The sequence below is a fragment of the Pelobates fuscus genome, chromosome 4 (assembly GCF_036172605.1).
Source record: "Pelobates fuscus isolate aPelFus1 chromosome 4, aPelFus1.pri, whole genome shotgun sequence".
Lineage (NCBI taxonomy): Eukaryota > Metazoa > Chordata > Amphibia > Anura > Pelobatidae > Pelobates > Pelobates fuscus.
Genome location: NC_086320.1, coordinates 362,563,177 through 362,806,969, shown reverse-complemented (window position 1 = coordinate 362,806,969; position 243,793 = coordinate 362,563,177). Strand labels below are relative to the sequence as shown.

The 243,793-nt window shown below is 41.5% G+C and overlaps 2 protein-coding genes across 5 annotated transcripts; one reads left to right on the top strand and one right to left on the bottom strand.

The window, feature by feature from the left end:
• Positions 1-11,960: 11,960 nt before the first annotated feature.
• On the bottom strand, positions 11,961-148,124 carry ESYT2 (extended synaptotagmin 2). Of its 3 annotated transcripts, none has more exons than XM_063452662.1 (23): positions 147,461-148,124; positions 60,372-60,413; positions 57,725-57,859; positions 54,467-54,543; positions 52,862-52,934; positions 52,190-52,279; positions 46,946-47,001; positions 44,089-44,209; positions 42,681-42,857; positions 40,074-40,156; positions 39,697-39,745; positions 38,804-38,893; positions 37,851-37,946; positions 35,203-35,304; positions 30,356-30,430; positions 28,855-28,941; positions 22,743-22,892; positions 21,554-21,933; positions 21,066-21,164; positions 20,189-20,320; positions 18,846-18,951; positions 16,644-16,693; positions 11,961-12,900 (listed from the first exon to the last, which is right to left on the bottom strand). In XM_063452662.1, exons 1-23 carry the CDS (start codon positions 147,824-147,826, stop codon positions 12,855-12,857), a joined length of 2,682 nt encoding a protein of 893 aa, XP_063308732.1. In that variant the 5' UTR covers positions 147,827-148,124; the 3' UTR covers positions 11,961-12,854. The 3 variants fall into 3 exon arrangements, with proteins under 3 accessions (XP_063308732.1, XP_063308733.1, XP_063308734.1); XM_063452663.1 differs by lacking the exon at positions 35,203-35,304 and adding an exon at positions 32,339-32,401; XM_063452664.1 differs by lacking the exon at positions 35,203-35,304.
• Positions 148,125-171,544: 23,420 nt separating this feature from the next.
• DYNC2I1 (dynein 2 intermediate chain 1) lies at positions 171,545-224,884 on the top strand. 2 transcript variants are annotated; one of them, XM_063452661.1, is made up of 23 exons: positions 171,545-171,684; positions 175,193-175,246; positions 175,605-175,974; positions 176,870-176,946; positions 178,792-179,106; positions 179,291-179,356; positions 181,979-182,062; positions 191,432-191,621; positions 192,545-192,647; positions 194,763-194,892; positions 195,499-195,610; positions 196,166-196,254; positions 196,985-197,114; positions 197,920-198,092; positions 204,925-205,087; positions 213,967-214,074; positions 214,429-214,490; positions 214,605-214,656; positions 216,043-216,103; positions 218,353-218,452; positions 221,491-221,622; positions 222,767-222,990; positions 224,093-224,884. In XM_063452661.1, exons 1-23 carry the CDS (start codon positions 171,670-171,672, stop codon positions 224,253-224,255), a joined length of 2,973 nt encoding a protein of 990 aa, XP_063308731.1. In that variant the 5' UTR covers positions 171,545-171,669; the 3' UTR covers positions 224,256-224,884. The 2 variants fall into 2 exon arrangements, with proteins under 2 accessions (XP_063308731.1, XP_063308729.1); XM_063452659.1 differs by having other exon boundaries at positions 171,555-171,572.
• Positions 224,885-243,793: the final 18,909 nt, after the last annotated feature.

Here is a 243,793-nt window from a genome sequence, read left to right as displayed (position 1 = left end):
ACCGATACGTCAGCATATGCACGTACACATGCCACGTGGTAATCTCGGCCTACTAAATTTATTTTTACCGAGATTCCACCACAAAGTAACCCATTAACATGAATCCTGGGGATGGATTAAATGCATGAATGGATAAGTGACCCCCAGGGCCGCCATCAGGGGGTGACGGGCCCGGCCCCCATGTGTAGCAGCGGAATTGCCGCCGGTGCAGTTGCACCGAGGCCCACACACTGATGGGGCCTATCGGGTGGCCCACGCACTTAGGGCCACCCGATGGACCCTATGTCTTCAGGGGCCCGGTCAGCGCTGTGGCTGTGTTATAGCGCGACCGGGCCCCCTTAAAAAAAAAAGCCGCAGCAAATGCTGCTGGGAGGAGAGCCAGCCAACTCCCATCAGCTCCAGCCACCCTCCTGCAAGGAAAAGGTAAGAAACAGGAGGGTGGCTGGAAAATGAGATGTATGTATGTATGCTAGTATCTATGTATGTAACAAAAAAAGATTCCACCTGTGAGGATGGGTCCAAAAGATAGGAACCTTCCCACTGGTGGAAAAACACCTTTGTGGACACTCCAGTAGTGTCCTGGGGCTTAACCCCGCTACGAGAACAAACAAAAATTACTCAAACAGCTGGAAAGATCCAGACTGGCCGAGTATAACTGGATATGATAAGGAAAATAAATAGATAGAATCGATACAATCTAGTGAAAAATACTTGTAATTAAAGATAGTGTGAAACTTGCCTTAATGGCTCACCTCTCTAATGCCAAGTGATACTCTAATACCCACAAAGCTCCAAAAATTGCTAACTGGCTACTGACTTTATTGGGCAAAAGAATGGTCAAGTCCAGAGCTGGGAGCGGAAAGGGTAGGTGTATGTCACTTAGCTGACATAGGTATCTATGGTATGGTTACTAAAATTTAGAAAATTCTTATGCCGTATGGCTAGTAACTGACTCCAGACTATAGGTCGTCTAGATATATACAGTAACAGTAATAAACCGAGTCATGGACCAAGCCGGCATATGGGGCAGCATATAGCTATTCCCTGTATGTCTAAAGAAATAAAATCTAGCTATTAGGGAGAAATACGGAGATCCCTTTAAAATATTGAGCTAGAAAACTGTAACATCCAGCAAATAACTGTTGCAGTTGATACCAGGGGTCCCCTTATTCTGTGAGAGTAAATTCTCTGCAGGCTGTTATAAAGTAACCATAACCAAAATTAAAGAGAGGGGAAATGAAACAAAGTTAAAGTGGCTCCATGTGCAGAACCATACTTAGAATGTTGGTTGCCTGCACATGGTGATAGATAGCCTTAAGTGTATTAGTGGTGAAAGAAAAGAGCCCATAGAGCCCGACGCGCGTTTCGGTGCTTTCTTAGATGCACCTTCGTCAGGGGCTCCTGAAGAAGGTGCATCTAAGAAAGCACCGAAACGCGCGTCGGGCTCTATGGGCTCTTTTCTTTCACCACTAATACACTTAAGGCTATCTATCACCATGTGCAGGCAACCAACATTCTAAGTATGGTTCTGCACATGGAGCCACTTTAACTTTGTTTCATTTCACCTCTCTTTAATTTTGGTTATGGTTACTTTATAACAGCCTGCAGAGAATTTACTCTCACAGAATAAGGGGACCCCTGGTATCAACTGCAACAGTTATTTGCTGGATGTTACAGTTTTCTAGCTCAATATTTTAAAGGGATCTCTGTATTTCTCCCTAATAGCTAGATTTTATTTCTTTAGACATACAGGGAATAGCTATATGCTGCCCCATATGCCGGCTTGGTCCATGACTCGGTTTATTACTGTTACTGTATATATCTAGACGACCTATAGTCTGGAGTCAGTTACTAGCCATACGGCATAAGAATTTTCTAAATTTTAGTAACCATACCATAGATACCTATGTCAGCTAAGTGACATACACCTACCCTTTCCGCTCCCAGCTCTGGACTTGACCATTCTTTTGCCCAATAAAGTCAGTAGCCAGTTAGCAATTTTTGGAGCTTTGTGGGTATTAGAGTATCACTTGGCATTAGAGAGGTGAGCCATTAAGGCAAGTTTCACACTATCTTTAATTACAAGTATTTTTCACTAGATTGTATCGATTCTATCTATTTATTTTCCTTATCATATCCAGTTATACTCGGCCAGTCTGGATCTTTCCAGCTGTTTGAGTAATTTTTGTTAGTATCTATGTATGTATGTATGTATGCATGTCAGTGTCTGTCTGTATGAATGTGTGTATGTATGTGTGTATAGATGTCAGTGTCTGTATGCCAGTATGAATGTTTGTATGTCTGTCTGTATGTCATTATGAATGTATGTATGTGTGTGTGTGTGCGTGTGTATAGATGTCAGTGTCTGTATGCCAGTATGAATGTATGTATGGCTGTATGTCATTATGAATGTATGTATATATGTGTGTATAGATGTCAGTGTCTGTATGTCATTATGAATGTATGTCTGTGTGTCCTTATGCGCGCGCGTGTCCTTTTGTATCAGTGAATGTGTTTGTGTGTGTATTTCTGTGGGCGGGCCCAGACCCTGAGCTCGGTTAGGGCCCCCAAAATTTCTGGTGGTGGCCCTGGTGACCCCTACTCATTTGGCGATGTTATAGCTCTTTAGAACCCCAGATGATAAATAGGCATCAGATAATCTCAACACTGCTATGGAATTTCACTAATTAACTAATGAAACAAGAGGGCACAGCAGAAGCTGCTAAGCACTGGAATTTGCAGTAAATGCCAATTCAATATGAGTATATTTTTTGCATATTTTGTTAAGTGTACTATTTATATAATGAATTAAAACAAAAACAACTGGTTGCCTTCCAGCACAGAGTATCCCTTGTCTCACAACAAGCCTGCTATAAAATTTTGAGCACAGTATTCTCCCATCTATTCTGTAAAGCATTGGTGCTACTTGAGGATCCTTCTGCAAATAATAGAAGTGATCATTATTTTATGTTATGTACAGGGTTAATATTTAGCATCCCCCCCCTCTCTCTCGAGTGCAGATGACAGCACAGATGGAGCAGAATTAATTGGCATAAAATGGAACTGGAGGGGAAAAAACAAATACAGAGACAGAATACCTAGTGACAAGACTGGGAAAATCTCGCTACAGAGGATAAATATCTGATTAAAGTGAAATGCTTTCCGTGTGACATACAAGTTACATACAGTCTTCCCGATCGCCCCAAAGTCCTTACGTGTGGGACGAAATTATTGCATAGTCCACATTCTGGTGGAATAAACGCCTTTTTTTGTTTAAACCGAATGAGATGCTCTGTCAACAGTGTTATCAGAACTGGAGAAAAGTGTAAACTAAACACATTTATATCAATTCATGCTGAACTTGGTCATAATTTAATGGCATTAAAGCCCACCTTCTCAGCACTCACTTTAATGTATGGCTTATGGAGCTAGGAAGATATGGGAGCAGTCTTTACAGTTTTTAACCAAACAATTTTCAAGTGGTTTGACAAAACCCTGAGGACTATCTGGCCTCGCGAAGCTCACTTCTTTAGTAGGGGGACAACAATATTTCACATTCGTCAATATGCATCCAAAAATATTTACACTGGTAAATCGAATACTTCAGAGCCAAATCTCAGTATACTCTTTCGGCTTTCCGTTTGACAAAAAAAAAACCACAGAGGGGCTGCTTCTGTAGCCTTCGTGCAAGATAATAAGCTGTAGTGATTATGGTATTTAGAGTGTTCGTGTTAACATAAATGCAATCTTATGAAATAGAATAATTGAAGTAGCAGGACTGCCACCTAGCGGTTAAATTTATATTACCTTTTAGTGTAAAGTGCTTACACTTCAGTCATTACACCACTACTTATTCACTAGATTTTACGCAGTTACATCTAAATGGCAAAAACTGACACCAGAGCAGATGATTTGGGAAAAATTTCCAACTCGGGTATATAGCCTCATTTTTGCGATTTGGAATTGATTTGCTTTATTTAATCAGATTCATTGTTTAGTGAATAAACCTATATTTTTTTTTAAATAGAAATAGTGTACACATTATTTAGAAATCAGTATTACTTCTGTCCTTGGTATCTAGAAATATATATAAAACAATGTAGTATAGAATAATATTTTAGAATAACAATACTCATTTTTTTCCCATTTTAAATATGGCAAGATTATATTAGAATTATTATTATTTTATTTTTTTTATTAAAAAAAAAACTTTGTTTTATCCAGGAAATCGGCTAAAACCAAATAAAATCTGCTTAGATAAGACGTCATTGATTTACTTTGCAAGCTAGCCAAAATGACTTTAGGAAAATCCCACATCAGGGTCCCAACTCAGTGCAGCCATCTATTAAGCAGCACACTAATTTGGTATCCTAAGTAGGGCAATCCCACATCAGGGTAACAAATTAGGGGAACCATGTACTAAACAGCACAATATAGGGAATAACAAACATTTGAATTTCTGAAGAAAATGTTGGTTCGTTCCAAATTTATAATTACCAGATTTCTGTGAAACTAATTTTGGAATTAACGAAAGCGAACAGAAATTTTTGCCTGTGCACATGTCTATTGCATTGTTGTGTAAGAAAGCAAAACTAAAATAATTTAAATAAAAGGAAGCGGATGTCTCTGAGTATGACTTCTATTATTTTCCAGTATACAGAGTATTTAATGAAAAGTCAGCATGCATTGTAGGAAATACTTTGAACTGGCAATACAGTGAACTGTTTACCTCAGATCATTGAATTTATTGTAGCAACAATAACAGTTATTGCTCTGTAGCAGATGTATTGGGATATCAAAGCGTCATGTAAGATATTTAAAGGGACCCTATAGTCACCAAAACAACAGTAGCTTAATGAAACCGTTTTGGTGTACAGACTATGCCACTGCAGTCTCACTGCTCAATCCTCTGCCATTTGGGATTTTAATCACTTTTTTTTTTTTTTTTAATATAAAGTCCTAGGCACACCTCCCTGCATGTGACTTACACAGCTTTCCTAAAAAAAACTTCCTGCAAAGTCATTTAATCTTTACACTTCCTTTATTGCAAATTCAGTTTAATTTTGAATTTCTTCTCTCCTGCTCTGTTAATATGATGCTAGACCCAGCAGGAGCCTCCTGTATTTAATCAAAATACAATTTACAGAGCAGGTGACCAAAAAAAAAAAAAAACTTTTAATGCGAGTTACATCTGCTTGAAAATAAAACCATTTTGGTTTCATGCAGGCTGTGTCGGTCACAGTTAAGGGAGGTGTGGATAGGGCTGCGTGGACAGGGGGGAAAAAATGGTTTAACTTCATGGCAGAGAATTGAGCAGTGAGACTTCAGATGCATGATCTATACAGCAAAACTGCTTCATTAAGCTAAAGTTGTTTTGGTTAATAAAGGTAGCCCTGTGAAATAATGGCTGACGTGTACTCGGAGCATAGTTGAACAGCTGTCACTACCTACGTTCTTGTTTAGACAACAAAACTACAAAAATGCATCCAACCCAGCATCAGGTATCCCCTAGCTGTTTCTGCATTATGTCAAATGCATAGTGTGAAAAAAGAAATAATTGTATGCTTTTAAATATCCCCTTTCTATAATTGTTAAACGCTGCAGAATAGTTTTGCTAATAAATAGAGATGCTATTGTTTGCTATAAGAATTATATTTAATATTAGTCATTATTTGCTTCCACTCCCAAAGAAGCACTACTCATGGTTGCAGGATATCTCAGCCACTTTGTAATGGAAGCAGACGACCCTAAAAAAAGAATCACATCGCTAATGATGAGATGACCATATTCCAGACAGCCGAGACCTCTTCTTGGCAGGTGATGCTTCTCATACTTGATGCTGAGAATGGCTTTAACATTCACTTTGTCTCCAACCAAGGAGGCCTTCAGATTCCAAGGTTCCTTCTCGTGAGAGATACAGAAACTATACTAAATCCAAAGCTGTACTAAATGTAAGGCAAGGTGTTTGCAGGTTCTAATATCACATTTTTCCAGACAGGGCAAAAACATGAGTTGAGAATGGAAAACCTATTAGCTAAGGCCATACAGCAGTCCCCTGATATTACAAGTGTGAAGAGGAGGAATGCACGATCATCTTTTCTTACTCATGAAGTTTTGCCAAGTCTGATGACTCCAGCTACATCCTTTCCCTACTACTACACTTAGGTTATGTCTATCTACTTTAAGGCTGTAAGATTAAATGAACACCCCCTAACTTCATTGAAGTTGTTAGGACAGGCAGGAGTGTTTAAGGCATCATCTTATCTTCCAACTATTTTCCAGTGGTTCAGTCCTGAAAGTGGTCCCTCAAGCTTCCATCCATTCCTGTCTGGCACTACAGTAGTAAGAAATATCCTCATACTGCAGTAGCAGAGAGGGAAGAAATCAAAACAAAAAGTTAACGGAACGTAAATCAGGTTTTTGGAATACCAACGTAAATGCGAAATTCCATATGCTTTGAATTTCTCAACCATGAACCTTGTCACACTCACCACCAACACTTACAATCACCCCCAATTACTAGCACACTCACCACCCCTTTCAACGTGCCACACTAACCCTTTCACTTTGTCACTCTCACCTAACCCAAACTCTGTCACATTCACCCCCTGACGATAGTCATCCTCATACAGTCACCCCACACACATTTAACACAGCTTAACCATAAACACAAAACACACAAGCAGCCCCATTACACACAATGGAAAAAACAACCCCACACACTTACACTCACAGACACACACAAAGACACATACACACTGAAGGATGTTCAGACACAAACACAGTTGCACAATGCAGAGACACAGATACACTCAGAATAGCACATAATGCTATATACACAGATGCCATCAATCCCCCCATTCAGCTCTCAGCCACTACACACACTCCACTCACTGGAGCAAAGACCAGAGCTCTAGTAGGGGGCCCAACCTAGGTCCCTGGGCAACCTTAGTCCAGCTCTGACTTTAATAAAATCAGGCAAAAGACCACACAAGCCTAGTCAAATCTTTCAGGCCCTTTTCTATTTAAAACCTCAGTTATACTTTAGAAATGATTATCTGGTATCTTTTTCTGTAATTGACTATAGGAAGCGGTGGTCTTGTCTCGCAACAAATGGCTCTGAAAGAGACAGACAAGCATACTGAATATTTTACTGTTGGTTTAGTACGAAAGATAAGTCAAGAGCAAATGAATGAATGCTCTAAGAGCAGAAGAGAAAAGTGCCATTTTGAGAGCTCACAGAAAAAGATATTCAGCATTTTGAACCCAACCAAAAAAATATATCAGCAGTTTTATTGCCAATGGATGGCCCGTGGGCTACTTTAAAAAAGTGTCTGAACACAAAGCATTTTCTTTGCTTTACAGCTACACACCCTTTACGGATAAACATTGCCATTATAAATACTAACAAAATTGCACCATCGACAGCAAAATTCCATTATGTATGAAAAGATTCTTCAGGATGTTCCAATAAATAACAATATAAAAGTATTTCAAAATGTTCCATTCTAAAAAACATTTTTAAAACTCTTCTTTTAATAATATGATGATTTCTTGGGTTCACATGTTTTTCCATTTCAAAATACATCATATATGGGGAGATGTCACAAAGAATCACTATAACAACCCCACATCGATTGCTCCATTGGGTAATGTTTTTTTTTTTCTATATACCTTTAAGGAGTGGTTGTTATGACGTTTATTTAAGCACTCTTTCAGTGCAGAACCAATCTCTTCCTGGAAATCAATCTATATATTTGTGGGTAAATTGTGGTCCAAAAAAAAAAGTTAAAGGATTTAATTGTTGATCCAATAAATCCCAAAATATACACTTCACAAACATTTCCGGATTTTTTTTTTCTTGTGCTCCGTAATTATTGTTTAGTCTGAAAACACAGCACTTATATACATCTTTATTTCACAAACAAAATATAAATGTTCAATACAGTAAACATTTTTTTTCCCATAGTGTAGATACATTTAAATGTTTTAAGGCACAAGATAAATATGTCATAAATTCTCCTAGCAAAGCATTGGCGTAATGTTCATTTTGACAGTGATATAAAGAGACTGGGGAAAAAAAAACATTATTAAAAAACAAACGTTTAACGCTTAATATTACATTACAATACAATTTTTTAAAGAGGGTATAAAGATGGCAGAAATTGTTTGGAAAAATACTCACAAAAGTAACACGTGTTTTAGTTACTCTAATAATGCAGAATTTATTTTATTGAATGGTATTTTAATAGTATGAATCATTTCTCTGCTAATTATGGTTATTCAGATTTATAGAACTGTTATCTATAGCATGATTTATAGCCAACTGAAGGTTGGAATCCATTGTATTTTTCTGGTCATAGAATATAAATTATTTTTAACATTTTTAGAAGTCTGCACTTTTATTTCAGATCTTATTTTATAAAAGAGCGAATTGTTACACATTCAAGCAGTTCACAGATAGCCAACGGTGAATCTCCAGACTTAGTGCAAAAGAACCTCTACTCATGTAATTTAATTATTATACTTAAAAGAACATGCATCACTTGAAAATGTATTTTTAAACCAGCAATAAAAACACTTTTAAACAAAAAACATTTAAAAAAATAAATTTAGAAAATCTTTGAAAAGTAGGTAATAAAGGTTTATAAACTTAATCAAATTGGATTGTTCGGCACGCCTCCCAGTTAGGTGAGTTTTATCGGTCTCTCTCCCATCTCTGTTTCAGGCTAGTCCACTAGTGACAAAAACAGGGCATCATTTGTGTGCAGCAACAAGCTCCTCATTCTCCATGCAGAGATTAACACAGTAGGGAGAGAGAAATCCAACACTAGAGCCTGCTCTGTAAAACACTGATCAGATTCCCTCTCTTTTCCCTGTCAGGATGTTACAAGATGAAGCGATCTTCCAACTGCACATATGTAAATCTCTCAGGCATTCCTAATGCACTTTTCCAGCATTCCTAGGAATAGGACACTGATTGGTTAGATCAGTAGCTCCCTGGAGATACTGTGGAAAGCATAAGATAGAAAAAGTAGGCAAATACGGGGAAAAAGCCTGCAGAGTGAGCCAACTGACTCGTTTAACACTAAAGCTATAGAATGAGGCAGTTGTCTCAAAGTGATGCATGTCCCTTTAATAGGAAAATATGTTTGTAAGTAATTAGTGTGATAGTTTTGTCTGTACAATCCTTATTTGACCAGCACATATGGCTACGAACGCGCAGGGACGGACGTGGTAAGTAAATCGTATTTGCGCAGTGATTTTCTGCAGCATAGATATGATATGATTGCAGCTTTGCAATTAGCCGTATTATTAGAAAACATGCATATATTACACCATTGAACTTAAAAAAAACTTAACATTTCTATAACAGCAAGTCATAATATAAATTAACCTCAGATTTTGTAAAAAACAAAACAACCAGATAAGAAATAGAATTTTTCTATTTCTTTGGCATCCTCGGTCATCCAAGTTATAGGCAGCCATTGTACATGACATTCTAGTACAGCAAACATTAACAGATTTATTTACTAAACTTGGAATGATCTGGAAATCACATGACAATGACATCTCAAATTTATGGCCAAAGTGGCCAAACTGGATATATTATCCAAAACACAGTTGGGTCCCCTGCTCACCTGGTTTGGACTTGAAATTGCAATGGATGAATATAGAATTGTTTGCCAGATCCCACTCAGGGAAATTAACACCTCAATCAGTCCTTACACAAAGCAGGGTTTTACTATTAATTTAATAAAACAAATAAAAAACAAAGTAGGACAAAAAGGTTGTGTGGCATTTCCTAAATTTCCAAACAATTGATCTTTTTGAGTACAACTAAGTGAGAGCTAAATAGTTGCTGCTTCTTAGAACATAGAACTTAAGGGGCATTTTCACTGATAATTTTTTTTAATTATAAAAGTAATATAAGAACACAATATCAGCCTTCCATGTGCATTAACAATGAGTTTTCAAAAACGATCTTTAGATAAAGCAAATGTAGTAATGATCCGCTGCGTGATATTGTGGATTCTTCTGTTTCGATGTACCATATCATTTTTGGCAATGTAGGCTAATGACTTCATAATGATTGGTATCAGCAATGGTTGGACAGGATAAGGACACAATCTTTGTCAACAAGGAAAACTGGAATTGGTATTTCTAAGATGGAACAACTAGTTCTCCAGTTACACACTGGTACATCGAAGAGTTCATTGTTGGCTTTTATCAAGGGAAACTTTGTTTTATCAAGGGAAACTGGAATTGCATTGAGTTACAAAATGTGGTAACTGCAAAGTGAATAAAAAAATATCTGGTTAGCTGTTTTTTCATCTGGGCTAAATTTTGTAATTTAGTTTTGAATTCTTCACAATCCGCTGTTAAGTGCATGAACCCAAAACTTAGCAATAACAGAGTTTTGAGGTGTCGTACCTATTTATTAAACGATCAGCCTATATTATGGCAAAATTCTCTTTTAACCCCTTAAGGACACATGACGTGTGTGACATGTCATGATTCCCTTTTATTCCAGAAGCTTGGTCCTTAAGGGGTTAAACAAAGCCATAATTAATGTAGTGTAAGTTTTTGATTTATAATGGTGCAAATTTTTTCATATACTCTGTCAATCTACCATCAATTTATTTATAAAGCGCTATTTGCATACCTTGAGCGATGAACAACGGATATACAAAATATACACGAAATAGATGACGAATGATTGATGACGAACTCAAAATTGCGGTTCTTCACAATAAACATTTCCTGCTGCACGAATAAAACATTGCAGAGTGAAAATTCCCAAGTGAGGGGAAAAATAGATATATAAAAATAAAATAAATATTTAGTTTTTAAAACTGCACTACACAAGGCTACAAAAGTCATAAATGAAAATAAATCTTAATACATTTTTTTCTTTGTAATCCATTCATCAAATTCGAAAGGATTATTTGCACAAACTTTGCTCATTACCTCAACCCAACATTTTATGTTACAAAGACTTTAACCGTACAAAACTATTAACATGTAAATTGGGTTTTTCCATCTTGAGACCTGCCTTTATTGGTCAAAAATAGTTTGAGGGGCATTTGCCATGTGTCCCTCTGATAAACTATTCTTATCTAATTAGCCCCAATTTTCAATACTATAAGATGACAACATGCACAAATATTAACATTGTGGATAAGCTTTGCAAGGAGTGTATTAAAGAAGTCCCTGTGATTTAAATTTTAGATAAATAAATTCACTGGCATTCAAGCTATACCTGTTTGTGTAGAAGCAGAAGTGCACCAGGTACTCTGTAGCAATAGGTTTTGTGACGATTTCAGGTTTCTAGTCCTGAAATCTTTTCACCACAAACTGTCCTAGACTTAAACAATATCTCGATGGAACAGATATGGACAGTTTGATGTTCTTAATAAACTCTGATTTACGTTGCGTCCATGTTATTTCCTTATTCACGTTACAATTGAAATCTAAGGCTTCAGAATAGATCAATATGATCCAGAACATGGCCCAAGAATCTATTTTTCCTTTGTGACAGACACACTTGTAGGTGTATTAGTGACACGCCTTTCCTTCATTTGGCTATATGTGAAGCCACCAATTTATCACGTTGGCTGCCCATCCCATTCTAAATGCATCAATATTAGACAAACTATAACATCATTTTAAAGATTTTGAATATATAACTTTACTTCTACCCTGTCTTCATATTTACAGAACGTTACTTTTATTCTCTAAGATCTGAACTGTACATAACAAACAGACTGCCTTGTAACCTTGACATGTCTCAATGATTAGCTTTCTGAACAAACTTTGGCTGCTTCTTTTTCCTTTGAAAAAAACAAATCCTTGGAAACGCCATGATAAATGATGCCAATAAAGAAATAAAAGGGACAGCAACACAAGGATATCTCCGTACTTTGGGTTAAAGGGATCGGTAATGAAAATCAGAAGAGTTTAAGCTAATTATTTTTTAATTTAGATGTCACTTGTAGAATTGGGCCTTCTAAAATGAAAACTTCATTAAAATTCGAATCAATACTGAACCATCAAATGCAGAATTACAAAATAGAATAGTACATATTTACAAGGTGTACAGTGGCAACGTATACAACCAAAACCACATTTACAGTCAAAGAATACTTCAAGTGACTGGGAGCTACTGGCCTACTAAAGTGTCAACTGGGAACTATGAGCCAAGAACGCTGGTCGGGTTCTACACAGCTAGAACTGTAGCGACTGTAAATTAAAGATCTATAATCCTAATGACTGGAAGCTGTGGGCCAAGAATGCCTTCAATTGCAAACCACAGGAGCAGAGGTCGAAGTGCACAGAACTGCACAGTCTTGTAACTACATGCCTTGACCTCCAGTGGTTGGGTAATATATTTCTAGAACCCACAGTACAAGTGGGTAATCCTGGCCTAGTACCAAGCAGATGGGTACCCTAGAAACATAATGGCCCAAGACCCTTCGAAACATAGCAGCTCCTAACAGCCCTACAAGACAGAGAGGCCGAGTAGTAACTAGCAGCTGGTTTGTACAATGTTGCCTATCCCTCACTGTGATTCATAAAACCTATTTCCCTGGTTATAAATGAAATAGAGATGCCAAATAAAAAACACCCTACACCCTATTGCACATAACTGGGCAAAATAAACATCTCTAATTAAGCTGATAAAAAGCAGGATTTGCCATGAAACTGCTCAACAATGTAAAAAAAAAATAGTTAAAAACGAGTGCAGTATTGGGTAATGAAATTAATGGATCTATAAAAATAAAATTGATACATCCAATGAGCACAATGCTATGAATGTGTGCATTTGCTGATAAACAATCCCTTCAGTGTGCCTAAATGGCGTTAGCAGGCCTTGAACCATCTTCAGTGAGATCGTACCTGCGAGAAAAAGAAAGGATACATTGTAATTCTTAATACACGGAAACTAAACAGGATGTGCGGAACATAACAGTTATATTGATCTCTTTAAATCTACATTAAAGTGTCTGTCGCCTTACATTTCTCCTTTAATTTCCTCTTCTCTTTCAGAATCTGTTCTTTTTTACTTTCGGATCTATATCTTTTTAAAACATAAAGCAAAATAGGGACTTCTTTGTCTTATGTATTTTCCTACACTTGGCAATCTTGTCATAGGAAGTGGAGCTTTTCTTAAGCTCCAAAGTTTGTCAAGATTTTCAAGTGTAGGAAAATACATAAGGCAAACAAGTCCCTATTTTGCTTTATGTTTTGAAGAAAAATAAACCAGAAATGAAAAAAAGAAGAACAGATTCTGAAAAGAGAAGAGTAAAGTTAACAATAGGAGGAAGGCAAGTTTGAGGTGACCGAGCCATTATAAGAAGAGAAAATGACAAAGATAAATAATAATAAATAAAGGTATATGTATACTTCTTTAAAGCATGATGCATTTTATATATATATATATATATATATATATATATTTATTTTTTTTCTCTATACTGTATTCTCTTAATTACTAGCAAATCCCCTGCGCAGAATGGCATAGTTTTTAGTAATTACAGAAGAAACAGGAAGCCAAAAGGGTAACGCTCAATAAAAATAAGCTTTCAGTATATTGTCGCAGTATATGTACAAATTGTTTTTAAAAAAAGCTTAAATGGCAACAGTAATTTAATTTCCATGATAATATAATGGGTTTTCACTCTTGGTTAAAAAAGCACTATAGTGCCAGGAAAACAAACTAGTTTTCCTGGCACTATAAGGTTAATAGGTCCCTCCCTCAGGGCCCCCCTCCAACTGGGCTGAAGAGGCTAAAATACCTTCAGCCACTTAACTTAAGTCAGCGTCCTGCCGACGTCAGCTCCGAGTGCGGATGCGGGCCAGAGTCACTGCACATTCAAACCACCCATAAGAAAGCATTACTCAATGCTTTCCTATGGACGTCCAGCGTGTCCTCGGATTGCAGAAGCGCCTCTAGTGCCTGTCAGAGGCTGGATTAACCCTCAATGTAAACATAGCAGTTTCCCTGAAACTAGGGGGACCTTGCACCCAGACCACTTCAATGAGCTGAAGTGGTCTGGGTGCCTATAGTGGTCCTTTAACCCTTTCAGGACCGCTGACGGTTCAGGACCGTCAGCGGTAAAACATGCGTTTGGACCGCTGACGGTCCTGAACCGTCATAACGGTCTGGGGCTACTTACCTGATCGCCGTCGGTCCCACGGCGGCGATCAGTGCTCCACCCGGTCCAGGGGGGTTGCCTGTCTGCCCGGGCAGTCCCCCCTCGGCAGATCAGGACCCTGCGGCCATGTGATCACTCGATCACATGACCGCAATAGGTGTCTGTGTATCTGCCTGCAGGGGGACTGTCTGTGCTGACAGGCAGTCTCCCTGCAAGTGAAAAATCCAAAAAATAAAGTAAAAAAAAAACAGTGTAAAATCAGTGTAAAAAAATAATAATAATATGTGTATATATATATATATGATATATATACATGTATTATATCTATATATAATATATGTATATGTATCATATATATAATGTCATATTAAGTGTATTTTTATATTTATATATACGTATATTAATATAAAAATACACTTATATTTAAATTACACACGAATATATACAATATATATAATTGCTATATATATGGTATATATATATTATTATAAAATACAAATATGTTAATAAAAATAAATAACAAAAAATAAAAATAATTTTTAATAATTATAAAAAAATATTTATATATGCAATTTTATTCTAACAGTATTTTGAGATATATATATATATATATTTATATCAAAATATACTTAGAATGTAATGATATATATATCTATGTATAAATAAATAAATAAAAACAATACGAAATATACATATGTCCATATACATAATTACATAAATAATTTCATAAATATACACGTAGACGTCAAATATATAAATATGTATATATATTAAAATTCTACATGTGTATTTATGTAATATTTTTACCTAATTAAGTAATTTTAATGATTGCAATTTGAGGGACCTGCCTGCCAACCCAGGCCGAAAGTCCAGATAATTTAATTTGCTAGCACTGTGTTTAACCCTGTAACTTTCTATGACACCCTAAAACCTGTACATGGGGGTACTGTTTTACTCGGGAGACTTCGCTGAACACAAATATTAGTGTTTCAAAACAGTAAAACATATCACAGCGATGATATTGTCAGTGAAAGTGAAGTTTTTTGCATTTTTCACACACAAACAGCACTTTCACTGAGGATATTATTGCTGTGATACATTTTACTGTTCTGATACACTAATATTTGTGTTCAGCGAAGTCTCCTGAGTATAACAGTACCCCACATGTAGAGGTTTTATAGTGTTTGTGAAAGTTACAGGGTCAAATATAAGGCTTGATTTTACTTTTTTTTTAATTGAAATTTGTCGGATTGGTTAGGTTGCCTTTGAGAGCGTATGGTAGCCAAGGAATGAGAATTAGCCCCATGATGGCATACCATTTGCAAAAGAAGACAACCCAAGGTATTGCAAATGGGGTATGTTCAGCCTTTTTTAGTAGCCACTTAGTCACAAACACCGGCCAAAGTTAGCGTTTCTTGCATTTTTAACACACAAACAAATATAAATGCTAACTTTGGCCAGTGTTTGTGACTAAGTGGCTACTAAAAAAAACTGGACATACCCAATTTTGAATACCCTGGGTTGTCTACTTTAAAAAAATATGTACATGTTAGGTGTGTTTCAGGGATTTATGACAGATAACGGTGTTACAAGGTCACTATTGATACATTTAAAATATATATATATTGAAACAGCAATTTCCTACTTGTATTTATAGGCCTATAACTTGCAAAAAAAAGCAATAAAGCATGTAAACACTGGGTGTTTTTAAACTCGGGACAAAATTTTGAATCTATTTAGCAGTTTTTTTCATTAGCTTTTGTAGATAAGTAAAAGATTTTTCAAGTAAAAGTCCAAAAACATGTTTTTTTTTTAATTTTTCACCATATTTTATTATTTTTTTAAATACAATATTGGACATAATACAAATAATGGTATGTAAAGAAAGCCCCTTTTGTCCTGAAAAAAACAATATATAACTTGTATGGGAACCGTAAATGAGAGAGCGGAAAATTACAGCTAAACACAAACACCACAAAAGTGTTAAAACTGCTCTGGTCCTTAACGTACAAACATCGCAAAAACAGGCCGGTCCTGAAGGGGTTAACAGTCCTCACTCCAGTGTGAGCTGCTGCGTTCTCTCAGTATTCTACAGACAGCAGTCTAGTATGCAATGCTCAGAGGAGCACTTACCTGTGCTCACCAACAGTGCCATCATCCAGATATGCTGAAGGAAGGTATTAAAACCCAATATCTTTTATACTAAATGTCAGTGACCAATAACGTTGCAGAGTAATATATATTGTCATAAGGTATATAGAACATATATAAATTATCATGAGGTCAAACTGTTGAGTTTAGTTACATGATTTTGGTGGTCGTTCTTTAAAGGGCCAACTGATTTTTACACCCTCCTCCCAACCATGCACTCAGATCTCAGATGCTACGTAGTGACAGGCCATCGATTTTTGTTTTGTCCTCTGTACAGTGTTACAATACACAATTCTATATATTAAAGGAAGACTTTGATTATTTTATTCTCACCACTGCGTCCATCCTTTGGTGACTTCTTCTTGGTTTATTTCCACCAACAACTGTCAGAAATAAGACACAGTATAAGTCACAGATTTTTACTTGTAATTTCATTGCCTGGCTTTAAAAAGCTAGCCAGATGTAGGAGAAAATGTAAATTGAACTTGAAGAAACGATGTATGCAGAATACATTTAATCTATGCAGAATACAATTTAATCTATACATGCTATCTAAAAAGATAATCAATATATGACACACTATTTAACTTGTCCAGCCTTTTCCTCTGTGTTATAAGCATACAGATGGTATTTCTATAAAGAAGAGAAGGCTATAAAATAAAGGAACTTTATAGTGTTAGGAATAAAAATGGGGTACTCTACCTATACAGGTGTCCACCACCTACATAAAATGTAAGTTTTACTGACCTTACATCCCACGGACACTGGCCTCCCTGGCTGAGATCATCATTCTCAATTATCTCAAATCAATCTAGTGCTTTTCCGTTGGGAAGCATATGGAAGCTAGTGTGCGTGCTTGCATGGTAGAACGACTCAATGCATCAAAATGAAATGCTCTAAATGAGAATCATTTGAGCTATTACAGAGTTTAACTCTATTAAAGCTGCAGAAGAGCACTAGGGGCGCGTTGTCCCTGCTGCTCCTTCAAAATGCCAATGTTTTCAGGTACAGGGTTAAGGAGACAGCAGCATGGTACTCATACCACTTCAATGAGTTGGAATGGAATGCGTGAATATAAGTACCTTTAAGTTATCAGTTTTATTAAATAAAAAACATAGATCTTTATTATAAAATATTAATTTGTTAAATTTCCCCCTTTACAATTTTGTAAAGTACTGCAGAATAAATTGGTGCTATATAAATGCCAATAATAATAATAATAATAATGATAATATATAACCGATTTCTTTTCTTTTTAAATAGTTTTCTTAACAGTAGATCAATATGTGCATTTATATAAATTACTATGGTAACACTTCCTGATGTGTGGTTCACTTTAAATTGCTGATCTCACTTTATATCATAGGTTAATGTATTTGTAAATAAGCCCCTATTATTGTTTGTTAAGTAGGCTTGAGAAAGGCTGTGTGACAGATTAAATGTTGCCATTGTGTTGCGCAAATAAATTCTCCTAAGATGCGTCTCGTAAAGTAGAAAACAGATATAACATCATATATTTGCAGTAGGAAAATCAAACCATTTATAAAAGTCTTATTTGCATCTTACGCAACGAGAGATCAAACATATAGTACGTTACTATGTGTTGTGTGTATAAAGAGAATGTTGTGGGCAATATTTAATATCTCATTTATTTGTAAACATCTCTATCCTTCTATATAGTTATTGTGCAATTCTATCCACGTAACGGAATTAATCAGTGCCTGTAGCTAGAAGGGTAATACAATCGTAAAACTTTTACGGACCATTAACAAGTCAATAAGAATTACAAATCCTTTACGGTCCCACAAAATCCCAATTCTGTCACCAATACATTTTATTGCACCTGTGACAATACAGAGCCTTATAGAACATTATTGCATATTTCATGAAGCCATTAGATTGGTACTAGTTAAGTAGCATTGTACAAAAATCTAATAAAAATACATATGTTGGATATGTAATTAAATATGCTTTGCAATCTCTGATGCATGCATCCTTTAGCCTCAATTTTTTGGGGGAGGTGAAATTAATGCTGACATCCGCTTATTAGGAAAAATAGAAACAAAATTATTCTTAGAACTAAACAGACCATAGTTTTGTAATAATGTTCGTAAAGTTTGACAATTCAAGATGGTTTGTTACTTATAGTAAAAGTTAATCATTAAAGGAGACCTGTCATGCCCCAAACCACTCATGCGGTTTTGAAAGAACATGACATTCCATCTATCCGTTGGGTTAGCAGTTCAGCCAGCAAATGTGTATATTGGGAGAAAAACTATTTAAAAAAAAAAAAAAAGGTCTTTCTTCCATTTCTCAGTCACATCTTTGGCATAGACTCCATGCTGACAATTTTACTGACAAGGGAGACCAGAAAAGACCACCACAGCTGGTCCTTCTACTCTCCTAGAAGACCGCGAGAAAAGGTTTTACTTTTACTTTTTGTTGCACAAGATAAAAGTCTGAATGCACAAAAAGCCCCATGCTTGTGAAGATGTCCTTCCCATCTCTAGAACATACAGCACATTTTTGACCCACCTTTCCTAAGAGTCCTTTGTCTCTGGAGAGGAATCCCCCGCTGTTCTTCACCGCTACGTCCAATGTTCTCCTTTGAATCTCTGGTAGTGAAACACTGAATTCAAATCTGAAAGTACAATTCACAGAGGGAGAACAAATCAAAACTATGTATAACTGTGTCATTGTAAATAAGGCAAAGATTTGGCTTTTAGAAATCCTACACATTCTATGATTATGCAAGCAGCAATGGGAATTGGGTAAGAGAGGTAAGAGCACCCCCTCCTGACGTCACTGGGCCATGCACAGTCCAATCACAGGCTTCTCATATGAAAGCCTGTGACTGAACCAATTTGCCAGCTTAGCGTGCATGTGTGCGTTTAGGGCCGGCGAGGGGAGGGAGTTGAGAGGAAGGAGAAAAATAAATAAATTAGCAACAGAGGGAGGGGCTTGTCACGTTTGTTGTCAGCATGCAGTGCGTGCTGACAACAGACATAATTTAGGCAAAGAATTTGCATTAGGAAGCCCAGAACGGAGTCATGTGTGCAGAGGGTGCAACTAGCCTTCAGCACACAATATTGAACATAGTGACAGCATGGAAACAAATAGAATGTTCTGCTATCTCTTTCACATCTAAAACTACCACAAACACTGTAACCCTACTCTGACTCCTTGATGGATACATATTGTTTAAAGAGTGAATTAAAAGGGACAGGCATCACTTTACTTTTTGTAAACCAGCATGCAATCACTTTTAAACAATAAAGCAATAAGCCCTTTGAAATTTATGTAATCAATAGCCATAAACTTGGTCAGATTGTATTGTTGGGCACACCTCCAAGTTAGGAGAGTTTCTTCAGCCTCCCCACCCCTCCAATCTTACCCACCCACGAATCCAGTCCAGACTAGTCACTAATGACAGAAAGACAGCATCACTGTGCAGCAGCAGCAGCAAGCTTCTCATTCGCCCTGCACTGACTAACACAGCAGAGAGAGAAAAACTCTAATCCGGAGGCTGCTCTGCATGAATCATGAGATCTACCAACTGCACATGTGTTACCGTCAGGCATGCCCAATGCATTTTTCAGCATTCCTAGGGATTGCACACTGATTGGTTAGATCAGTGTCCCGCTGGTGTGTGTGTGTGGAAAGCATAAGAAAGAAGCAGTAGTTAAATTTGAAAGAAAAAAAAAAATCACATTTAGATGCTTTTTTCAGTCTGCAGAGTTAGACAACTGACTCATTCAGTTGTCTCAAAGTGATGCATGTCCCTTTAAGCATTTACAATCACCCCTTCCTACAAAATATAGCAAAGAACAACCCCCATGCCAAGTTCCAACTATAAATACATTTAAAAAAAGGCATACGTTTGATCAAATATTGGATTCAACGTCTTCTTCATCACATGAGTTTTTCTTCTACCCGACCGTCTCTTGTCTGGCAATAAATACAGTCTAACATATGGATCAGATCCTTCTTCTGAAAATGCTATAAGATTTCTGAGAGAAAAAGAACATGCATTGGCTTTTCTAGACACTTTAAGAGAGTTGGAAAAAGTAAATCAAAAAGTTAAAAAATAAAAATAAATAAAAAAATGTCAGTGACATTTACATATGCATTTTAAGAATTCACACCAGAAGCAAACATTTGCAATATTATAACGTAATGTCAAAGGCCGTGACAGGTTAATGTTTTCACACCTCCCTAGATTCTCATTCGAAGTACTATCACAACTGTCCATATTAGTAAAAATGAGGATGCATAGATAAAGTGTCCACTAGGTCTACTCTGAGGATGGCTTAGGACTGTAGCAATTTGTACAAACATTTACTGCATGCCTAAGCCGGCCCCTCAGAGCTGTCAATCAGGCAGCATAGAACTAGACTAAACTGAAAGCAGTGGCAGCCTGGTTGCTATAAGAATACAGTCAGTTCTCCTGCTATTCTCTTGTCAGTCAACTATTGGCATGATGCTAGCATAGCCAAGTATGCAGAGAACCGATGGACAAGTGAGGAAACAGTTTAACTGGTTTAATTGATTTTAGGATTGTCCTTGATATTTCATAGATTTTTTTCTTATTTTTCACTATAATCTGGTTTACGTAATATACCTCAATGTCAGTGAAACTACAACTCCCATTAGCACTTGAATTTCTTCGCGTTTGAGCTTTGTGTGAACAGCTCTGATATTTTGGCTGCATGTTTGTGTTTTTTGGTACTGAGCATCCTATTCCATTTATCTTACCTGCAGGAATGTACCACAACCATGAGTTTATTTCTGTGAGAGCTGTGGCGGACTGTCAACTGAATCTGTCCAAGAGGGGATTGTCCCACTGTTGTTCCACTAAAAATAAAGAGGAGGGAAAAATTGAAGGTTGAAACGGAAATTAAGGAAGTCACAAATATTATCAAGATTAGGCAGAAAACTCATGTTTTCAAAGATATGAACATTTGCTGCAAATCTCAAGCTCTCCAGCCTCTCAAACAAGCAAACTCAAGCCAATTGTCTCATGTTTACTCTCTGTACTACAGCTGAGCTTATTCAATAATGAGAGCTTTGTCGGAACAGCTTTCTACCCTCAACTAAGCCACTCCAGTTTCTCTCAGGCTATCATTGCTGTTTAAGACTGGATGGATTCACACAGTGAACTGGGAGTGGCTAAAGGTCCATAGAAACACAAGGATACAATGTATGATTAAGACAAAGAAATAAAGGAATTACAAAGTACTGACTTTTGAAGTTGTCTTAGTCGCTGCCGGAGCTCATTGGTCGCCATTTGTGTAGATATGTCTGAAGCGATACTGGGTGTGGGCTCCTTCATGGAAGCAATATGTGAGGGAGAATAGGTGAAGCTGGACCCAGATAGGCTGGAGGAGCTTTTATTCAGTTCTGTCAGCCTCTGGGGGCTGGCGGTTGAGGGACTCTCTCTCTCTCCGTTCTCTGTTTTCCTATTAAGATCCAGTTTGGGTGTTGGAGGTTTCTGAGCATTAGGAGCTGGAGATAATGGCGTGTTAGGGGTCGATGGTACTTTTCCCTTTAATAAGGTAGGCCTCTTCACCTGGGATGTGCGCCGGTCCTCAGAAGAGCTCCCAACTTTCTCAACATGAAGAATCTACAAAAAATATACAAGATATATTAAATACTTTTTAAAGCGGCACTGTCATGCCGAACTAACCTTTCCCCAGGATCTGTTTTTGTTTTTTTTCCTATGTGATCTAGTGTTCCTTAAAACATGCTTGACCAGCTTTGACCCACTTCCTGTGGGTCGGAGAGATTTTCCCACATTACTTTTCTTTTCTCCATGATCTTGCGATGCTTCCTTTCAGTATTCCCAAACGTCCTGTCATATAGACAAGATGCCAGCGAAACTACAGAATTTCATCCCAACCGAATGAAAACAGTTTGCCCATTAGTGTTAGGACGGGCTTCGATACTTTTTGTTCGGATCAGAATTTCATGTGAATGAATGAAATTCTGATCCAGTCAGTGCAGCAGCTGGGGGGGAGGGGGCGGGGGGAAGGATGGGTTTGGAAAGTGCCGCTTCTATTTTTTTCATATTACACAGAGGGAGCTGTGAGCCGGTAGCTCCCTCCTTGTAATAAACTAAACGAACGAAGAGGTCTTCATTCAATTGTTTGACATTTCTATTCATTCACTTGTCTTTCTGTCCCACAGGGCCTTCATCTGCCCACACAAAGACGGCGGCACCCAGGACCTAGGTCTGGGCACAAAATAAAGTTTTAAAAAAAGGTGATATGGGGGACCTAAAGGCATTTGGAGGTGACTAGGGGGCAAGTCGATGTAGTGGAGTCGGGAGGACGCTAAATAAAAAACGGTTGCGCCATGACAGTGCTGCTTTAAGCAATTAACATATAGTGGTCCAATTGTGAACCTGATATCAATGAATAATTGTAAACATACCCTGAGTGCAATTTTCATCTTAAGAGTACTACTGGGGCCTGAGTTGTTGAGTTGGAACCTCTGATTCATAGTGAGGTCGTCACTAGACAGTAACTTGCTGAGGGGAATCCTCAAGTTTCCCATGGAACTTTGGTGGTATTCGTCCTTCACCTGCCGTAAACATCAGAAAATGAAAGTTACACTTGAGTATAAACTGAAAAAAATGTATTCAAAAATAATGTTTCAGTGGAGATGCACTTCAGTTAAAGGAGAGCCATCACTTCTCTTATTGTAAATGTTTTATTCAATGGAGTAATCTCCACTCACAACTTGTTTTAACCCTTTTCTCATGTGATGTTTCATCTTCTTTTAAATGTATATTAAAGACTTGGCAAATTACATCACAATCTAGTTCAGTCCTGGCACAGCACTGGCACACATTGCAAATGAGGAGAAGAGACAAATATTATTTCGGATTCTGCACCTCTGTATGATATGTTCAAAGAAAGAAAGAAAGGAAAAGAGCTTATAACAATGATTGAGTAGAATTTATGATTGAGGCACTCAATGTTAGGGAGATAAATAAAGAAGAGTGAATTTCCATATTTAATTTTATTTTTCATACCTTGGAAAAAAACACATTTGATATATTTAGATAGAAAAGAAAAATAATATAAATCCCGGGAAGTAACAGTTCATCTCTATTACAGCACTGATTTACCTGAAATTATAATAAATTCACCTTCGTAAACAGCAACATGAAAATTAAAGGAAATGATGACAAGGAATACAATTACAGAATAGCTATAAAATATTTGTATTATTCGCTAAAAACATATTGAATTCATCACCCTGACTGCTTTCTGTTCTACACGCAGTTCAAAATATGAATTTAGTTGTATTATACCCAATTCCAAAGATTGATGTGCCAGCTTAAAGGAACACTCCCGGCACCAAAATAACTTCATTGGAATTAAGTTGTTGTGGTTTGAGGAGGTCCTGGGCGCCAGCTTTCCTCAAGAGGTTAAACAGTTTATGAACAGTTTAATCCCAAAGTATCATTCCAGAGCCAATAGCTCTGCCCCTCAACTTCAGTTCCAGTCTGTTTTAATCAGGAAGCACCGGACTGGGCGCCAATGATAGACGAAGAGCATCAGCTGAGAATCGCAGCCTATGAATAGCTCCCCATTCACAAAATGGAGTGAAACAGACATGTACCTTTTTCACGCTGTTTTGTGAAAGTGGAACTAGTGATAGGCTGAGAGTGTCAACTGGAACAGAAGTCCAGGAGCGGTGCAGATAGGCTCCGGATAAATACTTTGGGGTTAAACTGTTCATTAATGGTTCAATCCCTTGAGGTAGACCGGCACCAGGACTTCGTCAAACCAGAACAACTTCATCCTGGTGAAGCTGTTATGCGGCCTGGAGTATCCCTTTAATTATCAGTCTATATAATGTGCTGTAAGCAGGGCACAAACATGTGGTTTACAGAATTTCCATCTCTCTTAGGAAATTTACAGCCAACATAGGTCCCCCTCATGCACATATGGTTTGTGTACTATGAAAACTAATTCGGAATCTGGCTGCCTTTCATACATTGCTTGCCAAGGTGTTATGGAATGCATTATATTCTGGTTTATACTTTATGTTGCCATAGCAACCTAAAAACATTGGCACATTTTAACAAGTAACCCGAAGTCAGATGTTTATACAATTACTATTTTTTTTTTATTTTTTTTTTTTACTTAACATTTAATGGAGTATTGAAAAAAAATAACCCACGCATATTCTTCTGTAGTATAACTGTAATTTACTTTGAGGGGTTATGTTCTTAGTTTTGGGTTCAGGGACTATAGTTTATATAGCGCTACGGAATAATAAATAATAAAAATAATAATGATACAGGATTACTCACTAAACACATACAGTGCCGTGCAAAAGTATTCACCCCTCTTGGCATTTTTCGTGTTTTGTTGCCTCACAACCTGGAATTAACATGGATTGTTTGAGGATTTGCATCATTTAATTTACAGAACATGCCCACAACTTTGAAGAGGTTTTCTTTTTTGTTTTGTTTGTTTTTTATTGTGAAGCAAACAACAAATAGGACAAAATAACAGGAACGGTCAATGTGCATAACTATTCACCCCCCTAAAGTCAATACTTTGTAGAGCCATCTTTTGCAGCAATCACAGCTCCAAGTCGTTTTGGATAAGTTTCTATGAGCTTGCCACATCTTACCACTGGGATTTTTGCCCATTCCTCCTTGCAAAACTGCTCCAACTCCTTCAAGTTGGATGGTTTGCGCTTGTGAACAGCAATCTAAGTATGACCACAGATTTTCTATTGGATGAGATCTGGGCTTTGACTAGGCCATTCCAACACATTTACATGTTTCACCTTAAACCACTCAAGTGTTGCTTTAGCAGTGTGTTTGGGGTCATTGTCCTGCTGGAAGGTGAACCTCTGTCCTAGCCTCAAATCACACACAGAGTGGTACAATTTTTTGCTCAAGAATATCCCTGTATTTAGCACCATCTTTCCCTCAACTCTGACCAGTTTTACAGTCCCGGCTGCTAAAAAAAACATCCCCCACAGCATGATGCTGCCACCACTATGTTTTACTGTGGGGATGGTGTTCTTTGGGTGATGTGATGTGTTGGGTTTACGCCAGACAGTGTTTTCTTTGATGGCCTAAAAGTTAAATTTTAGTCTCATCAAACCAGAGCACCTTCCTCCATACATTTTGGGAGTCTCCCACATGCCTTTTCGCAAACTCAAAACGTGCCATTTTGGTTTTTGCTGAAATGAATGGCTTTTCTCTGGCCCCTCTGCCATAAAGCCCAACTCTATGGAGCGTACGGCTTATTGTCGTCCTTTGTACAGATACTCCAGTCTCTGCTGTGGAACTCTGCAGTTCCTCCAGGGTTATCTTAGTTCTCTGTGCTGCCTCTCTGATTAATGCCCTCCTTGCCTGGTCCGTGAGCTTTGGTGGGCGGCCGTCTCTTGGCAGGTTTGCTGCTGTGCCATGTTCTTTCCATTTGGTTATGATAGATTTGATGGTGCTCCTGGGGATCATCAAAGATTTGGATATTTTTTTTTTTATAACCTAACCCTGACTTGTACTTCTCAACAACATTGTCCCTTACTGGTTTGGAGAGTTCCTTGGTCTTCATGGCAGTGTTTGGTTAGTGGTGCCTCTTGCTTAGGTGTTGCAGCCTCTGGGGCCTTTCAAAAAAAGGTGTGTATATGTAATGACAGATCATGAAACACTTAGATTGCACACAGGTGGACATCGTTTCACTAATTATGTGACTTCTGAAGATAATTGGTTGCACCAGAGCTTTTTATGGGCTTCATAACCAAGGGTACAGAAATAACGTATACAAATTATACCAAACAAGTGGAGCGCTCTAAACTTTAGACCAAAGTCCTTTCTAGCCATCAGGAACTCCATTGGGGAGAGTGCTATTCCCCCTCTAAAGTAGCACATTGTTTATCAACCTCAGAGCCGGGATTTCAGGGCTCTGCAGAAGGTGAGCACAACTATTTATATCTCATAATACCATTATAGTATGTGCAATTCTACACAGTTGTTTTTCTGCTTTTCTTCTTGTTGTATACTCCTGGAGGGATACTACCTGGGATAAAGGGGTGTGTTGCTGCCCTAAGAGCATAAAGGATCCTTTTACGGAGCCAATACCATATAGGCTCCTGTCCATGTGAGTGGTTTCAGTCATTACTTACTACCAATTATCAATTTTTGGAACATCTGCACTATATGTTTTTGTTTCTTGTTTTTTTGTTTCCTTTTATATATACATTCAAGTTTTTCAAGACTGTCACTGTACCAAAGGGGTGAGTAAGTAAACCCCTCTACTGTTTAGAGCGCTCCACTTGTTTGGTATAATTTGTATACCTTATTTCTGTATATTTGTTTTTTTATTGTGGGTAAGGGGTATTCCACTTTTAGTGTTGAGCAGCTTTTACATTTTGGCCACTGTAAAGAAACACTTTCTCTTTTATTGAGGTAGTTTTCTCTACTGATTTTCGTAACCAAGGGGGTGAATACATACACACATGCCGATTTTCTATTTCTAAAAAATAGTTTTATGTATATATTTTTCTCATTTCACTTCACCAACTTAGACTATTGTGTTCCGATCCATCACATAAAATTCAGATAATAAAACATTGAACTTAAGGCTGTAATGTAACAAAATAGGTAAAAGGTCAAGGGGGGGGGGGGTGAATACTTTTGCAACAATTAATTAACAATAACTACTTATCTAAAATATATTATTGTGAAATAAATCTAGGCTGGAAGTAATAATCCAAGTTAAACTAAACTCCGTTATGAGTCAGATTAACATGGCGTACACACAGACAGAGATTGTGTTTGCAGAGAAAGTTGTTCCAAAACAACTGCAACGGTAAAATACATCGCAACGCTGCCAGGATCATTCCAGAAATGAGCAATGCCACAGCAATGTGGGCAGAAAAACAAGCAAACAGATGGCATCAACAAACGGCCACAAGGAATGAGGTGTGCATGACTTTCCTCCTGGCACAAAAACCAAATCAGGCTTTCTGTACGGCAAGGAAAAAATAAACACATATGGTAACTACCACCATCACATCATCCAAAGCATTTTATGCATCATACAAACAGGTAGAGCTAATGGCACTGTGCGAATATCAAAGGCTAGACTGGCGAGACGGGAAACGCAGAGTATACATTATTCCTCAGCATTGCTTTAACTTTTTCAGAGATTATGTGAACTAAAACCATGGCCAATTTTACTGTTGGATAAATAGTATCTGCCTTTATCTGTCCTGCTATTGGTCAGGGTATCCTGTCAGTCACTGAACACAGCTCTTTCATTGGCATCTCAACTCATTTTAAGGTGTACACCTCCTGCTGCTCTGTGATTGGTTGATGGAAGCGTACTGGAATGACTGTAGCAAGCACTGAGGGAGGGGCTTCTTAAGAACTTTTAGCACCTATGGAATGCTGAAAATATTTTGTGTTAAAATTGAAGGATACATTTATTTACATTACTGCTGACTGATATTTTGCAGTTTAAGACGTTTACAAGCTCATTTCTCTCTCCATTGAGCTACTCTGAATTTTGGTAAATTTTTCTTCATGTCTCTGCTCTGCATTAAAAGGTATTGGAGTTTTGTCACTCAAACGCTATTCTCAAAATGTTCTTACAGGAAGAGATACTAAGGGCTGCAGCGTGATTAGCTGGGAATGAGTAAAGCCATTCATATTGAATAGTTGAACACCTCTAATGGCAAAGAAAAATGCCTCTGTTTTTTTTCCAGGGACCCCCCATGTGCTAAATGGTCATAGTATGGCTGGAGAGAAACTACTATTAACACATCACGTCACACACACAAACACATGCAGGGTTATTTACGGAAGTGAGTAGTTAAAGTGAATTCAAAGTGAGGATATCTGAACTGAAAACATAGCTGGCTTAGAGAATTTCTCCAAATTGGCTATTTTTAAATTTGAAATTCACTTTAAAATTCTCACTTTAGCAAATACACTCTGTAATGTCTAAAAGCATACAGGGACAGGAACTTACAATGAAAGTGGAAAGTTGACTCCAGATCCATCTTCCAATGTAGAGGTAGAAGGGATTTTTTTTCGGAATGAAATATTCCAAAGTTTCAAAAAGTCAATTTACAGAGTAAAGCCAGGGGTGACTGTCGGCGTTTTACCAAGACACCATATTTAACTTGCATTGTTGTGTGACTTGCTGAGACAGCTTTATATTGACATAGCCATGCAACTTTACATCTCCAACACCATTGAGAGGTATAATACCCCGGAGACAGAAAGCCCTGCTCAATCTCCCATAGCTCAGTCACTGGCTCCCCAAGATGAAGGTAGTATAAATGGACAAGTTTTACATGATGAACTGTAGCAGCGGAAAGTACTGGAAAAAACTAATTACTCCTCTAAAATCAGGGTCATTTATTCAGAAAGAAGGAAAAACAAAACAAAAAAAAAAAAAAAAAACACTTGCCGTCTTCAAATATTGTGATGCATATTTCCTTGAATGTTTGTATGCAAAAATATTTTTTTCCTGGAAAATACAAATGAAATAAAATGCAGTACCTCTATTTCAAGTTCTTGTCGCTTAGGGTTGTGGACAAAAAAAGTGAATGTCTGCTCCCATATTGGTTCGACGGTCTTGTTTTTAACCTGTTAAAGAAGTACATGCAACATAATCAGAAAATATACAGATATACTGAGCATTCAAATATGAGGTTAGAAAGTAACTAATGAAAGCAAACTTGAAGTGAAGTATAATACAAAATGAGAATCTGCAAAATGCAATGGACTAAAATATACAAAACAACAACAAAAAACAAACAAACAATCACATGTATACACAAGACCTAAGCCAGACCATACATTGAGAGAAATCTCAATGTATCTTTCCTGGTAAAATATTTTAGAAATAAATAAATAACTAAGTTATGCCTCCAGCTGAGATGGACAACTTGCTTAGGTCTTGTGTTTACATGTGTTTTTTTTGTTTTTGTTGTTGTGTATTTTCAGTCCATTGCATTCTACAGTCTCGTTTTGTATTATATTATACTTCAAGTTTGCTTTCATAATTTACTTTCCAACCTTTGCGTTAGTCTTAATCACATTACAATAATTCTATGACTAAGTGGGAGGGAATCCTTGGGATACGGACAATTATCCTGCTCACTGTGGGAGTGTTATTAGCATATCTAAAATGGTCTGGTCTGGCTGCAAAAGTGCAATTTTAAAAACAAGTTAAAAAAAATAAAAAAAGGTATTTGGATGATTAATGCAAAGTTTTGTTAATGTTCATTATGATTTAAAAAAAGGAATAGCGAATTAAAGCCTGGAGTTCCCCTTTAATAAAACATTCAGTGTTAAAATCTAGATACAGTACATGGCCTAATTTCTATTGCACCCCGTACAAACACTGTAAAAGGTACAGTCTGGTTACAGTCAGACATTTTGTTTATTGACGGGCTGCTCCAATGTAGATTTTTTATTCATCCACAGTGCTGAAATCTCAGTTCCGAATTCACATCTTCAGTTAACCGTTTGGCTAGTGGATCACAGAACGAAGGATAATAAAGACCAATTCTGGTTATGGTATCTGCTATGAAGCAGGCAGCCACTGGCAACTAACGCTTTGAAGGTATGTCTTTGGAGCAACACTGGACTTGTGATAAACCGATATTCTAGTTAATGCAGGCCCATATATAAAATATATATTCATTGATAATAGAAGGTGGCTACTCATACATAAATCTACACCACCTCTCTCACTGTGTGTGTCCTGATTTGCTGCTGACATTTCGTAAAAAATCTTTTATAAATTGTTTGAACAGACCAGGTTGTCAAAACCTCCAAAGCTCTGTCGTTCTTCTGCATCACTTAAAAACAAATAATCAACATTGTTATCCTGTGATAAATGTGAAGTTTTTTTTTACATCACATTACCTAATTAATAATCATACATTTTAGCCTGAAGGAAAAAATAAATATGAAAAGGAGGACTTTACTAAAAATGTCAATAAACAGCAGGCATGAATTATAAAGGAACTGTACACAACATATTGGATCTTACCTTACTCTCTTGCACCGTGTGACCCAAAGAAAATAGTACATATGGGTTGGGGGTGCTGCCCATCTTCTTACTTGACTGGAACAGAACCAAGAGAAAGTAAGAATCATTTGAAAATACAGGGGGTTCAAGTTTAAAAAACAATTCTAGAACAAAGTTGTAGAACTCTGCCATTGATTGCTCTTTAAACATTATCCCCACTCAATTACTGTTCTAGTTCCACACAAACAAAATTATAATGCATTCTGTTATATAATGTTAACACAATATGCAGGGATATGCATATACAAACACACACACACACCCTAACAAAGTCCACCTTATAAAGGAAATTAAACCTCTAATCATTTGATTGCAAAGTACTAAATGTAGATCATTTCACGGAAAAATAAACTTCTATGGTAATTCCCCAAATTAAAATTAATTGCTCCAAGTTTTCGTTGAGAATTTAATGAACATATACCTTATTCATATTGATATTTTACTAACAATGTATCACACATACTATACATGTTATTAGCATTTAACGCCAGACCGCCATCTTGCACCTATTAATGCTAAAAAACATAAATGTAGCTTGCTTTGCATTACATTATTATTATTTTAATGTACCAGTACATCAGGTTAGGAAAAATGAAAATAATGGGAAATTAAAATGCGAAATAAGTTAAATAAAACAGCACACCCATGCATGATAACAAGGAAGGAAGGGAGAGACAACAACTTAAAATGTATAATTTGCTGCCAATGTATAGACGTCGAAATGCACGTTATACATTGTACTAAGAGAAAGGACAGTAGACGAAGAATATAAATGGTGTTGATGGGTTTATGGGTTGGGTTGTTTGGGTTTAGTTCTGCAGGATTTGATAATATATTTTCTCAGCATGGATAGTAAAAGAGGCACACACCATTGGTGCAACCTAAAACACTACCAAATTAACACTACGTCATATGAACAAGGAGTATTCTTGTTCCTTGCGTTTTCTGTATTAGCATCTTGAGACCTAGGTACCATTTTTAAGAAAGGTATATGGCTCGAGTCAGCCATGAAAATGTACAGCTTGCCGATCATTAACACAGAGATTCTTGACGACGACTTGAGGTTTTTACGTAAACCACATTCTACTCACCTGTTCCTTTCACAATTTAAGGCTATTTTTCGTGTGTTTTATTATTTAACTCTCCGATGGCTTGGCAGCGGAAAATATAGTCCAAACCATTTGGCATTGATTTTACAATATACTTTCTTAGCAACTGTTGAGACAACGAGACAACTGTTGCACTCGTAAAATAATATAATTATGAACAGGTCTTATACATCAAAAATATCTGCACAGTTTGTCTTGCAGTGCAATCTTCAAACTGGTTCTGTTAAAAGATATGTTCTTTGCACTCTTAACAGAACAAATAAAAAAAATGTACAGTGAACTTATTGGAACACTATATAGTGTCAGGAATACAAACACATATTCCTAACAATATAGGGCTGGAATGAAGCATTAGGTCCCTGGCCCCCCTCTCCAGAGGTTAAAGTGGATTTCCGGTCCATGGCGCCAATCAGCATCTTTATGGGGAACGTTCAGCTCCTCCATGCAAAGCGTAGAGAAGCAGAACGCCAGTGCTGCACATTGTGCAGCACTAACACAGAAAGCACCTCTAGTGGCCGTCTTAGTCACTGCCACTAGAGATGTAACTAACCAGCAATGTAAACACTGCCTTTAATCTGAAAGGCAGTGTTTACTTTAAAAAAACTGCAGGCTGTAGACAAGCATAACCACTACATTAACCTTCTGGGGTTCTGGTGACCCCAATTAGAGGTAGCTGTTAGGGGTGTCCTATTTTTGCTAGGTCTGACAAGTAATGTGCAGTATATTTTGTAATGGAAAAATGGGCACTCCCAAAAAGGAAGCACTGTTTTTACTGGATTTGAGCAAATAGTTCTGATCCTGGATTGATTCTTTTAACAGAAGACGTTAATTTTACCTTCATAGCTTTCCCAGCAACAGACTTCTTCATGCCATCTTGGTTAAATTCTAATGGATTATTCTTATAACGGAAAAAATGAACACACACAGGGTTAATATATCATGCTATGAGGATGTACTGGCAGGTTAACCACAGACAGGAGGACACAACACATGAACACAATGGAATAAAAAAATAATAAAATAAATTAACTAATGACACAGGATAAAATAAGACACTGTGTTAAATACATAAAAGCAACAATGGAAACCCTAACAATTCTAATTAATTTCCAAGTTTGTTTTTTATTTCCTACTGGTTCATGTCATGTTTTAAAATGAACGAATCACTCAAAATAAAAATTACAAAAATTAAAAAGATCTATACATTGTGCTAGCAAATGTACCAGCAAATGGATGCATGAGAAAGTATAAACTGACATTTCTCATTGCCAATACATACGAAAGACCATACGTGCGGTGAGATTATTGTATTTTCTGTGCAGAGGAGCCTTGTCTGCCGCCTCATGTGTATAACATGACAAACAGCCATTTTAACTTGCAAAAAATGTCATCTATACATCCTGCTAGATGAATGGCTAGAAAATGCATAGCTCCCTCTCTACTTTCTGGCCTACTAAAAAACAATTAGTCCCCAAATCCAAAACTCTACACACATGTGTTAACCAATGTATACAGGGATTAAAATGGATACTATAGGAGTCTTCTGCAGGGTCTAGCAGGCTATTAACAATGCAGGAGATAATACATTCTAAATCAAACAGACTATTCAAAAAAGAGAGTGTAAACATTACATTTCTCTTTACATGAAGTGTTTAGGAAGGCTCTGCAAGTCACATGCAGATGGTGTGAGTAGGGCTGTATAAACAAGTGATTTAACTCCTAAATAGCAGAGAATCGAGTTGTGTTACACCATAACCACTACATTAAGCAAAAAAAAATTGTCATCAATAACCTTAAATGTCATTTCAAAATGTCAGACTGCAATGTGACCCATGCCATGCAATTTGGCAAGTACCAGAAACAGCTCAATCTTTTAAAATTTAAACTCTGCTGAAAAAAAGTCCATGTCATTTGTTGGCAAAATCAAGAAACATGGTAGATTTTGTATAATCAGCTGAGTCGTGTAATTAAAAGGAAAAATTACATAATTCATCTATGAAAAGGTTTTTCAAGATTACATTTTATTTATTTATTTATTTTGAAATCTTCACAGCTAGAGCAGGGGCCAAACGTACTCCCTGTGAGGAGGTACCTGGGTATAATCATGTCTTGATAAACCATTGAAGTCAAACAAGGAGGATTGGCTTATAAAGAAATGTTTAAAAGACATGGCTCCGGTGTGGACTTGTTTTCTTGATTAAACTACAGTACGTTATGTCCTTTAACCCCTTAAGGACACATGACATGTGTGACATGTCATGATTCCCTTTTATTCCAGAAGTTTGGTCCTTAAGGGGTTAATCAATGTACCAAATGACGCCGAATCTGTAGGAGTATAAAACAATGGAGCGGTCTAGATGCACGCAATTCACAAGGGGATTTGTGCCACAGCTTTCAAAATTATAAATCTGGAATAAAATATGGGTTTAAAGTTACTTGATAGATCCATATCGTAATTACCCAATCACAACTGTATCCATTTACCTATATTGGAGGAATCACAAACCCCCTTCTGGTCTTGATTGTGTATTTGAACCTATTTAAAGCAACCAATCAAAATCTCAGATTGTTCATTTGTATTAATAATTAAATTGTGTTTTGTTTTTTTTTAAATCATTTGAGTACTTTGTTACATTGGTGGGCTAGTTATGATACAGTTGAAAGCAGTTTTAAGATCCCCATATTCAAAATAAGTAACATTTAAAAAAATCTTGTGAATTGCATTGAACACATGGGTCATTTCAGCGACATTCCATTAGACAATAATGTTCTGGGTTATTTCTTTTCTGATGTGGCAGATGAAAAACTCGGGTTGGCCCTTTTAAAGGTTTTTGTAATTTCGACAAATATTTTGATCAATATCATTAATATTAAGACTTTAGAAATTGTCGAATGTGGTCCAACATATAGCCTATTCTGCTGGTTCGCAGTAAATGTATAAATCAGATGCCACTGTTAATTAAATAAAAACACAGCAGGACAAGTGTTACACTTTGAAAGGAGCATTGCTTATCTTTTCACTTCCCATTTAACTCATCCAATAATGGAAACAGATTGGTAAAGACATAAAGAAAAAAAAAATCAGCAATGTTGTCTGCATTTCAATTACACGTGGCTATAAATATATTTTAAACACACACACACACACACACACAAAAAACAAAAACTAAATTTAGATACCTTCTAGGAAATGAAAACCGCTTTCAATGACAATGGCCGCATCCTGGTTAATAAGAACTATTTCGGCTAGCATACTCATTCCGCAAAAGTTCTAGCAACAAGACTAGATTAGTTTTCTACTCTTACACAAGTAACGGTTATAATGTATGGTTAATACTAGGTCCTTGCATATGCTCAAATTGTATTTTACCAGCCTTCTCCGAGACTGGATCTCCGAGACTGGATTTATAACATGCATATCACAGCTTTAGATGAGTCAGTCAGTCATGACTACAGTCCAGACGCTTACATTGAAGCACTGATAGCCACAACATTGGAACTAGTTATAGAATCCTCATCATCAACTAATAGTTTATAAACAGAGCAAATCACAGCTGTGAATCTCTCCTGATTTTAGCAATTATTATGGTGACATTGTAGATCAAACAAGGATTTGTGGTAGACACGTTGAAAACCATGCAGTGGAACCAGTAACGCATGCATGTCTTCTGCAGCCACCTCCACCAAAAAGAAACTCACAAATAGCGTTCTATAGAGTGAAGCGTTATTTTCACAAAAGATGAGTCCCGAAGCTTTCCTTGCTTTTAAGTTGCCAAAACCCATGTGCCCCTCGTAGATACTCTTTGCAGATGAAAATGAAATAGAAAAAGCAAGAATGACCAAAGCAATGGAGGAAAATAAATAATAATAATGGAATTAACTACATATACATTGCTCAAAAATGCAACAACAAACATAATAATGCGACACAATAATGACGGTGATTTTTGCATGATTGGAACACACAGACAATAAGCCGACGAGTGAGCTGATTCGGCCAGCAGTAAAATCAAGCTGTGGACAAGCAAAGGCATGAAGATTGTGAAAACCCTGTATTGTGGATGTCACAAGGGTGAGAGATGGGAGTTCAATTAACCCAAAACATACAACAGTAAGTGCCAAGGGTAAAGAACTGTGTTGCGCCTGTGAATAGCCCTTCTCTGCCGTTCGGTTCTGCTTCACCTACACCTCTTAATCTCACACTAAAAATTTTCTTATTTAAAGGAAAATTGTATAGGCTATATACCAACAAGTGGAGCGCTATTACAATCTGGATAGTAAAGGGGTACACTCACCCCTTCAATACAGTGACAATCTGGAAGTATACGCTTGAGTATGCATACAAAAGGGAAATAAAAAGGGAAAACAATATATAGTGCAGATGGTTTTCAAATGGAAATGAGTGATCGTAGAAAATGATTAAACCACTCACATGGACTGGAGCCTATTTGGTATTGGCTCTTTAAATAAATCCTTTTTGCTTTTTGGGCAGCAACACACCCCTTGTCCCGAATGATATTCCTCCAGGGATATAGAACAAGAAAGAGACAAACCAGCTGAGTAGTACTGTATGAAAATGTAAATATAGTATTGGTGGTAATGGTTATGCTCACCTTTAACAGAGCCCTGGATTCCCGTCTCTCAGTTTGATTGACAGTGTGCTGCTTTTATTGGGATAGCACTCCCCAAATGTGGTTCCTGATGGCTAGAAAGGACTTGTAGGACTAATAAGTGTAAAATATTAAAAATAATTTATTGGTGATAAATTAAAACAGAATTAGTACTTCTTCTATAAAATAAAAAAAAGTCTAAATAAAGTCCAAATGTAAAGTCCAGCTAAACGCGTCCAAATGTAAAATTCAGCTAAACGCGTTTTCACTCTATGAGCTTCCTCAGTATCTGTCAGCTACTGAGGAAGCTGTCAGCTACTGAGGAAGCTCATAGAGTGAAACACGTTTAGCTGAATTTTGGACTCTTTTATTTAGACTTTTTTTTATTTTATAGAAGAAGTACTAATTCTGTTTTAATTTATCACCAATAAATTAATTTTAATATTTTACACTTATTAGTCCTACAAGTCCTTTCTAGCCATCAGGAACCACATTTGGGGAGTGCAATCCCAATAAAAGCAGCACACTGTCAATCAAACTGAGAGACGGGAATCCAGGGCTCTGTTAAAGGTGAGCATAACCATTACCACCAATACTATATTTACGTCTTCATACAGAGCTGGTTTGTCTCTTTCTTGTTCTATATCCCTGGAGGAATATCATTCGGGACAAGGGGTGTGTTGCTGCCCAAAAAGCAAAAAGGATGTATTTACGGAGCCAATACCATATAGGCTCCAGTCCATGTGAGTGGTTTAATAATTTTCTACAATCACTCATTTCCATTTGAAAACCATCTGCACTATATATTGTTTTCCCTTTTTATTTCCCTTTGTATGCATACTCAAGCGTATACTTCCAGATTGTCACTGTATTGAAGGGGTGAGTGTACCCATTTACTATCCATATTGTAATAGCGCTCCACTTGTTGGTATATAGCCTATACCATTTTCTTTTATATCTGTATTGATAAAGGGTATTCCACTTTTTGTGTTGAGCTGCTTCCACCGCTTAGGCACTTTAGAGTATCACTCACTATCCCTGGTAAGAGATAGCTGTTTCTTGCATTCAAATTTACATAAAAATGTTCTTAGCTCAATTCTACGGACTCTTATGATGAACAAGAACATGTATTGAACCGACTAATGTTTTAGTTTAAATACTACTGCAGTAACAACTCCGAAAAAGCAAGTCATAGGGGTGTCAGAAAATTAAAATGACAGCATGACACCTTTTACTTCAAAGCAGTATTTTTATTGACTGCTTGGGGTTTTCTGCAATAGCAGAACAAGAATTAAGTTAAATTATTCATCATAGTCATTGTCCCCATCTACTCTAAAATGCAGCCTTAGTGGAGGAATAAAAAAAGATCAAGGGATTCAGGCCAAAGGTAAAGTTTATGGCCCCTCCCACATATTGATTTAGGCATCTCCCAAAAACCCACCATATGGCCAACACTAAACCCAAACACGTTCTATGAATCCGGCTAGGACAACAAAGCTTGGAATTCATTCAAAGTCAGTCTGCCTGGCAATGCCCTGCCTATGGCACTGAAATAAAAAAAAAGAACCATAAAAGTAATACAAATTAAAAAGTATCATTCAGTTCGCTTAACTAAAATAATTTAGCTACTGAACACCCCAGGAGGAGATGACTGAAAAGAGGGCGGAAAAAAAAGCATTTTAGTTTTGAACAAAATGTTGAAACAAACTCTGCTGGTGATTTGTACAGATTACTTACAGGCAAGTTCCTGGCTGAATCCAGGTACAGGATAAGCAGAGCGGAGGACAAGCCATCATCTGCCTGGTCTTTGTCAGCTCTGATGCTCGTCAACACCTGAAAAACAAACAAAACAATCACTCCTATTAATAACAAAAGTACGAAACCAACCAATGTGTATATTCTAGTTATTTACATAGAGCACACTCATCCAGAACACTTTACCAATTAAGCAACACAATATAGCTTAGTTTACAGACAGAGTGATATTAGACACACTGGATTAAAACTCAGACGGGGTTTCCCTATCTTGTTATATGAATGTTGGCGGTATCCATGATTTTACCAATATTAAGGTTAGTGCTTTACAATGAGCATACAATAAATCAAGTAAAAAATAGAAAGAAAAAAAAAAGAGGTTTTATAAAGAGCAGGACTGCAGAGGAAGATTGCTGGCACCATGCAACAACAATTTTTAAAGAAAACAAAAAAGTGCAATTTCTTAAAAATTCCAAGTATTTTCATAGATAATGCTTCAGATGTACACATTATATTTCAAGCAGACTACATCATTTTTAATAAACACCATATGGAATTTAAAGATGCATTTTGTTTCTCTCCTGTTGGAATTAGCCTTTTCTCACTGTTCGAGTTGGAGAGGGGAACTCGGTTCAAACATAAATCAATGTAGTGGTATTGTCAGATTGAATTATTGAATTAAGAGATCCTCTGCCAATGCGGAGTGAAACTCAGAGCATCACAGGACCAGTAAGAGGCGGCCGCCAGCGGTCTGACATAAACCGGGTCTCTCCTGGAATTTAAAGCATGGCCCTTCAGATTTCCCACAATGTATGATAATCCGGGACTATTTTAGCCCATTAGTATGTAATAACAACTACAAAAAGCGGTGTGCTCAAGTGCCCCTTTAAAAGACTAACATTTTAGAAATGTAACTGTAATCGTTAACTGTATACCTCATCGAGATGCTCAGTTGTTGACAATGGAGAGAGCCATTCTAGTTTCAAATGAAGCTTTCCAGAGGTCGCATCATCTAGAGTGAACCACTGAAAGGTAAAACAGAGCCAAACATTAAATAAGTAAATCCCATTCAATAACATTATCAGTTAAAACACAACATACTAAATTGTAAACTGCTATAGCCATTTCAGCTAAATGTATAGGTATTGCTGCATGAACGATTACAACCATAACGTAGCAAGAGATTAGCAGCATTTCACACCGTTTGCTACGACAACATTTAATTGGATCGGAGGAAGTAGTTTGTACAGTAGAGTAAAATCGGTGAAAAAAAAAAAAAAAAAAGAGACTTCAGTCTAACAAGTTCACCATTCCATACATCCATTTTTGCAGTTAATAAAAAAGGCAGAAAACCTAGTTTGAAGTCATGTGGCAATTGTGTCATAAACGGGGAAACTAATTCCCTCTGGATTCCAAAATGGCAATCAGATCTTTCCTTTGAGCGACACACTGCTAACAAAGAAAGAAGCAGGTCTGGGATTACGTTGTTTCTATCAAGTACCCTGAAAATAACAGACATAAAATTACATATTGGTTCTATAAAAGATCATCCATACAAACCACTTTGAGATATCCCTTTATGACTTTTCAACTCTTACTCGGACCCTATTTCAAGACCTTGATCAGCTCCTTCTTAACCCTTATTTTGTTTGGGGTTGTCATGATCATAGACTGGAAGTCACTGAACATTACACATAGCACACAGTGGACATAGAATTCCAATTCACTGAACAGACTCCGTCACTCAGACACTATCAATAATGGTGTTTAGAATAGATCCAGGAAGTGGAATCATTTCAATGATCGATTTCTTGGCGATGGGACTTACTTCATCCACCACCCTCTCTTTCTCCACCTCTGTCAGGTCAATCAGAAGACTGAAAGAAAAATGAACAAACAAATGTAAAGAAACCAACAGGGGACTATTTAAAGAAACCGACATCACGAATATGGACACTACATAATAATTACATACTAAATATAATATAATTGTACTATTTCTTTCTACATGAAATGCTAAATCAGACAAATACTGGAATGGTGACATTCAAAAGGACCAGGCTTGACTTCCTGTGGATAAAACTAGAGCTCTGGTCTAGCCTTCTGTTCTATTATAAAACATCCATATGACATTATGCACAATGAGTTTGAATATATATAATAAAACAGGTGTTTTACATATGGCTTAATTGGTTCTTGATTTACCTGCCCAAAAAGTCATCTTTGTCGTTGTCTTCATCAAAAAGCTCGATCTCTAACTCCTGGCCTGGGTGTTCGTAAATTAACGCCTAGAACACAACATTTTTCATGTTAGGATGCTGCATATCTCATAAGACCCTGATCACGGAGTCAATAAAAAGTCAAAAATGTCAACTGACACTATACCAAGATTAACCCCTCAAGAGCCAGTGACAGTTTAGATTGTCATAGCAATCACTCTTTTTTTTTTTTTTAAAGTTCTTACTCTAAATTGGAATGAGCCATACAATTGTTTACTGTATAGAACGGCCAAAGCTAAAAAGATATCTGGGGGGGCGGGGCCTGACCGCCATGCTGACCGGTCGCATGCTACAGAGGCTCCTGCTGACTTCAACCTAAAATGGCATAAATTATGGACTCACCACAGATAACAGGGAGGAGAAGTCCACTACTATGCACTGGAACTGGTGGGCGCCACTGCGCACTCAGATCGGGAGTTTTTGGGGCCCTGTGGCATTAAACTGCTGAGCCTGCGGCCTACACAGGTGAGCCGCGGGGCGGACGGCCGCTGCCCTGCTTGCGAACCGGTCTATTGCACCGGGGCCCTGTGACGTGTCTTGCAGGGTCCCGGTGGGGGTTATCCCTGTCCCCACTTGTGGGAGCCAACTCTCCGCAGGTGCACCTACAAAGCACGCGTGGTGCCGGAGTAAATGTGCCCTGTCTGTAATATGGCAGTCTTAAAGCCCACAACGAGCGCAACTACACTCACGGGCAGCACTGCGGATGGAAGCGGATCACCGTTAACCGGGGACTAAAGTGGAGGGCTTCCTTATCACTCCCCTGCAGCAATCCTGGACTATCAAGCCTCCGTACTGTAGGCTTGGGCCTGGTCTCCACGACAGCCTTCCTGGGCCTTGAGCCTTTGAGGACACCCCTCAAACCGCAGCCCAACACCTGGACTGACCACACTTCCCAGGCATACCGTTGCCGGCCATTCATGAAGCCGGAACCGAGGGCACAGATGGTTGGCTTATGCAGAGCCCGGGGCTGGCAGCATGGCAAACGCCAGACCCACCCTCATAACGGGACTCCGCTAACTCTCTAACCAGGTTGGAGGCAGGGAAAATACAAGCCTGGGAGATTAAGAATGCCTGACAGCTTACTACCTCCAGCAGCCCGATGGAGCAGGACCCGGGGAACGGAGTGACTCACTTAAGAAAAAACAGTGGAGTTTATTAGCTTGTTTTTTTCAGCTCACATGCTTATTTTTACATAAGCCTGCTCTAAGCTTTATCTCTTTAACATTCACAGTGCAGATATGTACCATATTGTCATGTAGTGATTCCCAGCTCATCAACTAACATGCCCTGTATACTCATGTCTAACTGATCCTGACACAGTGTGTGACTCACTTAGATTGTATTAGATAAGTGCAAAGGTGCCTGCCAATGTCTAGTCTGAACAAACCGATGTACGCTATCGCAGCGCACTAAGCCCCTCGCAGTTATATCTTATGCCAGAACACGCAACAGGCTGCCTTATAAATGGTTGCTCACCTACTCATGGTCGCATGTCGTTTTGCTTATATATAGTGCAACACCACTTTAAGCCATAATTTAATTTAACCTGAGTTAAACCACTGCTACATGCGTCAGCCTATTGTTCATATGCAAAATCTGCAATTGTTCATGCTAATATTTAGTCTGCACGGTATTGCACTGTCTGAAATCTTCTGTTTAGAAACGTGGTTTTGCCTTAACATACTTTTCATATTTAGCATGATAATAGAACATACAATTGTGCTGTTTAATTGCATGCCATATCAGGTTACTGGTCAAGATACACCTGCAGTCGCTGTTGTGGCGCTGCAAGATACACGTTTGTTTTTACATGCACAAGAAAAAATTAAAGGATAATAATAATAATAATAAAAAATAAACTATTTGGAACATTTCATTTAGGCTAAATAAGGACAAAAACAAACAAACTGCAGTAACAGTATAGTATAACATTGGAGTCAACTAGCCAAATATTATAAACACAATAATAAGAGGAGCTCGGTTACAGGCAAGTCCTGCTTTCACTATATACACGATGCTTTGAAAAGAAGAGATCTTCCAAATATAGTTTGAACTGAAATGGTTAACTATCTAAACAGGCAAAAAAAAAAAAAAAAAAACAGTGAACAATAATTATTGTATATTGTAAGTAACATTCTTCTACAAAAAAAAAATTTAAATGTTCAAAATTAATAATCTTACACAAACAAGGTTTAATTGACACAAAATGTGGTTCGTAACAAAAACCAGGATATAAATGACATAGCAACGGCAGATTTATGGCAAATACAAAAAAGCCAAAAAATTTGAGTCGGCTATTTTTATAATTTGACTTTATGGGACCAATATGTGTAAAATAAATAAAATGACAATATTAATACGGTTTATTATTAATTGAGTGAGATGACCAGTTGATGCATGGATCCACCAAATCACATATATTGACTTACTGACAACAGGTAAACCTCACAGATTGCCAAAAATGTAATATTTACATCACAAAACTCCATGCAGTTGAGGAATAGTGTATTTTATTAGCAGGGAAATAACAAACCTCGTATACTTGATTCCACTTTGGGTTAAGATTTTCTTTGATAACCTTGGTCTGGAAAATCTGACTGCCAAGCTTGATAACTCCGTAGGGGTCGGACTTCCCTTTGATAAGTCCTTTCATGTATGTATCTTTCCCCATCAAGTCCTGAGCTTCGAAGAAATGTATCCTCAGAACACCCTGTAGAATAAAAATGATCTGAGCTGTGATCTCTTCAGGACCAAATCTGACTGTTTCTCAATGAAAAGTATCCAAATCACCAAAATGTTGAAATAAAACCAGCATCTTAAAAAAAAAAAAAAAGTCATCTTTTCATCAGGTCAACTCTATTAATTTCTCCAATTAAAAGTTTAAACATTGGCGGGATTAACGAGATACCTTTATTTATTTTAATTATTAAAATATTACTTTTTAAATAGTCATTAATTTTATAGACATTGCTTAATAAAGGGACACTCCAGGCACCCAGACCACTTCTGCCCATTGAAGGGACATCGGTGCTGGATTCAGGTAAGTCACTGAAGGGGTTTTAACCCCTTCATCAACATGGGATGGGAGGGAGGGGGCACTGCAGGGTACTGCAGCGCCAGGTAATCCAGAAAACGGTGACATGATTCAGTATTGAGGTATCATTTCAAACCAACATGGTATTTAAAATAGTATATAAAATAGCTGGAATGGTATCGATAATCAAAACATGAGGAATAAAAGTGTGGTGACAGCTTAAGAAGACCTCAATACTCATTTTTTCCCCCCACATTCAGATTAAAAAGAGTATTTTCGAAAGGAGATCGATAAGCAACCCTCCCACCCCTCCTCCCCCCCCCCAAAAAAAAAATGGTAAAAAAAACAAAAAAATATATTGAAAGGCTAAAACATGAATTATGTAGTTGACAATAGTTCTTTATTCTACAGCAGGTGGAGCAAATCAGCAGACGCATGTCCAAGTCATGTATCAGGGCTAAGGAAAGGGTGGACAAAAGGGTAGCACCCAACTGTTTGGGAGAGATATTTACTCAAAACATTAAAAGGCAAAAGATAAAACAATGGCGGCAAAACCTACATGGTAAGATTCATTTATTATAAATATATTATTTATTCGAATATAATTATATATCAAATCAGATATGTTAAAAGAACCCATTTTCTACACAAGCATGTGTTTAGTTAATAGGCATATTACGTTCTAACTGTGAAAAAACAACCCGCATGTGACATTTAAGTCAAATTCATCATTCTAAGCAAGAAGAAAAAGTTTAGCTATCACTCATCCAGTACATTCAATCCCGCATATATTTTAAAGTGCTACTAAATAGAATGCTTTGATTTTTCTCCGAAAAGCAAACACTCAGCGGAAGGAAAGATAGGCACATACACACACACAATCGATCAGCATTTGCCCCAGCCTCACCTTTGGTATCGGGAATCGTAACTGCGCAATCTGCAAATCGCTTACAAGTGGGACAGTGATACGGTTTGGAAGTACCAGGTAATTTGAGATTATATCCAGGATTATTGTATCCGACACGCCGCTGTTGAAGGGGGAAAAAAAAAATAGTGTAAGACATGCATATCTTATGGTGACATCTAAACTATATGGGTACAATAACATTATTATTGTGTTTTTATTTTAATTAAGCAACAGCAAGCTCCACAGCACTATACAAAATAATATACCGTGCATGTATAAAATATATAAAACAATATAATACAGCAATGTCCGGCTAAATAGTTTATCACATACACAAGGATATGGAGGAATATACGAATTTGCTCTATAAGCCAACAATCTAAGTATGGGTTATAGAAAGAGAAAGGACAGGGAAAATCTAAAAAAAAATGAACGAATAATTAACCACAAAACACAAGATTTTGGGGATCTGTTGATAAACTGTAGGAGCCTTCCTTCACCATGTGACAATAAAAAGCAGAATACGCCAATAGTTACTGCTATGCTCCTACATGCAGGTTACAAGGTTCACTGACTGATAGAAGAATTTGATTTATCTCCTATTCATATACTATATAGACATATTAAATACACATTGATGGGTTCTGTACAGATCACCTTATGTCAGTGGTGAGATCCATGGGACATTTCCCCCTGTCTACAGACACATCATAAGGTTTGTTGTTTAATAGCTGGGTGTCTATCTTTTGGCCACAGCTGCTCTAAATCAAGACGTATTTACTAAACTAAGTAGCTGAATTTGGGGTAATTAAGGATGAACCTGACCTTTAATAAATTAACCTTCTACAAGAAGTTATATAATAAATGTACACCACACGTAAAAAGAATAATAATAATAATAATAATAATAATAAACAGCAGGGCTCTGGGGTATAAGCCCAAACATGTCTTGTCATCAGGTAAGTTGTAAACAACATTTAAATTCCCTAATGCAGTGTCTCCTTCTGTACACTAGGTGGAAGCAAAGTTTCAAATGAGAGCTTAGCCAACTATTTGTCATCAATCTGTCATAAAAAGGTTATAGACTTCAACAAAAGTATTCTGCTGGAAGTCTCAGGAATAAATTATATTTGTCAAGTAAGGGCAACGTGAACTTTTATGAGTTAACCTTTTCTGTCCCAAACAATGCTTTGGTTGAACGAATGATCAGAGACCCCATTAATATACCCCGGTCAAGGGTTAATGAACAAGTTGGCTCATTAACATGCCAATTAACATAATATGCTGGCTTTTATGGAGAAAATCCGACACCTGCACAGCTATAGGAATCATTACAGTATTTAATAAAACCGCTAACCTATAGAGTGGGATTTTTTGTGTTCTATATGTTTTGATTACAATTATTTATTTAGCCAACATATTCTGGAGCGCTGTATAATAAATAAACAAAACAAACACTATATTCTAACAAAACACGACTGACATGCTGGAACAGTAGGTGTACAGGGCCCTGCCCAAATTAGCTTGCAATCTATGTTCTGTAACATAGTAGAGAACTATTTTACCCAGGGACGGCTCATCTTGGAAGCTGCCGGCTGTGAAATAAGGATTTAGTCATGTCTTTTAGCATTGCAGAACCTAATTTTTCCATTACAGAGAGCTCCACGGCAAGAAAATTCACAGAAACGTGCATTATGTATGATTGTAAAAATGAAGGAAAAAGCCGCCACCCCAACTTCAGTTTAGAAGTGACATTTTATTCCATCGTCAGACAAGGAGACCTGCCAACATTTTGCCTTTTAGCTAAAAACAGCAAAGTGAAATGGTAGCGATGTCACTACCGGTTTGCCTTGATGTTGACGGTCATTGAGAGAAAATAATAAAATATACTTTTTGAACAATACCGGTTTCTGATATTCTCAGGAATGCTCGGATACCTTGTGTTAAAGGGACACTATAGTCACCTGAACAACTTTAGCTTAATGAAGCAGTTTTGGTGTATAGAACATGCCCCTGCAGCCTCACTGCTCAATCCTCTGCCATTTAGGAGTTAAATCCCTTTGTTTATGAACCCTAGTCACACACCCCTGCATGTGACTTGCACAGCCTTCCATAAACACTTCCTGTAAAGAGAGCCCTATTTAGGCTTTATTTATTGCAAGTTCTGTTTAATTAAGATTTTCTTATCCCATGCTTTGTTAATAGCTTGCTAGACCCTTGCTAGACCCCTCCTGTATGTGATTAAAGTTCAATTTAGAGATTGAGATACAATTATTTAAGGTAAATTACATCTGTTTGAAAGTGAAACCAGTTTTTTTTTTTCATGCAGGCTCTGTCAATCATAGCCAGGGGAGGTGTGGCTAGGGCTCCATAAACAGAAACAAAGTGATTTAACTCCTAAATGACAGTGAATTGAGCAGTGAGACTGCAGGGGAATGATCTATACACTAAAACTGCTTTATTTAGCTAAAGTAATTTAGGGGACTATAGTGTTCCTTTAAGCTGTAACGCCATATAATTATTCATATATAAGCCAATCATTATGACCCAGACCACCAAGTAATTGTCCCATCACACATATACACTTGTATACAGTGTACATTCCTATGATGCAATTTTATCATACAACTTGTAATGTTTTAAATGTAACACTTCCACAATTAACACTATTAACCCAGAGCACAAATAAGAGGAAACGAGCAAAGATTTACTTTTACAGATTCACTAGCACACAAATACGTATTGAAAAATGGAGTCTGATTTGCATTTTAATAAGGGGGAAAAAAACAGCTAACAATATAAAATTTATATATTAAAAAAAAAGAGGGGAAAAAAGAACACAGTAAATTGTACTTACTTCAAACCGGGAATATCCAAGATGTTTGTAAGTCCAGTCCAGTTGATTTCTAACGTCTTAATAAGAAAAAGAAGAACGAAGAATTAACAATGACAAAAAAATAAGGCAGAATAAACTCCATTTTAAATACAGACTAAAATGTAACAGGCACTTTGATTGATATTAATACACAAGTGAGATTGCATAAAACCTTTTACAAAATGCTGGTACAAACACCACCATTCAATTAACAAATGACTTGTAACATCTTGAAATATATCCAAAAACCTAAATAGCAGTATCACTATAGAATAACCGAAGTTGATCTAAAAGGCTCTGCGGCGAGGCCATACAATGTCAAGCTGTGGTTTTTAGTTTAGAGGAAGCAAGCACGATGAAGAAAGGAGTACAACTAAAACAAAACACTGTAGTTTTTTTTTTTACAACTTTAAACAATTTTATGCTACACAAGCAGTGCGGTTTAAATGCTAATAGTTCTTAGAAGAGAAATCCAAGGTAAATCCGGAGCCTGACTAGCTCAGTCGTAAACCAAATGCATTTCTTATACATTTCCTTTGTCCTTGTAAGGTTATGCTGTCGATACAATAAGAAAGATGTAATCATACACCAACATTATTAGTGTACGGAGTGCTATTAATGATGCATATGAAGTTTTACTTATTTTTTAACATTAGCAGGGGAGTAATGCTGCCTAATAAAATATTCTGGTTAACATATAAACCCTCTGAATGTTTTCACATGGAATACCCCACAGGAATATAGAAGGGGTAGCTAATATAACTTTTATGCATTGGATAGCTTTTGGCCTCAATAATTAGCTGCATTTTTTGCATGTTCAATTATGCAAAGTTTTGTAAAACTAAATAAAATATTTAGTGCATTATCGCACCTTTCTGCCTTTCCACCTGCTTCCCCTAGACCATCTACCCACTCACAAACACTTCCAATCTATGTGTTACACATGGAGTGCATTTCCCTTTTTGTTTCCCTAGCCTGCGTTGTCCAATGGCACAGAATAGGTCATAAACAAAAGAAAGACTGCATTCGCCAAACAAGCAATGTGTCCCGGGCGCAGACACACTTCCAAAATTAAAGATGATAACTGAAACTACAAGTCCCAGAAACCCCTGCAATGAACACAAGGGAAGCTCTCCAGGAACAGCTTAGAGTTCTGAGTACACCACGGTCTGTGCAGCTATAGCTTAGTGTTATGAGCAGAACGGAAGCTTTGCAAACATAGCTTTGATCTCTGCTAATCATCCCACTTTCTCAGTACACTTTTACCCTTAGAATGTGGATTAAACCATGCCCAACAGTTCACGCTCCACAGAGCAGAATGAGAGGCCCCAGACTGGCTCCTGATGAAGGCCAGCTTCAGTCTGAAGATGAAATGCATGGGAAATGGTCCATAATGAAGGAATTTTAAAAGTGAACCTTTTAGGTTTCATTATTTTGGATTGGTTGGTTTGTTTTGTTTTAATATTTTGCAGTGTGTTACTATCCATACAATGCATTAAAACAAGAGTGAGTCAATGTCAGCCCTGAAGTGCCCCCTGTAATAGCGGATGTCAACTGCTTTGAGGTTTAGAAGTGTCAACTACTTATTGCGTGAGATGACAATGGAGAGCACCCACGGACATTTTATTACACATCAGCAGATAATGTCAGCACTTGCCACACATGCTGCCCTATTTACCGGTTATCTTTTGAGTGACGTTACAAGAAATCTTTCAGTCAGTAGCTCAGAGAATAATTTAATGGAAGGATGCACTGCAATAAGACACAAACTTTTTTTTTTTTTTTAAAGTTTCTTTAAAATTAGACCGCAGGCACCTAAGGAACCAACTCACATCTGAGAGAGTTTCTTTGTAGGTTTGAAAAGAAATAAATAGTTATCCGTAAGGATCATTCAACTCCGGCCTCTCCATCTTCCAAAAGGAACTGAGATGTCTTCCATTGACTTGAAATTACGAATGAAAAAAACTACACTGTATACTGTCCAACCAATGACAATGCCAGCTGGTGTCCGTTATCACTCCATCAAGCAAATGAGTCAAAACCACATGTCTGTTGATAGTCGTTATCTGAAGAACACATTCTACTAAAAGGAAGTGAGTGACTAATAAATAAATACATTCTGTGTTTACCAGAAAAAAATTATTAAAAATAAAAATTTGGTATCAGAGCAAACTGGGTCCACAACAGCCAGAATGCCATGGGTTAATCAACAGCCAGGGCTTAATCTGAATTTCTCAAACACAATCTAATCTACAATCTATACATAATCTAAAGTTTCTTATTATGTTTGGTATCAGCTGGCTCTGAAGTGAGAAATCGCAAATTTTAACAGTATTTCAGAGATCTCTGGGAGAGATAATCGTCCTCCAATGATGCCCATACCAAAGATAACGGATTGTATTGGTTAAAAACAAACTAATCTGAAAATGGAGATACAGTAAAGATTGTTTTATACACTCTTCTAATTGTGTAAAAACTGAGACCTTCACTGTGTGTGTTTCTCAATATTGTGGGGTTTGTTTGTTTATTTTTTTTGTATCTAAAATGTAAATACAGCACAAAATAAATGCTTCCTGTTACACTCCCGGTACTAAGAGAGACAAGATAGGCAATTGTACAAATAATGATATACTTTCCAGAATCCACTGTGGAAATCTAAATCAGTCTATGGAAAAGCAAGTTTGAAACTGGACAAAATTGCCAATAATCTGATGGTATTACATGCACTTAATTCCAAAAAAAAACACTTTTTAAAAATTGTATATTTATTTAAAGCATTTAATAAAAGATTGTTCTGTATATGAATAAGTGATGAGCAGTGGTGGGAGTTAAAAGCAAAATATTGGAGCAGATTTTCTCCGCACAGAGTGCTGCAGCACATTACCATACAAAGCCATGCTTTATTGAGAAATAAAAAGTGGGATCTTCTACAAATGACTAACCCCTTCAAAGCAGCAGTGCACACAGAGTAACCTCTTACACTGCCAGATCTGTTACAAAGTACAGTACAGCATTTCTAAACTAGAATGACAGTTTGGTGCAAGTCATTTGATAAGAATTTACATATTTATTCAATTAGTCAACATTTCCTTATTTGGCCATCGAAGAGCTGCAAATACTCCAGGGATAAACAAGTATAAAGCGCAATTGGCAATTATCTGCAACTGGAAAATTTGAGTGGAGCAAAAAAATTATTCTGTCGTATGAAAGCCAGATAATTCCACTGCCGCTTCCCCCCATAACCAGGAACGTTTGATTAAAGTCCAATTGTCCTCCAATTTAAAATGTGTGTCCTAATCGGGGTTAAAGTTAGAAGAGCCACCCGCAATGCTTTGGGCAATAATGGCTTTTACATAATATCGGTGATATTTAAGTGGAAAGATATCATCTAAGGGGCACTTGCTACAATGTACTTATTTTGTGGGCATTTAAATTTTAGGGAAAGGATAATGACCAGATGGATATGAAGTTATAGATTTGTGGTTGTTAAGTGGTTATGGTTGGCCCCGTGACAGACTTTAGAATATAAGTGCTTGAGTTACTTAGTGTTACGGAAATTAACTTTACTGGAAACTACTTACACACACAAAACATACTACAATAAACTGGAACAAAATATTGGACATGTTTTATTTATACTTAGCAATTCTAAAGGGTTAAATGTAAAATGTGTGTTCTAAGTCAAAAACTGTGAGAACAAGTTATACACTCAACAAGGATAGATAAAGCCGAAATTGACCTCCCATTCTAAAGCTATACAACCAACATTTGTAACAAATTCTCAGGCTCTGCAATTCAAGCAGTCAGCATAACCCAGTAAGGAAAGTGATCAGCCAAATCGGTATGCTCTAATAACTTTTGTTCGACTTTTCAAAGTGCCAACATTATCCTCCAAATTTCCGTACAGTAAAGATTTATGGACAGAGCAAATGTTTCTGGAAGTTGTAGTTCATGTATTAGCTTTTTTTTTTTTCCCACATGAAAGCTGTTAGCGTAACTATAACTCCCAGAAACCTTTGCTGTGCTTCCAGATGACGTGAACAAACCTGATATTGAACAAACACTGATAGTTAGGACTGAGGGTCTAAATGCAGCTGTGACATCACACACTCCGGTACAGTGTACAGCGGAAAAAAAAGGGAATATTTTTCAGTTAAAGGGTCATGATAGTCACCAGAACAACTGTAGCTTAGTTCTAGTGGGTATAGTCCGTCCCTGCAGCCATTTTAATATAAACACTGCCTTTTCAGAGGAGTGGCCTAGGGACACCTCAGTGGCCATTCCTCAGATGGTCACTTAATGGGCTTCCACTCTGCGTGGAGACGCTTAACTTTCCACATACAGATGCATTGATTCAAAGAGTCTCTATGAGGAGGTGTTTATTGGCCAAACCAGCATTTGGCGCCGCCCCCACCTCGCCTCCTTGACAATCTCAGACTATCCAATACTTTTTCTATGGGAAAACACCAGGATTGGGTGGGCTCATCAATTCTGATGACATCAGCCAAGGAGGCAGATCAGGGATGGGGCCAGCACTGGTGGACCCTAGCAGTGCTGGAAATATGGCAAGTTTGCACCCTATTTAAGGGCGACAAAGGAAGGGAGCAGGAGACTAAATCGTGATTTAAACACTATAGGGTCAGATATACACGTTTGTGTTCCTGACCCTATAGTGTTCCTTTAAGGTGAAAAGCTATCATGCAAATTTGAAATAAAAAAAATAAAATAAAAAGCTAAACTATATGGGCCCAAAGGAGCATCATGACTGATTGAGTCACTTTCCGGTCTGGAAAAATCTCGATACAGAACCTAGAAAGCCTTAGGGACTTTCTGCAAGTTAAAGAAATTAAAATTTGAATAATTTACTGCATCAGCACACTAATGCAGTTTCTATATAATGCTTTAAATAAAACAATTAAAAAAAAATAAACTCCTGCCGGCCATATTTTAATATTTCAGCTCAGTCAGCATACATTAAAGTATTAAAATACAGTCATACCAGCAAAGCATTGCTTCCTTACGGCATAAATACCTGGCATCAGTCTCACACATGGGTATTCTGGTCATATATACTCTAAATAAGAATATGAATGCCGTATAGGCCTGTATGTAATGTGTTTATACAGTATATACAGATTGTGATAATGATAATACCCAATCCTAACAATAACAGATATTTCAATCTATAAAAGATGGTTGTTGGAATAAAATTGATTTTCTTCTCACCGGTTTTTTGAGAAAAAATAAAGACAGGGCTCCAATGATTGGGACGTCTCCAATTAGAGGCTCCAGAATAACTCTCATTGTTCCGTGGAGCTGAAAAAGAACAGTAAGATTAATACATTTCATAGCACACGTCTGCAGTCGTTCTGAAATAAACAATGACAGCCCTGTCCAGAGATCCCTTAACGTGTAGCCTGACACACACTGTTTATTTTACCTGGCAGGAGCTTCAGGCTGGATTCACTGTGTAACGAGGACAAACGTAAATACATAGCAAGTGACCCAGATATACAAAACAATACTGTGTGTGTGTGTGTATATATATATATATATGGACAAAAAGGGTGACACTAGTACGAATACATATACCAGTCTGTGAAAGGCTTCACCAACAGCACAAAAAGATAAATATAAGTATTAAAATCCTAAAATTAAAGTACCTACTGATCCTTTGTTCAATATATTTTAAAGATTTATAACTTTGCACACATGACATTAAAATAAAAAATATATTAAAGAGACATTTTAAACAATTGCAGCCCAGTGTAGTGGTTATGGTTCCACGAATGTCCCTGGCGCTGGTTCCCAGTACTGTAGAACCCCTCCCCCAGGTAACAGAGGAATTGCCGTATGGAATGAGAAATCTTTACGGAGTGTACATAAAGCCCAGCTCACCTGGATACTTTTTACACCAGCTCTGCAGAAGTACCTTTTGATTTCTAAATCGATCTCAGTGTTTCCAACAAAACTGGAATACAAAATTAAAAGTGGTTTGTTTTTTTTGAAAGGTAATGAGGAAAAAAACGGCATCAAGAGGAAAATATGTTGTATATTGTCTGAGGATTAGGACAGTTAAAAGGACATTAAGCAGTATAATCATTGCAGCTAATTGTAGTGGTTATGGTGCACTACATTATGGGTGGCATCCCCTCTGGTTTTTATGTCCAACGGTTTTTAAGAAATTTGACAGAAATTAAGCCTCACCCATATCCTAAGCCCAGCCACTCTGTGACAACCAAGGTAATTTGAAGTGTTAAACTGTGAGCACTAGGAATGGCTTGGCCCAGCACTCACAGCCAATCACTGCCATCCTAGGTTTGATAGATTTGTACAATGCAGAAATGGAACGCTCACAGTTTGACAACAGCAGTAATGCCAAGTTTGTTACAAAGTGCAGTACAGCATTTCTAAACTAAAAGTGACACTTTGGTCCAACTCACTTGATAAGAATTTACAATTTGTCAACACTGCCCACAAAGATAACTTGAAGTATACCCATTAAATACAACCAATGTGCAAGCCGGGGTGAAGGGCGATACGTTAACAGACAGGATCCCAGGAAATGGCCCCTACACCTTCCGTCACCCAACGTGCAGGACAAGATTAGGATCCGCATCAATGCTTCGTGCTGAAACGTTTGATAGGCGTATGTCTCCTTACACCTCACTTTTTCACTTCTACCGCATCATTTTCTCGCTCACATACAGACTTATTCACTAAAGTGAGATTTCAAAGTGAATTTCAAATTAAGGCCAGAGAAACAAAATTAGCATTTTTTCCAGATCATCTATTTTGACCTTACATTTAAAATTCACTTTGAATTCTCGCATTCACGAGTAACATCTTATCTACCTGAATCTTTTGGAGCGATCACTGCTGTTCACACTTCGTCAGCCTTTTTCCCGTGGATTTTCCTCCTCTCTGACGGTTACTTTCTATCTTTATTCTCTCTTTCTCCTTACATCTGGTCAAAATGTACTCTTTATCCAATAGTTTATCCACTTTGTCTCCTGGTCTCTCACCAAGAGATCATCTAGTTTTTGGCTGGTTATTCCTCGTTTACATGACTCTCTGGTCTGGTTTCCCTGATCTTACACCATTTCTTACTCTAGTCTGTCCATCCTCCCTCCATGTAGGTCTCCTGCTCTGTTCATGCTCCATCTTTTTCTCCTGGTCTCCATGAACTTTATCCCTGACTCCTAGTTTTGATCTATCTTCACAAACTCTTTTCTACAGTCTTTCCCTCCTTTCTCAAATCATTTTTCTTTCCAATTAGTCCCCCCCCCCCCATGGTCTTCAGGTGTCTCTCAAACTTGTTGCCCCATCTTCTGCTACAATAGTGAATACTAAATTATTTAAATAAAGTATTCTTCCCAAAAATATATGAATAAAGAAAATAATATGTAAACACTTCAAAATGTGAGGGAAAAGGCCTATCAAGCTTGCATAAAATGTGGGGAAAGGAATGTTGATGGTCTATATATTATCCAAAAGTATTACCTTATCTGAAGATCAAGGATGATCTGTCTTTTGTCCACATTTTCTGAATAAACTTTGACTCCATTTATTCTTAAGGGCTGTGAAGAAAAAAAAACCACACACACATTCAGGATCTGTGATCTTACAAAGATTGCAATGCCAGTTATTGTTTTGCAACATGGAGTAGTCATGATATTTGAGTTGCAGTACTAGTCCAGTAATGTTGATGCAAAATAATGAAGTATTGCAATCCATTTTAATACCTTTTTTATTCCACTAACAGAAATTTTAAGTGACAAGCTTTCGGGAGTTCCTCCCTTTAGGGAAAAGCATTAGACTTAATAAAAGGAAGTTCTACCAAAACTACAAATTTCTGTTGGTCTGAAACAAAAAAAACGATTAAGAGAAACTTCATTATTTTGGAAGACTACTCCTGTTCTAGCACATAATGATAAACAGCAAAAACATGTAATACTGTATACTAAATCCAGTTTATATTACCAAGGAACATATTTAATCTATTATCAACTATGCCCTGAAAACACAAATATTAAATTAATTAAGACATGATTAGTCAGAGATTTGGTATTTTACAAAATGCCAGCAATCCAATCCTGCTTGACCCTAGGAGCAAGCTAACAGCAATCCAAGCCACTTCCCAAAATTATTCCATGACCAGTTGATGGTCAATTTCATTGCATTAAATAAACCTTTCATACACACTTTCTGCACCCTTGTGTACATATATAGTTATATATATATATATATCCATTTTCATATTAACGAATGTTGGGGTCAATGTGAATGAATGTTAGCTGTTGGTAGAAATGTATACTCTTAGCTATATAGTGCAAGTGTGAGTGAATGTGAGTAGTTAAGTGTGGTAAGTAAGATAAGTGCAAGTTCTCACCGTGTTATTGGAGGCTCCTGGGGGACCCTGCCACATTATTTATATATATATTATTTTTTTTATTTTAAGGAACAATGCAAGAAGCAAAACAAATTTTCTCTCGTTTCTCTATCACTTAGGAGTTAAATCACATACTTGTTTATGCAGTCCTAGCCACACCTCGCACAACCAACATGAAGAAAAATTATTTAATTTACAAATCTGATCTTACAGCACAGTGTGTTTACTTTAGAAGTTTTTATCTCCAGATTTGTTAATTTAACTTTAACCATACAGGAGGCTCCTGAATGCTCTAGCAGGCTATTAGATAACACTATAATCACCCAGACCACTTCATCTTAAGTGAAAAGTCCCCACAAAATGGAAGTCACCGTGAAAGCACCTGTTTGTGTGTGCACCACATTTTAGCTGTCACATTTCTTGCTTAGACCTCCATGCAGGAAGCATTTAAAGATATAGTAAAACTGTAAGCTAAAAATAAAAAGGTGCATTGATTTAGTTAGCACACCATGTGGAAGAAAGTACCTCAAGAAAGTACCACAGTGGTTTATAAAGTTCCACAATATCAAGTTTGCAGGACTCTACAAAAAAAAAAAAAATATATAAATATACGGATTTTTGGAGTCTGAGAGGGTATGCTTAATATCTGCTGGAAAATGAGCAGAATCCGTAGAGAATATTTTTGAAGTCATTTTGCAAGATGGGTTTATCTAACCTCATCCGTATTCCTGGTTCTTGTGCCTAATACAAGGCCCTATCCAAACATTCTCCTGTGCTCTTGGTGACTGTTTGCTCAAATCACTTCATTACATCAAGGAGACACTTTATAAAATAAGTAAAGTTCAGTCCTTGGGCTCCATCCCCCAGGTTTGTGTCAAACTGTTTTTGCCAAAAATGGAATTCTTCCTGCACCTCTGCAAAGACTTACAAACCGCAAACACTGATGTCACGTTGTGGGAGATTATCAGCCCTGCACTTGGAGCCTATCATTTTCATTCAGGGATCATTGGATGGAACTCAGTTCTAAAATAGCCCTGGTGCTGCAGATAGACTTGGTTGTAGGTACCAAGGTGGATTTTTTTATGCAGAAGTGCTCTGAAAATGCTTTGGAAAAAAACTGGATGTACTATAACCACCTGAATGACCTGCACTGGTTCTGTTTCCTAGAGTCCAACATCTGAAGGTTTCTTTCCTTACAGTACTATAAAGTTGAGTTTGCGGAAACAACTCCTTGCCTGTACCCTCATTCACATAATGGGACTGTTCATGTTTAAAGAGACACTATAGGCACCCAGACCACTTCAGCTCATTGTTTACATTGCAGCACTAAATCTGCCCTCAGTGGCGGTCTACCAGACAGCCACTGGGGGCGCTTCCAGAATTGTAACGGACTTTTGGTCCGTTATCGGACGCTGGACGTCCTCACGCTCTGCATGAGGACCTCCAGCATCAGATTTTCCCCATAGGAAAGCATTGATTCAATGCTTTCCTATGGGGAGATCTAATGCATGTGCGACAAACCACTTCGACCCGGCTCGTTGTGGGATGGAGGAGGGGACAGAGTTTCGACCCAGCACCGACATGGACGTCGACATAGATACTGGGATCAGGTAAGTAAATAAAAGGGTCTTTACCGGGGATGTGGGGTGCGAGGGAGGGGGGAGGCAGAGGGATCGGTAGTGCCAGGAATACAGCTTTGTGTTCCTGGCACTACAGTATCTTTTTAACAAACATTGTGTCAATATTACTTGACAAAATATATATATATGTGTTTAAATAGTAAACCTGAACACAGGGAGGGAAATGATGCAGGGTGCAGGGTTTAGCTACGTCTCCAAACATTAAAGTTAACCCACAAATCTACACAATTCAAACAGGGTTACTCACTAAACTGTGTATTCTGTATAATAAACCTGGGGATACTCAGATTTTATGCCAAAATAGCAGGTGTGAGAAATATAAATTCTACTCCACTAGGTATCCACCTTAACGATTTCAGCAGAAGTAAAACATTTCTGGAAACTGACCATTGAATGATCCTGTAAATCTTTTATCATCTTTCCCAAAGTCTGTTATATTTAGACATGTTCCATTATTGGATTATGTTAGGTTCTGTTTGAGGACATCCAAGAACGGAGTCCCTCTGAGAGGAAGGTGTGGTGGAACCCCAAAAGACAACAACCGCTACTACATCCAGAGCCAGAAAGTGTGAGTTCACACCCACATATTTTTTATTGTTGTTTACTTAATATTGTAAGCGTTTACACTATGTTTTCCCATTATTTTTGTTGCTGACCGTATGGTAATTCACGAGGATTTGTATACAGACCACACTTTGTTAATATATTATTTCTCTCCTTGCAGCTTACCTGGTTGCCCATGTCAATTTTTGTGAAACTGAAGGTGCTTAGATGGGTGTTGGCGCCCCTCACAGCTGGCTCTATGGTCTCTCGAAACAATTTATCTATGAACTGACAGATGTATGGCCACATGTGCTTGACGGTCTATAAAAAGAAATAAAAAAACAGCACACTTTATAATCGTTTCATTTTATCATATAATTTAAGGTCCTTAAATTGGTCATAAACAAATAAATATAATAAGATCACACACCACGCGGACATTATTCATATTAACAGTTCATGGCTAGTTGAGTAATTTAATTTTCTTTTTCATCAAAATTTCCAGTTATTTACAGCTTAAAAGGTCTATTTACGTAAAAGTGCTTTGTCTACACAGTACCCTGCAGTGGACAATGTAACTCTACAAGCAGACACACTGCAGTGCAGACAGAGAGATTTGGGTCTCAGAGGGATTTCCCCTCATAAAGAGGGCCACTTGGGAAGCATGCGTGAAGTCCACAAACCAACTTACTACACTGGTTTTGGTTGCAGTAACCTCTGTGGAAGTCCAGCATGCTGTGCGTTCTGCATTCAGACGCCAATTTTGCACAGAATTTACATTAGCCAGCATGAAACTTTGTTCTTCGCTGGCTAATGATGCTACTGGAAGTGGAGTTACACCTCTGGCAACTAACGGGTAATCTCTGTATGTGCAGCGTTTTTAAGCAAAACCCTGCACTAACAGACTACAGACAACATGACCACCTTAAATCTTCAAATCAATAATGGCTTAGTATTGCTGACTCCCTCCTGCTACAAATCTACTGCTTCGCGGAATTGGAGCCCTTGTGCTAGGCGCTTCTGTGATGAAGAACACAGGTCACCGTTTATGATGCTATGCAGGACAGTGACTGCAAGTCTTCTAAATACATAACAGCCGTCACTAGCTCTGACTAGATCTGCAGGAGAATGGCCGGCTACTTGCACGCGATCACCATTGCCAATGCTGGCACTCTGAGCATTCAAATTACGGAATAGCTTTCGCCCTGCTAAAGGACAAGCACGTCTTAAACAAATCACTATTTGCAAAAAAACGAAACTAATTGGAACACTATAGAGTCAGCAACACAAACATGTCTTTCTGACCCTATACTGTTAAAACCACCATTTTGGTTGCTTGCCCCCCCGCCCCCCCCCCCCCCCCTTTAGGCCCCTTAAAAAGGTATAAAAAAATAAAAAATAAAAATGTATTTCCCGTGCCGTGCGACACCCTCGGTCCCACCCTGCCTACTTGCTCACATCATCCTATAAGGAAAACATTGGTTTGGGTAAAATTTGTAAAAAGGCTGGACGAGACAGGTTTGGCCAATCAACACCTCCTCATAGAGATGCATTAAATCAATGCATCTCTCTGAGGAAAGTTCAGCGTCTCCTTGCAGAGCATTGAGATGCTAATCGCCTTTTCTCAGAAAAGGCAGTGTTTGCATGAAAATGCCTGCAGGGAATGATTATACTCACGAGAACAGTTACAATGAGCTGTAGTTGTTCTGATGACTTTAGTGTCCCTTTAATAGAAATAGATACAGTAGTTATTTTACGGTTACAGCTTCTCTAATCTGTTTCCAGGTTCGGGGTAACCTGTATTTGTATCAGTGCAAAGATACAGCTGGAAACATGACCCTACAAAAATGTAATCATAATTAGCACATAACATTTCCACTTGCCCACAAGTCACTGGCAAATTAAAATCCTGCCCTGGCAAGTGTGCAATGGGCTAATATTTAGGACTATCAGGAGTTACATCAAAGAGCAGAATAAGCGTCATCGAACGCAGACACCCTGCGGGGAGCACTCAAACATAGAGCATCAATAGTTCCCAGGCAGCTGACAGACTTATAGGAGCGAGATTTCATTGCAACCGCAGTAAAAGTTGCAAATACAGAGTCTACAAACAGTTGTATACAGCATCTTGCAAGCACCCATATGCACAAGCTTAAGGGGGCAGAGTCGGTGCTCATGCTGCTGCCATCACATAACAGGAGGTGATTTGCTGTGACTAGTAACTTTAAGGCTTGGCTAGCAGAGCAGGAGTTGGAATTTTAAACCCTCAGGAAGAATACTGATTAAAAGAGGAAAAGACAACAAATAGCCTCTTCTAGTCAAATAGTTTTTTGTTGGAAAAAAACTACTAACTAAAAGGGTAGAAAAAGAGAAAAAAAATCAACAAACAAAACATTTAAAGCATACATGAAATCAGTGGTGTATTCTGGTCTTGTGCTGCCCTAGGCATGACAAAACTCGGGTTACAAACACAGTCATTACATAGTGGACAGATGAAACACATGTTCACTGTAATCCTCCATTTTTTGTCAAACCACTTGAAAACAGTTTGACAAAAACCAGAGAGACTGTACCCGTAGCGTCATATATGTAAGCTGCAGTGGTTGTGGTGCTTGGATTGTCCATTTAAACTCTGCACCTACCAAATTAAAAGGGTCACTGTAGGCACACAGACCACTTCAGCTCATTGAGGTGGTCTGTGTGCTGTGTCCCTTTTGCACTGAGTGCTGCAAATTAAAACATTGCAGTTCCAGAAAACTACAATGTTTACATTGCAGCACTAAGTCTGCCCTCAGTGGCTGTCTACCAGGTATTGAAAATAAAACACACTTACTTTGTTCAGCCATTCTGCTCTTTCAATATCTGGAAAATGAACCTAAAGAGAGAGAAATAAAAAAAAAAAACTATGTAAGAAAATTTAAAATAGGCAATTTATATTAATAAAAGGCAAAAATAGAAGAGTCAAACGTTTATTCATAACACATGATGGAATGCTACCAATATGTTACCTTGCTATAAATAATATGAAGGAAAACCATGAGAGAAAAGTACATTCAAATAGCTAAATGATTTTCTGCATGTGTGCTTTAGCTTTAAGATTTCTTCAAATGCATGGCTCTCTGGCACAACTTGGCACACAATGCAAATTACACATGCACCACGACTTCCTGTAAGCAGGCCATACTTGCATTAGAGGGATGTACCACAAAAACAAATAAATAAAAGAAAAAGAAAGAACAAAACGTAACATTAATCAATAGAGCTCATACAACTGTTCGGATTTTTTAAAATTGCTTAGCATATTAGGAATATAGGAATTTATAAAGAAAAACACTGAACAGATTAGAAAAAAAAAAAAAAAAAAGAAGGAATTTATTTAATTTATAAAATATTTTACCAGGAAAGATACATTGAGATTTCTCTTGTCCTGGGATGTTTCCTTCCCATTATAATTCCATTTAATAAACTGATTTATAAGAAAATTATCTTGTCCACTATGTGCAAATAATGCAGGTTGCATGCTGGGAAATATGAGTTCAAACAAAAGAGAAAAGTACAATAAAGTGTTCGTAAAAATAAAAAGAGAAGAGAATACTGAGCCGGCACTTTATTAAAGGAAAAGTTTAATTCCAAGAAACATGTTTACTTTCAGCAAGGTTCATGGTGCAGGGAATGTATAACCGGGAAAGACTCCACCAACCATGGTGTATGGAACTGCTCTTATTCCTTAAACCTCCATACAGCGGAGGGTTATGGCATAAATGGTTTATCCCCCCAGCCACAGTTCTATTTATTGGGAAGTGAAACCGATCTGTATATAGTTAGCAGCTATATCATGTCTGCTATTAGTTTACTCACAGCCTGATTCTCAGGTTTGTGAGCAAATGGATCGTTTCACTCTCCAGCAAGAAGAGGTCACTCAGTCCAAGTTGTGCGCATGGTGTGAAAGACATGGAGACAATTGATGGAATCAACCAAGAAACTAGAATTCTGAATGACTGACTGACCACTCTGCTGGCTAAATTATAGTTTCAGCAAAGCTTACAAAGAGCTGGGAATGGGTTCACGGTACTCTCCAGCAAAACCTTGTAATAACGCAAGGTTGTTATGGTGCGGAGAGCAACATTTTGAAACAAATAATAGAATCTGAAATAGGAGTACTACAACAGATATATTCATTGAAGTTAGTAGTGTACCAATTAGTACCAGATGACATTCAATAAATACACTATTTAATTTAAAACTAAATGCTTTATAACCTTAGCTGCTCCGGCTGACACAATGAATGAACTACACCTTTCAGGAGTAATTTAGTCCATTGCTTTTTTTTTTTATTTGCTTGCTGAAGATCTTAATCCCTGTACAAGGGAGTGACCATATTAATTAAATCAATTGGATTGGGATCTCCATAAAGCAGGATTCAACTACTTCAAGCTGTTGTCTCATAAAACAACTAAAATGATGAGAATTACACCATTTACATTTACAGTGATACAAACAATTTTACAACGTGTTCGTTACAGAAAACCGGACATGTTTAACCCCTTAAGGACTGAGGCAGTTGTCATCAAAACAAAACCTTGAATTTGTGCTATATTTCTGTTCAACCATAATTCACCTCTTTCACATTATGTGCACCCACACTTATCATATAGCATTTTGTTCAGGAGAAACAGGGCTTTCATGTCACATAAAATATTTGTATATTAAAAATAATTTAATATGAATAAAATGTAAAAAAAAAAAAAAAGAGAGAAATTAAGAAATGTTATTTTTTAGTTTGCTATGGCCTTTTAACTGTGAATGTCACAATACTGTTAGCTGTTACTGCAATAAAGTACACATATTTGTATTCAGCGATGTCTCACAAGTAAAACAGTACCCCCAATATACAGGTTTTTTTGGTGTTTTGGAAAGTTACAGGGTCAAATGTAGCACATTACAATTTCCAGTTTATACACATTGAAATTTGCCAGACTGGTTATGTTACAATTGAGACCAAATGGTAGCCCAGGACTGAAAATTACCCCCATGATGGCATACCATTTGCAAATGTAGACAACCCAAGGTATTACAAATGGGGTATGTACAGTCTTAGTAGCCAATTAGTCACAAACACTGGCCAAAGTTAGCATTCATATTTGTTGTGTGTGAAAAAAGCAAAAAAAATACATTGAACGCTAATTTTGGCCAGTGTTTGTGACTAAGTGGCTTGAAAAAGAAGGAACATACCCTATTTGCAATACCTTGGGTTGTCTACTTTTGCAAACGGTATGCCATCATGGGGGTAATTCTGATTTCTTGGCTACCATCCGGTTTCAAAGGCAAGATAACCAATCTAGCAAATTTCAATATGCAAAAAAAGAAAATCAAGCTTTATATTTGTCGCAGTACCTTTTGAAAACACCATAAAACCTGTACATGGGGGGTACTGTTATACTCATGAGAGTTTGCTGAACACATATTTCAAAATAGTAAAACGTATCACAACAATTATATCGTCAGTGAAAGTACAGTTTGTGTGTGAAAAATGCAAAAAAAATGCATTTTTACTGATGATATCATAGTTGGGATATGTTTTACTGTTTTTAAACACTAATCTTTGTTTTCAGCGAAGTCTCCCTAGTAAAACAGTACCCCCAATGTACAGTGTTTATGGTGTCCTGGAAAGTTACAGGGTTTAATATAGCTTTTGGGAGCCAAATTCTCCCCAGGATCGCGAGCACCTGTAGGACCGCCCCAAAAAGGATGACCTAGAACGCCCGCAGTCCTTAAGAGGTTAAAGGAACAGCTAGCAACAACAACAAAAAACACACATACTAAATATTTCTTCCCTGTTAAAATGTTTTGCTTTACTCAAAGGGAAAAAGTTACATCTCTAGAAATTACACCACTGACTGAACAAAGCATGGAAAATATTCTAAAGGTTTATTAGCTTTTTTCTTGTATATTCAAATGTAGAAAATAGCATCATAATCCAGTTCAGTCCTGGCACAGTCAAGGAAAACACTACAAATGGGAAGGAGAAAGATACATTGTTTCATCTATTCTTTTCACTGTATAGTTTTTCTCTATGCTGACTGCCAGGTGCAAATGTCAGAGATAACAGTGATTGACAGACGGCTAGAACGGAGGCTCCCATTTCAGCATAAAGAGGTTTGGATGTCTGCATTTAATTTTATAGCTCACATCTCACACATACATATGTTAAATATAGGGAAAAGTAAACATAATATTTAAAAACCTGGTAAGTGACAGTTCGCCTTTAAGCACATAAAAGAACACTATAGGTTCAGAAACACAAGCATGTATATGCCCAAACCTTATACTGTTAAAACACCATTTAGATGGCTTGCCCCTCCCATTAAAAGGTAATAAAACTCACTTATTTGCAGCGCGGCAAGAGTACGCGGGGTCTGACCCCGCCCCGATCCACCTCCTTGGCCGACATCAGAATTGATTATCTTATCCAATCCTTTCCCATAGCTGAGATCGTCAAAGAGGCATGGCGGGGCCAAATTCCGGCCTGGCCAATCAGCATTTCCTCATAGAGATGCATTGAATCAATGCATACTTTGAGGAAAGTTCAGCGTCTCCATGCAGAGTGTGGAGATGCTGAAGCACCTCTCGTGGCCGTCTGAGAAGTGGTCACTAGAGGTGTCCCTATGCTTTAATGTAAACACTGCATTTTCTCTAAGAAGGCAGTGTCTACAGCAAAATACCTGCAGGGACTAACTATACTAACCAGAACAACTATATTAAGCTGTAGTTCTGGTTACTATAGTGTCCCTTTAATTCATTGATAATGCAATGTACAATTACAGCTAAATTACTGCTGGTATCCTAAAGACTGATTAAGCATCATAGCAGTTGTAGTTCTACAACATATTGGTGTATTTTTTGGGCCAGCCCTGCTGTAAATGATTAATATGTTTAATAAATGTCTACGACAGAGTTGTCCATTTCTCTTTGGTCTGAGTTCTGTTTCTCTTGAGAAGTGATGAATCCTTACTAGCAATACAGTAAAAGCTCTGGCAGACAGATTCGATATAAGTTATCCTAAGAAGACCCGTCAAAGCTGGCAATTAATATAATCTCTCTCCTTGCAGCGACTGGCAGAGACGCAAAGGAACAAATGACATAATACAATTTGCCAATACGAGAGCTCAAAAATAACTTGCACACTATTCTAACACAGGAATACTCGACCCTCAGCCAACAGTTGTTGTTGGACTATACTGCGCATAATGCCATTAGCAACACGATAAAGTGGAACAAACAAATTAATCACAATGGGATCAGCTGATTTCTACATGATTTCTTATGATATTGACATAATAGAGTCAAAGATTATTAAAATGTAAATTCCCTTATTCCTTCCCAGCTTAAAGATGCACAAATCTTATATAGTCATACTGTAAACGCAGTTTAGGAGACAGAGCCCTAGTACAGTGCACCAGTCATTCGACTAAAATGGAGATATTTTTATTAAACAGGATTTTCGATCTTCCCCCCTCCACCCCCCTTTTTTTTTTTTTTTTTTTTAAATAATGTAAGATTAACCCCATAAATCGCCAATAATAAATTAACTGACTCATTTATAACCTAGTTTACACGTGTGCTCATATAAAGCTTTGCCAAGCTCAAAGGCGGCAATGCTTCCTAGGAGTTGAAGTTCTGCAAACATTCTACGATAGTTGGGGGGAAGGTTATGCCTTTTGATCACCCTGATCAAAAAGGTAATGTCACACCTATACTCACAGCTGGGCTCATACAGCCACTGATATTAAATAAGCGAGCCATCTCATGCGGTCACAGGGTGTTAAAACATCAGATTGTGATAAAAGAATGAATGACCTTCCGTTGGTCATTAACCTCCCTGGCAGCCTGGTTATGTCAGTATTTTTTAATGTTAAAGCGATACATTGTTTTTACAATGTATTTTGTGGTTGTTTTTTTTTTACACCAGGGGCTCGTAGGGACAAGGTAAGTGATACTACAGTGTAATCCCGAGCGTTACCGCCTTTGGTACTGAAAATTAACCCCCGAGCCACGCTCAGAATTACCGCCAGGGAGGTTAAGGGGTTAAACTCAACTCATAATGTCATCATTGCACTAGTCTGACTTCTAAAGGGTTATTGAAGCACAGTACATTCCATATCCCCAAACCCAGCACGTGTACAGTCAGAGCGAAACCCTCAGCCTAAAGGCGGAATCACTGTATGGCTCAGCATTAACGTCCCTCTGCTGAAACAGTACTGTGAATCATGAATGGTAATGTAAAAAATCAAAGGCCGCACCCCAGACGTCTTGCCAAGCTGGTTTGTTTCCTTTCCATGAGTCATACTATATCGCTCCACAGCTGCCAGGCAGGTTAATTAAATCAAGTCTCCATGCACACCATTACTGCAAAACAAAAACAAATGGCAACAATGTGGAATTTTGTGTACACTGCTGGCTACCATCCCTGCAGAATGACCCAGCCAAAGGCAAGGCCAGGACAGTTCTGACCGCTTGAAGAACACACTGTGGTTCACACTCATTCACTGATCACATACATAAGTGTTTATTCAATAAACATCAAACTGTAGAGAAATGAAAAAAAATGAGAATAATATTTACTAAATCGTGGGGTGTTTTTAGGAAGCTAGGAATTGTACGGAATGGAGCAGGGGGAATTCTATAAGTCTGATACGTTCCAGCTCAGCTATTTTGGCTTAGAAATCAGTTTCCTTGCCCTGTCTCTACATCTCCTGTCTTCGTAAATAAACCCCTTGCAGCTTTAAAAGGACAATTTAGTGCAATGGCCCTGCAATTGAAAGTAAAGTATTGCCGGTTAGTACGTGACAGCCACTAGAGACACTGCTGAACTCGTTGCCTAGCTGGACATGCGCACGGCTCTCATCACACATGCACTTCTCTCCCCAATGCTACTCTATGAAGAGCAATGGATTGGAAAAGAAGCTTGTAATTTAATGGATTGCAATCTAGATTTTTGCTTAAATGCAGTAAGAGAAAACCTAAGAACAAGTTTAAACAAGTTATTCTAAAAAAAATAAAAAATAAAAAGTAAAACAATTTCAATATAATAAATCATCCCTACATTATACTCTAATATTATTTGGTCATTTTATGTGCATTCTTTGCCATGTCTCCTAAAAGGGACACTATAGTCACTAAAACAACTCTATCTTAATGAAGCAGTTTTGGTGTATAGATCATGTCCTGCAGTATTACTGTTCAATTCTCTGCCATTTAGGAGTTAAATCACTAGGTTTACACAGCCCTAGTCACACCTCCTTGCATGTGACTTACACAGCTTTCCTCAACACTTCCTGTAAAGAGTCATCTACTGTTTAGAAGTCCTTTATTGTAAAATCGGTTTTATTTGTAATTTTGTATATCCTGCTCTCTGTTAATAGCTGGTTAAACCCTGCAGGAGTCTCCTGTATGTAATTAAAGTTCAATGTACAAAGGTGGAGATAAAAACTTTTAAAGTAAGTTACATGTGATTGAAAATGAAAACATGTTTTCATGCAGGCTGTGTCAGTCACAGCCAGGGGAGGTGTAGCTAGGGCTGCATAAACTGAAACAAAAGTGATTTAACTCCTAAACCGCAGAGAATTGAACAGTGAAACTTCAGACAATCTATACACCAAAACTGCTTTATTAAGTTAAGTTGTTTTGGTGGCTATAGTGTCATTTTAATGTAATGCAAACAGTTATTTGTTATCCTATCTACTTATTCCAGCACGGTAACTTTACATCTTTCCTTGGGACATCCATACACTGCAATACAGTTCGTTTTTAAATTCCCCTTACACATGTAGTCAAATCTGCTGGGTTAAAAATCTAATCTACCAGACTTTATGTCATCCACTGTTAAGAGGGCTCTTGTATCTACTACTCATTCTGTACAGTGAGATTAGTATAGCCAGTAAACAAACATGCTGTCAGGCTGCAAAGAGGTTTTGGGTGGAGATCAAATAAGCTAGTGGTGAATATAGTTTTCTGCTGTTGGCTAAACTTAAAATACTGTCTGTAGCTTCTTTAACAGGTTAATTATTTTCCTGCTTTTGAATAAGATTTCAATCCTTCACTTTAAACGCTACAACTTATACACATCCAACACATCACAAAAAATTGAGTCCACATTTATTAGGAAGCTGCAAAAAAAGATCTTTAAAAGATGAACACTCCAACCTGAAGTGCCCCCAAAACAACCTACCGGTACTCAAACCTTCTTTTGGACAAAAACACAAACAAACCTCTCCCCCCCCCCCCCCCCCCCAAACTATATGTTTACTTATTTTTTCCCTTTAACCCCTTAAGGACACATGACTTGTCATGATTCCCTTTTATTCCAGAAGTTTGGTCCTTAAGGGTTTAACATGCTGCACAAAACAATCCTTATAACCCAAGTATTATTCCAAAAGGACAACACTTGGTATTCAATTGGTGCAGATGGTATCGTGAAATAAAAGTGTTCTAATACTAATTAGTTTGCAGTGCTATATAGAACATAAAGGAAACATTTAAATTATTAAATCATATGTATTTGGGGGGGGCGGGGCCTGGACATCATGGCGGCCGGACGCACCTCGTGTGAGCTCCGAGCTCAAATCATCCCTTAAGCCTGAATTCCGCCAACCGGCCAGCCAAAACGCCATGAAACGAATCTTACCGGCCTCTGGAACCAGCCGAGAAACCCCGGGTCTGCTGCCCGAGGGTGCAGTGCACGTCCAACGGAGATTGGAGGAGTGAGGCCTAGTACGGCCGCCGGACGAGGGGAGCGGCCGATCCCCCGCTCGGTGTGACGCGGTGCTATCCCAAGCTTCTCTCTCAGCCCTGTCCCCCCCCCCTCTGGACCGGCGGGGGTTATCGGCCTAAATCACGGCCCAGCAAAGCAAGCAAAATGGAGACCCAACTTACCCAGCGGGAATCAGCCACTCAGCAGTCTATGACAACACCTCTCACTCCTGCACAGCTATCACAGAGGAAGCTGGACGAAATTTTCAACCGCTTTTGGGCTAAGCTAGAAGCACGCCAAGCTGCAGCAACACTTCGGGACGAGGATGACGGGGCGGCTGACGGCCAGGTGGTGAGTGGACCCCCTCCGATCAACCATGCCTCAACCGCACACAAGCCTCCTAGTAAGGGATCACCTAGGCCGAGGGCCACCAGGGGCAAAGCCCCACGGCATCACCCATGCAGACGGAGGATGACCCGCAACCGATGGCGGTTTACCACCAAGACCTCCTGTCTACCCCATGCAGGGGAGGACCGGGACCCCAGGAGCCCCCAGGTCCGTGGCAAGAAGATGCTGGCCTTTCAACCGGCCTGGGGCGGGAGAGATGCTCCACGGTGTCACTTGAGTGCTGCCACCTCCCTAGCCCTCGATGTACAGAACTTTCGCTTCCAGACTAAGTGCAGGGAAAGCTGGGTCTCTCTGCCTTTGGGCATTGGCTAGGCACTACGTTGCAGCCCACCTGCGGACTACTGGTTACTGAAATAGGCTTGTTACTAACCACACGTATATAACTGCTACCTAGCAGCTATCCTAAGCAAATAACCCCACGTCTTGAGTTATGCTTATAACCCACCTTTTGCTACCCTGCTATTACTCAATCAGTATGTATATAATAGGCCTTTTCTACCCTGGTCAACTTAAGCTTGTTTGATATAAAATCTTGTTGTATTGTATGCTCAACCCTCATGTGACCAGCACTACCTCTCACCCAGCCATGTCTACTATAACTACTAAGCTGGTATACGCCCTGTCTTAGAGTGAGAAGCAATTACTTCCTTACCTATATGACATGTCAGAAAGATTAAGCCTGTTTCATATACTTAGACTATAATCTTAAGTAGGACTACATCTGTTTAAAATTTAAAATTGTGCATGTTAAACTTGGGACCCGCCTGTTTTGCGTGGAAAAACTGGAGGAATGCCTTTGGGGTACCTCTTGCCTGTTTGTGTTATATCTATGCACTACAAAAATTAAAAAAAAATAAAATAAATAAATCATATGTATTTGTGTTCCTCACTTCCTCTTCTCCCATGCTAGATGGAGCCAGCTCTCACAGTCTCCATTGGGTGCATTTTTTCAGCATGCCAGGTAGGTCTTGTTGAATAGAAGTTAAACGCTGTGCCACTAGAAGAGTAAATAAATAGTCCAGATAAAAGGGAAAGTCCAAATAAAATAAATAAAATCTTAGCTGGATAAATCTTTAGGTTAGATAGTCTATATAATACTGGATGGGGAACGATGTCCTTGTCGTCCTTCCACAGGTAAAACAAATATTCAAAATAGTGTAGTAAATTCACTAAAGTGAGACAAATGAAGTAATAAACGTATAGCACTCACATTTAATAGAGCTATAGCTAGCTCTAGTGTGGAACGCGTACAGTGGTTTAGATCCCCGCTTGTAGGATATACTGCAGCTTATTCTTATCTTCAGAGGAAGAATGCCACTCAAAGAGAATAGAAAGACACAACCAATAGTGTTCTCTGTTTAAAATAATAAATATATAAAATAAGTGAATAAAATGGTACTCACAAGAGTGGAGCAGGCTGACTGCTCCTTGATGATAGCGTAGGTGGAATAATCCCCACCAAGGATTGCTTGGAGTCCCAAGGTAGAAAATGCCAGGTAAAGGATAAAGCGTATATAAAGATTATTAGCACAAACGAAAAAGTGACCAAAAAAAATCTTTAATATATAAAATACACAATTAAAATGTCCATAAACGCGTTTCGCCTGTAAGGTCTTGTTGAATGTTCCTATTCCATAATGTGATAAGGACTCACATATTGTATTGTTTATAATGATGCAGCAAGATAAAGTCTTAACAGGTTTATTCAGATTGCTGGAAGGGAGAGTATATAACTAGTATTGATCCAAGATAAGCCAGTTACATGTATGACAAAACGTACATCGCAAGCCAATGCACGTTTATCAGCGAATGCCGTTATGTATTGAACTAATTACTAATAAAACAAAATTCAAAAATTTAGACCAAAGCCGAAAAAATTCTTAAGTATAGCCACACTGAGTAATTTTTTTTTCTCCCTCTTGTTTTTTTTTTTTTCCCAACTAGAGTGAGACTACAGATTGTAAAATGGGTTAATAAAAGTCACGATTACCCATTGAAATATTAATTGGAAACATGATCCCGATTAGTCATTTATCTGGAAGGCACAGAAAGTCAGACCCTTTTGTATTCTGCCTTGCATTCAGGAATCATACGCAGCTAATCCAGTGTTTATTCCAAGATTAAATGGACACTGTAGGCCACTGTAGGCACCCAGACCACTTCAGCTCATTGAAGTGATCTGGGTGACAACTCCCATCACACTTAACCCTGCAAATGTAATTATTGCAGTACCTTGCAGGGTTAAGTCCTACTCTAGTGGCTGTCTACCAGACAGCCACTAGACTAGAGGGATTTCCGGATTCTTAGACGACTTTTGGTCGTCTAAACGATGCTGGACGTCCTCATGCCATGCATGAAGACCACCAGCGTCACCGGAATCCCCATGGGGCCATTGCCACGCATGCACATTAGTTCTCCCCGTCAGTGGGGGGGCCTGACCCAGCGTAGAGGGACATTGGCGCTGGATTCAGGTAAGTCTCTGAAGGGGTTTTAACCCCTACAGCGACATAGGATGGGGGGGCCTCCAGGATTCTCTAGTGCCAGGAAAACGGGTTTGCTTTCCTGGCACTAGAGAATCCCTTTAAATACCCTGGTCTCCTCCTCCCCCCACCTCTACAGGCCTCCAAGAATAAACAGGCAATGCAGAATTTTAGCAGGTATCTAATTTTAATCCCAATTCAAAATTAAAAAACACATTGCCGAAAATGTTGGTGCTATAAAAATGCTGATAATAAGTGAAGCTCATTGACATATTGTAGATAACCGGACCACTTTGAGGTTGATAGGTTGATGGTTATAGTAGTCTTGCAAGAGCTGGCATCCTGTCTGTGACTGCCTATGATATACCTCTGTCACCGCAGTGTGTTATTCTGGATTTGGAATGGCTCTGGAATGCTCTAATTTTGGAGAATGCTGGTAACACAGAGGTCTTTGAAGTTGCTGAAAAGATAGGCTCGGGAGCATTCCACAGAAAGGTGAGGCTGGAAACAAAACCACACATGATCAGTGCGGCATTCTACGGAAAACTGAAACTACCATTTGAACCCTATAATTCAAAATTTCCTGTGAGCTGTTTTTATTTAAAAAATAAATAAAAATAAAACTAATTTCATTTAAATTGCATAGATAACAGGCAAGATACTGTTAAACAATGTGTATATATATATATATATATATATATATATTTATATTTCTGTAAGAAATCACAGAAATTACAAGCATTGTCGCTATAAATCAAATGAAAATGCTTTTCCCGGAGTTAGATGTGACATGACGGCAATTGGTTTTGCTTATTTTCTTGATGTGAGATTCACGGTAAGAGCTATATAATGGTAATTACTTTTGCCGTGCTTGCAATCTTTTTTCATTTGTCAAAATAAACAAAACAAGTGCAATTTAAAGGGACACTCAAACACCTGATCCACTGCTGCTGAATGTAGTGGTTCTGGTGCAAAGAGACTATCCCTGCAGACGCTGCAATCCAATTGCTGCCTTTTCTGAGATGATCACTAATGAGGATTTCGGCCTGGGAAAGAGTGGCAGCCGCGGCTCGACTGGTTCAGCAGGGGATAAAATGTAAAGGGAGGGAGGAGCAATAAATCTAAATAGGTAGTATAACACTAACATTTGGAATACACGTTTCTATCCACTACTGTTCGTATTCCTTTAAAGGCACATTTACTGATAGAGCCACCCCTCCTCCCCATCAACTTTTTCTCTCTCCTCACAAGAGCACACCTCGCTCTTAAGAAATCCTCACTAGTGAGGACCTACCACGCCAATCCAATATTATTCATGGCAATGCACTGGAGTCCTACAGTGCATGCGCAACACTGCCTCCACCAACAGAATGCTTCAATGAGAAGCCCTTCTCTACTTACATTTACCCCTAAACAACCTGACAGCAGTTGCCAGTTTATAAAGTAGTTCAAATCATCGTACGTGATGAGAAACTCTGGATAGGGAGGATTTAGACTCACTAAGCAATCCAGCAAGGGACAATTTAATGGTATATAAAAAGCTTTTTTCTTTTACTGCATGCACCCAGAGATTGGGGTTATTATAGAAAAAGCAGAACAAGGAAAAGGAGATAGCAGTGTTGTCCAAAGACGACACTGGCCCCCCTTAGAAAGTTACCGAGATATCCAGGGGCATGAACCCCAAATAATGTAAATACAAATGGAAAGGAAGAAAGTTAAGTGGTCACTCACTCAGCAGGATGCGTGTGGTTGTCCACTTCATCCTACGATATCTCTTTAAGAGTATAAAAATTTGTATATATGGTACAATCTTTATTAGGCCAAATGCCACAATACATAAACAAACTACATGTGAGAGTCCCTAATATAAGGAGACAAAAAAATACATATGTGAACACCAAGTGATAATATACCTTTAAAAACTGGGTAGACTAATTGTAAAGACAATACTCTAAAGCCAGCAATGGCTTGGATAAATATATTACTTCAAAATTGACAAAAAAGTATATAATTTGGCCAGAAAATATAATAAATAGAATGACTAAGAATGAAAATCACTCTCTTAACCCCTTAAGGACCAAACTTCTGGAATAAAAGGGAATCATGACATGTCACACATGGCATGTGTCCTTAAGGGGTTAAAGGAACACTATAGTCACCTAAATTACTTTAGCTAAATAAAGCAGTTTTAGTGTATAGATCATTCCCCTGCAGTCTCACTGCTCAATTCACTGCCATTTAGGAGTTAAATCACTTTGTTTCTGTTTATGCAGCCCTAGCCACACCTCCCCTGGCTATGATTGACAGAGCCTGAATGGAAAAAAAAAAAAAAAAAAACAGGGTTTAGCAAGCTATTAACATAGCAGGGGATAAGAAAATCTTAATTAAACAGAAGTTGTAATAAAGAAAGCCTAAATAGGGCTCTCTTTACAGGAAGTGTTTATGGAAGGCTGTGCAAGTCACATGCAAGGAGGTGTGACTAGGGTTTATAAACAAAGGGATTTAACTCCTAAATGGCAGATGATTGAGCAGTGAGGCTGCAGGGGCATGTTCTATACACCAAAACTGCTTCATTAAGCTAAAGTTGTTTAGGTGACTATAGTGTCCCTTTAACAGGAGGAGGCTAAGCAGGGTCTGTATAAAACTTAAGCAGCCAAATTGAATGTTAAATCCTCTATAAGGTATTAGAATCACAAAGTGGATATTGTCTAAACCTGCTACACTTTAGATAACACTATTACAAGTTCATCTCGTTTCTCTCAGAGTGCATCGGAGAGGGGGCCACACAGTGGGAGTTATATCTATTAGTTATACAGGATAGGAGAAATACAGGCAGAATATATATAAAAGTTGTTATAGAGGGTTAGCAGGGTGAATAAGAGACACTAAACTGTATAGCCAAATAGAAAAATATATAAAGCAGGTGCTTAGCGATATTGTTAAAGTGAGACTTTAGATCTATACTAAAATAAAAAATCGTCCACCCGCCAGAGTAGGAACAGTGCTCACACACCTGAACTTAAACACCTCCTAAAAACTCACACTAATGAACGCCGAATACTCTCTATCATCTAATGCTGCTGCATGGCAGCCCTGCAAATAAACTTATCCCCATCCCCCCACTCTCCGTAAAACATTCTACATGAGTCAGGCAAGTCCCCCAGTATTAAAAAAAAAATAAAAAAAAAATTGGCACAGAGAAATGCTCGATGCGCGTTTCGGCATGCTATCACGCCTTTGTCAAGAGCAGTTTTTAAAGGTATATTATCACTTGGTGTTCACATATGTATTTTTTTTGTCTCCTTATATCGAGGAGACACTCACATGTAGTTTGTTTATGTATTGTGGCATTTGGCCTAATAAGGATGGTACCATATATACAAATGTGTATACTCTTAACCCCTTAAGGACCAAACTTCTGGAATAAAAGGGAATCATGACATGTCACACATGTCATGTGTCCTTAAGGGGTTAAAGAGATATCGTAGGGTGAAATGGATTCTAGAAAAAGCTATGACGGCATCCCTTACACAGATCACCAAATGCATGTAATTTCATGCATATATTGCATTCTTTGGATTCATGTGACAATAATACTTTTTGTTCTCTAGGTGTGGTTCATTTTGTTTCCCACATGTCAATTCTACATACAGGTGTTATGGGTAGTCTATATGTTTGTAATCTTGCAACATGCCAATTTAAATTCCACATAAAAGGGATCGGCTAAACAGAACATTTTTCTTTTAACCTCACAGCTACAGATTGCGGAGGGTTGATTGGGAGTTAAAAGAAAGAGTGATAAAGCTTAGTAAATACTCCGTATAGAGAGATAGGGGATTAAGTGCACCTCATACACTAATCCCATGTTATCCCATCGTACAGCGCTACGGAATTTGCTGGCGCTATATAAATAATAAAAATAATAATAATGAGTAATTGATCACTTCATATAATCTGCCCGTGTGACAAATTTAGTATAATCGCTGCTGTCAGGGTTTAATAAGAATTCTGCAACATACAAGCAAAATACTTTGAATTCTACATTACAATTACATATGTCTTTCAGATATGAATTTTTCAAAAATTGTTCCATGTACAAAACACAATAACAAAATTGCAAAATGCTAAAATATTTTAAAGGCAGGATGTTTTTTTTCCTGCTCAAGTAACCACAAACTGGCAGACATGTCCCTTTATGCTAAACATAACGAATAACATGTATATTGTAAGAGCTAATGTGGGTTCTTTTACTTCCAGTGGATACTAAAGGAAGCCATTATGAAAAGTAACAATTCTCATGTCGTAACATACGTAGATCAATGCTACTCAGCAAAAACCTGTAATAGCCATTGCCCTTTACATTAAAAAGATATTGGCGTTTTATTTTTGGTTCATTTTCCTCCCTGCAGTGTGAGCCGCTGTGTTCCATTAGTATACTACAGGCAGCGGTCAGTCTGTCTAACTGTTTGGCTCACGGTCAGCGGACTGAGAGACTGCTTTGACTAAGAGCTTATCAAGAGGGTATAAAATCATAATATTTGAAAATAAAAGTTTTTTGTTGAAATCTTTTCAAGGAGGAGTTAATTATCGGACCAGATCGTTTCCCATGTTTTCCACACTAGAATACACATTTAACAATGCAGATTTTGTTTGTTAAAATAGTTCAGTACGGGGGGCGTGGCTGACCGCCGAGCAAGATGGCTGCACACTGATCTGCTCCGGCTCACGGGCTCTTCCAATTACAAAATTATCCCAGCGGAGATCTTTAATCACCCCCCCAAAAAACATGTCTCAACACAAGACCAAGAAAACCTCCACCAAAGGAGAAATTTTTTTGGCCAAAAAACAACCGCGGCAACGGAGCCCGACAAAACGGGCCTACTTGAAGGAGAGGGATCGAGTGAAGGCGAGGACCGCGTGGCTACCAAGCGGGACGCACAAAACTCGGAAATGCTAACGAAATCCTACTTCGAAACAGCTATGGACGCGATGTCCACAAAACTAATTGCAACTTGGCAACTCACAGCAACACAGCTCAAATCTGAGCTCACTAATCTCACCAACAGAACGACCCGCATAGAATCGGACTGCAAATCACTGGCGTCGTCGCACAATGCAATGGCCGACCAAGTACAGGCACTAGAGCACCGACTAGACACTATGGAAACCCGCATGGCTGACACCGAAGATAGGGCAAGGCGGAATAACCTACGCCTCAGAGGGGTCCCAGAATCCGTGTCACCAGGCGACCTTCAAGTATATGTTAGGGGCCTCATGCATGCATACGCCCCAGAAATACCGTCAGATATGCTACTAGTGGACAGGTTCCAGAGGGTCCCGAAACCCACTTACTTCCCGGACACAACGCCCTGCGATGTCCTCCTCCGGGCCCACTATTTTCATATAAAAGAACTAATCCTCCGCTCCAGTAGGAGCAAACCCGACCTGCACCCAGAATACCCCAGCGTGCGCATTATGGCGGACCTGTCAACGGCGACATTACGCAGAAGGAGAGCCTTCAACACGATCACAGCGGAACTGCAGAACCTAAATATCAAACATCGGTGGGGATACACCGAAATTACTTGTTACCAAAGACGGAGAAACCTTCGTGATCAACAGCCCAGATGAAGGGAAAAGCCTGCTGATGAAATGGGGCCGGAACGCCGGGCAGCCCGCGAGAACCGCCGAGTCTCCACGCCGCAATGCTGCCACATCTGCGGCACGAGCACCTGGACAGAGAGGCACAACAGATGCCACTTAAGTTGCAAGTATTGCCACCATATTAAGGGACATTAGTCCACTAAGAACTTTATACAGCACACAAGTTGAGAAATTTAATGTTTAACGCTACATAGTATAGTCTTAATTGTATATAGATGTTATTGCAATGTTGATCTGACGCTGCCAAACTAATGCCAAGATTAATGGGGTAGGAAATAGGCTGACTACATTTATGTGGCTCCTCCATGTGGAGGCAGTAACAACATCCTACAACCGGGGACACGGTGGGTTGGGGAAGGGGCGGGACCCCGCCTTCGCTCCTGCTCCCCCCTCGGCCGCTCCCATACGGGGTCGGCCCAGGGGGAAGTGGCGGCGACTAGGGGGGGGGGCAACCCATGGCCAGACTGCAGCATGTGGGTGACGGGGTGATGCAAGGCGCCCCGACTACAGCAGACGCCGGCACACATGTAGACAGCTTTAACACTCAGAGAACCTCTTACAACTACAAATCACGTATAATGGGGACACAGGTCACAGTCAGTAGGACGCTTACTCAGAAACCTATGGACCAAGGGGGATGGCGGTGACGCCCACCCCCACTGAGAATTTGACTGCACGTTACCGCATGAGTCCAGTGGGATTGACAAGGGAGACAAAATTGATGTTTACCATGTTGTGTGAGTTAACTGGTGACCGATGGACGTACCCTCCACTACTGACCTGGGATCGTTCTACATGACAATCAAAAGGTACCCAAACCAGGCCCCAAAATACTCCGTGCTAGACCGTGCAGCCATTCCCCCTCTCCCCTCCTTCCCCCCCCACGCGGCCTGCAGCGAGAGTCTAGAGAGGCACTGACGACACCAGAAGCTGCCCGCGGTGCCCCAGTGAAACCATGGGACAGGAGGGAAAAAAAAATAACCACAACTAGTCATAAGCCGCCCCTACTATAACAAAATGGAATGAGACTGACTATGGCAAAAGACTACAGCGCAGTGTGCGAATCAAAAAAAAAAGTTTATTATCAGTTACCTTGTTAGACTAAAAAACCTAACCATAAAAGATCTCCACTCCAAATACATTACACATCAAGGAGCCCACAGCCACCCTTAGGAAAGCTACTACTCCTAACCCCCCGTGGTGCCCCACGCACCTCGATAATCAGGGACCACCCAGACGCGTCCGACCGACCACAGGGCACCCGCGTGGGCCACGCCCAACACCTTCCCCCCTCCTCACTTACACTTACCCCTAACCTCTCCGATAACCACTCACAACACTTCCAAATCAACACACGACACCACAGCCCTAAGACCATACAAACAGGCAATGCAATACAATGAAGATATACTCCCACAACACAAGAGGCCTCAACACGCCACACAAGAGGCGAATGCTAATGGAGGACATCAACCAGTGCAAAGCAGACACAGTATGTGTCCAAGAAACACACTTTGTCACTACCAAAATCCCAATATTCGGCCTCAGGGACTACCCAACACAATACCATGCGTCCCACTCCTCCAAATCCAAAGGAGTCTCCTTCCTTTTCCATACCTCATTAACGGTCAAAACACTAAACATCAAAAAAGACAACCAAGGAAGATACCCAATACTCCACTGTATCATTAACACTCTCCCATATGTTTTAGTGGAGATCTATAGTCCCAACGAACACCAACGAAACTTCCTATACAAAGTCCTAAACAAAATCCCACAAAACACAGACGCCCCCCTGATCCTATGTGGTGACTTAAACCACACCTTTAACTCCGCATAGACACAACAATCCCAAGCGACTCACATAGACATAAAACCCTGGCGACCCAAAGCAAAGCACTTACGAAACTGCTCATGGAATATGGCTTATACGACGCCTGGAGAACACTACACCCCTCCGATAAAGCCTACTCGTTCTACTCTACAGTACACAAGACATACTCAAGAATTGATGTCATTCTCACATCAGGCACACTCCTTCCCAAAATCTCCCACTGCGAAATAGGAACTATCTCCTGGTCTGACCACGGCCCGATCACCATGCAACTAAAAGACCAATACCACCATAGAGGCAAACCCCCCTGGCGCCTTAATGACACACTACTACACGACACCAAGTTCAACACACAGCTTAAAGAAGATATTCCCACATACTTTGAACTCAACAACACTACAGATGTTAGCGCCACCACAATATGGCAAGCACATAAACCGGTAATCAGAGGCGTACTAATAAGCAGGGCCGCACATAAAACAAAACAAGCGAGACAAAACTATCTCACTCTACTACGCAAACTAAGAGACACCACCAATGCACACTTCATGCACCCCTCATAAACATATCTCCCAGATAAACATATCTCCCTAGCCAAAACATCTCATATTCTAACAAAATTGAAGCAAACAACGTACTCACAAGGCAATAGAGCCGGGAAAAACCTATCCCGAACACTACGCCAAAAACAGGCTAACGCCAAAATTCCCTACCTAATAGACAGCAAAGGCACAAAGTTATATAACCCACAAGACATCAATGACGAGATGGCAGCATATTACCACACTCTCTACAATCTCAAAGAGGACACAACAGTGCAACAACCAACTACTAAATTAATTACTGACTTACTACAAAAAAACACGTTACCAACACTGACGCCCACACAAAGTGCAGCCATCCAAAGACCTATCTCCACTCAGGAGATCATCGACACAATCCAAGCACTGCCCTCGGGCAAATCACCATGCCCAGACGGTTTATCAAACCTCTATTATAAAACCTTCGCCACCTCACTAGCACCATACTTAGAAACTGCCTTCAACAAAATCCTGCAAGAAGGTTTGATGCCACCAGAAATGCTAATGGCCCACGTGGCAACTCTACCAAAACCAGGTAAACCCCCCACCAAAAGCCAAAATCTGCAACCTATATCCCTTGCTGAATACAGATGTGAAGCTACTGGCCAAAATGTTCTCCAACCGCATGGCACCGATCAACCCTACGATTGTTGGCAAGGACCAAGTTGGCTTCGTGGGAGGCAGACAAGGAGCGGATGGAACACGAAAACTACTGGATATACTATATGGGACAGGCCGAGCGTCTGGCTGTCGCTGGACGCCGAAAAAGCCTTCGACAGACTGCACTGGCCCTTCCTTCACGCAGTCAAGTACATCTGGGGACCCATAAAACCCAGAGTAGCAAAAGCAACCATGTACAAAACATTTAACCAAGGAGGCATGGGCATGCCTGACGTGATAGGATACTATAGAGCTGCTCAAATAGCCCCACTGCTATCCGCATTCCACCACACACAACCACTAACATGGATGAAGATTGAGCAGAGCTTCGCTGAAGGACACCTACTCACACATTTAGCATGGCTACCCAAAGATAAACGACCCATATGCAAGAACATGCTACCCACAACGAAACTCACCTTAACATTATGGGACAACTACAGAACGAAACAAGGACTAATGAGACCAACTCTCCCAGCGCTGCCAATAGCAGCTATGCCGATGCTAATCCCTGACTTCAACCACAAAATCTGGAATAGACATGGTGTAAACTCACTATCCCAAATACTCCAAGACTCACACCTCAAACCGTTCGCAGACCTACAGGCGGAGTTCCGACTACCCTCCGTAGCTCATTTCTCATACCACCAACTCCCCTCCTGGACCAAATTGCAACATAAGGAACAACACCCCACGGGGTTAATCACACCCCCAGCGGAGGTGGAGATTTGTCTGAGTATCAAACCACCGAAAAAACTTATCACAATATATGCCTCGGAACACAACACACGCAACGTAGAATCCCTCCTATTCAAGGCCACCTGGGAGAGAGAGAATTTAAATACCAACTAACAGAAACACAATGGAGAAAAATAATTCAAGCCCAAAAACGAATGACCCTGTGTGCAACACACATCGAACTATCACGCAAAGTACTATATAGATGGTACCTAGTCCCCACCCGAATACATCACACACATGCTGGAGATGCCAAACTCAAAAAGGCACGATGCTACATACCTGGTGGCAATGTGACAAACTCCAGACCTATTGGCAAGAGGTTCAAAATCTAGCACAACAATGCACAGGCACACAAATTCCACTCAAGCCGGAAACATTCCTACTCCTTCTACCCCCAAAAGGCTTGCAAAAAATGCAACAATATATATTATACCAAATACTTATCGCAGCCCTTACAGAAATCAGTAGACACTGGAAAGACACAAAACCACCCACAACTGCACAATGCATACACACAGTAGACACTAACTGCAACTATGAACTGATGGCAAGACAAACACGACCTAATGCAGAACCCTGGCATAAAGCTTGGGACACCTGGAAACAACACACAACCAACATCACGCCCTCGTGAAGATAATGGGCAAAAGAAATCCTGCTACTCCCTTTCTTTCCCCCCCCCCCCCCACTCCCCCGCAGCCTGCCCAACCCCCATCCCACACACATACCCGCCTATTTTTCACCACCGCCCGCAAGTAGCCCACAACAGACATAGCAATTGCACAGGCCTTAGCAACCCTTGGGCCAACAGTCGGAGACCTCACACATATGGGTCCCTCACCTAGACGTGAAACAAGAGGTTCAATCGGGGAATGTATAATGTATGAAGGAAAAAAATGTACGATGTGCAAGGCTTCATGTTCAATATGTAAATGTATGTGGGACCAACTGCCCGTTGTCCCCCCCCCCCACCTCCTGCCGGTCTTCTCCCCCCTCCCCCCCCCCCCTGCAACATCCCCTTCTATTCTGTACCCCTATATATCTGCAGAAAAAAATTGTCAAATTCAAAAAAATAGTTCAGTACACATAAAAAGCTAATGGATATATAACTGTCTATTCTTGCAGTCTAAGATGTTTGCAGATGGGGAGGTCAATGCTTTACATTTATTTGTACATTTTATGTTTGACCAGAATATGAATTCCATTTATCTAGTGAATTTTAATTTGGGCGTTATATATTTTAAAGTTAACTCATTCAAAATGTTCATGAACACAAAGCACTCCGATTTGCTCTGGGAGTATACGCACCTTCTTATGTGGTTGATACAACAAACATCGACTCCCATAAATGTACATCCTGGGTTTTTGCAAGCCATATTTACTTTACATATAAGAACGCAGTTATCAGTACCGGCAATAAATCAACTTCGCTAATTATAGAAACAAGTGTCAAACATATTATATTTAAAGAATAGCAGAGAGCTATTGACCAGCTCGCTCCTGCCGAGAAATAGGTAGCTGTATGTCAGGAGATAACTTCGGCCTTGCAGTTAATATATATTTTTTTTTTTTTTAAACTACAATACCCTAGCAGCTGTAGGATCATGGGAATTCTAGTTCATTAGCAGTTGGGGAGTCAGGCAGTGGACATTTAGTAGAGATGTAGAAATGCCTTGCTCCGATCTCTAGTTTGTTGTATTGTCTGTATAGCGTTACGGAATTTGCTGGCACTGTATAAATAATAAAATAATAGAATAATGATAATATAATATATTTAAATATTAACTATAAAATGTAGATAATGGGCAGGTGCAGATTTTGGTCTGTGGTTTTATGTATGGCTCCAAATTACAGCACAATTATAACTAGTGGTTCGTACTATAGTTTCAGGACTCCAAACATGTATTCCTGACATTTTAGCTCAAAGATCGACCATTTAACCCTCTGGCCCCCCCTTTTCCCCGGATTAAAAAGATTTAAAACTCAACCTTTTTTCCCCAGCATGGCATGGGTCTAGCCACGGCTGGCGCCACCTCGCTCCGCCTCCCATGCTCAGATCAATCTTGATCTCAGCCAATCCAATGCTCTCCCGTAGGAAAGCATTACAAAGATATCACATATGAGTGGCAAAACATTGCACTCCGCCAATCAGAATCCCCTAATAGAGATGCATTAAATCAATTAGTTGAACCAATAAGGAACGTTCAGCGCCTCCATGCAGAGCGTGGAGACGCTGAACGTAGGTACTGCACTGACACAGGAAGCATCTCTAGTGGCCGTCTGTGTAACTGCTACTGAAGGTGTTAATATGGTAGTCAATAATGCAATGACTATAGACAGAAGGAAAAATACATTAAGCTGTAGTTGTTCTGGAACCTATAGTGTCTCTTTAACCCCTTAAAAGAACATGGCGGAAATATTCCGTCATGATTCCATTTTATTCCAGAAGTGTCATTAAGGGCTTAAAAGAGCTCTCCAAGCACCATAACCACTACTGCAACCAATATACAGCAACTCTCAGCCATTGAAATGTCCAAAGTTACAATAAAATATTGCTAAGCCTCACGTATGAACTTCCCTGCTTTAGCATATCAGTGTAGACTACAGGGACCGAGGGCGCCCAGAGCCTGTAAGTGTCAAACCATTTGTAAATGGCACTTTAGAAATTATGGTGCTTAGAGTGACCCTTTAACCCCCTTTAATTTTGTGTTCAGCTACATTTGCCGAGTACAACGATACCCCTATTGTATTTCTTTGGCACTATTTCGTGAAGCTGTATATAGGAGACCTGTCCATTTCGGTATTTACAGTAGAATTTTGAGAGACGGATTTGATGGGCCTATGTTTCAATTTGGGCCACTATAGCAGGTTGACTGTTGGAAAACCCCCACAAAGGCCTACCATTTGTAAAAGTAGACACTCCAGGGTATCTCACATGGTGCATATTGTGCCTTAACATGCCCCCATTTTTTCACCAATGTATGTCAAAGGTTGTGGTAAAAAATAATTTGGGGCATTTTTTACATCCGCATTACATTTTTGCTAGGCATTGTGTATATTTGACATGTGCCACCATGATCAAAGCCCCAATATTATGCTCAGCTAAGTCTTCTGAGTAAAATGACAACCCCATTGTATGTCTTTGGCACTATTTCGTGAAGTTATAGCGCCATATAGGAGACCTGTCCATTTTGGTATTTACAGTAGAATTTTCAGAGACGGATTTGATGGGCCTATGTTTCAATTTGGGCCACTATAGCAGTTTGACGGTTCGAAAACCCCCCACAAAGGCCTACCATTTGTAAAAGTAGACACTCCAGGGTATTTCAAAGGGCATATTTTAAACCCTAGCGTAGGATAATTTTTTTGCTAGTTTGTACCAAGTCTAGTAGCAATTAGCATTTTTTTCTGCCTTTTTGACACACACTTGGAGATGTTACTGTATATTTTGCAATCCTTATGTGTGCTATGGCAGTATAACACCTATTATGTTGCTCAGCTATGTCGTCTTAGTACAACAATACCCCCATGTGTACCTTTTTCAGGGATATGGGGATGTTGAAGGGGCACATTGGAGACTAGGCCATATCAGGTTTTTTTTTCAAACTTTGACGCTGGGTCCATGTGCAATTTTAGAGCATCTTAGCAGACTGATAATTCAAACCACCCCACAAAGGCCTACCATTTTTTAAAGAAGATATTAATCACCGTATTAACCTGCATCAAACTCTGGGGCACTGCCTGTCTGCTGATAGAATTCATAACTTCCTAAACATTTTTTACTTTTTACACAAGAACTTTAACTAAATAATGTTATAAAAAAATAATTTCTATTTTTTTTTTAAATCTTTTCACCCCTAGCGTAACAATAAACTCCCCAACTTCCTATGAATTACCACGCACCCTAATTAACTAACTAAAATTAGAAAAATAAAAATAATCAGTCAGAGGTAAGAATTTTAGTAGCCTCCTTGGCCCTAAACGTTGTCAGCAACTTTAAAATGGAAGAACTAAATAATAACAAAAAAATATATATATATTTATACAATGTGCAACTTATTCTCCCTGGGTGTGAAACACTTTAAAACAGTTGCCAATGCAAAGGCCGGGCTGAGAGGGGCAATCAGGGCAATAAAAGCTGGTTTCCGTCCTTACGCCCCTCTGATAGCACAACCTGCACCTTTTCTGGGGCGTCTTCTTTTTGGGGGGTTGGTGGTATCCGGAAACAGAAGTGACCTGTCTTAACCCTTCTGCTGCTAGGCCCAGCTGATGGTTCCCCACTGTGGCACTCAGTGAGGAGCCCAGAAATAAGCTGAAACTGGAAATCCAGAAATGTGGATTTAAGGTCAGCATTTGCCTTTTTGTACAGAATAAAGGCATTGTGAGTCGCCATTTGCATAAGGTAAATGCCAAGCTTTTTGTACCATGCCCTGGTCTTCCTCAGTATTAAATAGGGTTGCAGCAGTTGGTCGGACAGGTCAACTCCCCCCATGTGCTTGTTATACTGCCTAATGCAGACTGCCACCCGTCTAATTTCTTGTCTGCCACGAACTGCGACTCTTCGAGTGTGCTCCGTATGCATAGATGTTAGCATGAACACCTTCTTATCTTTGAATTTGAGAGCCAGCAGTTCGTCCTGGCAGAGAGCAGCTGCTTTCCCCCTCTTCAGCTTTTTTTGTGCCAGGGCTTTTGGGAAACCGACACGTGTCTTTCGGTTAGTGCCGCAGGCCACAGTTTCAAAGCAATAAAGCATCCTAAGAAGAGGGATGCTATTATAGTAATTGTCTATAAATAAATGATACCCCTTATTTAGCAATGGGTTAATTAAATCCCATACGATTTTCCCACTTGTCCCAATGATATCTGGGCAACCTGGGGGATCCAAGTGGCTGTCTTTACCTTCGTACACACAGAAGGTGTAAACATACCCACTGGCACTTTCACAAAGTTTATACAACTTTATCCCATACCGGGATCTTTTGGCCGGGATATATTGTTTAAACCCCAGTCTGCCCTTGTATTTCATAAGAGACTCGTCTACACAAATATTTTTTTGTGGGGTGTACAATGAGCCAAACTGTCTGTTGAAGTGGGAAATAAGGGGGCGAAGCTTATAGAGATTATCGTTTTGAGGATTATCTCTTGGGGGGCACTTTGAATTGTCGCTGAAGTGTAAAAAGCAAGCATTGCTTCATATCTGGACCTGTTCATGGTCTGGGAGTAAATAGGGGTGCTGCATACAGGATTTTTGGACCAATACATCCTGATGCTGTTTTTTTTTAATAATGCCCATTAGCATTGTTAGTGCCCAAAATGTTTTTAATTCTGGCACACTGGTGGGGTACCAACTCCCTTGCCTGGTGATGAGACTCTGATCTAGGTGTCAGGTACTGCACAGCATAAAGGTTGGTCTGGGTGACTATTTCCCCTAAAATATCATCCCCCAAGAATAGCTGCATGAAATCCAGTGCACTGTAGTTGGTGACGTCCAACTGAATTCCAGGACTGCCAGTAAACAGTGGGATTTCAGGCGTGAAATCATTTAGGGGTTCCCAGTCACCAGCGTCATGAGCCAGGTCAGGGGACTCGGCGCTTACAACAGAGGGCCCTGCAGTATCTGGCACAGTCTCATCACCACTCTCAGAGGCAGAGTCAGCTGCTAGTATATCATAAGCCTCCTCAGCAGTGTACCTTCTAGACATTATGAAGGTATAACTTTTACAAACTTTTTTTTAAACTTTTTTTTTTATCCTTTATTTTTATGAAAACTATTTTTCTTTTTTTATCATCTTTTTTTCTTATAGTTTTTTTTTTAAAACTTTTAAAAACTTTTCAGAACTTTTCGTCTCTAACTAGCCTAACACTCAATTTCCCAAATTCCCACTAAAGTCCACCCACTCCAGCTAACTAAGGAATTAACGTTAAATTAATTAAATAACAAATTAAATAAAATTAACAGGCAGTGATCAAAAGGGCAGGGAAAGGGTTAAAACTGTTTTAAAAGTTATAAAATTACTTTTAAAACACAGATACACTTTTGACTAAAATAGCACACAATGTTTCACAACCGATCCGTCTCTCTCCACTTCTCAAACCACACAGAGGTGGAGGGAGGAGGATCAGGAATCCCAGCAGCACTGTGATCGCTGTGACTGGCTGTCACAGCGATCACATGTGCTGGGACAGCTCTATTGGCGGTTGCTGGTCTGCCTCTGACATCGAGGCACCCAGCAACAGCGTTAACCCCACGATCGCAGCGATCTGGCGTTAATGTTAGCAAATGACGGAGATTTTCCGTCATCGTCCTTAACGCACGGACAAGCTTGACGGAAAATCTCCGTCATCGGTCGGGAAGGGGTTAAGCTGCTTTTCTATAGCAAAATATGGGGTTTAAATCCACAGTCAGTAGCATACTCCCCATGCCCAAGATGAGGAATAGTTAAATTTATGGAGAACCTCTCATCCTATGTCACATGTGATCCTTTTAAAGGAACAATTCATGACCGGTGACAATGACATCTTATAACAATGACAGACAAGGAACGTAGTTTTAGAATGGAGGTGAATACAGGGGTTTACTAACTTTTCAGACCTCACAAATTCTTTGATAAAACAGTAGATGAGTAAACATTAAAGGAACACTATATAGTCACCTAAATTACTTTAGCTAAATAAAGCTGTTTCAGTGTATAGATCATTCCCCTGCAATTTCACTGCTCAATTCACTGTCATTTAGGAGTTAAATCACTTTGTTTCTGTTTATGCAGCCCTAGCCATACCTCCCCTGGCTATGATTGACAGAGCCTGCATGGAAAAAAAAATACTGGTTTCACTTTCAAACAGATGTAATTTACCTTAAATAATTGGATCTCAATCTCTAAATTGAACTTTAATCACATACAGGAGGCTCTTGCAGGGTCTAGCAAGCTATTAACATAGCAGGGGATAAGAACATCTTAATTAATTAATAGGGCTCTTTTTACAGGAAGTGTTTATGGAAGGCTGTGCAAGTCACATGCAGGGAGGTATGAGTAGGGTTCATAAACAAAGGGATTTAACTCCTAAATGGCAGAGGATTGAGCAGTGAGGCTGCAGGGGCATGTTCTATACACCAAAACTGCTTCTTTAAGCTAAAGTTGTTCAGGTGACTGTAGTGTCCCTTTAAAGCTACTTATTCATATTCAATATTCACTCAGAGATAGACTTTCTAACTTATTAGACTTTCTAACTTATTTGAAAGTACATAGCAATCAAAAGATACTGTAAACTCCAAAGTACAGACTAGGTTGCATTGTGTAAATGGCAATATTCAGTAGACGGCAGAGTTCCAGTTGTCATTTCCCATCATCCGTCAGGGAAATACAACGATCCCACAAGAGACCATGGCAATTTCTAAATCCTGGGAAGCAGCCGTTCCCCTTGGGATAGGCGTGTACAACTTGTGATGTAAATCACAGCTAATTAATGCATCAAATATCAAAACATGCTGGCGCTTATTTACGAAAACATAAAGCCACAATGATCTGAAAAAAACACAACTGCAAACATGAGGCTAAAACAGCACCCGAAAAGTGCCAAAATTATTAACGGACCACTAATGTCACCCAAATCACTTCATATCAATCAAGTGGTCTGGGTACAGTGGTCGTGTCAGTTTAACCCTGCATTGTAAAATATTGCCGTGTTTGGAAGGTTAAATACACTTCTAGAGGCTTCCTTACTGACAGTCTCTAGAAGAGCTTCCTCCATCAGAACCAAGTCAATCTCTGTCCCGGAATCCAATGTTGCTGATAGATCATTTGATTATAGGAGTGTGGCATTTTGTTGCACATGCTCTTTTCCAATCCATTTCTTCTCTATGAGAAGCGATGTTTTGAAGCAGATCGATGCAGGCAGTTACAGCCTATGCTGGAAAAGAAGTGAGTAATCAATAGTTAACTTGATTGTATTTATTTTTTTCACAGAAGACAGCCTATAGTCCAAAAAATAAACTAATGTTATTTTCAGGACTATAAGTTTCCTTTACGATAATGCTCTTAGGGGGACTATGGCGTTTTTAGATTGCACGGTGCGATTACACAGCTCCAAAATGCCTTGCAAAATTCTGTTTAACCAATTAAAGCAATATACCCTAATAATTTTCAGAACTTTCTTGAAATCCTAGACATGAGGGCTATTCAGTTAATCAAATTTTAAGCATTTCTCTTTAGCTGCAATGTCTGAACTACAAAAAAAACTCTAAAACAGGTTTTGTTTTTCGCCACATATTTGAAAATTGTATTCATATTATTAGGTTATAGTATACACTTCTGTAGAGCATCAGAGAGAAGCCCTAACAGCCCTTTAAAATAAATAAATAAATAAATTACTTAAAAAAAAAAAAAGACAACATATAATATGTATGGCTACACTTATGAGAAAGGGGAGAATTACGGCAAAAAATAAGCTCATAGCAAAAGTGTCCAACCAGTCTCAGTCACAAACACATGGAATCTTGGAAATCACTGGTCAATAACGTGTTAAGCAGATTTAACCCTTTCTTCATGGACACTGGAAACAGGTTTCTAGTGGAAGTTCACTGCGAATCCACAGATTTGCATAACTGGAGTGAGTAATCAGTGGCCACATAGTTACACAGTAACATGAAAACACACCGCAAGTGTACAAACCATGTATTGTTACTAGAGGTTTCTAGTTCATCAGATTTTACTGCCGTTTCCCCCTCCTCCCCCAAGAACCACAGACATTTGCATGCTATTCCTATTTAACACAGTGGATTCAATATGGTAATTTGGACAACTCTGGACTTAATTTGCACTCATCACTATCTACATTTTTATTTGTTTTCTTTTTGATGCAATACTCAACTCACACCACTCAAGCTCTACAGAGGATCGCAGACCTTTCCTGGATACTGGGTGTAATTATTTTAAATTAAAATTATTAACACCACTTTGTCATGGCTACCTTTGTGTCCTAGTATTACATTCATTTTAGCCCCAGTTGGCTTTCTACCCTCCCCACCCCTTTTTTTTAAAGGGACAATGTAGTCACCAGAACAACTACAGCTTATTGCATTTGTTCTGGTGAGTAGAATCATTCCCTTCAGGCTTTTTGCCGTACATTTTTCATAGAAAATGCAGTGTTTACATTACAGCCTAGTGATACCTCCACTGACTACTCCTTAGATGGCTACTAGAGGTGCTTCCTGGGGCAGTGCTGCACAGTTTTACTGACATTCAGTGTCTCCACCCTCTGCATGGAGACACTGAACTTTCCTCATAGAGACGTATTTAACAGTCTACTGTTAAAAAAACATGTGAGGTCGCAGAGTTGCTTTTTCAGGTAGACTTCTTCACTTTGGCAAATTAGTAGCTTAACAACATTAAGGACACATGACAGAAATTTTCCGTCATGCAGGCCTTTTACTTCTGAAGCTGTGTCCTCAAGGCTTTAGAGAAGGATGCAAGGAATGCTCGTGGAATTCAGAAGATAGGCAGGTCTATTAAGGGACCACGATTATTCTCATAAATCCTGGAAACAAGGTAAACATTGAGAGTTCCAAGTAAAACACTCCAAACTATAGTTGTGGCTTCGTGTGGTTCTCCAAGACCTGCAGTATAAGACTTCATCATAAAAAGCGTAAAAAGCGTTAAAACTGGAATCGCTGACATGCAGGGCTTGTCACCTCTTCCAATTTACAACTGTTTAACTTCGGTCGCTCAATCATGCGATTTAAAACTATTCTGCAATAAAAGCAAAGGACGGCATTGAGACAGATTGGAAAACAATGCGTTTCCATCCAACTCCTTGCCAGAAATTAGTTTTAAGAAAATCCCAAAAGACCATCTTCCTGGGAATGCATTGATATTTTCAAGGCTCGATTTACTGAAGACAGAGACAAGGTCATTTTCTTGTTTTACATACATGGTTTAACAGATGAATAGAAAAATAAAAATCAATTTTTACAACTCAATCTCATGGACGATTACTTCAAAGCAATATTTTAGATTTACACAGATATGAAGTTACGGTTTCAGCATTAAAGCGGCACTGTCATGCCGAATTCCGTTTTTTTTTTAACCCCCCTCCCGCCTCAACTACATCCAATCGACCCCCTAGTCACCCCCAAATGCCCCTATGCCCCCCACATTACCTATTTTTTATACTTTATTTTCTGCCCCGATCTATATTCAGGGCGCCGCCATCTTTGTGTAGGTAGGTGAAGTCCCTGTGGGACACGTCATCTACCCACACTAGATAGCCCTGAGATTCCCGCACATGCCCAGTGAAACATCTGGACATGCGAACGGGAATTTCACCTATTCATTCATTCATCAGACAGACGAATGAATGAATAGAAAAAATCAGACTAACAAACTAACACTGTGTATCAGTGTTCGTTTGTTTGTTCGGTTTATTACAAGGAGGGAGCTACCGGCGTGCAGCTCCCTCCTTGCAATATGTAAAGACAGAAGCGGCAGGGAGTAGTGCTCCCCACCACTTCATAAGCCCCCCAGGTCCCCTCCTCACTCTATGGGGGTCAATATGACCCCCATAATAGCACAAGGGAGATTAAAATCTCCCCAATGCCCCTACTCGCTATACCGCGAGTAGGGGCATGTCAACTAAACAGTGAGCAGCCTGTGGCTGCTCACTGTAAAAAAAAAAAAAAAAAAAAAAAGGGTAATAAGGGGGGGACGGGGGACCTACTGTCCTCCCCCGCCGGCCCCCACCCCTGGACGGCGGGTGGGGGCCATAATGGGAATGAGGGGGGACCTACTGTCCTCCCCTCAGGCCCCCACCCTTGGGCGGCGGGTGGGGGCCATAATAGTAATAAGGGGGGGGGACCGACTGTCCTCCCCCCCCCCGGCCCCCACCCCTGGGCGGCGGGTGGGGCCATAATAGTAGTAGGGGGGGGGGGACCTACTGTCCTCCCCCCCGGCCCCCACCCCTGGGCGGCGGGTGGGGGCCATAATAGTAATAAGGGGGGGGGACCTACTGTCCTCCAGCCCCCGGCCCCCACCCCTGGGCGGCGGGTGGGGGCCCTAATGGTAAAAGGGGGGGGGACCTACTGTCCTCCCCCCCGGCCCCCACCCCTGGGCAGCGGGTGGGGGCCATAACGATAATGGGGGGGGACCTACTGTCCTCCCCCCGCCCCCACCCCTGGGCGGCGGGTGGGGGCACTAAGTAAATTCCCCCCCCCCCCCCCCCATCAAGGTGACTAGGGGTGCCCAAGCCCCTAGTCACCCACCCCCCACCCAAATAAAAAATGCCCCTACCTACCCCCCTCACCCTAAAAAATAGTGAGGGGGGTTCGACGTCTTCTTTTTTCTAAAATCTTCATTTTCAGCCCCAAAAAAGGCCAAATAAAAAACCATCATAGCCGTCGAACTAAAAATAAAATAAAAAAACCCGAGCGCAAAAAAAAAACCCGACGAAAAAGAAAAAACCCGAGCGCACAAAAAAATAATCCATCTTCACCCATGGAGGGCTCCGCGCAGACTGAGCTCCGCAGGGCGGGGCAAGGCTTATAAAGCCTTGCCCCGCCCTGCAATTAGCCTAAGAACACTCTGATTGGTGGGTTTAAGCCAATCAGAGTGCTCTGTGTCATTTTACAAGCGTGGGAAAGTTCTTTGGAATTTTCCCACGCTTGTAAAATGACACAGAGCACTGTGATTGGATGGATTTCAAGCCATCCAATCACAGTGCTCTGTGTCATTTTACAAGCGTGGGAAAATTCCAAAGAACTTTCCCACGCTTGTAAAATGACACAGAGCACTGTGATTGGATGGCTTGAAATCCATCCAATCACAGTGCTCTGTGTCATTTTACAAGCGTGGGAAAATTCCAAAGAACTTTCCCACGCTTGTAAAATGACACAGAGCACTGTGATTGGATGGATTTCAAGCCATCCAATCACAGTGCTCTGTGTCATTTTACAAGCGTGGGAAAATTCCAAAGAACTTTCCCACGCTTGTAAAATGACACAGAGCACTGTGATTGGATGGCTTGAAATCCATCCAATCACAGTGCTCTGTGTCATTTTACAAGCGTGGGAAAATTCCAAAGAACTTTCCCACGCTTGTAAAATGACACAGAGCACTGTGATTGGATGGATTTCAAGCCATCCAATCACAGTGCTCTGTGTCATTTTACAAGCGTGGGAAAATTCCAAAGAACTTTCCCACGCTTGTAAAATGACACAGAGCACTGTGATTGGATGGCTTGAAATCCATCCAATCACAGTGCTCTGTGTCATTTTACAAGCGTGGGAAAATTCCAAAGAACTTTCCCACGCTTGTAAAATGACACAGAGCACTGTGATTGGATGGATTTCAAGCCATCCAATCACAGTGCTCTGTGTCATTTTACAAGCGTGGGAAAATTCCAAAGAACTTTCCCACGCTTGTAAAATTACAAAGAGCACTCTGATTGGCTTAAACCCACCAATCAGAGTGTTCTTAGGCTAATTGCAGGGCGGGGCAAGGCTTTATAAGCCTTGCCCCGCCCTGCGGAGCTCAGTCTGCGCGGAGCCCTCCATGGGTGAAGATGGATTATTTTTATGTGCGCTCGGGTTTTTTCTTTTTCGTCGGGTTTTTTTTTTTTTGCGCTCGGGTTTTTTATTTTATTTTTAGTTCGATGGCTATGATGGTTTTTTATTTGGCCTTTTTGGGGCTGAAAAATGAAGATTTTAGAAAAAAGAAGACGTCGAATGGTAAGTTTAATTTTACTTTACAGGTTAGCAATTTTATTCCCCCCTCACTATTTTTTAGGGTGAGGGGGGTAGGTAGGGGCATTTTTTATTTGGGTGGGGGGTGGGTGACTAGGGGCTTGGGCACCCCTAGTCACCTTGATGGGGGGGGGGAATTTACTTAGTGCCCCCACCCGCCGCCCAGGGGTGGGGGCGGGGGGAGGACAGTAGGTCCCCCCCCATTATCGTTATGGCCCCCACCCGCCGCCCAGGGGTGGGGGCCGGGGGGGAGGACAGTAGGTCCCCCCCCCTTTTACCATTAGGGCCCCCACCCGCCGCCCAGGGGTGGGGGCCGGGGGCTGGAGGACAGTAGGTCCCCCCCCCTTTTACCATTAGGGCCCCCACCCGCCGCCCAGGGGTGGGGGCCGGGGGCTGGAGGACAGTAGGTCCCCCCCCCCTTATTACTAGTCACCTTGATGGGGGGGGGGGGGGTTTACTTAGTGCCCCCACCCGCCGCCCAGGGGTGGGGGCCGGGGGGGGGGGCAGTAGGCCCCCCCCCCCTCCTTATTACTATGATGGCCCCCACCCGCCGCCCAGGGGTGGGGGAGGACAGTAGGTCCCCCCCCCCTCTTATTACCATTATGGTCCCCACCCGCCGGCCAGGGGTGGGGGCCGGGGGGGTAGGACAGTAGGTCCCCCCCTCTACTACTGTTATGGCCTCCACCCGACCCCCAGGGGTGGGGGCCGGGGGGGGGAGGACAGTAGGTCCCCCCCCCTCTTATTACCATTATGGCCCCCACCCGCCGGCCAGGGGTGGGGGCCGGGGGGGAGGACAGTAGGTCCCCCCCCCCTACTACTATTATGGCCCCCACCCGCCGCCCAGGGGTGGAGGACAGTAGGCCCCCCCCCTCATTATCTTTATGGCCCCCACCCACCGCTCAGGGGTGGGGGCCGGGGGGGGGGGGACAATAGGTCTCCCTCCCTTATTTTACTTTACAGCCCCCACCCGTCGTTTAGGGGTGGGGGGCAATATTTTTTTTTTTTTTTTTTTTTTTTACAGTGAGCAGCCAAAGGCTGCTCACTGCTTATTAGACATGCCCCTACTCGCGGTATAGCGAGTAGGGGCATATTATTTACTATTCATTTTTACTTAGTATTAGTAAAGTTGGCTGAAAGACCAGTTTAGGTCTTTCAGCCTTTTAGTAGATAGCTCCCTGATACCGTGGGAATTAGGGAGTTATCTACTAAGCGGCTGCAAGATGCAGCCACAGCAATGAATAGGATCGGGGTTTCATTCATCAGAATGAAATTCCGATCCGAACAAAGTACCGAATTGCATCCTAACACCAATGGAGAAACAGTGCTCATTCTGTTAGGATGCAATTCGGCAGTTTTGCCGGCGTTCTGTCTAAGTGACAGGACGTTCGGCAATACTGACAGGAAGCATTGTGGGAACTGGGAGGAAAGCTAGGGATCATGGGAAAATTGCTCTGACCAGCGGAAATGAAGCACACTTTGCTCCTCCGCTGGTCAGAGCTGGTCAAGCGGAGGAATCCTCCATAAGACAGAGTCCCTACTTTGTCTTATGATTTGAAAGAAAACTAAAGAAGACAGGAAGAAAAGAATAACAGATCCTGAGAGAGGGGGAGAAGAGGAAGAGATTGAGGAAAGGTAAGTTCGGCATGACAGTGCCGCTTTAAATCACTACCAGTAAGCAGTGAATGTTTAATCAAGTCAATCGCTTCAGAAGAACACCGCGATAGAAAGGTGTACATTATGGGGTAGGTTAATGTAAATCAAAGACAGTACCATTGGAATCAATGCAGAACCAGTAGCATTTTCTTAAAGGGGCACTATCGGCACCTGGACCATTTTATCTTAATGGAATTTCATAGGCAGAAAGGGTAACATTTATAATCCAAAATGACAAAAACAGTCGGTCTATTTCCCTCTCCTTGTGTATAATCGCTGATTGGGGCTCCCTCCATGCTCTCCCTTGGCAACATTGATGGGGGCGGGAACACTTGCAAAGAGGCAGAATGACAGGGGCAGGGCTAAGCAGGATGACAACATCCTTCATGCACGACCCCTTGACACCCAATTGGCCGCGGCGGTCAAGTGACCAACGGTCTTGGCCCTATATGAAGGGACACAGTGAGCGGTTCCCATTAATGCCCCGGACAAATGCGCTTTAATTAGTTCCGAAATGCGCGTCGGATCACTTTTTAAATTTTTTTATTTTAGCACAGCACGCTTCTATTCACTATGATTATTTAGGTAGCTAGTTTCATAAGGGGAGATTTTGTAGACTTTCAGCAATTGGAAATATGGACAAAATTGGAGAGATCCTGGTTGTTTAATGGGAGATTCAAAGAGATATTTTTAAAGCCTACTCAGTCTGGGTTTTTGGCAGCATCAAGCCATCCACTTCTCTTATTGTTTCTAGTTAGTGACCGGTTAGTCGAATCTCTGTTTAGCCAGTTCATGCAAGGCTCCTGTATGATGTTCTCAAGGTGCCATTTATAACCCATTCTTTGTAATTTATGTACAGAAGTGTGCACTGGCATACTGTTACATTGATGAACGTTAGATTTAAACCGTTCACTTATAATAGTGTTTTTTGACGCAGAAGGCTTTTGTTTTGTTTTTTGTCTTTTTTCTATAAACCACAAGTGATTTACTGTAAATTATAGATCATTTGATGCCATATTTCTATGTAGCAGTTAATAGTGTTACACTGTTTCTTTGGATACATTGTATTCAACACAGTCTACCTATGATGGTGACATTATTTTATAGGGCTTAACATTGTCTCTAATTCTAGTCACATGGGGTTAACCCCACCTGATACAAAAAAATCCTATTTATATGTAGCAGTTGATGATGTTATACTACTTCATTAGATACATTGTATTCAACACCATTCACTCATAACAGTGGCATGGGTCTTTAGGGCTATATATTGCTTCTAATCATAGCCACAAGAGGTTAACTGCTCTTAATACAAAGAAAAATCCCCTTTCTATGTAGCGGTTAAGGATATTATACTGCTTCATTAGATATATTGTATTTAACACAGTTTACCCATAGTAGTGGAATGATTTTATAGGCCTGTATATTGCCTTTATTATAGCCACAAGAAGTTAACTGTAACTGATACATAAGATCCCTTTAGGCTCATTTACTTCCACCCCTATAATCACTTACCAACATCCCACCCAGTCCACCATAGAGTCTCCCTTTCCCCCTTCTTGGTCATAACATAGAGCCTTTATTTGTCTAAAGCTCATTTTTAATGGGTTTATGTTATATGTCTTCTTTCTAAAGATTTAATAAAATTCATCTTATTGTATGTAATCTAATATTATATTATATTATATAACTCTATATTCTCCAAGGAACCCATTTGTGTCCATTTGACGACTTCTTATAGACATCTGTGTATTTATTCAAAATGACAAGAAGCCAAGATGACGCCCAGTTTCGGTAAAGCCGTGTGGATTTCAACATTTTATTGAATTTTTTTAAGCTTCAATGAAACATATTGGCTAAATGTAGGGTTTTAATAAAAAACAGTAATTTTACTTACTGTAAATTCCTTTTTTCTTATTATAGTGGCAGTACTCACAAGTGGGATGTTCCTTCCGGTCTTAGACAAGAAGCTCCCCCTTCTTTGAGATTTATAGCTGTGCTCCGCCTGCTGCCTCCATAAAACCTGCAAGCCATAATCACACACCAGTAATAAAAAAGAACCAAAACGGAGACCGAATAATGCAAATTCATTTAATCCATATTAAAGCGGAGGGAAAGCCAGTACTGCCACTATACTAAGAAAAAAGGAATTTACGGCAAGTAAAATTACTGTTTTTCCCTTCGTATAGTGGCAGTACTCACAAGTGGGATATAGCAAGATCCCTGCAACAAAATAAAGGGTGGGGACTCAGCAGGCCACAGCTTGCAGCACCTTACGCCCAAAAGCAAACTCAGATGATGAGAATAAGTCCAGCCTATAATGCTTGATAAAGGTATGTAAGGAAGACCAAGTAGCCGCTTTGCAGATGTCTTCAGGTGATGCTGCTGCTCTTTCAGCCCAGGAGGTCGCCATAGACCTAGTGGAATGAACCTTTAACGGGACTCTAAGAGGAATCCCTTTGGAGTGATAGGCCAAGCTGATGGTATTTGTCAGCCATCTAGCCAACGAGGGTCCAGAGGCAGTACAACCCTTGTATTTGCCTTGAAAGTAGACAAAGCGATGATCTGAGGATCTAAACCCCTGAGTCTTCCGAAGGTAGATCTTCAGGGATCTTCTAACATCCAGGAGATGCCACTTTGCAGATCTGATGTAGGTGATTGACAAAAGGCCGGCAGAATAATAGGTTGGTTAATCGCAGCACTTGAGATAACCTTTGGCAAAAAAGAAGGCCTGGGATGCAGGACCACCTTTTCTTGATGAAATATGGTGAACTCCGGAGAAGAAGATAGAGCTCGGATCTCACCTATTCTCCTAGCGGAGGTGATAGCCACCAGGAAGGCCGTCTTGAAGGTAAGCAGCTTGATGGTCACCTGAAGTAACGGTTCAAACGGTGGTTCACAAAGGGCTTGAAGCACCAGAGACAAATCCCAGGTAGGAAAGGGAACTAACTTGGAAGGCCTCTTCAACCGTATGGACTTAATAAACCTTCGTACAAGCATGTTTGAGGCAATGTCACGAACCAGGAAGTGACTAAGAGATGAAATCTGGCCTTTGAGCGTAGATACCCCTAGACGCTGAATCAGCTGTCCATGTTCGTAGCCAAAGCGCTCTTCTGGCCACTGACGACAACCCCATAATTCTTGCTGATAAACGAAGAAACTCAGAGGCATCAGAAAGGAATTCATTGGATAATTTCAGTAGGAACATGAGATGGGAAGGATCTGTATCGGATTTTCCCATAAGGGAATCTTCCAGGGCTTGTAGCCAAACGCTCTTAGCTCTGAGAACCGCTGAACCTGCAATTTCGGCTCTGCACTGATATCCTGCGGCTTGGAATATTCTTCTACATGAAGTTTCGGCTCGTTTGTCCATTGGGTCTTTAAGTCCTGAGACTTCGCCAATGGGTATAGTGGTTTTCTTTGACATCTGGGCAATCTGAATATCCACTTTAGGAAGATCCCATTTTTCTTCAGACTGTAGCTTGAACAGCAGTTTAAAATGCTTTGAAATAAACGCACGTCTTTCAGGATTCTTCCATTGTCTATGAAGGAGATCCAAGATTTTAGGAGACATTGGGAAACCTTTAACCTTACCCTTGGTAGGTTCAGTTTCTTGTACAGCTGTCGTCACTTCTTTAATAAATGTTTTCAGCTCTTCTGGTGGAAAGCCCTCCTCCACACTTGAAGCCAGGCTGGAAATATCCGAAGGTGAAGAAAAAGAGCATTCTCCTGAAGAGACGTCAGACACAGAAGGAGATCTATTCCTCCTACGTTTTTTAGGCAGTTTCTCCTGAATAGACGTTTTTTTCTTCACAGCATCTTTAAAAGACTCAAATGTCTGGGACAAAATTTTCCTGAAACCAGCCCAGGAAGGATGCCATATCCGTCTGCTTTGCTTTCTCTAGCAATTCTGTAGAGCACTGATTACATGCCTTTTTGCGACATCCGTCAGGTAGAGGTACAGCGCATTCCAGACAACATAAGTGCTTAGACTTGCTTGTGGCTTTTTTGGGGAACGATGTTGACATCTTGTCTTTATCTGCTTTATCCGGAGATATAGGACTGGACATATGTTAAATCACCTAAGGTCCGTGTAGGAGGGCTGGTGACACGGAGAACCAGAACTGTACACCCACCCTTGGAGTCAGAAAGGTTCTGCACAGCTTTATATTTGAATTTTTCAAATGTGGCGCCAAAACACAGTTTTGCGATTCTGTGTTTGGTGGAACGCAATGCCAACCGGGCGTGCGTTCTACCGCTGTGCGCATGCGTAATGCCAACGAGGAGGACCGCCCGGGAACTCATCTTGGAAGCCACAGAAAAGGCAGTATCCGGTCGCGTTCCGTAACGCGAGATCGGAAGTACTGTGCCACTCAGTTCCCGCCCGGGGAGCTATCGGGCACTCACCTCCCCGATCAGCAGCCTGTGCTGATCGCACCTTTCTCCACCAGACCTGGGGAACCTGTCCGTCCCGTTACCAGGTGTAACAGACCGTTTCAGCAGACAAGGGGTTAAAATCGTTTAGGCGATAATCCCCTTTTCAAAGACAGGCACAGCTACTGTAGAATCACCAAAACTCACGAATTGGATACAAAATAGCCCTCCAAACTGGAACCTCACGAATAGCTGCTAGCAGACGAACAGGAAAAGCATACATCAGCTTACACTCCTGGCAATCAGTCTCCAACAGCATACAGTGAATCCCCCCCAAGAACGAGACAAGGCTCCGTGTTGAGGGTCAAGCAGTGGTCTTTTTATTGAGGGCTACCTGCCCCTGTATTTATGCAGGTCTCCCCTAGGGGACCAGATGGAAGACTGTAACAATGGACAGACAAGTAGCATTTCAGGACATACAGAAGTAAAACATCCCCACAATGCATCCCCACAATGAATCCTGGCTTCCTCCTCTCTGCCCTGGAGATAATTGAGAAGTAATTCAATTATCTCCCAGGACAAAGGCAAAACTCCATTACACACGTGCGGACACAAAGACAGACTATCACTTTAAAATACAAAATGGGACAAATGGTACAGTAAATATATACATTTAACATATCCCCAGATAGCTCAGGTCTGAGTGCACATTATTAGGTAAATGGCACTCCGACCACACAAATACAGTTTAATTGCCATGGAGCCAAAGTCTTTAATTACACTAATATGCTCAATGGCATAGCTATCTGGGTTAAAACATTCCTCCAACATAAAATACCGAATTTACATGCATTCGTTAAATCAGTACGAATTAGAACCAGGGGCTGGAGGTTCAGCGGTGCCTGCACGTAAAAGTGTCCGATTTTGGTGCATGAAAGCCGGGCAGAAAAGCGCTGGCTGCCCGGGGAGCTCCAGAACACCGCCACCTAGTGGCCGCTAAGTGTAACAGCGGCCACCCAGTAACAAGCAATTAAGCTGCGGTTAACCGCAGCTTCAGGGAGGTAAATTGGCAGCACACGCCAGCTTCTGGGTGGCCCATTAACAGCGCGGGCCGGCTTCCCACGGCTTTGGGGAGGTTGAAAAACGGCTGTTTGTTCGGTAGATAGCATCTACCGAACGGCTGTGCAGAAAGGAAGAAATAAATCTTTCTGCACAGTAAAATTAACCCTTTAACTGCCGGTCCATAATCCAAAGGCAGCAGGCTGGCAACCAGGCTCCTCCAATGCAATGTGGCGAGATTGGTCTCGTCACACCGGGACAAGAAGAACTGGTGTGTGATTATGGCTTGCAGGTTTTATGGAGGCAGCAGGCGGAGCACAGCTATAAATCTCAAAGAAGGGGGAGCTTCTTGTCTAAGACCGGAAGGAACATCCCACTTGTGAGTACTGCCACTATACGAAGGGAAAATAAAATGAAGAGTCAATTCAGCTTTAATTAAAAGGGTTTATTTTATTTTATTTTTATTTTTTCCAATCTGACATTGTGAGAATCACAAGACCCAGACCTACATTTTGATGCATAGTATGTCTCCGAAGTATTACAAATGAAGGCACAGTCGCAGTTTAGAAATTGCCCTTCAAGTTTGAGCTGGCTTGAGTGAAGTTTCAATGAATGTCAATGGAAGGCGTGAGTTGCAAACAAATGGTCATATTGTGAAAACTATCAGGACTATGGCTTAGCCGTGGACATTTCTAGTGGCAGCAGGGATAGCTGAAGATTTTGATATAAGATTTGTGTAGGTGGGCCTGAAAATGAGGGAGTGGTGGCAGTTTAGAAATCATGTCCTGATTTTTCGGCTTTTGCCAGCTCCCACTCTAGCTTTAAACATTTTGCCAATCATTCCTATGGGACCAATTTTGCCTCGAGAACGACGATATTCCGTGAACCATTCGGCGAAACGTTCCACAAAGTAATAGCACACCAATCGGGAACAATCCGCACGTTTTGGTATATTTTTGTCTATGTAGTGTAAAAACTTTGGGAGGAGTTAGGGTGGTAAATTTGGCTATAATAAGAATAATATATATGTGAGATAACATTAAGTGGTCTTGCTATGCAAGAACCCTTAATAATACTCACTAGAACACATTCAATAAGCTGTAGTTGTTCTGGTGACTATAGTGTCCCTTTAATTACATGTCTAATGAAGCTATGCCAACCTGCAACAGAGTACCATGCATTGAAGAAGTGATGCTTACTACTACTACTACTACTACCATCTTTAGTACTTTTAGTAGATTTTCCCACAAGTAATGTAGCATTGGGAACTTCAAATGTCATTTTATAAAGCAAATCCAAATTAGTACTATTTAAATTAAAAAAAAAAAAAAAAAGTGTAACCCAACTTACACATAACTTGGAATGCGAAGCTAAGAACAATGAAAAGTGTGATCCAGAACTGTCAGACTGCTGCAGCTCACCTCCAGTTTATTTGGGGTAATGGGTTTACACGTTAAGCGGCAACAGCTGCCCAGACAGGAAGCGTGATTGCCATAAATACCCACGTCCTCCTAGTCACAATGCAAGAACAAGATCCTTTTCAGAGAATCCCTTCCACGAAAAAGCACGTGCCTCAAATTATCCAAATTGCTGTAACCTCGTTTGGAAGCAAAACGCTCCCTTTATTGTGCACACAGTCACTGAAATGACAAGGCTTGCTAACTTTCCTTTCGCTTAGATGAGATGAACAGATAAAAGTTTACGTAACTTCCACTTGGAAGAAAGCCAGAATATGAAATGAGGTTGAACAGAAACCCTCTCTTAATAGGAAATGTGTTCCTTTCAAATAGGGTTTCCTTTATTTAATTATTTTTAAATTCAATTGAGAAAGCACAAGGTTCTTTATTATTTAACCCCTTAAGGACCAAACTTCTGGAATAAAAGGGAATCATGACATGTCACACATGTCATGTGTCCTTAAGGGGTTAAACTCACAGTAAAGTTTGTCAGCTGATCCCTATAAGACATCACGTAAGGGTTACATTGAAAGAAATAATGAATTTAATGATGTAGGTTTAATTTCATTTTAACGGTCAGCGTTTGGGTTCTTTAAATAACTAGCAAAGACCCTCGATGGTGACATTGCCACCGGGGGAAGGGGTGTCAAGGTGAGTTTAACAGAGTTGTATTTGAATCTGTCCCTCTCCTGCGCCTGGCATTTCAGTGCCAGGAGTCAACGTCACTGCTGTACTCTTGTGCATGCGTGAGGTTATAGCATTGAGAGTCATGGAGGGTCCCGTAAGACCACAAGACATAGACAGAGGCATTTCCCTGCAGTCATTACTGGTGATGGCTGGGGGATTGACACTTCTTAACACTGGGCAGAGCTATAGCCATCTAGAAGTGTCAATATCATACTTTCTCTCAGTATATGTTTTGACTGGATTGCAATTTCAGTGACAGTGTTGCTTTAACAACAAACACAGATCTAAACATGTATAGATCTATAATATTACTACACGTGGACAAAGGATAATTAAACTTCCATTACAAGGAGATGGAGATAAATGTGGAGGTTTTTTGAGATGCATTCCATTGAGTATCAGTGTATGCAAATTATTTAACCCCTGCAGTTTGGTATAAACACTGCACGCATGCATACAGGCCTGCTGCAGAAAATGCAGTGTGCACATGCGCTCACACATAATTGGTCCATCAATACCTGAGCACACATGACCACAACCAAGGCATCATGGGGCTTTTCCTACTCCTGGTTTACTCATCCCGGTAAATGATGGAGAAGAATTTACTGGGCTGAACGAGTGAGCAGCTATCACTTCTTTGGAAGGGTGAGTTTCTATTTAAAGGAAGTTTAGAAGATCCAGACCTCTCATATAATCTCTAAAACAGTCTGCATCTCTGAACAGGTACACAGAGCAGCGTGCATACAGTTTTTAAATAACAGGTGCGCCTTAACTACACTTCCTAAGTTTAGATCATGTTGTATTCACAGGGCAAGTACGATTGTTACTGCACATGTGGTATTATTATTATTATTATTATTGCACTTTATATAGCGGCAACAGATTCCGTAGCGCTTTACAATATTATGAGAAGGGATTTAACTATAGATAGGACAATTACAAATAAACTTACAGGAACAATAGGTATGTGTTCTCAAATGAAAATATTCTAAAACATGGGGGGGGGGGGGGGGGGGAGACACACATTGGAAGTGCTTACACATGGACTGAAATGCTGATTTTGAAAAAACTAAAAATATTTACAAAAATTTAAAACAAAATAAAACAACCAGGACATTGATCCCTCACCTAGACTGCCAGAAAAATTCAGAGACAGTTTGAATGTATGACAACATTCATAACTTGTAAATTCCGAGAAAAGGTCAAATATTCTTTCCCCCGGTGGGCTCACTACAAGGAAATCCTAAACTCCCTTTCTTATTGTCAAGAGCTGTTAATAGACTCAGTTGGAGCCAAGTATATTAGAGAAAACATATGATGTCCCAGACACTCTGCGGACTTCCAAGTGACCTTTAGGACACCATCCAGGCAAGCAATGTTTAAAAGGAGCATGGGCAATTCTCTGGAAGTGAAAGTTCCTAACCCTCTTACCCAGTAAAACGTTCTAAGCCCTTGGATATTCACTAGTATCTGCACAGAAAGGCTGTACGAGCAAATGCGCATTTGGGCATTCCTTAATTTGAGCCATACCCACCTCAAATCAAAAAAGAGGGTTAAAATTAAAGCCTGCTGAGGGTTATAGAAAATTAAAGTCACAAGCCATTGCTGCTAACTATGCCCTTGATTTAATACTGTTTGATAAGCTTCCCAAATGATTTCATATTTTTGGATAAAAACTACTAAAAGTAAATTACTAGCAAAATATTAAAATATCAAAAATATACATCCTACATGTGAGGTGGTTTTGTCGGAGTCTATACAGATGTTTAAACTGCAATTGGATAAATACTTGCAAAAACATAACATACAGGGATATAATTTCTAATTAGTGGGGTAATAGCTGCTTGATCCAAGGAGACATCTGACTGCTATTTTGGGGTCAAGAAGGAATTTTTTCCTAGTTTGTTGCAAAATTGGAAACGCTTCAGACTAGGTTTTTTGCCTTCTTTTGGATCAACAGTTAAAACATATGTGAGGAAGGCTGAACTTGATGGGACGCAAGTCTCTTTTCAGCTATGTAACTATATAAAATAATGTTTATCTAAAAAATATCAAAATATTTAAATATCAAAATTAAAATATTTTTCATAACAGTAAATCATTTTAAAAGTGTATCCAAAAATAAATAATTTTAAAAGATTATGTAACAATATTAAATCGAGGCCCATGCTGTAATCTATATTGTGGTTATTTACACCAACAATTAAATTTTTACCAACCTCGTTGACATAGTCATATAAGAGATTTCTATTTGGTAATGCTCTGCACAATTCTCCATAAAGAGCCAGGTAGTACGTTTAAATCATAAAATGTTGTGTTCACAACAAAATCAAACACTTTGGGATATGTACACAAAAATAAGTTTTGCGGAGAACTGATAAAAGGAATTACAAATTTTAGGTTGTCAAAAAGCCAAACTGGTAAAGCAGGTTAGTCTGAAAGTTTTTCCAAACTGATTATTTGATCATTGCAAATTCTCCTCCGTACTTGTTTTTGTAAATAAAAAAATGCTGCTACCCAAGACAGTTCTCTTTGAGGAGGATATAATGATCAGAATCTGTCAACGCCAACAGAACACATTCCACACAGTGAGATTTCCTTGCCAACACAGCGCATTTCGTAGTCACTTAGCGCCGCTGATTAGCAATGCCTCAGGCAATAAATTTATTTAATTTATTTTTTAAATAGCACACATTTTTAAAAATCTGCTTATGGGAAAAAAAGTAGATTATGAGCTTTTAATTCTGGTAGAACATGAAGGTTATAATCAAACGCATTCTGCAATAGTCATCATGCACAAATGCCAACGCAAGTATAATGCATACGTTATCTCTCTACTTAACAGGCATTCAGGAATAATTACAACAAGGTTTCTTCAAAGATCCCATGAGTTCTCCAGTTTCGTGTGTACATGGCCATACTCTGCATTATATACAATATAATCCGCCTGATGATAGAGGATCTGCCTGTCATTGCAAAGGGCAGATCAAGTTTTCCAATATCACATGATGGGCAACTGCACACATTGAAATAAATCAGTGCTGTATGGTGTGACTGACACAATGCAGCGTAGGTTCCAAAAGGCCCAGAGTCGGGAGGATAATGCTGACCCGACTCCTCAGTTTGTTTCCCGATGTCCCATTTATGGAGATATCTGCAGAAGCATATACGTTTTTTTTCTCCAGATGAACACAAGAAGGAATTTTTATTCATAGTTTGTTACAGAATTGGAAGCGCTTCAAATTGCTTTGTTTTTTTGGCCTTCTTTTGGATCAATAGCACAAACAGATGTGAGGAAGGCTGAACTTGATGGACACGTCTCTTTTCAGCTATGTAACTATGTAACAACACATTTCTAGACAGTCCAGGTTCCTCTTTTTAGGTGGATCTACCCAGGATGACCCATGACCCACTTGGGGTATCAGACCTGCCACTGTTAGGAGGCTTGCCCTAATTTCAATTCAGTAGCTGATATACTCAAACGAAAACTATAGCTTTATGAATACTAACACGTAGTACTAATGCTATGGTGTTCTCCTACCTATTTATGCCCCGCCCACCCGCAGGGTTAATTACCTTGTGTGTGTCTTTTTGGTGCTGGTGCTGCCTCTTGGCTGAGATAATCAATATTGACTGGAAGGTAATGTACATTCACCACAAATCACTGCATTGGACCAATCCACACCTCCTCCCCGTAGAGACTCAATGCATCTCTACGCAGATTTTTCAGTGTCTCCATAAAGGGCATGGAGACACTGCAAGGGCTGGAACTTTTGATTGGATCATTCGCAGGTCCAGTGACATCAGGATGGGGTGTGGAAGTCAGCACCAGGAGCTTTGTTTGGCACTGGATTGCAGTTAAGTAAATAATAATAATATTATATATATATATTTACAGGTTTTAGAGCGAACGGAGTGGGGAGACCACCTCCATAGTGCCCAATAGGGCATTTTATACAGAAAAGGACGCCCCATTTAAAAGGGTTAAAGTAAGCCTTTAAAAGACAAATACGGTTTAATGTGTTTTAAATATGGAAACATACATTACAGAAAGATACAGACTGTGACATATAGCCAGATCACTTACACACGTGCATATACATGAAGAATTATTTTTATCTTATCAGATGCCACTCGAGCAAAACTTTCTAGACATCCTAGAATGAAGCTCCCCACAACCAATGGTCCTCAGAGCACTGACCCCGGCCAGAAACTAGGGCAGAGGTGAAATCATCAGTCCGTGGAGAGACCCAGGAAGGGAATTAGGCAAGAGGACAAAACTAGTTAAAACCACAAGACATCAGGGTTATAATAAGCCAATGAAATAAACGCATGTAACATAAAACAGAAACTATACATGACGCACAGGAAATGAAGACCAGGATTTAAACTGAAACTTAAAATAAATGAATAATTAATAGAACATTCTATGTTCCAGTAAAAAGAGGGTTAATTTAATTTTACTGCACGTAGCCTTTTCTACAAAGTTTATTTTATGCCCTGACCCTGTCCTCCCCAGGGTCCCTAAATGCCTGGCCCACCCCACCCCAAAATTTTTACAAAATAATCAGCCTGCCGCCCAGAACTACATTTTAAAGTTGATTTTTGAACAGAACTCTGCACTCCCTATCTGGAAGGGTACATGCATACATTAAATCTTCCCCACGTGATGCCATTTCCTCCTAAATGTTCATTAAAAGGTTTAGTAATTAAAATCCTAATCCAGTTAAGTTCTGGACTAGGTTCCATAGAAAGCTTAAAGGGACACTATAGGCACCCACACCACTTCAGCTCATTAGACAGCCACTAGAGGGACTTCCGGGCCTTTAAGAGAATTTCCCTTTAAAGGAACACTATGGGGTCAGGAATACAGATGTGCATTCCTGACCCTATACTGTTAAAAACACCATTTAGGGCACGGAACCCATTTGTCCCCCCCCCCCCCCCCCCTTAAATAGGATAAAAAAATGTTTATTCCTGCGCCTCTTGGGTCCGCCGGTGCAGGATCCGTCCCCAAACCGCCTCCCTGGCTAAGATCATCAAAACTGATGATTTCAGACAATCCAATGCTTTCCCATGGGATTGGCTGTGATCATAAATACTGATGATCTCAGCCAAAGAGGCAGGGTGGGGCCCAAATGCTGTGCTGGCCAATCAGCATCTCCTTGCAGAGCGTGGAGACGCTGAAAGTCAGTGCTGACCCAGGAAGCACCTCTAGTGGCTGTCTGAGCAACTGCCACTGGAGGTGTCCCTAGGCAGTAATGTAAACACTGCCTTTTCTCTGTTCACTTGAAAATGCTTGCAGGGACTAACTTTTCTCACCAGAACAACTACATTAACCCCTTAAGGACACATGACATGTGTGACATGTCATGATTCCCTTTTATTCCAGAAGTTTGGTCCTTAAGGGGTTAAACTGCAGTTTTTCTGGTGACTATAGTGTCCCTTTAAAGATAAAAAAAAAAAAATGACTCCCATAAACCCTTGCTCTGCAGCCAGACAGGAGGAAACAGCTATACACTACATACAGCTATATTACTGGAGCAGAGAGGGAAACTCCACGGGTTGGTGCATAGGGAAAAAAAAGGGGGGGGGGTACATAAATCATGTTTTAATAACACTTGATTGATGGAATGAACATGAATATTTTCAGGGATTTGGGAATTTCATCCCAAGCTCAACAATTTATAGGACTGGACTGGGAAAGCTGAGTCAATGTAAAGGAATGTCCGTGTGTAACCCATCGAACTCTGACTGCCAATGCACAGTCTTCACAAACACTTTCAGAGCTATTCACTAAACCAGTAGGGATCGACCAATATCATTTTTTCCTAGAGCCAATAATCGGCTGCCTTGCCGACAACTGGTGCAGATATTATGTACACTTAAAGTTTTGAAATATTAACACAATGTTTACACAAATTTGGCATTAACTAAACATGCTGACAGCAATCACACTCCTATCATTTTCAGACAGCCAGTATATGCTGGTATCACAAAGATACTGATAGACTGACAGCAGTCACACTCCTATCACTGTCAGCCAGCCCAGTACATTACAATAGATTATTCACGGTTTCACCTCCCTGAGCATGCTGGGACTCACAGAAAGGGTAACGTGAGGTCACAGCGTGGCGTTTCATGGATTGGCGGCTAGAGTTTCTGGATGGAGAAGACTGCGAATCATGACTGGGAGAGGTGAGAAAATGAATTGGTAAATTACAAAGCAGATACAGATTATTGGTAAAAAGCTGAATAGCAACAGAGCAGTTAACTATATGGAACAGAAGCCTGAACTGCAACATTTAGGCCAAAACAGTTGATTTGGATAATTTCACAGTATTTAGAACCTGAATTTCCAATATTACACTGTTTAGTGAACAAACCCCTCTTACTCACATTTAACATACTTCCCAAATGTCCTGATTTAGAAAAGACAGTCCCTCTTTAGAACTTCCAATCCACCTGGCCCCCTTTCTGCCCTGTTTTACTTGTTTTCGGGGAGTTCTTTGGGATGTGTTTAAAGTACAGTAATAAAATTTGTAAAGAAATTTTAACCCCTTAAGGACACAACTTCAGAAATAAAATGGAATCATGACGGAATATATCCGTCATGCGTCCTCAAAGGGTTAAAGACACGGAGGCTCCTATTATGCTTCTCTTTCTTTAATTTTCCCTCAGCAGCGAAAAGAAAAAAAATGTATGTAAAAGAGAAAAACAACATAACATTAGCATATTCAATAGTGCTACTAATCAGTATCTTCCTCCCTCAGACCAGCTAAGTACATTTTTCTCCTACTTGCTTTGTGATATTAGTGATTTGGGACTGTATATGTTATCCCTATTCACTTAGGGGCTTATGTTTTGTTCCCACAAGTTTCCTTTTACTATTATTACTTTTACTATTAGTAGTGTCTAGGACTTCTTAACTCAGTTTAGATATTATAGTGTTATTTGTTTATTTACTTCATTACACTGTATTGTGTGCCCCCTAGGCCCTATGGTGTTCAACAGGTCTGCCTTGCCTGGCAGATCAGGTTTTTTTCCCCCCCTCTGGGCGAGTGCTTTGCCCCCTAGCCCCTCTCAGGGCTTTTGCCTACTCCACCTCGCCCCCCATTCTCGGCTCCCTTCACTACCCGCCGACTTCCACGCGGCGGTCAGTTCTTTACTTTCAATTTCGCCGCTGGCGAGCGCCACGCATGCGCACAACGCTTGCGGCGGCCATCTTTTTGGTTTCTTGACGCCGTCCTATGCCGGCGGCCATTTTTACACTCGTGCTGCAGTTTTGAACGGATCTAGACACTGCACACGACGCCACTCTGCTAGTTTCACCCAGGACCCGGGTATTTACTATATTTTCTGTATATTGCTACCTACCCTGTGCTTGGATTAAGCAATCCTGCACCTTTTCATATTTTATTTGTTTTTCTTTCTTGCACTCACAGATCAACCCAATCTATGCCCGATACTGTGCCTAAAAGAATATGAATCTCGCACTTCTGCTCTACGCCCGTCTAATGACGGACCTCTGTTCATCTCACTGAAGAAGCCACATCTCCCTGTAACTACACCTACACTTGCGCGTTGGGTAAAATGGTTATTGGCTTTGGCCGGGATAGATGTCTCGGTTTTCTCATCCCACTCAGTCAGGGGCGCTATGGCCTCTAAGGCATCGGCGATAGGATGTCGATTGGAAGACATCTTGAAGGCCGCAGATTGGTCTACAGAATCCACATTCCGAAAGGGTTATAGCTCAGCTTTAAAAGAGCATAATAGGAGCCTCCGTGTCTTTAATAAAATTCCAAGATTTTACTATTAACATGACGTAAAGTCAAGATTTTATTAATGACACGGAGGCGAGTATTATTCCCTCCCTCCCTCCCTGCGTGTTGTTTGTGGGACTCACATGCCTGTCAGTATTAGACTGGGTCTACCTCTACCCTCCTACCTTACAGGTTGAATTTTCTTGTTTTTTATCAGATAAATTGACTATAAAGCTTAGCTGATCATGCTAGTTTTTCAATATGTTTTCATGTCTGATGATGTTATGACTATGGTTTTTCTCCAGACCTAGGTAACCATATATTTATTGTGGTATGTTACAACCGGGTGTCAATCGAGATATTACCATATTTCTCCTCTCGTTTAGCCTGAATACTTATATCGGGGTGATAAAGAAGATTTCTACCGTTTTCCCATACGGAACGGATGTATGACTACTATCCGATGTTAAAGTTCCGGTTCAAGTTTATCGTTCGGTTAATGGCTGGTCTTCGGATCGCTACAGAAAGAGGAAGAGGAAGAGAGTGCTACACCTTATATACTGAAGGGGTGGATACTGATTAGTAGCACTATTGAATATGCTAATGTTATGTTTTTTTCTCTTTTACATACATTTGTTCTCATTGCTGCTGAGGGAAAATTAAAGAAAGAGAAGCATAATACTTGCCTACGTGTCATTAAGAAAATCATGACTTTACGCCATGTTAATAGTAAAATCATGGAATTAGTGACTATGAAATACTTCATATTTTTTTCAAAATTTATAACCCAATTACATAAAAGCTGATGAAGCAGTTTAAAGATTATTGAAGTTGTTCCGCATCCACTAAAAATCTTTAAGTGTTGCACTATGGGCTTCTCAAAAAATAACTGAAGGTAGGGATACAGAATTGAAAATACCAATGTAAACATTGCATTTTCTATGAAAAAAGACCGTGTTTACTGCAAAAAGCCTGAAAAGGAATGATTCTACTCACCAGAACAAATACAATTAGCTGTAGTTGTTCTGGTGACTATATTGCCCCTTTTAGTTTTATTTTTCACATCTCACAATACAATCATGTTAAAAATAGATGTTAAGTAAACAGAATATTGGAAAGGGACAATTCTCTTTTAATAGTCAGGGCACATACAAAAACACATTTGTCATTGCAGCAATCAGTAATGGATTGTGCAGTCATTTATCACACCTGACACACACATTTTAAAATGATCATTTCCCTTTGCATTGTACGTGGTCCAGAGTGTCTAAGGCATCTCATATCCAGGGGCAGGTATCCAAAAAAAAACAAAAAAAAAAAAACAAAAACATATTTAATAAAGCCTAGTGGAAAGATGAAAGCTAGCCAAGAATGAGAGATGAAAGAATAGGAGGCGACCTTTGATGTAAGAGATGTCAATAATTTACTCTCTACCTGACTCCTTATCTTAGTGCTTTACATAACAGTATGATAGATATGGAAGATCGAGAGAACCGATTGTGTATAGACTGTCCACATTGGGTTAAAATAAGCGGGACATAGGTTAAAGCCTGGAAAATAGGCAATCTAGATCTATTTATATGGAGCCGATTAGAAGCTGCATTGCACAAGGTGAATGTAAAACAACAAATATGTAGATAAGTGGTGAACTAAACTGATGTGACCGTTTGACATAGCGCGGCTGGTGATGTATTGTGGGAGTCATAGTTAATCAACAGCAGGAACGATGCAAGTGTTTAGCCCCAAGGTATACTACAGCACGATGATCAGTCATAATAAACGGTAAACTTAACATTTTAGCCCAAAATAACCAAACTGGGGAAAATAAAAAATAATTAGCTCAGCTACTTTGGCCTAAAAATGTAAAGGAACACAAACATGTATTCTTGACCCTATAGTGCTAAACCAGCCATTTGGTGGCTTGCCTCCTCCTGCCCACTTAGAAAGTGTAAAAAATAATTCCCTTTATTTCAAGCTCTCCACGGATCGCAGGCGCGGACCCCAACCCCTGATCCACCTCTTTGGCTGTCATAATCAGAATTGATCAGCTCAGCCAATCCAATGCTTTCCTACAGTAAAAGTATTGGTTTGGCTGAGATCGTTCAGGATGCAGGGCAGGAGAAGGGCCAAATCAGCCTCTCCTCATAGAGATGCGTTGAAGTTAAGTGTCTCCATGTAGAGGGTGGAGACACTGAATGGCAGTTGTACTGTGCAGCACTGACCCAGGAAGTACTTCTAATAGCCATCTGAGGAGTGGCCACTGGAGGTGTCCCCAAGGAACAATGTAAGTACTGCCTTTTCTCTGAAAAAAGACAGTGTTTACTGCAAAAAGCCTGCAGGGACAGACTATAGTCACCAGAACAACTACATTAAGCTGTAGTTGTTTGGGTGACTATAGCCCCCTTTACATTTGCTGGTCAGCTCATGACAATTCAAAGATTTATTGCATAACTCTGAATATAGACAGAATAAAACTATGAAGTTTATTCACTGAACTGGAAACTAGAGAGAAAAAAAAACAAAAAACTAGGGAAATTGTTAGTTGGGAAAATCCCAGAGTTGGATAATAATGCCAGGCCGTGACTACACTCCTGTGTGTGTGTGTGTGTGTGTATATATATATATATATATATATATATATATATATATATTATATATACATACATACATATACATATACATACACAGCACACACAGCACACGATAATTCTCTTGGAAATAGCTACAGGATATAAAAAAATAAAATTAAAAAAAATCAATAAATAAGTAAATAGCCATGATTAGCGTTATCTTTATATCAGAGTCCAATTTACTCACAGTAATAAAAATATGAAACTTTGCCTTCTTCAACCTAAACATAAACCATGTTCTGCAGAGTACCCAACTGTGACGAGAAACGTAGGACTCATTTAATAATTTGTCACAATCTTCACAAACCATAGAAAACAATAGCCCAAATGTCTAGATTGCTCAAATGCTGCGTCCGAGTCCTTGTGAATACTGTAACATTAGAAGTAAGGTCACAATGAGGCTCCATATAAATAGTAGAACAGTCAGTCCCACTAAAACCTATACATGCCATCTTAACCCTTAAGATACCACAGCAGTGAAAGAGATTTTGCTGGCAAACAAATGGCTAACCAAAACGTATAGGTACTTAAAAGAACACTCCAGGACATAGAAGACACATTTGTTGTTTGCCATGTATTATACACATAGTGAATAAAGAAAAATAAAAACCGATATACAAAAAGCAAAAAGAAAACAACAAAACAAAATTTAAAAACCATTGATTTTGCAGCTTCTTCAAAAATATTGCACACGATCAGTATTGGTTCTGTTCTGGAGAGTATAGACTGGCTGAGAGTGCTAAGCTAATTACCACGGATGGATGAAATTGACATTAATAATGCAGAAGCTTTAATTCTGCAAACTGTAATGGTTACATCGCATAGATGGTCTCTCAAACTTTCCGCTGATTTTATCAGGCAAGTATTTAGCATCATTAGTGCAAGAAAAAAAAAGGGGGGGGGGGAGAGGGGGGACAGAAAAGGCAGACATATGGGACAAAGCTACTATATAAAAAATAAAAAATAAAGCATTAAACAAAATATAAACTACATCCAGAATAACAGTCACCTAACCGATAAATTGTGCCTAAAATGTGTACATTCCTGGGAAACCTTTTACCTGATAAGAAAAAAAAAATGGTTATAAAGAAATGCTCCTTTAACCCCTTAAGGACCAAACTTCTGGAATAAAAGGGAATCATGACATGTCACACATGTCATGTGTCCTTAAGGGGTTAAGTTCATCACGAGAAACCATTAACAATAGAAGAAGGTCCACTCCACGTGTCTCTCTTAACATTCTCCCAGGTGATTTCTCTACAATGTACTTTGGCCAGGAAGCAATTAGTCTCCTGCTTATTCCTAAAGGAGAATTATCATGCAAACCAATACCACATCACGCACACACCTGATCAGTAATATTGCACACACGTGAACAGAATTACTGAACATGCAGACAATAACCACACGTGGAATATCATTCACTTAAGACTGGAAAATAAATGAAAACCCATTTGCTTCTACGGTCTCTGCAAAAACTGTGGATTTGCATAAAATTATTACAATTCAAAAGATAAAAATAAAAATAAAAATAAAAAATTCCTACGTTTCCTCCCTAATACTCGTGCTAGCTGTTTTTTAAGTCTTGCACAATTTAAATTTGCAATGAGCTCTTATGCAAGTGTCTGCTTTTAATCAGTTAAAGGAACACTATTATAAATAAATAAAAATAATAAAATGCAATGAACCCTATATTCATCAAGAGCTGCTTAGGGTGCCCCTTTAATTATGGCTGTAGAGACTGTCAAAACTTAATATAGATTAAAACCCCCTCCACAACACACTCGCAAGGTGCGTACAAGTTCCTAAAATAATCTAAACAGTGCACAAAGCCCCTTAACAAAGCGCGCACACCTAACAAGCTCTCATTGTCTTGTTTCTCATAGATTTGAAGTACATTGTTAGTAAGACAGACATTAGCAGGTAGTTTATATATAGTTTATAGTTACATACTGTATTTGCCATTACTCATTTTCTGACTTAACCTAACAGCTGGAGTTATTTCAATGATCTCTAAATAGAGCACATATTTTGCCCCACTTTGAACACCAATGCATGTAGCTTGAACTATATGATACACACAATGTCTTAAACTCATCTGTCACAGCTCATTAGTAATAACATTTCCCTTTTCTGAGTCAGTAGGGGATTTTATGGATCAGCAACATTTTCCACACATTTGTAGTCTACAGCAGGAGTAGGCAACCTTTGACACTCCCGATTTTTTGGACTACATCTCCAATAATACTCTTACAGCCACAATGCAGGCAAAGCATCAAGGGAGATTAAGTCCACAACATCTGGGGTGCAGAATGTTACCTATCCCTGGTCTACAGTAGAGGAACCAGGAATATATATTTATAATTTGTAATATTATGCAACTAGCTAGGCTTAAAAGTTACTCGCCACTGTGAATTTTTACCCGCCAATGTCTAAGGGAAATTGAGCCCTAAGATTATATTAATATTCATACAAGTTGAATTACACAAAGCAACCATACATGGTACAACGTAGAGGTTGAATTAGTTTATTTTTAACATTCACATTTAGCCTTTAAAATTGGTTTGCTCCAAACACACACACGCTTGGCCTTCTCTCTCACTGGTAGGGTTTCCCTTTATTTTCAAAATATGAGCAATTATTTAAGCATTTTAGTTCATTGTTTTGCATATATTTATCAATGCAATAACCAAGCCTAGCATATGCTAGTGTTTTAGGTTTTCCACATTTGTTTTTGTTTTAGTAAGACAAAATAAAAATCCAGATTTTAAAAATAAGTGAAAATGGTTACATAGCCAAATTTTTACTATTACAGAGCTGGATAATTCTTACAAATCAGCTATTTTTGGTGTAAAGAGAGAAAGCATTATTCTACAAAACAAGAAAAGTGAAATTAAGTCAATACATAAACTTTGAGCAGATCAAATGTTTACATAGCAAGACATCTTTTACCAAGACTGTATCGATCTACAGGAAATTGTGTGAATACTAGGTGATTCTGATAAACATGTCAAGGTAACACAACATTGTGGAGATGGAAGTTATATATATTCCTTTTTATAAATTATATATTTTTTGTGCATTGACATTTAGGCTTGCAATGCAACAACAGCTGTTGCTAGAGTTTAATAGACCGTGAAATACAATTGCATGGCATGAGTAACTGTGCACATTTTTAAAGTAGATAACAAGTAACAGTAGTGTGATGCAAGTATTTGCGTGTGCTCGAGATGTGATGTAGCTTGACCACTGGCTAGGCTATTATATGTGAATAACGATTAACTGACGCTTTAGGATGAGTGAGTGAATAGAGGAGTATCTCTGGGTGTACAAACATGTGAGTGTTAGCTAATGGTACCCCAACTCAGACTGTGGTGTGCCCTCTGATTAGCACTGTAATACAGGCTATACGAGATGTCTAGAGAGGTATTTATAGCATGACTGACTGCCTATGTTAGGGTGCTGGTCAGTTGAGGAATCATCTCACAAGGTATATAAAAGGCAAATATGCACTAGTTATATTATTCAAGGCAAAGAGAATACAGGAGTCCACTGCATGAAAAGTGGGCCAGGAGGAGCTGAAGTCTCCGGAGCCTCCTTAGTGAGCTCCCAGCTTCCTCATCCGATCCACAGCTTAAGTGGTTACTGCTGGGCGCTCTGCCATCTCGAGGGCAGGCGGGTGAGCCCGTTTGGTGGGTCTTCCTCCAGTGTCCCCGGATCCGTGCTGGTGTTGGAGCCGCCATTTTGAGGAGTTGGGTTTGAGTCAGCTCAGCTCTGTTGCTGGTTCTGCAGGTGAGTTGGGGAGGTGAGTATGGGGGGACCCATATTAGTCGGTGTACTTGAAGGGACACAGTTCCGGAGTCATGTCGGGGGGCGATAGGTTGTCCTGTGTGGCGTTGTCTCCCAGATAGGGCATTGTAGAGGAAAGAAGGGTGCTGAGGGGATACCCCCCGGGTAAGTCTCTGTTGAGGCATTGGGCGACTCACCACTGGTCAAAGATTGGGGTGCTGGAGCTTTCGTCGGGTTGTCTGCCACCTCCTCCCTGCTTTCCAAATTACTTCCGGGGCCCGTCCCAATGCTGTGGCCTCTTGCGCGGGGTCCCTTGGGACGGATGTCGGTGGGACCTCTCCCGGATTGTCCCCGAGTCTGGAGATCTTGGCCCAGAAGTCAGTGAGTAGACTGTCTAGCCGCTCCAACAGTGGGGGGCAGCCGGGGCTCGGGCCACGTGGAGTCCACCATGCTGTGAGTAGTTGGTCTGGCGGTACAGGTGTTCTGAGGTGGGTGCCCCGGTCCTGAGCTGCTGGCTGTAGTTGCCGGGATATCCTTCTCAGACGGGGGATGGGTGAGAATGTTCTGGGGAGACCTCCAGTGAAGTAGGCTGCAGTTGGTGGAGGGATCGGCCGCCTCCCTCATGCCTTCTGAGTAGGCCACATGTAGGCCTCAGGTCCATAACCGGGATGCGGTCGCCGATTTAGGTCAAAGACTCGATGGTGCATTGTCGCAATAGTAGTCCCCTGTCTCTGGGGCGTAAAAGCAGGCATGATGCGGTTTGTTTTGCAGTAGTTTTGGCTGTTTAGCCCGGAGCTTGTCTGATGTGCGACCACTCAGCTTGGCTGCCAAGCTACGCCCCCCCCCAACCTTCGATATTCTTATATGTTAAAGTGCATGTCTCTACGGGATTATGCGGTCTTAGAGAATGTGTCATCGTCATTGCAGGACTTTTTACAAATATTTATATGGCCTGTGTCTTATTCTCGAAGAAATAAATCAGGAGAATACATAAAATATTTATACACTCAAAGGAGCAGAAATAAAAGAAAAATACATATTCATTGAAGAACTGCAAGCCTTAGGAAACCATACTAATATATTTACGGATCTACTGCAAATATATATATATATATATATATATATATATATATAAAAAATGTTTTTTTTTTTAAAAGTGATAAACTCCAGATGGGACTAAACAAGTCAGGCGCAGTTTGTTTATAACAGACAGGATAACATTAACCCCTTAAGGACACATGACATGTCTGACACGTCATGATTCCCTTTTATTCCAGACGTTTGGTCCTTAAGGGGTTAAAGATGGCAGCCAGGAATGGATCTGAGTACGACCGAATCATCCCACAGCTACAGGATAGGAAATGTGAGGCTAATAATCAAGGTTTTGTGGTAAAAAACTGAGATAATCAATAACTCTCCTTAGAGATATGCTTATCCCAAGAATATAAAGGTCAAAACCACAGATTTTGACATAGATAAGCACGTACTTGTTATAAATTGCAGCTGTTCGTAGTGTAATCGTGTTCTTTTAAAGTGATTAGTTATATCCACAATTAAAATCATATCTATGTGACCCAAAACATGATTTAATTTATATACTGTAAAATTATAAAAAGAGAAGACGTGCATTTGCTGAAGGAGAGCAGCTGAAAGTTGGGGCTCCAGTGTTCTCTCCAAAAAGGAGATGGTTTAGAATTTCCATCGTGTAACCAGGGCTCTCCATGGATTGAAGGTAGAATGGGCTCTGTTGAAGTTGTTATGGCGCCAGCAGGTCACTGGCACTGGCTTAGCATTAACGGTTAGACCGTTTTCAAACAGAATAACCCCAAAGTCAGCTGACAATCTCAGCCAATCGGTGACCCCCAATTCATAAAACTGGCTTGAAAAGAAATTTACTTTTTCAAGCCAGTTTTGTGAATAGGGAGTCACTGATTGGCTGAGAGCATCAGCTGACCACTCAGCCAATCAGCCGTGCTAGTGTCCTATTCTGCAAGAGCTTTCAGGTTTAAAGATTTTGAGAAAATGGAAGGACAGAGAAGTGGGGAGATTCGGGGCTGGAACACAGACTTTAGAGTTAAACCATAGGTGAACCAGCTCCAGAGACCTCCTGGCCCCATAAAAACTTAATTAAGATTAAGTTGTTATGGTGCCCAAAGTGTTCCTTTAACTTGAACGCCAGGTTGGACAATTTGTTGCTTCTATTAAAGGGACACCATACTCACTTTAATAATTTCATCTCTTTGAATTGGTTATGATGCCTGGAGTCCCCTGGCACGGTCTCTAAATACAATGTTAAATAATTTTAGAGCAGTATAACACGAAATAAGGGATCCAGGCCACCCACAGTCCGGCCTCTTCTGGAGGTGTGGCCAAGGCAGAGATTACACACTTCCTTGTAGTCATAACGTCAATTGGAGCTCTGATAAGCTAAAAATAGACAGCTGACACTCTCAGCCAATCATAGCTGCTCAGGCTAATACTTCCTCATTCGCTGAAGCAGCACAGAGGGGCTGCTGAGGACTCTAATTTAGCATTGAAACATAAAAATATGAAAAACTGTTTAATGCTGAATGAAATTATGGAACTTGGGAACTCCGGACACTATAATCAGTTTAATTAAATGAAGCAGATAGAGTGCCTACAGTGTCCCTTTAAGTAGACCGAGCAACTGTAAGATAGCGGTTTCATTCATATACATAATTTACTTAAGATTTCATCAGCTCAATGCATGGAATATAGGCTATGCCTACTTAAATAAACACTTGAATCACCATAACTACTGTGCCCGCCACTGGAACTAGTCAATTTATTTTACAATGGCTTGACTATTTACCTGGAGTTTGCCAGGTGCAGCTCCTCACCTCCACTACCTCAGCCACACCTAAGAACAGGTGTAGGGCTTAGCTGAATGGTAATGGGGGGCTGCCAGACTATTCATGGCACCATATTCACTACTGCGCCCTGCAGTGGTTATAGTGCCATGAGTGTTCCTTTTAAGCTGAGCTACAAACGCACAGACTTTATGAACTAGAATGACTGCTCTAATAATCTGCATTATTATTGCAGCCATTGTGTACAAAATCCACGGACCGGTCACCTGTCATACGATGCTATCTGGCTCCTCAGAAGGAAATTTTGACAGGCTAGCTTTCTGCTCTAATTAATAATGTATTGAATGATGTAGCACATGGTAGGCATCACATACAATATATGCTATTCAGCAGAAACACAAAAAGACATCCATACAGTAAGCAAAAAAAATTGAGATGCTCAGCACTTCACATGGAGAGGTACACAGTTCTTAAATTGGCATTTCTACAAACTAGTGCTGACTATATCACTTGCTCTAACTGCAATGGCAACATTATATGTCGCTCATCAACAAACAATGGCAAGAAATTAATATCTTTATGTTTTGAATGGATTTAAATTCATGGCAGTACATTTACAATAATTTGCCAATCTAAAAAAACGCATGATATTAAAGGGTTACTACAAGCTCCTTGACAATGTCAGTTCTTTGAAGTAGTGATGGTGCTTGGGATATGTAAGTGCGAAACATCTTGCTATTAAACGGTGTATGTACAGAGTTAACCCATCTGCTGGTGATGGTGCAATTTATTAGGAGGTCATTAGCCAGTTCAGAACAAGAATTCTGTACATATTTGGCACCTGTCATCATCAAACGGTCCATGCTAATTACAAACAGCCAACGGCAGATTCCCCACGCTCCCCCACCTTTCGTACTGCCCCTGTCCTCCTCTCGGCTTGCCTTACCTGACATTCATCACCCTCCAGCAAGGAAAAGAGACATCAACAAAGGAGGATCAGTTAATGAAGAACGAAAGGAGAGTTTGCTGGGGTTTTTTTTGGAGGGGAGGACCAGGACAAAAAAAAAAAAAAAGTGTTGTCTTGATACACAGTTTTTTTTTGGCGGTTGGGGGGGTTGAGATACGGTAGAGGAACCGTTACATTTTCCCTTGTTATATGCCATATTGAGAGAATCTAATATACAGGTCACTTATTTTGATATTAACTGCAGGAAAAGCTTGAATGAAATACCTCTGGTGTTTTTTTGTTATGTTTAAAACTATTAGCCTGCACGAAAAACAAGACTGAGTATAATTATTATTTTTTTAATTTACGTTTCACAGTATTTTCACATCCATGTGCTGAAGCAATTTTTAAGCTTTTGCACTCAATGCATTAATTATTGATGCTTTTTAGTTATTCAGTCATGCATAAAAAACAAAAAAAAACAAAAAAAACAATCACTACTGAAAAAGAAAAGAAAAGAAAACAATGCTATAGTCATAACATCTTAACTTAGAACTTCATTCTAGGGCCTCATATAAATAAATATTCAAGGCCTTAATCAGAAATTGGGAAGATTCTCCAACTCCAGCCGTTTCCCAGCTTGGCTGCCTTGGTGAAAACATTTGTAATTCCTAGTTTACCAAACATCCCTGATGGTGTCACTTTAAAAAGACAATTAGATTTACTTGCATCTACACTGAACACTATTTAAAACAGATTCAAACATCCCTGTCCAAATAACCTAAAGAACAGTCCAATATGGTATAAATGTACAGCTATGATGATAAGTGTCACGTGTCCGCATTCAATGCAATGAGGTTGAGCCACAAACATTATGTAAAGTACACAGACACACCTATATCCGAGATCATTATAGCATTTATATACTGTAGTGCTGCAATTTTACCAACACACATTGCACAAATTAATGCAGCACTCTCATTTTTGAGTGTTTTTAAATAGACACAATAGGGGTTATGGATAAAACGTCTTGTATTCTGAAAAGTGTTCTAAAGTACTAAAAATGAAAGTCACCATAGAAACCAGCAGACATATTGCATTGGTGACGCCGTCCCCTTTCCATGTTTGCACCACTTTCATAACAGACAATTTTTATACATAAACTCCAATGTTTGCAACAACAACAAAAAAAAACATTGTAAAGAAAGCATTCAGAAGATATACAAGAGTAAGCAAGGAACACTTTGTCTCATGCATCAGAAGAGGTTTGGCGAAACGTCGCAAGGGGCAGAGCTTCCAGCCATTTCCTCAAACCACATCTTACCATCAGATGCTTTCAAGACTGGTCCGAATGTGGTATAGGACTGCAAGATTCCATACAGCTCATTCTAGTGGTTCTGGTGTCTATAGCATGTCCCTTCAGTGTTAGCACTGTAAACAAGGCCTTGTCATAGAAAAGGTAGTGTTTACGTTGATTCCTAAAATCACCTATAATGGCAGTCACTCAGACGGCCATTAGAGATGCTTCCTAGTCTAGTGCTGCTCTGTGTCAGCACCTATGTTCAGCATCTCCACCCTCTGTATGGAGACGCATTGATTCAATGTATCTCTATGAGGAGAGGCTAATTGGCTCAGCCTTTTGCTGTGTATGTGCAAATGCTTCCCAGTGTTTTCCTATGGGAAAGCATTGGATTAGCTGAGAATGTCTCTGCCACTTCCTGGTCTCTGCAGAAGGTCAACGCAGGAGCTTTAAATCCTGGACAGTCTGAAGCAAAAATGGTCATCAAAAGATCTTTATTTAAATGTCTTACCTTCGCAATTTATAAAGTGCGAGAGAGTCTGGCATTTATAATTAGATATTTTTTGTGCATCCTTTTATTAAAACTACTGTGTCTTATAACAGGAGCCAATATGACTCTTTAGATAACGGAGGTGGGTTTGGCATTTACCTAGAACATTGCAAGGGTTAACAGTTCTTGTGAATTCATTCTGCATATAGGCTTCTCCCCCCATACTATTATGAATGTACTGCTCCGCTGAGCATGTGGGCGCTTTACAAATGGATTATAATGCAAACATGATTGCTTTTACCTAAAAAGAGAAGGCTTTTCAGTCTGTTACCATGGAGAGTGTCAGAAGGCATGGAGGGATAAAGGGAACAGGTGTTTTTGTATTCTGCAGGGGTCACAGTGTTAACGATCTCATATATGCACAGGAACTAAGATGTTTGCAGAACGCTTGCACTCTGTGTACAGAAGGTTTTGAAACGCACTGAAATTAAAGAAAAAGAAGATGCCAGTTGTTTTGTATCCATTGTTTACCCATTAAAAACAAACACAATTGTACGGTAGTAGCAAGTATAGCTGAGTGAATGGACTCAATGGATCTCCCCCCTTCCCCAGGGCAAACAGCCTCACATTAAAATTACATATATGAACCTTTCAAATTCTTAAAAGTGTATTCACTAAACCATACATTTAAATCCTCTGCATTGGTGCCCAACGTTTGTATTTTCAATGGATTTCCAGGATAACGGCACATTAAGTATCTAAACACCACCGGAGGCTCGCATTTAAGCCTAAAGGATAGCAGTATGCGGAATAGTACATATTGAAAAAGGATAAAATTGCCCAGAATAGCATGTATTAAAGAGACACTAAGCTCCGTTACCACGCACACACGGATGGCGGTGATACGCTGTACGTAATAGGGGTGGGTCAGCCCAGCACATGCTGTCTATTATACAGTTTTGGATATCTCGGTGACTGCAGAGGGAATAAAGCGCTCAGTGGACAGAGAAATCCAATTAGTGCTCCATTGAGAGTTATCAGCTTGTGAATGTAGGTCAAATATTGGCCTTAGAAGGGTTATTTCAAACACTATGAACACTTCTGTGATTTGAAGTGATGATGGTGGTAGGAGTCTGTAAGTGCAGTGTTTAGCTATATAAACGCCGTGCAGAGTTATCCCCTTTGCTGCAGGCGGTGAAACTCCACCTCCATCAGCTCTGTTGAAGCGTGATTAGCCAGTTCTGTGCTGGATAATGTCAATTCCGTGCATATTTCTATCCACAGAATGTAATTTATTGGCTGAGAGTGTTCAATTGATGCTCCCAGCCAATTAGGGCCCGGCATCTGCCATAGAGGACCCAGGTAAGACAGAAAACCATAGCAAAACAGTTACTCCATTATTGGGAAACAAGGCACGGGTATCCCTGGCATCATAGCCCCTAGAGCGAGCGGGCTGTAATGGTTATGATATTTGGAGTAACCCTTTAAGGACAGGATCTATACGCAATTTACATAGCTGGCTTCCAAGATAATTACACACTTTAACAAAACCTGTTTTAGTCCTGAACTGGGACTAAACTTTAAAGATAGGCTATTGGGTTTGTGGTTTTCTAACATTCTGTGTTGCCTTATTCAATTATTTACCAGGATTCAGAGTTTTAAATTTCTTACCAACTTGGCTATTTTTGCTAAATCAATGGAAAAACCTGTTGTCAACGCACACAATACCCCGTTTAGTGGTAACACCCCTGTTAAATCTCTCTATACTGTGAAAAAGAATGTATACGGTGTTACAACACAAAGCCGAGTTGTGACACAAGTTTACACGTGTTGCAAAACGATTTCTGAAAATAGAACCAACCAGCTTTGTAGCTCCTACCAAATAAAAGGTGGACTAAAAGTCTGGGTGTGCTTTGAGTAACAGCTGTTACAAACAATGCACACAATCCTACAACACCCTATGATGGTATTTAAGTATTATGTGAAAAAATTTACAATTTCATGCATTATGGAGATTTAAAAAAAATAAAAAATAAAAATAATAATAATAATAATAATAATCATCTTTGTTTATAGAAATAGTTCTCAACTTAGGTGTCAAAATTTTACAATGAAATACAATGTGGGATCCAGTGGGTACAAACCATCACACTAAGCACCCCCCTGCTGTGCAATGAGATCACTGAGTACTAATCATGTGATCGTATGACAGTAGTAAGATGCTGTGCTCGGACATACAATGCATGACAGTGTCGTTAATCACATCAGAGGTTTAGTGTGTGTCAGCTACTTCTAACCTCAACCAGAGACTCCACTTTATTTTTGGCATGGATTTCATACACATTAAAAACCCAACCATCACAACAACTATCATAGTTCTTAACACGGCCAAATTATATGATTTAAAAATAAATATATTTCACATGTGAAAAGGGAAAAATTAGAAAATATATGCTACGCTTGGTTATATTCTTATAGGAACATTACAGTGTCAGAAACACAAATGTATTCCTGATACTAGTATTTAACTATTTAGGTCTCCAGAACTTAACCCCTTAAGGACACATGACATGTGTGACATGTCATGATTCCCTTTTATTCCAGAAGTTTGGTCCTTAAGGGGTTAAGGTCGCCTTTTCTCCCACGCCATGCTGGTCTCGCCGTGCCTGCTCGGATTCCATGGCTGAGTTCCTCAACTTTGATGATCTCAGCTAATCCAATGCTTTCCAATAGAAAAGATTAGGAGGCTACTGCACATGCGTGGTAAAATGCTGCGCCAATCAGCATCTTCTTACAAAGATGCATTGAATCAATGCATCTCTATGGGGAGCGTTCAATGCCACCATACAGAGCATGTATACGCTTAACGTAGGTGAAACTAGAAATCAGCTTTAGCGCCGCCTGAGTGACTGCCACTAGAGATGTTATTAGGCAGCAATGTAAACACTGCCTTTTCTCTGAAAAGGCAGTGTTTACAGTGATCATCCTGCAGGGACAGTTTATAGACACCAGACCCACTACATTAAGCTGTAGCAGCTCTGGTGACTATAGTGTCCCTTTAACTGCTTTTGCAGATCTCTTTGACTTTTTGTCCCAATTCAGCTATTTAGTAAATTTGAAATTTACAATTTAGTGAATAAACCTGCAATGTAAGTTGATTCCATGTGGATTAAAGGTATTAGCCCAACCTGTGTGCATATGAGTCCATGAGCGTCACAAAGCAAAGCCCAAGCTGATCTCTGGATACTTAAAAGGGGACGAAGAGGCAGAGCAATCTTGATAGAGCAACTTAACTACAAGAATCACCAGAATCCACAAATTAAAGTAACACTAAAGTGTTAGGAATGCAAAGCATGAGGACATCCAATGTCATTTCACAGAGTTAAAGGGACACTATAGTCACCCAGACCACTTCAGCTCAATGTTTTCCTGACACTATAGTGATCCTTTAAACTGTGTAAATGAAGGAAGCACCTCAGAGCCAGCCACTAGATGCAGTTTTACCCTGAAATGAAAACATTATTTTACATTGCAGGACTAAGGGGGACAGGGGCATTGCACCCAGACCACTTCAATGACAGGCCTATAGTGTCCCTTTAAATGGTGAGCTATTGAAAGGTGTATTTTAAATACCATTACCCTTACAGCCCAACTATAGAAGTTATGGTGCCTGTAGTTATCTCAGTGTAAAGAGTGAAACCATTTTTGAGCTTAATGAAGTGGTCTGGGTGCCAGGTCCCTCTAGGATTAACCCTTTTTATTTTTATATATAAACATAGCAGTTTCAGAGAAACTGCTATGTTTATAATAGGGTTAATCCAGCCTCCAAATCCTCTAGTGGCTGTCTCACTGACAGCCGCTAGAGGCGCTTGCGTGATTCTCACTGTGAAAATCACAGTGAGAGCACGCAAGCGTCCATAGGAAAGCCGGCTGAATGCGCGCGCAGCTCTTGCCGTGCATGCGCATTCAGCCGAAAGGGAGGACTGGAGGCGGAGAGGAGGAGGAGAGCTCCCCGCCCGGCGCTGGAATAAAGGTAAGTTTTAACCCTTTACTCTACCCAGAGCACAGCGGGAGGGGGTCCCTGAGGGTGGGGGCACCCTCAGGGCATTCTAGTGCCAGGAAAACGAGTATGTTTTCCTGGCACTATAGTGGTCCTTTAAATTTATATGGCTTACCAGCACCAGCTATGCATGATACAGCATGCCCCACAAATAACCTGCCCAGTTATCCCAAAAAACAGCAAGCTCTCCACTAAAATTTTTGTTACAGTAAGGTCTTAAGCTCCCGGTCACAGCTGACTGAGAAATGATCTGTTACAGTTTCCTTAGGCTATCCCTATTTAAAACTCACCTTCTAACCAGTAAAGTTCTATGAATAGCCCACCACAGCACGTGAGAGACATAATGAAACAGGGTGACCTCTAATTGACACATGGGCGTAGTAGAAGAAGAGATCGAATATGCCCTGTGTTTTCCGTGGCTTCTAAAAAAACTAATTTACCCTTCTGTGTGCCAAGTCCTTTGGGGTCCTGAATTACACAAAATTATAATGAGGAGGGGGCGTGGCTTGGACGCCGAGGCTAATGGCGGCGTAAACCGGGAGCTCCCCACAGGCTCAGCACATATCCTCGCCCGATAAGCACTGCAGACCACCGAAATGGGAAAAACCCACCGGACATCACAGGCCAACCAGCCCTCCAGCACCCCGAAGGGGGCACAACATTCTGCCATGAGGCAATTTCTCGTGCCGCCGGCCGAGCTGCCAGCCCAGGCCTCCAATGACTCCGAGGCCTCGGGCCTTTCCCGCCCGCCATCACCACATGTCGACCACCTAGGGGGAAGCCACCCCCAGCCTGAATGGATCGAGATGATCCGAAACCTGCCCACCAAAGCCGACCTGAAGGAGGCTAATGCCGCCCTCCATAAGTCCCTCTCAGAGGAACTGCGCACCATGCGGGAAGACATCCAGGGCACCCAACAGAAGGTAGCCCAATTAGAAGCCGACTGCGACCACATGGCAGCGGCACAATCTGCAAATACCTGCACACTCCAACAACAGGGAGTCCAACTCCGACAAATGGCGCAGCACATAGAGGACCTCGATAACCGTGGGCGGAGGCAAAACATACGGATCAGAGGTATGCCAGAGGAACTTGATCAAACTACCCCTATCAGGGACACGCTGTCAGAATTATTCAACAACCTCCTCGGCCGGCCACCAACCACCCACATAGAATTTATCAGGGCACATAGAGCCCTCAGGCCGAAAGGACCCCCAGATGCCCCCCCTAGAGACATCATTTGCTGCCTTGCCCACTTCCAGACAAAGGAAGACATCCTACACAGAGCCAGGGACACCAAACAGGTGATCTCTAATGGGGTAGAGGTACAACTGTTCCCAGACTTATCGCCAGCGACACTTGCCTACAGGAGAGCGATGCGCCCTCTCACACGGGCACTGCAGACTAACAAAGTCAGATACAGATGGAACTTCCCCACGGGGCTACAAGCAACCACTCAGAACGGACCTTTCACTGTGAAAAGTGAGGGGGACATGGAAGACCTTCTAAAAGAACTACACCTCACGCCGATTCAAATGACCTGGCCCGACCCACTGAACTTTTACTCCTTTCCACAGGGGCCGAACCCCCCAGCTCCAATTCAACAGCAACGAGTGAGGAGATCCCGACAACAAGCCACGAGGCCGTCGGGCGCAACGCGCTAATGGCCCCAAGCGGCGGTTACCCGAGGCTGGACATTGTGAAAGACTTGGCCTAACACTGCACGGCCCTCCAGCGCACTCCCGACCACGTGCTCCCCAGAGACACTACCCGAAAAGATCACCGCACGGAACCAATGCAGCGCTGTGGAATTACAATTTAAAGTGACCCTCCTGACGGGCCGCGCCACCACATCAGCGGAACCCCCGAGTATTGGGGTGGACTGAGACTAATAATGCCGGAGCCGGCATACCGAACTGATGAGAGCCCTTGCTCGCAAGTACACCAGGGTCGAAAGGGAGGGGGAGGGGGGTGGAGAAGACCTAACTCCCTGGCTGGGGCCCGCCGCCGCCACCCACCCGGCCAGTAACGACCCTCGGCGAGCGGGCCGGGGGGGGTGGAGCCGGCGGGCCACACCTGGGGAGGGGGATCCGGGGAGACCCGGAGCTACTGGAACTAGGGGTAGCCAGAACACAGACATGACACAACACCGATAAGGAGACGACAAGGACTCACAATACCAACACACACAGAGGGGTGACGATAACGGGGGAGACCTCAAGATCACACACTATGCAAGCCCCGGAGCCAAGACTGAGCAACCAGACCACTGACGGACAGGGAACACACAACACACACTACCCGCTGAAGTAGAGGCCAAGAAGGGGGCCTACACAGAACAGGGGGGGACGTGCGGGCGGGGGAGGCGCGGGAGGGATCCGGGATAATGCACAAGGTAATGGGCCTGTACAGGCAAGCTTCACAACAACCACAGCTAGTTAACCAAACAACTGTTAATGTTTTGATAGACTCGTTGTCTAATGTACGTAATGTTAATGTTTTACTGATGTTTCCGATGTTATTGCTAAATACCGATGGCTTTACTCCCATACAGGCCACGAGGCCACACAACCTCAGGCGAGGATTACGACACCAACCACATACGAGACGCACATTGGAGCCGCAGGGGACCGACACGGGTCTGTGACGGCAACAGGTGACTAAGGAGAGATCCGACGGTTACGGACCGGACACAGACGTTGCCCGCTAGGTGAGCCTAGACCTCCTTTCACTACCCCACGGGACGGGGCGTCAACCCAAGGTGAGCAGCCCGCACGGGTCACAGGTGGAACCGTGCGCCGCAACTCCCCGACGCCCACACCCAGACGCCACCTCAAGGTGACGAGACCTACATATCCCCCCCACCCCCGTTACGCCCCTCTTCACCCCACTCCTCCACTCCCCCCCCCCCCCCTTCCTACGCTCCTCCACTACTGACAGAGGGGCCCCACCAGGTCGAACATGACACTGACCCCCGCCCAACTCAACATCATGACCATTAATGCCAGGGGACTCAACCAGCCCAAAAAACGGACTGGGGCCCTGAGGGACTTCCACGCCCGCAGGGCCTCGGTGGTCATGATCCAAGAGACACATTTCAGGAAAGGCGACAGACCGAAACTGACGAACCACCACTACCCTCACGGATACTTTAGCGACTTCCATGGGGGCAAATCTAGAGGGACAGCCATCCTAATAAACAAACGAGTGCCGTTCCAGGAGGGGGGGTGCCTCACCGACGAAGAAGGTAGATACCTCTTCCTCAAGGGCAAGATAGCTGAGCAACCCTACACATTTGCTACCATATACGCCCCCAACAGAAGACAGTGCCGCTTCCTTCTCCAGACACTACGCAAACTACACGCGTTCGCTGAGGGGACGCTGGTGCTGGGGGGGGGACTTTAACATCACACTAGACCCAGCCTGGGACTGCTCCTCCGGCACATCCCACACCCCGCTGCAACAGCTGCACTCCCTCAAGTCACTCCTTAGGAAATACCGGCTGATAGACTGCTGGAGAGCTCATCATTCCGACGAAAAAGACTTCACGTACTTTTCCCACCCACACCAGACATACACCAGAATAGATCACTTCTACACCACACAACACGCACTACCCCTAGTAGAAGAAGCAACGATTGGTGTGGCGACGTGGTCAGACCACGCACCTGTCACCTTACGCTTAAAATCCCCGCTCTACCGACCCACCATCACTAAATGGAGACTCAACGAGTATCTCCTGACCAGAACAGACCTCACGAACCACATCGGGGAAAAAATCAGGGACTATTTCCTGGACAACCCCCCAGCACTGACGTCCCCGACGATTAGATGGGAAGCCCACAAACGTGCGATACGGGGACACTTTATACAACAGGGAGCCCTACTCAAGAAACACTCTGAGGCCCGCCTGACCCAGATCCTGACAGACATCCAACACGAGGAAGACCTCAACAAACACTCACCACACACCACACACCAAACGAGACTCCTACAGCTAAGGCGCGCGTTAACCTCGCTGCTCCACTCTAAGTTCCACAGGGACGCGATAAGACACAAAGCATTCTTCTCCATACACGGGAACAAGAGCGGAAAACTCCTAGCCAACATGCTTGCCAAAAAGAGACAGCTCACATACATTGACAGAATCAGAGACAAAAGTGGCAAACTCCATCGCCTCCCGACCGATATACTAACCGCGATACGGACGTACTACGCCGACCTATACTCCCTACCGCAACCGCACACAGAGACGGCGAAAACACGACTACGGGATAAAATACGCACATACCTCAACGCACACGCATCCCCGACTATAGACGACAAAACGGCATCGCTGCTGGACGAACCAATCACACTAGCAGAGCTGACACGGGCGATCAAACAAACTAAACCGGGCAAGAGCCCGGGCCCTGATGGCCTCCCGCTAAAATATTACAAGACCTTCGCGGATAGCTTATACCCGCCACTAGTAGACTCCTTTAATGCGGTGAGGGAGGGCCAACCCATCCCCAAGCAAGCCCTGACAGCCCACATCACCATAATCCCCAAGGAGGGTAAATATGGGGAACACTGCGGGAGTTACAGGCCAATCTCCCTCATCAATTGCGATGTTCAATTCCTTGCAAAGATCCTGGCGACACGGCTGCAGTCGCACATCCCCAGATTGGTCCACCCAGACCAGGTGGGGTTTGTGGGAGGTCGCGAAGCCAGGGACAACACCACCCGAACACTCACCCTCATGCACGGCAGGGGGGCGGGAGCCGGGGGCCTTCTCCTGCTGTCCACAGACGCGGAGAAGGCCTTCGACAGAGTCGGTTGGACATACCTTTTCGACACTCTGACACATGCGGGCCTGGGAACACACATGATGCGATGGATCACTGCCCTGTATCACGAGCCGACGGCACACGTCCTTGTCAACGGTGCGCTGACCCCCGAACTCACAATACACAACGGCACCAGACAGGGCTGCCCCCTATCCCCCTTGTTGTTCGTCCTAGCTCTAGAACCGTTCTTGACACACATCAGAAGCAACACTGACATCACAGGCATCACGACAGGCGACGTCCACCATAAAGTGGCCGCCTTCGCAGATGACCTGCTATTCTTCATCACCAACCCAGAAATAACCCTGCCCAACATCCAACAGGCCTTTAAGGAATTCGGAGAGATCTCTAATCTAAAAATAAACTATGCTAAATCCCATATCCTGAACGTCAGTGTCCCCAATAGACGCGCTGACCCCATACACCAGAGCTTCCCATTCCAATGGGCAGACCAAAAGATCAGGTACCTAGGAACCTGGCTGACCAAGGACAGCAAAGACCTCTTCCAAGCCAATTTCGCCACCACACTCACCACCTTCCAAAAAGACATGAAAGAATGGGCGCACCCGCATATATCCTGGCTCGGGAGGGTCCAAGTCATTAAGATGAATTTCCTCCCACGCCTGCTATACTTATTCCAAACCATCCCAATTAAACTCCCCGGGGCGTTTTTTGCCACACTAAAAACAGCCATGATCACGTACATCTGGGATGGTAGACGTCCCAGGATGAAAACCGCCACTCTAATGAAACCAAAAGACATGGGGGGCCTAGCACTGCCGGACTTCCGCTCATACCACACGGCCACGCATCTCCAGAGGGTGATGGAATGGACGAAGAGCGGAGTCCATAAAATGTGGAAAGTGGCGGAGGAGTCGGAGGCGAACATGCCACTAGCAGTCATACCCTGGGGCAGGAAGGACCCAGACACCCGAGCCATGTCCCCATACATTAGATCCACCCTGGACATCTGGCGCAAAGCGGCGAAAACACATAACTTGGCGCCCTACCCCTCCCCCCTGACACCTCTGGTACACAACGCAGACTTTAAACCGGGCCTCGACCCGAAAGCATTTCAAAACATCCTCCAGACCCCGATACCGAGATTACACCACATCACCACTAACGGCAAATGCACACCACTAGCAGACATGCTAGGGGGTGGGACACCCACTTTCACACAAAGCTTCAAACACGCACAACTTTCCACCTTCATACGCACTCTACCAAAGGGAACCGCACTCACCAGAAATCGGACAACATTCGAGACACTGTGCGATAGCCCAGACCCACTACCACACGGAGTCTCCCTCATATACGCACTGTTACAGACAGACACCCACTGCTAAACCTCTATTCATGGGGAAATGGGAAGCGGCACTGAACACAACGTTCACAGACGCAGAATGGGAGCAGATATGCTACCTCACCCACCACTGCTCGACACACAGCAAGACCCAAGAGACGGCATTTAAACTCCTGACGAACTGGTACCGCACCCCACACCTCCTTCACAACATAGACCCAGAACACACTAGCCTCTGCTGGAGGTGCGAGAAGGAAACAGGAACTGCAATTCATATATGGTGGGAATGCGAAACAATTAGACCGTACTGGGAGGGCATACACGACATCTTAAAGATGTTCTCGGACGCGCCCCCCCCCCTGGAACCGGCAGCAATGCTCCTTCACCACACCACAGTACCTAGATCCAGATACAAGAGATCCATGACGGTTAGGATACTAAACGTAGCTAAACAGATAGTCCCCCTCTATTGGAAACAAAAGACCGCACCTCCGTTGAAGGTATGGTTCGCCAAGATGGAAGAACTTAGGGCAATAGAAAACCTGATCATGTCAGCCTCAGACAAACCCCAGACTTACGCTGAGACCTGGACATTGTGGCTCCTCGAAACCGCCAAAGACACCTTCCTAGAGAAGCTCAAGGACAGGGACATGACCGAACCCCGACCCCCCCCCCCCCCCAATACTACCTAGAAAGAACGCGACTGGAGACTGGAACCCATGACTGCACCACCCTGGAGCTCCAATGCGCACCTCCACTCTACCACTACAAAGAAACGATTAATTTACGCTGCTCCCTTATACAGCACGTACTCACCACATTACACTTCTAGACACAGGTTAACGCATCTATCGCAGCGGACGAACACAACGTCTAGATGCGGCACACATAGCCAACAGAGCCCGAACAGGAGTGAGACCCAAAACCAAGTACTGCAGCACTCCTCCCCAGGAGGCGAAAGCCACCGCGAGACTCAAACACACAGTAGGGACGCAACCAACCCACACGCATCGAATAGGTTGTACACAATGCTACATACCCATATGTTACACGGGACCTGCGAGTCCGACATTAAAGTGGGCCTGCGAGCCCAACTAAGCATGCATATGTCAGGATCGGGACAGGGATCCAACACGCAGGGTACGAAGAGTGGAAAGGTACGTATACCGGGCCTTAGAATGGCCGGACTAACGTACCGAGAGTAATAGAGAATAGTCAGAGACAAGCCGAGGTCGAGGGAACGAGAAGACAGATAAGCGAGAGACAAGCCGGGTCAAGGGATAACAGAGATAAGCAGGGTAGTACAACAAGCCGAGTCAAAACCAATAGAGCAAACGAGAATACCAGAGCACTGAGTGACTAGACAAGCTAGAACCACGACAGGGCAATGAGCTGAAGTGAGAAGTAAGCCTAAATACCCTGGCTCCGGATGGTAGACACGCCTCTGACAAGTACCGATTGGATATCGGACACTTGAGTGGCAGGTCGCTCGTGATAGCGTCATGACGTCACGTATTGAGCGTCCCGCTAGAAAAGGACGTGGATTCCTCGCGGTCGGTGTTTAAGTGACTGGATGAACCGCGAGGAACGAAGGAAACAGCTCGTTTGGATGGATAAACTACTAAGTCTCTACCTCTTTTAGAGGTAGAGGCCTCAGGTACCCTGACAGTACCCCCCCTCTCAGATACGCCCACCGGGCGGAAGGAACCGGGACGAGATGGGAAGCGGAGGTGAAATGCTCTGCGAAGACGAGAAGCATGAACGTCCTCCTGAGGTACCCAACTCCTCTCTTCAGGACCATATCCCCTCCAGTTGACCAGATATTGCAATTTTCCCCTTGAAATTCTGGAATCAATGATGGAACTGACCTCGTACTCCTCCCGACCCTCCACCTGAACAGGACGAGGTGAGGAAACCTTAGAGGAGAATTTGTTGCAAATAAGAGGTTTCAACAAGGAGACATGAAAAGAGTTAGGAATGCGTAAGGCAGGTGGCAGAGCAAGGCGATACGCAACCGGGTTGATACGAGTGAGGACCCTGTAAGGACCTATGTAGCGAGGAGCAAATTTCATAGATGGAACTTTTAGGCGAATATTCTTAGTACTCAACCACACCCTATCCCCAGGAACAAAGACAGGAGCCGCTCTTCTATGCTTGTCAGCGTGTTTCTTGAATAACGAGGAATTATGTAACAGAATTTGCCGAGTCTGATCCCATAATTTCTTCAGATTGGCGACATGATCATCAACCGACGGTATCCCCTGAGAAGAGGAAACCGAAGGAAAAATTGAAGGATGAAAGCCATAGTTCATGAAGAAAGGGCTAGAACGAGTTGAATCACAAACAAGGTTATTGTGTGCGAACTCCGCCCAAGGAATCAAACCGACCCAATCGTCCTGGTGTTCGGAAATAAAGCAACGTAAATATTGTTCGATTTTTTGATTAGTACGTTCAGCAGCTCCGTTAGACTGAGGGTGATAGGCAGAGGAGAAGTTCAATTTTATTCCCATTTGAGAACAAAAGGATCTCCAGAAACGTGAGACAAATTGAGAACCTCTATCAGAAACAATCTCCGAAGGAATCCCATGTAGGCGAAAAACCTCTCTCGCAAAAATCTCTGCCAATTCAGGAGAAGTCGGAAGTTTAGGTAATGGCACGAAATGGGCCATCTTAGTAAATCTATCCACCACCGTGAGAATAACAGTCTGTCTCTTGGAAGCAGGCAAATCTACGATAAAGTCTATGGACAAACAGGACCAAGGTTTCTCAGGAATGTCCAAGGGGTGTAACAGACCACAAGGAGATGTATGAGGTTGTTTAGTCTTGGCACAAGTCTCACAAGCTGCGACGAACTCCTCAATATCTTTTCGTAGTGAAGGCCACCAGAAATCCTTGGATATCAGAGAGTAAGTCTTGCGAATACCAGGATGGCCAGCTACTTTACTTTCGTGAAAACATTGTAAGAGCTCCAGTTGGAGTTCAGGGGGGACAAAGTTTCTTCCCTCAGGAGTGTTTCCGGGTGCCAGATGTTGTGACTTCAAGATCTGGTCAAGTAGCGGAGAATGGATTTTGAGACTGGTATTAGCAATAATATTGCACTTGGGTACAATGGAGGACAAAAGTGGTTCAACTGTAGCAGAAGGCTCATATTGGCGGGATAGCGCATCGGCTTTAGAATTTTTTGACCCAGGTCTGTAAGTCAGGACGTAATTGAAATGGGTAAGAAACAACGACCAACGAGCCTGTCTGGAGGACAAACGCTTGGCCTCTCCGATATAAGACAAATTTTTGTGGTCCGTTAGAATGGTAACAGGATGTAATGTACCTTCCAATAAATGTCTCCACTCTTTCAAAGCCTTGATAACCGCTAGTAATTCTCTGTCACCAATGTCATATCTGCTCTCTGTACCAGACAATTTTTTAGAGAAAAATCCACATGGATGTAATGGTTTATCAACACCCAACCTTTGAGATAGGACAGCACCTAAACCAGTCTCTGATGCGTCTACCTCAAGTAGGAAAGGCAGTGAAGTGTTGGGGTGAACTAAAATTGGAGCGGAAGCGAAAAGCTCCTTGAGAGTTTTGAACGCAAGAAGAGCTTCAGTAGTCCAATTCTTAGTATCAGCCCCCTGTTTGGTCATATTGGTGATAGGCGCGATAATAGAAGAATAACCCTTAATAAAGCGCCTATAATAATTAGAAAAACCAATAAATCTCTGTACGGCTTTAAGACCTATGGGTAAAGGCCACTCTAGAATGGACTGGAGCTTATCCGGATCCATCTTAAATCCCTCCCCAGAGATCACATAGCCGAGAAAGGTTACCTGGGTTTGATCAAAGCTACATTTCTCCAACTTGCAATACAAGCCATGCTGGAGAAGCTTGTGCAAAACCCTCCTGACTTGCTTGTGATGAGTCTCAATCTCACTAGAATGTATGAGTATATCATCTAGGTATACAATGACGCAATCTTGCTGAAATTCCCTAAGAACCTCATTTATCAGATCCTGGAATACAGCTGGTGCATTGCATAACCCAAAAGGCATAACTGTATATTCATAGTGGCCATATCGAGTATTGAATGCCGTCATCCACTCATGTCCCTGCTGGATTCTCACCAAGTTATATGCCCCTCTGAGATCTAACTTGGTGAAAATTGTAGAGCCCTTCAAACGATCGAAGAGTTCGGTGATCAAGGGAATCGGGTAGGCATTTTTAATGGTTATCTTATTTAGGCCTCGATAATCAATACAAGGTCTTAAAGAACCATCCTTCTTTTTAACAAAAAAAAATCCAGCCCCGGCAGGGGAGGAGGACCTCCTAATGAATCCCTTGTCTAAATTTTCGTGAATATACTCCTCTAGAACTGAGTTCTCTTTCGTAGATAATGGGTATACATGACCTCTGGGCGGCATGGTACCAGGGAGTAGGTTAATTTTGCAATCAAAGGACCTGTGTGGGGGTAAGGTATCGGCTTTCTTTTTGTCAAATACTGCCTTTAAATCTAGATACTGAGGCGGAATTTGTGTCTCTGTAGGATTGTCAAAGTTATCCGAGGAGTTGGTTAAGCAGAGAGGTGAAACCTTCCGCAAGCACTTCTCTTGACAATTCTGTCCCCACGAAACTATCTCCCCTGACTCCCAATTAATAATAGGGTTATGTCTCCTCAACCAGGAGTACCCCAGGACTATGGGAATAGACGGAGAAGAAATGAGCAGTAAGGATATGTCCTCTCTATGTAGGATGCCAACAGTTAAGTTAATCGGAATGGTCTCACGGAAAATAACAGGCTCAAGTAACGGTCTACCATCAATGGCCTCAACAGCCAGTGGTGTCTCTTTTAACTGGGATGGAATAGCATGCTTGGCAGCAAAACCCTGATCTATAAAGCTCTCAGCAGCTCCAGAATCGATTAGTGCCATAGTCCTTACTACTCCCTTTTCCCACTTTAAAGAAACGGGTAACAGAAGCCTGAGCTCTTTGTAGTTGTGAATAGAGGACAAAGTAGAAACACCCAAGGCCTGTCCTCTAGAGAAACTTAGGTGCGAGCGTTTCCCGAACGATTAGGACAATTTAGGCGTAAATGACCTCTGAGTCCACAATACATACATAAACCCTCCCTTCTCCTGTACTGTCTCTCCCTCTCTGTGAGATGAGTACTGCCTATCTGCATAGGTTCAGAAATACGTAAGTCCTCGAACTCAGAATTTTGAAAGGTAGGCGCTAGTTTAAAGGAGGGTCTATGGGTCCTATCTCGAGTGTTCTGCCTCTCTCTTAGGCGTTCATCAATACGAGATATAAAGGAAATTAAATCCTCCAAATTCTCAGGGAGTTCTCTAGTAGCGACCTCGTCAAGAATTACATCTGATAACCCATTCAGAAACACATCTATATAAGCCTGTTCGTTCCACTTAACTTCTGCCGCCAAGGACCTGAACTCTAGTGCATAATCCACAAGTGTTCGATTGTCCTGTCTAAGGCGCAACAGTAATCTAGCTGCATTGACCTTTCTACCAGGAGGGTCAAAAGTTCTTCTAAACGCAGCTACAAAGGCATTATAATTATAGACTAGTGGATTATCATTCTCCCATAAAGGATTGGCCCATCTCAGAGCTTTCTCAATGAGTAAAGTAATAACAAATCCAACCTTCGCTCTATCTGTAGGATAAGAGCGGGGTTGTAATTCGAAATGGATGCTAATCTGGTTCAGAAAGCCACGACACTTCTCCGGTGACCCGCCATAACGTACTGGTGGGGTAATACGGGAAGAAGCACCTACAGGGGCTACCTCTAGACCTGAGACTGCAGGAGAAATAGAAGGAGTACGTGTCTCCTCAGGTGGGTTACTAGCACGAGACAAAAGTGCCTGTAGTGCTAGAGCCATCTGATCCATCCTATGCTCCATGGCGTCAAACCTGGGATCAGAAGAACCAAGCTGACTGTTTGTACCTGCAGGATCCATTGGCCCTGTCGTAATGTCAGGATCGGGACAGGGATCCAACACGCAGGGTACGAAGAGTGGAAAGGTACGTATACCGGGCCTTAGAATGGCCGGACTAACGTACCGAGAGTAATAGAGAATAGTCAGAGACAAGCCGAGGTCGAGGGAACGAGAAGACAGATAAGCGAGAGACAAGCCGGGTCAAGGGATAACAGAGATAAGCAGGGTAGTACAACAAGCCGAGTCAAAACCAATAGAGCAAACGAGAATACCAGAGCACTGAGTGACTAGACAAGCTAGAACCACGACAGGGCAATGAGCTGAAGTGAGAAGTAAGCCTAAATACCCTGGCTCCGGATGGTAGACACGCCTCTGACAAGTACCGATTGGATATCGGACACTTGAGTGGCAGGTCGCTCGTGATAGCGTCATGACGTCACGTATTGAGCGTCCCGCTAGAAAAGGACGTGGATTCCTCGCGGTCGGTGTTTAAGTGACTGGATGAACCGCGAGGAACGAAGGAAACAGCTCGTTTGGATGGATAAACTACTAAGTCTCTACCTCTTTTAGAGGTAGAGGCCTCAGGTACCCTGACAGCATATTACTGTCCCTAACAAAAGGCATAGCGCACAGTATGCTCTCGCACAAGCACCTAAGAAACTGTATACGCCTGACAACTCACCCGTGAGGGCCTGCGTGCCTGATGACTTCTTTCATTGTAAGGTAAATCTGTTTACGTGTTCTACTATAATTAGAGACCTGCGAGTCTCAAAATCCTGAACAAAAACAAAATAAAAATTACATTTACAAAAAAAATAAAAAATTATAATGAGGAAATAAGCCAAACGTCAAAATTAGCATACTTCCATATAGTTACAACTGCATTACTAAACGGATTGAAGCTGTGGTCATCCATACTCCGTCACACCTCAATCTTTACAAGGCCCTTTCATTATAATATACAATTGTCCCAGTTTATAGTTTCATATAAACAGGGGCACTTTCCAGGGATCTCACCTTCATTATCCAAATGGATCAAATTCAATAAGTCTGTTTTATTAATGTCAATTTCTTCCAGCCCAGACCATATTGATTGCCTGAACGTGATGTAAGACAGTGCAGAGGCAGCATAACCACTTCAGCAACCACACTCGTTAATCTTCCTCTTCATTTAGATTGCCGATATATTCGAAAAACTAGGACACCAGATTTTGGATAAACACCAAAATACAGGATTGTTAAAACCACTGGATATTGAGTAAAGCTGAAGTGGTAGAGGTTAACACAGTGAGGGAGTTTAAGCACACGTAGGATACGCATTAGGCTAGACTAGCGTATAAGATAAGGCCAGGGACTAATGAAAGTATTTAGAATATTGGGCAGACTAGATGGGCCGAATGGTTCTTATCTGTCTTCACGTTCTATGTTGTTCTAAAAGAAAACTCGAAAAATGACTTATTTTTGACAATCTATTTCAAGTCTTAAATAGAAGAGTACACAAAGAGAACTACAGGGAGTTCATAGAGATTTTCACATTTAAAGGACGATTGTCAACAAAATTCAATCCTCTCTGCATGATCCTATTGCATAAAAAACAGCGCGATCGGATCCAATGATCCACTCACGCTGTTCTCGGATGTGGGGAACTAAAATAAGGACTTTCCTGCAAAAATCTGGACATTTGGGAGGGATACAAGTTAAGCTGAGCAGCAGTTGGTAAGATCGCTATTCAGTCTGAGCCAACACAGGCCTCGATTTAATAAGCTTTCCAAACGATTCAGCAATGTTAGAAAATTTTCCAAACGATTTATATACAAAAAGTTTCATTAAATATTGTAACATTTTGTCGATCCCAAAATTGTCAAACTGGAGAAATCCTCAGTCGGCTATGCTTCTATTTCACCTACGGTACTTTATTCTTAAATTTAAAATTCACTTGAATTCCTAATAATTTGTTGAGTTATCCTCAGCATGAACATTCCATTGATTGTAGCAGTGACTACTATTCTACTTACCAGTAAGCTACACCTTTCTAAATCTCGCCTATTGACTTTTCTGACCTACAAATACTACGTGTGCAGACCAGCAAGCCTGCAAGAATAACTGCTCAATAAACCCACTGAACGTCCGTCTGCCCAGCAAACACGAGGCAGCTGTCTGCTTATAGGTATCAAACTGTTGTATAAGGAAGTATCTACTAATCCTCTACAACGTAAGAGGACCTGTTACCATCATACCACTGTGCTTCACTCAACATGGCGCAAGAAAGTAACCAGTACTTTTAGGAACTGATTTCCATGACATCCAGTGTGTCAGGGCCTCGGAGCTGTACTGATTCCAGCCTTGGTTGCTCACCTATACTTTAGACCAACAAACCGTTTGGACTGCACATCCCCAACCACTAGGTATTGGGACGCAGAAAAAGATGCCCCCGGGGTTAGTGTTACTCCCAGGGGCCAGAATGCCTAGCTAATGCTCGGCTTTCCTGAAACCCCATTGGTTGCTTCTTTACTTGTATTGACTACTGCATAGCTTTCTATGTGAGCTTTGCCACAGTTTATTTCATGAAAATGCATGAAAGAAACAATTCTGCAACCGATTAGAAAAGTAATGGTTTCATTATATTTCCCCCTCAGCACCCCACGTATACAGCATAGACTCTATAGGTAGAACGCTAAATGGGAGCATCTCAGATGTAATGAGGATTTCTCATGCAGTGAGTTATCGAGCTACGCCACTATTTGTAGAGGCTGGGCAAAGTATTGATCTATAGCTTCAAGCAGGGAATTACAGCTGCAATCATTTTTGCAGCTATGGTTAAAGAAAAATTCCAAGCACACTAGTAGTGGTGAACCAGAAGCTCTGGACTCCATGGTAAGATGCCAAACTGTTCTAAAATGGGAGGATGTGAGAATGGTGTCAGTGCACCACAGCCACTATATTCACAACAGCTTGCTGGGAAACATCAAAAGAGCATTGATGCTTTTAAAATAAAATTGTTCCGAAAAGCTAGGAAAATCGTTCCAGACTTTGTAATGCCCTCTGACCAAATTGTATGGGGTAACAGTATACTAAGTTCTAGTAACTTATTGCAATACATAAAATAAGTCTAAAGGGGGCGGAGCCTAGCAGCGCAACTGAATAGACGCCATATTACATAGCTCCGAGTGCAAAAAATAAAATCCACTAAATATCACCGGCATCACTGCACACCCAGCCGAACAAAGGGCAGATATCGCAGCAGCACATCACCCTGAACCCGCCGATGCCTTTTTTCCTCACCCCGGGGAAAAAAAAAAAGACAGAGCCGAGGCTACAAGGCCTACCACGCCAGCAGACAACCCTCCGCATACGGAAGCCTCCCAGACTGGGACAAACCAGACTTTCTAACCCTGCTGGCAGGCAATATGGGCAGGAGAAACCAAAAGACACCGCGACTACCACCGGAACGCAGCAAGACATATGCCAGATGCTGCAACACGCAACACCCACGACAGTACCGGTACCGCGAGAAGCCTCCCTCTCCAGAGAGCCCTCGACCTCAGGAGCCGACGGCGGGATCTCACGACGAAGTCCAACACCGGCACACAGAGAGACCCCATACCCACCCGTAACAGAAGCCCCGGCAACAAAACGGGAACTCCAAGACATGCTCATCGGCCTCCAAAACAATCTTAGGGCGATGTGGGAGGCGGACCTGGCAGCCCTCACGGCGGAGGTACAGGCCGTTAAAAGGCGTACACCGACAACTAAGGGAAACGTGACAGACCTACAAACGTGACTTCAAGGACTTCAAGCGACAGGGTGCAACACCTGCAAGATACACAGGCCGAAACGAACAGACAAATACACATATTGGATGACAGGGGAAGGAGAAAAAACAAAGGTACGAGGAATAGCAGAGACAATACCCCTAGAAGAATTGCCACACTTCGTGAGAAGGTTAGTGACATCCTTAATGCCAGCGAAAGAGGCCAAATACCTTGCATTTGATGGGACATACAGAATAACCAAATCCCCAAGGGCCCCCAAAACTGCACCACGTGACGTCATCCTTAGGTGCCAAATGATGTCTACCAAGCTAAGCCTACTAGCGGCGATCAAAGGGAAGACGCCATATAACTTAGAGGAATGCAAAATCTCCTTCTTCCAAGACCTCAGCAGAGCCACACTAAAATGGCGAAAAACCATGCAGCCCCTCGCGCAGACCCTACAAAAAGAAGGGGTGTCCTACAGATGGGCAACACCACACACAATGTGGGTCACCAAAGAAGGGAAGCACTACAAGGCCACAGACCGTGCAGACGCTCCCGCGCTCCTGGCGGCACTGAACTTACCTTCATGTCACACCGCCACCCACGAACTGCCGGGCACACAGCCTCGGATGAACTCTGACAACGATACGTTTTCATCTGTCCACAGAGGAGATAGGAGACCGACGACCTGAAAACAGCAGACCCAAGCTGCAGTGACATATATGAGACTATCACAGTTTAAAAATGTTTAGCATGTTTGTTGATACATCTCCGCTTACTTTGCCTACAATCATACACCCACACACCGACACATGCCTTGCCGGGACACCCAAACAGCACACATGACGCGCACACACCGCTTAGCGACTCTCCTCTCTCCCCCTCCCCCCCTCCTCCCACACAGGGCACAGAAGTGTCAGGAAAGAAGGAACACTAAGGGGACATGGGCTCAGAATTCCAGACAAGGGCCAGAACTGGGCCAAAAGCCAGACCCCACACTAGCGACTATCTTACATAGATATCCCACTCACCAGAGGAGGAACCAACCCGGAAGATAACGTAGAAACTAATAGGAATCATAACCCCCCAACCAGGTGAAGGCAACCCAATAGCAAAGCCAACTCCCCCTTACCTAAACCTAAATGACCTCGATCTAGCAAACATCACTGGCACACAACCCCCGCAGAACTACACGTGGGGGGGGTCAACTACCCCTAACAGCGACCAATTCATTACAACCCAACAGACCACCATACCCATAAAAATGTGCACTACACTAACCCGACATAACTACTAAGCCATAATGTTACATGCGATGTTATCCACTGTATATGACCATGGTGTAAAAGTGTACACGTATGTTACATGCAAAAATAAAGAATTACAAAAAATACAAAAATAAGTCTAAAATGATATCTGGTGACTAATCCCCTGGTCAGCTGGCATGGTTCATAAAGCACACCAAACAAATGATAAGGTAACATGCATTAGCCGCCATTGCTCCCTCCTCCTTCCCCTCCAAAGTCAATGGAAGGATTAGATTTACAGAGTTGCAGTCATTGCTTATGGTGATTCCATCCAAGACCTGCTTACACCATGCAGTCAATTGATTCAGAATGATTTAGTAAACATACCAAGACATGCTACTGATCTCGGACAATGAATGAGCATGTATGATGAACACATGATATGAAGAGAGATGATGTCAGAACAGCTGCCACACATTTGAAGTCACGAGTCATATTTCTACAGCAACAAATAGAAACTGGTTTGTCCTAAATGTATTCTGAGACTAAGCTTAAAATCAAGCCACGTTACTTTTTACAAACACAAACATACACAATATGCATGTGATGAAAATATGACTTGGAATCATTTTTATAAAAGTATGTTATTTATATTACTATTAACAAAGCACGAAAATATTATGTGGCACTGTATAATATGTGGGCCACCAAACAAGGAGTTGCAACATGTCAAGTCAGACATACAGAAACAGAAAATATTGAGAGACCTGCTCAAATCAGCTCATAATTCAATCTCTACAGGGTGTCAAAGTGATAGCAAAATGTGAGATCAAATTTAATGTTTACTTTAAGATTCAACACCTCTGATTTAGGAGGGAGTTGGATCACCCTGAATCAAAGCCACACTCCAAGCACTGCAATAACCTGTGATCTTTGCAAATCTCATGATGCAAGAGGCTCCCCTATCCATGAGGCCAATTTGCAGAAATTCACGCACACCTTTAGGTTGTAAGCTCTTTTGGGCAGGGAGCTCTTCACCTCCTGTTCCAATCTGTCCATCATTTTTTTTTAAATTGTTAGAATCATATATTTGCCTTTTTACCCATTATACAGTCTTGCAGAATATGTTGGCGCTATATAAATAATTCCAGGTGTAGTTGAAGTTATAAGCCCAACCACAGCTTGATTACACAGGGGAAAGCAAGGGTTCCTCCTGTGCGTACCACGTCCTTGTCACATACGAATCACCACTACTTACAGCTGGCTCCCTCCCCACTTGCAATGCAGTCGTATATGAACATAATTTACATATCTTTAATGAAGACCCTTGCACATCAACAGGATTCTGAGAGATTTACTGCACACATTTGTTTAGCAAGAAACAAAATGAAATATCTGAAGACATGCAATAAATGACTTGACTCCACCATAGGCAATTACAGTACAAATTGTATTTGAGCAACAGAGGAGGAGGAATGCTAAATGATTTGGAGATAAAACGTTAATGGCACAGAAGAGTAGTCCACATTAGGCAGCAATCAGCCCTATAAAAAAGAAGTCTTGACATTTTTTAAGACGTTATAGAACAAACTATTACTAGATGTACAAAATAGATATCAAAAAAGCTGATAGCAACAATAAAATGCTGGATTATAACATTCTATCTGAGAAATAAAAAATAAACGAGGGATGAACACATTCATTCCATGACACACACACACACACACACATTTTCCCCCAAATTAAATATATATCCTCGTCAGTGTAGGGGCTAACCAATAGGGTGATAACATTATAATGGTACTCAACAATAACGGTTGAAACACTACGTAACCTACAATACTTGAAGGAGTCAGAATAGATTTATTTTTCTTCCAAATCACAAAATTAGAAAATATAATATACAGTTAAATAAACTGTAGCTGTACAATGCACAATTCTATTTGTAGGGACACGTAGTGGCTTCTCCAACAATCCACACCCTTAACACCAGGAATGGAGTCTACAGCCAATACACCAAGCCAGGAACCTCTGAAGGCATTCGTAGTTCTGCTTATCCAATACTGAAAGATTGGGATAAAACCAAACTTGGTTTTCAACACAACTCAAAACACAAATTTTATCTTCCTTCATACCTGATCATTAACAAGTGGGATTTGCCAAGGGCTGATACTTGGTTTTGGGTATAAAGTAGTTTTTACCAGGAGTGTTCCTAAGCTTTGACAAAATATTAGTGGAGGGATGCTTTTATTCTCTACCAGCCAAACTCTGCTTTCATTGTACAATCTCTGGATTTACAATCTTTTTATTGGAAATTTTTTATGATTGCAGTATTCTTCCTTACGGGCAATAAAAATCAAATCATTTTATTTGTAAATCCCTGTACAAAAACAGGAACACCTCCAAGAGTAATGCAGACACTATAATATAAAACAGTGACACTTACTCCAGGTATTAGTTTACTACATTTCCCATGATGCTTAGCTATCGTTAAAGCGGCTTTGTCACCATAATATAATGCGAGTTAAAATTAAAGTTAAATTAAAAGGTATTTCTACTTTATCTTATGGTCGAGATGGAGTTTCCATTGCTGCATTTAGTCAATTCAAACAAGACGCATCACAAGATTTGGTCTTTAGAGGGTCTCACTGTCTTGGGAGATACCGCACAGACCCCTTTGCTGTACTATTGCGCATGCACAAGAGTACAGCAGTGACAATTGCTCCTAGCAGAGGAGGCACCAGGTGCTGAAAAAAAAAAGGCAGCTCCTGTGAAGATCATCAGGTTAGTTCAATTACCTATAGCTCAACCCCTTGCAAGTGTGGATGTCACTTTCAGGGGTCTTTGCAAAATTTATATACAGTCTATACGCAGATGGGCTGACATGGTTAATCATCATTGGTTTAAAAAAATAAAATAAATATGAACGTTAAAAGTAAGCAATTGTTTATGTGGAATATAAAAACACACACATATAGATACACATCTACAGTCTAAATCAGAAAGGGGCAAAAGGAAACTGCATTCATATATAACCTCAAGAATTGGGAGTTTTCCCAAAAGATTTTTCTTGTTGGTGACTAATGTTTAAAAAATGGAGTAAACCTCCCTTCATATTATGGGGGGCGGTGGCTATGATGTGCCTGCTGCCAGGGGCTGCACCTTCCCTAAAACACACACAGATCTGCAATTTAACAAACCCCATATTAGTAAAATAAATATACTGATCAGCTCTGCAATAGGCCTGAGCAATGCATGGGACTCTGACTAACCTGATATCACTTTCATTATCTCAGGCTACTAATTACAAAGTCTAAATGATATACTGTAGCACACAGGCTGCATAACTCAACAGCCACCATGAAGGGGGAAAAAAAGGAATAAAAACAAACAAAAAACAGCTTTCAAGAGGAATGCACTTATTTAACCCTTGAAATTCCTGCCAGATTATGAAGGATGATAAGAGACTAACACAACAACAATCTTGCCAGTGAGAGACCTGCAGAACAAGATTTGGAAGGAGGGGTTGATTGACCCCAGGGATCTATTATTTTTAATAATATGCTTCATCAAAGTAAAACAATGTAATCAAAGTGTAGCAATGCAATACAGCTCATAGATCATCAAGGCAAACCCACACTGACTCCAAAATATGCTCTGCAAAAAAAGGCATTTATCTGCAGAAAACACAACATTGACCTAAGTTACCTTGCCAACTGCACAGATAACACAGTGACATGTAATATCTCATGAGCTGATCCAATTAAAAACCATACAGATCTTCTAGACTAGGGGGTGGCTAGAATCTGCATCACCAGCTGTTAAAAGACTCCAACTCCTACTATGCAGTTCTACCACAATTAGGCAATCTTCCTTTCCATCCCACCCACTCCCCTGTCTGATGGCATTCCCAGCCATTAAGAGACTCTTTATGGGGTCCAGCCTGAAACTCACCCATGCAGGTAGATCAGATGTAGCAATTTTATGTTTCACAGCTTTCTCCTCATTCTCCAGAAATGCCAATGCCCTGTTCAGTCTTGAATTCTTATTCCCTTTATTTTTACTCCACCAGATAAAAGCTCCCAAGGCGATCAGCAGCCAGCTGAAGCTAAACCCAAAATATCCCAACACATACACAGGGAAGATAATCACAAAAGTCTTGGCAAACTGGTAAAACACCCCTGTGATGTCCAGGCTGATCATGCCAGGCTCATCATCTGGCACAGCTGGTGGGGTAGCTGGTGGGGTGGCTGCCCCTGCCTGCCCACTGCCCCCTGTAGTGGCTTTAGGCCCCCCTTGGGGGGTACTGGTGGTACTCATCCTGCTCACTGGGCTCTCTTGCCAGCTCAGAGGGAGGAAATTCTTCTTAGTTCTTTTTTTCAGTTTAAGATCCCAGAGCTGTACCCTCTCTCACCCCCCTAAATCCACATTAAGGACTCCATGCACTCCCCCAGCTTCTCCCTGCCCCCTCCCAAGGCTTCCTTGACTTGCAGAGTGCCTGTGCCATGCACATGTGAAAGCAATTGCACAGACAGTGAGCTCCAGGAGCAGCCAAGGCTGTGTCACTGTCTGAGCTCCCCTCCCACTGCTCACTCACAGCTACAGGATGTGCACACAGCTACTACCCTGCCTGCTTCTCCTTCTTTTTTTTTTTTTCTTTTTTTTTTTCTTGTGTGTTTTAAGCAGCGAACTTTATTTAAAATGGCAGACGGACAAAAACAATGTCACTGGACTTACTAAACTAGGAGTTTCAGAGAACTGACAAGGGAAATTCTTCTCAAATCTTCCTCCAGTCTAAAATCCCTTAAGAGATCTCTGTCAATGTATCACAATATAGAATGCAGCAGTAATCATGATTGATTCGATTTCTAACCTGTTTTATTTTACATTTATAGCTGTGTATTCTAATATTTGGTATACTGTACCCTATTGTAACAAAATGTAATGTTTGTGGGCCCAAAATATACTTAAAAACAAGAGGAATATTAATGTATCCTTCCTGGTAAAATACTTTCGAAATAAATAAAACAAATAATTGAAGCAAAAATAGCAAATAGTTGAATTTTTTTTTTTTTTTTTTTACTCTTAAATTTCCAGATGAAGATTATGTGGATATAGTTTATTATAAACATGATGTTATTTTATGTAGTATAGATATAGTTCTTTCGAGCGGTTTCTTCATCAGTCTAGAGTTCCTGTTACACATTATAAATGTCTCATTTATTGTTAAATTCCCTCCTTTATACTGGTGTAAAGCGCTGCGGACTAAGCCGGCGCTACATAAACGCCAATAATAAAGTATCTTCTGCAGATTAAAAAAAAAAAATGTAAAATATGGAGGTCGGTATGAAAATACTTTGCATTAATATTTCTGGCAGTAGAATTCGAAAAGTATTGATCTTTTTTTTTATTATTTTAGTCATCATAGTATAAATACATTTTAAAGTATGAAATAGCTGTTGCTCAATGACCCGAACCTACATTATCCTTGTAAGTTGAATTACTGGGAAGGCAAAACATGTCAGGCAAAGTTCAGAGTCAGACCTTTATTCTCATGCAACAGGCCTGAGTATAGGTGAATCACCTATACCTATGTCCTACCTAGATTGTCTAACAGCAGGGTCATCGCTATTTGAGAAGTTGGTAATACACTAATTGCACTTAGTTGAAATGTATTTTTTTTTTTTAAATAGTTTTATAGCTTGGCTACTTTGACAGAAATTGCAATTTCCTGATTAATTTCCAACTATTTCTGCTGATTTATTCAATAAAGTCAAAGTAAATCCGGTTCGGATTAGCAAATACAATTTGGGACCATCCTGCAAATTTTGCAAAGGAGTCTACAAACATGCTTAAATGTACTCCAGATTGCAGCCTGTCTGGGTGTAACCAGATAGCTGAACTCCAGAACCGAATTGGAGAAATGTGCACCTGAATGCTCAGTCACCAGAATTGGACACTTAATGCATGCTAATTCAGGTAAGCTGAATTCACAAATTAAAGAGAACAACACTGGTTAGAAATGGAACAAGTCCATCCACCAGAGTTGTGATGGTTGAAGGATACAATGGGGCATAACCCCTGAAAATACAGAAGAAAAGAAAATGGACTAATGGGTGGCAGATACAGACAATCTGCCTCCCAAAAAGACCTAGTATCCTAATGGAGAGAGAGCTGCTCTGCAATTGTATGATAAATATCAGAGTGGAACGCAGAGAGCAAAAACAAAAAAACTCTTTATTAGTCCCTCTTGGGGGAAGACTCAAAAATAACTAAACAAACATAAATAATTAAAATAGGACCATCTGGAATTATCTACTGACTCATCCAGATTAAATGATCAAGAAGATGACTGTAAGTATCATGCAACAAAATTGCCAAATATAGTTATAGACAGTAAAAATCTATGATCAAAAAGGATAAGGGTAAATAAATGTAACAAACTGGAAACCCTTTAGATACAAAATAAATATAATCTATAACTAGATAGATAGGTGCACCAAATAGGTTAATGGCACAATAAATTTGTGACATTGAAAAATAAATAAACCAACAGCCCAAATGTAGCAGATAAACTATAGTGCTATAGGAGATTTGGGGGAAGGAGTCCCTAGCATGTAGTTAGTAATCAGCTGTATTGCTCCATAAAGTAAATGAAAATGAGTCAAACGAAAACCAAGGTGGTCCTAATCTAAAATCATCCGCTTAAATAGATGCCCAACGCGCGTTTCGGCGAAACAAGTCGCCTTTATCAAGAGCTCATTTACGAATGAGGCATTTTAAAGGAACACTATAACATAAACCTGTATTCCTCATGCTATAGTGTTTCCCCTGTCCCTAACTTACTAGGTGTTCATCCACTACAAGTATGAAAGTTTTAAAATTCTTCCTTTTAACACTTGGCTTTTTACCTCGTCCTCCTCCTCCTGCAATGTCACCCCACTGGATGACCTAATGCGCATGTGCGGTGAAGACAGCCATTAGTGGTTGTCTCAGCCCTGCAATGTAAACATTGCAGTTTCTCTGAAACCGCAATGTATTATATTGCAGGGTTAAGGGGACAGGGATACTGCACCCAGACCTACTTTAATGAGATGACATGGTCTGGGTGCCTATAGTGTCCCTTTATGCATGAAAATAAGGAGCAGTAGTTTAGCAGACACAAAGAGAATCTTCACCTGCAGCAGCCACCATCCACAGATTGTTAAAGGTAGCAGAAGTCAGGTTCTGAATGAATTCATATTATTGTATTTGTTTGCAGATGTGTACATCAAAACTGCAAATAGACTATGGCTGCAGTCCCTCTGGTTTATGTCAAACTGTTTTCAAGCTGTTGACAAAAACTGTAGGACTCTGTGACCAGCACCCATTGGCCAAAAATATTTATAATATGGAAAATAAAGTTTGGCCTTCCTCATTGTGTTTCCAAAATATCTGTATAAGCAGAGCTGGATATAGGTTGCCCAAGGCCCTTGGCAGGGTGTCAGATTGGTGCCCCCTCCTGGAGCCCTAGACTCTTTTCTGTGTGGGTACCATGTATGTGTGAGTGTAGTGGTTGAGTGTTGTATGTTGAAGACGTTTAGAGCTGTATGTGGAAGGGAGGCTAAATGTGCCTTTTTCTTGTGGGTGTTTGTTGTGTGCTTCCCCCCTTTGATCTACATGCTGGCTCAAGTAGGACCCCATTACAGCCAGAACTGGAGCTCCAAGCCTAGACAGGGGCCTCTTGCCTACACCGTCTAATGGGTTATCTGGTTCTGTGTATAAGTGAAAGGTGATTATTTTCAGTACAAAATGTGCAGTGTTCATACTAAGCTGGGATGTATATGCAGAGAAAGGTACGTGTTACAGTTGAGATGCTGAACCACACCTGGTGTTTATGGTTTCTGATTCTAGATAAAGCCATGTTTGCTTTTCTTATTTGACTTGGCACCTGTAGCAAATCAAGAGGCCTGTGCCATATTAAATCTGCCAACCAGGCTCTAATAATGTAAATACATCTTGTTTAAGTGCGTTTTGCCACCAAAATACTACAGATTTATGTATTGAAATGGGCACAACTTATTTTGACCTTCTAGATCAGCTTTTCTGCCGAGATGCTCCTTTTATGTTGGGGTATTTAAATGTCCCCCCTAAAACTGGTAGTAAGTTTAATCCGTAGTTATCACCTTTTACTTTTTTTTTTTTTTTTATCAGGAATTTACCACCTCCAGTCCTGGTGGAAATAGGAGCACAAATGCACTTTGAGACATGCTGCGTTAGAAATTTTGTTTTTTTTCTGCCAATGACTGTTATCAGCATGGGTTAATTAATGCGCACAGCAATTAAGTCAATGGAAAAATTAATTATCATCAATGGAAATCTGTTAGTTAGGCATACATCATGTCAAACACATTCCCTTTCTAGCAAATATGGATAGTGTGTACCTGGAACGTACTGGCATTTGGCTGTTATTGTGGACACGGCTGAGTGAGTATGGGAAGAAGAGCGGAGAGGTTTAGAGGACAAAAAGAAGGGAATGTTACCCAAATGGAACTAATTATAAGAAGAGTCAGGGGGGGTGTGGTCTGCAGCCGAGCGAGCTGGACGTGTCTGGCTAGAGCTCCGCTGTAACCACAGTGCCAACGGCTAACAAAAGCTGAAATTCGATATTTTTCGATACCTTTTTCGACTCACCAGTACAGGGGACCGGGATGGATAGACGGACCCAAAGAAGACCGGTGAAAAAACCCTTGGAATCGGTGACATCGGTTCCCGATATGTTTGCGGCCACACGAGCTGCGAGGCTATCCACCCAAGATGGCGGTCGGGAAGGCATGGGAACACCTACCTCTCCCGCGAGCCCTGGAAGCGGTACTGCTGCAGGGACATTGGACTCGGATGCCAGCCAAATATTGGCCAAACTATCGGAGGTACGCACCTACCTGGCTACAGAAATCGTCCGCACTACGACGGAAGTGAAGACCGAAATCCAGGCCCTGGGTACGAGGACGGCGGCACTCGAACAGAGGATGGAGTCTACAGTACAGGCCCACAACGAGTCGGCTGCTCAAATAAACTCCCTGACGTCCCAACTGCAGATGGCCGCAGCGGCGATAGACGACCTTGGTAACAGGTCGCGACGGAATAATATCCGTCTTCGTGGCCTTCCGGAGCAGGAGGGAGAAGGGTCCCTGGTGGAGGTGGTCTCGAGGATCTTCAAACCACTTTTCCCCGATGTGCCAGAACACCTATGGCACATCGAGCGGGCTCACCGGGCACTTCGTGCCAGGAGGGCGGACGATAAGAGACCGAGAGACGTGATTATTAAATTTCTGTCCTTCCAGACAAAGGAGGCCTTAATGAAACGTGGCAGGGAAGGCCCAATCATGTATAACGGGACAGACCTTGCCTTGTATCAGGACTTGACCCCTGCTACCCTGAAGAAAAGACGAGACTGGCGTCCTGTTACGGAAATACTACAACAGGAATCCATTTAATACGCATGGGGTCACCCTTTTCGACTACTGGCCTTCAAAAATGGCCGCACGAAAGTTCTCCATGCTGATGGCGATCCGGCTGCGTTCCTGTCGGAGCTCGGGGTTCGTATACCAGAGGGCTTCGCGGTCCTGAGGTCTTCGGCGGAGGTCCTCCCTGCCTTGCCTCGTGAGTGGTACACGGCGGGCGAATGATTTCAGACCCTCTAACGCGGCACTGGGAGAGCGGCCGGCGGCCCGGAGCGGTGAGCTTTTCCGGGTGGGCCCTTGTTGTTTGGGAGGGGGATTGCGGGGATCCCTCATCCTCCCCACTTTTGTTTTTTACCCGGGATCCGGGGGCCCCTTATAGAGTTCCCCGAAACGTTTTTCTTCCTTCCTTTCATCGGGGGGGGGGCACTAGTATTGGGGTGGGCTAGGGATTTCTCCCACTCCCATATGTACGTTATCGCACCCCCATACCGTCCCTCCTAACTTGGCCCTTAATCTGTCTGCACCTTTGTGACCCCGGGGAAAGGAGTGATCAAAAGTATGATGGCGAACGGCTCTCCTTGATTGACCATCGCAAACTTACGGCGGCCGTGGGCATACTCGCTACTTTTGATGGTCATTATTTGGTCTGTTATAATCTGATGTTTTCCACCCGGGACACCTTGACTCACATTCAGGGGGTGGGGGAGGAGGGAGCTAGCGGTGTTAGATTTTGCATGGTTATTTTTACACTAAGCGATGATTATGCCGGGATTTCCCTATCGTATATTCCAGGTTTACGGTGCCTTAGGGGTTAGAGCCGGGACGTGCAGGGGGTATCTCTCCGCCTCTTATTATTAGGCCTATGTGGCAACACCGCCCTTGTGACCGGTGACCTCCTCTCCCCTCCCCCCGTTTTATGCAATGCACCCTATCGAACCTGTTCCCACCTGGATTTGTACAAGGGAGGCGGTACCCCCTCGGGGTGGCGGGTGGGCTAAATCATTTTTTGTACCCCTCTCCTTAGGCGGTTAGACGCCCCAGGTTTGCTGCCTCATATTACCTTTCGTTATATTTTACTACGGGCTATGCCCTGATTCTGACCCGCTGGCATTTCCGGGTCTTATTTGCCCCCCCCCCCCCCTCACCGTGCGCCCCTTGCCCTCGGGACCGCCCATCCTGCTCCGGGGTGCAATTTTTTAGCTGTTCCTCCCCCCCCCCCCCCCCCCGCCCACTGACCCCGTCGGTGGGGGTTATCCCCTCTGGGATCGGGGGTGGAGGGGAATACGGAGTTTTCCACGGGACTGGGGGGTGGGGCGGGGTTGGGGCTCCTCTGTTGGACCGTGGGTCCGGGCTAGCCCTGGCGGGATCGCGAGACATCTCGCCTATTGTTATATCGTTTTTCATGCAAAAGTTAATCGTCTAGGCACCCTGTGGGTGCCCATTTCTTCGTTGGTCTATGTCTGGGCGACTCTGGAGCCTTTTATGGACTCCGGAGGAGCCTATACATGGTCCCTATTTGTTCCTGGCTACGAATAAGACCAGGAGTTTGTTAAATACGTTGTTCTTTCTCTCTGTTTGTACTTTTCTTTTTCCCTCTCCCTTTCACCCTTTTTGCCCCTCTCCCCTTCCCTCCCCTTGCTTTATGGTACCCTCTCTGGGAGGAGGTGTTGGTGCAATCTGCGGTGACTCAGAGCTTGGCCCTGAAGCAGGGGGCATAGACAGACACTCTAAGACAATACTCTGTATATCACCCGTCTATCACCGGTATTTGGTGAAAATGGCTAGTAGGTTCAGCCTTTCCCTCATTCACTATCAATGCCCTTGAAACTATTATCCCTGAACGTCAAAGGCTTAAACGCACCGAATAAACGTCGCCTCATGTTTAGGGAACTCAAGCGTTTAAATCCGGACATAGCACTCCTGCAGGAGACACATATACCGAAATCGGCGAAGTTCAGTCTCAGGGACCACACTTATAGGACTACCCACGAAGCGAGGGCATTAAACAAGAGGAATGGGGTGGCGGTGCTTTTACACCATAGATGCCCGCTTCGGATAGGGACTGTCACAGCGGACCCGAGTGGCCGTTTTATTTTAATATCCGGGACTCTGTATTCTCACGCCATCCATATTATGAATATTTACGCCCCTAACGATCCCTCTGTGGACTTCTGGGACAATATGACCCAGGTCGTAAACGGTCTGCCTCACGGCATGGTAATCGTGGGGGGCGACTTTAACGCCACCCCATGCCCTGCGGCGGACAGAAGCCCGCGCGACGGAATCCCGAGGTCTCACGGGAGTGGTCGCCAGGACAAATTGCTCCGCACCTTCCTACACCGCACAGGCCTCATTGATATCTGGAGAGCACATCACCCCGATGGTCGAGATTATATATTTTACTCAGCACCTCACAAAACCTACTCTAGGATAGACTCATTCCTGATTAATTCCTGTGCCGCATCCAGGGTTTCGGGCACTGCTATCGGCTCCATCACCTGGTCAGACCACGCGGAGGTCACGCTGACTTTGGATAGGTTGTGTGCGGCCTCCCCGTGGTCCTGGAAGTTAAACACCTCTTTACTACAGGACCCGGTTATAGTGGAGATTGTCCGCAAAGAACTGCTCGAATATTTCGCAAGAAACGCGTGTGCTGGCGTAAGACCGGCTACGGTATGGGCCGCACACAAAGCGGTTATTAGGGGTATATTGATTCGCGAGGCCACAGTGAAGAAAAGACGCAAAACACAACTGCTGTCTGCACAGCTGGAGGCATTAGGGAAAGCTGAAGAAAAGCATAAGGCCCTCCAGTCACCGGACACGCTAGCGGACGTGCGGAGATTGAGATCCTCGGTCCGCGACACACTCATAGATGACACAGCCAGGGCCGTGTCTTGGTCCAGACGGACCTTTTACGAGAAATCCAATAAAATGGATACTCTGTTAGCCAGGTCTCTACGCCCGAGACAGGGACACTCGCATATCACGCGTATCAAAGACGCCTCGGGTAAAATCTGTACAGACCCCACTGAGATTGCAGGGGTCTTCACGGAATATTACACTAACTTATACAACCATTCCAACGGGACTGCTTCGGACCCTCAACGAGAAATGGACGATGCCCATGCCTTTCTGTCCCGTCTCACTTTGCCAAAACTGCAAGCCGATGAATCGGCGACTCTCGGAGCGCGCATAACTACCGATGAGATAAACGTTGCAATTTCAATGCTGAAAGGTAATAAAGCTCCAGGTCCAGACGGTTTCGAGGGCAGTTATTACAAAGCTTTCCGAGAGGAGCTAGTACCTTACTTGGAGTCGTGGTTTAACGACCTCATGGGGGGTGGCGTCCCAGACCGGGACATGTCATTGGCGGACGTGGTATTGTTACCTAAACCGGGCAAGGATGATCTCGACCCGGGCAACTTCCGCCCGATCTCGCTGATCAACCACGACTCCAAGATCTTGGCGAAGGTCTTGGCCAACCGACTAAACCCCTTCTTGACAAAACTGATACACCCTGACCAGGTTGGTTTTGTACCTGGCCGGCAGCTTTTTGAAAATACCCGGCGGAACATTGACCTCATTTGGAGACAAACGAATAGAAAGATCCCAACATTGTTATTGTCCCTTGACGCTGAGAAGGCCTTTGATAGGGTTAAATGGCCCTATCTTTTCGAAGTCCTTCGACACTTTGGCCTGCCAGACTCATTTATAACTGTGGTTCAAGCAATGTATACAAATGTTAAAGCACGGGTTCGCATATCGGGGGCGAGGGTGACACCCTTTGGTCTGGGAAACGGCACCAGACAGGGATGCCCTTTGTCTCCCTTGCTGTTTATCCTCTCCCTAGAACCTCTTCTGCAGACAATACGAGACAACCCAGACATCCACGGGATCTCGGTGGGGGGCCATCAGTATGTTGTGTCGGGCTTCGCCGACGACATCTTACTGACCCTGGCTGACCCACTTCCGTCTATGAGGGCATTAACGGGTGTCCTAGCTGACTATAGTAGACTGGCAGGATACAAAGTAAACATGCCTAAATCTTGCGCACTACCTATTTGTATGCCCGAACCTGACATAACCTCCATAGGCGACACCTACAAGATTCGCTCAGCTAGGGATCAAATCAAATATTTGGGGGTATGGTTAACAGCAGACCCTGCTCGACTATTCACACAAAATTATACGCCTCTGATCCGCACGCTAATGACGGATATGGAAAAAATGGCTGGATAAACCGATCTCATGGATCGGCAGAATCCACTCGGTGAAGATGAACATTCTCCCTAGGATTTTGTTCTTGTTCCAGGCCCTCTCAGTTAAAGTGACCAAATCCGACCTGGGCGCACTCCAACAGGCAATAGGGAAATTCATCTGGCAAAACAGGAGACCCAGGACCTCTCGAAACGTTCTCTATCGAGCGAAGACGAGAGGAGGCCTGGGCCTCCCTAATTTGTACTTCTATTACCAAGCAGCGCAACTTACACAGATAGCCTTATGGCATTCCCCTCCAGGGGAGCGGCGGTGGGTAGACTTAGAATCGTCCCTCACGGGACCGGACTTGCCTCAATTTCTGATGTGGGTCCCGAGGGACCGTAGACCATCGACACACATCGAATGCCCGGCTATTGCGAACTCTCTGAGACTTTGGGACGCCACATCAACCAAATATGGTTTGTCACCCCGACTTTCCCCCCTAACTCCCTTCTTGAGAAACACAGCATTTCCACCAGGATTAAACGCTAGGGATTTTAGGGGCATCGAAGGCACAGGGGTACAGCGTCTCTGCCACCTCTATGAAGGCGGCTCTGTTATTACATTTGAAGAACTTAAGTCTAGGGCTACCTTACGCCCCGCCGACTTCTTTCGCTACCTCCAGGTGAGAGACTTCGCCCAGGCCCCTCTGATTAAAGCTAGTGCCCTGAGTCAGCCAACCTTCTTTGAATCTATGTGCCTCAAAGAACGGTTTCCTAAGAGCCTCATCTCCATCCTGTACACCCACCTGAGTACACACACGACGGAATGGGGTGACCTCACATATATATCTCAGTGGGAAGCTGACCTGGGCGAGGAATTGGAAGGAGTCGACTGGCAAGAAATCTGGGAGGCAGCAGCCTCTTCGTCTATATGTGTCTCCATGCAGGAACAGGCATATAAAACCATCTTTCGGTGGTATACCACCCCGGTGAAGTTATATAAAATGCACAAAACACCCACGGACCTGTGCTGGAGAGGCTGCGGCCGGAAGGGATCCTACATACATATGTGGTGGGAATGCCCTGAAGCACAGAACTTTTGGAAACGGGTGGTAGGACTTTTGAAGGATATTTTTGATAGAGAGCTTAAGTTAGACCCATGGGTGTTCCTCCTGGCCAGACCTCTTGATGACTGGCCCAGAGTGGAACAAAACCTATTACACAAAGTGAACTTAGCAGCCAGAAGAGCCCTGGCCCAAGTGTGGCTCCAGACCGAGACCCCCCCGGTCGACGTAGTCGTACAAAAGATCAAAGATGCTTTCCTTATGGATAAGCTGACGGCGCGAGTTAGAGGCACTATTAAAAAGTTTGATAGGGTCTGGGCCCCGTGGATAAACAGCGGACTTGGAGACTAGGGGAGAGGAGACGGGGACCTGCCCCGGAACCCCGCCTGTGATTTCATCTTCGTCGGGGCCGGTTATGGCTTGGGGAAGATGCTTGAGGCACCTTGATTTCCGCCAAGGCCCAACGCCTTATAGTATTAAGTTTAATTTATAAAACCTACCTATAATTATAGCACGCTACTACAGATTGAACATACTCCTCCCACCCTCCCCCCTCCCCTCTTCCTTCCCCACACCCTCCCCCTCTTCTCACTAAGTTCCTTCACCCTATCTTCTCTAACCTTTCTACGTCCGACTCCATGTACACCAGGCTATATCATCGCTACTTCCCCTACCTAGATGACACCGCCCACTGAATGCTTTGGACGATATACCACATACGTGCCGATCCAAGGCCTAGGGCGGCGCCCACAAATGATACGAGGTCAAAGATATCATATAAACCAACTAGTCTTGTATATAGAACTGGGATTCATTGGCTTTCGAGACGAAAACCTAGGCCCAATGCTCTAACACGCTAGGGATTTATGTAGACTTGAGAGGTGTACAGAGGAAGTCCGATATCTTCCTATATTACTTAAAAAAAAACAACGAGGTGTAACTCCATACATGTTCATGCATCTCTACCAACGGAACTCTCACGAGTTATGAAAACTGTGGACTGATTACTATTTCTGCTTTCTTTAACGTAATGTTTTCAAAACCATTGTATGTTCATGATCTAAGGGTTCGTATATGTGATACTATATTACCGCACTCTGTATTTCTTTATACTGCTTTCACATGCCTGTGGTTACCTACCTTGTGAATAAATAAAGAATTTAAAAAAAAAAAAAAAAGAAGAGTCAGGGGACGCCTAGAACAAACATTGTAAATTGCCATCTAGACAAATACCCAACAGTCCACAATCTTAGGGGATGGGGGGGAGAACACACATAGACACAAAAGGACAGACCAGGAGATTCTCTGGAGTCCACACTATCTGTCCACTAATACTGAGAATGTCAGGACTGTCTTAACAAATTATTAACTATTAAAACACGCCTGCTTGTAACCTGTTGGTGGGAAGGAGTAGTCAAGAATGGAAACGGACAGAGCATATTGTCATCAGAGTTACAGTCCACAAAAAGTCAAAGAAGGCTTTTACGGAAAATAGAACAAAAGAGGGGATAGCTGAACTTCTGGTGGGGGAATATTATGCTTATACTAGAATGACCTGTTCATTCACTAAAATGAGAATTTTCAACATGGACGCATTGCTGACTTTTTCCATTTCAGCTGGTTTAGACTTCAATTTGATATTCACTTTGAATTTCATAGATAACTGATGTTGGTGAATAACCGTGCAAGTGTAAAGAGATGCTAAGACAGGACCTGTGCATGGCTCCAATCTGCAGCTGATACAGCCATAACGCACAATTAGGCAACCACCTTATCTCACCCAGCAGCTATCCTGTATTGGGTCAGAGGAAAGAGAACGAGGAGAGCATTTACCTAATGGCATCAGTTCTCAACAGCCAGTGTGCGGCAAAATTAATAACATGTAAGTGCAACAATCAACGCATGACCACCCACCCCCACAACTTGCCGCAACTACAGAAAAAGTCCTAGAATGTCTGAAATCAGCAGGAGCTATTTTACATTTAGGAAATGAGTTCTGGGATTGCTCAAAACATGAGTGTCATATAGTCTGTATGTTTTACAAAAAAAAAACTATTCACATTGCCCTCTAGTGGTCATACAAAAAGAAACTAAATAAAATTGATATTTACATTCTCCAACCAAAATGCTAGGGTTTTCATAAAACACAGGTTTTGGTTAGAGTAACCCTTGCTGTACTAGTCTGCTCTGCCAATAAACCCTCACCCAAAAAGTCAAAGCTCCGGTCGATCCAGCGCGTAGGCCAAGTTCTCCCTTCAGCCTGATTCTCCATGACTGATGTCGCATAAATAGCTTAGCTTCGTTCAGATTAAATGAATTAATTGAATGCCATAAAAAACACAAATAGCACTTCCAGGTTCCTTTGTTATACAGCAAAGTGCTTTAAATGGGCATTCTAAACTGCATCCTAGCCACTAAAGAGTGGGATAGTGCTAGAAGCTCTGTTTTTAGTTGAGCACTGAGGAAGGCTACATTCGAGCCGAAACGCGTCTGCTTACATTGGGGACTTACCACATAGGACTATTATTGTATAGGCACCCTTGAGACTGTCACTACAAAACCTGATACGGCTCCCATTTTGTGAGTTTGATTTCACTTGTACTGATTGTATATCTACTGCTTACATACAGATGATTATTTTTCATTTCAAAATGGCTTTATTCAGACATAAACATTTCAGGGCTTGCCCTGATCGATGTACAGTAGCATGTATGTATAGATTTAAGAAGCAAACATAATATAAAGGATGCGCAGGTCCCAGCGAAGAATGTGTGAACAACATTTGAACAATGGTACGTTTTATACAGATATGTTGTTTAATCATGTTTAACTCGTTAGAGTAGTCATATGGGTGACCGATTTGCGGCTTGAGGAGATGTATATTTGTAGGTTGTACGTTGTGTCTGCCTATTGGTCTCTTTTAACATTTATTTGTCGCCTCTGGGCCTCTTCCCTGGTGGGATAGTGAGGGCTATTGGTCCGGTTTTAGTGGTCATTTGCTGTTCATGAGTGTTTCTTGTTCGTGTTGTGTGATGTCATGAAATAGGTGTTTGCTTCCAGTCTGATGTGTGAGTGTGAGTGTGTGACACAGTCGTTAGCAATCTCGGGTTGAGGTGGGCTGCATCTGTTATTCAGATAGTACAGGATTCATTGTTGGAGAACTTAGAGAAAAGATGAGTGAGAGATAAGAGAAGGAGAGAGGGGGGGGAGGAAAAAGCGGTCTGGAGGAAGGGCGGGGAGGGTGGTGTGGAGGGGTGGGGGGTCCCATTGCCCGTGCCCATGGTATCGCATGTATCGTATCAGATTTCAGTCCCCATCCATGGGGGGGCGCGGGGTTCCTCAGGGCTACAGACGGTCGTTCCTGTCTGTGCTTTGGTCTGCTATGTAGAGTAGCCATGGGCGCCATCTCTCCACATTATTGTCCTCAAGGCCCATAAGTGTGGCCTGCATTGATTCCGCTCTATATATCTCTTCCACACGCTCCATCCATTGCCTTATCGTTGGGATATTCGTCTGTTTCCAGTATAGTGGAATCAGTGCTTTGGCTGCGTTCAGTAGGTGTCTACGAATGTTTTTCCTATATGCCCCTATGGGGTCTGGTGTGGAGTGTAGGAGGACCGCCTCTGCATTGAGATTTCCTTCCGTCCCTAAGATTTCCCCTATTTTCTGTAGTAGTCCGTCCCAGTATGGCTTAATGAGTGGGCAGTCCCACCATATGTGTAGTGGCGTACCTCGCTCATCCCTACATCTCCAGCATGTGTCAGGTATATTCGGGAAGATCCTGTGTAGACTATCAGGTGTTCTGTACCAGAATGAGAGGAGTTTATAGTTTATTTCTTGATATTGGGAACTCGATGAGCATTTATGGTGCAATATGAGGATCTTATCCCATTGGGACGCAGTGAAGGATGTACCCAGCATGCTTTCCCAGCGCCTGCGGAATTGGACGTTGTTGGTGAGGTGCCCCACTAGCATGTGTTGATACAAAAGGGATATCGCCTTATATAGGGTAGTCTTGTGGTCGCAGAGTGTTTCGAACCAGGTTAAGTCCCTATGTAGGTTTTCCTTGCCCGGGAGAGTCCGATATAACGGAAGGTTTGTAGGCTGGTGGGTTGGTTGCCTTCCATTAGTTCCCTCAGGGGGGTCATGCCCATGTTGTTTAATACCCCATGTATGGGGAATGAGTCCCCCTCTCCTAGGAAGGACCATGCCGTCTGTGGCAGCCCACCTCATATCTGAGGATTGTGTTGTATCTGAATCATAGGGCTTGGTGTTTGAGACACGTGAGGGGCTCTCCTGATAGTATGCCACGCTTTCAGTGTCTGCGCAACAGTAGAGGTCGGTTCCAGAATCACCCGTGGCATCCTCTTCGAGTTCCACACTGATGTCAGAAAGGAGAGGCCTATATGGTTTTTGTCTAGTTCGATCCATTGTTTGTGTGCCGGTTGGGTATGCCACTCCAGTACACGTTGTAGTACTGTCGCATGGTGATATTTGCGGAGGTCAGGGAGCGCCAGTCCCCCCAATGCTCGAGGTAAGCATAGGACTTCCTGTCGGAGCCTTGCCTGTTTCCCATTCCAAACGAACTTCACGATCGCGGATCGGAGTGATGCGAACTATGCCGTCGGTAGGGCTTGCGGGACCGTCTGATAGAGATATAATAGCCGTGGTAGTATATTCATCATGTGTGGGTATGTCAATGTTTTCAGATCATGTTGTATTCGTTGCAGCAGTGGTAAGAAGTTTGTTCGGTACATGTCACCCAGGTCTCTGGTTATTGCTACACCTAGGTATTGCATGTGGTTTGCGCACCATCGGAATGGGAACTGTTTTTTCAATGCGTTTGCTTGGGCTGTCGGAACGGTGATGTTGAGTACTTCACATTTATTCATGTTCAGTTTGAATCCTGAGACCTCTCCATAGTTCGTGATCATAGTGACCAGGTGGGGCATTGTTGCCTCTGGGTCCGTGATAAAGAATAGAAGGTCATCCGCATATGCCGCCACTTTGTGTGTTGTATTACCGCTTTTGAAGCCCGTGATTTCATCTGAGTTGCGCACCGCTTCTAAGAACGGTTCGAGGGCCAGGGCAAAGAGCATGGGGGAGAGCGTACACCCCTGTCTTGTCCCATTGTGGATCAGGAAGGAATCAGTACGCTCTCCGTTCACTCTCACCTTCGCATTGGGGCATCGGTATAGCGCATCAATCCATTTCATCATGTTCTCCCCGAAGCCCATTTCCCGGAGCGTGGCTACAAGGAATGTCCAGTCAACACGGTCGAATGCTTTTTCCGCGTCCGTTGACAATAGTAGGAGCTTATCAGTTGACCTCTTCGCCAGGTGATGGATGGATTGTACTCTAAGGGTGCTGTCCCTTACCTCCCTTCCAGGTATGAACCCCGTCTGGTCTGGGTGGACCAGTCTCGGTAGTATTCTCCCAATTCTGGTGGATAGGATTTTGGTGAAAAGCTTCACATCCACATTCAGCAGTGAGATTGGTTTATAGCTGCTGCATAGTTCGTGATCCTTCCCCGGTTTCGGGAGGACTGTTATAGTTGCCGCTAGGGATTCGTGTCGGAACTGGGCACAGTCTACCAAAGCGTTGAACGCGTTGGTGAGTTTCGGGAGCAATATGGTTCAGAATTTCTTATAGTAGTCCAAGGTAAAGCCGTCAGGGCCTGGTGCACGGCCCGTTGTAGCAGGTCTTGATCGCTCCCGCTGCTTCCGCTTCCGTGATTGGTGTATCCAGGATCTCTGACTCCCCTTGCTGCAATCGTGTCCCCACGTGTGATTCAATGTAGCTCCTTATTCTGTCCCGTCTGATTGCCATCTCCTCCGGGAGAGTCGGTTCCGGGATGTTATATAACGAGGCGTAGAACGAGCGAAACTTGGACGCTATTTTATCCGGGAATTGCGTGATTGTGCCATCCGACGTCCGTAGCTTATGGACCTGGGTCATGCTCTGGGGGCCTCTAAGCATTCTGGCCAGCAGCCTCCCTCCTTTGTTGGCGTGTTGGTAAAAGAAGGCCTTCGAGCGCTGTAGGGAGCTGTAGTATCGAGTTGTCATGTGGGCATGGAGTGATCTTTGGGCTTCCAGTAATTCCTTATATGTCTCTTGGAGGTGGGAGCGTTTGTGTTGCAGTTCGAGGACATTTATGCGTGTTAATAGTTCCGTCATATGTCTCCGGGATTCCCTTTTCTTCTTAGAAGCTAAGTGTAGCAGCCTACCTCTGAGCACACTTTTGTGGGCTTCCCATATCGTGGTCGCGGAGAGTTCGTCTGTGGTGTTCAATGTGAAATAGGAAGTGAGTTCCTCGGTGACCCGTTCCTTCACCGCTGGGTCTGAGAGTAGAGAGTCCTGGAGCCTCCATGTCCAAGTGGATGGGCGCACCCTAGTGGAGTCCATTTGTAGGGTCACAGGTCCATGGTCCGACCAGCTTGCTGATCCAATTGCTGCTTTTTGGATGGTGTCAAGGCGCTCCTGTTAGAGGAAGATATAATCAATCCTCGCGTATCGCTTATGTATCACAGAGTAGTGGGTGTATTCCCTGTCCGCCGGGTGCATTGCGCGCCAGCAGTCCACCAGCCTAAGGTTCTGTCAGGGTACCTGAGGTCTCTACCTCCGAGAGAGGTAGAGACTTGGACGTCTATCCGTCCGGACGGGCTGTTTCCTCTGTTCCTCGCGGTCCACCCGGTCATGTAAACGCCGGCCGCGAGGGAGTCACTTCCTTTTGTAGCAGGACGTCCGGTAACCGTCGTCATGACGCCAGCCCGGAACGACCTGTCACTCAATCCTGTAGAGACTAATCAGATCTCGTCGGAGGCGTGTCTCTCCTTCCGAGCCAGGGTATTTAAACTTGCTTCTCCCATTTGCTCATTGCCCTGTCGTGGTTCTAGCCTGTCTAGTCACACAGTGCTCTGGTATTTTCTGTTATCCCTTTGGTTCCGACCCGGCTTGTTTGACTTACTCTGTTTACCTCTGTTATCCTTGACTGTCATGCCTTAATTATGGTATCCTCTTACTTCCTGGTTCCACGGAGCTTAGCCACACCTCTTTATGACACGGTCTCCCTATTTAATCGCACCAGCTGATCGACTCTGGATTAATGAACTACGTTCCGTACTCACGAACCGGCTGCAACATCGTTGTGAAAGCCCCTGTTACCGGACCGGACTGGACGACTTCAAGTTCCCTTCACCTTTCCTCTTCCACGACTAAAGCTGAACTCTCACCATTCAGGATAAACTGCCTCTGAGGAGATCTCGGGAACCAGTGTTCTATGTGCCGGAAGCTAAGTAAAACCTCTGTGATAAGCGTTGCATCTCAAAGCTGTTATTTCCTGTCTCCAAAGTCCTTCGTTAAAACAAACCCGTTACAGCTAACTTCAACTCATACTTTGTCTCAGTTAGCTGCATCTGTCTTGCTTCAGTTAAAGTCTGTGGAACAGCTATTGTAACTTCTTATCACCTAATTAATTAATACTACTAAAGGACTCTTTCTGATTCAGTTATCGTTTACTACTTAAAGCTACAGTGCCTATAATTGTGGACTTCAGTTATCGTTTACTACTTAAAGCTACAGTGCCTATAATTGTGGACTTCAGTTATCGTTTATTACTTAAAGCTACAGTACCTGTAAATTGGAATTAAAGTCAATACCTTTTACTTTTTATAATAAATATTCAAACTATAAGAAATCTGCAGTTGTGTTCCTTCATAACAAATGTTTAGACGTGACATTGACCCGGCTTGTTCCTCGCTTACCTGTCCTCTCGTTCCCTCGACCTCGGCTTGTCTCTGACCATTCTCTATACTCTCCGTACGTTAGTCCGGCCATTCTAAGGTCCGGTATACGTATCCTGTACCTGTTTGTACTCTGCGTGTTGGATCCCTGTCCCGATCCTGACAGGTTCTTAAGCGATTTCTGTATACTTCGGAGGGCTCCTTGGGAGATGCTACTGTGTCCCGTGGAGGAATCTTTTAGGGGGATGAGGGGTACATTGAGGTCTCCACCAACGATCAACGTGCCCTCCGTGAATGAGGAGAGTCTGGAGAGTGTTTTACGGATGTAGTGTGATTGGTTGTTGTTTGGCACATAGATCGTCGCGAATGTATACCTATGATTCTGTATATCTCCCTTGAGGAACAGGTATCTGCCGTTAGGGTCAACCATCCGTTCCGCTTCCTGGAACTGTAGTTTAGCATGAAGGAGGACCGCCACTCCTGCCCTACGTGCGGTGGGGTGGTTGCTATGGGCTGCATTGGGATAGTGTTTGCTTTTCAGCAGCGGGGCATGTCCTTCCTTAAAATGTGTTTCCTGTAGGAAAGCAATTGATATGCGTCTAGAGGATAGTTCCCGAAGGAGCTGTGATCTGCGCTCCGGGATATTTAGGCCTCTGCAGTTCATGGTCATGACGCGTAAAGGATCAGGTTCGTAGGCCATTTGTGGTGGGCGTGAGCGGTTCACTATGGCCTTTGACGGTTTGTTTGCACTTCCAGGCGAAGTCTGCTACAAAGTTGTACCCCGTCCCCGCAGGAGTTCCGCGGGCCTTATGGCAATGGGGGGGGTGGAGGGGAATCCTGGGAGGGCTGGGGGGGCTGGGTCAGAGTCGTAGGGAGGATGAGGCAGGGGATAGAGAAGGGTTTGAGGTGAAGTAGGGAGAGACCCCTGTCTGCACAACTGCGCAGGTGGGGGTGTGAAGGTGAAGGTGAATTTTCCAGTCCCCAGAGGGAGACGGTTACGGCACCTAGAAGTAGGTGTCGGAAGTCCCTCCTGGGAGGGCTGGTTCGCGTGACCACGGCAGCAGCCGGCAGTCGGGCCTGTCAGAGAGTATCCAACGACCTCCAACTATCGACTCCCCATGGTTCGGGTTTGTTCACGCGAACTTGTCGGGGGTTAGTGGTCGTGTCCTTGTTTTATCACCAAATTAGAATGTGTTTTCTAGTTGTCGTTTTAGGTATATAAGTCCGAGATTACCCAACGGGTGTGCCACCACCATGGGAGCATTTGAATGTCTTTTGCCTGTGTTAGTGTTAGTAATGGGCCCTATCTAGGGTCACCAGCGGCTATCAGTATTGTCCCACCCTGTTATATCCCTATTCGTCCTCCTCCCCTGGGGCAATGGGGTGCGGATGACCTCGAGACGATGTGGGTTAATGTACGATCCGGGAATCGAGAGTTGTTAATCGGGAAGTTTAGCTAACGTAGTGTAACCAAGCAAAGTAGTGGCCGGGGGGTGTCGTGTTCGGTCTCGGTCGGGGAATGGCGGCCGGGGTCAAAAGCTAAATCGTGTCGAGTCTAGGTCCGGGTCGGGAACGTGGGCGGGGTGGTGCCCCGGTGAGCCGTGCATGTCATGCAGTCTATGGGGTGTAGGGCTGGGTCTGGGGAGAGGCGGGATCACCACCATCCATCTCAGTGGGGGAGCTGTCATGGCTAGTGTCATGGTGAACTATACAAAATGCATATCACACATTGCAGTACATTTCCTCCCCACCTGGATCACAGATTAGGACATATATACAGTAAGTGTTGCATTGAGTCCCCTTCACGTTCCCCTTACCTCCTGTTCTACTTCTGCATCTCCCCCTATCCCACCCCAGTGTACCTGTTTTGTAACCACATCTAGGCCTGAGGGGTATGGGGTGGTATCGCCCACGTTAACCTCTAGCTACTCCCCCAGTATCTACGGTCTAGCTGTGCCAGGCAACTATCCAAAGGGGTTCTAAATTCCCCCCATCTCTCCCGTATCCTCCCCCACCCTCCCAACTCAGAGCCGCTGGTCTAGAATCTCGGTTATTTGTGCCCCGCTGGCTCCATGATATCCCCCATGCAATCTTATACATTCTTGTACGTTTCGCCCTCCCACCCGTTCCCCTCACAAGCCCACAATGCTTTGTCTACCCACTGTTCACCTTCCCCCCCTGAACCTGTTGGTATGAGTTCTCCAGCCTGAGATGTCTCTGCCGGTACGGGTGTGCATCCCCGGATCAGACTCTTGTGCTGGCATGGGGGAGACATGGTAGCAGGTCGAGCCAAATGAGCTGGCCCATGATTCTTCAGCCTCGTAGGGCTCCCCATGTGGCTATAACAAGCCTTCCCCCCTCCCAAAAGAGTCCTGTGGTGGTGCCACCCCCGTGGGCCATAGGCTGTGGAATGGTGGGCATAGGGTGGGAGTTAGCTTGGCCAGTCAGGCCTTTCAAACCAGTGACCCTCAGTTCCATCCCCTGTGGTCAAAAACATGTTACGTCCCTCCCGGACCCCACCCAAACTGTGGCGGTCGCAGGGTGTGTGCGCACCCCAAACACCCCGCGGAGCGTTCGCCGTGAATCAGGGGGTTCTGAGCTGTGGCGAATAGCCGTGGGCTGCTGCGTGTGTCCATACCATCTCGTGCAACCGGTTCTCGGGCAGTGTAGTAGAGCTGAGTCCGGTGTCATCGGGGCATGGCTATTCCTCCGGGTTGGATGGGTGTGGAGGCGCATCATGTATTCGGTTCTCTCTGGGGCCCCTCCGTGGGGTCCGCGGTTGTCTCTGGGGTCTGGGTTCTCGGTCCAGCGGTTCCAGTATCCAGTCCGGGACCGCTATGGGCGGGAGGTCCAGCCTTTAGAGAAAGCGTGGTATTTCGTCCGGCCAGCGTGCAGCGACCCATTCGTTATGGTGTCTCACTTGGATGCTAAATGGGAAGCCCCATTTGTATGGGATATTGCGTTCCCTCAGTGCTGTAGTGATAGGTCTGAGAGCACGTCTAGCTTCCAACGTGGTAGGGGAGAGGTTGTTGTACAGGGAAACCTCCGCCTCTTGATAATGCCACGTGGGCCGGGTCCTGGCCCGTTGCATTATGCGTTCTTTAAGGGGAAATGAGTGTAAGCAGCAGATAATGTCTCTGGGGTCCCCATCCCTGATCCTGGGTCTCAAGGCCCTATGTGCCCGCTCAAAGCGAATAACTGGCGGTGCGTCTGTCCCCAGGATTTGGAGGAAGATCGCAGTGAGCAGCTCCTCCACATTTTCTGTCCCCTCACCCTCAGGCACCCCCCTTACCCGAATGTTTGAGCGGCGGCTCCGGTTATCCAGGTCCTCTACTTGTCTGCGCAGGGCCAGTAGCATGTTGCCCTGCCTTGTTAGGGCTGTGTCTGCAGCAGATGCTTGGTGCTGTGATTCTAGGGCCTGGGTTTCCAAGGCCTGGATGCGGTCGCCTTGTGCCTCTATGTTTGTGCGCAGTGCCATGACCGCGGATGTGAGGGAGGCCGTGAGGGTGAATGTCAGGGACTGCAGGTCGGACTTTGTGACCATATTAGCCGCCAGTCTCCTGATCTCTGCCCCAATATCGGCCAGAGTAGGCTGGTCGGGCTCCGAGCAGGAGGAAGCTGGAGAGACTGGCGCCATCTTGGATCCGTGCACCTCGCGGCTCGGTCCCAGCGGGGTTTGCAGGAATCCGTCCATTGGTCCCGATGGCGGTGCTGGCGGTGCTGCCCTGGGGGTATGCTGAGTCTCCTGCCTTTTTGTGCGTCCCATTTAGGCAGGCTAGCGGGTTATAGACGGCTAATGGTGGCTCGGTGGCGAGGAGATCGGGACTTACACGTCCATGCTGGTCGGACTTCAGGCCACGCCCCCAGATGATTATTTTTCCTGTATACCTACATATAAGTATATCTTGTGTGATGGTATAATTTTTCCTGTATACCTACATATAAGTAAATCTTGTGTGCTCACTGTGGGTTTAATACTTTTCTGTACTTGATTTTATTTGACACTTACCTGGGTTCCTCAGGCACCCACAATCCATTGGAAAAGTGAAATATCACATTTGCCAAACTTTGGATGGAATATGTTGGCTGAGCAATATAAGCCAATAAAATGTAGTTCTAATAGGAACAAAACTGATATTACTAAAGTGGAATATGAACTTCAGTGACGGGATGGAAAGTGAGCACCTGAGGGACCCAGATAAGCGTCAAACCACTCAAAAGGTTTGAATCCTTATTGTGGGTCGACACAGCCTTCAAACTGTGATAAACAAACATCCCATAGTCAGTGGGATGGGGGAAAGAGTGTGAAAACCTCATTGCAATTAATCTATTATTTTGGCTCTGCTATTTAATAGCAAGACCAATAAAGCCCCATCTTTTTTTAGCCCTACACCGCCCACATTTGCCATTAGGTTTTGCATCATTTCTTGAGAAGTACTGCTCATTCTTATTTATTTTGACCAATATTTAACTATTTTAACTGACAGTGAGTTTTTCTTCGTCATGAATGAAGCCATTTTGTCATGGTTTTATGGAAAATGTATAAAGACATTTATTTATTGACTTGTTTATTCATTTTGTAGGTTGTTGGTTTATTAGTTTGGTTTGTAGTTTTTTTGCTGTTTTCTCAGGACCAAATCATGAACATATTTATGAACAAAAATGTCGCCATGTGCCTCTAAGATGCCTTCCTTTCTCTGTTACTGCCCTTACTTCTTAAATGAGTTTGTTAACCTATTACCATTATTAACCATATTTATTTAATTTGCTTGGCCCCCAGCACTATTAGTGGCAATCAATTTTAGGACCATCCAAAAAAATCGCAATGCAAGTGAATGTTCTTGTTATATATGTATTAATAAAATAGGTCACTGATTTCCTTACGTTGTATCATCCGTATATCTTGTGGAGTGCAAATTCTCCTGGTACTATATTTCCTCTGCTTAATTTATCATTATACGGAACAGTAGGTCACACTAGATGCATTGCTAACTACTATTTGCTGCCTGTTCCTAATACAGGCATACCCTGCTTTTAAGTACACCATGGGACCAGAGCATGTATGTAAAACAAAAATGTACTTAAAGTGAAGCAATACCTTTTTCCCCCCAAATTTTTAAGTTAAAAATTGTGTCCTATATTCTAAAAAAAATATATGGTAAATACATAGTATTTGTTAAATTATATTTCGCTCAATAAACATAGTCTTTACAACATAACCCTAATATAATATTGATGTGATTTAAGGAACCGTGGTGCATTATAAACTAGTTAAAGCAGTGCTAGCCGAGGCCCAGCTTATTAACTAAAGTGAGAATTTAAAGTGAATTTCAAATTTTAAGGTTAAAATAGCCAAACTGTAAAGATTCTCTAATTGAGCTATGGTTTCAGTTTGGTTACTCTGCCTTTACATTTGAAATGAACCTTGACATCCCACTTTAGTAAATAGCCCTGTGAGCCTAGTCCAGCACAGTGAGTGTAAGGACCCACATCCGCTCAGCCTGTGCAGGACTTGGTTGCTAGGTAACGTGCCGCCGCCTCGGTCGCCCTGGTGACGCGCACACATTGCGCATGCGCAGTGGCCCGATGTACGAGGTGTCATGGCGGCCGTCCTGTCAGTGAGTTGTTCCCTGCATCGCCCATGGTAACGGCAGGCGGGCACCCGGGAGGCGAGATTGGAGATCGCGAATCGGTATCCCGCGGCGGTAAAGGGAGATGAGTCACAACAAGGTAATATCTGTGAATGACTTTATAAGAAGACCTTACAGGACGCGCAGTCTGATCATGCTATAGGGGCCCTTGCGCCATGGGGGGCATTTATAGGGGCCCCTGCTCTATGGGGGGCATTTATAGGGGCCCCTGCGCTTTGGGGGGCATTTATAAGGGCCCCTGCGCCATGGGGGTCTATAGGGGGCATTTATAAGGGCCCTTGCGCCATGTGGGTCTATGGGGGGGCATTTATAAGGGCCCCTGCGCCACGGGGGGCATTTATATTGGCCCCTGCTCCATGGGGGTCTATGGGGGGCATTTATATTGGCCCCTGCTCCATGGGGGTCTATGGGGGGCATTTATAAGGGCCCCTGCACCATGGGGGTCTATAGGGGGCATTTATAGGGGGCCCTGCGCCATGGAGGTGTCTGGGGGGCATTTCTAGGGGCCCCTTCTCCATGGGGGGTCTATGTGGGGCCCCAGAATGAACTCTGGATGGATCTGTTATTTTGGTGTCTGGGATGTCTGACCTCTTGCCTGCCAACTATGAAACAATGCCTCCATCCCTGATTATGAGATTACATTGGTTCTCAACATTTTAGACACTTCAGTCTCTCTTGTTTTCTGATCCTGGTTCAGACTCCTTGTCCATTTCCAGTTTTTTTTTACTGTTTGTGCTAGATCACATGCTGGCTCTCCTTGGGAGAATTAGCTTGATTTCCCATTTAAAAACCCTTGGGCAAAAAAAAAAAAAAAAAGGTGTAAATCTTGTTTGTATTTTAAACCCTGGAACAAAACTAAATTGGAAACCGGTTAAAGGTAAAGGGTTACTCTTAGAGAAGCTTTTTATTGGAATTTAGCCAGCTTAGAGCATATGCGTGCAAAACGAGAGGATAGGGAGGATATGGAGGGAGCGGAGTGTGGAGGAAGGAGGATTAAAATAAACAAACAGAGGGGCTAGGGTGGTGTGAGGGGGCTCATCAGGCTTCCCTTACAGGCTCTGACTACAGATGTAAAATAACCCAAGAATTGACATTAGGTAGCCCGGAACAGACTTCTGGCTGAGAATGTCACATGTGCCGAGGGTGCAACTAACAAAAGTGCCAATTAATCTGGTTTTGCAGTGTTTCAAGTTGAAACACTGCACAGCCAGATTATTTGTGCCATGACCACTTCTAGAAGCAGACGTGGTCATGGATGTTAAAGAAACACTTTAAGATGCTAATTTCACTCCCAATTAGAGGATTACGGAAATACTTAATTGATACAGGCTTCTGGTAAATGCATTTTAATGCTAGTTTATCTTAAACAGCAGGGGCTGGATTTAAAGCCATTGCCAAGTGGAAAAACAACATCATATAGTGATGAATTTATCACCACTTGAGTGATTGTTCCCCAACAGTAATAACACTCATAGAACCATGTTCTGTTTAACCAACTGCAGTCAGGGCAGCACCTTGGTTTAACAAAAGAATAATATTTTTTTTTCTTTTAACAAGGGCACCAGTGCCTGTTTTTATCTGATTATATAGTACCTGGTTTTTGAAGTATTGGCCCACGAACCATCTGGCTTCCTAAATAGTTTAATGTGGCCCAGGGTCTGTTCTGATCAGCCATCGTGATTGATGGGAAATCTGCTCAAGCTTTGACCGTTGCCACATTTAGCCAAATATCCGGTTTAAAATGAGACAAAGTAGTCACTACTTTATTTCATGTATATATTTTTATTGTGTCAGAATTTCAAAGAAATTCCCACACAGTCAAAATGAGCTTTTCATAAAGCTTCCATATTTATGAAAAGCTCAAAGCTGACCTTTCTGTTTTTAAAAGGGGGAATCTAAGCACAATAACCATTTCAGCCTATTGTAGCAGTTATGGTGGTAGCAGTACCCCTGGCTCTGTGTCAACAAAAAAAGGTGTGCTCCCCATGATTAAGTGCCTTGGTGCAATCTGTAGTATTCAAGGTGGCGTCCCATTGTCAGTTTAACACTGCTAAGTTCATAGCAGCAATAAATAGAAAAATCTACACTTCAAGGACATATAACCAAGTATAAAACATGTTTATTATTTCATTTAAAAGGTAATTACATGCAGCTTAGAACCTTAGACCAATATTCTAATAATAAAAAAAATGCTAAAGTCCAACAATTATAATGGCCCATAAAGTGCAAACGTACCGTTATTTCACCTGACATATTTCATGCTTATATCAGCACTCACAATAGCATTGTCAGTTTTACCAGATTATCTTAATTATTCAGCTAACGATCCCAGCCAGTTAATGCGACAATACTGACATGGCTAATGCAGAAGTGTAATACTGAGGGTGGTGGCACTATGGCTATAGTGGTTATGGTGCTTTGAGTCTTTAAGTGCTCAGTAGAGATCATCTCTCACATCAGCAGAGTTTTTGCTCTACATGGAGCCTGTAAGAAAATTGTAGACTTTTCCTACAGTTGTTGCTCCAGTTGCAGCCTGGATAGGCTTAGAGACAAACATGCCCTTATTTGTCCTTTAGATACAGTAAACAAGTTCTTATGAATGCTGCTTTGCAAGTTCCAGTCTATGCCATCTGCCATCATTAAGGCTGGATAATCCGCTCTTGCCTGCTAGCCATCCTGAGGATCAATTACTAAGCAAGGATATAATCGCTCACATGAAGTACGTTTTCATGTTTTGTGTTTGTGTAATTTAATACTAAAAATAAAACTTAACTTTCTGTAAAGTCATTTTGTAGCCTAATGCAAAATAATGTGCAAACACACTTGTCAGTCTGCCATCAGAATTGTGAAATTCACAGCAACAATGCAATTGTGATAAAATAGCTTAATGGAACTTGTTAAAATTCCTCTATATAAATACCATGAGGTATTTACCATTTGTGTTTGCTCTTAAAACAACTGCAGAACAATGTTAACAATGCAGTGTTTGTGGGTCCAGGACATGCTTGAAAACAAGTGAATCTCCATGTATCCTTCCCGGTAAAATATTTTATAAATAAAGAACAATAGGAGATCTGGGATCTTTGATAGAGCTGTAGGTGAGCCACCAGGGGGAGTGATAACGTCCGTGTCTACCTGGAAAAATAAGCTTGTCAGCTTGGCATGTGTTCATGGCAGCTTGACCGCTCTCTGACCTGGCCACTCAGGGTAGCCCATGGTCAGAGAACTGCTTAAAGGATTGGGAAATGGGCCTAACACCCTGAGTTTACTTGCACAAGTGAGTCTAAGGATGTGCTGTGGCGATTGCGGACATTTCTCTGATGTCCCCAGATTTTGGAACAAAATGGTGTCTGGATGGCGGAACAGAACTCCAAGTTCAGGATGGTCCCATAAAACCTGGGGCAGTTTGGAGGTATGCAACTGAGCTTGTGGGTCCTAGTCTCACTAATAGTGCCTACTTGGTTATTTTGTTCACAGTGTGTTTTCCCAGATCTGATTACTGATCTGAATACTCTCCTCCTGATGCCTGTGCCTTTTGTAACCCAATATGAAATTGAGTACTGATTATTTATTTTCCTTTCCTTCAGGTGAAAAACATGGAAGACACATGGAAAACAGATGAGTTGACAAGGCATTTACAGGTAGCATGTTGTAGGCTCTGAATATGACATATTTCTTAAAGAGATACTCTAAAATAGTAAATCATAGTCTATATGCTTTCTTTGGAAATTGAAACTGTGGTCAGTGACCATGAGATCCACAGATTGGTGTAAACTAATGGAAGTGCCCATTCTGCATAAAAAGGCGAGCTTTGTGAAATAATAAAAGTAATTTAGGTATTAGTTTAAGATTTTATGTGTCTCCTTTTCCCCCTCCTTTTTTTTATTTTATTTGAATTATTATTATTATTATTATTATTTTACACATTTGATACATTTATTTTTGTTTACGGTACATTCCATTTCTTTTTTTTTCTTCATATATATATATATCCTGCAGTTGGCTGACACTGAAAGAAAATTAAATGAAAAGACGAATAAGGAGAAGAAACATCACAGAGATTATGACGATAGAGAAGGAAAAGAGCTGCATAAAAATATTGATAGGGACAGACATAGGGAGAGAGATAAGGGTAGAGAACACACCAGAGAAAAGGAGAGGACAAGAGACAAAGAGAAAGATCGGAAAAAGGATAAGGAAGTGTACGAATCCGACAGACACAAAGTGAGAGACGAGGAAAAGGTAGAGGATAAGAAATCTAGCAGGGGTGATCCAGATAAAGTGTCTGGAAGTCGTCAACTGTATGGAGATGTTAATCCAATAAGAGTGGAAAAGGAGCGAAGACGAAGACTGCTAAAAGATGGTCAAGGTACGCTGGATAGGACCCTAAAGAACCCCGATCTGACTGGTCCTATGATACATGTTTATTTTGTAATTAATGGGACAGTTCAGGTTGACAGCCACTAAAGGCAGTTTAACCCTTCAATATAAACATTGCAGTTTCTCTAAAACAGCAATGTTTTAGTTACAGTGTTAAGGGGACAGAACAGCGCACCCAGACCACTTCAATGAGATGAAGTGGTCTGGGTGCCTATAGTGTTTCTTTAATGGTACAGTGCATTTCCATGATTAATCAGAGTTCTGGTTTCATAGTTAAACCCATACCCATTGGCTGCCGTAGTTTTTTTTTTCTTAGTCAAGCTGCCATGGCCCTATGAATATTTTATTATCCAGTGCACTTCTGCTACGTTAAAATAGTCTTTAAAGGGACACTATAGTGTCAGGAAAACAAATCGGTTTTCCTGACACTATAGTACCCTGAGGAGTTAAAACCCCTTCAGTAGCTCACCTAATTCCAGCGCCGGGCTCCCTTACCTCTCCTCCCCGCCTACGTCAGCATCCTCGTCCGATGTCACAGGAGCCGCATGCGCGGCACTGCCGCGCGCGCATTCAAAGTGTCCGTAGGAAAGCATTTCTCAATGCTTTCCTACGGATGCTCTGCGTGATTGAGGCATAATATGCCTCAACAATTGCAGATGCGCCTCTAGTGGCTGTCCGGAAGACAGCCACTAGAGGCTGGATTAACCCCAAATGTAAACATAGCAGTTTATCTGAGCTGAAGTGGTCTGGGTGACTATAGTGCCCTTTAATTTTTTTTATTTTTTTTTGTTGAAAATGCAATGGGGGGGAAACAGGGGTGTGTGATCTTTCATGTGAATGTATCAATAACAATGCTTACTTTTATGCTATTTTTCTTTTTCTAGAGAAAAATAAACCCAGCGGTGATGACAGAGAACAAAGGCACAGAGTAAGAAAAGAAAAAGAAGAGAAAATTCAAGAGGTAGGCGATGTATCAAATTCCAAATGTATCAATTTACCTACGTTTCAAAAAGTTTATAAAAACTGTAATTACACTTGCAGGGTTAATGGTGGTGGGAGTTGTCACCCAGTCCACTCCAATGGGCAGAAGTGGTCTGGGTGCCTGGAGTGTCCCTTTATTATTACATTTTACAGTTTCCAATATATACCGTATTTATCGGCGTATAACACGCACTTTTTTCCCCTGAAAATAGGGGAAAAATCGTGGGTGCGTGTTATACGCCGATATCCTATAATTACTTACCTGTCCTGAAGCGTGGGCCGGCTTCACAGCTTGCACCGCGGTACAGGAACTTTAATTTCATGTTCCGGTTTCCGGCGGGACTGAAAGGAAGTGTGCACAATAGTGTGCACACTTCCTTTCAGTCCCGCCGGAAACCGGAACATGAAATTAAAGTTCCTGTACCGCGGTGCGCGCTGTGAAGCCGGCCCACGCTTCAGGACAGGTAAGTAATTATGGGAGGGGAAGTACACTATGGGAGGGGGGGGGGGAAGTACACTATGGGAGGGGGGGGGGAAGTACACTATGGGAGGGGGGGGAGGGGGGGGAAGTACACTATGGGAGGGGAGGGGGGGGGGGAAGTACACTATGGGAGGGGAGGGGGAGGGGGAGGGGAGGGGGGGGAAGTACACTATGGGAGGGGAGGGGGAGGGGGGGGGAAGTACACTATGGGAGGGGAGGGGGAGGGGAGGGGGGGGGAAGTACACTATGGGAGGGGAGGGGGAGGGGGGGGGGGGGAAGTACACTATGGGAGGGGAGGGGGAGGGGAGGGGGGGGAAGTACACTATGGGAGGGGAGGGGGAGGGGAGGGGGGGGGAAGTACACTATGGGAGGGGAGGGGAGGGGAGGGGGGGGGAAGTACACTATGGGAGGGGAGGGGAGGGGAGGGGGGGGAAGTACACTATTGGAGGGGAGGGGGGGGGAAGTACACTATGGGAGGGGAGGGGGGGGAAGTACACTATGGGAGGGGAGGGGGAGAATACTATGGGAGGGGAGGGGGAGAATACTATGGGAGGGGAGGGGGAGAATACTATGGGAGGGGAGGGGAGGGGGGGAGAATACTATGGGAGGGGAGGGGGAGAATACTATGGGAGGGGAGGGGGAGAATACTATGGGAGGGGAGGGGGAGAATACTATGGGAGGGGAGGGGAGGGGGGAGAATACTATGGGAGGGGAGGGGGAGAATACTATGGGAGGGGAGGGGGAGAATACTATGGGAGGGGAGGGGGGGAGAATACTATGGGAGGGGAGGGGAGGGGGGGAGAATACTATGGGAGGGGAGGGGGAGAATACTATGGGAGGGGAGGGGGGGAGAATACTATGGGAGGGGAGGGGGGAGAATACTATGGGAGGGGGAGAATACTATGGGAGGGGAGGGGGGGAGAATACTATGGGAGGGGGGGGGGGAGAATACTATGGGAGGGGAGGGGGGGGAGAATACTATGGGAGGGGGGGAATACTATGGAAAGGGGGGGGGCACTATGGGATGAGGCGGGGAACACTATGGGATGAGGGGGAAAATTTCCTGGAATTTCTTTCTAAAAATGAGGTGCGTGTTATACGCCGGTGCGTGTTATACGCCGATAAATACGGTATGTTTCTTTGCAAATCATTACAAAACAAATACATATTTATAATTGCAAAAGTGAGAATTCAAAGTGAATATCAAATGTAATGCTAAAGTAGCCGAACTCAAAGCATAACTGACTGAATTTCTTCAGTGACTATTTTGATCTTGTATATGAAATTTACTTTAAATTATCACTTTAGTAAATAACACTACTTAAATTGTGTTACTTGTTTAAGAAAGAAGATAACGAGGAAAGAAAGCCGAGACATGGAAAGCACAGGGAAGATTTAAATAATGAAGATCGAGAAAGAGAACGAGAGAGGAGAAGGAGTGAGAGAAAACATAGTGAGAATACCGAGCGGGAGAGAAAGCATCGAAATACAACGGAGACCCCAACGTCGGGTTACGTAGAGCAGGCTAGCGTGGCACAGAAACTGAAAGCGAGAAACCCAAGAGAGAAGGTCTTACAGGAGGGAGACAAAGGAAGAAGGCATCGGGAAAGAAGCGATAAGGACGAGAAGACAGCTGAAAAAAGAAAAAGGGAAAATGAGGTACATGTTGTTTTCTTTTCTTTGTTTTACTAAAATATTTAATACCTTTCATACGGAAAGGATTGCTGAAAATCCATTTAGTTTTTGTTCAGCAGTTAGAATTTTATCCTCTGTCTGACTTCTGATCTTGGCTTCCTTTTGAATTTTCATATTAAGTCGAATATGTTTTCTGTTATCTCCAAAGGCCCAAAAATCTCAGCCAGAACTCTCCCGTGACTCTATCAAACGGAAAGAGACCAATGATGAAATGGTAAGCTTAACAATGAATTTTTTTTTTTATATATTTTTTGCTAATAAATTTCATCTCTTCCTGGCTAAGTTATTCCAAAAATGACTGAAATAAAACCAATCTAAGATACGTTCTCTCCAGAAGTGAGCTTTGGAGTAATGCTGCTGCTGTTGTTGTTCTCATTATTCAAATTTAAAAATAGAGACATTTTTACCCTGTCCTAATAAAGTCAAACGGTTTTAGTGCTTTCCTTTAAAATGACACAGTTTAAGAAAAAAAAAAAAAACTAAAAAGGACACCTGTTTACTTTTACAATGTATCTCTCAAAAACCCCTGGTGTAAGTGTGACAGCTTAAATCGACAACAACCCACCACCTACAACGATCTGTCAGATCCATGAAACCAAGTGTTTAGTAATGTTGATTGACAAGACAACAACCACAGACCCTACGCTGTGTTAAATATGTGATCCTGTAAATCAATTTATTTTGGTTTCCATATTTCTTTTTTTCTTTCACAATAATACTGTCAATTTCATGAAATCCAAGATTCCACTTGGAGTTGTTTTAGTCTTTGCTTGTTTCTGACGCCAGTGAGAAGTATCCTAAAATTCTAGCAATCCACAAATCACATAACCACATCATTTGGGGAATGCTAATTTTTGAATATCCTTTTCACTATGAAATTGTTATGAGTTAAAATGTGACTTGCAGTACTTAGGCCAAAGTAATTGAACTGGAAAACTAGAATCTAGAGATGTATTCTAAAGTTTCTGCTTTTTCCCAAGTTTTACAAGTCACTGTTCAGTGTAATAATTTCTTAATAATCAGAAATACAGATGTTTGTACTCTGCAAGATGACCTAATCCTCCAGATATAAAATACTTTACCAGTGGTTCCACCCTAGAAAATGACTTGCTTCCTATAAATTATACAACTAATTAGCAAAATATTGCAAATTTTAAATGTTAGGTTTACATGAAAGATAAACAAAGATTGAGTCATATAGAATTGCTATTCATATACTCCATTTTTTTTCCCGCTCCATGTTTTTGTTCTTCAAATGTGCATTAGTAATTTTGGTAGAAAAATACATATTTAATACCCAAAGAACCAATGATTTGTCAGGGATGGTGTTGTATAATGTAACAAACCTAAGCCTTGGTCCTTAAGTTGTTAAACATCCATCATAAACCATTGAAAGCAAATAGCATTTACTAAAAGCCTTTTTACTCATGTCACGAGGATAAACCCAACAGCAAGAACCTGGAGCCAAAAAACCTTTTATCTTCTCATATTGGAAAAAACAAATTGCTGAATGAATATTGGACTCTTTAAAAAAAATAAAGAAATTATTAAGACTGGTGGATTACTGCTCTCTGTAGTGTGAAAAGTTGTGCCAAACACAAACTAAAGGATTACGATTCTTCTCTTTGAATGTTGTCCAAGTTTAATTCCTCTCCCATCCATGCCAATGTTTCCTCTCAGTCCTGTTAACCACCTTACCTCCAACCATGTCCTATGGCCTCATTGAAATCTGCCCTATAGTTAATCAGGAGAAACCCCGGAAACACCAATAAATGAAACCTCAGTCAGATAAATAATATAAACATGATACTTCATTGGGTCATGAAAAGGCTGAAAGCTACAGGGGTAAAAAGATGCACGCACCCTTCTATCTTTTGATTATTACACAGAAATGGATGGTGCATGTACCCTGATTTTCCAAGCCAATTATAATTCATACAGGTTAGGAAAAGGTTCAGCAATCTCCAAATAGAGGGCCATTCTCTAATTGGTGCTTACATAAAACACAACCACGCTTTTGAACTCACAAATATCTTTTCTTTTTCTTCAATCCTTACTTGTTAATGACCTCTATGAGGTTGAAATGTTGATTCCCTTTCTTTTTTTTGTAATGACCAATGAGAGAATGGTGTGTCTATTTGGAGGAGTGTTGCTACCATCTCTATCTTGGCCTTAACCCCTTAAGGACCAAAGTTCTGGAATAAAAGGGAATCATGACATGTCACACATGTCATGTGTCCTTAAGGGGTTAAAGTGAACCTGTCACGAGAAGATTATATTATTGTGCATTTGTAGGCAATGTAAATTTTATATAGTTATCAGAAAAATAAAGATGTGATTTTACTTTTTTCTTCAAGTGTGTAATTTATATCTGTGTTATTGGCATAAATAAACAGCAGTTATGGTGTGTGCATCTGTAGTTGCCTCGCGAGGTATTGTGGGAGTTCACATGCACAGCAGAAGCCTGCGTGCATGCAGGGCTCATCTAAAATGTGTGCAGTAGTTTGCTCTAGTTCATGTCCAGTGAAGAGCTGTGACTCTGTGTTGTCCAAAACACTTGGAAGCTGTGCCTTGCAAATTATGTCGTAGGAAAGGAGTTGGAGTTTTGGTGTCAGAGATTTAGATAAAAAGAATCAAAATATTAAGAATGCAAGGGAATTTAAAGGGAAATTTGCAGAGACAGCTTATAGCATCATCGCAACTACAGTCGGCTAATAATACAGGATGCCATAACCTGTTCAACTATTTTTCAGATTATTTGTCAGATTGCATAGTTGGCGAAATGCAATTATAGAAGATTTAGTACATTTTCTCAAAGCTTTGTTTCTATTTTAAGAGAATGGAAAAAGAAGATGCATCCGATTCTGCGCACGCTGCAGATGGAGGCTACGATGACTCCAACTATGAGGAGGATTTTGAAGTATGTAAATTGTCTATTTTTTAAAAAAAAATTCAAAGCTGTGCCCAGTAGATTAAACATGTCCTTCTGTCACATGTGAATTTGTTTGTGCGTCCTGATAGTCAGAGCAAGGATGTAAATGATTTTAACCTCCTTAGTGGCAAATGCTCATGCACACGTATGCACTGTGAATAGAATCCCTGAGCACTCCTGCTTCAACAACATAATCTGCATATGTCTGAATGAGCATTGGCCCTCCCAGGGCATCATGGGACAATGATGTCACCTTGGACACAGATCTGCTGTGGAGGCAAGTGTGTTATTGACTTATCTCTGCTGCCTTACTCACCTGCTTCAGTAGTGTTTAGGTAGGCGAGTATAGGAGGAACTGTAATTTCTGTAATTGAAAATTGATCTTTCTGTTATAAAACTGAACAATCTCTAAAGTTAAGTATTTTTTTAATGCCAAGTGTTTCTGTTTAAAAAAAACAAAAATTGATATATAATGTTTTTTGAAATGTTTTATTTATATATATATATATATATATAATTTATTTATTTTTCTTCCCTCGTGCTGCTTCATTGTGGTGATATCATGTTTTTAATAAGATATCAATATCTGCAACTGATACCGGAGAAACTGACGCAAGCGAAGCACAGAGAGATGGACACAGGTTTCTTCAGGAAGGAAGAGATTCTTTATTGGATCACCGATCGGGACTCAGAGGGACTAACGTCACCAAAATACAACAAGTTCTGAGCCCCGGACAATAGTGCAGGCTCCTTATATAGGCACATAACTCCTCCCATATTAAGCTCCACCCGCACATTCTCTTGACCAATCAATACAAATAAGAATTAACTTCCTGCTTGACCGCATGGCCTGTCCAGCACAATGGAGGAGGGGAATACTACATCCTGTATTCTTGCACATGCTCCGTACACTACTGATCGTATCTTGCCTCATGCAACCAACTGATCGATACGTCAGCATATGCACGTACACATGCCACGTGGTAATCTCGGCCTACTAAATTTATTTTTACAGAGATTCCACCACATTCCCCCCTTTGATGCCTCTTGATATTTCACAATTACTTGAGGCATCACTTAACCTTAGTTTGCATACACCGCAAGTTACCTTGAACCAGACCAGACTTAACTTATGATGTGAATCTTCAACATTCATCTTCCTGCATTGGTTCTCCCTGATCTAGAGCCTTATATTTATAAATTGCCATTATCTGTGCAGCAGCCTTCCTCTCTGCTATATTTTCTATCAGACTTTGCACAGATCTAACTACTAAGGGTATAAGACACGGCAAGAGTAGACACAACATTAAAATCAGTAGGACTCCACCTACCACTGCCTTAAGCCCTCCAAACCACTCATACCAGCTACCAAACCAACTACTTGGATTATACCCTTTCCATACCTGAGTAGGCACATGCGCTAGTTTAACCATATGGCTAGTAAGCTCAGCTATTGCTTGCCCTTCGTCATCTATTTGAAGACAGCAATTGCTCAGGTTAAACTTCCCACATACACCTCCCTCTACTGTCAAAAGGTAATCCAAGGCTAATCTATTTTGGTAGACTGCTGTCCTCATCCTGGTATTATGCTTCGCTAGAAGATTGAGCGCTTGTGATGTCTCGTTAGTGATAATCTCAACCACCGCCTGTAATCTTATAATACGGTTGAGCATATAAATAGGGGTTCTATAACCAAAGGTACCATCTTCTGCCCACGTGGCTGGCCCATAATAATCTATAATACGCTGGGGAGGCCATTCATTATCTTCCCAGGCGCCTATCTCTATGGGTCCCCTTTTCTTCCTATGATTCACATCATACACTTTAACACCTAAAGTCTCACCTGTTTCAATAGGTAACAAGAAGAAGGATGGTTTGAGCATACCCAACACACATGCCCCTTCCCAGTCCTGTGGCAACTCCGAATAGGCTTTCTTACCACAGATCCAGTACAAATTTGCTGGGGCTCTCCAGGTAGATGTGATGGATAGATCAAACCACACATCCTTTAAATTGGCGTATCTAGCAAACGGGTTAGATGGTTCTGAGACATTTGAAGCCGACCACCAAGTTGTATTCTTTGTATCATCATCATAAGCTTTTTGCCCTAGACAAGTTAATTCTCCTACAGAAGTATTATACATTATTCCTTTCCTTGCTATGCAAACATAACCTATGATGGAGGTCTTTAATCTCCACTCAGATTTACCTCTAACACTCATATGATAATCGGCTTGTGTAGATATTAATTGTTCAACTGCCTCAGAACCGGACATTACCTCCTTTGCTTCCCAAGGCCATTGGTCTCCCATGTTAGTACCTCCACACACATAGCAGTTGGTAACATTAAGACTACCGGCAATACTTTCGGCTAAATCAATGAACAGGTTCTTAGCATTATGGGGGATCTTATTATCTATACTCATCTCTTCATAAAAGGAATGGTATACTTGATGAGTCTGGGAGGATACCGTATCAGTCTCTATCCCTATAAACAATATTGTCCCAGGATCTAAACCCGTCCCATATATTTGAAACCCAAATAAATTACCATACTTGTCTAAGAACTTGTCGGGGTTATTTATAAGTATATGGACTGGATTGCATTCCATAGACTTACAATATGGGCTGGTAGGCAACTTAGTCACTATCATGTCCTTGTCTACTGTCTGTCCCCAAGTTGCCCACCCCACACAAGACCAATATGGGCAAAAGTTATAATCTCTATTTGGGCATCTAGGACTCACATATTTATTTTTACTACTGGGACAAATATATTTATCGTTAGACCCATACGTCCTCTCCTATCTAAGATCCCCACATACATTCCACGGCTTTCTACCACTTGATATCGCCTTACATGCGTCAAATAGCAGAACACCCGAAGAATATACGGATTCTAATACTGTCTTGTTAATTAGGGTCCCCTGAGGATCTCCATTCCTGAGAGTCAACCAAATTGTACGAGGTTGATACTCCGGACTGAAGCACTTAGGTTCTCCTACTCCTAAATGGCACACACTATATTCTATATTAAGGTATCTACATCTTGATACATCTCCTTTACACTCGTATTGTGAATGCCAAATTAGGGTTTGGGAAATATGGTTACCTGTTCTTGTAGTCTTAATGCATACCTCACAGCTAGGAGTGTCGGTACCTCTACCTTCCTGAATATAAAAATACACATAAATAAACATTATCAAGAACACATCTTTTGCCGTCATCCTCAGTCTTCGTCCGTGCGAAGGCACCTCAGCTTCCAGGATGTAAGGGCTGCAGGGAATGGAGTTCTGCTCGTCTTCACAGGAGTCCCTTCGAGACTTTCCCTGACTTATACACTATACGTCGGTGAGCGGACAGGCTTTATTATGGCCGTCTAAACACTCACTTCACCAAATCTCTGTAACAATAAAATTTTGTAATCCACAAAGTTCCTCGTTACTCCGACTGAGTCGTGCGTTTTAACCGGATCTTGCAGGGATTCTCTGGATCTGCTGTAACTTGCCAAGAATCGACTGCTGCTGGTTTAACCCTGGAGTGATGTATCCACGGAGTCACTTCGGCTACTTTTATCGCTGTAGGGGTAGACAAAAGAACAACATAAGGACCTCTCCACTTGGGCTCTAACGGTACATTATTCCACTCTTTAATCCACACTTGGTCTCCTGGATGGTAACTATGAACTGGGGGATAAATATTCACAGGTAATCTATCTTGTACCCATTTCTGTACCTCCTCCATAGTCTTACCCAACTCTACAACCTGCTGCCGGGTAATTCCTTCTCCCAACTGACTCAAATCCCCCCTTAAGTTACCAAGTACGGGAGGTGGTCGCCCATACATGATTTCAAAAGGAGAGAGGCCCATCCTTCTGGTAGGGGTACTGCGGATTCGCAATAGAGCTATGGGTAAGAGAACGTTCCACTTAAGTTGGGTTTCCTGACACATTTTAGCCAACTGGTTCTTAATAGTTCTATTCATTCTCTCTACCTTACCAGAACTCTGGGGTCTATATGCAGTATGAAGCCTCCACTTTATACCAAGCATATGAGTCAGTTGCTGTAGGCACTGGTGAACAAAAGCTGGACCATTGTCCGATCCTATAGAGCAGGGTAGTCCATATCGGGGTATTATTTCTCGTAACAGGAATCTCACAACTTCTCCTGCTTTCTCTGTACGAGTAGGACATGCTTCTACCCAGCCTGAATAGGTGCACACAATTACCAACAGGTAACGATGTCCACCCGATTTAGGCATCACTGTAAAGTCAATTTGTAAATCGGACATGGGGAGTCCCCCCATAAACTGGACTCCTGGTGGCTTTACTGGTCCTTGCCTTGCATTATTTTTAGCACACGTTACACATCTTCGTACAATGGCCTGAGTCAAGTTGGACAATCTTGGTATGTAGAAATGCTTTCTGAGAGATTCTTCTGTGCTGTCTCTCCCAGAATGTGTCCCGTTGTGATAGTTTTGGACAATTTCTACCGCTAGTGATGCTGGAATGACTATTCTTCCATCTTCTAACTGATACCATTTGTTCTCCAAATACTTTCCAGGTTCAGTCTTTAACCACTCCTCTTCCTGAGCTGTATAAACTGGAGTCCATTGAGACAGTGGAGTTGGTATAAGAGCAGCTATATGCCCCACATACTCCTGTCTTCCCGATTCAGCGGCACGCTTAGCTGTACTGTCTGCCATCCGATTTCCTTTAGTTACATCACCATCTCCTCTCAGATGCGCTCGACAATGTATAATACCGACTTCTTTCGGCTCCCACACTGCTTCCAATAGTTGTAGGATTTCAGCTGCATATTTGATTTCTTTGCCTTCTGAATTCAATAGTCCTCTTTCTTTATACAAAGCTCCGTGGGCATGAGTGGTTAAAAACGCATACTTGGAGTCCGTGTAGATGTTTACTCTTAAACCTTCAGCCAATTGTAACGCTCGTGTCAGTGCTATCAATTCTGCCTTTTGTGCTGATGTTCCTTTCGCCAGTGGCCGAGCTTCTATCACCTTGTCTATTGTTGTTAGTGCATATCCTGCATAGCGGATCCCTTCTTTCACATAACTACTGCCGTCGGTGTAATATTGAACATCGGGGTTCTGGATGGGAAAATCACGAAGATCTGGTCTACTTGAAAATACTTCGTCCATTACTTCCAAACAATCATGTTGACTTTCAGTAGGTTGTGGCAAAAGGGTAGCTGGATTTAAGGTGTTTACAGTCTCTAAATGCACTCTTGGGTTTTCACACAGCATTGCTTGATACTTAGTCATACGGCTGTTACTAAACCAATGATTTCCTTTGGAATCCAACAACGTCTGTACTGCATGTGGGACTCGTACATAAAGTTCTTGACCCAGAGTGAGTTTATCGGCTTCAGCTACTAGCAGGGCGGCTGCAGCTACGGCTCTTAGACAAGGTGGAAGTCCGCTGGCCACTGCATCCAGTTGCTTAGACATGTAGGCAACAGGTCTTTGCCATGATCCCAAGTACTGTGTCATTACTCCCACAGCCATTCTTCTTTGCTCATGTACATACAGGTAGAATGGTCGTGTGTGATCAGGTAGACCTAATGCTGGGGCACTCATCAAAGCCTTCTTCACATCTTCAAATGCCGTTTGCTGTTCTTGAGTCCATAAGAAGGGGTCGTGCTCTGTACCTTTGATAGCTGCATACAGAGGTTTTGCCAGTATCGCGTAGCTGGGAATCCATATCCTACAGAAGCCTGCTGCCCCCAAGAATTCTCGCACTTGTCTTCTATTCTTGGGTATCGGTATTTGGCACACAGCTTTTTTCCTCTCTGGCCCCATAATTCTTTGACCTTCAGAGATATGGAATCCCAGATATTTGACAGTTGGCAAACACAACTGAGCCTTCTTTCTAGACACCTTGTATCCTGCCTTCCAGAGAATGTGTAGTAGATCGTGCGTTGCTTGCTGACATATTTCCTTTGTAACTGCTGCTATCAACAAGTCATCTACATACTGTAACAATACACACTCTCCTGGGATGGACTCGAAATCCAGTAGATCTTGACTTAGAGCTGAACCAAATAGGGTAGGTGAATTTTTAAACCCTTGGGGCAGTCTTGTCCAGGTCATTTGGCGTTTTGAGCCCGTTACAGCGTTCTCCCATTGGAAAGCGAAAATACATTGACTTTCTGCGGCAATTCGGAGGCAAAAGAAGGCATCTTTGAGGTCTAAGACTGTAAAGTAAGTAGCCCCGCCCGGAATTAAAGCAAGCAGGTTATATGGATTGGATACGACTGGATGTATACTAACAACCGCATCATTGACTGCTCTCAAGTCCTGCACAGGTCGATACTCATCTGTACCGGGCTTTTGAACAGGCAGCAATGGGGTGTTCCAGGGGGAAGTACAGAATTTTAGGATACCATACCGTATGAACTTATCCAGATAAGATTGTATGTTCTTCTTAGCCTTCTGCGGGATGTGATATTGTCTTAGGCTCACTGGATAAACCCCAAGTTTTAGTTCAATTTTAATAGGTGGAATATTGCGGGCCAGTCCTGGTGGGTTGTTCTCTGCCCAAACTCCTGGTATGTTGAATAAAGACTCATCACTCCTAGGGTTTTGGCTAGTCCACGCTGTATAAAGTCGCCACTCTTCTTCCTTTGGTACGGATAATGTCATAATACCTGAAGGTCCATTAAACTTGAAGGATGTTGTTCCATTTGGTAGGAACGTAATCTGCGCTTGTAATTTAGATAGCATATCACGTCCCAGCAATTGGACTGGACATTCAGGCATATAAAGAGAAGAGGCATCTGATAATGTTTTAATTGTTGGGTACCGGTCAGTTGTCGGGTTTGTATGGGGCTACGTGGAAGGGCGTCAGTTATGGGTTCCAGTCGGGGAGAAATAGGGTATGAGGATGTGGGAGCTTGGTTTTGGGAAAAGGTAGTAAATAAAACACTTCGGGTCGAGCTAGAAGAAGCTTGACCGGAAGTCTGAAGTGGCGCCAAATCAGGATATTCAGATCTAATGGGGGTTGGCTCTGATTCCGGAAGGGGAGATTTAGTACGAGAGGGGGTGGATTCTGTACTGGAGGAGGAAGCGGAAGTGGATGAGGGCAATGAGGGAAGGGTTGCAGGACTTCCTGCATTTGCGTCACTTCCTCTTAAAGGAAAGTAAGGGGGCGGCAAAGGGATCTCGGACTCAGGGGGCGTGTCCAAAATGGGCCTAACACCAGTCCTAGTGGACAAACAAGTCCTAGCCACCATGAGGCGACATTGCTCCTCGTGGCACGTCTGGATCCATTTTGGCGAGTCATTTACGGCCTGTCTCCAACAATCAATATAAGGAAACTGCCCGTAAAGTTCAGGCCTACCTGATACAGCCACGTGTAAGCGCTGTACCAGAGTTGGATCCAAACTGCCACGTGGCGGCCATGCCGCAACCAAAGTAGGCCACTCCCTAGTACACAAAGTGACCAAACGTACAGGAGACATTTTAACCCCAAAATCACATGTCTTGAATCCCTTTTTAAAATTCTTCACCATACAACCTAAGGGATCCGGAATCGTTGACTGCGACGCGCCCATACTTATCAATGGAACGTCGTTGACAACGAATACTATGCACGCGTACTATTCAACAGTCACACCCGTTTCCTCTGGCAACAGCACCACGTGGTACGGTTACCAAGTGAAACGTACACAATAACACAATAAACACGCAGGGAATTCCCGTACACACACAGCTGTTACACCAGTCACTAGATAATCAATATTATGCCCTTTGGCGAAACTATACAGTCACCCACGCTATAATTCTCTATATACGAATTACCCGTCTATAACACACCCCAGTAACATCGTCTTTTACAAATAGCGGTTACAGTACGGTTAGCATAGGTCAAAGCACAATTTAAGGTCACAATACAATTATTAGTGGTTATGGTGTTAAACATGCAATGGACGACAATGATTAGTACTTATATACAGTGTCAGTAAATATACAGGGTTATGGTACCGTGCACTATAATACAGCAACACACTATTAACACTCTCGCTAGACGGCTGAGCTCGCGCTATCTAACAAGATATACACTTTACTAAACAATCTTTAACACATTTACAATTCCCAACTAAACTATTGGCCAGTACCTTGAATGGACTACCTAAAACTATGTACACCCGTTTTGGTTAGCCACACTGCCCAAGCACCACATATAGCGAGCTAGAGGACCGGATTTACACAGGCGCCTCTTAGTCGATTACTATCAAAAGTCTAGTGGGTTCCAAATTTACACGCCTTCCCACTTAGCCAAGATAGGTTGAGAGCTAGCGAACCGAATTTACACAGGCGCCGCTTAGTCTCCCGGTCCCTCCGACCTAGCGAACGTAATATACACCCTAGAACGCTAGTCTAGACAAGACACCGGTGTCCGGCTAGGGCTATTTACACAGGACCCCGCCTGACTAACCAAATCAAACGGTCTGACTAAAGAGCGTTCGATTGAGCGGTGCGCCTTCGCTCCTTCCCTCCGACAGAGGGGGCAGATTCCATACACAAATAACCCCTTATGGGCCTACCGCACAATCGGTATACCCCTAGTGGGTCTGCCGTCTAGAACAGCAGTTGTCTTACCTCCTCGTTCCTGAACCTGAGTTCACACTCATCGACGGGGACACCCCAGCACTTCTTACGTAGAAGCCGATGATCTCCTGGACAACAGACCAGTGGCGCCGAGACGAAGGGAGGTCCACGCAGAAGTTCAGGGGTGCAGCCGTAGAGAACGTGGGCAAAGATAGACCGTCTCACGCCTCTGCCTCTCAGCTACCGTTGAACGATGAGCTTCCCGGCCAATGCACCAAATGATACCGGAGAAACTGACGGAAGCGAAGCACAGAGAGATGGACACAGGTTTCTTCAGGAAGGAAGAGATTCTTTATTGGATCACCGATCGGGACTCAGAGGGACTAACGTCACCAAAATACAACAAGTTCTGAGCCCCGGACAATAGTGCAGGCTCCTTATATAGGCACATAACTCCTCCCATATTAAGCTCCACCCGCACATTCTCTTGACCAATCAATACAAATAAGAATTAACTTCCTGCTTGACCGCATGGCCTGTCCAGCACAATGGAGGAGGGGAATACTACATCCTGTATTCTTGCACATGCTCCGTACACTACTGATCGTATCTTGCCTCGTGCAACCAACTGATCGATACGTCAGCATATGCACGTACACATGCCACGTGGTAATCTCGGCCTACTAAATTTATTTTTACCGAGATTCCACCACACAACCTTTGCCTAAATACAATTTGTAAGTCACCTATTAATCTACTTAAAATTGTAATTTTTTTTTCTTGTAGGATTATGATGACGATTTTGAAGATGAGAGTGACCCTGAGCTTAAGGAACCAGTAAATTACCAAAACCCTCTGTCGGCTTTCAAAAACACAGAAATGGCAGCCATTCAGAAGGCTATGGCTTTGGAAAATGATCTGATTGCCTCATTTCCCTCAAAGGAGGAACAAAATATATATGAGCCAGAGCCAAACGGTTTGTAGTAGATTATATGAATGTTCTAAACTTCAGTGAACAAGCACCTCACTAGCCACATCCTCTAGAACCTGTTCTAGTACCACTCTCCGCATTGCTGACAAGCCAAGCATTATTCTTACACAATATGGTTGTTGTTGTTCCTTGCAGGTTAGCAATCACCCATATTTTTAAGGAAAGACAGGCTTTCCACCAGCCTATTTGACTCACCTTGAAGCTCTGAACCCTGCATACCTTGCTTTGCATGCCCGCATTAGGTGCAGAGACCATGTTTTAGAAACTCAACTGACTCTAGGGCAGAGTGTGATGAGCACAGGAAACAGAAGAACATTCTTTTAGTTTCTAAGGCTGGAAGTCTGGAGACGCTGGAATAACCATTGCAGGAACATTGGTGGTCTATATCTACTGTATTTTACTCTTTTACTGAAGAAGTTAACAGGTTAAGTCAATCAAAACATTTGTTTAAAACACAAATGGAAAAACAATACGAGGAATCATTTCTAAAAAAAAAAAAAAGAATAAAGATTCAGTATTTTTCGTGTCTGATGTTGGCACCTAATTCTTAAATGATACATATCAGTCATTTGTTTTAGAAGTTTTCAATGAAATGCCTTTTTATAATTCTTTATTTTTGAGGTGCAATATCAGTACACAGGATAACAATGACACATTACTGTCTGGATCAGAGTATAGGATAGTGGAGTGAAACACAACATGTCAGCATCATTTGCACACTTTTAATGTATTAAACCAGAAATATAGAAGTCAGGCTAGAGATGCATGAATTGAGAAATGCCTTTTTAATAGACCTTTTGCCTTGGGGTCTCTGCTAATAGTTGAGATGTGCATATAAACGGATTGTCAGCTCGTCGACCTTTTATTATTTTACAAATCTGTTACTTTTGTCTTTGTATTTTTTGTAGGCCGACCAGATCCTACAAACAAGGTAGCTCACAGGGGTATTTTTATAGACTTTGGAACTGCAAAGCAACAGGGGGTTAATCGCCAAATAGCCACTAAGCTAAAGTAAGTATAGATGTATCTTCTAACTGCAGTTAAAGGGTGCAAGTGCATTTGATAGAGCATCATGCCAAAAATAAATCTAGATTTGTTTGTTTTTTTTTGTAAATTCAGATGCTTTTTATATAATATACATAGACCATTGGTCTCATTTTTTTTCAGTGGACAGAGGGAACTATTAAATGGAAAGTAACTGCTGTATATTTCCCAGAAACCCTCACTTTTCATGGTTTTATGGGAAATGTACAGTTCTCCAGTGGAAACCCGCTGCTTTCTACAGAAGAGCTATACAGCAGCATTCACATGCAGATAATAATCTGCTGCGTACAGAGAAAAACTAGAACAAGTTTTTAGAAGATGGGGATTGCTTTCACTCGCTTACAAGCACGTTTTTCTTTCATGAATGCAGTGAGAGGGTGAGTGTGTGAGAGTACGTATCTGTGCAAGATCTCTACAAGAGGGTCAGGAAGTGCCATTGCTATTATAACTGTCATACGAAACCTTGCAACAGAGGACAGTCAGAACGGAGTATCTTATTTATGTATATTTTTTATAAATTATCTTTATTAAATATTTTCCATTTGTCATTTTGTAATGTGCTATTTATTCGTACTCATGTCAAAAATAACAAAGTGTGTGTATATATGTATATGTGTGTTTGTGTGTAGATAGATACATATAAATCTTGCAATTTTTACTCCCCGGGATTATATTCTTATGGTAAACACAATCTGTAGAAGGATCCGAGTATTCAGATCTTTGTGAGCCTAAAGTCAGACCTCCAATGTAACATGCGATATCAGGTATAGATGTTTGGCAGGTGGTGCTTTGTTTTCAGTCCATATGTAGCTTATGCTTTGTGATAACCATTGATAATCTTGTCCTAATACGGCTTACCTAGAAAGATTATTGTAATCGGATAGAGCAAAGTACCCAGGACCCTCTGGATGAGTCTAGGAATTTGCGTTTGATATTAATGGAATTTTATTTAAGTAACCCTAAACTTTATTCTCAATGTCCAGCCCATTATCTCTAACCCCACTCCCTAACTGTTAGTTTTAAAGTTCACCTCTGTTCCTAATTCCTAAGATGGAGCATGCTTGCCTTACAAATCCTAGTATTTATTGCCATTTACATTTTTTATTTGTCCCCCTCTCTTTTGGGAGTGTAGAGATATAGTGAACTTTGCTTTCTGAAAACTTGCTATAGGAAAAGGTACAGCGCTTTGTCTAGTATTTGTACTCATTACTGTGTGACAGTGAAGATTTGTATATGTTCCTGTGTGCAGCAAGCCAGTTAGGTTTAGCAACATTTGGTCAAATAGCAGAGTCTGACTCAACATGGCTGCTCAGCCACATAAAGTTACATTTAAAAATAAAAATCGAAGAAAATCAATATACGTAATAAAACAATAATTACATAAAAAAATAATAAAAAAACGTTTTAAAAATCATGAGAAGTGAAAAGTTGATCACAGTTGTCATTTAAAGGAACACTGTAGGGTCAGGAACACAAACATGTATTCTTGAGCTTAGAGGGTTAAAATCAACATCTGCTCCCCCCCAATCTCCCTAAATATAGTAAAATCTTACTTTTATTCCAGTATGCAGGCGCTGGTTCTGCCCATGATCTGACTCCTTGGCTGAGATCAGAAGTGATGATTTCAGCCAATCACGATGCTTTGCCACAGGGAAGCATTGAATTGGCTGAGATTGTCAATGCTGATGATCTCAGCCAAGGAGGAGGGCTGGGGAGGGGGAGGTGCCAAACACAGTCCTGGCCTATCTGCATCTCCTCATAGGGTCAATGCATCTCTATGAGGAAAGTTCAGTGTCTGCATGCAGAGGGTGGAGACATGGAGTGTGCAGCACTGCCCCAGGAAGCACCTCTAGTAGCCATCTGAGGTGTGGCCAGTGGAGGTATTCCCAGGCTGTAATGTAAAGCCTTTTCTCTGAAAATACAGTATTTACTGTAAAAAGCCTGAAGGGAATGCTTCTACTCACCAGAACAAATACAATAAGCTGTTGTTGTTCTTGTGACTCTAGTGTCCCTTTAAAAATCTCATGATCTTTATTCTGTAGGTCTTTCATTGAGGCTTTTATTTCTTGTTTATTATTTAAGAAAACGGAGCACAGATTTACTTCGACTCATAGACTTGGATTTTTCTTGTACTGTGTCTTTGTTGGATCTGGCTCCAGTGAAAGAATATGACATGTACATCCGAACTTTTGGAAAAACAAATACAAAACAGGTAGGCATGCATTATTTTTATTTCTTTGTTTTGCCAGGAAATAAAATAATTTGCCAGGGAAATTCCACCTTGCTCACCATATAAATTATTTACTGCTTACCATTAAAATTCCAACTTAACCCTTTGCATATGTCTTCATGAATTGACCTCATAATATGTGTAAGGGTGATAGCTCTACAATTCATGAGCCAAGAGGATTATGAAGACATTTAAAATTACTGATAAAACTTCACTTTTTATGTTTAAATGCTATGAAATCCAGACAGCAGAAAGGATAGATGCTAATATGTAATTCATAAAAAATGGCAGGCAGTTACTCAGTGTGAATTTATTTATATTGTTTTATGGTGTAAATTGTGTATACATATTACACCATTTGAAAGTGAATTGAGCATATTTTTTTTGTAGTTTCCATCTTGCATCTGCCTCCTAGTGGCATGCTGCTGTATTAGACAGAGCCAAAACACATTTTATGTATTTTTTTTTTATATAATACAGTTTACATTGCATTTTGTTTATTTATCTTTTTTACTTTACTCTGTTGATTGTTTTACTGACTGTAAATGGTGTGTTTTTAATATGTGTTTCTAATTTTTTATTGTTAAGGCTTATGTACAATGTAATGAAGATTATGTTGACAGAGATATTCAAACTGAGGAAATAGATCTTGAAGAGAAATGGACTCAACATCCAGGGGAGAGCGCTGTGGTCTGTGGAGGTTGGTATGTTATGGTGTTCCAGCCATCCAACTGCAATGATTTCTCTATTAATGCCTGCAGTTTCTTTCAGCACATATCATTATTATCAGATGTACACAGCTCATTGCCTGATCTCCTACCACCCAGGCATCAAATCTGCAAAACAACTTAATGTGGCACAAAATAGGGATTTCAATAGGAAGGCTGTTAGTACCACTAACGAAAAGATGGCATTTACCTAGATTCTAATATAAAATATATTGAACATACCTGTTAGAATATGTCAATATAATAGTACGTTTCTCCTTATTTGCTATATAGTGAATATTCAGTACTGCACATGATTAAAGAAACTAACTTTAAAAAAGCCTATAGTCCTGAAAATATATTTTTTTGTTTCCTTTAGTTACTGTTTAATAAAGTTTACTTACCTCATTTCCAGCCCCGAGACACCGCCACTGCAGCCAACCTCTTTGCCTATTTTTTTTTTTTTTTCCCCCCAATTCCAGATTTATTACTTTATATCTGAAGGTCTTTATGGATGGACCATGTTCATTTCTCTTCTTGTCATATAGGCCACAAAAATGATGGAGCATTGAATATGGATTCTGTAACGAAGATGGACGCACAGCGATTAACAAGCTTCCTTCGCTCTGCTTTCCAGGTAGGTTTCTGATAATCTGGTTAAAGTGTACCATTCTTAATACTGTGTGTGTGTTTTTGTGTGTATATATAAAAGACTATTTCTTGGGAAACTGACGTTTTTTTTTAATTTATTTTTTTAAATTATTCACTTAACAGTGAATTGTTATAAACTTCTGTCTGAATGCTAACATTATAAAAAAAACCACAAAGCTGTTAAATTCTCTATTCTTAGCTGTTAACTCCTTTTTGCAAATTTAACAGATTTTGAAAATTTGAAGAATTTATCCACATCCACTATTCTGTCCTAAATTGATCAGTTACCGGCTGAAGGTTAGCTGTTAAAAAGTTGGGACGAATAATCCAGCATTGTAAACACATTGGTCAAAATAGAATTATTGTGAACACTTTGAATAAATGTTATTGTTTGACAGAATGCTTATGGCCTCCCAGATTTACTTCTATGTCTCAATTCTGTCTCTTGCTGTCTCTTAAAGAGTCACACTCCACTATCACCTCCAGTTCTGCTACTTTTCCACCTTGTTTGTTTGCTGTCCCCTCCTATTGCGTCTTTATACTCCACTCCTCTAAACTGTAAGCTTGCTTGAGCAGAGTTCTCATCTACCTATTATTCCTATATCATGTTGTAATTGTCTCATTTATTGTTAAATTTCCCCCTTTTATAAAATTGTAAAGGACTGTTAAGTTGGCGCTGTATAAATAATATTATAGATTTTAAATCCTTTTCCAAGGTTGTTGCTGTTCTCCTGGAAGAGGATCGCGCTGAGAGACACTTAGAGTGGAAACCCCAGTCCAAAGAACCATGTATGTCAATCAGCGATGGCTGTTTCCAGATAAATACCAAATTACCATTTCTCCAAGGTAAACTATATCTAATATTGTTTTGTTCATAATTGTTTTCTGATTGGTAGCAATGCATGAAGTAGCAGTTAATTAAAAACCGGACTAGTTTCCTCATTATGACATTGTATTAATTGTACCAGGTTATTAGGATAAACAAGTTGTATGATATGATTTTGAAACTTAGGACGTGCTACTTTTACGATTAGTAGAGGATGAAAGCATTTTATACGACTTTATCCGGCCCTTTCACCAAGTACCATGCAGTGCATGTGAGCAGGAGGTTAGAAAAGCCTCACACTGGATCCTCTGGGATTAGATGGTGTGCCCTGAGCCATACAGAATGTATTGCAGGTGAGGAAGTGTAGACAAGTGGTGAGGGGACCCAAAACCTAGTGTAGAATTGAGTCCCGCTGCCTTTTAATTGAACATCAGCATATTACCTATATTTTTTCTATGTTCCTTTGTGAATAAATTTTGTTTTGTGTTCATGTGTGTTATTTATTCAAATATGTTTAGACATTAAACTAATCACTATTTAAATATGCCATTTGTAAATAGTTTGCCAGGGGTCAGTTGATACTACGATACTACAGTCCACAATTTAGCTGTCACTGTCTAGATTGCTAGCTTGTGGCAGGACCCTGTTTCTCAGTTGGTCTCGCTCATATTTTGTTTTTAATATCGCTTGGGACTAGGAACTGTGTGGCTCGCTTCATAGGATGTTTGTTCTACTGATACTTTATCATACCTTACACCAGCTCCAGATGGAATTCACGTTCTGTGATGAAAAATTATATTCACTCAGAACAATCTTTGTTTTTAGATCGCAATGTTTCCCGACTACATTTCTCAGAAGCACCAAGGCACCTTCTGCTATCCGTGCATGGATCCTGCAACCATGCCGAATCCACCCTTCTGAAAGACAAGTTTGTTATCTGCGTGTGGAATATTTGGGAACCCACCTCTCCCCAGCATGTTCTTATCTGCGAATCCAAGGTACAGAAAAACATTTATTCATTTTTTTTGGGTAGACTTTAGAAGTATAAAATTAAATGTAAATGTTCTTAACAATCAGTGTGAAATAAATAAACCACCAGTTCATGATTGCCAGGGGTAAACCCTGCTGCAGCATGATTCTAATTTGAAAGTTTCACCATTGTACACAACAAATACATTCATCTCTACATAATCACAATGTGATACCATGATCATGACATTTAAAACTCATTGATTCGAAAATAAACTCCACACTTTCAATGTGCCCCAGGTTGTCACCCCTTTCACTCAATACACCTGTTTTATTCATGTAATAATTAAATTTTATCACATGACAGGAGGCTTCCTATTTTGCATTACTCTCTTTACTAAACTCCACAGCAGTAAAGAAAGTGAAAACATTTAAACCAATCAAAATGCAAAACAGTGAGCATATAGTCCCTGTGAACAGGCTCCTCCCCCTCTTTCTTTACTGCTCCATCGCAGACAGGTCAGAGTTTTTGGCTCTTCCCTATTACCTCATAATATATATATGTTTTTCATTGTTATCGCTTATATTCTTTTATATATTTTTCTTATTATATTATTATTATATTATTATATATTATTATATTATTATTATTACCTATTCCTATTATCTGTATTTATCTTTTTCTAACTATCTTAATTCTTATGCTCCTTACTGGGACTGGTTGCTTTCCAGCAACTTCGCTCCCGGTTCTTTCCCCTTTTCCGTCAATTCCATTCCGCCCTCGGGCGGCCCCAGAGCTTTACCGGCTATCGGCCTTTTTCTCACTCAGTTCCCGCGGCTCGGCTCCAGCCGCGGCTACACTCGCGGCGGCCATCTTTAATCCCGCATCTCGCGAGATTACGGACGCCATTTTGTGAGTGCCGCGAGGGACACACAGGAGCTCCCTTCACGGATTTTTGTACGATACTGTCGCTAAGGTCAGTTAAGCTTAAAGCTGTTTAAGCACTTAGGTATTTTAACCTGTGCATACTTGGGGTGCTGCCCTTAAATTGTGCTGCTACAGAGGTCGCTTTGTGGCCACCTCTACAACCTGGGTGAGGCCCAGAACAAAAAATCCCAACCAGTGGTTTGCATCCTGCCTTACTGGCACTATCTATTACTACTATAATTTCTGGCATTATACTCTGCCTTTGGACAGAACGCGGAGGGTATAACCTTCCCTTTCATACCACTACATACCCTGCTGGGGTATTATATATATTTACAACCCTGCTGGGGTTATTTGGTTTTCTCAAACCATTACCTTTTATTGAACCCTGCTGGGGTAATTTGTACTCTGTACAACGAAAACAAATTATTACACCCTGCTGGGGCTCGCATAAAGATATCACAACAGCTTATTTCTGTCACTATACAACATACTGACCTCTATTATACGCCCTGTGCCAAACATATTCAGGCATTATGGAGACCTCTCAGACAACAGAGCTCCAAAATATGGTAAACGAGGCCGTATCCGCCTCCATGGAGAAAGTTCTCTCCAAAATGATGGCCTCTGGTCCCGACAAGAGGAAACCATCAAAAACCCACACAACCCGCAATGACTCAGATTCTGACGAACCAGAATCACGCAAAAGCCCAGAAACTTTCACGGGCAAACGCCACTGGAAAGGCGAAAAGGGTCTCCAAAACCCTATTAAAGGCAAAATTCCCGCCAAACGCGCTAAACCCACTATAGCCACCACCCCGAACCCGCAACATGAGTACTCTTCAGATGAAGAAGAATCGCAAGCTAAACCCATGGCCATCATAGATGAATGGCAAGCGGATGACTCAGATTCCAACGAAGACGCTTGGGATGCAGATTCAGGATCCCAATCCTTTTTCCCACAACACACGTTCACGGGAGAACCCCATGAACCAGACAATGCGGAGACCCCGCAAGAAGATGAAGACACTATATTAGACCCGTTGGGGCAAAAACTGTTTGACCCACGAAAAATACGACACCCACGCTCAAGCGACTGGACACCGCCCGACCACTTAGCGAGGTTCCCGCACCTCTGGTTACGGAAGTCCATGGACAAGACAGTCCGCAACCGCTTAAGGTCGGAATGCCCACGACCGTTTTTACCTGACCGCGTTGCGGACACTCCAGAATTTGACCAGGTGATGACCACCTTTATGTCGCGAGGTGGCCGCGACCCACGCAAAGGTGTGGAGAAAGGGTTCAGAGGGGTACAGGATAAACTCCTGGATGCTGTGGGACCATTGTCCAGAATTATGTTTTTAGCTGACGACGCCCTAACCAAAGCCGATCAATTTGACGCTACTATGGTACGAGAATGGGCGCATGATGTGCGGGAATGGGCACAAAGGTGCTTCTGTTTTGTGGGTAATGCCAATGTCGCCTTATCTTCTGAGCGACGCAAAGCAGCACTTCTCCGCATTGACGGGAAATTGGTGGAGTTGGGCACCAAGGAACTAGGTCCTATGGCACAGGGCAAGCTCTTTGGAGAAGCTTTCCTAAAAGAGCTAAGCAGACATGTAAACGTCTACGCATCCTTAAACAAGGCTCAGACTTCTATGCGTAGAGTCTTCAGACAAAACCCTACCAGGGGTGTTTTTGGACGGGCTGGCCGCCAAAGGGGCCGTGCTGCCAGCCGCTTTTGGCCTTCAGGCCCCCGCTCTACGAGACCCCAACCTTTTTACCCAGAGGCGGGATATCGCCCATACTCCTACACTCGAGGCGCAGACAGGGGTCGAGGACCACGCACCCGAGGCAGAGCTCGTTTTTCCTCAGGTAAGCAACCATTTCACTCATTCTCCTCTCCCCATGCATACAGCAGGTCGTATATCCCTTTTCTTTCAGGAATGGACCTCCATCTCCACGGACGCATGGGTCCTTCAGACGGTACAAGGCTACGTCATAGACTTCGTAGACGAACCACGACAGACGGAACTACCACGTCCCATCCACAGCTCAAGGATAGACACCTCTCTCATCGACGACGAACTTCAAACCCTATACTCGAAAGGCGCGATCGAACCCGCCTCCGACCCTCTAGGCTTTTTCAGCAACATCTTCTTGGTAAAGAAGAAAACGGGAGATCTTTGGCCCGTCATAAACCTACGACTACTCAACGAATTCGTTTCTTACAACCACTTCAAGATGGAAGGCATACATCTTCTACGAGACCTGCTACAAGACAAGGATTGGTTCACGAGATTAGACCTCAAGGACGCTTACCTATCAGTTCCCGTCCACCAATCCTGCAGACAATACCTTCGTTTCCACTGGCAAGGCCTTCCCTGGCAATTCACGTGCCTCCCCTTCGGCCTCAGCTCGGCCCCATTTCACCAAACTGATGAAGCCCGTGGTCGCACATATTCGAGCGCAAGGAATTCGCTGCATCATATACCTAGACGACCTCCTACTGTTCTGCTCAGACAGACTCAGACTGATACGTCACACACGGTATACCACGGATCTCCTGTCATCTCTGGGCTTCATAGTGAACTTTCAGAAGTCGGCTATCTCCCCGTCACAGACGGTACAATTTCTGGGATTCGAGATAGATTCCATCTCCAGCACCCTACGGCTGCCAACAGCAAAAATCTCAGCCATCCGCAAGGAATTACGCAGAGCCATCCGCTGCCACACCATTCCACTCCGCGCCCTTGCATGCATAGTGGGACTTCTCTCTGCTTCCATTCAAGCTATATTCCCGGGTCCACTTCACTACCGGGCGATGCAACGTCTCAAAGCTTCCTTCCTCAGGGAAAACCCCTCTTACGACCAGCTGGTCCCGATGACAGAGGAAGTCAGAGACAAACTCAGATGGTGGCTGGACAGCATGGAGGCGTGGAACGGCCGAGCCATCTTCGGAAAGGCTCCCGACATGATACTAGAATCAGACGCCAGCCTCTGGGGATGGGGTGCAACGAGCGGAAATATATCGACAGGAGGCGCCTGGACATCCCAGGACCTCAACTTACATATAAACTGCCTAGAACTTCTGGCGGGGTCCTTCGCCATCCGAAGCCTAGCGAAGGACAAGTCGGACTGCTGCATCCTCCTCCGGATGGACAACATCTCCGCAGTCCGCTACATCAACCGCCTAGGCGGAGCCCGCTCCCGGCTCCTATCAGAAATAACGAAAGACATCTTCAACTTCTGCCTACCTCGCAACATCTCCCTCACGGCGGAATACCTCCCAGGAGAGACGAACCTCACAGCGGATTGGTTCTCACGCCACTGGCGGGACACCAGCGACTGGAAATTGGATCCACAAATCTTCAACCACATCGCGGATCGCCTAGGACCACTCCACCTAGATCTATTTGCGTCCCGCAACAACAGACAAATGAAATTATACTTCAGCTGGCTCCCAGACCCGGAGTGCGCAGCAGTGGACGCATTTCTACAACCATGGCCAATCACGGGAGCCTACGCCTTCCCTCCTTTCGCCATGATAGCGAGGACCATACACTACCTGAAGAACCAGCAAACCTCGCTGGTACTCATCACTCCACTATGGAGGGGACAACCATGGTTCCCAGATCTCCTAGCTCTATCATGCAACGATCCTCTCCTACTACCTCATCATCAGTACATTCTCACAGATCCCAAAGGCAATCCGCATCCTCTCATCCTAGACAATCGTCTCCATCTGGTGGCTTGGACGCTTTCAGGGGCTCCTGGCAAGTCGGCGAACTATCGCAGGCTGCTAAGGAACTACTATGGGACTCATGGGCCCCTGGAACCAGAAGATGCTACCTATCCGCCTGGAATTCTTGGTCCACTTGGTGTCTGGAACGAAACTTCGATCCATTTACGGCCACTATTTCAACCATTTTGAACTTCCTATCTCACCTATTCTCATTGGGCCGATCCTACAGATCACTAAACGTAATCCGTTCAGCTATTTCAGCGGCCCATGTCCCCATTCAAGGGATCCCGGTGGGAAAGGACCCACTCGTATGTCGACTCATGAGAGGCATTCGATTACAACGCCCCCCAGGGCCGAAATATTCTCAATTCTGGGACGTCGACGTTATCCTCCGATTCCTGAGAGATTGGCCAACTAACGACAGACTCTCCCTCCGTCAGCTATCAGCAAAACTCACAGTCTTGCTTTGCCTGGTCTCCTTCCGCAGGGTCTCAGACATTCGAGCTCTGGACATAGACGCTTTCTCAATCTCCCCTGAAGGAGTTACATTCCGGATATCTCGTCGCACTAAGACGGACTCCACATCTGTGTTTTATCCTTTCTTCCCCACAGATCCACAACTCTGTGTCGTCTCCACTCTACAACAATACGTGGAAGCTACCCTACCACTCCGATCCTCACCATCAGGTCAACTCCTAGTGTCATATGTTAGACCACATGTCCCCATCACTACCACCACTCTAGCAAGATGGGTTCGCTGGCTACTATCGCTAGCCGGCGTTGACACTACGTTTGGAGCCCACTCGGTGCGCATCCTCAGCCTTTATGGCGGGCGCTTCCCTATCGGATATCCTACGCTCCGCAGACTGGTCTAGAGAATCTACATTCCGCACCTTCTATTTCCGACCGAACTCCGGTGCGGCTATGTCTCTTATCCTACAGCGTTAAAAATGCAAAATAGGAAGCCTCCTGTCATGTGATAAAATTGAAGATTATGCTAGCGCTAGTGTACTTATAATCTTAATTTTAATAATGACAGGAGGCGAGTATTTTACCACCCTTCCCACCCGGAGGAGGGGAACTACTCTAGTTATATTTCTTGTCTACATCTTTCCTTTCCTGTTGTCTAATTTTTTCTCAATGTTAATGTGTTTGGCTTAACATATCCATTATTATCATCAGCCTATTAAACTACTAGTAGATTCCACACAGAACTCGCAATTATTATTATTAATGCAATATTATCCGATGGATCACTGTCATGACTACAAACAGTTGTAAGACCGGTGCCGAACCTTCTCATATTCTCCTTTCAGTTTAACTTCGCAAAGATTGGGAACATCTACCACATATCCATAGGATTACGGCTCATATTTCAAAGACCAAAGACCCTATTGGACACTTCACCTGTTGGTACCTGTTTTTCTACTCAAGCCAAGAAGTTCATCACTCCCGTTAAAGACTACTACTGATGTTCATTACAGACTTTATCATCAACCTTCTTCCCTGTTCCGATGTCGCTCCGAAAGAGGGGGAGGAGCCTGTTCACAGGGACTATATGCTCACTGTTTTGCATTTTGATTGGTTTAAATGTTTTCACTTTCTTTACTGCTGTGGAGTTTAGTAAAGAGAGTAATGCAAAATACTCGCCTCCTGTCATTATTAAAATTAAGATTATAAGTACACTAGCGCTAGCATAATCTTCAATTGTTTAAGATCCTCTCATTTGACGATATTGGGCAGACTAGATGGGCCAAATTGTTCCTACCTGCCATCACATTAAATGACACCTTTGATTTGTATTACATGCTTTTCACAAATGTGTTATTGTGTTGCACATAGAACTTTAATTTATTTCAATAAAATTGATACTATTTGCTCTTTGTGCTAGCTGCATTATCTTGAACATGCTGAAGGCACCCATGTGCAGAAAAGATGTACTTTGAGCACTTCGTTTTTTTTTTTGTATCTCTTTGCTTGAGATATCGCTCTACAGATTAAGGACTCTATATACTTAGGAAATCTGGGGAAAAAAAAGATCTGCTATATTATCACATTATTATTTGCAGAAAGTTGACCAATATAAAAATATTTGTAAAACACACCTTAGATGAACTTACAGTTTGTCTCTGTTTTTAACTAAACATAACTTTTATATTATTCTCTTAATGTTTACATTGTATCGTAGGTGGAGTGCTGCTGTTTCGGACCTGGTAAAGTACCCCTTGTATTTGCTGGGACAAAGGATGGCTCTGTTCTAGTCTGGGATCTACGAGAAGACACCAGTATGCATCAGAGGATGACCTTGTCAGATACCTGTTGGCCTTTCAGATCAGCCACATTTTCTACTGGTCAGTAGCATGTCCTTTTGGAGGTTGGATTTAGGGTTTTATATAATAATTGTGGAACTGTTCCACCTTGACACCAGAGGCTAGATGTATTAATTTAGACATTTGCAAAAAAAAAGGAAATATTTACTTAAATACTCCCTATGAGCTGAACTCCCCCAGTATTCCAGCGCGACATCTGGCCCTGACACTTTGGACTTGGTGAATAGATTCCTAAAGCACGTTAACTTGCTGAAGTGCTTTGTGCCTGAAGAAGGTGTCTTTTTTTTTTTTTCATTTTACAAACTGTACAGATTTCAATCGATATTGACACTTTTATAAATAAACCTTTTACACCCTCCTGGCTGTCAATCAGACAACCGGTCCCATTGCTTCCTGGTTGTTTAGCTCAGTGGAGCTTAACTCATGAGGCAGCAATTGCCCAGAGCATATGTTTTGCAAAGACTTCTCATTGAGCTGCATTGGGAAGTCTGTGCTTGGACAACCACAGAAAGTTGGGCGGGGTTAGACGTGGAGGACTTGCAAAGGTTGCAGACAAGAGAACTGCATCTTTTGCAAGTTGTTTTTAGATATAACCCTAATTCCAAAATGTAATTTCTCTTTTCTTAATTTTTTTTTTATTTTTTTGTAGCAATTCAGATACAGGGTTTATATACACTGGGTAAACATGGCACACAATGGAATGGACAGAAGTTTACTGGATACAATATATAGTATATAATTATAAACGAGTATAGAACTTGATGGATTAATAGTGTCATCTGATAGACTAATGTCAATACTAAACTATAATCGGGAGTTATAAAGGCTTTGCTAACATAACGTTCAGTTGCTGCTCAGTTAGGAGGAGATATCACTGTCATCGTATCTAAACAAGCCTACTAAGTGGAGTAGAATTTAAACTTAAGTATTTCAGCCTCTTAGTTTGTTTTTCCTTAGGGAATTACTCTATGATTGTGGTAGCTGGTTCGACTTGTATAGTCTGTCCCAAACCATTTTCAAAATAATCCTAAACCTAACTAGAGTTTCCTGAATTCTATGCACCATCTCCTTCCTGGTTGCTTGAATATTGGACAACACTAGATTAAGTGGAGGGGGAGAAGGAGACTTCCAATGTTTAGCAATATTCATGCGAGCTGACAGAATGACATGTAACGTTCATTTTTGGATTGATCCAAAGAATCAGTGTGGCAACATATCTAGGAGCAAGCATGTCAGATATCTGGGTATCTCAGAACCTGTAAGGGACTTAATGACTAAGATGACTTGTAAACAGTAGGTTGTCAGCTGGGAGCAATCCCAAAAAGTGTGTGACATGGTGCCTTCTTGTGATCTGGACCTCAAAAATAAATTGGTTATATTGGGGATAAATGTGAACCAGGCAGGTTGGGACCAATTACTATCTAAAAAGCATCTTCCTACTAGCTTCCCTATGATTTAAGTATTTGGAGATACTGGTATTGTCAATTCTAACTCATTTTCCCACTGTTGACCATAAAGGAAAATTGTTTCATACTTACCATAATTTTCTTTTCCTGATTATTATTCATGGCAGCATTTACTCATGGGTTAGCTCCTCCCCTCACAGCAGAAAGGACAGGAAATAGAACTCGGAAACTGGTATAAATAGATCCTCCTCTTTCCCATCAGGCAGTCTTTGTAACAAGCTTCACAACTCTTATAATATATGGGTGGGAACATAATGCTGCACTGAATAATGATCAGGAAAAGAAAATTACGGTAAGCATGAAACAATTTTCCTTATTCCTGATCAATCATGGCAGCATTTACTCATGGGGAATACCCAAGCAGTATATATAGAGGGAGGGACAGAGTTCAAAAACAGCTAATAGCTAAAAAAAAAAACATTATTGAGCTGTATAAATCTTAGAAGACTTTACAAAGCCAAACAAGAATCAATAGGATATTGTCATAAAATCTGCTCAGATAAGTTCATTTCCCCTAGAGGCTGCAAGGGCATTAACCTCCTGGCATTCAATATCTGAAATATCCTGAATAGATATAGAGTCAGATAGGAATTAAAGGAACAATATAGTTACCTAAATTACTTTAGCTAAATAAAGCAGTTTTAGTGTATAGATCATTCCCCTGCAATTTCACTGCTCAATTCACTGTCATTTAGGAGTTAAATCACTTTGTTTATGCAGCCCTAGCCACACCTCCCCTGGCTATGATTGACAGAGCCTGCATGAAAAAAAAAAACTGGTTTCACTTTCAAACAGATGTAATTTACCTTAAATAATTGTATCTCCATCTCTAAATTGAACTTTAATCACATACAGGAGGCTCTTGCAGGGTCTAGCAAGCTATTACATTGCAGGGGATAAGAAAATCTTAATTAAACAGAACTTGCAATAAAGAAAGCCTAAATAATGCTCTCTTTACAGGAAGTGTTTATGGAAGGCTGTGCAAGTCACATGCAGGGAGGTGTGACTAGGGTTCATAAACAAAGGGATTTAACTCCTAAATGGCAGTGAGGCTGCAGGGGCATGTTTTATACCCCAAAACTGCTTCATTAAGCTAAAGTTGTTCAGGTGACTATAGTGTCATGAGGCCATGATAGCCTAAGCTAGAGAAGGATAATGTCATTCAGATATAAATTTAAAACCAAATTGATGACATCATCAAATCAGTACCTCGACAAAGGCATAACTTCCAGAGATCATACTGGAACAAGCAGATAATGTTGGATGAGAACGGACACACCATGCTATTAAACACGGGGAGAATTACACTGAGAATCCTACTACTTTCTGTATATCCTACTATGATGCATTTATTAAATACGATTCACACTGCTTCCTCTTGCCTAGTGAACTACTTACCTGAAGCTACAGGAACAAATCAATATCTGCCTGTCAGAAAGAGGCAGAGCCTAGTAGAGAAATAAGAGTATGTTATTAAAACACTGCAACAATGACCCTATGTTGCAAAAAAATAAGACTCACAACAATACATCACACCGTGGATGAATTGATACCGGAATGATCAGTCACAGTAGAGGAATAAACCAATAACATTATTAGGAAAAGGCAAGAAGAATCATACACAGATTAGTTGAGGAAAAAAATTAATATCGGTATGAACCGTAGAATTTGTGGCAACTATTAAATTATAAGGAGGCCAACCATGTCAGTACCTACATTTGTAAATAGTACAGATTATGCCAAACAGTATAATCAAATTTATTAGAGACTGTTGTGCAACATAAGTAAGAGATATGTAATAGGCAAGATACTGATGGGAAGGTGGTAACCAGAGGCACATTATACATTGTGGCAACAAACATAATAAGCAGGATAGTAGAAGATATTCAGTTATCCTTATGAGAACAACAACCGCATACTTACCTTCAGATAGTGATTAAGTACTTATGGCAGAGCCTATGGTGATAATAAGCAGCTTGTTATATCTGCAAGATATCAACACCAATCCAAGCATATAATCCACACGCATTAAATCAATGCAATTTTAGGAGTGACCATAACTTATACCGTTCTATCGCCCACTTAAAGCCACACGTTGGTTGCAATTCCAGATATAAGGACTGTGTAATTGATGGGTTATTTTGGGTATCTGCTAGTATACCTATAAAGAAGGACAAAACATAGTGCAAATATTGCTACAGAACTAATTTAAAACTTTCGATGGTTAATATGCACTCACATATTCCAGGCAAAATAAGCGTGTTATGGGTGCCTCCCCTTGGTGGAAATGGGGGGTTTTTGTTTGATTTTCCCTCTTCCAGTGATAGCCAATATGGGATCCAGGTCAGCCAAAGATTCCAAAGAAACAGCAACCAAAACGGAATACTCCAAAGGCAATTTATTCACTTACAAGGATTTTAAGAGGGTATACAAAAAAATGAAATAAAATAATAAAAACAAATATAGATAAAAGGTATTGGTCCTACGCGTTTCGTCCCTATACAAAACAGGACTTCCTCAGGGACCTTTTTTCAACAGTTATCCAGTAATAGGTACATCAAGTAAAAAGCAGCTGCTTTTTACTTGATGTACCTATTACTGGATAACTGTTGAAAAAAGGTCCCTGAGGAAGTCCTGTTTTGTATAGGGACGAAACGCGTAGGACCAATACCTTTTATCTATATTTGTTTTTATTATTTTATTTCATTTTTTTGTATACCCTCTTAAAATCCTTGTAAGTGAATAAATTGCCTTTGGAGTATTCCGTTTTGGTTGCTGTTTCTTTGGAATCTTTGGCTGACCTGGATCCCATATTGGCTATCACTGGAAGAGGGAAAATCAAACAAAAACCCCCCATTTCCACCAAGGGGAGGCACCCATAACACGCTTATTTTGCCTGGAATATGTGAGTGCATATTAACCATCGAAAGTTTTAAATTAGTTCTGTAGCAATATTTGCACTATGTTTTGTCCTTCTTTATAGGTATACTAGCAGATACCCAAAATAACCCATCAATTACACAGTTCTGTTATACGGTTATCAGCTGGGAGATAACCCTGGGAAGCAGTGTACCTATCAGCTAAGTTTTTATTATATATATTTTTTTTCTTCACGGGTGTCCGTGTGTTTGTTACCAGATATAAGGACACCTGGAAGAATCCCCATGAATATCAGAAGAGAGGTCCATAATGGAACTACCTGTTCAGGGATGTCCTCTATTGTTCTGGTAGCAGGTGAATTTTACCTGAAATTCTGGTAGAATGTTCTGGGCACTGGAAAGACCTCAAATACTTGCAATACACAGTATCAAAATTACCTGGAGCATATGAGCCTAAAAGAATACCTTTATTGCAGAAAGGACATTATAATGTTCCCCTTCACAACAGGGGAATCTGTTAGAGGTTTCTGATCATTAACTCCTTAAGAACCAAAAGCATGCCACCCCTGACATATACTAAAAGGGATTGCTAAACTTTCAGGTCCCCAAGGGATAAAAGAGAATACTGAATATACATTTTATGCTTTAAGGAAATGTACTCATATTTAAAGAATAAAAAGTTATGACCAGGTGAAAGAAAAAAACAATATTAACAGCTTTGAATCAGGTAAGGGCACCTACTTATGAGATTAATAGCCCAATTCGTGCTCCTGCCACCAGTATGATCTACTAAGCTGTGCATCAGTAATCGGCATATATCTGAAGGTAAAACACTGCCACCAAATTGAAAAAACATTCCCTATCTTGATCAGAGAGGAGAGGATACCTGGCAATAGAAAAACTTTTGTAGAATGGTCTCCTGTATAATTACATAGGTGTGCACACAAAAAAAAGCATTGATTCTGTTAAACATTACCATGCTCCATTTTAGAAAAACAGGTCTACTTCTCTCCTAGGAGAGGCACTTAGACAGGTTCAGTAACTCCTGCAATCTATCTGAAGTGGTAAAATGTGTTAATTGCTTATCCTGAAACACCTGTGGGAGAAGGAATCTAATACAAAGCCAAAAGCAGTATGTTTCCTTATCTACGTCATTAAATAATTACTTACCCAGTACAACAGTGCATTTGTATTTGCTAGTATTGGGCAGTGTTACATTTCAGGGCAAAACAGACCTTAGATCATTTGTATATATTAAATCTACGAATGCTGTGTATAAATTGGGGTTATCTAATACTACCAACCTGCATACAGATTATATGAATCACATACATTGTGGATGTTTCTAACAGCACCTTATGCCCATATATATCAGTTACATATACTGAGTCTGTTCAAACAGTAATCATACATAGCCTACCTCTGCTATATACAGTGACACTATGCCTGCACACATATTAAGAATAAGATTATATGAGTGAGATAAATTGAGGCTGTGTTTTAACAAAACTTCATGCACATATTATACCACTCACATATACTGAGGTTGTGACTCACAACCCACACATAGAACCAGTATTAGATTAGACTCATAGAGGATGTGTCTTTTATCATTCACATATATTGTGTTTCCACTAATACATCAAGCATATAGTGAACAGATACACTGAAGCAATGTCTCCCCCCCAACTTGCATGTAGAGGACATATACTGAGGCTGTGTTTTCACAGCGACTCAGAGCATATAAAGAACACACACTGAGTCTCCCGGTCAACTCATACATAGACAATTAGTGGATATATATACTGAGGCCGTGTCCTCATAGTAACTCATACATAGAGCATATTCTGGACACACACTGAGACTTCATACCAATTCATACATTAGAGCATATAGTGGAAACATACCAATGCTGTACCACCACCAGTTCATGTACAGATACTGAGGCCCAGTGGTCTCCTGTGCAGTATATTCTTCCACTGTCTGCAGAAGCCTGCTTATTTGTGATAATGCACAGATAACAGCAATCAATGCCACATACCTTGATAGAAACAAGTGTGCGTGTGTGTGTGTCATATACATGTGTGTACTTCAATCAGACATCCAAGAAAGTTCTCTTACCTTGGATATTTCTCTGTGTTCAGGCTGTGGAATTCCAGCAGACTTTATACAGCCATGATATCCATTATCAGCACTCTTTTTTGCACAATGCCTCCTTGCATTATCAGCACTACTCTGCACAATGCATCCTTGTATTATCAGCACTCTCTTGCACCAAACATCCTTGTATAAACGTACCTAAATGCTCACCACACAAATCTCCTAAATGTGACCTATTTGTTAGAAGGAAGCCTAATGAAAGCAGCTGGGAGGGACTGAAAGAACAGAGACCCAGGTGCCTATACTAGTTTTAATCTAAACTTCTAATGCACTTACCTGAACCGTTGCAGGCCTGTGTTTCAGCGGCAAAATTGGGATTTGAACAACTGACTGCCTAAACTGTTTAAACTATATGCTTCCATCTGTACCCCATATGCCGTTCATCATCACCATACAAGGTGGAATACATAGATAGAATAGGTATACCCCGTTAGTCACCTATGGAAGTGCTGTTTACTGTGTCTTCAGGGATAAAGGCTTAGACTCGGCTGGGCCTCATGTATGCAGTGTACCGCTGTCATCCCCTCAGGGAGAGAGATAGGTTAGACTCCTGATTGTTGAAGGAGGTACCCAGGCTGGCAACTCTTACACATGTGCTGTTTGCTGGGTCTTCATGGATAATGGCTTAGACTCAACTGGGCCTCAAGTATGCAGTGGACTACTGTCATCACTTCCGAGAGAGATAGGACAGACCCCTGTTTGCTGAAGTAGGAACCCAAGCTGGCAACTCTTACCGATATGCTGTTTGCTGGGTCTTCAGGGATAAGATGCTGAACCCTGGCCTGGCTTCATGTAGGCAGTATATCACATACCTCCCCTAAGGGGGTACCCAAGCTGGGTCTTCAGGGATAAGAGGCTGAACCCTGGCATGCAGTGGACCATTTTCATCCCTTCAGGGAGAGGTTGGGTCCGACCCCTGGTCACTAAAGGTGGTACCCAGGCCAGCCACTTTCATCTTAGTGAATTTGCTGGGTCTTCAGGGCCTAGAGGCTTGGAGGCTGAACCCCGGCAGGGCCTAAAAAATATTGCCTGGTGAGCATAAAAGAAAAAATCTAGGCCTGCATAAGCCGACTCCTTCCAAACTGCTGTGAAGGACAGGAAAAAAGACTGCCTGATGGGAAGGGGGAGGATATACTTATACCAGTTTCAGAGTTCTATTTCCTGTCCTTTCTGCTGTAAGGGGAAGAGCTAACCCATGAGTAAATGCTGCCATGAATAATGGTCAGGAAATCTAGGTTCTCCTGTGTCTGGGAATCCAATATGGTCTTATAACATGCAGACAGTGGCTTGCTACCAGTTTTCCTCCCCCAAACACAGGTTGCTAAACACTGTGAGTGCTGTAGGATTTGGAATCGATACACGATTGGCCCTACTAAAGCCAGCTAGGTTGTGCCTTTGACATAGTGTTGGAAAAGGGACTAATTACACCTACAGATAACCATCTGGCAATGGGAAGATCCTGTAGTATACAGAATCTCCAAAGAGGCAAACAAGGGAAAATAATTCGGGATCAGTTTTGGTAGCCATCTGTGCCAGTGTGATATTGAATGTTTAGTAGTTGGCAATACGGACCCCCAAGGTGCTAATTGTGAACCAAGAATCCATATTAGTTGATTGACAGATGAGGAATCTATTCTATTATTTCTGTATATGAATTCCATGTGCGCTTGTACGATCCCAGGTGCTGCTGAAAGAACATATTTTAAGCCCACACTGCCACATACTTTTGGAAGACAAGTGACCAAAACCGAGCTGGTGCTCTACTTGGATTGCATGTAACATCTACCATAACTATTACCTTGAAAGATACGTCTTTCTGACTCTTCTGACCATTTTGTGTATGGGAATGTGAGCATATCAATAGCCCTCATTTCCTCCTTTGATCGGTAATGCCAGTACCCCATAGAGATAAATTAGACCCTGAGAAAAATAAGTAGGATCCAGAACTAAATGTTGGAAATCCTTTATATGAAACATTACCCACTGAGGAGTATGCTGTGCCTATAGTCACTGCACCCTGTACTGTAGAACAGTGCAATACACCAGAGCCCCGTCACAGCTGCTATACCTGGGACAGTGGGCAGGTACTCCTGGAGGTAATTTGACATTTTGATGACCTACCCTACAGCTTTTCATAATTGTGTGATTGTTTACTGACTCAATGAACCAATATTATCTGATGGTTATGTAAAGGACTTGAAAGGACGTTGAAATGGTAATATGTTTGGCTGGAAAGCAGAGGCCTATTTGCTACTGACATTTTATTTTGATGTTTATGCCTTTGTTTTCAGTCATGTAGGCTGAGAAATTATCTAAAAACCCACTCTTCATTTAATTATTTCTTGTTGTTAACAGGATGTATTGATATGAAAATGTGTGCCTTTAATCATTGCAGATGGAGTCCTGTCAAAGGTAAACCACTCAAGCCCGATAAAAGCAATCGAGCCAGTTCTCAGTACAACGTTTAAAGAACACGGCATAACAAGATTTACTTACCAGGAAGGTACTTGGAAAACATTGCATAATAGTATTGACTGATCATCATAGCTTTCACATAAACTTTATCGCTCTTCTTTGGATGGTTAATAGAGCTCTCTCTACATCTGTCTGTAGGTCTGTCTTTTTACCTAGTTGTCTGTTGTCGTTTCTCTCTCTATTAGTTTACCTGTTTGTCAGTAGCTCTATTTGTCTTTCCCACCTGTCTATCTGATTATCTATTGCACTCTCTCGATTTGTCTAGAAGTCTGTCAATGTAGTTGTCTGTCTTTTGCATAAAAGGAGCACAATATACTTATTCATGCAGTTGGAACATTGCAATTACCTATTTAAATATCGTTAAAATTATTTCTCTCTACAGACACATCAGGCTTGTCGTTCCATATAGCAACATTAGATGAAACTGGACATCTTATTTTGTGGGTGAGTCTGCCCAAATTTTTTTATTTTTTTTTTTATTTATTTTTTTACATATTCTTATTTAAAAAAAAAATCCAAATATAAATAACATAATGTCTCATTCTGTCTCCTTCTCAGGTTGTGGTTGAGTTAAGAAAAGATGACTTGGCAGGTTCACAAAATGATTTAGGCAAGTATTTACCGGTATTTATGACTTTTTTATTTATTTTTTATGATTCAATATTAAAATGTTTTTTGGGCTCATCTTATCTTTAAAGCTCAAAACAAAACCAGTTTTACTCATAAACCATTGATATCCATAATGAAGAAGAATGCTGGAAACACTTTCTTATTTCTAAGAAGTAATATCTGGTTATTTTGTGTGTGTTTATATATATATATATATATATATACATTTAATTAATACTGGGCCAGTTTGAGACTGAGCTTTTAAAGTATATTCTAAATATCATATTCTTTATTTTTCCATCTTTGCTAAATTGTATAAGGTGTTAAGACTGAATGCATTAAAGGATTATTCCAACCTCCATGGCAACTTCTGGTTTTAGTAGTGGTCATAGTGTTAGGAATTTGTATGTGCAGCGTTTCTGTTCGAAACATACAGAAGCATATGCACTTTTATGCCAGCAGCTTATTATATCCGTGGCACACATGACTTGGTCTGCCTAATGTCAGCGCACAAGTTACATCTGTCGTCAGTGCTCGCTTGTAGTCCGCTTCTACCCTTGCAGGCAACACTTAGATTGCTAGTGAAGTGTAGATATCTCCTCTCTTCCAGGGTGCGTTGCCTCCCTACATTGAAAGATATATATATATATATATATATTTTAAAGTACCCTCCCCATCCCAGCTCAGAGTAAGCATATGCGTTCAGTTGGTGAGAACGGTTTAATCAAATGCTTCTATATTGGATGCTTTTGATTGGACCACAGAGAGGGAAGGAGTGATGTGCAGTTATATGGGACGGGGCATAGAAGAACTTTGCACGCCACTTGAATTTCAGTAAGTTATATCTTCTTATCATCTTTTACGTTTTTACTACTTTTTTACTGTTTTGAATAATAAAAAAGGGTTGGACAAACTACAAGTGACCAGTAGGGCATTTTAAAATAAACGAAAGATATCATAAAACAGTGTTGGAGTAACTCTTTTTTAAATAAATGTGATTTGCAAAACTGGCAATTTTTGTACACTGTTGCTATAGCAGTGTGAGTTACGTGTGCTACTTCACGTTATCACAGCTGTGTCTCTTGTTACAGTTTTGTCATTTTATATATATATATAGCCTGCCGATTGTGCAATTGTCCCTCTTAAAATGTCAAACCCCTGCGTCAACTTCACCTGTTAGCAAAGCTTGTGTCATTTGTTAGAAAAAATATAAAGTCTGGTCTGTGTAGTGAGGCTCTCTGCATTGTTCCGGTATTGCTGTGTGTAGGTTTGACTCCATATTTGTTAGATTTCTTTTTAATTATTATATTTTAAAATTAATATTTTTCATGTTTAAGTAGAGTAATCTGTGTATTAATTTACAAGTTTTAATGTTGACTTTTATCAGGTTTAATCCCAGGAGGCAAAGTAAAGTTAGTTCACAGTTCTTCCATATTTCTTAATGACAGGTAAGTGGCGATGTACCTCTCGTGACTGTCTCTACGCACTTCTTGTTATTTATTGGCATTGCATGGCAACTTTTGCACAGGCCAGTAGGTATGATTGCCCTTTGCCAAATACCACTCCGTGGCACAAAGCAGTTTACTGCAATTGTCATCACTGGAATATTATACATATAATTATTTATTTATAAAATATTTTACCAGGATGGATACATTGAGATTTCTCTCGTTTTCAAGTATGTCCTGGGTCCACAAAACATTGCATTGTTACTATAGGATAGATATTACACGTAGGGTTACTCCATCCAAAAAAACACGTTTTCATAAAACACTTGTTTTCATAATTTAACCATTCCCCATCTTCCCTGCCCCCCTCCCAAACTCGTGGGAAAAAAATACAAAGTGCCTAAACTTACCTCTTTTCCTAAATTCTCCATTCAGGCTGGGGGAGGAAGCTTACTGCTGTTTGCTGTCTCACAGCAGCATGTTGCGTGTGTGCTAGCGTTAGATGCCAATTTTGCACAGGATTGCTATTCTCCTGCCCGGACCTCTTTTTCTGATTTGACTGAGTCCCAATAACCCCCCCCCACCCCCCCTGTGGCTGCAGAGATGTTAAAGTGAAATTCTGTACTTAGAGACTCACGGCACTATGACCTCTTCAAATCACTTAATTGGTAGTGGAGCAACCCTTTAAATCAGTACTTTAATCGAACACTCTCAGCATCTTTGCCAGTATAGATTATTGTAGTGGTTGTGATGCATGGATTCTTTTTTCTTTTTTTTTTTTTACCCGAACTACAAATCCATTTTATAAGGGAAGGTATAGAGATAATTGTAAACAATAATTTCTTCTGGTTTTTAGAATTTTTATCTCCAAAAACAGGGCAACGCAATGGGTACTAGGTTCGCCACAAGCTATAATAATCTGTTTATGGATGACTGGGAATCAGACACTATCTGGGGAAATCACGCCTGGTTGACGAACCTAGTATCATATTTCCATTTCAAACTAATTTTATTGAACAGTATTTTAAAAAAAATCATATTTCACATCAATTTGGTATATAAAGAAATCAACATTTAACAATAGAAACGAGTAGAAATAAGAAGAGAAGGGGAAAAAATAATGATAAAAAAGAAACCAAAAAAAAGGGTGGGGACGGGTACTATCCAAATGTATAATAAAATAGTGGATTTGTTCCTGTCAAAATATAATACAGAGAGTAATATAACCAATTGTATGTCTAAATATATTGTATATCAATATGTAACAGGGCGTGTAGAATTGTCTACAGGAGAAACTGTATATATAAATTCTACTGCAAATTCACTTTTTGAGGTGAGGGTTTGCGCAACGCCAGTTCATACCTTTTTGTTATCGAGCACTAAAATGAGTGCTTACTTAATGGTAAAGTAGTAGACTTCCAATAACAAGGTATGATTGACGTGGCCTACCATGATTAGATCAACTTTACTTGATGTCTTACGGAGATTTTTGAATAAACACACCTCTGGAGAGAATGTTATAATTGACGGATCTTTTTAATCAGTAAATGTATTGCAATTTTACACAGTGCCACCATATATGTGAAAGAGTACCAAGGCCTCCACAACCCCCCAGCACCTATCTGAACATTTTGTGTTTATTTTATGAAGTCTTGAAGGGGCTAGGTGTTACCAGTATATCATTTTGTAGTGATTTTCTATATGGTTGGAACAGTGTGTGATCCCTTTGAGAGATGATGTGAGTGCAAGCTTTTCCTCCAGGTCCCATTGCAATCTAATCTGGTTTGGGATCTTAAACTGAAAACAAAAAAGAATAACGTAAGGAGATCATTTATTGATTTGGGTGACATAAATACATTTTTTTCAAGGTTCAAAATGTATTTTTTGTAGGTTCAAATTTGTGGTCAAGTTTGGGGATGTCAAATTGCTCTTGTAGGATCTTGGTAATTGCGGAGTACCGGGGGCCCCAAATCACATGTAATTTAAAATTTTTCAAACGACATTAGCGAATCATTGTTGAAAAAAACTATCAATATGGTTTATGAATTTGGAGTGCCAATCAGTCAAATCTATTTGTGGATAATAATGATTTAGGATAGAAAGTGGCATAGCTCTTGACTATTCGTTTGGTGCAGTAATCCTGTGTTTTTATTTATTTATTTTTAAATTCGAGCAGTTTTGAGCTGTTTCAAACTTTTAAACTGTTTACCATTATTCCACTGATTGTTCTGTCATTTAAATTCCCTTAGCTTTTTCCCCAAAGATGTTTTGTCCCTGGGACAGCCACAAACTCTGAATATTAAATTTATGCCGCAAGACTCAAACCATTTCTTCATTGGGACAGATATTGTAAGTAATGCAAACTCAATCATATCTATGCTCTATGAAATTTTGTATAGTGTTATCGCATAAGATTCTTCCATGCATCAGCAAACACTATTTACCCGTGTTAGTCTCATGCAGCAAGTAAATCTGTAGTTAACATATTTCTGCTGCAAAAGATACAAATACTTAATACATCTTTAGTCTAGACATTCCCTCCATTCTGACACCTAGTTTTGACATTCCCTTCCAAACCAAAGGCAATTTGCGATGTAGTACTTAGCATTCCTCACTCAGTGGCCATCCACCAGCGACCAATCAGGGTATCCTTACCTACTTACATCTTTTTCCTTTTTTTCAATTCTTTATTTTTGACGTGCATGAGAGTAACAGGCATTCTCACTATGCCGCAAAAGCAAGACAAGTGTTAACATTAAGCTTAACAGTGTAGGCATTGTAGCGGTACTTACCCTTTCCAGGGGCCGGCCAGGGTCCTCTGTTCAAGCCGCGCGCGGTCCTGCTGCTGCACGAGCCGCGCACGGCTTATCCGACGGCTGTTACAGGAAGGCGGGCAGTGACCGCGAGAAGCGGTCACGTGTCCCGCCCGACTCTAAGAGCGCGCCGCGGCTATCGGGCGCGCTCTTAAAGGGACAGTGGATGCCTAAATTGGCAAAGGCCTCCCATTGGTCCCTGTCATGCCACACTCCCCATACACTTACCTTTTGGGGGCGTGGATATGACAGGGGCCAATCAAAATAGATGTTAAGATATATACTCACCTTTCTCCCTTAGTTCCTTGCCCTATCGTGGTTTCTGTTTCAGTTCCCTTTAGCGCTTGTTGTGTTCAGTTGTGTTCCTTCGTACTTGACCTTGGCTTTGTTTTTGACTACGTTTTCTCTTTATCCTTATCTGTTCTGTTTGCCGGCTTGCTGTTTACTGTGTACCAGACCCCGGCTAGTCCTAGTTTACGCTGTCTCTTTGTGCCCTTGACCTCGGATCGTTCCTGACTCTGTACTCCTCTCATATACGTTGAGTCCGGCCATTCTAAGGTCCGGTAGACGTATCTCCCCTCTGTGTTGTCTTCTGTTGAGTTGTCTTCTGTTGAGTTGTCTTCTGTTGTGTCTTCTGTTGGGGTATATTTTCATTACAGGCATATAGGCAGAACTGCGGACATTTTTTTTTTTAGGAAATAAAGAGTGGTGCACGTTTTAAAACATAGATACAGTTTAAAAAAAAATAACATCAAGCTTCATCATGTAGTTAGTACCAAATAGATAGTTACCACTGGGTTAATGTACGATGTAACAGCATGTAGGCATAAAAGTTAAGGCATAATATCTGAGCAATACAACTGGATCTATTGTACTACAAGCAGTGTGGTATTTTTATATCTGCTGTCTCTTGTGGTTCAGGTAGCAGGTCGAAACATAACAAAATAATAAGACATTAGGCATTTTCACGTGTCACATGAACTCAGCTGGGTGGCAGCATGACATTCTTATTCAAGGCTTGGTTCTCAGCCAACTCCTATGCGTGGCAGGCTTGGCAGATATTCGGAGAGAGTAGATCGGCGCTACGGCAGCGAGTCAAGACTCCCTTCCTGCCCGAAACCCCATTAGTGGTCCTTATCTCAAAACCTCGGACCCAGTGGTTCTCACAGTTTGAGTCCCGATTCGATTGGTGGTCCTCCGTTTAAGTGGGTGAGATGTCGGGCTCCGACCTTGAGGTTTCTTCAGCACATGCTGTCTCTTTTTGAGAGGAACCGGAGCTTGGCAACTTGCATCGTCAAGAAGTGGGGGCACTCGAACCGTGTATCTCTCCCCTTTGGTCCGTTCCTGGAGGAAACATGCGCTGCTCCAGTCGGGCCCAAAAGTTTGCAAATGTCGCCTCTAACTTCAGCAAGACACTCTTAGTGGAGTCAGGCTGCTCACTGCATTGCAGCAGCATGTCTTGCTCCTCTGTGGTAGGCCAATCTGCCATCTTAGTAAGCGTTGTGTCCAGTCAGGCAGTGTGAGCTATCCTGAACAGAAAGTACCTTGCAGGTCAGCCCAGTGGGGACCGGGATAACCCCCACCGGTCCGGGGGAAGGGGGGTGGAAGGGAATAACAGAATACTGATTCCACATAGTCGGCTGTAGAACTTGGAGAGCTGTTGCCTCTCCTCTGTCCTATCTCGCATTGGCCACAACACCTCGGCTCAAGAAATCCGGGCACCGAGAAGCTCAAGCGTGGTATCACTGGGATCACCGTTGTCCCTTTTACATGAAGATCGCTATACTGCAGCCAAAGAAGCGAGTTGGCCGGGAATCACCCTCGAGTATTGAAGCCAGGCGCGGGAGCAACACGCGTCTGGTACGCTTGGCAGTCAGGCTCCACCCCCTCACTTACATCTTTTACTCTATTTCACTTACAATTGGATCTCTTATGTCAGGACATCATGAGAGTCGTTTTTCTTTTTTTGTTTGTTTATTGTTCTATTTTCTTTGGACATCACCAAAGCTGTTATAAGAAGCTGTTTCTAGATGAACTTTCTTGCAAATTATAGTCCACTGAAGAACCTTCTTTCAAACGGAATGCAGACAATTGTAAGAAATATCTACTGTACAAAACTAATGTAAAATGTTTAAGAACTATGCAGGAAGCAACACATCAGCTCTAAGTTGGTTCCACAATAGTTCCAGTAAAAGACACAGTCCTTAAATCTTTAGGGTGAAATGTGGCTAAATGGCATGCAGTAAATAAATGTGTGGGCAAAAAGATGTTAGTAAGCCCAAGGTCTCTAAGGGATGTTTCCACACATTGAAGGCAGGTAAAAGTGCATAGTACTGGATTTAAGATAGACATGCCATCCACTGGATGTAAGTACCCATAATAAAATTAGAGTTTAGGTTTTAATTGACATGTCTAATGCAGATGGCAGTATAGATTTGTTTGAAGCCAGTATACAGAAATGTCTGCTATTCTCTGGAGCTGTACGAGGATCTCTATTGCTGTTTAGCTGATAAATTCCTTTTAGTATTTCAATGTTTTTCCTCCCTTTAATAGCAATGTATATTATTTCATCAGGGGCTTGTAACTCATGGCACACGATATGGATTAATAGAACCTCCAAAGCACTATAAACCCCTTCACAGTACGATCCGACTGTCAAAGGTCACCACCATCGATTTCTCGCCATTCGAAGTGCCTGCATTTCTGGTAAGACATGCCAACTGATTTATGACGACCCTGTGTAAGATCCCTGTGACATGTATTTAATGTGACGCATGTTTGGACCACTCACTAGAGAACAATTCTGGATATTCTCATTATATGTTCCTATAAACCCCCATCACGTATTTATTTATGTAGTTCTTTAAAAGAGACAGATGAATAACATATTTATTTATCGAGTGCTGCAGAAGTAGGAAATGTTAGACACATTTATACAGGAGAGGAGGAAGGGCGCATTCTACACAAACTTTGCTATAGCTCTATCAAAACTACATAAAGCTTGTTTAGGTAAAAAAGAATTGCATCACATAGAATTCCCATTTTTAAATAGTACCCAGTTATGGCCACTCATAATGTAATCTTGTTTTTTCCAGAGAAGTGACCGTTCATATTTAGAAGCACTTTCCTTTGACCAGCACATATTTAGAAGCACTTTCCTTTGACTGTTCATATTTAGAAGCACTTTCCTTTGACCAGCACCAGAACAGCAATCAACAAAGCATTCTCCCATAATTGCCATAATATGCTACAGCAGTGGTTCTTAAACTTTTTTTGTCAGGGACCCAAATGACATGCACTGTACTAATTTAGTAACCCATTAATCAATAGGAAAATTAGCTCAGTCACCCCATTATTCATTGATTATGTAATATATCATTTAATGAGCAAAGTACTTTCATTAGACTCTTCCACAGTATAATAGAGAACTTCTATGACTTTATTGATGCATGTGCTTTTGTTAAATAGCATTGAGTGTATACAAACTCAACTTACAACTAAACCATGAAGTCTAATTTTTATATTTTGTCTTAAGCTCAGCCTTTCCTTCTTCTCAGGTCAATATAATGAAACCTGTCAAGTTGGAATATATTGATATCTATGTATCTGTGCTTTGTGCCCCCTTGCTATATAAAAATACATTTTAATTTATTTTATATTATTTTTTTTTTTCTCATGATTTTGTCTTTTGTGTCAAACTAGCTGTCTGTAAATGTATAGTGTAGGAACATTATGTATAATAAATAACAAAGAACAGTAACTATTGCTTGGGTTATGTATATTTTCTGCATTCTATTATACACATATAAGAAATGTAACGAAGATATTTTTTTGGCTATGCATTTTTAAGGCTGGATGTTCAGACGGGTGCATACGATTACATACGACGAGCGTGCAGTTTCCAGTTATGCAGTGGAATGAGAGCACCAATGGACAGTCAGTTACAGCTCTACGTTGGTCACTGACAAGACCAAATGTTTTCTTTGTTTTGGATGCTACAGGCTGCATTTACATTTGGGATTTGTTACAGAATGATTTGCAACCAATAGCCAAAGAATCCACGTTGTCTGATCAGTAAGTATAGAGATGATTATCTTCTGAATATTCCTGTGTCATCGGTTGCCTGTAAATGTCATGAAAAGGCAACCACCAAACCAAAAATTGTGTTTTAAATGGATTACTGACAAAATGATTATAACTGGGGCTTTGTAAACCAGTGTTCATTTTTACCTTTACACGGCTTAATTGATCAACTGATGTCACAGCTACTTTAAGAGCAGCCTGGTAGTAACCTCTAAACCTCTTTAATTGTAGAGTTTGATCAGGGGCCAATAGAATTCTGCCAGACAGCATGATTTCCCTCTGTACACATTACATGTGTGTTTGTGCCTCTTTCTTGCTGTCTGTGCGTTACAGAGAGGAAAAACGTTTTCTGTACTTCTCTCTGGAATGGAATGAAGAGACACTCAATTTGACAGCTGTGAATGTGTCTTGAAAATGGCAGTCTCCCACATCTGTGAAAAGAATATCAGTACAATCCATTAATCCATTGGTTTTATAGGTTTATTGTATAAAATTGACTTGCATGATAGCTTCCTGTCAACCCATTGTTATAAGCTTTGTCCTTTGCACCTCACAGTCAGCTTTTAGAAAGCAAACAGTAGAACAAACCGCATCTCATGGGAAATAGAAACCGGTTTTCACAAATTGTTGGTGATTTTCAATGTTTGAGTTAACGGTAAAAATTCAAGACGTTCAATTTTGGAGGGCCTTCCCATCCTGCATCGTCACACACAGCATGGCCATGCCGAATACAGCTCATACTTCTCTTTGAGAAGCACTGGATTCAGTCTTTTTCTATGAGAAGCACCAGATTGTTGAATTGTTGCTATTGCAAGCATGCACCATGGGTCTGCAATGCTCACCGTGCTTGCATCGGGCTGCAGACAACAGACTGCTTTGGTGCTGGATAGTTGTTTTTTTTTTGTTTTTGTTTTCAGGGGGGTGGGCAGTAATCTTTACTTAAAAACAAGTGTGCTGTTATAAATAAAAAATATTTTTTTTTGTAGCATAAGAGTGTTCCTTTAAACATTGCACAAAATAAGTGTGTATTTAGATTGTGGAAAAGTATATCTCATAATGTCATTTTTTTTTGTTTTCCTTCCCAATCCTGCAGAGTTCTAAGCATGGCCATTTTTGGTGAACCAGAAAAGAATAATGGTCTGATGGGTCTAGCACTGGCAAGAACCTCTGGGAAAGTGGAAATTCAGTATATCAAGAAGAAATGGGCAAAACCCCAGCCTAAGGACAAGGACCGATTCTCTCTGTTGTTACTTTAGAACATTTTTGTTACCTGTTTTATATTTGTATATAACAACTACAGTTTGTATGATAAAACTGAATAAATTATTACATATTCTCATATATATTTTTTTTATCAACATCTTTATTTGTATTCAGAGCTTTATATGTTAGAGGTGTAGAAACTGGTGCTTACAAAGCTACCATCAAATGCTTTGCATCAGAAAGATATGAAGTTGTAATATTTTTATATTGGTGACATTTTGTGCCTGTATAATATAACTTGAACTGAATGGAGAACATAAAAGTCTGTGCAAGGCAGGTGCTCTGAGCAATTGCTGCCTCTTGAGTTTGGCTCCACTGAGCTAACCAAACCAGGAAGTAACAAGACCTATTGTCTGACAGCCAGGGGGGTTGTAACCAGGAAACCACTTACTCTGGTTTCTATGACATTAAATGCTCTCAACCCTGCAGGTCTCCTTTAACAATTTTGCTGGTGAAGCCCAATGAGTTCAATTGCAGATGTGGCTGAATGTACTAAATTGATTGCCCCAACTAGTTATTGTCGGATCAGGTTTTGGTGAATCTATAATAAATTGATATCAGTGACATTTTTGTGTTGTATATACATTTTTTTTTAGTAGAAATGTATATATTTTTTCTGGCACTTTATGGACTTTTTTTTATATATAGTTCAAGTGGTGTGTAAATAAAATATTACAATTAAAAGGAAAATGTGTGTATTTTTGTGACATCACAGTGTTGAAAGTACCCATTAAATAAGTAGGTTATCACAAAATCTTTTTTTTAAAACTGATTTGGTAAAGTATAATTTATCAGTAGATTCTCAAGTAAAGTAGTAGGTTTTCAGGCTGAGTTAGAACAAGTTTATCAGGATACTAGCAATATTCCAGGCTGAATCTGAAGAGCTCAGGCCATGTGCAACTTGCTCGGTTGGCTGTCAGACCCTGCGCCCAGTGAAGAACCTGGTATGAAATGGAATGCAGACAATGTCAAGGAAAAACTACCTGTACACAATACCTTTTTATAATGCTTGAGAACTATGCACCACATGTTTCCTTTATAATACTGTACACAATGTTCTAAATCGTATAACTTTATTAAATAATTTTAACATAAATGTTAATATAACAAGAGGACACATGTTAAATTCAAATATGTTTTTGAGGACTCTTCCTTTAATATGTTTATCATCCAAAAACCTGTATACATTATGTTCATTTTCTAAAAATATCTACAAAGAATGATAAATGTTTAAATAAGCAAATGCCAAAGGGGATGCAAGGCACTGTATATGCAGTATTTGTATAATAAAGCCTAAACTTCCCTTTTAATAGTTACCAATACGTCCTTGCAGCTGTAAGAAAAATGAAAAGTATAGATTTAACAAAAAAGGTATACCTTACAATCAATATTTAGAAGGTCTTGATGGTAACGTATGTCTTTTTGCTGATGATACTAAGATATGTAACAGGCTTGATGTTCCAGGAGGGATAAGCCAAAGTGCTAATGATTTAGGTAAACTAGAAAAATGGTCAGAGTTGTGGCAACTGACATTTGATGTGGATAAGTGCAAGATAATGCATCTTGGACGTAAAAACCCAAGGGCAGAGTACAGAATATTTGATAGAGTCCTAACCTAAACATCTGAGGAAAGAGATTTAGGGGTGATTATTTCTGATGACTTAAAGGTAGGCAGACAATGTAACAGAGCAGCAGGAAATGCTAGCAGAATGCTTGGTTGTATAGGGAGAGGTATTAGCAGTAGAAAGAGGGAAGTGCTCATGCCATTGTACAGAACACTGGTGAGACCTCACTTGGAGTATTGTATGCAGTACTGGAGACCATAACTTCAGAAGGATATTGATACCTTAAAGAGAGTTCAGAGAAGGGCTACTAAACTGGTTCATGGATTGCAGGATAAAACTTACCAGGAAAGGTTAAAGGATCTTAATATGTATAGCTTGGAGGAAAGACGAGACAGGGGGGGATATTATAGAAACATTTAAATATATAAAGGGAATCAACACAGTAAAGGAGGAGACTATATTTAAAAGAAGAAACACTACCACAACAAGAGGACATAGTCTTAAATTAGAGGGACAAAGGTTTAAAAATAATACCAGGAAGTATTAATTTACTGAGAGGGTAGTGGATGCATGGAATAGCCTTCCAGCTGAAGTGGTAGAGGTCAACACAGTAAAGGAGTTTAAGCATGCGTGGGATAGGCATAAGGCTATCCTAACTATAAGATAAGGCCAGAGACTAATGAAAGTATTTAGAAAATTGGGCAGACTAGATGGGCCGAATGGTTCTTATCTGCCGTCACATTCTATGTTTCTATGTTTTACCTTGAGGATAAAATGATAATCTGCTCCTTTATTATTGGTTTGCTTAGCTACAAAAGGAAACTTGTTGTTTTCTTCTTTAAACTGTGAGTAACCAGGATGCAAACTCAAATGTGCAAGTGACAGGAATCTAAAAAATGAACTTTGGATCCATTTCAGAACTTCCAATTGTATATGGTAAGAAAGGTAATGCTTCCGACCCATGAGTGCTAAAGATGCCTGTTCCAAAGTGGGACACTAAAAGAGCTCACCTATATAGTCATTACATAATAATGCGCAGCAAGGTTAGATTAAATGTAATATTTTGGTTTCAGTTACAGAAAAAATGATTGAATGGAAAACTCCTGAGGTTCTTATGATGATTCAACTAATTAAAGCCAGTACGCGGTGTTTGTTGTATATCTAATCAAAGTTTGGTTCCTTGCACCACCAAAGTCCTCATTACAAGGTGGTAAAATGAAAAGCATTGGAGTGGTACACTTACATAAACAAGAGAAAATCTCACGGTATATTTCTTGTAATTGTTATTTTGAAGATTAATTTACATATATGGTATCAGCAATGTTCGAAATCGGGGCTGTCCAAAACACGATGGGATTTTATGTGGCCCACCTGTGGGTTTTGGTGGAATGACCTCCTGCAAGCTAAAGGGGCCCATCTGTTTGCCCATGCACTTAGAGCCACCTAAAGGCCATCTGGTCTGTGTGAAGCCGCGGTGCTGGGAGGTAGTAAGTACCAAGTCCCTTTCTCCCAGCTTACCAAAGAGACGCGCAGGAGAGTGATAAAAGCGGGGATCGGAAAAGAGGGAGAGCCTGGAGTCTTGGACCGACTCCCATCAGACTCCTCCAGGTGGCACTAGACCATGGGAAGCCACCAGGGCCGGCCTTAGCTTTTGGGCGCCCTGTGCGAAAAATCTTCACAGTGCCCCCCCTTCCCACACACCCTGTCACACACACACACGCAGACAGCCACATGCACACACAGACATAGAAACATAGAATGTGACAGCAGATAAGAACCATTCGGCCCATCTAGTCTGCCTAGACAGTCACACACACAGAGACAGCCACACACAAACACACACACAGAGAGCCACACACAAACACACATGCAGACAGCCACACACAAACACACACACAGACAGACACACACACAGGCAGACAATCACATAGTTACCTCTGTTCCTTGAGGAGTGTATATGTTTTTTGTGTGGATTAGTGTTATGTGTGGGGCAGTGTATGTGCATACATCCCTACTCTACATAGAAACACATTCTAACACAAACACTACACACAAGTACACCACTGCTTTCAAATAGAAACCGTACATACAAACATACAACTGCATTCAAATGTCAACGCTACACAAATACATACATTCAAACAAACTTCAATTTTTCAGTAGTTAATTTTTTTCTATTGCAATAATAAGTATTCATAAAAATGTTGTACTCTTTATTAAAAAATGCTATGAGGTATGCAATGAGTTTATAACTTTGCATGAGGCCCTCGGACAAATCTTGCTTTTTTTTTAATTTTTATCCAGCCCTTGGATTATCTATGGTTGGACAGCCCTGTTCTGAATAAAAAAGTCATACTATTGTTTGATGACCAGACTGTGGGCACACCAGTGATCGTATTCACAATACTAATGAGGAGCAGAAAGATGAGGCTGACCAGCTATTGAGCCGCAAGATGCTCCAAAGCTGCTCTCGCATGGGAGCAATGCCCAACCTTGACATTTTGTTGAACATTCTTTGATATTGTAAATGTCTGTGGTTTTATTCAATTTATTATCATATAATGGCATAAGGACACTTTTAAATAGGACCACCACAGATGTTAATTATGCACTACTCCTTTCCGTAATAAAGCCCCCACCATTGACAAAACGGTCAACGAGAGTGGCAGAGAGAAATAAGAACATGAATGACATAAACAAAACCATTCGCTGTTTTTAACAATCTAACTAAATTAATTTTACTAAGAGAACATTTGTGTTGAATAAAAATTAACCCATCATATCCAAACATGTAACCCAAAGCGGTAAGAATAACTACAATATGTGTATCTTCCACAAATGTACACATACGCACTATATAACAATATATGCTGTTCTTTGCTACTAGAGAGGTTTATATACTCCATGATGGTCGACCAACCAAAAAGTTCTTGTTTGACGAAGTGAGCTTGTTTATCTTTTTAGTTCTGTTTTATAGTTAACATACCTATGTTAGCAGTTTTAATTCCAAACAGCAGATGGCAGTTTAATCACATATATCTACACAATGTAATGTAATATAGTATATTAAATTGTTAATACTCAATAATCTTAACTACTTAACTTTTACGTGATATATAGGACGTCTTAGGCCATAGCTCACCATTTATTATTCGACACTAAGGAATAACCATGATCCAACCAGCCACCTATTTCGCATTTAGTGTTCATTACTTTGCTCTGAATTCTAACAAAATCCAAATTAGAAAACGGATGGTGTGTCAGAATGCAAGAATATGTCCGGGATACATACATTTTAGATGATCTCTTAGGCTATAGTAAAATATGCATGAACTTTGATTGAATTACTGCAATATTTTGCTAGTTTTGTAATGCTTCCAAATCACTCATCTCCATCAGTTATCTGAGTTTGTCCCCAGGGCAATAATCAGTTTCTGCAAATTCAAGGACATCTTCTGGATTTGATATAATAATTAATTCAGTTTAATATCAGAGTTGGGGGTAAGAATGCTTTATTCCCAGCTACTATATACAATCCGCCACACTTTAATGTTTATGGGTTAACTTAAGTGATGTTCTTTGACTTCCATGTATAGGTTTATTTGCTGATGTGAATTAAGAAGTCCAGAATAGGAAGCGCCGCATATTTTAAAACATTGTCTGATAGTTCCCTTTTTTTTTTTTAACAAATATCAGGTTTATTGAAATATGAAATGTAAAGTGCCAAATACAGGGTAACTAACAAACATATGAGTTTTCACCAATGGATGCATTTTATCTTTTAGGTCCAAACAGGCGAACGTGGCTCAAGACTTGGCTCATTTTTCCACTTTCGCTATAATGGCTTAAAATTTGAAATCCAGTTTGAATCCACCCTGAAATCATGATAACTCACATTTTAGTGAATGTCTCTGTCTCATTGAAACAATTCAGTAAAACAAACATAGAGCAAAATAAAGTTAAAGTTAATTAAAAAAACATAAAGCAAAAAGAAATATACAAGGCAGTACAAATGGTTGATTTAATGAAATAACTGAATAAGGAGTTGTAATTACGATACAGACATAATACAAGGAGACATACTACAATTGTATAATTAGCTGTTATATGGATGTACAAGTCCCACGTACACTTCCCATCGAGGCAAACTTTGTGAAATGTTCGGTACAGATTTTATGAGACATGCTCTTGTATGACATGTTGACATTAACTTTTTCAATAATTGTAGGCATAGTCTTTCTATGATAAGATCTTCCTGCTTTACACCTAAGCATGGATGGCATTTAAAATTAAGTTTGCAATGGAGTATGTTAGTTGGGAATGTGCTATTAGAGAAAGTGGCGTTGGAGAGTGCCATACTATTTAACAAAAATCTTTCTCCTAGATTGGATGTAACAAGGGACGGGCTCATGTGACATGCTAGTAGTCATTAGGCTTTTTTAGGTAACCAAAAATATGGAAGACAAAAGAGGAGACCAATACGTTACATACGAAAAAATGCAAGCTCTAAAAAATATATCCTTTACTCAGTGTACTAACACCTTAAGGACGAAGGCAATTGTACATGCTCTTATCAAAACCAAATCATAACAAAACCTGGAATTTGACTACAGGTCTGTTCAACCACAATCCACCTCTTTCATATGAAGTGCACCTATGCTTATTACATATCATTTTGTTCAGGAGAAACAGGGCTTTCATTTCACATTAAATATTCATATATGTTATATAATGTATGATGAATAAAATATAAAAAACATAGATAAATTATCAAATTGTGTTTTTTTTTTTAGTTCTGCGTGGCATTTTAACTGTGAATGTCCAGGGAGTCCCTTAAAGTGCCCGGTTTTGATGAAACGCAAACGTTGGCACTGCAACAGAATTACATTCCTGTGTGCGTCAATTAAGACAGGAGGTTTTGATTGGCCTGAGAATTCAATTTATCATTAGGATGAAAGTTAACACTGTTTAATCAGATTTTTCATGCACTAGGGCAGGGAAAGGCAACCTTCGGCACTCCAGATGTTGTGGACTACCTCCTCCATAATGCTCTTACACCCATAATGCTGGCAAAGCATCATGGGAGGTGTAGTCTAAAACATCTGGATCTAGGGTCTTGAATTATGCTTTTCCCTTTTCTCTTCTCAAATACCCGTATAGATGGATGGGTAGTATTAACAAGCATCGTCCTTACTTTAGCGTTAGGGTTTCGGGTGATAGGGGAGTGGGGCATAGGAGGGGTGTCCTTGAAAGTGCTATACAGTTTAGGATTAATTTCTAGTCTTACCATTTCAGTCAGTTGTAGTTTCCCCTCTATATCTCTCCCTGTCCCCCAACCTACCTGCTCTGGGATTACGTGTATCCTTTGTAGTTCTGGTACTTACATTGTTTCCAAGCTCTGATAGTTTGTGTCCACTGATCCTTTGGGTAGAGTACCATTTGGGCAGACCCCTGATGTTTGTTTGACACTCTTTATTTACACTGTATTCATTATTATATCGGTGATCATCAGCATATCAATATATTTGTTGGAGGAGGCTTACTTCAGAAGTTTCCACATTCAACCTATTGCTGCCAGGGATTTATTTAACTGGTTCAATTCTGAGATTTATTCTTAGACTAGGACTAGTAGATGTAGGCATTTACTCGATACATTGTTTTTATTGGTTTTTGGTTTTTGATACAAGTCTAGAATTGATTTTTTAAGATAGTTTCGAACTAGTTTTCTTCTCTCGTTTCTGTTGTATGTATTGCTGCATTTAGTATTCAGTTACATCTGTTGAAGGGTCTGTACATGCCCTAAAAACAACTAAATACAATTTATTTTAGTACAGGGTTATTCGCTAAACACCAATCCGCTGTAAGTCGAAATTTAAATGACTAAAATTGCCAAGATATAAATATAAATCAGTTTAAGAATTTTTCCAAATCAGTTACATTTTGCAATCTGGTTTTCAGTTTGTAGTTTAGTAAATAAAACCCATCTAGGCTTATTAATAACATGATAATTTTCATCCAAAACACATGTAAAGGAAAGAAAAGTTATCTTCAAAGTTCCAACGGTTTCCACTGTAGCGAATGTCCCTTATAATAAAGATAAGGAGGCACAAATAACTATGCTGGCGAGAGGGCTCACAAACAGCCACGGTCCGTGGTGACAAATACTACGTTCGGTGCCATCATTGTGGAAGTGCTACAAGGTAGTTCACATCAATCTCTCATATCCATCTGCTTATGTCTTGTGATATCATCCCAACTGCGATGATGACCGCTTAATGGCCAATGTTGAGTGCCACTTTGTTGAGGTGTATATGCATCGGAGGAAAACAGTGATTCTAAAATTTAGCCACAATGTGTTCGAAGGAGAAAGGAGGAACCAAACAATATATGCACCAACTTTTGGTTCATCACTGATAATTATACAATGGGATATAATCACAAAAGGCTAAACTGATTTTTTTTATTAAGAAAAATTGTAACTATTTACCTCTCACCTATTTTGACCTACATTTTGCAAGAAAGTAGTCTGATTATTGTGAAGCAAATGATCACCTCCATGTTTTATGTCCCTGTTGGGATGACCAAAGTATTTCTTCTCCATGTAAAAAAATAAATATATGTAATTAGCAAAACTTAAACATAATTTTCCAAATTAGATCTCTTAGCTCATTTGCTAGGAATAGGGCTCGCTTGATTTAAAAAACGTGATTTACCAAGCAACCTTTAGTCAGTTTTGATATATACACCAGGTAATTGCAGGATGCTATTGTGAAGATATCATAATGTAGGTGAGCGGATGCTGGCTTCTGTGAAATTCTATTATTTATGTCACTTCGGAGATAATGAATAACTTGTCATCATTCTGGCAAAACAAGTTAAATATGTGGAATTTTGAATTTTACTGTTGGCTCATGATATTCAGGGCAAGCCATTTGGCACATTTATATATTTAGATTTATTTGAAAATTGTCATTTTATGTTAATTAAGATTGTACTGACGCCAGACGTATGCAAATTCAAAGAGCGGATCATAATTAAAGCAAAGGGTACGTGACTAGCACTATATGAAAGCAGAAACAATCATTTTTAGTTCCATCCAATACATACCTTGACACAGAATGTCACAGTAGGCATTGCTAATTTGTATACATCCATCTAGAATCCAAATGTCTTTCCTGGGTTTTTCACATTAACTGCATTAACTTTCACATTAACATGGTTAAACTGCTATGATTGTTGAAGCTTTCCTTACATTTTATTTTATATAATTCAATCTTTTCATTCATGCCATCAGAATTTTCATTTTACAAACTTTTGATTTTAAGAATTATTTTTTGTTTGTTTTTAATTCTTGCATATACTGTCACTAAGAAGGAAAAAATAAATAAACACAAAAGTGTTGCTTTGCTTCCTTTAGCTTAAAGGAACACTATAGAGTTAGGAACACAAACATGTATTCCTGACCCTATAGTGCTAAACCCACCATTAAAGTGGCTTGCCCCTCTCTTAGCCCCTTAAAAGCAATTAAAACTCACCTGATTTCCAGCGCCGCGCAGGTCCGCCGGAGCTGGCCCCACCCCCTCGGTGACATCATATCTGCCGATTTTTAGCCAATCCAATGTTTTCCTGTGGGGAAAGCATTGGATTGGCTAAAATCAGCATGGGATGGGGCCAAACACCATTTTGGCCAATCAGCACCTCCTCATAGAGATGCATTAAAAATTCAGCGTCCCCATGCAGAGCGGGGGGATGCTAAACGGAACAGTTTCCTACTGTGCACTGATCCAGGAAGCACCTCCAGTGGCCATCTGAGAAGTGGCCACTTGGAGGTGTCCCTAGGGGCAATGTAAACACTGCCTTTTATCTGAAAAGACAGTGTTTGCATGAAAATGCCTGCAGACAATGATTATACTCACCAAAACAAATACATTAAGCTGTAGTTGTTCTGGTGACTATAGTGTCCCTTTAAACAACAACAAAGTGAGCAATTGTAGCTAATCTTTGATTGAGGTTATTTGAGTTACTGTAGGTTGTAGTAAAATAATCATTTAGAATATTTCTCAGCAAAATAAAGGAAAAGAGAAAGATAGGTAGATTATAGATAGTACCACTAATAAACACTTCAGAGTGTTAATGCATAGAATTTAGCAAGGCTGGCCATATAGATATCTTTAGCACAAACGTTATATAGTTGGTAAGCGTTCCTCTATTAAAATATATCAATAACTGAGAATACAATCAAAATAGGGAACTTGAAGCAATAACATGGTCTTTAAAAAAAAAAAAAAAAAAAAGATTTTATTGGATATAAATGAATATAGACATATAAAAACATGCAATAAAATATTATAAAGCAGAGTATATAAAATTAATTAAATTTAAGCTTGCAATATAAAATATTAGTATAACATACCCATCCTGAATGTACAGGTAATCTCTTAGTATTTGTCTCCTCCAAAGTTGGTCAATACATCTTATCCAGTATTGGTCAAGCAGCTATATATGTAGTATAGCATTTCTAATTACTACAGGTAACTTATGGGTTAATTATGCATCTTAGGGTTAAAAGCAGTTCATATGTGAATTAACAATAATCAGTCTATTGTCATCACCTAGACATGTTTAATCCATATTTTGACTAAAATGTAAGCCTCGACTTGTTGTCACATTCATCTAGAACAAGATGACGTCTAAAGTTTAAAGCGAATAGCTGAGACCAACAGTGGTGGAGATGGGTTGAGCACGAAGACTAGGATGAAATGCCCGTCTAAGGTTCCGTAGATCAGTCCGTGTGGAAATCCATGGATAAGGACACTTGCAACTGGCGGCAGGATTCTCATACTGAATCAGAGTCTTATCATAAGTAGAGGGCGACTCGGTACATATAGGCAGCCTCCTACAACATATTCCTGCCAGCAAAATCTAAAAGAGAAAGGGATATAAAAACTATAAAAAAAAAAAAAAAAGAAGAAGCACATGCAAATCAAACACCCTGTGTAAACCTCTAGGGTACAGAGAATCCAACATTTCTATTTTTCCTTAAAATAGTTTGGTTCTATCTCAGAAGGCGTACCTTGACTATAATTTCAAATCTCATCTGAGAGATCGTGTGGTTATATTGTATGAAATGTCCAGGTATTGGCAAGTTCGTTTTTTTTTTTTTGTCCTGATTGTAGATTTATGTTTCCATGACATCAGATATTACCAGATGACAACCATGACAAATATGACAAGGAGAAAACCATGATTTCATAAATTGGTCATCAGATATATCCAAAGGACATAATGTCAAGAGAAGAACCCAGATGTTGAATATTACCAGGTGAAAAGCCTCATATCAGATATTGCAAGAGATTCCCAAAGGAGAACCAAGACATCAGATATTACTAGGGGAGAACCTCAATTCCAGAAATTAGCAGGGGAGACATTAGATATTACTTGGGGAGAACCTCAATTCCAGAAATTAGCAGGGGAGACATCAGATATTTTCATGGAACTGATAATGGATTGTAAATCTCATAGAGTTGAATGATAAGTGACTTAAAGCAAGCTATATGTGTTACATTGCTAAAATGATCAATGGGTAGGAATACATTTGTCTATTTTTAGGTCTGCAGTAGATATCTCCAGACATTGTCAGGTTATTTATTATACAAGATATACAAGCTGGAAATGTTTAGACTGAGTGGAGTAGACGGAGTTAAAGAAGAGATTGAGTACTTGGTATTTCGGCAGTGTGGAATGAAGCTTATGAAGGTCAAGCCACACATTTTCTTTATATTCTGTAATTATGTCTTTCCAGAAAGACTTCTGGTTGTATGGAAAAACCAGAGGAAGAAGGGCTTATTACTGTGGGAAGTTCATGAATGTCTGAGAGACACATACTGATGTTTGAGAACCTAGAAAAATGAAATAAAAAACGATGGTTGTGTTTTGTTAAAGGGACACTATAGGCACCAAGACCACTTCAGCTCAGTGTCCCTTAGTGATGTCGCGAACATAAAATTTTCAGTTCGCGAACGGCGAACGCGAACTTCCGCAAATGTTCGAACGGGCGAACCGGGCGAACTGCCATAGACTTCAATAGGCAGGTGAATTTTAAAACACACAGGGACTCTTTCTGGCCACAATAGTGATGGAAAAGTTGTTTCAAGGGGACTAACAGCTGGACTGTGGCATGCCGGAGGGGGATCCATGGCAAAACTCCCATGGAAAATTACATAGTTGATGCAGAGTCTGGTTTTAATCTATAAAGGGCATAAATCACCTAACATTCCTAAATTGTTTGGAATAACATGCTTTAAAACATCAGGTATGATGTTGTATCGATCAGGTAGTGTAAGGATTATGCCCGTTTCACAGTGACAGACCAAACTCCCCGTTTAACGCACCACAAACAACTGCAAACAGTCCATTTGCACAACCGCAAACTCCCCATTTGCACAAGGTTGGATACCAAGCTAGCCATGTCCCGTTCCTTGTCCTCACTGATGTCATTGAAGGTCTCTCTTCCTCCACCCAGCCACGTACAACACAAAGGGTCCCCGAAAGGTGACAACAAGCCCCCTGGGACGCCTGCTGTGTTTGGTCTTCCACCTCCTCAAAGCCACCTTCCTCCTCTGATTCCTCTTCTTCAGACTCCTCTCTCTGCGTTGCCTCTCTCTGCGTTATTATAAGGTGTGTTAAGTAGTACTATTCCTATCAGTTTAATCCCTGTTACGTCCCCTATCAGGGGACGTGTATATAAGGCATCGATTTTAGGAACCGGGAGATGGATAAAGATGCTTGGTCGGTCCTCCTACTTCAAATTTGGGGCACTGCACGTGCAATCTAATGTGCCACCAGATAGGAGTGGTGTGTTAAGTAGTACTATTCTTATCAGTTTAATCCCAATGTCACGACTACTAGTGTGGTCCAGCACGCAGAAACTATGTAAACATATACATAGGCAAGAAAAGGAAAATAAAAGGACAGAGCATAAACTAATACGCTAGAGATAGAGAATGGTCAAAGGGAAAGCCGAGGTCAAGGAAGCCTGAAAATACACAATACCGTTTACACAAGCCAAATCAGGGAAACCAGAATTCAGAATAACCAGGGAAAAGCCAAGATCAGGATACCAGGAAATCAGATTCACAATGATAAAGCACTCTCAGGAAACCAGGAACAGGAAACCACGACAGGACAAGGTACTGGGGTGAGCTAGGGATTTAAATATCACGCGGTGGGCCGGCAGCCGCGACACCCTCTTACGTCCCCTCAGGCCTTTTTTAGTCGAATATATTGCCCACTGTCAGTCCTTTCGGGATCCATCCCTCATTCATCTTAATAAAGGTGAGGTAATCTAGACTTTTTTGACCTAGGTGACTTCTCTTCTCAGTGACAATACCTCCTGCTGCACTGAAGGTCCTTTCTGACAGGACACTTGAAGCGGGGCAGGCCAGAAGTTCTATCGCAAATTGGGATAGCTCAGGCCACAGGTACAACCTGCACACCCAGTAGTCAAGGGGTTCATCGCTCCTCAGAGTGTCGATATCTGCAGTTAAGGCGAGGTAGTCTGCTACCTGTCGGTCGAGTCGTTCTCTGAGGGTGGACCCCGAAGGGCTGGGGCGATGCGTAGGACTTAAAAAGGTCTGCATGTCCTCCATCAACAACACATCTGTAAAGCATCCTGTCCTTGCCGGCGTGGTCGTGGGAGGAGGAGGATTACTTTCACCTCTTCCCCTGTTAGATTCCCGTTGTGCTGTGACATCACCCTTATACGCTATGTAAAGCATACTTTTTAATTGATTTTGGAACTGCTGCATCCTTTCCGACTTGCCGTAATTCGTTAACATTTCAGGCACCTTCTGCTTATACCGGGGGTCTAGTAGCGTGGACACCCAGTACATGTCGTTCTCCTTCAGCCTTTTTATACGAGGGTCCCTCAACAGGCACGACAGCATGAAAGACACCATTTGCACAAGGTTGGATGCCGAGCTACTCATGTCTTGTTCCTCGTCCTCAGTGATCTCTCTGAAGGTATGTTCTTCCCCCCAGCCACGTACAACACCACGGGTACCAGATAGGTAACAACGAGCACCCTGGGATGCCTTTTGGGGTTCGTCTTCCTCCTCCTCCTCAAAGCCACATTCCTCCTCTGACTCCTCTTCCTCACAATCCTCTTCCAGTGTTGCCGCAGGTCCAGCAAGCGATGCTGATAAGGCTGTTTCTGGTGGTGATGGTGACCACAACTCTTCCTCTTCACGCTCATCTCCGGCCTGATCCAGCACTCTTCACAGTGCATGCTCCAGGAAGAAAACAAATGGTATGATGTCGCTGATGGTGCCTTCGGTGCGACTGACTCGGTTTGTCACCTCCTCAAAAGGACGCATGAGCCTACAGGCATTGCGCATGAGCGTCCAGTAACGTGGCAAAAAAATTCCCAGCTCCGCAGAGGCTGTCCTAGCACCCCAGTCATACAAATACTCGTTAACGGCTTTTTCTTGTTGAAACAGGCGGTCGAACATTAGGAGTTTTGAATTCCAACGTGTCGGGCTGTCGCAAATCAAGCGCCTCACTGGCATGTTGTTTCGCCGCTGCATATCGGAAAAGTGCGCCATGGCCGTTTAGAAACACCTGAAATGGCCACACACCTTCCTGGCCTGCTTAAGGACGTCCTGTAAGCCTGGTTACTTATGCACAAAGCGTTGTACGATCAGATTACACACATGTGCCATGCACGGCACATGTGTCAACTTGCCCAAATGCAATGTCGCCAATAAATTTCTTCCGTTGTCACAAACCACTTTGCCGATCTCCAGTTGGTGCGGAGTCAGCCACTGATCCACCTGTGCATTCAGGCCGGACAGGAGTGCTGGTCCGGTGTGACTCTCTGCTTTCAGGCAAGTCAACCCCAAGACGGAGCCACGCATTCCATGCTTGGCAGCCGTCAGCAGGTTTACCCAATGCGCAGTGTAGGTGATATACCTGCCCTGACCATGCTTTGCAGACCAGGTATCAGTGGTCAGATGGACCCTTGCCCCAACACTGTGTGCCAGACATGCCATTACTTCCTTTTGCACAATCGAGTACAGGTTGGGGATTGCCTTTTGTGCAAAGAAATTTCGGCCGAGTACCTTCCACTGCGGTGTCCCAATAGCTACAAATTTTTTGAACGCCTCAGACTCCACCAGCTTGTATGGTAAAAGCCAGCTGTCAGACGCCGGGCAAGGGGGTGACTTTGTGACATTGGCTTCTTACGCTCAAACATGTCCTTGACAGACACCTGACTGTGGGCAGATGAGCAGGAACTGCTCAAGGCGAGAGACAGAGGGGCGGATGGTTGAGAGGGGGCAAGGAGGACAGCAGTGGTTAACGTGGCTGAAGATGCTGGACCAGGAGGAGGATGGCGGCTTTGAGTTTGTGTGCTGATTGTACTTATGTGTTGATCCCATAGGCGTTTGTGATGTGCAATCATGTGCCTTCGCAAAGCAGTTGTACCTAGGTGGGTGTTGGACTTCCCACGACTCAGTTTCTTTTGGCATAGGTTGCAAATGGCATCGCTGTTGTCAGAGGCAGACACACAAAAAAAATGCCACACTGCTGAGCTCTGCAATGACGGCATTCTGGTGGTGGCAACAGCATGCGTTGATTGGCGTGCTGTCTGGCTGACCCCAGGTGCCGATGCATGCTGTCTGACTGTGCCACTAGCTCCTTGCGATGACCTCCCCCTGCTTCCAACTCGTCTCCTCCTCCTCTCTGTCTCCCCATCTGTACTTTCCCCCTGTTCTTCTTCTCTTCTAGCGGGCACCTACGTGACATCCACGGACGCATCGTCATCATCAACCGCTTCACTTGTATCTGACAACTCAGCAAAGGAAGCAGCGCGGGTACAACATCATTCATCATCACACCGTACGTGTGTAATGCTGCCTGACTGAGACATATCCCTGTTATCTACATCCTCTGGCAATAACAGATAACAGTGTTACAATGTCACTATTGATAAATTTAAAAAATATATATATTTAAACAGCAATTTCCTACTTATAAACCTATAACATGCAAAAAAAAAAAAAAAAAGAAACAAAAATGCATGTAAACACTTGGTGTTTTTAAACTCAGGACAACATTTTGAATCTATTTAGCAGGTTTTTCATTAGCTTTTGTAGATAAGTAAAAGATTTTTCAAGTCAGAGTCCAAAAACATGTTTTTTTTCAATTTTTCACCATATATTATTATTTTTTTTTAAAGTAAAATATATGACATGATACAAATAATGGTATGTAAAGAAAGCCCTTCTTATCCTGAAAAAAAACAATATATAACTTGTATGGGAACCGTAAATGAGAGAGCAGAAAATTACAGCTTAACACAACCACCACAAAAGTGTCAAAACTGCTCTGGTCCTTAACATACAACATCGCAAAAACAGGCCGGTCCTTAAGGGGTTAATATGTCAGTATTTTTCCAAGGCACCCCAAGTCAAAATTCCTAGTTTTTATATCTGTACAGCACTGCGGCATTTACTGGCACTATAGTGTAATAAACAGTGTTGGAGTTTGAAGGGGTGCTTGTATACATTTATTGTGTTTTAACCCCTTAAGGACAGAGCTTCGGAAGCTTGTCTTTCACTTAATGACAACTGCATTTTTTGCATTTGTTGCTGTTTGCGTTCAACTGCAATTTGCATTTTACTAATTTATTGCACCGACGCATATTATATACTGTTTTTTTTTTTTTTTTTTCAATTCTTTATTTTTGTATTGACAGTTACATAATAATATGTATGCTTTGTTTGGCTTACGCAGAAGCCCATTGTTTCCGTCATGGTAACCGCCAATTTTTTTTTTTGTAATTAGTTAAAACATAAATTTAACAAATAATATAAACTTAGTTAACATATGTCACATAGTTGTGTATTACAGGGTTATTTGACTCAGTGTTATTATCCTAACCATTGGTTTTACCAGTTGTGAGTTAAGTCCCCTGAATCATGTGTCAAACTGTTCCCATGGTTCCCAAACTTTTCGGTAGGTGGATGAGGTGTTTCGCACTTGGGCTGTCAACCTGTCCATCAGACAGTTATCTCTAATTTTCGTCCGTACAAGCGTTATGGGTGGGGTGTCCGTTTTATTCCAATGTTGCGCTAACGCCCTGCGGGCTGCCAGATTTAGTGAGTTTAGTAATTTTTGATTGTGTTTGTCTAACCCCTCGGTCGGTCTGGACAGGAGGCAAGCCCATGGGTTTGCGGTCAGTGGTTTCTGTAATATGCGTGAGTTTTGGTCCGTCACCTCCTTCCAGTATATTTTAACCTTGGGGCATTCCCACCCCATGTGGATGTAAGTGCCTTTTTCCCCACATAGTCTCCAGCATGTGTCTGATGGGCTCAGGCCCATATGGCATTGTTTTGTCGGGGTTGTGTACCACCTGAATAAGATTTTGTACATTTGTTCCTGTAAGGTGGTGCATATGGAAATTTTGGAGCTTGCGTCCCATATGTCTCGCCACTCCTCCCCCTCTAGCTTCTCTCCCAGATCCATTTCCCACCTGTCCGTGTAGGTTAACGTACCCCATTCTCCTGATTCCTCCCCTATATGGTTATACAGTGTTGTTATCATTTTCGTGGGCATGTGTTCCCTAAGGCACATGCGCTCGAAAAAGGTTTTGCGTTTATGTATTGCTGTTCTGACCTCTGTTGTTTGTGCGAAGTCTCTGATTTGAAGGTATCTGAAGAAATCATGGTTTGTCAGGGGTGCTATAGTTTTTAGTTGGTCAAAGGTGATTACCTGGTTATCTTGGTACAGATGGGTATATCTTTGTGTCCCTGTGGCTTTAATTCCAAGGAAAGCTTCTGTACACAGTCCTGGTGGGAACGCTCTGTTGCGTAATATCGGTGTCATGGGGGAGGGGTTGTTCATGAGTTGGTATTTTATTGCTGTTTTGTCCCATATGTCTATAGAGTTTAGAATTGCTGGGCAGGTGGTTCTGAGAATTACCCTGTGTTTTTTAGGGGTCCATATGAGTTGTTGTGGTGGGTCCTTGCCCATGAGGGTGGTTTCTATGTCTACCCATTGATGTCGGCCCTCAGGGCTGTGCCAATGTGCTATTTGCGCTATCTGTGCTGCTAGATAGTAGTGGTATAAGTGTGGTAGTCCTAGGCCCCCCCTCCACTTTGGATTGTATAGCACCGCTCTGGCTTTCCGGGGTCGTTTTCCCTGCCATATAAACTCGTCTATTGCCTTTTGGATGTCGGCTATATCCTTTTGTGTGACTTTAACGGGTAATGCTTGGAATAGGAAAAGGAGTCTGGGCAGGACATTCATCTTTATGGAGTGCAATCTTCCTATCCAAGTAATTGGTTTGTCCGACCAGTTCTCCAAGTCTTTTTTCAGTTTGTGCATTAGTGTTGTGTAGTTTTGCCTGTATAGCATGGAATGTTTTTTTGTTAACTGTATCCCTAGGTACGTGAATTGTTCTTTAGCCAGTTTGATTTTGTACGTGTTGGTTAGATGAGTGTTGTCCTCTTCTGTGTTATGGAACGAGAGAGCCACCGATTTGGTGAGGTTTACCCTGTATCCCGACACCTCGCCATACTCCAGTAGGAGTGTATGCAGGTGTGTAAGGGACTGCTTCGGATCGGACAGCGTTAGCAGAACATCATCTGCGTACGCCGCCACTTTGTACTGTTTTGTGCCTACTTGTATCCCTTTGATGTTAGGGTCTTTTCTGATGGCTTGCAGCATGGGTTCTAACACCATCGCGAAGAGGAGCGGGGACAAGGGGCAGCCCTGTCTCGTTCCATTACTTACACTGAAAGGTGTTTTTTGGGCACCGGTAATAAGTGTTTGGGCTTGTATGTCCGTGTAGAGTGCTTTGGTGGCTGTTATGTATTTTTCTGGGAATCCCTGCTTTTCCATGAGTCGGAACATAAAGGGCCATTGTACCCTGTCAAAGGCCTTCTCTGCGTCCAGTGACAGGGCCAATGATGGGGATTTGCTCTGTCTCATGTGCCATAGTAAGTCTACCCCTCTGCGGGTATTTTCGTATAACTGTCTGCCTGGGATAAAACCCACTTGGTCTGAGTGTATTAATTTAGGCAGCAATGAAGCAAGTCTTGTCGCCAGAATTTTTGCGAATATCTTTAAATCCGTGTTGATAAGGGAGATTGGTCTATAGTTGGCAGTCTGAGTGGCGTCTTTGTTGGGTTTTGGCAGCAGCACTATGTTTGCTGTGGCCATGTCTCGGTCGGGGGTTCCTCCTGTCATAAAATGATTATATAGTTTGGTCAGCTGTGGGATCAGTTCTGTTTTAAATGCTTTGTAATATTGGATATCGTAGCCATCAGGGCCTGGGGCTTTATTGCCTTTGAGTATCGAGATCGCTGCTGCGATTTCCTCAGGCGCAATCGGTTCATTTAAGAGGTCGGCTTCTCCCTCTGATACTGTGGGCAGATCCGAGTGGTTAAGGAAGGTCTCTATGTTTGTCAAGTGTTGGTGGAGTTCGTTGCCACTGCGGGGGGAGTGGTTATATAAGTGACTGAAGTAGCTAGTGAACTCTTTGTTGATGTCTTCAGGTGTGTTAGCTATATTGTTTGTATGTGTCTTTATGGTCGTGATTGGTCGAAATCCGGGCCTGGGTTTCAGGGTCCTAGCCAGTAATGTGTCCATTTTACGTTTGGACCACGTAAGGGCCTTGGTGATCTCGCCTATGGACATTTCCTTCAGGGCATGTCTAAGATCTTGGAGTGTGTGAAAGTTATCTGCGGTGGGGTCCTGTTTGTGTCTAGTTTCCGCTTTCCGTAATTTAGTCTGTAGTTCTAAGAGCTGCTTCGTTTTAGTTTTCTTTTTATGGGTTGCAATTTTAATGAAATGTCCTCGCAGTACTACTTTGTGCGCTGCCCATAATGGTGTTGGGCCTATATCCTCCCCCTCATTAGTGGTGAAGTAGTCTGTTATAGCTTTTTTGGTGTCGTTGATTATGG

Excerpts from the sequence above, each read along its gene's own strand:
- ESYT2 (XM_063452662.1), bottom strand. The coding sequence starts at position 147,826 with ATGAGTACCACCAGTACCCCCCAAGGGGGGCCTAAAGCCACTACAGGG. Across the intron at positions 42,858-44,088 it reads TACGATTCCCGATACCAAAG|GGTGTTCTGAGGATACATTT; the intron begins GTGAGGCTGGGG and ends TTTATTCTACAG. Across the intron at positions 21,165-21,553 it reads CGACTAAGACAACTTCAAAA|TGGAACAACAGTGGGACAAT; the intron begins GTCAGTACTTTG and ends CTTTATTTTTAG.
- DYNC2I1 (XM_063452659.1), top strand. Across the intron at positions 175,247-175,604 it reads AGTTGACAAGGCATTTACAG|TTGGCTGACACTGAAAGAAA; the intron begins GTAGCATGTTGT and ends TATATCCTGCAG. Across the intron at positions 197,115-197,919 it reads CAAATTACCATTTCTCCAAG|ATCGCAATGTTTCCCGACTA; the intron begins GTAAACTATATC and ends CTTTGTTTTTAG.